Raw genomic sequence first — 288,358 nt, forward strand, 5'->3', positions numbered from 1 at the left:
TTTGATAGGATGCCCTAGCTCTTGATTTATAAATTACGGTATGGTGATGCCCCCTCGAGAGATCAATTGAGGTATTTGACCTTTGGAGTTTTGCGAAATTGATATCCCAATATATTTGATTTGATTTGATTGATAAGATCTAGATTCAGTCTGGTTTCAAGAAGAATTCATCCTGTATAAGACAAAGATGATCAAAGTGTCTGGTTTCAGGAAGGATTCATCCTGTATAAGACATGATTGATCACAACGTCTGGTTTCAGGAAGGATTCATCCTGTATAAGACATGATAAGAGCGTCTCGTTTCAGGAAGGATTCATCCTGTATAAGACATGATCGATCACAACGTCTGGTTTCAAGAAGGATTCATCCTGTATAAGACATGATCGATCACAACAAACGTCTGGTTTCAGGAAGGATTCATCCTGTATAAGACATGATCGATCACAACGTCTGGTTTCAAGAAGGATTCATCCTATATAAGACATGATCGATCACAATGAACGTCTAGTTTCAGGAAGGATTCATCCTGTATAAGACATGATCAGAGCGTCTGGTTTTAGGAAGGATTCATCCTGTATAAGACATGATCAGATCGTCTGGTTTCAGGAAGGATTCATCCTGTATAAGACATGATCAGATCACAACGTCTGGTTTCAGGAAGGATTCATCCTGTATAAGACATGATCAGATCACAACGTCTGGTTTCAGGAAGGATCCATCCTATATAAGACATGATCAGATCACAACGTCTGGTTTCAGGAAGGATACATCCTGTATAAGACATGATCGGAGCATCTAGTTTCAGGAAGGATTCATCCTGTATAAGACATGATCAGATCACAACATCTGGTTTCAAGAAGGATTCATCCTATATAAGACATGATCAGATCACAACATCTGGTTTCAGGAGGGATACATCCTATATAAGACATGAATCAGAATCAGAATTGATTATGTGAGGAAAGAAAAAGAAAATTAGAGGAAGAAAAATTAGGGTGGAAGGGATAAATGAGGAAGATATATGAAGTAGTCGTGAGGTATTTAGAAAGAAGAATAAGAGATGCAAGACTGCGGAGGAAAATGGGGGCAATTGAGAACTCCATGGGATTATTGAGTTTAGGATTTGATGGAATGATGGTGAGATTTTGTGCACAATAAATGTGGAGAGCCAACCTAGTTTGATGTTGCCCTGAGTGACTTGCACCACTGATTATAGAAATCAGGATGCCATGAGAAACCCAAAGCGTGGACTGACTCTGCAGACAAACGGGAATTTCTTGCACACAACAATGCAAGTGTTAAGAAACACTAATACAAAGTTGTGGGTTCGTGCAAGGAAACCCTCAAACACACCGATACCTCTTGTACACGAGAAGGTAAGTGTTGATAAACACTAGTACCAGGTCGCCGGTTTATACAAGAAGGATCCAAAACATGTCATACTATGAAATATGCCCCAGTATGCACCTATCATAACATACCTGGATATGGAAGAACCTAGACAGTCGTAAATAGTGGTAGTCGTAGGGAAAAAGATGCAAGCCTATATGAAAAGATCTAACAAAATCTAACAAGTCTCTTCCTTGCGACCAAATGATACCTCTTGCCAAGAGTAGAACTAGGATGGACTTGGGATTGTTTCTCAAGACTTCTTGAAGCTTATACAGAGGCATAAAAGCTCAGTTTCACTAGGACATTTCTTGTTCATGACTTAGGCGAAGACTCATCATCATACGCATGTTTTATTGGGAGGCGGAAAAGAAGGAATGTTGTGCATGGGTGGGCTGGATGGCAGATGATTTGTAGTATCGACATGATAGATAGTGGATCCGGTTATTTACCTTGGCGCCTACATAGAGGTTTTCACCAAGATACTTTCCCATAGCGCCACGAATTGTTTTTCTTTCGTTTTCTGATTTTTTTTTTCTTAATTTTTTTGTATCATAAGGTGCCTATTTGCCAGGTTTGCACCAAAGTGACGATTTTTTCAGGATCTTTTTTTTTTTTTTTCATTTTTTTACTTTTTTGACAATTTAAGACTTTCTGAGGACTAAGCATAAAACCTTTTGAGGTGCATGATATTCATCGGATCATCCAAAGGGTTGCCTTCAGGAGTAGCCAACTGATAAGCTCCTGATCCATATTTCGTTGTGATTACATATGGTCCAAGCCAATTAGGCTCGAACTTGCCTTTCTTTTCTCTTTCTTGTAGATTTATCTGATTCTCCATGAGGACAAGATCACCAACTTGGAATTCTCGGGTTTTGACTTTTTTATGATAACTCATGCGCATACGGTTTTGATATACCCAGAGATGATTCAAGGCCTTGAGGCACCTTTCATCTAACAATTCTAGCTCTTGTAAGCGGGCAATTCTGTATTCTTCCTCTGGTAGGATGTTTTTCAGCGATACCCTTAGAGAGGGGATCTCGATCTCAAGGGGAAGGATAACTTCGGAACCAAATACTAGGGAATAAGGAGTGGCACCTATGGGGGTGCGGATGGAGGTGTGGTAGGCCTACAATGCAGGATGGATTTAGAGGTGCCAATCACGACCCGCTTCATTGACTGTCTTTTTGAGGATTTTTATTAGGGTTTTATTAGAAGCCTCAGCTTGGCCATTGCCTTGGGGATAATATGGAGTGGAGAAGTGATGTTGGATGTTGAATTTTTGACAGAGTTCTTTGACATCCTAGTTTTTAAATTGTTTACCATTATCTGTGATGATAACTTTTGGGATGCCATATCGGCAGATTAGGTAGTTCAAGATGAATTTGGATATTTGCTTGTCGGTGGTGAAAGTAAGAGGGATAGACTCTACCCACTTGGTGAAGTATTCGGTGGCGATGATAATGAATTTATGTCCGTTGGAAGATGAAGGGTGGATTTTCCCAATGAGATCGAGCCCCCACTGCGAGAAGGGCCATGTTGTAATGAATGGCTGAAATTCTTGTGACGGTGCATGAATCTTGTCGCCATGCTGCTGGCAAGGGATGCATTTCTTCACATAGTGGTATGCATCTTCTTCCATTTTAGGCCAATAGTATCCCGTTCTCAAAAGTTTTTTAGCCAATGTGAGTCCACTTGAGTGTGCCCCACAGATGCCCTCATGTACTTCGTGTAATGCCCATTCAGCTTCTTGTTTATCTAAACGCCTTAGGAGGGAACCATCAAAATGCCTTCTGAACAAGGTGTCTGCAAGGATGGTGTAACGTGCACATCGGCGGATGAAAGTTTGTTGTTGGGTTTTGGTGAGATGTGGGGGAATGGTGTTGTCTTTGAGGAAAGCTAAGGTTTCTTGATACCAAGGGGACTCGGGACCAACGAGAACACACACCATTTCAGACTCTGGTAGGTCGTATGCTTGTATAAACAATTGCTCAACCAAGAACTCGCACTTCTAACTGTGTGCTGGCATTTGAAGGAGGGAGCCAATGGTGGCCATTGCATCTGCAGCCCTGTTGTTTGTTCGTGGGATTTGATCAAACTTGATTGCCATGAAATGTTGCTTAAGATCTTCAACCATGGTACGATAGGGAAGGAGTTTATCATCTTTTGTCTGGTATTCATCATTGACTTGTTTTATGACGAGTTGGGAATCACCATAGACTTGTAATTCCTTTATTTTCCAGTGGATAGCCAAGCGTAAACCTGTGATGAGGGCCTCGTATTCTGCTATGTTATTAGTACATGCAAAGGCTATCTTGTATGATTTGGGGATGCCATCTCCTTGAAGTGTGACCAATAATATTCCTGCCCCCGATCCATTTTGAGTGTAGGAGCCATCAAAATACAATTTCCATGTGGAGGATGTGGTAACAGTCATAATGAACTCATCTAGTAATTCTGTGAGAAGAGGATGGTCGCCTGGAAGTGGAGCTTCAGCCAACTGATCTGCAATGACTTGTCCCTTGATTGCCTTTTTGTCCACATAGTCAATGTCAAACTTGCTTAAGAGCATGACCCATTTGGTGGTTCTGCCAGTGAGAGCAGCTTTGGACAAGAGATATTTAAGTGGATCAATTTTAGCAATTAATTTTGTCTTATTATTTAGCATATAGTGTCATAGTTTCTGTGTGCTAAACACTAATGCCAAACATGCTCTTTCAATGGGGGTGTAATTGAGTTCATATCCTACCAACGTCCAACTGATGTAGTAAATGGCGTGTTCCTTCCCTTGATCATCTGTTTGCGCCAGTAATGCCCCCAATGCCACTATAGTAGCACATATGTACAAAATGAGGGGTTTTCTAGGGGTAGGTGGCATCAAAACTATAGGTGATGCTAGATATTCTTTTAATTTTTCGAAGGCCTTTTGACAGAGGCAATCCCATTTGAATTTTGTGTCTTTACGTAACAGGTGTGCAAATGGATGGCACTTGTCGGCTAGCTGTGAAATGAAACGCCTGACAGACTGGAGTTTTCCCTGGAGACTATGTAGTTGTCTGAGAGTTTTTGGCGGAGGCATTTCCATAATAGCTTTTACCTTTGCAGGATCAACCTCAATGCCTCTGCGGGAAACAATGAATCCTAGTAGTTTTCCTGATGTGACGCCAAACACACACTTTTTGGGATTTAGGCGCAGCTTGTATTTTTCCAATCTTTCGAATATCTATTTTAGAATAGGGATGTGCTCTTGTCTTGTCTTGGATTTTGCCTAGCAGATCATCCACATAGTCCTCCATAATTTTGTGCAAGAGGTCATGAAAAATTGTTGTCATTGCCCGTTGATATGTAGCTCTAGCATTTTTAAGGCCAAAAGGCATGACCTGGTAACAGAAAGTACCCCATGGTGTTGTGAATGTGGTTTTATGTTGATCCTCATCTGCTATCTTGATTTGGTTGTATCCAGAAAACCCATCCATTAGCGATAGCATTTCATGTCCTGCTATAAGATCCACAATCATATCTATGTTTGGGAGCGGGAAATCGTCTTTAGGACAAGCTATATTTAGATCTCGAAAATCTGTGCAAATGTGGATGCCCCTAGCAGGTTTACTGACAGGTACAATGTTGGAGACCCATTCAGCGTAGTCTATGGGTTTGATAAATTCTGCGTCTAACAACTTTTGAAGTTCTGCCTTGACCAAGAGAGCAATATGCGGGTGCATTTTGCGGAGTTTTTGTTTTACAGGTTTTGCATCTGGGCGGACGGCGAGATTGTGAACCACCAAGGCAGGATCCAACCCTAGCATATCGGAATAGGACCATGCAAAATTGATTTTAACCTCTGTAAGGAAGTTGATGAAGTCTTGTTTCTCGATTTCAGTGAGGGATTTGGCAATGAGCACATTTTTCGGAATGACTTCGGTGCCCATGTTGATGTTGTCTGTTTCTTCTATCAACAAATTTGATTTGTCCTATGGATCGTAACCAATGGCAGGGAGGTCAAATCCCTCATCGTCAAGTGCCTTTTCCAGGTTTTCACTTTCAGATAAGCCCTTTGTTTTTATTTCTTGTTCATCCAAAGGCACCTTAGGGAGTTTTTCACCTAGGAAATCATATATTTTTCTTTTATTATCTTTTTTGTGGATAAGGGCATTGACTTGACTACCAAAGTATCCCTTTTCGTGTAGTTGAATACCCTCAATTCTATTACAATCTTCCATATTTTGCGCTGTTAGGAGAGCAATGAGAGCATTGTCGTCGGTGCAGATATCTAAAGTGGGTTTGTCTCGTTGGCCCCAGTCAATGAGTTCAGGATGGACAAGATGTAGCTCATGTGAAGTGGGAGGGGTTACAGGGGTGATGGTATTGATGTAAGCGTCGAAAAAGGTATCTTTCTCATATTCATAAGGCATTTCGTGGAATTCCTCTTTGTCAGCACTTTCGATATCCGAAGAAGGACTAGAAGGGGCACCGGCGATAGTAATCTTAGGCACTGGGGTGTACCCCAAGCCTCTGTTGTATCTGTAGGAGATAGGATTTATGGGTGCTTTTCTTCCTTTCTCCTCTGGTCCCAAACCGTGTCCTTTGTAACCCATTTTTTCAACTATGGCAAATGCTTTTGGGTACATTTCTTTGGATATTCTTGTTGGATCATCATCCTCTTCCCGATACAGCCATGAATAGATATCTGCTTCAAGGTTCTCATTATCAAGTGGGCCCCATTACTGGAAGGTGGTGTTTTGGCATTGCATGACTGGTTTCGGGTCCTTTTTTAGCTCTTTTGGTTTGCCAAATGACTTAGGAGAGAGAGGGAGGTTTCCTATTAATAAGACGTCCTCCAATTTGTATTCTCCACAGCCATTGTCCAAGATCTTGATTTGATTATTTGGTCGGGATGATGTGGAGGCAACATTTGATGTGTCAGATGGAGGCGTTGGCAAAGGTCTATTTAGTGGGCAATGATACAGATGCTTCCCTTCTAATAGTTTGCAATATTGAAAAGGTTGGGGATCACCTTTGACAGTGATCACTTTTCCATTGTAGGGGAATTTGATGCATTGGTGATAGGTGGAGGGTACGGCCTGCAAGGAATGAATCCATGGCCTCTCGAGGAGAATGTTGTAGGGGAGATCAAGATCGAGTACTTGGCAAGGGGTTTCAATTGTAATGGGGCCCACTTGAAGAGGTAAGGTGATCATGCCCTTTGAAATTCTTTTTGCATCATCATATGCCTTTATTGTGATCCTTCCTGATGTGTCTATCAGATCCTCAGAAAGTCCCAATTGTTTTATCAATTTGTATGTACACAGATTAAGCCCGGATCCACCGTCTATCAGGATACATTTGACCTTGTGCTTCTGGATGAGAGCTTCGATGTGCAAAGGTTTGTTATGATCCTCATCTGCGGGAGCATCTTTGGAGTTAAATACAATGTGCTGCTGGGCAGCAAGGTTTCCAATGAGGGTTTGAAATTGGGTGGCGTTGATGTTATCAAGAACGCGTGATTGGAGAAGGGCTTGTTCCAAAATTTCTTTATGGACCGGAGAAGTCTTGAGAAGTTCCAAAATGGAGATCTGCGCGGGTGTCTTCCCAAGTTGATCAAGGAGGTCATATCGGCGGGTGGAAGACATGGGTGGGGGGTTTGGTGGGGGAGGAACTCCTTGGATGGTGACTCTTCCTCGACGTGTAGTTGCATTGCAGTCATTCTGGAAATGGGAGGTGGAAGGCGTGGCACCTTGAATGACTATTCTAGCCAGATTTGGTCTGCTTTGGGAAGAAGGAGGATTAACTCCTTGGATGGTTATGACATTGACATGATTGTCTGCAGGTTCAATGCGACTTACTAAAAAATCAAAATCGGTTATGTGATTAGCGTAGTCATAACCCATTGCATTAGATGATGAGCCTTTTCCTTTATCATGCTTTGGGAAGGGTTCCTGGTACATTTTGAGTTTGTCATTGTTATTACCAGGTTTTGCATTTGCTACCTCAATCTCACCTCTATCAATGAGATCTTGTATGTAGATCTTCAGTTTCATACACTTTCGTGTATCATGTCCCTTAATACGATGGTATTCAAAATACTCATTTTTATTATACCATCTTGGTTTAGGTTGATTGGGATCAAATGGGCGAGTGATTGGAAAAACCACTATACCTGCTTGGACAAGTTTTTGAAACACCACTTCAATAGGCTCAGCAAGAGGAGTGAAATCTCTTGGAGTCCTGTTATTCGATTGGGGTGGTCGTCCCTGGATTGAGACATTGTTGTGAGGTTTTTGAGATTGATTTGAATTGTTTTGATTGTTGAATTGATGAATATTGGTGGTGGATTTTGGGGGAGCGGCCACGGTTTGGACCCGCTTTGCATCAGTTACACCATCATTGACCACGTTTTTATTTTTAGCCCAGAATTTTGGCTTGTCGTTATGATAAGAGGAAGAACTTTGTGATGACTTCTGGTAATGTTTCAAGGTTCCCTCCTCCAACAAGACATGTTCGAGGGCGAGGCCCTTATCGGTCAATTTTTGGAAGGATTTGATACATTGAGATATTAAAGGTCTTGAAAGTTCAGGCACCAAGTTCTTTTGAAATAGTTCAATTTGATGTTGTTCTGGCATGTCCCACTGGAATTTTTTGATAAGATGTCGCCATATTTGTAGGAAATTGGCGAAGGTTTCTCCAGGCTTTTGTTTTATATTACATAGGTCCATCATAGAAACATCATTACCCATGTTCTATGCATAGTGGGCCACAAAATTTTCTGCCAAGTCTGGAAAAGAGACAATGGAACCTCGTGGTAAAGATGAGAACCATGCCAGGGCGTCTCCCGTGAGACTCTTGGGAAAGAGTCTGCGAAGATAAAGGTCACTATAGGAGACTTCTTGGCATAAGATGTGGAATTCGCGGACATGGTCGTGGGGGTCTCCTTTGCCTTCATACTTGGTGAATTTAGGGATCTCAAATCCCAAGGGATACAGTGCAACTGATATAGATGGGTCGTAAGGACAAGGGCAAAACTCTTCGAATGAGTAAGCTTTCCTTTTATTAGTCTTTTCTTTCATGTTTTTGATGATATTCTTCATGTCTTGAATTTCCTTGATGAGGTCTTGTTGTGGACTTTGATATTGATGGATTGTATTTGCCCCAAGAATTGGATGAACCAAAGAAGGTGCACCACCACCAATATATTGATATGATGAGGAGGTGGGAATGTGGGATGTGATGGCCAATGTCGCTGGGGTTTGTGTGATAGTTGGTTGCAGTCTGCCAACTGTTGTGACGGGATTGAATGCGGTCTGGATAAAATTTGCGACATTATTGGGAGAAAGGGAAGTTTGTGGAATAGAAATTTGTGGTTGAATAGAAGGAGGTGGTATAGAAGTTTTTTGGAGAATGGATGAGATTGGATTTGATAGTGGTATGGATGGTAAGGAGGAAGAAGGCGGGATGGAGACCGTGGTGGGAGGTGTCGCGGGTGGCATTGATTGGGCTTGGATGATTGATGGGGCTGCAATTGATTGAGTTTGAATAGTAGGTGTAGCACTTTGTGTGGGAGCGAGGTCTCCTTGTGGTTGTTGGACGAGAGCGGATCTATTAAATTCAAGTGGAAGTTGAGCTCCATGTTCAAGAAGAGTTTTCAGAAGTGCAGTAGGATTGTGTTTAATAAACTTTTCCATCATCTCTTGGTTATAAGAATCCGCTAGGAAAGTTTGCACTTCTGGACAAAGTTCATCTTGGTTAACCATGTCAAGATTTTGGCTTTGATCTTGATCGCTTGGTTGCCCACTTTGTGTATGATCTTGCATGGGATCTTCATATAGGACACCAATGTTTGGCATGCCATATTGTTGATCAACCATCTTTTTCTTTTGGGATCGAGTTGCGACCATACATGATATTTGTGATGAAAAGACTTAGGAAAAATGTGATGAAATGACTTAGAAAATTTGTGATGGAAGGATTTTAGAAACTTGTGATGAAAGGACTTAAGAAATTTGAGGATGAAAGGACTTAAGAAATTTGTGATGAAAGGACTTAAGAAATTTGAGGATGAAAGGATTTAAGAAATTTGTGTGATGAAAGGACTTAAGAAATTTGTGATGAAAGGACTTAAGAAATTTGAGGATGATTGATGAAGAAGGTATGGTAGTGATGGTTTAGAAGAAAACTTGATGACTAGGTTGTCTTTGGCATGAACACGAAGGATCTATTTAAATGGCAAGTTGTATGAAGGGATATGACCACCCTGATTTGGACGATAGTATGTGTTTCAAAGGACAAACTTGAATGTTGACGTAGAGGATAAACTCTTAGCTTCTCTCTTAGGCTTATGAAAAATGGGACGGATGGAGTTTTGATGCAATTTTGGACTTGGTGTGGGTAATGACTTGGACAATTTGTTTGTGTCTTGACAAATATCCTTGCAAAGTGTTTGGGGATAGTGATGTGTTTTTAGTCTACTCTTGGCAAGTATGTATCAAACAAAGCAAACACAATGATTAAATGCATATTATCTCAAAGACACTCATGCTCATATACAACATTCTTAAGGCTGACAAGGACAATAGTCATTGAATCCCAATTGGTTTCCCATCTACGCTTACCCAGAGCAGACACTTAGATGCTTGACCCCACTGGCTCCCCTCCACGACACTCACTTCTCGGGGCAGCCAAGCATCAATTCCCATGAAAACTCCTCATGGCGAACTTTGTGTCTCTACTAAGGGCCGTAAGAATATGGGCCGCTTCAGAGGTCTGACCTCCTGCACCAATGACTAGAGGGTTTTTGGCCACTATGAACAAGTTGTTTAGTAAGCCTTCTCGTTAGGAGCTACCCTTCGAAGTTGCGCAAGCGCAATTGAGGCCTACAGCCCAACGAAGCACCAAGAACTTAGTAGTCACGCAAACATGATTGAGATCTCTAGGATCCTACTAAGCACCCAATGTGAGAGTGAACTCTCATATAGCCCCAACCATTAACCCTTTCGTAGTCAATGGCATATTTATTATAGTGAGTTGGGAACCCCAGGTCTGGGTGTACTCACTTGAGTTGTTCCCCTCTTACCTTCTCAAAGAGCAAGTTGGGAGGGCAGGCCCGCTAGAGGTAAACACACAATCAAACAAGAAAAGGTTGGAGGGTCTGGATTTCTGATCGTCTAGTAAGACGAGAGCATACTTTCCTACCTTTACGCTTTTCTTAAAGACACATAAGACAATGATTCATTCCATTTTAATTAATATCTAGGTGCCTAATTTAAATAAATGCACAATATTTGGTTGAATCAACTAGGCAACCTGCAAAACCACTTGATTAGTAGTTTGAAAAATAGAGTCTTAAAAAAAACGTTCTACAAAACAACTTGATTAGTAGTTTGAAAAATAGAGTCTTCAAAAAGCGTCCTACAAAACAACTTGATTAGTAGTTTGAAAAATAGAGTCTTCAACAAGCATCCTGCAAAAGGCAACAAAATGACAAAAATATTAATTTTTTTAAATTTTTTGGGAATGAATAGAAAAACATGAATAAAAACTTTTTCACTAATGACAAATGTGGATTTGAAGGAAGTTTTGATGGGTAAATGGGGTTTGACTAGGGTTTTGTCACTTTCCAAGGGATAGGCAAGTGTAAAATGAGGATTTTGGAGGAAAGATGAAGGAATGGGAAAATTTGTCCAAGAGGGACAAAGAAGCAAAAGTTGGAGATGGATAATATGGAAAAAATTTGGAGGTGATTGGATAAAAGGGGAAAAAGCTATGGCAAACCCTAAAAATAGAGGAATATGGGATTTTGGGCTTCAAAAAATGGATTTTTGAGATAAGGTCCTCAAGGAAGAAAATGTGGAAAATGACAATGTGAAGAATCTGGTGAAGTTTGGAGGAAAATGGAGTCAAGATAAAGAAGATATGGCGAAAAAACAGGAATTTTTTTATTTTTATTTTTTACCTTAGATTTAACAGAACAGAAACCCTAAATTTAACGGAACAGAAACCCTAAATTTAACAGAACAGAAACCCTAAATTTAATTGAACAGAAACCCTAAATTTAACAAAATAGAAACCCTAGATTTAACATAGCAGACACAAACCCTAGATTTAACAGAACAAACAATCGCACTAAACAAAATAAAATAAAAAATGTCAAAGGTCCAGATTTCTGATTGTCTAGATAGACAAGAGCATACTCTCCTACTTTCACACTTTCCTGCGGGCGGACAGATTATATTTAAACAGAGCAGATAACAGGAAATAAATAAATTAAATGCAGACTACAGTTAGCGCCTAAAAATTTTCAGACAGATTAACAGAGCAGACAGTAGCACTACACAGATAGAAAAGTGTCAAAGGTCTGGATTTCTGATTGTCTAGATAGACAAGAGCATACTCTCCTATTTTCACACTTTCCTATAGTCAGAGCATACAGTCGTGCTAAACATAATAGAAAAGTGAAAGGTCTGGATTTCTGATTGTCTATTTAGACAAGAGCATACTCTCCTACTTTCACACAGATTATACTAAAACATAACAGACAACAAATCAAATAACAAATCAGATAACAAAGCTGTCGTGCTGCAACAGAAACAGAAACATAAAAAAAAATAGAAACACAACAAAATAAGGAGGAGCTGTCGCGCAGAAATGCAGAGCCGTGATTCTGGAACCTGCGAAAAAAAAAAATATATATATATATATATATATATTATTTTCTTTTCTTTTTTTTCTACAGTCACACTATTCTGGAACCTGCGTCTCACAACTCACAAAAACCTAAAAAAAAAAAACAACATTAGTTCTCAGGGACATGAGTCCCACCGAGCGTGCCAAAATGAAGAGGGGAAAACAGATTTGAAAGGTAAACTGATCAAAACATAACGAAATAAACATGCAAAATGCTAAAATATCATTAAAAGACCATTTCACCTTACTATTTTACCTTCTCCTTCAGATTGAGCTTGATGAAGTAAAGACACCCCTTGATAATGCTCCACTTGATGTGCTCCTTTGATTGTTGGATGTGGATGGCTCTCCAATATTGTGCACAAATGATAAAGATGAATGATAAGGATGAGATGATCAAGTTGCCAAGATGATTTCCTGGGCTCAAAAGAGCAGCATAAGCTTATTGGATTTCAAAATCTTTTGAATGAAGGGATGGAACCCTATTTTATAGGAAGAGGAGAGGAAAACGGATGGCTAGGATGAATTCGAGATGAAGGGCTAAGATTTACTTGTGAGCTCACACAAGCTCCAAGAGAGGGTGTGGAGACCAAGAAATATTCCTTAAAGGCATTTCGTATCTCCACACTCTACAAGATGCATTGGAGGAATTAAAAATTCTCCAAAAACGGATATTATGGGGATTAGAAGAATAAAAAGGAATTAAAAAGAGCATTTAAAGCTAGTGGCTAGATGAAAGGACAAAGAGTTGACTTTGTGGCTAATCATGATGATTAGCCATTAACGACTCGTTAGGAGGGGGATTACAGGAAATGTTAGGTGGGATTTATATTTGTAGGAGAATTTGACTAGGAGAGAGAATGAGTGGAGGGAATAAAAAATTAGAAGAATAATGTTAAGTGAGTTTAGGGAGTTTCTAGAAGAATTTATTAGGTTAATATTGAATTAAGAAGATGATTTGTAGGAATCATGTAGGTTAACTAATTAATTGAAATTAATTAGCTAAGAGGAAGATTTGTGAGGATTTGATTTTTTAGAAGAATAAAGCAAGGGATTGATTTATTAAATAAATCATATGCTATAGTGACAATATTAATTATATTTAATTAATATTGAGAAGAATTTTAATTAACATAATTAATTAATTAATTATGTGAGGAATTAAAAATAATTAAAATAATTATTTTTAAGTGTCTACAACTTGTTCAACAAATTTGTTGGCCTTGCCTTGCCATTTCTCCCTCTTCCTTTGATTGAAGTCAGTTTGAAGCTCTTGCTTCTTCTGTTTTGCAGTACGAAAGGATTTTTCAATCTCATCAATAGGAGCATCAATCAACATTTTGGAATAAGCATCCAGAATCTGAGCATCAATCTCATATCACATCTCCTATATCGATATCTTTTGGGGTTTAACTACTTCCATTAAGGTTTCATATTTTGTAACCATAAAGAAGATCTCAGTTGAGTATTTCTCAATAATTTGTTTTGGAACCCTTTCTCTAGGTTTCATTGCCTTCTAAAATGCTTTGAAGTAACCCCACTTATCATCTTGCTGACTACCCAAACTAGCAATAGATTGTTTCGGTTGTCTTCCTACCGAGATATCAAATGCCCACTGTCTCTTCCCAAAATCGAGAGTTTCATTAATGAAAAATAGCATCAAGCAGAGAGTAAGAGTCCCATACTGGAATGTCCCCTTTTTCTCTCCTTTGATCTTCCCTAGGTTGATTAACAACTCATCTAACATCCATCCACAGAGATCTATCTTTTAATTTTCCCTCATGATCTTATGTACGACATATATGCAGGAGCTAGAAACAAAATTGAGACAATTGTCCATTGAGTTACCTTATACCACATGATCATGTTGCCAAATCTGATGTCTCTATCAGTAATGGTGCTAACCCTCATCGATCGTCGGTCCGAAGTTGCGTTGGTGAGTTTGTTAACCTGATCATTTGAAATCTTTTTGTTCGGATGCTCACCAATCTCCGACAAACTGGTGATGGCCCTAATGGCCTCCTTCATGATCTTGTAAGGTCTGTCCAACCAGATGAATTCTCCATGCACTTTGCTCAATACATATCTGATGATCTCATCTTCAAATTCAAGAATATCCAGAATGCCAGTAAACCTTAGATCCTTAATGTGCTTATACTCAATCTTGATCTTTCTAGAGTCTCCCATCAACTTGCTCATATACATTCTCTTGATGTCATTGGTACCCAGATCCTCAATGTGGCCGTGAATGTATGCTCTAACATCTTCCACACAAACAACTCCTTCTGAAACATGGGAAAATGCGCCAACCAAATCATCCAAGGTGGAAATATGCAGGCATTTCTTGAAAATCGTCCTGGGACAGTCCTTAACCTCGACAACAGTTGGATTTGCAATAAAAGTAGGTGTTGAGGATGATCTTGCTTTCATGGTGAAAGATGATTTTGATAAGTACCTGAGAAATGGTTCCTGGTAAAACCCTAAAGAAAAATTTCAATTGCTGAGGAAGATATTTGATCACACTGAATAGCCTTAGACTCGCTCTATATCACTCGTAATCGCTATGAATGCAAGGTGATAAAAAATGAAGTGGATTCAACCTTTTAACCTTCAAGAAACCCTAATCGATCATTGATACGAATGACTTCGAGTGAAACATATCGGATCTCGGTCGAACATCTCCATGCTGGATAAACATTTCCGAATGTATAGAGCATTTTCCAGAACTCCTTCCTGGGGCTTAAGCAGTATTATCATGAATTTTTCCTACCCCCAAAACATCTGCCTCAGTTACTAGATGAGCTTCCTGCCGGTGCAGGGGCAACCTCCTATGTCGGTCGAGTAACCAGAGCACTCCCATCTGCTGATTGATCATTTGACTTCCTGATCTATTTATTGATATGATCTTGTCGTATTTCATTGACCTTCTCTTTCCCTTTGTCATTTGATCCATCATTACTAACTGGTGGATTTTTTCTTCTACAAAACTTAGCTATGTGTCCAATCTTATTGCATGCATAGCATGTAACATTGTTCTTTTGAATTGCTTCACTATAACCAATATAATTGCTTGACCTGCACTGATTAGCTATATGTCCAAATTTTCTACATGCATGACATTTAACATTCATTCTACAATCTTCTGTCTTATGACCATACTTATTGCATTTAGAACATTGACCGGGAGTAGAATTATAGTTTTGATTTTCTCTATTTCTACATTGCCTAGCTATGTGACCAAATTTATTACAAAAAGAGCATCTACCATTAAATTTATAAGCATTAAGATGCCTTACCGGTGTCTTCTGGTTTTGATCTTCATTTGCAGTACCGAAGCTTTGACTTTGTTCGAATCCAAGTCCACTGGAATCTCCATTTTGTATTTGTCTTTTCAATAATTCATCAAGCTGTGCTAAACTAACCTTGAATTTGTCCTTATACTCACTTGCAATAGTCAGATCATCTCTTGGGATTATCATTTGTCTCTAGAGTTCTTGTTCATTGCTTTGGGATTGCACTAATTCTGTTCTCAACATATCATCTTCATGAGCCAACCAGATACATTCTTTAGATCTATTTTTCATAGATCTCCCAAGGTTTTCTTCATTCATCTTTGGGTCTTCAATCTTTTTTTTTATCCTCATAGTTAGGGCTTGCATTTTATTCCTCATGATCATATTCTCCTAACTTAGCTTTTGACATTTTTCATTAAGGGCATATTTCTCTTCATTATCCTAATTTTGTAGAAGTTCCTTCCTCCTAGATTGGACATATGACAAATTCTCCTATAGGATGAGAATGAATTCCTTGGCAGAATTCAATTCATCTCGTAACTTCAAGTTCTTCATCCTTTCAACATCATAATCTTCAAGTGCTACCTCAAGTTGCCTCTCCATACTCATATCCATGGATTTGAGATTCAAGACCTTCCTCAAGCTGTTAGACTTCCTCCGATGCACAAGGATTTGATACCAATTGTTGGAATCCAAGAACACTAAGAGTGGGGGTGAATCAGTGTTCTACCAAAATTTTCAATTTTAACCTTATTATAACATGCATTCACCAACCAGTAAACTGGTACATATATAATTGAAAGAAGTAAAGCAATCAAAAAGCCAATCACACAAATGAATATCGTAACACATAGACTTATACCGGGAAAACCTGAAAGAGGAAAAACCGCGGTGGGGTTTGTGACCCACAATATCATTCCATTGGCCATATGAAAATATATTACATAATATGGGGGCCTGCACATGCAAGAAGGCTTACAACCTAGAGAACACTGCTCATCACAAAGGAGTCTCACTGACTACAGTCACTTTGAATAAGAAAGCATAAAACCGAACTCATTTAATGCATCTGCTATGCCTGATAGAGTTCTGGTTCAAGCTTTGACTGTTCTGGTTTTGTAACCCTAAGCCTTTACCAGAATAACTTTTCGATTACAAAATCCTCAATTACAAATATTTCCATCATATCCAAACATATCTCTCAACACATTCTTCCATCTCACAAAATGATCTAATCAACTGACCTATATACCCTTACAATCCTTCATGACTCATGCCAGCTTACATAGATAATTATAAAATGATTATGCATGTCTGCTCATTACATATATACAAAAATATCAAAATTAATTGTCGATTCTTGAATCTCCCAATGATGTTGGCCTCCTATGCTGGTATCGTGAATGTAAATCATGTTGGCCTGCAATGTCGATACCCATAAAATCCTTCCTAATGGTGAAGATACATGTCGGTGCCGGTGTCGGTGAAGTGTATGTCGGTGAACAACCAAACCAAAGAATGAAGCCAAAATATGTTGCCATCAATGACAACATATGAAACTAATCAAATGAGTTCCAATTTCTAACAATCTCCCCCTTTGGCATTGATGGCAACACTCATGTGAAAAATGATAATGGTTTTCATCTATCAGTTTCACCCCGAGACTGCTCCCGCTGAGCTGAATATCCATTTGTGATCATGATCTATACCCATATTCTATACCTCCATATCTCCTGATGTCAAGAATATATTTTTCACCTATACCTCCCCCTTTGACATCAATGCCAAAAAAACATACCAAAAATCGAGACGAAGAATGAAATTATGTACAAATAATGTGTCCCAAAATACCTTATCGAAGCTGAATATACTTTAATTTTTTTTATAGGCTTTCTCCAAAAGCTCTAGATAAGTGTCCCAACCTGATTTGAATGTGCCATAAATCGATACAAGCCCATTAAGCATGTGAGCATAGGACTCTTTATCCTTAAGCTCTGTCAATGTGGGCTTACCAACCATATCAATTCATTCCTTCTTGTCTACAATCAAGGAGTCCAACCGGGGACTCACCAAACCTCTGAGCCCTTTAGCTCTCCTAATGATTTTGTCTATTTCCCTTTCAAGAGTTGAAACTTGAGATTCCAATACCAAAATCTTGACTACATTTGGAGCCATCAAAAGAATTGACTATACCTACAATTTTTTGTTGTGAATCCTTAATCCCTTTATCTATATCTGCAGTAAGTAATCCTGTTTTACAACAAACTCTCTATATATTAGTACATTGCCTTAAAGCATTATCAATTAACTTCAGTTTGTCAGAAATCTATTTCTTCTCTGATTCAATCATCTGATCAAAAGTGTCTCTCTTAGCTTTTGTGAATCTCTCCAATCCCTGCGAGTTAGATATTTGCTATAAAGATTGAAAATCCTTAGAAATGTGCTCAATAATTATTTTGAGCTTGCCAGATGGGCTTTCTCCTTTATCAAAATGGCACTCTGGGACAAGTCTATGCAATATTGGGATTGATTGATCAATAATTCCTTTGTCCATAGATCGTTCCTTCATCATCTTCTCAACGACCATCATCATGAGCTCAGTAGAACTAATCTCAGTTATGCTCTTCTTCTCTACCTGTGAGGTGTCAATTAACAACAATGATGTGCTTGCTACCAATTCCCTATCGGATTCCTCTCCCTTCTCCTATGATGGTTTATTAAATTTAATAGCTTCCTCTTTTGTACCGGTGGCTTTGCCACTTGGTGCAGTATCAGTTACTACCGGTTCCACATGAACTGTATCCTCAACCTGTACATTCTGATCCAGAGGAGTATTTTCCTCCATATTTGTAACCTGTACACTCTATGAATATGTCGATATATCTACATTTGTCGGTATCACCTTTGTGTCCTGTACATTAGATTCTATCGGGGGATCTACATCCAATGCTTTATTATCTTTCAAAATTGTAGGTGGGGTACCTACTATACCTTTGCCTTTCCCTTCAACCGGGATGTCAGTAGTGTTAGTTTTAGCTTTCGGTGAAGTGTAGAAACTAGGGTTTTCAACAAAGAATTGAACCCATGCCTTGTGGGTCTCCCTGATTATTTAATTAACCCTACCTAACATAAGACTAACTATCTTGTGCTTGCTTTGAAATATTGTCCTGTCTGCAACTTCAAGTGTCATATCCAACTCATTTGGAGTAATTGATCCACAAGTAGTCAATAACTCTTAAATATTTATGTGATTGTTTTTCTCCACAACTGATAATCTCCTAGTATCTAAATTGTCATATAATTGTGACGGTATTTGCTTCTCAATTTCCAACAAAGCTTTCTTAAATATATCCAGATATAACAAAACTGCATCCTCATCATCATCTAAGTGCTCATAATAAAATTGTACATTTTTCAACATACCATCCTTAGTGATTTCATCTACCAATTCTGCACAAGTCTTAGGTGGAATAATAGTTACATTACCAGATACAAATGCAAGGTTTGTTTCATCCATCTTCTTTCTTCCAATACCAGATGGAGTAGAAGGTGTTTCCTTTGGAGCTCTTTTCTTTGTCGGTACCTTGATTGTGACCTTCCTTAGCAATTGCTTCCTTGATTCCTCCTTAGTCTCATCACCTTTCTTCCTCAATACCCTCTTGAATGCTAAAGGTGTATTATCTTCAGTTCCAGAGTATGATCAAATAGGCTTAATGAATATTTTAGGCTCTTTCCTCTTCCTTCCTTTTGTCGGAAGAACATCCATTAATGCCTTGATGTCCTGGGATACTTGTTCAACAAATTTGTTGGTCCTGCCTTGCTGTTGCTCCCTCTTCTTTCGATTGAATTCAGTTTGAACCTCTTGCTTCTTCTGTTTTGCAGTACCAAAGGATTTTTCAGTCTCATCAATAGGAGCATCAATCAACATCTTGGCATAAGCATCCAAAATCTAAGCATCAATCTCATATCACATCTCCTCTCCTCTATCCATATCTTCTAAGGTTTAACTGCTTCCATTAAGATTTCATCCTTTTTAACCATAAAGCAGATATCGATTGAGTATTTATCAACAATTTATTTTGGAACCCTTTCTCTAGATTTCATTGCCTTCTGAAATACCTTGAAGTAACCTCAAACCTTATCATCTCGTTGACTACCCAAACTAGAAATAGATTTTTTTAGTTGTCTTCCTACTAGGATATCAAATTCCCATTGTCTCTTCCCAAAACTAGGAGTTTCATTAATAAAAAATAGCATCAAGTAGACAATTATATTCCCATGTAGGTATGTCCCCTTTTTCTTTTGTTTGATCTTCCCTAGGTTGATTAACAACTCATCTAACATCCATCCATAGAGATCTATCTTTTCATTTTCCCTCACGATCTTATGTGCGACATATATGCAGGAGCTAGAAAAAGAATTGAGACGATTCGATTGAGTTACCTTATACCCAATGATCATGTTGCCAAATCTGTTGTCTCTATCAGTAATGGTGCTGACCCTCATTGATCGCCGATCCGAAGTTGCACCAGTGATTTTGTGAAACTGGTCATTTAAAATCTTTTTCTCAGGACACTAACCAATCTGCAGCAAACCAGTGAGGGCTCTAATGACCTCCTTCGTGATCTTGTAAGGTCTATCCAACCAGATGAATTCTCCATGCACTCTTCTCAATACATATCTAATGGTCTCATCTTCAAATTCAGGAATATCTAGAATGCCACTAAACCCTAGATCCTCAATGTGCTTATACTCGGGCTTGATCTTTTTGGAGTCTCCCATCAACTCGCTCATATACATTCTCTTGATGTCATTGGTATCCAGATCCTCAATGTGGCAGTGAATGTATGCTTTGACATCTTCCACATAAACAACTCCTTCCAGAACATGGGAAAATGCGCCAACCGAATCATCCAAGGTGGCAAAATGCGAGAATTGCTTGAAAATCGGCATGGAACGGTCCTTAACCTCGACAACAGTTGGATTTGCAATAAAAGTAGGTGTAGAGGATGAGCTCTCTTTCATGATGAAAGATGATTTTGATAAGTACCTGAGATATGGTTGCCCTTGAAACCCTAAAGAACTCTTTCGATCGCTGGTGGAATCGTTGAAGAAGATATCTGATCACACTGAATTGCCTCAGACTCGCTTTATAATGTACTTAATCTCTTTAGGTGCAAGGTGATAAAAAATGAAGTGGATTCAACCCTTTAACCTTCAAGAAACCCTAATCCACTGGCCTTATGAAAAGATATTACATAATATGGGGGCTTGCACATGCAGGAGGCTTACAGCCTAGAGCACACTGCTCATCACAAAGGAGTCTCACTGACTACAATCACTTTGAATAAGAAAACATAAAACTAAACTCATTTAATGCATTTTCTATGCCTAATAGAGTTCCGGTTCAAGCTCTAACTGTTTTGGTTCTGAAATCCTAAACCCTTACCGGAATAACCTTCGCATTACAACATCCTCAATTACAAATATTTCCATCATATCCTAACATATCTCTCAACACATTCTTACATCTCACAAAATGATCTAATCAACTGACCTTTATACCCTTACAATCCTTCATGACTCATGTTGTCTTACATAGATAATTACAAAATGATAATACATGTCAGCTCATTACATATATACATAAATATCAAAATGAATTGGTGATTGCCAGATCTCCAAATGACATCGGCCTCCTATGTCGGTACCCTGAATGTAAATCATGTCGACCTACAATGTCGGTACCCATAGAATCCTTCCTACCAATGAAGATACCTGCCGATGCCAGTGCCGGTACTGGTGAAGTGTCTGCCGGTGAACAAGCAAACTAAAGAATTAAGTCGGAATATGTTTCCATCAATGACAACATATGAAACCAATCAAATGAGTGCCAATTTCTAAGACTTTTGACTAAAGAAGAATGGAGTGTTGCCTTCACTTTAAAGAATCTCTATTAGTATTAATCAATCAACCTTTATCATATTAAACTTTTGCAAGTCATGAAGTGTAAGTGGTGTCATGTGGATGGAAAGAGGTTAACCCAGGAAAAAAAATCCGTAAGTTTCAACCATCTATTTATTTTTTATTGTATCCGATATGAGGCCTAATATATTGATCCCCAAAACATATTTTTACAAAACATACTTCTATTCATATCCATAATTACTATATTCATATCGTTACTACTACTACCGTAGTTTCATTGTGGTGTATGAGTAGTTTTTTATTTAAAAATAAATATATATTTATAAATCTCTTCAAATTCTATAGAGAAATAATCACTCCCATTATCCAACCTTAATAGTTTTATCTTCATATCCATATATTTTTATAATAACCTTAAATTCCATAAACTTCCAAAGCACTTTAGATTTTTTTTTAGAAAATAAATCCAAGTATGTATAGAGTAGTCATCAATAAAAGAGACATAATACCAATATATAATAAAATAAGGAACATTCACATGAACAAATGCATTGACATGCATAACCTCTGAAATCCCTTTTACTCATACAATGCTATAATGAAACTTAATCTCGTTCTATTCACCAAACACACAATAATCATAGAAATAAAAATTAATAGAAATATATGATAAACTAACAATTATATCTTAATAACAAACAAGTCACTTTGTCAAAGCTAACGCCACCTACATTGGTCTCAAATCGTCTCTCTTTGAGGGTTGCAGGAAGGCGTGGATCGAGGGAGACTCCCTAAAAATTTTAAATTGCTTGAAAGGTATTTGAAAACCCAACTAGTTGGTTCAAGGTATGATATTGGATTGTTTGAACATTATTAATTCTTTCCAATAAATATTTTGTTTCCCATATCTATAGAGAGGGAAACCATGCGATAGACTATTTTTCCAATGTTGGTGTTGTCAAGGACTTGATACATTAGTGGGGAACTAATGACCCTCTCCCCTTAGATGTTAAAACATTGATTTAGAATGATACACATGAAATCTAAGGTGGTGTCCAAGTTATGGTTAATAATGATTATTATTTACTCTCTAGATTTTGTCATAAGGAATTGGGGTGTGGGAGTCTTCTAAATCCCTCTCATATTTATTATTTGGATTTATTCCTTGTCAAGTTGGCATTGCCTTTTATGATCATTATCACATCTTGTCATCTTAGTCTTAATCCCACACACATTATGGGTCCTATTTTACTATTGCTTGCCACTATTTTGGCTATCACTATCTCCTCTATTTTCTCTAGCCCTATCTTCCCTGCTATAGATCCCTGTTATTTTTTTGGGTGGTCTCCTACAATTCATGGGCGGAGACAATTTTAGAATGAAACCTAAATCTTGTTAAAAATAATAGAAAGATTTCGTTATTTTGGGTAAGATCTCTACAGGAGGGGTCACTTCCTTCATGGAAAAGCCCCATGGTCATGACTTGCTTGTTACCAAGACCTTCTTGAAAGGTTGGAAGAATGACACTTTGTATATGTATAAATTGGAGCTAATTATCTCAAAGGATTTGATAGTGGAGGTTACTGGTCTCAATGCTGGTGGGAAAAATATTTACAAGGATCATAAAGCTTTGGAGGAGGTCATTTCTCTATTCTTTAAATAATTGGAGATCGACAAGGTGAAAAGAAATAATTTGGGGGCAATTGTGGCACCATCAAACCCATCTATATTGAAATGGTTGAAGTTGTTATGAGATATTTTACTATTGATGGGCACTTTACTAGTCTCTTTGGCGACCATTTCATTCCGTTAAACCATTTTCATCACAAACATTTGGTTTAATTTCTATTTTACCCAACGTCTTCTTTAACTACTAGTATCAATGACCATAAGAAGAGTCCTACTTCCTCAGTGCTTCATGAGGGACTTATTTTTCTCCTTATGGAAGATACACAATCTATGTCTATTCCCCTTAAGCCTTCTCATGACAAATGAATAGTTCATTGTTTCTGACATGTCCACTGATACCTGAGGATGAAGTGCTGGATGAGGAGGCCTATTTCGATTTTGGTAATAGGAAGAAGTTTGCATCGAAGAAGAAAACTAAGAATAGCCCTAAGCACTCCTTGCTTAACAATTTCAAAATTGATGATAATGAGGTGGGTATGTTTCTTCGATGAGATCTAATCTAGTTAGGGACCAACCTAGGGTGATGGAAAAGGAGAAGGAGCCTAGACTTGCCTAGATTTTCTAAGTTGGGGAGTCTTTTAAATCCTACAAGGCCAAGAATGGAAATCAAAGGAAAAGGGTTAGGATGGGCATGATGGTTCAAGTATAAGATTGTGAGGATGCAAGTAAGGACTTTTCTTCAGACTGAAAAACCTAGATACGAGGAGATTGTTGTGAATAGAAAGGAAGAGTTCCAGGATGTTGGTTTTTAAACTAGCCATTTGTCTCATTGGGGTGTTGAGGAGGAATACCCTAATGATATTCTCATGAATTCTACTGAGGATGTGTCAGTTTTGCTCATGAAATCTACTAAAAGATAGGCCAATTCAACCAATTGTTTCATCTACGAGGTCAATGACACTAAAGCTAAGATGAATTCTCTTTAAAACTGAATAAATAGTTGCTAGAGTGCTAGGAATAGGGGTATAGAGAAGGAAGAGTCAAAGAAGATGCTAGATTTGATTGAGATGGTGGCTAGGGACTTGAAGTCCATGAAAATGGACTAGGAAAAATGTTGGAAATCTCTATCACCAAGGTACACAATAAGCTTAGCACAATGGTTAGTGTCCGCAATAATGTTGTCTAGAGAAGTGCCATGGGCATTCACATGCTTAATGACAAAGCTTAGAGCTTGGTGGTAGGTGAGAAATAGAAAAAAAAAACAAGACTTTGGTAGAGGTTGTTGGTGCTACTAAAGAGGAGGTAGAAGTTGTTGGTCATGTTTTTTATTTATGTAAAGAAGTATCTTTTAAGGTATAGGGGCCCTCTACTAGGACTTAGAGCCAATCTAAACCAATGGATCACCATTCTTAGGTTATTAAAGAGGCTATGGTTCTGCATGACAAGCTTATTCACAAGGGATTAAAAACTACTAAAGTCCTTAAAGAATTACAGTACGTTGGTTCGGGTTTAGTCCTTGTCTTGTTCATTGTTGTTTGTTTGCCTTTTTTCTATTTGTTGATGGTTGACTACTGGTCTTAAACTTTTTCTATCTTGTTGGTAGCATTTTTATGTAAAGGATTTTGGGGCCCCTTCAAAACTTGTTTTATCCAATAAAAAATAACTATATCTTTATTAATTGAATCTTTAAACTTCTTTGTTAAAAACAAGGAGATTTAGATCTAGATTTAGATATAGATCTTTTCCTACCCACCTTTTTTTTGGATCTACCATAACATGTAAGACATTTTTAGGATTTTCATTAATGTATTTTCTTCTTAATTCATATCTCAATATTATAACAGATAAAAGAATATTATAGACTTAGAGATACCTTCTCTAATAGAAACAATTAAATTTCCCCATGAATTAGAATGAACAAAGTAAAATAATAGATTTATCCTCTTCATCTAATTTAACTTTGATGAGCCTAGTTGATTCACAATCAAATTAAAAACAAATTTAGATGATTTATAATCGAGTATCCTTCATTTTTAGTGAATATAATTCACTCTTTAAATATAATATATTCATGAGATTCTTTTTCTAATAAATAGATAACCTCTCTTTTTATAACTTAAAAGCAATGATTCACTTAGAAACATTTAAAAGAGAAGAATTAAAAATATACAGCCTGATAGTGTCCTGTATTTTTTTATCGATTTTATACCAGTCCTCTTATTTTTTATCAAACTAATTTTGGTCTTTGGTCATTAAAATCTTTTGTTCTCTTTTCTTTAAGAGATCTTCTATTTTCAACTTGCAAAATTCGAAAGATTTCCCATTGAACTTCCCTATTCAACTCTATACGTGCCTCCCATGTTCTTTACACCATATATTTGGGTTTTAATCAATAAATAAATGCTCCCACTCCAATCTAAAAATCACACGACACAAATAGGTGTCCCCTTTTCTAATCGAGACAAATAAGGCATTGATTCCTTTTTTTGGAAAATCTAAGTTAAGGGTTACAATAAAGCATTCAAAATAGTGATCAAATTTTAAAAAATTGAGTTAAAGAGTTACAACAAAGCACTCAAAATAGTGATAAAATTGATTTAGACTCTATAATAAAATAATATCAAATGTGTAAGAGAATCAAATAAATTGATATGTAAACCACAATATTCCTCTCAATATAAATATTACACCAACATATAGGAGGAAACATTTTAGAGTAAAACCCCCATCACCCACAATAACATAGGAAGAAACATTTTAGAATAAAACCCCATCACCCACAATAACATTGTAAATTTGTATTAAACTCAAAATGTAGATTACATAATACATTCAACTTCTCCCTTGAATTCTTATCTCCTTCAAGCTACAATACAAGTGTTATAGCTAAAATCTTCTAAACATCCAAAGATTCCAATAGCTACTCTCTACACTTTAAACCTATAAAGCTATATTAAAGATTCCAATAGCTACTCTCTACACTTTAAACCTATAAAGCTCATAATGCATATAGTTTTTAAGATGCTTAAACCAAAATCCAATGCTTTGTTTTAAAAAAAAAGGCTAACCTATAATTCTAAAAAAATGAGATAAAAAATAAAAAAATGAGATAAAAAATATGCCTCATATGACACCTCACCAAATAATTCCACAGTAGTTCTATGAGGTGAATTTTTTTGATGTGCTATTGTTCTTATTCCAATATGTGTTCAAGAGAAACTTGCACATATCTCGTATGGGTTGAAAATAGGTGATTCCATCTTAACCAATTTGTCCTTATGTGAGTATAGGAACCCATTTGTCTTCTAGAGTGTTTTTATCATTTAACACACTAAGTAAATGTTTCATACTACATGTGCTTCCATATCTCACTTGGTCTTTGGAGATACATATATGAAATTACATGTATGAACAATTACATCTATAGACGAGCAAGACTTGCGAGGCGAATAATAAACTTATTTTTAATATTCACTATAAGCTCTATAGACCTCAAATGACTTTGAGTCATGACTTCCCAAGATACAAGATGGTAATATTATTGAATGTTGCATTCAATGCACTATATGGGGGAGCTTAAGAGGCAAAGTATATGTATTAAAGACCACATGAAAGTTAGAATGTAAATTTAAAAATTATCTAGGTAATAATATCTATAAATAATAAATTAATTTTATATGTCACAACACAATGCCAAATTTGATCTAGTTTAAATAAATAATAAATTATGTTTTCTTTATAATATAACAATGAAATAAATAAATTTATATCATTAATATTTATTATAACAATGTACAACCTGAATTGGCCTAGTGGTGGAGAACTTGTGCTCTTGAAAGAGAGGTCACAAGTTCAAATCCCACAAGGGGGTAGGGTATGTACACCTTATCGACTTTGGCCCATTACCTATATATAAAAAGAATTATTATTACAATAAAATTTAATTTTTTTTTAAGAGATCTATAAATCTATATAAAAAATAACTACACAATCAAATAGGGAATACAAAGGTGTACCTTGTTTTCCACTCTAGCTTGGCTATAGTGTCTGAAACTTTTTTGACAAATTTTTAGGGAGATAATGTGTAGGACATCCTAATTCAGAATTTGTTCACTAAATTTGCATTAGGAACCTTCAAGCCAATGGCATCTAGCTACAATGTCCCACACTTTTGAGCTCAAATTGCAAACACAAGTCCTTATTTGAGTCCCATTTCCAAATATGTCTTCAAAATTTGCATATCTATTATGTAGCTCACTTTTCATGCCGATTATTGTCAAATTTACATCTTTATACCTAGTTCTTGCATTTTATCATTTCATCTTAATTAATCATATCAAAAGTCAAAATAGAATAACTCGATTCATAGTGCCCAACTATCCCAAGGGTTTGAAGTTGGCCCTATTGATTATTCTCCATTGTATACTGATGTGAATGGGTTTGATTCCTAGTTTGCATGATTAGACTAGTGAGCCCCATTTCCCTCGTATACACATCTATACGCATGATACCACGTCATACTTCATCTTTATAAATTTCAAACTTAAATTTTACAAGACATTGAATGGAATTTTTAATGATCCTTTTGCAAACAAAATACTTTAGAAGGGATTGAATGTTTTATCCTTGTAAATTAAAATTCTCCATCATTTCACTTGAAACTAGATTATCAATAGTACCACTTTGAATGGTTTACATTAAAACATTAACCTCTAGATTTACATATAATTTTAAATATTTCTTTTGTACTAGGTTATTTTGATCAATTTTAAGTTTCATCAAATTTATTTTCATTCGAAATAACTGACCTTGTTCAAGCATTTCTTTTTTCACTGCTAAAAGAATTAATTTCATCGACATATATTACTCTTGTGGTTCTTTTAGATCTTTTTCTACATCATTCTCATGATTGTGCATATTCAAATATTTGGTGTTCTTCAATTCCATATTTAAAACAAGTTTTTTTTGAATGATCTTCCATAATCTCTTCCATATCTTCCCTTGCTTATTTGGTAATTATAGCATCCAACTCTACAATATTCTTTAGTAGCTTCTTTTGTTTCTAGCCCATCAATATAAGTTTATCTATCTCCACTTTGATATCTCCCTTTGGAAATCTACCACCTTTTCCTCACTTGTTCTATATATATATATATATATATATTTTCTTCTTCTTCTTCTGAAAGCCCATATTTAACTTATCTTCAATATTTAGGGGAATTTATTACTTCATCAATAGATTGTGAACTAATCATACTTAATTCTCCTTGAATTTATTCCGTCACAACATTAACACACACTACCACCTTCTCTTAGATATCATCACAATGACCCACTCTTGTTATAAAACTATAATATTAAGATCTTGTTTACACTCATACATTTCTATTTTAGATTTTGTCACTTCTTCAATGACTTAAATTTATAAGATTTTAATCAACAAACTTAGATTTTAACTTATATACCATCCTATCCCATTTTTTTTTTAAGTAGGTGTTCATTTTCTATCCCTTTCTAACCAAATTTCTTTCCATCGTATAGCAACACGAACTTTATGTTTTGACCAATTAAACAATTAAGCAACTCTTTGAGATTCACCTAATAACATAATCAAGAACATTAGTTCTAATTCTGTTATAGATATGAAAAATGCTTTTCAATATTTTTTTTTCTCAAGCTTCCTTTTCTATTATAATGAGTTTAATTGTTCACCCATCATCTTGCTCATTTTCCTCATTGTTTTCATTTTCTCTAGGGTTATGACATCTACTTCTATCTTCTTCTACAACATCCAATTAGATTTGGACATTCCTTATCAAATATCAAATATTTTTCTAATTCACTATACACCATGAAGGACACCTTTACTTGTACCCATCCTTCATGAAGGAAGTTGAATCTAATATTATAAATTGTCTCATAATTTATAGTTTACATTCACAACCAAATTATAGTCAAATGTAGGAATATTTAACCCAACATCTCAATACTATAACACTCTCTTTGATCTTCTCATCATCTCTTCATCTTAGTATTCCTAACCTTTCTTTGATTGATCATCTAATGCAATAGTGGTTGGAAGGTCTAATTAAAGACTATCCAACCACACAACGAATCTTAACACTCAAACACTAACCACAAAATAATAATAATAGAAAGTTCACACAAATAACTAATTTATTGATTCACATATATACTTATATTATAGCTTCAAGAACTTAATGTATTATAGGCTTCAACTTTTCAATTACAAAATATATCCTATGAGACCTCTCAATTTTTTGATCTTCAATATCCTTCTTAATTTATCCCTGTCTAGTTGAATCGAGTTGTCCTGAAATGACATTAAGCTTCTTGTTATAAAAGAATGTAAAATGAATCACAATATGCAATAATGTATTAGATCATCATAGGGGTACATGATAAGGATCAACAATCTCAAAATTAAATGACTTCATCTTCAATTCACTTTAGAACTAGGTGCATCACCTCAGTGATGTGTAAATTCACTTTCTTGGATGCATCTCAACCTAGGAGTGTCATTGAAATATAATGTTCTTTATATATGACACCTCTTCAAACCCAAATTTAAATATGTAACTTTAAGAATTGAAGCAACATTTGAATACTTAATGTGCACTCCAAATATAGTTCCTTTATGCAATGAAATGTGGATTTGGTAAATAAGAATGCATCAAATTCATAATAAGCTATATGGATAGGGTCGAGATGCTTGGTAGATTTTATGTTTAGAATTGCAATATGAAATCTAAATTGTAGCGACAAATGGCTAAATGAATATTGATTATGCTTGGAAATCACTAGTTGAATCTTAAAGAATTGAGATATGCAAAGTTGTGCCACAAAACTATCATGGATTGCACACAATAACTACGAGACTAGGAAAGTATCCACAAAATAGAATAAATATTAAAATACATTTATTTGATTGATATAGGATTTATCTTAGGCTTAAGATGCTTTTGCATTATTTTGCAAGTATTGTTGCAAGGATTAATGTGATTGATACAAGTGATCGAGTAGTGATTTTGTGTTGATTCTTTATGACAAATAGTTGTGTGATTTTTGGTTAATTATTTCTGAAAAATAGTTGCCTTGGAGTTGTCCTATTGATGCATCTTATGAGTGATTGATTAATTTCTATTAATGACATAAAGATGGCGTACTTTTATACTTATCCTAGGTGTACGATTTGAAAGCTACCGTGTAGGATTCTTCTCATAATAAAAAATTAAATTTGAGTTTTCTTGGACATTACCTGTGAAATTTGGATTTTGAAAAAGTGGCGTAGAGGAATTAATAATTTAAGATTTGGTAATTTTTTTAAGCAAGATTAAATTCTATTTTTGAGGGTCAATTGAAAATAATGATTAGTGGGAGGTTCCCTCGTTAATGGGGCTAGGAAGGTTAATTTTCCCATCAATCTATGGGAAAACGTAGTATGAAAGGAGCCTGGACAAGAATGGATGAGCAGTGTAGGATGTGTGGCTAGGGATCATGAAGGGGTGGTTCTTTGTTAGAGATTAGAGAGTCTGGGCATTACGACAAACAATGATGCAAAATTTTAGGCAACATTGCTAGGCCTACAATGTGGGTTAGAGATAAAAGTGAATCGTTTGCATCTGGAAGGGGAATCCATCATTAATGTTAATGCGATTTGACATTAGGAAAATCCAATCTAGAAACTTGGTAAGTGGCTCAAGCTGATATGGGAACATATTGTAAAGTTTGATGATTTCAATTTAACACATGTTTATAGAGAAGGGAATATGTTGGTGGATGACTTGGCCAAACTAGTGACTAGGTAACCTTGCTAGGCCATGCCAGTTGAATGAGGTGTATTAGCCATGCCATTTTTCAGAGTGGGTTGAGTTGGATTAATTTCTTAAATGATGATTTGAAGAGGTTATTTATGATGGGACAAGTATGTTTGGCTTTTATTGTAGCCCTCTATGGACGAACACGTGACAATACTTCTTAGAGATATTATTTGCTCCTAGGATTGTTTCTTTCACATGGAGATGGACACGGGCTGATCTCATAATCCGTTTGTATTTCTCAATGGGCTTTATGTGGGGTTTTGAGTGGTGGTAGCACACACTTGGTGTACTTCATGGTGAAACAAGTTGGGCAAGCATACATTAAGAATGACAACAATTAAGTTGCCTAGTCCCAAGGTGTGGATATATTATCATTGAGAGATATGAGGATGATAGGTGAAGTATTGCTAACTTAGCAAATTTTTGAGACTTAAGTGTGTGAATATTTGCAAGACATTTTGGTAGCAATTACTTAAAACTAAAGCTAACTACTTGTGAGTCACCTTTCCTAGATTTTAATAGTGTGTAACAAGGGTTAGAGATGGACATGCCAATATGTTTGGTTAGTAAGATGAGGGAAATGTCATTTTTAGGAGAAGTGTCAGAAAAAAGGCTGAAATGTATATTTAAATCTAGCCATATATAACCTTACTATTCATGCAATGAAGTTGATTTTTGGGAGAGGAATTCCTAAAAATGAACCATTGTCACAAAGTGAATATAGATGCGCTTGCCATGTTTTTGACAACCTTGTTGGATGCTTGGGAGTCTAAGGGTACAATGAAAATTATGTGCGAGAAGCTAATCTAGAAATGTTTTCTCGAGTAGATTGATGATGTGTTGTAGAATGTTGAGATTGATAATGGAAATCTGCTACCTAAATATTATTATGTGATCAAATGTCGAGGTTGTGAAGTTGGAAGGTACCCCTCAATTCTCTCTTCAAAGCCATCTCCTCCTATAGAGGAAATTGGTTATTGGGAGAAGTGTCCTCTTTCTAAAGAAAATGTTGGAGTTGGTCCATGATGGCAAAGTGGGGTGGCCACAAAAATACCTCAAGGATGAAGGGCTTATGGGTGATCACGATGAGGAGGACATAAAAAAGAAGAGGTGGCCTCTACAAGCTTAGATGAGGTGGTAGTCGAGGCAGAGGAGCATGTAGCTTGTTTTAGATTTCTTGGTGAAAGCCATACTGGCGGCTAGGATGGATGCATAAATTGGCTCTTGAGTTTGGGTGTGACGTCACTGATAATTTGCAAATAATAAATATAATGTTTTGTTTTGCTTAAATATGATAGTGCATGGTTTTGGCTCTCGCAGACCATCTCCGTTTTGCTTTGGGAGACCTTTTGTTTTGTCTCAGAAACTTGTTAAGGGGCGTGGGTCTTTTTGTAAACGTTTGTAGTATGGATTACTTGACTGATATAGCTAGAAGTATAGTAGAAGATCACTCACATATGTAATATTTTCATATATATTCATCTAAAGAGTATAACTCCATAACTGCTATTTACCAATCAATATAAAAGAAAAGATTAACGAAAAGTTCCAAGATTTAAATTTGATGATTGATTCTACCTTAAAGTTATTCTTCAATTATTATTAAAATATATTTTATTTAAAAAATATAATATAAATAAAAGATATATAACTATAATCCTACCCTGCATCAAAAATCTCCCCTTTTTATAAATAATCTTCTTAAAAACTAATTATATTTAATTAATAATTATAAAAAAACAAAAATATAATTTTAACCAATTAAGAATACCAAAATCACTCCGTCCACACAAAATGATGTTAAAAAGGGTGGGTAAAGGCCGCTCTGCACTTTCACCCATACGCTGGGGAAAATGCTTCTTTCCAATCATGAGAAACGCGACTGCCAAATATTTCAAAATACTTGGAAATCATAATTGTGAAACAATATATGGGCTGACCACCCGTGCTTGGAATTTGTTATAGATAAGATGCTCACAATCTCTGTGCAACTCTATTCGAGAGGGAACTTGAATGCTTGCGTTGGCCCATTTCGCAATGATGTCTTACTATTTAAAGCTCCAATTACCAAACTTAAGCTCATGCCAATGCCGGAGAGAATATGTATTTATGGTAGAAGAAAACATATCATGAAGAAGCCTCCGAGGGCTGTTATGATGGATCCATGGGCACCCAGTATGGATTCACAGAGTATTGCTTCACAGCTGTTTGCAGTTTCGTTATTTCCATACTTGGGTTTCTTGTATTACATCACCAAGTCCAAATCAGCTCCTCCCCTCACTCAATTCGGCTTCTACTTCCTGCTAGCTTTTGTAGGCGCCACAAGTGAGTTCTTTCTTAACCAAGTATTTCAATTTTTTTTTGACTAAGCTCTAGTTTAAATGACTCGAGAGATTTCTAAAATAAAGAATGTCTTTTAAGAACATTGAAACAGATTGGCATTTGCATGTTTCTTTTTTGTACACATGTAAAAGGCTAGCAACACAACATTTGAGGACTGGAGCACATCAGATATCATTATCCAATTCAATAAGAAAATGCAGATTAATAGTATTAGTTGCAGGCTGAGAAGCATGAAATGCTATATCTTCATACACCCCCCATTCTCACCATCAATTAATATAATTTTGAAAAAGATCATATTCAATTTAATGGAAAAATGCAGATAAAAGTATTAATGCACGAGGATGAACCTAAAAATTTATGTCCATCTTATACCCCCTCTTTTTACTAGTATCACAAAACACAGTGACCGTAACTAATGAAAACTCTTGGAAAATGTTCGAGTCCATGCCCAGTCAAAATTCAAGCATGGGTTGGCTTTCGGAGGAATTAAAATGATATTCATTTATCTTGATAACAGAATGAACTTGTTTGGCAAACACACCTGCTTGAAGTGCTAAAACAGTCGCCTTTAATCGCAGAGTTCTCAACATAGGCGAGTGTTTGGTTTAGGTTATTAATGGGCAGAATATTAGCAATTGCCAAGAAGATTCTATAGTTCAAGGTTATTGGGGCAGTTTGACCTGAAGAAGTAAGATATACCTCTTGGTTACTATAAATGCTTTCTTACACCAATGAAGAAAATCATTGTCTCGTAGAATTCTCAATTATCAACGGTATAGTTCTTTTATTTACGAAAATTAAAGTTAACTGCAACCATGCGACATCTTGATTAGGTTGGAGAACAAGAGATTAAGAGTAAAGTCTTAAATTGATATAGCATGTGCTTACAATTTGTAATGTTATTAGTGGGTACAACATTTTGGGTCAAATAAGAAACTATGAATCTGCTATATATGGAAAACAAGGACTGCAATGAATCCTAAACTCAGATTGAGTTTATGTTATGTCCTGTAGTGGTTTTAATTTGTCTACGGCTAAGTTGCCGGTTCAGGGACAGGTGCGAGTATGGGAACCGAAACCCGGTATGGCAATTTTTTTTTCCTTGGTTATGGGTGCGGGAACTGAGTGGATGAAGGAGTACGTACTCCAATTCTGCTTAGCTGAAGAACTTGCAACCTGTTGAGTTTGCATACAACATTTAGTATTTAATTTTATAATTCAAAAATCAAAACTAAAAGTAAAAACGTGAATTATAAAATTATATTATTATAACATATAATATATAGCTAATACCATGATAGCATTGAATGAAAAACCAGAAAAAACAAAAAATAAAAAGATACATACTTGAGAGAGAATTTTAATTGCAAGAGGCTGCAAGAAAATAGAGCCCCATGTAGATACTACCACTCATTAGCACTTTTCTTATAATTGTCTAGAAGAATGAAAACATCATGATATTTTGAAGCTATGAATTGGCCATACTCGCTCAAGACAATACTTTGGGTTTTTTCATCTGTATTTATCTTTCTAAATGGAGCCTTATAGCAAGCAGCAACCTTCCCATTTCTATATGGTGCCACCCTCCTGGGCAATGAAAGTACCTCTTTGCTATAATACTTTGGTGACAAAGCAAATGCTAAGAGATGTAAGGGGGTGGTCATCTTGTTCCAACGGTCAACAATAATTTTTTTGTATAGTTTTGAAAAATGTTTTTGTTGGGTCATGTTTCTTGACTTCTTTTATTGCTCTTATTTTCTCCACCATGGAGTCCATGCCATAATAAATTTCACCCAAACTTGGGCGATCAATATTATCATACCTAATGCTCATGATGGGCTTAGTGAAATTCAAAACATATTCCACACAAGCTCACCACTCATCATCTAGGATCAATGCTTTTACTTTTTGGGCTCTTTCTGTGTTTGATTGCCTCCATGCATACTTTTTGGGCTCTTTTTGTGTTTGATTGCCTTCATGCACTCCATAAGTTGTTGATGATAATGGAACTCAAGGTTTCTCACACCTTCACAAGTTGTCTTGAGATGATTGTGTGAGATGCAAATTGTGTTCCAGCAACCTAATATGATATAACAAATATGTCACATATCAACAATAAAAAATAAAAATTAAAAAATTAAAAAATATTTTAAAAATAAAATTTAAATTACCTTCAACAACTCCAACTTGGAGAAGGTCCTGAATATAGTTTGTGACATATGATGATTAGTCACAAACATTTGAATCCCCTTGGCCTCCATGTAGACTTGTTTGACCCATTAAATTTGTGTGCTAGTCTTTTGCAATATCAAATTGAGTGAATGGACTACAAATAGTGTCCAAAAAATGTGACTATATGTAGCCTCCACTATAGACCTAGCTGCTCTATAACTTTTAGCGTTCTCTATTATGACTTGGACAACATTTTTAGGCCCAATATTTCTATGGATTATTGGCAATGAAACTTGCATCTTTTACTTGCCTCTCACAATTCACTGCCTTCAAAATCATCGCTCCTTTAGGAGACACTGCTATAATATTGATCAATGGTCTATTTTTGCAATCTTTCAATCTATCAAAAATGATGGACACACCTGTTTTAGGCCATGTATCCTTGATCACTCTCAATGATGTCTCTATTGAAGCTTTCTCTCTCGCCAATAAGGTGGTTCACACCTATTCATACCCAAGACTAACATAATCATGAGGTGTATTGCAAAGGGTATTCACCATATCTCGCCAATAAGGTGATCCGACAATGTTGAAAGGAAGCCCATTGCCATAAATGCCACGAGTAATGCTCTGGTCTACAACTTATTTGATTTCATTTTTGAAGGCCTTGTCCAATGGGCCTCTTTTACATGAAACCAAAACTTATCTTCTTTAAAAAGATAGTGGCATTGACATGAAAGGATGTGGGCTAGCTGGTTGTGTGAAGCCACTAGGAGGTTTCTGTGAGCTTGTCTTGGCAAGAGGATGTGTAAGAGTCTTCGATCTATTACATCTCATGTTGACATCCTCTTGTTCTTTAACATAAGCCAATATTAGATCCTTTGGCAACCCTTTTTTATTTAACCCGAGACAAACTTTATTCCTTTAAAGGGATGGCACATAAGTGAGCTTTCACTCGAAGATATGAGCTGTTATAATCTTTTTGATAGTGGTTACATTGCTAAAGGAAACCCTTTCCACTGGGAATTTGTTGAATAATTGTTGTATGTCGCCAAAGAGGCAACACTACATCAAATTTAAAAGAATTCTCTTCATTTTGGGCAACCGAACTAGAACTTCCAACCATTTTGTGTGAACCTAAAATGAAAAACATTACAAATTAACAATACTACAATTGAAAAAATAAAAAAATGGCATTATAACCCCTTATTATGCATTACAAGTTCAATTTTTATTCAAAACATACTAAAATTTGATTTTTTTTTCAAACTTGAAAAATCTAGAAAAAATTATTCTAGGTTGCCGGTTCGGGTTCGGGTTCCGGTTTGGGTTCGAAGAACCCGGTATGCCGGTACGGCAAAATTTTGAAAAGGGGTTTGGGTTCGTTAGTACAAAAACACGTAATTTTTTTTTTTATATATATATATATATATATATTTTGATATTTGTGAAGCCTATAAGCATGAATTAAAATATGCATGTCACATAGCATCATATAAACAACAAAACAAACATAAACTTGTAATCATAGCATCATGATCATACCATAATTGATAATAGCATCATATACATCAAGTTTAATATCAAAATGACAAAATATTCAAGTATCATTGTTTCAACTTTCAACAATATAAACTTAAAGTTTAATCATCAAATGGATCATCTAATTCATCCTCCTCCTCCTCCTCATTGACATTGACATTACATGAGCCAATGCCACTTTCACTTGCACTATAAGTTGGCTCAATTTCCAAGTCATCAAGTGTCAATGCAAGAAGCTGAGAAGCAGGAGCATCCAAATCAGTATGCTCTGGCTCTATATCCCACATCTTTGTTTCCCCTTGTGTGTAGTCATGTTGTTTGTGTGAAAGAAGACGTAGGTTGGAATGCACATATACGAAATTCTCCGCTCTTTTTGATAGCAGCCTATTGCGCTTTACTGAGTGGATGAAAGAGTATGTGCTCCAATTTCTTTCTGAAGCAGATGAACTAGCAACCTATGAAGACAAAGTAAACAATTAAAGTTATACATTAATAAAAATAAAATTACTAGCAACCTATGAAGACAAAGTAAACTATAAATAAACTAAAACTTGTAAATTTAAAATTTTAATTAATTAAACTTACTTGTGATAAAACTTTTATAGCGAGGGGTTGTAGGTGTTGGAAGCATGTGCCATGGAAGTACCACCAGCTATGAGCATCTTTCTTGGATCTATGACGAAGTGCATCAACACTTAGACCATTCCCATTTGTGAATTCTATGAACTCATTTGTAACAACATCTCGCAAATCATCATCGGGATATAGTCTAAGAAATGCTGCCTTGTACCCATCAGATACTTCTAGATCTCTCCATGGTGGAATCCTTCCTGGTTTATCAAGAAACTGATTGCTATAGTACTTACGTGTCAAGGCATAGGCAAGAAGGTGCAAAGGAGTGGTCATCTTATTCCACCTCTCTACAATAATTACTTCCAGTTCTTTGAAGAATTTCTCCTGAGGATCATTCTCTTTTTCATTTATAGTGACCTTTATTTTTTCAAGCATTGAATCAATGCCATCATAAATCTCACCTATGCAAGGCCTATCCATGTCTGTATAGCGAATCATGCTCATGATGGGCTCAGTGATACTTAGGAGATATGTAACAAGATCCCACCATTTCTCATTCAATATTCTATCCCTAATTTTTTCTGCCCTCTCAGTGCTACTTTGCTTCCATACAATCCAATTGGTGCTGATCACCATATTGCATAGTGCCACTCTAACTTTCACAAGTCGTCTTAAGACGATTGTGTTTGATGCAAAACGGGTCTCAGCAACCTATAACACAATTAATGCCAAATGATTAAAAAATAAAGCCAAACTTTAAAGAAGAATACACAATATAGCTTACACAATGATATTATTAACATTGAAAATTCAAAAAAATCAGAAAATGTAAAATTAAATTACTATTTCACTTACCTTCAATAGCTCCAAATTCGAATAGGTTCTAAAAATCCCTTGAGACATGTGGTGGTTTGTGATGAACATCTGGATGTCCTCAGCCTCTGCATACACATCTCTGATCCATTTTATTTTTTGCCCAATCCTTTGTAGCATAAGATTGAGTGAATGTACCGCACAAGGTGTCCAAAAGATGTGATCATAGCGTTGCTCAACCAACAAACCAGCAGCTCTACAATTTTTTGCATTGTCCGTTATGACTTGGACAACATTGCGGGGTCCCACAGACTCAATGGCAGAGATGAAAATTTCTGCAATAAATTGGCCATCTTTTATTTGGCCCTCACAATCCATAGCTCTCAAAAACATTATCCCTTTAGGGGACACCGCTATGACATTGATCAAGGGACGGTTTTTAGCATCTTTCCACCCATTTGAAACAATTGTTACACCCGTCTCAACCCATGAATCCCTTATGGGTTTCAATGCATCTTCAACCCTCTTCACCTCTTTCTCCAATAATGTTCCACGTACCTTCTCATAACCGGGGCCCTTATACCCTCTTGGTGCCTCATTAACACTTTTTATCATTTGCTTCCAATATGGGGAGCGAACAACATTGAATGACAACCCATTTGGATAAATGCACCTTACTATATCTTGATCAGCATTGTCTCTACTCTCATTTTGGAATGCGGTTTCTAAAGGCCCCTTTGTTCTTTTACGTGTCAAGGGTGGTTCACTTTGAAGTTCATTTGTGGCAAAGAAGGGGTGGTCTTCTACTACAATACTGGGATTAGAAGGGCCTTGCATTCCCTTTGTTTTCTTTGATGCGGTTTGGTTCAATCTACGGGCTTCCCTCTCTTCTGCCGCCTCATGCTCCCTAATATATCTCATCACTGTCTCATCTGGTATAGGTTTACCATTTTTTCCAGGGCATTTTTTGATGCCTCTTCCTTTTATTCCACACAAATGGCCTACCACTCGATAATATGAACTATTACGTTCAATATCACATCCATGGCATTTCCAACGAAATCCCCCACCTCCCAGAAGTTGTTTTATAATGTCCACATATTTCCATAAGGGAGAATTTGGATCATTTCTTTGTTTTGCAATTATTTGTTCATTACCAATGGAGGAAGATGTAGATGCCATTCTAGTTCCTATGGCAAGAAATAAAATAAACATATTCAAAAACAAAAACTAAATAATGAAAAAAAATTCAAGTTTCATGTTTGACAATTTGTGAAACAAAAATAGTTGGAAAAAAATGTTTAAAAACCTACCTCTTGCAGCCAATGTAAGCTTGAAAATGTATGAAAATGATGCTGCAACACTTGTTGAAGCTTCTAAAATCAGTCTTCAACTCCTCCTCTTTGATCTTGGAAGCCAAATTTTGTTCACCCTTTCTTCAACCTGGTCTCATAAAAATTTTGTTTGCAACACAAATGAGGTGAAATGAGTCAATAAAATGTTTTAGAAGTGGTTTTTAGGTTATAACTTTCACTTTTTACAAGGCGGAATAGAAAAAAAATAAAATTTGCTTTGTTTTTTGACTTTATGGGCCGCCCGGCTGCCCGGGTTCGACTGGGTCCGCCCGGGTTCGACTGGGTTCGACCCACTCTGGGTTTTTCGAACCCTGGTCGAACCCAGGTCGAACCGGACCCGTACCACGGACCCGGTCGAACCCGGACCCGTACCAGGGCGTCCCAGGGGCGAACTCGGTAACCTAGAAATTATTGAAAACTTGAAAAAACGAAAGATGTACCGACCTTTGATGGCTAAATCTTCTTTGTGCATTGATTCCTAAGCTTTTGGTGGATGCCTTACTCCTCCATAGCCTTCACCTTCAAAAAAAAAAAAAACCTTAAAAACCCAACAATGGCAGCTTTGAGTAAAAAATGGTTTTCTTGGTGCTTCGTGTTTGTGAAATGACATTCAATCACCAAATAGATGATGTGTAGGGCAAATTCATACTTTGGGGGGTGTGAATGAATAATTTTTTTTGTTCATTTAAAAATTTCTTTTTTTGGGCATCCTAGGCTGTGGGTACACCTTAGTACCAGACTGGTAACTAAACTGGACCAAGACCTGAACTAGTGCTTAGACCAAGTACTCAATAATATAGGTCTATTGTTATCTAAGAATTTGATGGATTAAAATTAACCTTCTCATTAAATTTTTTGATTGACTTGTTTGCCATTATAATATTCTCTTGATTATGTTTTGAGATGTGGATTATAGAGGATGTTTCCATAGGGATAAAAGTCTAGACATTTTAGCAAAGCTTTATATTAATTGTGTTGGATTTTATTTTCATCATTTGATAAAAAATACATGATTTTTCAATTGAGTTGTGGTCCACTAGTGAGTTGACTTGGATGTTATAGAGACTACCAGAGCTCTATTCCAGTAGAAGGTTAGACCCTAGCACAAGTAGAAGGGACAAGGTCAGATCTGGTCCTGTGTGGCTGTGGTAGGTTTCCCCTTAGACATTGGCATCAGAGTCTTAAAAAAAAGAGTTTTGAGATGCTTCCTAGTGAAAAAAATCATTTATATCTTTCATCGGGTGTTTACACCAAATTTTAAATTTATGCTTTGTCTTTAGTATATGGATATTCTTGTAATTTAACTCCAATATGGCATTGATGCTCAATTAAGATATTGTACATAGTTTTTTGCAATCTTATTGATAGAGTTTGAATCATTTGTAATTTGGAAGATTAATTTTTTATCTATTAGCTGTAACTGGTCCATTTTTCTCATGATGTTAGCAAGTATTTACTTACTGTCATCTAACAGAGCTTGAAAACTTCATGATAGAACATTGAAATGGCCATCACTCTAAATTTTAAAGCTTTAAGATTCTTAAATCTAGATGTTGGTTTTTTTTCAAGTTTTTAAATAATATTTAGTGATGCCACCAGAATATTTCCCCTTGTTTTTAAGTTTTTTTGGGGATAATATTACAAAAACACTCCCGACCGGGTGAAAATTGGAGCAAGATGCATTTTGATCTTAAAACCTAATAATGTTAAAGGGGCAGATATAAGTTGAAGAGAAAATATTAGAGATTATAATGCAATAGATTGTATTATGAGATGGAAATTTGTACATGTGAAGAAAGCTGAACCATGTGCACTAAATGGCACTCACGAGTCACGATTTCCATAACAAATATGTAATGTCCCCTACTGGGTTGCTGCCGATTTCCCAATAATCAGCACTTATAACTTAATATTATCATGCGTTAAATTAATTTATTAAAATAAATAACCATATTTATTCATAGTACAATTGATAGTGGCTATATTCAAGCCCCAATTCTTACTTCCTTTCTAATCCTCAACCCTGGATGGGGATTGACTTGTCTAGGGCACTATGACACCACCTCCATAATTGGGCCTAGGTTTCAAGAACATTTGTTCAGACCACCCTTGGGGCTCACCTAATTGGGATGGATTTAATCCACCTCTCCCTAACAACACGCCTCTCCTTATGGGGGGGGGGTGTGTTGTGCCTTGCACACACTCCTTGTTGTCGACAGGGACCCCCTTTCTTGGGTTTTGCCTCATCGAGGCTTCAAGTAGGAATTTTGTTAGGTTGGCAGAGTAGGATGGAGCAGAAAGAGAGATTAGGATCCCTAGGGAATTGTAAGGTTCAAGAAATGATGCTCAAGTCATGATTTCAAAGATTAGTAGAGTACAGACTACGCTAAAATGACCAATGTTTGCAAAGGCAGTGTAATGTCCCCTTTTCCACTTTAGTTTGTTTTGGGGACTGTTGGCCAATTTTGAGACCTGTTGGTCATTCAGAGGCAAAATTAGGGTTTCCTATTTCCTAGGAGGATGTTTTAGCATTTTGGCAGCTTGCATGTTGGAGTTTTATAGTTTTGATTCTGGATTCCTTCTAGGTTTTCAGAAAGCTTCGCAATGATGGTACATGCGTGGCAATCAGTGGAGTTTAACTTACTATTTTTAATAAGTGGGGGCAAGGATAGCTCATTTTTTTTGGTTTTCAGAGAGCTTCGCGATGGTGTGACATGCAAATGAATTTGAAGACTTTTCCAGACTTACTATTTTTAGTAAGTTGCGACCGCTGCTGAGAATGTGGTTAAAATGCATTTGGACACACAAGTACTATTTTTAGCAGGGTTTTAGCAGGCCTCTTTAGATGGCTATTTCCGGTAGGCCAGTTTGAGGAGTTGGTCTTCTAGCATTTTTGGAGCTATTTTGGCAAGTCTGAGCTTGTGTTGGGCAAATTCATGGTTGAGGAAAAATATTTTATAAGTGAATTATTAATAAGGCTAGATGGACGCCTTAGGAAGAAAAAGTTAATTTTATGAAATAATTCACTTATTTACTTTGGACGCCATAATGCACTTTATTGATATTTTTTATAAAGTATCGTTTTCAAGACAAGGTGGGTGTTCATTTTGGAGATATTTCATTTAAAGATTATAACCTTTAAAGTGTCCAAACAATAGTTGATTTTGGCGTCCCTTTTGGAAGAATATATGATTTAAAATAAAGGCAAATATTATATTGCTTTGGGCGTCCAAGTTGGCATTTAACTTCATTTCATTTCATGTCAATTTGGAGGGAGTTGAATTTGAATTTGAATTCGGAGCTTCAAAAGCTATAAATAAGAGTGTTGGGCTCTTGTTTTTGGTATCCATGACTATTGCAACGAAGTGCTGCTGAAATTATTTTAGACTTTGCTTTGAGTAATGCATACCTCCTAGCCTCCTTCAGTTTCGAGCTTGAAAGATAGCCCCTAGTTGAATATTGTGACTATTTCTCACTTAGAGGAGCAGATTGAGCTTAACGAAGATGAAGATATATGTTGTTTTCTGATTTTTGAGTGTTGTTTTCAGTTTTGGAGTTGCTGTTTTGTGTAGTGCTGAATGTGAAATTCATTCATAAGTCTCTAAGAGTTCAGTCGTTGTTTTTGGGTATTCTTCCTTTGTTTTCCTCTTGGTTAGGCAATCCTTTTTGCTAAGTTTCGTGGATTTTGGTGTTGATTTGGATTTTCTAGACAAAACGCCCTTCTTGTCTGGCCGTACCATGTTGGAGGCTGCCTTGGGAAGCGTGTAGTGATATTGGTTTAGATTTGCAGCGAGTTGTTGGCTTCTGCTTGGGCGCCTTCTCTTTAGAGATCATTCGCACTTGATTTCAAGTCATTCAGAGGTGTGTGGGTAAAGTTATGAGCATTTAGGTGATTTCTCTCATTGCTGGTCTGTTATTTCAGTTAGCTGTTCTTTATATCAGACCTGAATTATTTACCTGTTTGGTTACTTTCCATATGCTGGATAGCTCATATTTGTTAGAGGATCCATTCCTAACATTTTGGTGTGATTAGATATCAATTTTCTATTGTAATCTGCAAACTAATGCTCTCATTGTAATGCTGAAATCAGTAGTATTGATCAGCCTTTGCTTATGGCATTTTACATTTTGTATTTCCCACTGTAGAAGTGGAAGAGGATGGCTTAGCCACCTATCTATTACTTCAATTGGTTTTCAAAGTCCTCCCGCTGAATAAGTGGTTGAGTGATTTTACTTTTAGTAGTGTAATAATTGTCCTCCCGTTGAATAAGTGGTTGAGTATAACATTTTCAGTATTGTAATAGCTGTCCTCTCGCTGGAAAGTGGTAGAGTGATTTTAGATTTGAGTTATTCTCGCCCGCTAAGCAAGTGGAAGGGGCTGGCTTGCCGCCTAGCATTGTACTTCAGTTTGTCTTTGGAGCTAACGATCCCCTATTCACTGTATGCTCTCACCTTCCCATATTGGGCTCTTGGTGAATAGAAAGTGGAAGGGTTACCTTTCAGCAGAATTGTATTTCACTTTCCTAACCTTAACAGGTGCTTTGATGTGTTTTAAAAAAAAAAAAAAGCAAGGGGGTCATTTCAGGCAGGTTTCAATATGAATTTTAGGGGGGGGGGTGTATTTCATGATTGAGTGTTTTGACCTCAATGATAGTGCAATAGTGTTTCAACAAGAAAAGTGTGAAAGGAAGGTCTCTCAAAATGAACTTGTCTAGGTCGTTTTCATATCTCCTTTTCACTCATGGTCTTCAAACCAGAACAGGGAACATAAAGTCTAGGCTTAGTCGCAGTGGACAAAGAACTTAGGTGTGAGGGTGGAATTGTTTTTTTATATTGCCCTTGCAAAGGCCAAAAATTATGCGAAGGTGACAAAGGGTATAAGCCAAAGAAGGTGGAATTAAAGCAATGAAGAGAGGAGAGTTGAGAATGTTCAAAACAAAAATGTTCTCACATTCACCTTACATTTGCTGAATTTTTCCCTTAAGTGACTAGGGCATTAAGTGACATAAGGCGAATAGGTTGGTGCAATGGATATTCCTAAAGATAAAGCGCCCTTTCTCTAAATCCCCTTCCAGTCGCCCTTTTTGCACTTTAATCTTAAATCGCCAAATTTTCTCCTTTATTTGGCGAAATGTGAAATGAAAACAAATGAGAGGTTTTGTTTTTCAATTATGCCTCCAATCGTTGAAAAAAGGTCCCAAAACAACTTAATGCTAAGTTGAAGGAATTCTAATGTTTTAAAACGCATTTCAAAGTAGCTTAAATCACCGAAAAAATGCCGATAGGTGGGAGGGGTACTTAAAGTTCAAAACAAATTGCCCTTTTTGCACTTTATTCTTAAATTGCCGAACTTTTCCCTTGTTCGACTTGGCGTTAAATAGCATAAGGATAAAGTGCCTTATTTTTACATTTCCACTCAATTTCGCCGAGCTTTATGCCTAAAGTCACGATATTAGAAGGTTGTGGTGTTTTAAGGTGAAATGCCCGTATATTTTAAAGTTGCGCTTTTCATTTCCTCTTCAAAATCCGAAAAAGCATTGAGTTGCTTAAAAACAACAAAGAAGAGAGGAGTGGGCGATGTTAAGTCATTATGTTATAATGTAAAGCGACTTTTTCTTGCGTTGTTTTTATTTATTGATGAAATGCCGATTCAAGTTGAATTCTAAGTGAAGTAAAACGTCTTTCGCATTTTGTCTCCATTAGCCTCAAGTCATTTCGCCTCATCACACCGAAACTATCCCAGATTTGCCAGAGGTTCTTTATTTGCGGGATCATATGCCAAAGGGTTGTAGCACCAGTTTAAGCAGATAAATGGGCATTTGACGTGAGCAAGATGAAGCGCCTTTTTGCATTCACTTCCTTCTTTTGCGGACAAAATCCCAAAGGTGCATATCATGCAGAAAATAAAATAAAAAGGGCATTGAATGCAAGTTAAAGGGGAAGGGTCGGGTTTCTATTCAAACATATGTCAAACGCCTCCATCATTTGTCGAGAGTTATGCCAAAGTGGCATCAAATTGCCCTAGGGTAACCACTCTAAGGCATCGAAAAGAGGAGACAAAAGTTGTATGAAGCAATCGCATCATTCCTAAAGGCTAGTGCGGTCAAGAGAGGACAATTTACTTGGCATTTCAAGAGCACATTTGTAGAAATCTCGAAATCTCTATAGCCAGGGAATCAGCTAAATGATTCAATAATCTAGGTGCTTTTTTTTCTTCGAAATGATATCTGTAAATGTGTTGTCAAACTTGGAATGAGTATGGCTATTTTTACCCTAGTTTTACATTTGGTTTATACTTCGAAAATTTCATTTAAAACCAAACCCAAGGTTAAACCCTAGGTTGATCATGCATAGTTGAACTCAAATCAAACTTTGAAAACCCAGCCTGGTAGAAATTTCAAGATCTATAGTCTTGATAGAGAAATTAAAACATTGCTCAAAAAGACCAATAAATGCTGAAAACCTCCCCATGTTTTGATAAACAAGTCTGAAGTAAAGAGTGCATTAAGTTGACAAATTTCAAGCCTAAGATGCAAAATATGCAAAACCAACTAAGTTTTAAACTGAGAAAGAGCATTGCCAAAATTGAGATTCCTAGCCATGCAACGAATTTAGAAAACTTAAACAACAAACTTCAATAATTTTTCAAATTTCGTCATTATGCTGTTATGATTCTCATTATGCTAATGATTTTATTGCTAATGTGGTCATTGGGCACCGCTGACCACATTTATGTGTTTAGAGGCCGCCTTGTAATCCGCGTCCTAGTTTGCAGGGTAGATGCCTCCCAAGATGGTTGAGTCCTCTATGGCACCTGAAGCACAAGGAACGTCCCAAACTTCTAAGACCGAAAACCCCTGCAAGTTGGAGAAAATGAAGTATGAATACCAAGGGTTGCTGCGAGATTCTAGAGTCCAGAGCCAATGGGAGAATGTGGGCGACACAAATTTTGGGCACATTGACATCCAGCAATTTAGAGACAGAGTATATGCCACAAACACCCACTGGAGAGCAAAGAAGATGGTGTAGAGTGAAATTGCATAGGCTGCTAGATTGCCACAAGCCATCGAGAATTATGAGCTCGTGGTAGAAAGCTCGAAGCACTACAAGCCTAGTAGCAGGGTGGTGTTGGTGAATAGGACAGTGATGGCGGATTTCACTCCCGAGGGCATTGGAGAGGCTTTTGATAACCCCATGCATGAGGAAGTGATCGTAGTAACAATGGAGAAGGCTCAGGCTGTACATGATTAGAATCCCACTAAGTGCAAGGGCAAAATGAATGAAAACTGGTATAAGGAGAAGAGGCCTCACAACACCAAGATCCTTAAGGTGTACACGAGTGAATTCAATGAAGAATACGGGGACATGGTCACCCTGCTTAGCCGTGTCATGGTATTGCCCCACTCCAATCTGTTTGAGGAGTGGTTGTTTTATTATGCAAATGAGGTCTTTATAGGGAAAATCAAGTTTGACTGGGCTCAAATCATTAGTGATAACATTCATACCCAGCTAACTCAGCTTGCAGAAAAGAGGTACTTCACCATGTCCTCTTATATGGTGTATATGTTCGCATGACATCCCAGATTGCTAGGATCAATCCGCCTAGGTGACATTGGAAATGGGCCCAACCATATGAAAGTATACAACTGCTACACTCAGCTTCACTTTTATAACATAAGTCAGAGGGAGAAAAACAACATAGCCTATGTAGTGGACTCGTATGAGCGCGTGAACGATGCCTTTACCATGCACATGGTTAGAACAATGCAAGAAGGACTACAACAAAGGCTGTCTAAACAGGCAATTGCGCTGATATGGAAGTATGGGACGTGGTTTATTCAGTTTCCCCGATTCTCTTATTTGAGAATCTCGGGCTTTGAGGGCACTCTCTACTGATTCCCCAGGTACCCCACTGATAAGATGATACTCCTAGAGGTCACAAGACAGGCACTTGAAGTTGAAGGAACACAAATGGACCACTGAGAGGGGGGGGGGGGTGAATCAGTGGTTACTTAAAACTTGAACTATCTAAAAGATCAAAGCTCTAATAACAAAGGTCAAGCAACAATAAGCAAAGATATTAAACCAATCTGCACACACACAAAGAAGGCAAGCCCACAACACAAGATATATGAGGAAAACCCAAGATGGGAAAAACCTCGGTGAGAAATACTGCTAGAGTCTACTGCTCTAATCTAGACTCACGGTGGAAATAGTCTGATTACAAAGTTTATGGGCACCAACCCAAAGGAGCACCAACCCTTGATTTGAGCACCCACTCAGATGATTACAATAAATTTATAACAGCTATAGATTGAATACCTCGTTACAAATGATGTTTTGTAACACGTCGTGTTTTCCACACTTGAAACTAAAACTGCTCTTTTCAGCTTACAGGCTTTGTCTTCTGCTTTCTGATCTCTGCATTTTATTTTGTCTTTTCACCAACTCTTTTGATCTCTGCAATAGCTCTCTACCCTCTATCTTCTCTCTTCACCAACTCTTCTTATTTTAGTTCTGATCAGATCTCTGCTCTTTGCTTATCTCTTACTCTGCTCTGCACGGTGTGAAATACACGCTGTATTTCTTACACTCTGTTTTCTTACTACTCTTTCATCTGCAACAACGCACTTCAGTTCGCCTTCAACAACACATGCTCAACACTTAGCAATTACTTCATCTACATGCTTCAAACTGATCCAATCCTTTTACTTCTCATAATTTTCCCTCGAAAACAGATTTTTCCCTCCAAAGGAAAATTCAAAAACACTTCTCGAAAACAAGAAAATGATCTGCCTTAATTTTAGCTTTCTGATTTTCTGCCTTTTTCATACTGTCTTTCTAATTTCATCCAATTAACTCAGCGTTCTGGCATGATCTTTGCATGCAACACTCATTCATGTAAATGAAAAATCTAGCTATCATTTGCTTAGCACCTATATCTTAACAACAATCTTTGATTTGTTCCGTACATACCACGTCCTCCACATCTCCTTTTATGTCGTCGGTTTAAACTTGGTCAAACATGTTGGAACCCTAAATTTTGGCAAAATTTAGGGTCCCCTCAATGAGATAATTCAGTGGACACCCCTAAAAATGCACTCATAGATCTTGATCTTGGTAAAAAATTTGACCTTGCAGTTAGGTTTACCACTTATCAATAAGCATGATTATCCATATTGAGCTCCCCACTATCAAATTTAATACCTCTCTCAAACAACAAAATTTATGGTCCACACCAGTTGGAGTCACACAACCATTCCGAGTAGCCATTTTCAAGGATTAATATCTTTCATGAGTCTTCATACTAATTTGTTTGTCCCAATCAATTCCCCTATCAACAAAGTATTCCTATACCAATTTGCAGATCCTCACTACCTAATTTGCTATTTTTCCTACACCCATATCATTTGCAATTTATTTCATTTCTTCATTGAAAACTATTACAAGTGGCCCTTTGTTTGAGTTCATATTTTGCAACTTGGCAATCCCAATATCGAACCAATTGTTCCCTGCAATTCTCCATACCATTATGAACCACTGTGCAAGTTTTGGGAGCCCTAACAATCCATTTGATATTTTTTCTAAGCTTAAACCAAATGCAATTTATGCAAATATATAACTTGTACAAAGTGAAAATCAATTGTGGAGCCTACTTTGGAAATTAATATCTTTCACCTCAGAAGGAATTTATCAGAGTTGTTGTAAAAGTTTGTTCAATTTACAATTCAATATGCAAGATGTATTCTAATTTTATTCTTTATATATCTATGTATTTTATCTCTATTATAATTCTGACTATCTTCTTTGTTTGGCAGGTAAGAGGAGTATTTATTGATTTCGATATCCTCTTTTTCAAATGCCATATGATATATATATATATATATATATATATATGAGAGGGGAGGATCAAGCAGTGCCTTGACCGGTCATGTCTTATGGACATGACCGATCAAGTCACTACTTGATCGCACCCTTTGGTATATAATATCAACCGGTGTTAAACATATTTGTTAGCACGATATTAATCGGTGATCACATAACATATAACATATTTGCCAACCCGATATTAATCGGTGATCACATAACATATAACATATTTGCCAACCCGATATTAATCGGGACTCATGTAACATATTAACATGTTAACCGATATGCCAATCGGTATTAATGATGGCGTTTGGCATTACAAATTAATTGAAGTGAATCGGTGTCGATGTTAACCGACACTGATCACTTAACTAAGGGTTATATTCATTAATCATTAATCGGTGCATTACTATGCCACCCGATAGTAATATAATAATCACTTGTTGAGAACACATCCGATATAGATCGGGATAGATGATTAATTAGATAACTATCGTTGATTACCAATATGCCATGATTATCGATGAGGAATAATCATCAAATAAAATAGCTTGAAGTTTTTCTTAATGGTTTAATTGATAGGATAAATGATTGAATGAGAGACTTCATTTATCTCTCATTCAATCATTTATCTTACCGTAGCTACCATGCATTAACACTCCCTCGTAGCTAGGTAAGATAAATGAGAGTAGTGTATCAAGCATCACAATTTTAAATGATAGTTAGCATTCTTTACACAATCTAACTTTCTAGGAAATCATATCACCTAATCACATGATATGAAGTATCACCTAAACACGTGATACAAAAGACCATCACATCAATCTTGTGATGACAGGATATCACCTTAGCACGTGATATCAGTATTGCCTAAGCACACAATACTTAAGGATAATCATATGAGAAAATATTCCATTCTCATCTTTATCCAAGTTGAGGTAGGTGCACTAACATTTCATATAAATGTTTTACCACAACACAATCATGGCTCATCCATGATACACTAGAGATCCAACATGATAACTGGTTTGGACATTCTAAGATCGTCACCTTATAATGTCTCCATACAAGTGTTCATTATCTTGAGAGATCGTCACCTCTTAGATATGAACTCAGGGGATAAGAATCCAAAAATGTCCTATCATGACAAAGAAGTTTACACATTAAATATCTTATGTAAATACAGATTACAAAGCAAATTACCTTTCTATCATACCTAAACCTTTTCTGAAGTGATCAACCTTCACTTTGGAAAGAGGTTTGGTCAGAATATCTGCCGTTTGATCTCCTGTACAAACATATTCTAATTGGATTGCATTCCTGTCTACCATATCTCGCACATAGTGGTATGGAATCTCAATATGCTTGGATCTGTCATGAAACACTGGATTTACTGAAAGTTTTATACAACTCTGGTTGTCATAGTGTATAACAGTGGGTTTCATAGGTTCTCCAAACAACCCCACAAGCAACTTTCCTAAGCCATACTGCCTCTCGGGCAGCCATAGAAGCTGCAATGTATTCTGCCTCGGTCGAGCTTTGGGCTACAGAAGACTGCTTCCTGCTGATCCAAGATATCATGGCTGAACCTAGACTAAAGCAACACCCTGAAGTACTTTTCCTGTCAGTCACACTTCCAGCCCAATCTGAATCTGTAAATCCATGTAAGTTTATATCAACTTTCTCATATTTGAGACCAAGGTTTAGGGTACCTTGTAGGTATCTCATAATATGTTTTACTGCAACCAGGTGTATCTCCTTCGGTTCACACATAAACTGACTTAGAGCATTAAATACATAACAGATATTTGGTCTAGTATTTACCAGGTACATCAGGGACCCAATCATCTGTCTGTATTGAGTAGGATCAGTGGGCTGTGACTCTGCTGCTGCTTCTTCAAGTTTATGTAAATTAGTTTCCATAGGAGAGGTCATGGGTCTATAGTTTAGCATTCCGAATCTCTTCAATATATCCAAGGTATACTTTCCTTGGTTTAGTATAATGTTGTCTGAATTCTGCCATTTTTCCAATCCTAGGAAGTAACGAAGGAGTCCTAAGTCCTTCATATCAAATTCTTTGGATAGATCTTTCTTGCATTGATCTATAAGATGATCATTTCCTGCGATTAATAAGTCATCAACATATAAAATCAACATTAGCATATCACCTTTATTTCTTTTGTAGTAGAGATTAGGATCTGCATCATTTTTAGAGAAGCCTAGTCTTGAGAGATAGGTGTCAATTCTTTCATACTAGGCCCTGGGAGCCTGTTTGAGCCCATAGAGAGCTTTCTTGAGTCTGCACACATGAGATTCTGCATCATAAATTTCAAACCCTTCAGGTTGCTCTAGATAGACTTCTTTTAAGATCTCACCATTTAGAAATGCTGTCGTAACATCCATCTGGTGTACCTTCCACCCTTTAGCTGCTGCAATGGCTAATACAGCCCCTACTGATGTATATCTGGCAACAGGTGCAAAAGTTTCTTCATAATCTATTCCTTCTCTTTGAGAGAACCCTCTAGCTACAAATCTAGCCTTGTGTTTTTCAATACTACCGTCTGCAGCATGTTTGATCTTAAAAAACCATTTAGATGAAACAACAAATTTCTTCATTTTTCATAATGGATTGATACTCTTCAGACATGGCATCCTTCCATACTTGATGTTCAAGAGCCTCTGATACATTGTTTGGTTCGGCTTTAGAGAGATCATTCATAAGGGCAACATAGCTAGTGAATTTGTTAGGCCTTTTGCTTTCCCTGAAGGTTCCTGGAGGAGCAACAAACTTCTAAGCTTCTGCTACAGTTTTGGTGGCCCATAGTGGTCTTTTCTTGAGGTTTTCTCTAGGTGGACTTTGAGTTTCACTTATAGTTTCCTCAGGATTCTCCCTCTGAAGCTCAGAAGTAGGATCTCTATCTATGTTAGGGGTGGGGATATAGACTTCAGGGTCTAGAGAGCTTTGGGCTCTTTTAAAGGCTAAGTCTTCTTCAAAGATCACATCCTTGCTTAGTTCAATATTCTTTTGGCTAGGTATATAGATCCTGTAAGCCTTGGAGGTTTCACTATATCCTACAAAGATTCCCCTTTTTCCCAGAAGGCTCTAGTTTTAAACTTTTCTCCTTAGGTACATGAATATAGACAGGGCATCCAAATATCCTAAGGTGGCTAATATTAGGTTTTGATTTAGTAAAGACTTCCTCAGGGGTCTTATCTTCAAGATAAAATTGGGGACATCTGTTTTGAATATATACAACAGTGCTAGTTGCTTCTGCCCAAAGATTGATATTTAGATTCTGATCAAGAATCATAGCTTTGGCAGCTTCAATGATTGTCCTATTTTTCCTTTCAGCTATCCCATTTTGTTGAGGGTTATAAGGTATTGTTAACTCCCTCTTAATCCCTGAATTTTTACAAAACTCTTTAAATAATTCTGATGTGTATTCCCCCCCATTGTCAGTTCTTAGGGTTTTAATTTTATTTCCTGAGTAGTTCTCTGTTAGTGATTTGAATTCTTTAAACCTATTAAGGATCTCTTCTGATTGTTTACATTTCAGAAAGTAGATCCAAGTTTTCCTAGAGTAGTCATCAATGAAAATTACATAATAAAGGCACCCTCCTAATGATGGTACAGACATTGGCCCACATAGGTCAGAGTGAACTAGTTCTAAAACATTGCTTGTTTTCCTAGAACTATTCTGAAAGGAACTCTTAGTATTTTTGCCTAGGGCACACCCCTTACACGTACCAGAATGGTATTGTTTTAACTTAGGCAAACCAATTACTAATTTTCCATTGAACATAAAGCATGAAAGTCCAAATGACCTAATCTTTTATGCCAAATTTCATTAGAATTTGCAATCTCATGAAGTAGGGCTAGGTTAGATTTAGTACTTACCTTGTACCAATAGCCTTTTCTACGTCCTAGGGTTATAGCCTTCTTGATGGAAGAGTTTTGTGGCCATACTAGAACTTTACCATTCATGAAGGTTATTCTGTACCCATCATCTTCAAGTGCTGATATGGAGATTAAGTTCCTCTTGATGCCAGGGACAAATAGGACTCTGGTGAGTTGGAGAGACATGCCTGTCTTCAGCTTAATGGTGCAGGTACCGACGCCTTTCATGGGATGTGCAGAGTCATCACCAATGGTTACTTCTTCATCAATTTCTTCTAACATGGAATCCAATAATTCTCTATACCTAGTGATGTGTCTTGAAGACCCACTGTCAATGATCCAGGTGTTAGATTTATTGGATACTTGGCTAGAGAGGGCAGAGTAGAATACATGCTTCTCGGAGTCATATTCTTCCCTTTTCACTTTTGCAAATAAAGCTTGTTGTTTGATTCTATCCGGACATTTTGTTGCATAGTGTCCATATTGATCACACCTAAAGCATTGAATGTGAGAGTTGTCTTTCTTAGATGACCTTTTCTCATGTTGGTTCTTTCTCTTCTTGAAATGTTTTTTCAGGTTCGGTCTCAGGTTCTACAGTTTCAGTTTTTACAAATGATTCGACTTTATTTTCTTTTAGAATCATTTGAATTCTGAACTTCTATGCTAAGAAGTCATCACCTCCTCCGAGTCTATCTTCAATTCTAATAGCGCTAGCGTTTGAAAGAATTGTGATGTTGAATATATGCTTGATTTGAATTTTCCGCAAAATTGAATAGCCTCAGGTTCGATTTAACCTGGCTCTGATACCATGTTGAGACATGGACCAGCTAGGACTCGAACCTAGGACCTTCCATACGCTGCTGGAGTGCTCTACCACTGAGCTACTGGCCCCTCTTGGACCAGTCCATCGTCAGTCCGGGTGTGGCTTATTTCCAACACCAACACCCCCCCTTAAGCCACACCTCTCGTGTGCTTGGGGCTCCTAGCATGGACCTGGCTCTGATACCATGTTGAGACATGGATCAGCTAGGACTCGAACCTAGGACCTTCCATACGCTGCTGGAGTGCTGTACCACTGAGCTACTGGCCCCTCTTGGACCAGTCCATCGTCCGTCCGGGTGTGGTTTATTTCCAACACCAACACCCCCCCTTAAGCCACACGTCTCGTGTGCTTGGGGCTCCTAGCCTGGACCTGGCTCTGATACCATGTAAAAGTTTGTTCAATTTACAATTCAATATGCAAGATGTATTCTAATTTTATTCTTTATATATCTATGCATTTTATCTCTATTATAATTCTGACTATCTTCTTTGTTTGGCAGGTAAGAGGAGTATTTATTGATTTCGATATCCTCTTTCTCAAATGCCATATATATATATATATATATATATATATATGAGAGGGGAGGATCAAGCAGTGCCTTGATCGGTCATGTCTTAAGGACATGACCGATCAAGACACTACTTGATCGCACCCTTTGGTATATAATATCAACCGGTGTTAAACATATTTGTCAGCCCGATATTAATCGGTGATTACATAACATATAACATATTTGCCAACCCGATATTAATCGGTGATCACATAACATATAACAGATTTGCCAACCCGATATTAATCGGGACTCACGTGACATATTAACATGTTAACCGATATGCCAATCGGTATTAATGATGGCGTTTGGCATTACAAATTAACCGAAGTGAATCGTTGTCTATGTTAGTCGACACCGATCACTTAACTAAGGGTTATATTCATTAATCATTAATCGGTGCATTACTATGCCACCCGATAGTAATATAATAATCACTTGTTGAGAACACATCCGATATAGATCGGGATAGATGATTAATTCGATAACTATTGTTGAGTACCAATATGCCATGATTATCGATGAGGAATAATCATCAAATAAAATAGCTTGAAGTTTTTCTTAATGGTTTAATCGATAGGATAAATGATTGAATGAGAGACTTCATTTATCTCTCATTCAATCATTTATCTTACCGTAGCTACCACGCATTAGCAGTTGTTAGTTGCACTGCAATCTTTGGTTAAATGTCTACATGATTGCCAACTTTCGTGACCTCATGGTATGATTTGGATAGTTTTCAACATTGATTCTGGATGCAAAAATAATGATTGGACACTTTTTACAAAATGTCAGAGTGCACAATTTGATAATGTTTAATCAGTTCATGACCACAAATTTACTCCGAATTGTTCCTGTCACCTGTTCAAATGAATTATTTGGCAAAATAAGTCAGAGCAAGGTATGGAGCGTTGGTTCGAGAAGAATGGTTTATTTGATCATCAAATAAGGTTAGTACTGTTATAAGTTCATTAATGAAAGACATCTTCTTTATGAAAGTTGATAATTCAAATTAATATATTTGATATTATTGAAACCAAATGTTTACTATATGTGGGGATAAGTGCGGCCCCCAGAAGGGTAGAGCCCAACATATAGTTTTAAAAGGGGATCGACTTTCATCTGTGCAAATCCATAATAGCTTGTTATTCAAATTCCAATAATAATATTTCAAATGGCCACATTATATGTTTGAAGAGAAATAACATTCAAGAGAAATCAAAATTTAAATCAATAAAAAATAATTTAAATTAATCATTCCGGAGCATTATAAGAAATGATCTTATATATATAAACTATATATGTGATGGTAAAACGAAAACCATTAAGTTGGTTATTATGAGCCAAAGTGGTGGACCCCGCAAAGAGAAGAGTTTGCTCAATTGTGTTATTGGCAAAACAAGGCTAATCTGCATAACAAAAAATAGCTTCTCCGAAATGGTATGTTACAACGAAATAGTGTTGTAGATTTTGATTAACACAATCAAAAATATTGGTGGGCCCCCAAGGTTGCAGCAACGGTCCGTTATGGCATAGTCGAGCTTTTCTATATGACAAAAATAAATTTTAGCAAAATGCTAAGTTACAACGAAGAGGAGATAAATTTGTTGAAGAATGTCTTCGGAACTTTCAAGCCAATACAATCGTGGATGTAAAGCCGAATGCAACACAGTCTACAACTTTCATTGAATTGAAAGCTTTGGAACTTGGCTTAGATGTTCATCAAAGCATATCAATAGGAGATGTTCGGTGATATATGTACCTCTACGGTTCCAACGCTCAGCTAGATGTGCGTGCATAAGGATAATTGCAGGGTTTCAAAATAAAAGAAAGGAGCACGAGTACAGGATCTGTGCAAAATACAAATGTGTTCAAAATTCTCTTGAAACTTCCAAGTAAATGCAGCCAGCAGGCACGAAACTTGAACCCAAAGTGGATTGAAAAACTTGTTCTCAGAGATGAGTATGCAATATAAGCGTAACCCAAGCACCTCAATAAAATATCGTCTCAGGAATATAATAATTACAAAATATGCACAAGATATATGCGTTGGAATGGTTTTAAAGGTTTTAATTTTTAAAAAAACATAACATAGAAACCCGTCATATTGTGATCATATCTGCTCATTCATGAAGATAAATTTGTCAAAATGGTTTTCTCTGTTAGTTGCTCCTCGGCACCAGCTTTCCAGAACATTTTGAAATTCTTAATTTTGTTAAGAAATGAAAAAAGTTATGGACATTTTATCAAGACTAGTTTTTAGCAAAAAAAAATTATCAAATAATAATTTGATAAAACCTCTCAATTGAAGATGGACAAAAATATTAAAGATGGAAGAGGTAATAGTTTTCAAAGATTTGAGAAGGATAGAATTATTCTACCCAAAGTATTTGCTTCAACATTTTACAAGACTTGAAGGGAAATAATAATGAATCATCTTTAATTAGTTTGACAAGTTAAGTAAATATGAAAACTGAATATGGGAAGGTGAAATTTTCACGATAAATTACCCTAACGAAAGAATGAAGATGAGTAAAGTGTTTTCACTTAGGGTTGGATGACTTTATATGGAAAGTATAAATATTTTAGGGAAATCTCATAAAGCTAAAATGGAGTGGGAATAATAACTTAATTGGTGAAAAGATGGGTGAAGTATTTCCACTTGATTATGAAAGGGAAGAATTATTTTGAGAAAAATAAAATCATTTCAAAAGAGTTTTACATGGTGAATGTTATAAAGTGTATTATGATACTTTGTTAGCATCCACATAAAATTAGTGAACAATGAGTAAAACATTTTTACTTGATTGATGAGAAGTGGGTAAAGTGTTCAATCAAGGAAAATATTTTATCGATGACCAAGAAGAGTATGATAATTCACAGTGGACATTTTTAAATATTTTTTCCATACGAAATGCATTATGGTATTTTCTCATTTTCAATACCCACAATTTGTGAAAGGAAGGATTATTTTTCAAGTTAAAATTATTACGAGAAGTTGCCAGTGAAGGAGAGTTATCATAACTATCTTCACGAAATACAAAGGGACTAAAATTAAAATATTTTTAACCTATTAAAGATGGTTAATCAAATGGAAGATTGCATCGCTCAAAGTGAAGGGTTACAACCCTAAAAGGTAATATATATATATGTAACATTAGAAAGGGAAGGAATGAAGAAATAGATGTATGATATACTCTGGCAGTTTTTGTAACTTTGGAAACTCTATCAATATAATCAGCGGTTTTTTCCTTTACATATGTGCTGTGAGTTTTTTATTTCAATTGGTAGTTGTTCTGTGATATTGTCTCATACAAGATAAGGTTGCTTGTATCTTCCTAGTGAAGTTTATTTTCTTGTTGCTATTAATTTGAATAAAAGGCCTACTTGTGGATTGTAATTGTTCCTTGTAAGTCTTCCTTGAATGGTCTCTTAAAATAAGGGTTAAATTTATTCAAGCAAATTATAGCATAAGACTATTAAAACGGATCTTTTTGAGGAAAGGTGACTGACAAATCTACCTGGGGGGTGATTTAAAAATTGTCTCATAGAAGCATACATTAAGTCCTGTTGAAGTAATAGGCTCTGTGGCCCGAACAAGAGGAAAGACACTGATCATTCACAAACAACAACTTTTTACCATATCAATTACCTTTACTTTAAAGCAATAGGAATAGTTGAGTAGGATATATAGAATCAATTAACAGTAGTGTATACATATAAATTTCAAGCAAAAAGATAAAATAGCTTTCACAACAACAATCTTGAACTCATCTAAAAGCTACCTATCCTAGGAACCTATGCCATTCTGAGATAGGGAAAAAATCTAGATCAAGATACTCAATCTGCTATAAAAAGCATTAGTCATCAAAAGTGACTAGTGAATAGGTATACCCGCCTAGGTCTTGCAAAGCCTAAAGTGAGGGAGTTAGTAACCAAATAGGTTCACTTTATAAGTTGGCCAAGTCAATTGGAGGTTTTGATCATAGGAGCTGGCATTTCCTTAGAACCTATCCAATCTGTTGATTTGAGATCCAACAAAACGCATATGTGGACCGTTTATGTGTCGGCAATTTGTAGAAAACACATCGTGTTCTCAATCGCTCAATCAACACTTGCGAGATGGCAGGACTGCACACCTTCTTCCTCTTAATTACCCTACGAGTCCATTTTTCATCAATCTTCCTTCCCGCGGGCTGGCGGGATCACTTGTTTCCATGCTGTGAGTATTACCCCGCAATGCCTTTTTTGTCTGGTCTTTCTTACTGCGAGATGGTGGGGCACTTCTCACTCTTTCGTTCTTGATACCTCGCAAGGTCAGATCACTTATGTTTTCCTTGCCGTGGGCTGGTAGGGCATGGTGCAAAACACGACGTTTATATCATGTGGTAAACACTTCTTCCAACTAATTACCCCGCAGGATTACTTTTCTCCAATTTTCCTTGTCGCGGGATACCAGGGCACCAATTTTAACACTGTGATAATTTTCCCCGCACGGTCATTTTTCTTCCATCTAAGTTGTCGCGGGATAGCGGGGAACTTCATTTGCTTCACTTTTTGTTATTCCGCAGGGTTATTTTTCTCAAGTCCATCTTGTCGCGGGATAGCGAGGAAGCCTATGGTGATAAACACAACATGATATCTACACATCTTTTAGCCTGCCACCTTGGTCAACGCAAACATGTTGACCTACGAAACAACGATCACACTCTGTTCTTTATCTATGTATGTAGTGATAAACACGTTGGGTTTTCCACAACTTTTTTCTAAAGCTTTAATCGACAATACTTGATTGATCTCCAAAGAAGTCAAGGCATTTTGCTGAGATGAAATCTCTCATCGATAAACTCAGGCGCCCTGTTGCATGTAGATAACACGGTGGGATTTCTACACTGCAACAACACATTTTCTGAGTCAATCCAATTGGCCCAGTGCCTTCACAGCCCTTCACCTCTCTATTGTCTTTGTCCTCTTATCTAATTAGCACTCCCAAACAGCTAACCCAAAAATGTCCTCGTTATCTTCTTTGTGGCCTTTTGCTAAATAAATTCACAAACTTCATGCTTGTTCCTTACACTCATACAATCAGATCTGCTCAACCTCTTGGACACTTTATCATCCAACATCTAGGACACTCATCATCTGGCATCTTTGTACTTTGCCAACCTAAGACAGCACCACCTCTGTCAATCTGCCCTTCATCTGGGACATTCATCTTCCTGCATCTATGTCCCAAGCATTACTTCAATTGTTGACATCAATGACAATCCTTCAATGCCAACAGAAGCTGGATAGGTCCTTAGAGATAAGAAGATGGCAGGAGTTGCCTTCCCAATGGCAACAGGGAACAATAACGTATATTTCAAAACTCCTGCATAGGCCGAGCACTCAATTGAAGAACTAACGTCATACTGCTTACAAGAGCATTCTTGCAGAAAGAACTTTGATCCTACATTACTGGGACATAAAGCTTATGGCCGCCACTATAAGCATAAAATGAACATAGAGGATTACTGGGCTAGCTGCGCAGATGATTTCGAGGTGCATAGGAGGGAGTACTCTAGGCTCAATTTGCATCAAATCAGAACCTTTGAGTATGCCTGAGTCTTCGATCAGCTAGTTGACTATGGGGGCTGCTTGTAGCATCAAGCCTATGAAGCCATAAACGATCACCCACCTTCGATCAGCTAGTCTCAGGACCTGATCATTGACTTGGGAATCATAATGGAAGGTCTCAAGAGACATCCTAATGCTTGTTTACATTAGCGTATTCAAGAGCTAACCCGTGATGGCATACAATTCACCTATAACTTGATGGAAGACCTTGAGTCTCACTCATTAGGAGAGGACGAGGCATCAAGCACTGCAAAAGGAGAGGCCGAAAAGAGGCCTGAAAAGAAGAGAAAGAAGGCGAAAGCCAATAAAGGGTTGAGAGCATCGAAGAGATCTAGGAAGAATAAAATCCAATCACTTAGGCTCATGCACGAGAGAAATTACTAGTAAGGAAGCCAGTTGTTGCCACTTCACCAAAGATATTAATAAAACAAAGGATGTGACTGAAGTAGAATGCCAACCTACCTTTCCGCTACAAGCAGATTTAGCTGTTCCCAAAACAATGGACCAAGAAGAACCTACTACGCAGGAACATGAGGTGTAGATCATTAATCTGGATGAGTCTGATAATCAGATTGAAGAAGGGGAAATCCAGCCTGATACAGGACATAGCAAGGAGGATGTCGAACAACAAGAGCAAGGAAAAGCAAGTGATAAAGAGAATGAAAAAGTGGTTGAAAAGAATGAGGGTGAGGATAAGGATAGAGAGGATGACAAGGACAAGGAGCTCCCTCGTAATGAAGGACAACAGGAGCTTGAGATCCCTCAACAGTTGCTGAGTGAAGTTGGAGAGAAATTAGCCATGGGAAAAGAACAGGATGCAGAGGGAAATCAGCCCTTATCCCTGACTGATCAACCAAGGGTAGAAAATGAATCAATTGTAGCTTCAACAGAGTAGAGCAGAGAGTTAGTTGTCACTTCAAGACAATCCGTCCCTCCTACATGGTTGTAGGCTCGAGCCCAAAGGAAAGCCAGCTTAAGGCCACCTATAAGCTTGGAAGACTTATTCTCTCGAATAGGAGAGCCTTAGGTTAAGGAGAAAAAGAAACCAAGGATATATTCCAAGGTGACTAAAGATGCTCAAAAGAACCGGGTAATACACATTGCTACTCCACCCGAAGGCAAGTTTGCTGAGGAAGTCGCACTGGCTGATTAAATTGTTATGCCAAGCCCAAAGGGAAAGGCGACTAAAAAGCAGGAGGTGGAAGAGTTCAAAGACTCTGTGGAAACAATACCGAGCCAACTGGAAAGGATGATTGCAAAGAGAGAAATGTATAAGGCTCGAGCACAACAGACTGAAAATTATATAGATCACTTGCTGAAACCGTTGCAGCACACAAATGAGGCCTATGTCCCTCCTGTAGCATTGGCGCAAAAAACAACTGCTGAATTTGAGAGTGTTCGGGACACAACCAAGGCAATTAGAAAATGGATTGAAGATATAACACGGACAGGGAATCAGGTATTGGAAGAGGCGGCTGGCATGAGGTTGGATGCGAAGCAAGCCTGCCAAAGGATGCAGACCATCAAGGACAAAGTTGAGGAATTTCAGAAAGCAGTTGACACGCCTCTCCCCATCATCAGGGTGTTACTTTGGACCCATTCCTGGATTCCCACAGTGCAGCAGATCCTCGGGTCTCATGATGTCAACACCTTTGGAAACTTGTGTTGAATTTTAGGAATGAAGAGCGACATCGTAGACTTCATCAACAAAGGATGGGAGGAATGTGAAACGACCCTAATCGGTGTCGGGATCTTTTGTGAAGGGGTCCTGCAAACTTTGATTAGTGATTGTAGGCTTGAGATGGAATGTGATGAGATGAAAATACACTGGAAAGATCAGCTGAAAAATTATGGAACTCCATATACCAAAACTGATATAGAGTTCACCAGCAAGCTATGTGCAGCAATACGGGATTTTGAGACCAACAAAATGGACCAGTTTGAGCAGATTGGAAGGATAGACAGTCACTGTGTAGACATTGATTTCCGGATGAATAATCCACCTCTTCCTCCTCTTTGAGAAGTATGTTCCATTTGCGTAAGATTCCAAGAGTATGTTTGGCAAAGCAAACTACAGGTCGAGATATTCGGAAAGGGTACTTAAAAAGGTGAAGATGAGTTCTTATTGTAAAATAGGAAAATATCTACTTTGGGATGACATGAGTGTAGTCCCCAAAGTTAGTTTTTTCTCCCCAACTACCAAAGTACTCTTTTTTGTTTTTTTAGCTCCGTGTTGTGCACTTTTTGGGACAACTTTATGGTTGGTAGTTGTTAAGTTAGTTGGGAGGTAAACTCCGCATTTACTAGGCATGGGTAGGTATATTGTATGGATGAATTTGGGCCACTTGTTTAGTTTAATCTTGGCCATTCATCCAGATTTTTGAAAGTCTATTTAAAGGGGACTGGTTTTCTCCTATTTTGGGCAAGAAGTCAAGAATTGTTGCAGAAACTTTGCCAAAATATATATAGGATTAATGGAATACCAAGCTGTGTCTATTTTCTTGTTAGTGCATGGTTCCCCTTCTTCCACATTTAAATTTCTGTTATGCATTTTGTTTACAAATAGTTTATTTGGGTGGGTATTTGATGGAAATTTTCTGTTCATACCATTAACCCCCTGCATGATTAGTCTGAACATTTTAAAAGCTTAAGTTCGACTACTAAATGTTTAGCTGGGTATTTGTTTTAAATTCAGTATATGCACATGGTAGTTTTAAAATCTAATGATTCCTTGAAGATGGCACTGTTTCTGCCTAGTTGTGTTTGATTGGCAAAGCAGAGCATGGTTATTTAAATATTTTGTCGATTCGCCCAAATACGCTGTTTTAGTTAGAGTAGTTTAGTCTCTCTTCCGGTTCCCTACTCTTTTTCTATTTATTTATAAATTTGAAGTGGATATCCGTGAAACAACATCATGCCTAATGAATATTTGATGAATAGAAGACTTGTGAAGTCTTAGGGACAACCTGTAGAACCCTTGAGGCTAATCCTACCCATAAGTGTAAGTCCCTTTGTGTTTACCAACAAAATACATGAACCATTGAGCTGTCCCGCAGTCAAGAACTAATAGTTTAAACCTTGAGGTCGTCTTCTTGTGATCCTATTAGTAGCACTAGAAGCCTCCTTATGCAAGAGAGAATGGGATTATCTCAATAATCTATTCTATGTTGATCTAAAGAGTAGTAGTATGATTTCCCGCATCAAGAGGGGGCAATAGAAATAATTAAGTAATTGGGCTGTGAATATGCATATATCGATATTATTAGCATAATATAAACATCAATCATATTGTAATCAATATTCCTAATAGGTTGCAAACTTAACATAACATAAATAAGCACTAGTTCATAAGTAGAAACAACATACCAATCTGCTGTTATAGATAGATATTGATTGCTAGTGATGCAACCCGATCTCCTTTTATGGGCATAGATTATATATAATAATTTCTGGCTCTTTCGATGGTTGCCAGATAATATATATTCCATTCTGATTCCCTCTTCCCTTTGAGTTGATGTTTGAGACTGCCTTTATACCATAATCTCCTACAGGTCATGCCTCTTGGAATAACCGTTTCTTGAGGAGTCATGTCGCTTTTGTTCAATGATCACTGTTTATTAACAGAGCATATTGTCTTAATTAATGACATTGCACCTCTTAGAAAACTAACTATAACCAAATCGCATATATTGGGAGTTGTTAATATTACTCCTCAAGATCTCACTCTTTCCTTGCATCAGCTTTGGCTCTTAATAACAATTAACCTCTGCATAAATATGGTAATCTTTGTCGATAGTTTAGTAATGTTCATCAACCATCATGAATATTGTTTACTAAAGCATATTAACTGATTGCTGTGTATTACATGGCTTCAAGCTGAGTGTTCTTTATTTGATATAAACAAATTCCTAGTTTCTTTGCTTCCTGCGTTTTCTCTATAAGGAAAATTGTGAAGTTTCATAAATGAGCGATTTTCTGATTGATAATAGTAGAGAGATACATACTCTTGAATTTTATTTATAACATATTTATTTTGGATTTCATTGTCATGTTAATGAATCATTTTATTTGGCTAATTTTGTTGTGTCATAATCGGGGACATGCCCTTCCCAAGATTGCTTGTCCTAAAGTAATTTCAGATTGATCATGGAGACTAATTTGTAACCCACCTTTTGCTACGCTACTCTGATATTATCGTAAGTTGTAAATTGGAACTCAGACATGTATTTTTACTTTCAATTTGAATGTGAGTTATAACCAATAGTTGGAAACTGGTAAGGTTTGCAATTTAAGGCAAGTTTTCTCTCATCTTTCTTAGAAAGGGAACAAGGCCATCTTGTGATAGCGTCATTACTGTTGTTATTATAGATTGCTCTTTACATGATTTCAAGAGTATTGTCCTATGAGTAGAGCCTTGCTATTATACTAAGCTTTTTTTCTAACTGTTAAGCATAAAGCAATCATAGACCAACATGGAGTAGACATGCTAGAAACTCATCAGGTATGAACCATACACGGAGCATACACATACATTGTTTTAGCTTTACCTTGCAAGATGGTAAGATCAAAGCTCTGATACCATTTGTAATGTCCCTTACTGGGAGGCTGCCGATTTCCTAGTAATCGACACCCATTACTTAATATCATAATGCCTTAAATTAATTTATTAAACTAGATAACCATATATATTCATAGTACAATTGATAGTGGCTATATTCAAGCCCCAATTCTTACTTCCTTTCTAATCCTTAACCTTGGATGGAGATTTACTTGTCTAGGGTGCGATGACACCACCTCCATAATTGGGCCTAGGTTTCAGGAACATCCGTCCAGACCACCCTTGGGGCTCACCTAATTTGGGATGGATTTACTCAGCCTCTCCTTAACAACACCACGCCTCTCCTTATGGGGGGGGGCGCAATAGAAATGATTAAGTTTGTGAATATGCTAGTATCTTCTATATTATGAATATATGCATATATTGGTATCATTAGCTTAATATAAACAACAATCATATGTAATCAATATTCCTAATAGGTTGTAGACTTAAAATAACATAAATAAGCACTAGTTCATAAGTAGATACATCATATCAATCTGCTGTTATAGATAGATGTTGATTGCCAGTGATGCAATCCGATCTCCTTTTATGAGCACAGATTATATATAATAGTTTCTAGTCCTTCCAATGGTTGCCAGATAATATATATTCCATTCTGATTCCCTCTTCCCTCTGAGTTGATGTTTGAGACTCTCTTTATACCTTAATCTCCTACAGGTCATGCCTCTTGGAATAACTATTTCTTGAGGAGTCATGTCTTTTTTATTCAATGATCACTGTTTATTAACATAGCAAATTGTCTTAATTTTTGACATCGCACCTCTTAGAAAACTAACTATAACCAAATCGCATATATTGGGAGTTGTTAATATTACTCCTTAAGATCACACTCTTTCCTTGCATTGGCTCTTAGTAACAATTAACTGCTACATAAATATGGTAATCATTGTCAATAGTTTAGTAATGTTCATCGACCATTATGAATATTGTTTACTAAAGCATATTAACTGATTGCTATGTTACGTGGCTTCAAGCTGAGTGTTCTTTATTTGATATAAACAAATTCCAAGTTTTTTTGCTGCCAGCATTTTCTCTGAAAGGAAAATTGTGATGTCTCATAAATGCGACAATTTTCTGATTGATAATAATATAGATATGCATACTCTTGAATTTTATTTATTACTTGTTTATGTCGGATTTCATTGTCATGTTAATGAATTAATTTATATGGCTAATTTCACTGTGTCATAATTGGGGGCATGACAAAATAATAAACTATTCACATGTATTGTAAGAGACATTAACAAACAACAACATATCAAACAAAACAACACGAGTAGACAATGTTGGAATGTTCCAACATTCCCCCCTTAACTACATCATTATTTTAGAGTACTAATGAGATAATCCTGAAATATTTCAAACTTCGCATGTCCAAGAGGCTTGGTGAAGTTGTCAACGTGATGTTCTTGAGTAGAGCAGAATTGGAGCTGAATATTGTTTTGTTGAACATGTTCTCATACGAAGTGGCAGTCAACTTCAATGTGCTTGTTCAATTTATGGAACACTTGATTGCAAGCAAGTTTGAGAACACTTTGATTATCACAATGGAGGATTGCGGTTGATTTTGATGTACTTCCTATCCTTCTTGTAAGCAATGTAGCCAAATTGATTCACAAACTACTGCACTTGTTGCATGATATTCCGCTTCAGTAGAAGAATGGGCAATGGTGGCTTGCTTCTTACTTCCCCAAGATATAGGACTTGAGCTTACGAAAAAAACAAATCTAGTTGTGGATTTCCTATCATCAACAAATCTTGCATAGTCTACATTTGTGTACCTTGTTAAGAAGAATTGATCATTCTTTTTATATTCCAAACCATGATTCAGTGTACCATGGATATACCTTAGGTACATTTTGCTGCTTCCAAATGACACGTCTTTGGTTCTTGCATGAATTTTGAAAGATAATTAATTATCAAAATTGACATCTGGTCTAGTGTAGGTCAAGTAAATCAAATCTCCAATCATCTGTTGATAGAGAGTTGCATTTACTTGAGGATATAGTTTGGAAATAGATAACTGCAATCTTGATTCCATGGGTGCAGGCATAGGTTTGCAATCCACCATTCTAAACTTTTCGAGCAATGTCTTGGCATGTTTTCTTTGAGATACAAAGATACGGTGATTAGTTTGCCATACCTGTAAGCCAAGACAATAGTGTATTAGTCCAAGATCTTTCATATCAAATGCCTTCTTGGTTGTCTCAACCATCATTTCTGAGCTGCTTATGATGAGTATTGGAAGTTGTCAGTGATGTCAAAGTGAATAGATTGAGATTGTTGGAAATTGTCTTGATGTCAAAGAAGATTGGTATTTGTCATCAATGTCAAAAGGATTAAAAGGAATTCGTTGTTCAAGATAATCCAATTGCTCTAAGAATTTGGTGAATATTGCAGTAAGATCTACATCAGGTTCGGTTGTGTCAAGCAAGGTTAGATCATTTGAGTATGCTTTAAACAGAAAACCAACATGAATGTAAGAACACATGAGTGAAGAGAATTCTTGCTGATTACATACTACGCTTACCCTATTATGATACTGCCATGAAGCTCACTGAAAGCTGTAACATACAGTAATGAATAAAGGAGGGATGAAGCCGACTTCATTAAGAAATCACAAGGAATTAACTGAAATAAAAGTAAATCTGAATACTTATGCTGGCCAATAAGATTAAAGTATATAAGACAAAAATATAATAAGATAAAAGCATACAAAGACAAAAATATAATAAGATAAAAGGATACAGCAATTTATAAAAGACCAGGGCAGTGATTGTGATTAAGATTACATAAGAGGCAACGATAAATAATAAAATCTTAAGAAGATTGTGATTATACATTATAAGGCAGCGCTTATAAAAGACAAAAGCTTGTGTTTATAACTAACAAACAAAGAACAAAGATAAAAGGCAGCTGTTATATCTTTAGAAGGCAGTGATTTATAAAAGGTAAATTATTAACTAAAAGTGATGTCTTCTAAAGAGTTATCTCTATTCAAAGAGTTGCTTTCTTTCATGAAGGGGTATATGGAGGATATATAAAAAGAGAAAGAATTGTGGAAAGATAAGTGTCGTAAGAAAGAAATGCAATATAATATCATATGAACTAAAACTGATCTATAATAGATTTAGAAAATATTCTATATGAAGATTTTGTGAAGAAGAATGCAATGAAAAATCAGTTAAATTAACAGCAGATTTCTGAGTATAGAAGAATGATACTTAATTGATTTTTGAGCAGATCTTGAGAACAAATATTTGAAAACAAATTATGTGAAATGTTACATCATCTATATGCAGATTTGAGAAGGGAGTGAACAAAAGATCTAGATCATTCATTGTTGAATGAGGAGTGTGAAGAACAGAAGATACACAAGTACACAAGTACGTTTATGTTAAGGTTAATGGGAAGAGGAGAATTGTGGGATGAATAAATAAAGAAGATCGTAATGTCCATTAACCGCTGAAGAAGCAACATTTAAGGTGGAACCTGGTTTTGTTTTGGAAGTTGGTGCTTCCTAAAAGGAGAGATTGGTGTCTCTCGCTAAGTTGATGCTTAGCTAAGGGGGTTGGTGCCTCCAGTAGGTTGATGCCTATGAATTGAGGGGATTGGTGTCTCCAGTGGGTTGGTGCCTACAAAGTTGTAAGAAGATTTTATAGATGAGCAACATTATGTCGTGGTTTTCTCCCTTAAGGGTTTCCACGTAAATTATGTGTTCTACTTGTGTTGTGTACTTGTGTTGCATAGTTGTTGCATCTTATGTTGTTGATATTGTGCATTTGATATGCTTATGGGATTAAATTTTAATAGTAGAGAATTATATCATACCGATTCACCCTTCCCCTCATCTCTTACTAAAATCATGTGCTCTTCAATCAGTAGGTCATCAACACATACATTGATAACCACAATCTCCCCCCTTGTTCCTTGATGTAGAGATTTGGATCATATGGATGCCTAATAAATTCATGTTGTAGAAAATGTTCACCAATTTTAATATACTAGGTTCTAGGAGCCTATTTGTGTAATGTCCCCATTTTTTGGTCATTCTAACATCTTTAAAAGCTACAACCTTCTTGGAGAGTGCCAACTTTTTCAAAATGGAGTCCAATGATGAATAAATGATGAACAGTTAGTACCAAACCGGTACTGAGAGGGGGGGGGGGTGAATCAGTACAGGCAAAAACACTTTCCTGAACCGGTTTGACTGCAAACACTGCACTTTGACTGACAAGCACCAACACCGGTCTAAACCAGATTACTACCGGTAAAACACAGTGAGAATGTTAAAGACACAAACCGGTAACCCTTAGCTTTCCATACAATCTAATACCTCATTTCCACTTCACCCTTATGCATAAACAGGTAATCTATCTTCAAAAATATAATGACTGCTAGTTCAACATATTTTACCAGTTTGACATAAAACACTAAACCATCACATGAAAGGCATCACACATGACACACTGATTTTTCACGTGGAAACCCAACTGGGAAAAACCATGGTGGGGATGAATACCCACAAGCTGCTCTTTGAACTATTTTGAAGTCCGCTCTGTTAGGAGCCTAGTCTGGTTAAAGACTGTTACAATAGGTTTTGCTAGGAACCGATCTTGCTAGGGATCACCCGGTTAAGGGATGGCTAAATACCCGGTTCTTGTTAAAGGTTACCTCGCAAGAGGATTTGAAGAACTCATTGAATTGAGTCACCCTGTTAAAGGATTTACACAAAAGCCTGTTAAAGCTACCCAGTTAAGGGATTTTTCAACTGCTGAAATGGTTAGAAGTCAACAGGTAATACACTGATCTGATAACAACACTCAATGCCAAGGCAGATCCACTTTAGCTCCTTTTCTTCTGCAATCACACTCTGCAGGTATCAACACACTTCTCCGGTTGGCAAGAATCAAGTATCACTCACTGGGATACACACATAACATTTGCCAACAACTTCAAAATGAAAAAATCATCGACCTTATAGGAAACAGATAGGTTGGTAGCATAAACCCTAAACCCTAAACATTTAGGTTTTACAATCCAGTCGGTTCAATCCTGACCGTTAATCACACTGCATCGAATACAATAGTCTTGAACAGATCTCAAGACGTTCTCCAACGTTCATTCTTTGCCGCTTCAAGAAGCTGATAACTCATCACGCGCTCTCCACCGTTTACAGAGACTTCGCACATTCTCGAGGTAGATAGGATCAATCTCCATGCAAGATCCTCAAGGAAATCCTTCATGCGCACAAGGCTGACGTGGCAACACTTATCTGGTCTTCATTACAATGCTAACTCATCGCAAGATGTCATCGGTTGAATCGCACAATCTTGGAATGCATCATTCGGAAACCCTGAAGCTGAGACTACCAACCAGTAGTCATGCCAAATGAAACCCCGATACAAAACTTCCATTTACTGGTTCTCATTCCAACATACCGGTTCACCTTGAACATACATACCGCTTCACTTTTTCACAAATACCGGTTTACATCATCATACCGGTTCTCTTGCCAGTTTGCTTACTACAACATACCGGTTCATACTTCAGCATATTGACATCAATGACAACATACAATATCATCATGTCATCATGCTCTGCACATATGCCAACATCCAAATGATGGCGTTGTGTTTAGGGGATCAAGATGAGTCCGTTGATTCTTTTTGGGGGTAGTTTCAACATTTTAGGTGCATTGCAAACTTTTTGGAGAAATATTCTATTTTTGGAATGTATCATTTTTAATTAAGTTGGATCTCCAGCGAGCTTTAAAGTATGTTGGCATAATCAAAATTCACTTTTGGGCTATTTTATTATTTCCATGATTTTGGGTGGATGTGTGGGCAAATAATTAAAATATTAAATAATTAATACGAAATATGTCAAAAGGGTGAATTTAAGGACAACTTATATTAGCTGTTTATAAAAGTGATTTTTAAAGTGACATTAAAGCTCAAAAGATTATAACAAAATAAAGTCACTTTAATGGAGCTGAAGGATTATTATTAAAAGGTAATTTTAAATTATAATCTTCAAAAAATTCCAAAAGTGCTTATAAAAGAGAAAATAGATGAGAAGGGGATTCAAAACATTTCATTTAACTCTATCTTCTCTATGCGGTTGAACATTGTTCATGTCCACTGCCTTAGACGAAACCCTAAGGTAAGTTTGGTTTTGGTGGTGAAAGACTCCTCCCTAGCCAATACCGTGTGATTCATTTAGAGTCATAGTGTGTGCAAAAAGGATTCAAAGGTGGATTCACATGAGATTTATAGTTGGATGTAATGGTTGAAGTAATTTATCAAAGGTTTGCAAGCGAACAATAAATTATTGGTTATTTGATTTACAGGTGGAGAATATATTCATTTGGCATATTCCTAAGTGCCATCCACAAGAAGAATCATATGTTGATTATTTGGATGCCATATATGGGTTTTTGTTGAGGAAAAACATTATACATTGCTAGGCGTAAGGTTATTCCAAGTGTAGACAAGGAGTTCGGTTGAACTTTGTATGCACCATGCTGTTCTCTGTATATCTTGGAGGTCAAACATTGCTTATTGAGGAGTGGACATGGGCATTGTGAGCCTCTATGCTGGCTGCCATCATTTGAGGAGGGTATTGTTGACGTGGCTAAAATCGCGGAACTACGGATTCATCTGGCCAACACAGAATAGAATGCTAAGTATCCTATCCTCTCTTGAGATAAGGAAATCCCTAATGCTGTTTTAAATTGATCAATGGGGGATGACCTCAAGGTTTCGGCTGTCAGGTCTTGACTGTAGGATAGCTCAGCAGTTGATGTGTTTTGCTAGAAACACAAAGGGGACTTACGATTAAACAGAATTGGTTTCGCACAGGTTCCCTAAAATCTTAAAGTCCTATTTCATCTGATTTACTTTTAACTTGATGCTACTTCAGCTTGACTTGCGGGTTTCTTTTTAATAAAAAAGGGAAAAAGGGGGAATAAGGATAAAGAGTAAATAAGAACAACTAGCTAACTTAACTAAGACAACATATTTGAACACAGACGGAAATCTTAAGATAACCAGAAATTACTTTGCCAGCTAATTAGCACAACTAGGTAAAAACCAGTGCAATCATCTAGGAATTTTGAATTTTCAAGCTGCTGAATACAAATGTTGGACTCTTACACCCATTCATTCAAATCTAACAACCGAACTTAGCACAAAATTGGGCTTAGACTAACCATGTAGAGGGAATAATAATCAATTATTTCCTAATGGTATGAACCAAGATTTCCATCAAATACATGCATAAACAAACTGTCTGAAAAGTAAATACAGTTGCAGAAATATAAAATAGATGGAGAAGGGGACCATGTACTCACAGTAAAAAAGACACAGCTTTAACATCCATTAAAATCTGTATACATTTTGCCAGAGTTTTTGCAACAATCTTTAACTTTCTGCCTAAAATAAAGGAGAAACCAACTCCTTTATATAGAGTTCTCAAAATGGATGAAAGGCCAAGATCAAACTTAGACAAGTGGGCCAGATTCATCCTCTAATCAAAACTGCCCATACCCATAAATGGGAGGCAAAATATCAACAACAACCAAAAGGGGAATCAATAACTACCAAAAAGGTAATCAATAACTACCAAATATAAAGCTGCTCCAAAAAGTGCACATGCACGGAGCTCGAAATTTATAATAGATTTGGTAGTTAGGAAAGAACTTTATGCCTGAAAAGTGCACTTTAAGATTTAAAAGAAACATATATTTTAGGAAAGTACTTTTCCCTTCCCCAAGGTAGACTCTTTTTCCACAAATTCGACCTCGTTGCGCAAGTATTCTCCCCAGATATTCCGATCCGCTGCACGTTCTACCCGAACGTAGTCCTGGAATCTTAGGCACAACTCGAACAGTTCGGTTGCTAGAGGCATAGGAGGATTAAACATTTTATATTGAATACCCTCTAGGAGGCTATCTACATTCTCCAACTCTTCTTTCCAGTATAATTTATTATTCTCAAAACACAACATATCTGCCTGTAGCGCACTAGCAAATTCCAGGTCCTCCATGGAGTAGATGACTTTGGTTTTCAGCTTGTCCTCCCATTGTGGTTGAACCTCATTATCTATCATACTACTCTTCCAGCCAGGGACCATTGATCTGAGGATCTTTTCACCAAGATCCTTCACGTTCGACAAAGCGTCATCGCACTTATCTTGCATTTTGTTGATATTATCCTTCATGTCGTTCTTCATGCTGAGAATCCAATACCATTCTTCAAAGGTATTGTCACCATAGGGATCTAGGATAATATCAAGTGTGGGGATTTGAGTGCAGATCCAAAATAGAGCTCTTATGAGGGGTAATGCCTTGGCAATCGCCTCATGAGCGTTATAACATTCTTTCCTCAGCTTACACATTTTGATAAGAGTGGATTCCCTATGGAGAGCCATTTCTCGCACATCTTTGAAGATTTGCTCTCCCTTTTGCTTAATGCCTTGAATCCATTCCTTGATGGCCTTGGCGGTATCACGCACTCCGTCAAATTCAGCTGTGGTCCTTTGTGTTAATGCCAATGGGGGAACATGGGATTCAGTGACATGCTGCAGCGGCCTTAACAGGTGATCTATGTACCCTTCAGCTTGCTCAACACGAGCCCGGTACATATCTCTCTCAGTGGTCATTTCGTTGAGCTGTCTAAGCATATTTTGCACGGAATCTCTGAACTCTTCCCTCTCCTGCTCTTTGGTGGCTCGCCCTATTGGGATGGTCGCAACATTGTAATCAGCTAATGCAATCTGATCTGCTGGCTTATCTGTAGGTGGGGTGGCGATATGAATTGTGCGGTTCCTTTGCTCATCCTTAGTGATCCTAGAGTAAGTCTTTGGCTTTTTCTTACCTTTGGATTTTATTTCTCCTATTTGAGAGAATATATCCTCCAGGTTAATTGGTGGCTTGACAACTGCTTTTCGCTGCGCACGAGCAATTAGCCCGTCCTGAGGGATGGTCTGTCCAGACGTAATTGCCAGATTCCCACTCTGTTCTATGGAGGCTTCAGTTGGCTTACTGCCTACCTGTAATTGATTGGTCATAGAAGGAACGGATGCAGTATCCAATCCCTTACTCATGGCTGAGTTCTCTCCTACCTTGTTGAACAACTGTCGGGTATCCTCCTGTGATGGTTGCTCTTCAGGTTTGTCGGGTTCCTGAGTCTCATCCCCCTTTTGTTCTCCCTCAATAGTGGTGTCATCCTTGCCGCCGCTATTCAATTGCAATTCATGCCTACTTCCCTATGTGAGCTCATGCTTACCAGTCTCTTGATCAGGTGCAATCTCTCCCTCCTCAACCTGATTTCCAGGTTCATCAGAGCCAACGACCCTTACCTCTGCATCTTTCTCACCTTGTGTCTGAGGATTATTTGCCTCGAATGCATCAAGATCACTCTGTGAAGGCAGAGCGGGTATGTAGTTAAGTTCAACCACATCATCCTCCGAACTGGGGTCCCTGGATGATGAACTAACCTCCGACCTCCTAATGGGAATGTTTTCTCTCCTTGTTCTTTTTGATGTCCGAGTCCCTCTATTGGCCCTTGCTTTCTTTCTCTTCTTTTTTAGGTTTCACAACCTCTTCCTTTGGTGCGCTTGAGGTTCCCTCATCTTCCGAAGATTGGGAATCGAAACTACCCATTAGATTGTATGTAAATTGGGTCCCTTCATGGGTTAGTCTCTCAATTTGTTGGGATAGCTAGTAATTGGTATACCTCCTTGGAGCTTCCATGACTGCCTCAAAATCTGTGATTGGGTCTTGAGTCCAATCAATGCCTGGCAAGAGGTTCTTGATTGCCTCAAATTCTCGGACTTGCAAGCAATTTCCATAGTCTATCACTTGATCTGGGACCTGGCGATACTCATAAAGCTGCATTTGCTGAACACTCAGCCTAGAATATTCACGCCAACGGACCTCAAAGTCATCGGAACAGTTGCTCCAATAATCCTCTATTGACGCCTTGGCCCTGTAGTGCCTGCCATAGGCTCTCTTTGCCTATTTATCATGATCGAAGCACTTACTAGGGAAATGTTCCTGTAGGCCATAGGACGCCAATTCAACCAAGGACTCCTCAGCTTGCATCGAATTTTTCAAGTGCACATCGAGTACCCAAAATCATGGGGAAGGTGAACTCGGATTACTTCTTATCTCTGAGTAGATTGCCTGCTGGGTGTGCGTGTCTTGCTACCTCCATGAGGACTATTTTATCTGATGGATAGTGTAGAAGCCAGAATGGTGTTCCCTTAAAGCCTGCTATTCTGATGTAAGTGAACCTGGGAAACTGGATAAACCACGCACCATATTTCTGGATCAAAGTGATAGCCTGTTCTGAGAGCCTTATATGCGATCCTCCTTGCATTAATCTGACCACGCGCATTGTAAAGGCATCATTGACATGGTCATATTGACCAATTGCGTAGAAGATGTTATTCTTTTCTCTTTGGGCAATGTCATAATAATGCACCTGAGGGTAGCATTCGTACACCTTCACCTGATTCAGCCCATTCCCGATCTCACCTTTCTTGATTAACCCTGTCAGCGGTTGCTGTCGGGCAAACATGTAGACCAAGTAGGAAGTCATGGTAAAGTACTTTTTTCCTTCAAGCTCAATCAACTGTGTATGGATATTGTCGTTGATGATCTGAGCCCAGTCGAATTTAGACTTCCCAGCGAAGACCTGCTAAGTAAAGTAGAACATCCATTCCTCAAAAAGATTAGATTGAGGGAGTCCCATGACCCGGCTGAGTAAGGTAAACATATCACCATACTCGTTATTAAAATCACTTCTGGGGGTCTTTTTACTAATCCTAATGCTTGGGGGTCTTCTTTCTTTGTACCATTCTTCGTTTATCAATGTTTTGCATTTAGCAGGATTCATGTCATAAGCGACTTGCGCCTCATCAATAGTTGTAGCAATAGGATTATCTGGAAATGGGATATCAAATGCCTCCCCAATGGCTTCAGGTGTGAAATTAGCTAGGACCATCTCGTCCAGCACCACTAATCTGGTTTCTGGTTGATAATGCCTAGCAGCCTCAACCACTAATTCATAATTCTGCACGGCCAGAGGGAAACCTGCTGCCTGAGCAATACCACTCTCCATCATTCGTTTGGGCCTGCCATAGGCGTTTGGAGAGTATACCTTGTTTCTGAAATCTTGGAGGTCTATGTGGCCCAAGTCTGTGTCTCCTATGTTTTCCCATACACTTTGGGCCTTCGACTCCCTAACTCCTCCCCTTTGGTATTTGCACTTCATTCTCTTGACCTTGTGGGGAATGTCAGACTTGGAAACCCGAGACGTTCTGGTTGCGCTAGGTGTCTTTGAGGATTCAACCACCGATCTAGGCATCTATCCAGCACAATCGGACACGAATTACGAGACGAAATAAAGCAACAAAAGGGATTAGCCAAAACAAAGGACGACGTTAGCGCTTAAAATCAATGATCAATGGGAACATCGAAATTTGAAAAAGCATGACGTTTCACTAAATAGAGCTTGATCATCCGGAAACTAAATGCTATTTGAAGCAGAAAATTAAGTTGGTTTCATTTAAATCTCGCTGCTTGTAGCGGGTTTCAAAAATGCTACTTCCGATCGATTACGACGGAAAGAGCAAATATTCTATCTTGCGACTCAGGGTTCAAATGTTTTGACGATGGCTAATCTTTCAAAAATGCACTTGGAAAAGAGTTTTGTTTAAGTTCAGATTTAAATTTCCAAAATTTCTCTAAGTCTGAAATTCCATTCCAACAGTTAATTTCCCTAGCTGGTTGTTGTTACATGCTATGCTTGATGCTTTCTACAATCATAACCTACAAAACTTCACTCTCTCATCCACTCTCTATCACCTGTTTAAACATCATGACCAATTTTGCACAAATTAATGACTTAAAGGAGAGAATCGAACTTACCTGGTGGATTGCCCAACGTAGAATGATCTTCAGCCAAATGCCGCTGTTTGCAATTTTGAAACTCTGGGTGCCCTAGCGAATAAATGCTTAACGCCACGACTATGGAGATTTCGGCCAAAAACGACCCTCTGCAAATTGCGTAGCAAAAATGCCCCCCTCTTTGTGCGATTTCTTGAAACTTCGGAGACTTGGGCGATTTTGCAAAATCCTTGTAGGTTAAGCGCCTTTCCTTTCTTCCCTTTGACGCGACTTCGGACTTGGGAGGGTCTTCATGCGAGATTTCTAAAATGCCCTATCACGCGATTTTCGGGCTACAGAGGGACTTTGCAAATTTTGAAGTTGAAAACGCCCTTTCTCACACTCCCTAACTGTTTGTTTTCAGCCTTAAAAGGCTTTTGCAAAGGCTTCGTGTTTAATGAAAATGCATTCTTTTTCTCTCCCTTCGGTTTTCGGCCTAAGGGGCCATTTTGAAAAAAATGCAAAAGAAACGACCTACCTATCACGCGATTTTCGCATATCGGCGCAAGGACGACTTTTGCGAAGTTTTAAGTTTAACGCTCTTTTCATCTACGGACGGGGAGGGCATTTTGAAAGGTCTTTAAGTTTAACGCTTTACCTTATTTTTGCGATTCGGGATCAAGGAGGTTTTTGAAAAGTTTTAAAATACCTTTCACTTACTTTCGGGCTAAGAGGCCATTTTGAAAGGTTAATAAGTTAAACGCTTTTATCTCTTCCTCCGCGATTTCTTTTTCTGGCTGGGGGAGGTTTTTGAAAATGTCTTAAAAATGCCTTTCACTTACTTTCGGGCTGAGAGGCCATTTGAAAGGTCTTTAAGTTTAAACGCTTTACCTTATTTTCGCGATTTCGAGATCAAGGAGGTTTTTGAAAATATCTTAAAAACGCCTTGTCATTTTGCGATTTTCGGCCTAAGAGAGGGTTTTGTAAAGTTTTCAAGTTAAAGTTTTACGTATTTTCGCATTTTCGGGCTAAGGGACCATTTTGCAATTTTTTTATAAGTTAATTTCGGCCTAAAAGGCCTTTTTGCAAAGCTGATGGATAATTGACATTTTTGCCTTCTTGGTCGATTTTCAAACTTATGCGAAAATTAGTCTCCCTTTCTGCATTCACCCTTCGCCCTGCAATTTAAATTAACAAAAACGCCCCATCTCTTCATACGATTCATGGTTCAACCTTCTCATCATGGACGAGATCATGCCTGACATTTGATACGAACTCCTCAGGACTTAAGGAAGCGGGCGGGCTCACTCTCTTGCAGGATCGTTTCCTCATACTACTACCTGCTGCACCTCCATGGCGAATAAAAATTCAAAATCCCACACTGGGGGCGAGACGAAAACCAAAAAAGAAAGGGGGGGACCCTGTCGACGACGGGGAGTGTGTGCAAAGCACAACAGGTATAAGTATATTAAGGGGGTTGCATTAGTCTTATATGGGATGTGAGGCCTATTGGGACATTGGCGCAACCTCTTATATGTAGGAAACTAATTTGGAAGGACGTGGGCCATATGTGTACATGCTAGAGCCATACATATTTGGTGGTCGTATTATTTAGGGCTATACATGGAATAAACATATAAGTGACATTTAATTTCTTATACTTTAAGATATATTTCATGTATATAGTTTTAGGATGTTTGAGAATGGTTAAGGATCTCTAAGAGTTGCAATGCAAATTCTAGTTTTGGAGGTGTTGATGTGTTTTTTATGACTACGTCGAACACAGAATAAAGTTGCCTAACGGTCACTTCACTCTCTCTTGATCAAAGTGCGATTGCATGCTAAGATTGCAAGAAGTTCAAACAATCGACTCCAAGGTTCCTTTATGCTACGGACGTGACTCAGTTGGCTGATGCGATTGCTGGTAATCCAAGGGGCCTTACGTTTGCATCATTCTTTCACATCTTTGTTGTGGCTGGAACTCCATCATCAGATATGGCAATTCTGCGATGTTGCTGCTTCGAACGGACTAAAATGAACTGAAAGTAAAAGGGAAAGGGTTCAAAAGGATCTAAATCTATTCCTAACGGCCATGATATCAACAGTTAATGCTTTGGTGGACAAATTCCAAACAAACCAAGCTCTGCTTCGCCAAGATCAACTACAACTCTTCAAGAACTGGTGCAATCTTCTGAGGATGTTGGAGGATTTTCACATTGAGAAAAGTGCATCTAAATACCCAACACGGTGCAATCCAAACGATTATTCACAATCGAACTTAGCACAAATTTGGGGGTTCAGGCTAACTTTACACGGCAACTTACAATCAGCAAGATGCAAAAAGTATGAACCATGAAAATTTATCAAACACCATTACATTCTCCATTGAAATCAAAACACTTTATCTAACAACTGAGAAAATAAAATTCTACTCTAAGTGAGGAAGGTGAAACCATGCAATTTTTGAAAAAATAACTTAAGTGGACACCATCAGAGAACAATGTTTCACTATTATTTTCTCAAAAATTTGTTCGCAACAATTTCATACAAAGCTCCCTCCTGTTACAAATGAGGGGGGTCACCCCTTTATATAGGCCTCAAGCTATGATAACATGCAAACCCTAATTAGGGTTTCCCCAAAAGATTCTCCACTCAAGATGCAACAAGGTAGGAATCATCAATAAATACCCCATAAAGTCCATATACAATTAATTACAATCCTGCCAAAAATGGTACCCATAAAGCATTAATTAACCATTACATTCAAAAAGTGCCCACTATGCAATGAATGTACCCTCATGCAAAAATCACCCATGATGCCATAAATGCACCACCATCTCTTGAATGTGACGGTTGCATGCAAAAAGAATCTGCCATAATGCCTCAAATGTGACGACTACATGCAAAGGATGCTCCATTAATGCTTCATGCGTTGATTCGGCTACCACTTGGCGAGAAACCCTTGGAGAGAGAAAACTTTATCTCGGAAGAATTTTCCTAAGATTTTGAATTTTCCTTGCCTTGGAGAAAAGATAATTCATCAATTCTGCACATTTCCTATTTCTTAGGAAAATTTCCAAATTAGCGTTCCACTGTCCAGGAGAGAGAAAATTCCCTCATGACTCCTAGTCTACCATCATTTTCAAATTCGGATGATTCTTGATGCTTGAGAATGAATTTTTTCAAATTTTTTCCTTGGGGGGAAATTTCTTGATCAATTCATCCTTGATTTCTTCCTTGCCTTAGAAATTGTTCTTTTCACCTTCAATTCATCCTGGCGTGGAATTCACGTTGTGAAGGAATTATCCTTTGGAAAGAAATTTGTTCCTTACCCTGAGGAAGGAAATTCTTCATGCCTTAGCCAATTTTCATGATTTCCAAGAACTATGTCCTGAAGGAAGAAATTTCAAACACTTAGTCAATTTTTCACCTTTCCCTGAATTCTGTCCTGAAGGAAGGAATTTCCGACACAACGCCAAATTTTCACCTTTCCTGGAATTTCTTCTTCTTGGGAGCAATTCTTCCCTGAGGAAGGAATTTTTGTGCTCTTTGAATTCATCATGTTTGTAGGGAGCTTTTCGACCAATTTTCACATCTCCTATTTTTTAGGAAACTTCCTAAAATTTAGGACTCGGGTCCAGGAGAGAGAATTCTCCCACGAGTCCAAATCTGCAAAAATTTTAAGATCCTGATAAGATTTGGTGTCTAAAAATGGAAATTTCAAAAAAATTTCTCGATGGGATTTCTGCTTTTCATTCTTCCTTGACCCTTGGATTTTCATGCCTTAGACAAATTTTCAATTTTCAAGCTTAAGCATGGAATTCACCATGTCTTGGAATTTGATCATTTTCCATGCCTCCAAGCACCCCTCAATTTGGTGCTTTCCATTAGTCTAGGGCGCTATTTCCATGTGCAGAGGAATTCATCAACTTTTGATTTCTCCATGACCCCTCTCTTTTGGCACTTTGATCATGGCTTGGGCGGAATTTCACTGTGGAGGAGGAATTTTGTCAAATGCTGAATCCTCCATGATCCCTCCATTTTGGCGCCTAGTTGAGTGTTTGGACGGGATTTCACTGTGGAGGAGGAATTTTGTCAAATGCTAAATCCTCCACGACCCTTCCATTTTGGCGCCCAGTTGAGTGCTTGGGCGGATTTTGGCCATGAAGGAGGAATTTGATGTTTTCTATGTAATATCCCAGTAATATTTTTTTTTTTTTTAACAGTAAGAGTTACAAGTAAACGCAACAACCCGTTAAGGTTAGAGAAATCATCCAAACTGTTGAAAGGGAACCCTTCCACCTTTTGTTCACCGAGAGCCCAAGCTGGGAGGGTGAGAGCCTACGGTGTTCTGGGTATCGTTAGCACCATAAAACAAACTGAAAACTACAATGCCTAGGCGGCTAGCCAGCCCCTTCTACTTATCTAGCAGGATAGAAACTAAACTCTTGGCGGTAAACCATCCAAGGAAAACATGACAAGAACTGAAACTCAATCACTCTACCGCGTATTTCAGTGGGAGGACATTACATTAAGCTATCACTCTACCGCATATTTCAGCGGGAGGACCATTGTATTGAACTTATCACTCGACCACTTATTCAGTGGGAGGACTGAGTACAAAAAACTGAATTACAAAACTTAGAAGGCGGCAAGCCAACCTCTTCCACTTATGCATTGGGGTTTACAATTAAGAGCAGCAAGAAGGGATGATCAGTACTACTGAAACAACCTTACAAAATAGAGATGAGATGAGAAGAGTAATTGCAGATTTCTACAGCAAGAATATAATTTTTTGTTACAACTAATTTGCAGGCTGAAAGCACAATTCAGCAGCCTATGGAAACACCAAAATGCTCATAACTCCCTCATTTTTCACCCGAATCAATTCAAATCAATCCCAATCCCACAATATAACACTAATCCAAACTACAACCCAAACAACCCACTATTCTTTTGGCACGCATCCCAATGCAAGTGCAAAAACCCACGCTATACCTGGGAAGTTCGATTTTATCTAGTAAATTCATTGCTCAATTAAAACTGCTAAAAACTTACACATTGTATCGCCATGGCTAGGAAGGAAGGATGAGTCGGTACCCAGAATGATGGAGTCGCCTGGTTAAGAGGTTGGAGCAAAATATACTTTCAGAAGTCCCGTGACCAGCAACCAGAAACACTCAAATCCAGCATAGAACACTCCATAATCTGCAACTCATTCACCAATCAGCAATGGGAATACAAGGACACAGCTAGGTACTATCTTGCAAGTACGAAACTGAGACTTAGCTAGGAAGCCAACTTCGAAGCTCAGATTTTCAGTAGCCAAACTGGCAGCATAACGATGCAATTTTCAAAGATGATCCAAATGGGAGCCCAAGTCTCATATTTATAACTTCACTCCTCAAATCCAAATGCAATTCGTCCAAATTCAACGCCTTGCATTTGCATTTCATTCCACTACATGTGGACCCCAAAAGTGGCACCATTTCCCATAAGTCAAATCCCATGCCCAAGGCATGGACCCACGATATACTTTGGCCAATATTTAGAGATAAGTCACAAAATAATATTTCTTTCAAATAATTCGACATCTCCTTAATAAACATGAAGCTCGCCAAATACTTAGGAAAAATATGGACATTAATCCCAAATGTAATAAATCAGTAGCAAAATCAGATTAATTAAATATTAAACCTTAGGATAAGGAAAATAATATTTAATTATGTCGCCAATGACTCCCGTACTGATAATTATCACAACCAGGATGAAACTGAGCCCGGACGACCACAGAACTGCTGTAGAATCAGAACCCTGTCTACTGCCAAAAATAGAATTGTGCCACACAGCCACTTACTAAAAATAGTAAGTCAAGAACTAATGCTCAGAAAAGCATGATCATTGCATCCAGAGGCAAAACATGGAGAGCTCAGTAAGGCAGTAACACCAGAATGGCCATTCCCTGACTTACTAAAAATAGTAAGTCCTCGTTTCATCAATGCTGGACCCTCATTCTTCATTCCACCTAGCCTACGGGTCTCAGGAATAGGCTAATGGACCACTGGAAGGTCATCAGTGAGAAGGGGACATTACATTCTACCAATTCAGGACATGTATATATATGAAATATAACATTTAAGTATAAGAGCGGTCATTTCTATAAACTCTTTTAATATTTACTTTAAGTTTTCATGTTAGATTATATCTCAATAAATGAAATTGGGCAAGAAAAAATATTCTCACTGCTCCTAATTGAAAAAGTAATTAGAGAATAGAACAAGGACAAAAATAAGTAACAACCCCCAATAGAGGTTGGTACGATTCAATTCAACATTTTGTTCATTTGGGTTTGATTGTGTTGTAAATAGCTCCGTGATTTAGTTTATAAAAAGTGCTGTATGAACTGCATTGCTGATATTGATCCCAAGAAAAAAACCGTAGGTATAGCTAGCCCGTGAACGGCCAACCATCTAACTGTAAAAATCGGATAGGTTCTATCTATGGTCATTAATACCTCCTAAAAACTAGATCTAGTAAATTCATCAAGTTGCTCTAATGAATCGAAACAGCCAGTGACTAATGGAACCTCTTGTCGGCTTTCTGTGAAATACTCATTTGGCCGAGGGCTCCCAAATACATCATAAGCTAAACCCGTACTGACAAATAACCAACCTGCAATGAATAGAGAAGGTATAGTAATGCTATGGATAACCCAGTATCGAATACTAGTAATAATGTCAGCAAAAGCGCGTTCTCCCGTATTCCCAGACATGCTAAGCTCCCTATATTATTGTAAAATCAAGGGTAAATTGATCCCATGAAAGAAAGAGATCAAGAAATGGAAAACTACTGATATCTTCTACAATCTTTGCTTGATTGTCAATATGATACCAAGGGTATATTTGAAGTATATTAAGTATAGCTAGCTTGCTTCTAACACAGCAATATAATTTTGCTTAACATTAAAGGGGAGTAGGATAGAACCATCCTGCTAGCTGCCAGTTACTCCAGCTCTGTTTGATCAACTTAATTCATTCATTTTTTTTTATTGAACATAAATGAGAGAATCTCGCATATTTCAATTTCATAATAGCTTCCGAAAGGAACCCTGTCTCTGTATTGCAACAATTGGATATACGGATCATGGGGAAATTAATTTCATTTGAGCATTAATAATTGTAATGGCTCTCACTTCCACAAGTTACTTTATCACTAGAATACATGCATATCATTTTAAGAAGAAGATTAAGGAGTATCATTCATTATAAATACAACTCATTTAAAATATTATACTGTTTCTTTTTCTATTTTGTTTTTATGTTATTTATATTGTGTATTTATAATACTATATTAACTTAATGACTTCTATAGATAGCACTTCAAGTGTCAACGACCGAAGTGTTATTCCTCTTATGAATACAAAAAAATCGATGAATAGTGGAAATTATCTTGATCGAATTGTAACTATGTTACTCTATTCCTATTTTCCTTTAGAAGTTCTTTTACAAGAAAGGATTTCAGGTTTTATTAAAAAAACTGCCCTTAAAATTAAAAAGGCATATGGAAAAAGTGAATACATTTATAGCGTACGGTGTTCTTACTATGCTTGGCTGTAGCAAAAGTTTTTTTCGTTCTAAAGACCAGTAGAGATAATGTAAGGTGATTTAATCAGAATCATTGTCAAATTCATTCATCTAATACTTGGTATTAGACTATTATGTAGGATAAATTGTAAAATTACTACACAATTGGTATTTATTCTTATACTTCAAGTTATATTTCATATATATTGTCAGGATGTTTGAGAGTGGTTTCAGGTTCCTAGGAATCATAACGCAAATTCTGGATTTTGGAAGATTTTTCAAATTTTCAGACTTAGTCAAATTTTCAAGCCATTTCCGGATTAGGATGACATTGGTGGATTGATTTTGAATTTCCAGACTTATATAATTTTGCATGCTTTCTTCTTCTGGAATAGGAGTTCCATACTTAACCATTTTTTTGATCCAACTTGTCTGCCTTCTGACTCTTTTGGATTTAGAAATGGTCTTCAGGATCATTCAGTTTTCAGTGTCTTCAGAGATATTCAGCTCTCAGTGTTTTCCTGTGAAGATCCTGCCAAAAATAGATTTTCCCAAATAGTAAGTGTTTCAAAATGTCAAGGTTTGGGCAAAATAGGTCAGAAAAGAACTTACTAAAAATAGAAATTACTAAAAATAGTAAGTTTGATTTTTGACAAAATTAGACCAATCCGGGAGGTAGTGAAACTTACTAAAAATAGTAAGTGCTTAGAATTCGCTCAAATTTTACAGGGAGGTTCCTTGAAGGGTCCCAATTCCAGTTCTAAGTTCAGTTTTTCCAAAACCCTAACAGAAACCCCTAAAATCTAGGACTAAAGGCAAAAACCCTAAAATTGACGAAACGAGTCCTAGACTTAACCAAATTTGCTCAAACAAAAAGCAGACTTAATCAATATGACCCCCAAAGAATTTCAAAGCAGAGAGACTAACAAGACTGTTGCGAAAAAGACCCAAAAACAAAGCCAAAAGACCGGAAGGGCCTAAAAAGTAGGGGGTCTTCATTTGCAATGGGGCGATGTTTGAAAATGTCACAATAGGAGGATCTTATAATTTTTTGGACTTAGTCAAATTTGAGTAATCGACATACTCTATTTGCCATTTCCAGTGCTGTTTACATTCCTACATCATCTTGTGATGCAGGAGCATCCCTAGTTATCAAGCAATCCCGCATCAACCAAAAGCATTTCCTTTTCCTTGCATTTCAGTTTGTAGCTGTCTCAAAACTTTCTTTGCATTGTACAGGATATTTCTCTTCATGCTTTGCAGATCTAGATTGGCACTCTAAACGTGGTCATCTATACCATATCAAGAGATCTTTTGATTTTCATAAAGTTATCGCGACTAGAAATTCATTCATTTGCTAGAGCATTCTGTGTCCATGGTGACCCTTCCGGTGACGTGCAAATCTAAGTGGAACATCATTCGAGACATTTGGGACCTAGGGGAATCCTTTCTTGTGGTCTATAATACATTTTCATCTTCCACAATGTATCATTTGGTATTTTGTGGCCAACCTACACTTTTCATCACTTGTCGGGTTTTGAGACCCGGGTGGCCAATGCGGATCTTCTTTGGAGCTTGAGAAGCATATATAAGATCATTTTGTAATCATTTAGAAGATAGTTAATAAGTTAGGTAATTAGATAGTGGGCTTGATCATTATATTCATTTCGCCAGTTCGTGGGACTGTGATCAGGCCAATGTGTCCAATGTAAACTTGTAATGCCTTGTGGCAGTCCTATGAGCCATTGCCATTTGGGATACCGATGCATATGAAGTAATTGATGTTTCTGATGATGAATATAATAATTTCCTTGTTTGAAGAACATATTGATGTGTTATTTTTGCTGTGTTGACTCTATGCTGCACGATTGGACAGTCCTATTCCGGATCTTCCATTCGTAACCGTATCATCTTGGCAGCTACTGCAAGTCTATTTGGCATCTTTGGAGGTTAGAAGATTGAGCAAGTTGAAGAGCTGGTTTGCAGGTGTTAGGATATTGCTGTTGCAAAGTGTTGTTAGAGACCTATTGATGGTGTTTTTACGCACTATGCAACACAGAATAAAATACTAAGTATTCTATCCTCTCTTGAACAAAGACTCCCAAATGCTAAGTTGCGCGATCAAGTGGGACGACTCCAAGGTTCTCGAATGTCAGGTCTTGACGTGCTCTTGGATACAATCTGTTGTATATGATGTGATATTGCTAGAATCACAAGGTGGACTTACATTGAATGCTTGAATGATGTTGGAACGTGGAATTTCACTTGATTTGAAAAAAAACGGAAAAAGGCTAGGGTTGAGAGAGATCTAATCTAACTCTAAGAATGTGAGAGCAATGGACAATCTTTGGTGGAACTCAACTAAGTCTTGCTTTGACATACAATGAACATCTCCACAAGGCTAGTGCGATCTTCTAAGGATAGCTTTATGATTTTCACCACAAGCATAGACACCATCAAGTTGATGCTATCAATGAAGAAGTGATAATTGAAGTTAAGCTTGGCTAAGATGGATCTAGTTGACTACGCAAGGCACTTTACCATCGGCAAGGTGTTAGTAGTATGGATATACGAATTTCACCATTGATCATACACAAAGTCTTTCATTCATCTAAATAACATGAAATCAAATGAGAAGTAGAGACCATGCAAATTGTTGAATTGACATATCAATTTCACCATATCTTCGATGAAGTTTACATGGTTTTTGCAACAATGTCTTGGCAACAATCTTTGTCGTCTCTTTATACTCTATTCTAATTGCTTGCTATCTAACTATTTTCTACTATTTACAAATGAAGAAGTGGAGCCTTATATAGTGCTCTCATTACAATTGAGTGGCTTAGATCGATTCACAATCAATGGCCAATATTGAAAGATAGAAACCCTAATTAGGACTTGTTGAACCCATTACAAAGCATTTAATGCTTGACCAATGATAAAATCAGATTCGATGGGTGTTGACGTGTATTTTGTACACCATCATACACAGAATAAAATACCAATAGGCATCTTATCCTCTCTTGAGAAAATAGTCTCTAACTGCTGAAGATTCGCATAAAGGATCAGTTAGGAAGACTCCAAGGTTCTTTTGGTAGGGTCTCTACGTGTGGACAAGCTCCAGTGGTATGATGTGATTTGCTGGGATCACAAGGGGACTTACATGTGATGATTGAACTTCCGATCTGCTTTGCTGGACACAGGCTCTTACTAACTTGGATTTGAAAAAATGAAAAAAGGATAAGGGCGAAGAGAGGATCTAATCCTAATACTAAGAATGTAGGAGCAATGACTTGATTTTTGATGAAACTTCAACTAGATCTTGTTTTGACATCAATGGAACATCTACACAAGACTAGTGCGATCTTCTAAGGGGAGCTTTATGATGTTCAAATTATCACCGCAGGCATAGACACCATCCAAGTTGATTCATATCAATGAAGAAGCGACAAATTGAAATTGAGCTTAAGCTAAATGATTCCAGTTGACTACACAAGGCAAGTCTGCAATCAACAAACTGCTAGTAGTATGGATATACGAATTCCACCATCAATCAATCACATTTCCTCCATTCATCTAATCATCTACCATCTAAGATTGAAGACTCAACAAGAAACCATGCAAATTGCAAGAAAACGACATATTTCACCATTACTTCAATGAAAATGGAGTTTGTTTACAATCAATGGCAACAATTTCTTGCCTTGTCCTCCTATTCTACTCTAATTACTATTCTAATCACCTTCTAACTACTTTCTATCTTCTAACTCTCTAGCTATTGCTAATTAGCCTTTACAAATGAAATGCCTGGGCTTATATAGTGCCCACAATACAATTTGATGGCTTAGATCAATTCAAGATCAATGGCCAAGATTTTACAATGAAAACCCTAATTAGGGTTTGTTACAACCATTACATAACATTTAATGCTTGACCAATGAAATAATTGTATTGCTTGGACACATGTCCCTTCTAGAAAAATCGACCAATGGATAGCCGGGGTAGGTACATCGGAGTTTGTGCCACCTTCCATGAGTTAGGTACATTGACTCTGGACATGCTGAGGTGGACCACACTGACTGGAGACGTGATGACTGGGATGCCACCTCATCTGACACTTGTAGCTTGCTAGATATTCAATTTGATGTCGTTGAGAGGCTATCTTTAATTAACTCTTGTCCTAACTCCTTTTGTCTTTGATTTGCAAGATGATGATGTACCTCGCCTTGGAACGCTGGATTTGGAAGGGGTCGCCCTTGTCCTGGCGAAGACCGTCCTTGATCCGGCTTGATTTTCCTTGAAGAGATCTCCATTTGATGCCTACACAACATTTCAAAATTAGTAACATGATTTTGCAATACATAACATAAATTAGAGAGCAAATTTTAGGAAACTTAATGATAAGTCCTTTATTAATCATTTCCTAAAAACGACTGAGCTAAGGGAAAACAAATTTTTCAAAATTCAAAATTAAGGCAATGATGATCAAAATTCGAAATTAAAACAAGAGATCTTGCCATACCTTACTTGAGAGCTAACTCTAGAATGCAAAACAAGGAATTTGCCTAGGCAAAATCAAAATTAGATGGCTTCAACGTGATCTTCTTTAAATGAACAATCCCTTTATCAATTCATCACCCTTGAGGATATCTTTGACGTGGTCTTTGGCAAGTTCGCCCAACTTGAGACTAAGCTCGCACTCCTTTGATGATGTTTGCGCCCTCCTCTTGAATGACAATTTCGCACCTCCTTTGTATTCTCCAAATCGCATGCTAATGAAGGATGTTAAATGATGATTTGAAATGAATAAACCACCTTCCCTTTATAGGCGCTTACCTTCATATTGATCTTAGGCTGACTTTGGTAAATAAGACAAATTTAAAATAAACTTAAAAGGCCGACCCTTGTAAAATGAAACAAATTTTAAATCAAGCGCCCCATTTGATTTTTTATTAATTAATAATTAATTATTAAATACCTTTATTATTTAAATTAATAAATTTTGATTTTTATAAAGGCAAAAATAATTAATAAATATCAAGCGCAAATTTTAAATGCCATTTTTAATTAAATTTGCAATCCATCGATTTTAGCATTTAAAATAAATTTAAAGAAATGTGTTTGAGCGCCAAATTTTTGAAAATGAAATAATACGTACCTCATCGCCCTGGTCCCTGACTGAGGGACAGGAGCGATCCATCAATTTGGTCTTGATTCTTGCAATTTCGACGTCCAAAGTCTTCATCTTTACGTTCAAATCGGCATTTTAGCTGGGTCCTTCAAGTTTGATTGACTTGTTTGTGCGAAGGAATGTCTTTAAGATGTGATATCGCCCTGGTCCCTTGGAGAGGGACAGGAGCGATCCATGTGTTCTAGCTAGAATTTGCCACCTTTCAACCTTTGTTCCTCGTTCATTATCTTTCAAATGGCGTCCTCGATCTTGCCCACCCTTGCATTGTCTTGATTTTGAAGGAGCATGAGTGTTTTAATAGAAATCGCTTTGGTCCTTGTCCAAAGGACAGGAGCGATATAACTTTCTTATTCAAATTGGTATATTTTGACGTTCGACACCTTTGCATATCACCTTGTTAAGACGCCTTAGATCTTGTGTGATCCTACAAAACCTTGACTTGGCATGGATTTGAAGTAAAATGAAGGATCCTATGCAAATCGCCCTGGTCCCTTGGAGAGGGACAGGAGCGATATAGCTTCTGTGTTCAATTTAAGGATCTTTTAACGTTTGAAGTCTTTGTATATCACCTTCTAATCATGCCTTGGACCTCATACGACCTTGCAAAACCTTGACCTTACGTGATTTTTGAGGGATTTGGCTAATATAATAAACATCGCTCTGGTCCCTTGGAGAGGGACAGGAGCGAACTTCAAGTCTTTGGGTTCATGCTTGCGTTCTCCAATTTGCAATTGTCCTCATCGTGTAAAACGTAGTCTTTTTGATCCCCTTGGTCGCTTGACACTTGCTTAACTTTTGAAATCTATGCCTTTATGGAAATATCGCTCTGGTCCCTTCCTGAGGGACAGGAGCGAATTAGATGTCTTGGAGCAAATCCTTCATCTTTGGCAATTTTTGATGCTTTGCGCTTGATGGGGATGTCTTAAAATGTCTTCACCACCTTGTTCTTCGTCTTGGAGTGCCTTGAATTTGGAGGAACGACAATATAACCATTATATCGCCCTGGTCCCTTGGAGAGGGACAGGAGCGATCCTGCTCTTGTGGGCTTCATTTTACTTGATCACCTTCAAAATTTATCTTCAATGGTCTCGCCATGTACCTTTTCACCCATCCATGCCTTGAGACCCTTTCAAACTTGGCAAGAAAATCATCTAAGACAAAAATCGCTCTGGTCCCTGCCTGAGGGACAGGAGCGAACTTAGGTATTTAGGTCCTTTGTTGACGTTTCATAATCTTCAATTTATCTTCAACGGGTTCAACTCACCTCCTTTCTTGCCTTTGAACGTAAAACTGACTTGATCTTTGCCCAGTGCGTGCCTTATGAAGAATTTCGCTCTGGTCCTTTAGTGAGGGACAAGAGCGAATTTGACCCTCTAGGCAAAAACTTCATCATTTCATTGTTTTTGATCAAGTCTGGATGCTCTATCATGCTCATTTCGTCCTTCACCATGCCTTTGATGTCTCGATTCGTCCAAACAAGGTCAGGAATGGCTCAACTAAGCATTTTCGCTCTGGACCCTTGGTGAGGGACACGAGCGATTCGCCTTGGTCCTCCTGGGAGGGACAGGAGCGAAATTCGCTCTGGATCCTCAGTGAAGGACGGGAGCGAAATTTGACTTTTCGAACTCTCTATCAGGATAATTTTAATGGAATATAACATTTAAGTATAAGTCTTATACTTTAAGTTATATTCCATATATACTTTCAGGATGTTTGAGAGTGGTTTCAGACCTCCAGGAGTTATATTGCAAAATCTAGTTTTTGGAGGTTTTTTCAGTTTCCAGACTTAGTCAAATTCAAGATCAGGACATTCCAGACTTAGCCAAATTTCAGGATCAGGACCTCACTCAAGCCGGACTTGCTACCCCATTGATCTCCCCGACAGCATTCAAAATGCAAAGGCTAACTAACAAAACCCTAAAAGACCAAAAACAAACCCTAAAAAGCAAAAAAAATCATGGGTCCCCATTTGCAATGGGGCGATGTGTGAAAACGTCACAACAATGGGACACATGTCCTTCCTTGAAAATCCAACCAATAGATGATGGCGTTAGGTGCATCGAACTTTGTGCCCATGTGGTAGTTATTTTCTTTTTGATAGATGAGTTTAGGTACATTGAACTTGGACACCTTATCTTGAATGATGTGATTGGATGAGTGACGACTAGGTGCCACCTCAGTTTGCTTGATCTTTGTAACTCATCACAAGTTGTAGATGAATGAGGCATATCTCTTGATACTCAACATTTCCAAGCTCCTGATGTGACGATGACTTTGCTCATGTCGATCTTCTAACTTTTATTAACTCTTCTGAAACTATCTCTTGTCTTGATTTCTTCTACCTTAGAGCTCCTCTCTGTTGTGCGAATCGCACACCCATCCCCGTCTTGGACAGGGACCCCCCGGTTTGTGCCTTTTTGTCTTTGCGGAAGAGGAAGGGGATATGAAGGGTCAAGTTGGTGAGTGATGGAGTCTGGAATGTCATCTCGATCTTCAAATGCCCTGAAATTTGGCTAAGTCTGGAATTTCCTGACCCTGAAATTTGGCTAAGTCTGGAATGTCCTGATCCTGAAATTTGACTAAGTCTGGAAAACTGAGGAATCCTCCAAAAACTAGAATTTGCAATATAACTCTTGGAGGGCTGAAACCACTCTCAAACATCCTGAAAGTATTTATGGAATATAACTTAAAGTATAAGTTCTCCTTTCTTATACTTAAATGTTATATTCCATAAAATGATCCTTCGCCCAAGTGCCCAAGCTCGCACTTCTTGACAAAAATGTTTCAAATCTCTAAAATGCCCAATTTCGGACCCTGGGGCAAAAACTGGAAAATGTTTAAAAGTTGCAAAAAGCCCCCAGAGGTCCGAAAATCACCTAAGTCCTCCAATTTCGGACCCTGGGGCTAAAATATGAAAAAGTGAAAAAGTTGCCAAAAGTGCCTTGAGGTTCGAAAATTCACTTAAGTTGCCAAAAGTGCCTTAAGGTCTGAAAATTGCTGAAGTTGCCAAAAGGTGCTTTAGGTCCGAAAATGATAGAGTTCGCAAAAATGTTTAAATGCTCCGAAATTCGCCTTAGACTTCCAAATTCGGACCCTGGGGCCGAAATTCAAAGTTTGACAAACTTGCAAAGAGGGCTGAAAGGTCCGAAGTTTTTCATAAATTACAAAAACGTCCAAATGGTCCGAAGTCTTCTTAAATTGGCAAAAGTGTTTCAAGGTCCGAAATTTTGGATAGAAGGTTAAAATCGCGAAAACTCCGAAATTTGTAAAAACGCTTGAAAACTCCGAAATTCGCGAAAAAGGGCTAAGGGTCCGAAATTCGTCGAATTTGCAAGAATAGCCAATGGTCCGAAGTTTTCTTTAAGTTGCAAGAAGTGTTCAAGGGTCCGAAAATTACCCTTCAGTTGGAACAAAAACCCCAAGCGCTCCGAAATTTGCCAGAGGGTTAAAGTTGCGAAGTTCCAAACATGGGCCTAGGGTCCGAAGTTTTTAAATGAATTTGCAAACATGTTTAAAGCTCCGAAAATCCAAAGGCGTTAAAAACTCCGAAAACCATAAAAGCATGAGTGTTAGGATTTTAAAATTTGCAGGAGCTCTTCAAACCTCCAGAATCACGCCATAAACCCATTCAAAACGCCCAAGACTCCAAAGGTAAAATCACGTAGAAGTAAATCCCCCAAACACTATCAAGACCAAGGATCAGATTTCACATTCGAAGAGAAAGGAGAAGCATTTTCAAGATACATCTCACAAAGAGCTTCTCAAGCCAGACGTCGTAATTAAATTTAATGTTTGTTAAATTAAATTATTTAATTTTTCAAATTAATGAAATGAAATTGGTTGATTGATCGCAGGACGTCATTGAAGAACCAGGAGAAAGACCTGAAACGCAAATCGAAGAAGGATCGCAATCAAGGCCAGGCGCTGAAGATTGGAAAAGAAAAAGATGTGCGAACACGCTACAAGAGCGCGAGAGTAACCAAACATTGGGAACCGTGCCGCTGAACAAAGACGAAGTCCATCGGCAAAATTGAAGGCAAAAAGCAAAAGAACACTCAGTCTATGCATTTCCAAGAAAGCACACAGCTAGGTTTAAGTCCAAGAAAGCACACAGCTGGGTTTAAGTCCAGAAATTCAGTTTTAAAGCTGAAACTGCTTTATGGTAAACTGCCTATGGGTCCCGCGCAAGATATTTTTGTGGATAACTATTCCCAACCACCAAGAAGATTGGATAGACCTGAATTAAAGCCAAATAGTGGCAGGTAGTTGAGATAGTTGTTGGTTGGATAACTGAGAATTAATTCGGCATGGGTTAAAGCTGCCAGCTTCTGGAAGGCAGATCAGGACCCTTGGATGCAGTCCATCCTAGTCTCTGATTCAAAATTGTAAAACTATAAAAGGCAGAGGCCTTTCTTTTGTAAAGGGTTAGATAGTTAGATGGTTAGATAGTGAGATAGTTAGATTTTAGAGTTAGAATAGGTTAGATTTTAAGCAGTAGCATAGAGATGCTGCAGAAATTGTTGTAATAGGGAGCTGAAATCAATATATAGACATTGAATTGGTGTTTATTGTCTTGTTTTCATCCTGTTTGCATGGTTTCTCTCAGCATTTTAGATAGATCTTTCTATTTTGGGTGTGCAGGTATTTGATAGATTCAGGCTCATACCACTGAGGATATACTGATTGTGTAATAGTGTATCCTTTTGTGTGGTTAACCTGAGCCTTTAATTGTGCTTAGTTCAATTGCAGGTGTCCATTTGAGCTGCGCCAGGATTGGGTGCTTAGCTGTGCGTCTCCAGTCTGAAAATCTTCCAAGTCCCTTTGAAGATTGCACCGTTCCTGCAAGGTTGTGAGCTATTTTGGCCAAGCAAGAATTGGTTATGTTGAATCCGTCTACCCGCATACCCGTGTTGGTAGTTTTAGATCTCCTAACCCTTTCCTTTTGCTCTTTATTGCGTAATTCGAGAATCATAGCAGACTAGTTTGTTGCAAATCGTAAGTCCCCCTTGTGTTTCCAGCAAAAACACATCAGACCACTGAGAGATCCCGGAGTCAAGACCTGACAAAAGAAACCTTGAGGTAGTCTCCTTTGATCAAACTTAGAAAATAGCATTAGGGACTTCCTTATCTCAAGAGAGGATAGGATACTCAGCTGGTTATTCTATTCTGCGTTGGCCGTATGGAGTTTGCAGCAATGCGATTTCAGACACGTCAACACTCTCTAGCTATATTGGCAATGATTCTTGGATTTCCAAAGGAAATTGAAGATTGTGAAAATTTCTCCCTTGAGTGCTTGATGTTGATAGCTACTCCTTGATTGATAAATCTGCAACCTGAACCTTGATTTGCCTTCTTGGATTTGAAGCCTTAATCTTGATAAGTTTGGTGTGATAGAAGCCTCCTTTGTTTGAAACCTTGAGCTGATGTTCTTTCAATCCCATGAAACTGACCCTCTTCACATTCCTTTGTATGTTTATTCCATTTGCATCAAACCTGGAAACAAACAAAACTTGAGTCAAAACATTGCAAAAAGTACTTAATTATGCTTCCTACTATCTTCTATAAGTCTGGAAATGAATTTTCTGTTCATGTAAACATCTGATTTTGGGTTTGATTTTGTGTCTCAGGCCTGATTTATGTCTGATTTCTGACTTCAATAGGCCTAATTTGATGAATTTCAAGTCTGGGACAGGTCTGATCTGCATTAATTTCACATAGCAAAGGAGGGACCCTGTCATTGCCTAGGACAGACCCTGTCATTGCTTAGGAGGGACCTTATCCTTAGCTCAAGGATGAAATGTCCTTTGACTAGGGACGAGATGTCCTTGAATTTCCATGCCTTAGCCAATATTTCTTGATCTCAACTTTAATGTCCTTAGCCAAAGGACGAAATGTCCTTGCCTTAGTGTAAATCAAAGTGCCCTTCAAAATGAATTCGTTGTGTATGCTTGCAATGATGACCTTGGCAATACTCAATCAGAATTAAAATCGCTGTCCTTGAAGACTAATTTGCTGTGAAAAATGATTGCGCTACTGAATTTTCTTTGTCTTTGATCAAAATCGCCTTGCTAGGGGATGAATTTGCTGCCGCCTTCAATGAGAAATCGCTCTAGTCTGATCAAATGAAATGATCAAACTATCCTTTATAGGCAATTGAATAGACATGGTAACTCATCACAAGGCTGCCCTTATTTAATGTTTGCAATAAGACTTAAGGCCGACTTGATATTAGAATGCTTTATTCTGTTTATCGGTCATATTCCAATTGATCATATCAAATGAAATGCCTCCTATGAGTCGGCCTTTCTTATCCTTGCTGGCATACTTATCAATTATTTCCTATTTCCTTAAGTCGCTTCTCCAGCATAGCAAAGGAAATGATCCATTTCTTGTGTCGCACTTTTCATATATCAAAGGAAATAATCAATTCCTTAAGTCGTGATTTTAGCTGGTCAATGACAGGACTTTATCCTTATGTCGCACTTCTCACATGGCAAACGAAATCATTTTTTTTTGATTCGCTGATTTGGGTGGGCAAAGGCAATTGTTCAAAATACTTATGTCACTAAGTTCGCGCCTTATAATGATCTAAGGAAGTGCTGATGATCTGTCCGGTGAAGTGGCATTGTTAATGCCTTAAAAACTTCATTTGTTTCTCCTCCGTAAGGTTTGTGGGGCCCAAACAATGGCACAATAATAGAAGGGAGTCAAAGCTAGTGAGGTGGAAGGGTGCGGTGAAGAAGAGGGAGTGATAAGAAGATGCTGCAGGAGTAAGGTGGAAGAGATACGCGGGTTTGATGAATGACATGGTAGGTACGGGGGTAGGATAAGAGATGCAGGGTAAGTTAAATGCTGTAGTGAGAGGAGTTAGGAGAAGGGAGTTTGGGGAAGGTGATAAGGGAGGTGTCGAGATATGGGGAGTTATAAGGGAATAGCAAAGGGCTTGTAGCAAGGAAGGGATAGGGTGTAGGAGGTAGTTAAGGGGGTGACGATGGGTTAGGATAGGTAGGGTAAGATGGGGTTGGGGTTAGTGAGGGTAGAAAGGAAGGTTAATTAGGATAGGATCGGGGTAGGAGGTGGGCAAGCTAAGGGGATAAATGGTATGAGGTGTGGGTTAGAGAAAAGGTAGTTGGGAGGTATAAGATGTAGAAGATAAATATGAAGTGGGGGTGATGGAAGGTAGGATAGGTGAGGGATGGGGTATAGGTAGTGGATGGGTAAGTTAAGGGGAGTAAAGGGTGTGAGATATGAGATGTAGGTTAGAAGATGTAGGGTGAATGAAAAGAGGGGTTTAGGGAAGGAAAGTTAGGAAATTAGGGAAGGTGTATGCCATGGTTAGGAAGTGATTTAGGAAGTTTAGGAGATGATAAAGGAAGGAAGGTGAAGGAAGATGGAGGGATAAGGGATGGAAGAAGGATGGGTGGAAGGGATGAATGATGGAGAGAGATGGTTGAAAAGAAAGGGAGTTGGGAAGTGGAAAGATGAAGGAAAATGGAAATGAGGGGAGATGGAAGGAAAGCGATCGAGCTTGGGAACCCACTGGCAGTGCTGGGAGAGGCAGGTCGGAAACTTGGTTGGGCAAAGGAAGTGTTGTGCTTGACTTCATCCTAAAGAGAGAGAGTCTTGAATTGATTAAATCTTAGCCACCTGAGATACTACACTTCTTCCAAATGAAAGGCAAATAGCCAAAGACACAACAACTAACCTAGAAAGTAGAAAAAAAGTGGGGGTCCCCATTTGCAATGGGGCGATGTGTGAAAACTTCACAACAAGACCTTGAGGAAGGTCACTTGTAAATAGCTGGTGAGGGTAGTAGCTTGAAGAGCCTTGTACCTCACTCTTCCTAGAGTTCTTCCTACTTTGATTTGCTCCAGTCCAAATTTTCTGTGTATATTTTGTCTTTTGATGTGTTCGTAGTGTTGTTCATAGTTGCAAATCTTTTACATTTCAGCAATTAAAAAACAACTCAATTGAGGATACAAGTATTCAAGTCAGAGCAGCAGTTGTTTTTCCGAAGTGTTCTGTACTAAAAAGAGCAAATAGATTCAAGGTAATTGTTGTGCGTATTGCACACCCCACCATGTTTCAAGGGACCCCATGTCTTCCCGAAATTGAGAGAGGCATTTTGAACCAAGTTCGCATAAACTTGGAGAGATGAGGGGATTGAACAAAATCGCACATTTTGTTTGGCATCCCGAATTCACTGGGTGTCCGTCATTCCTCTCAAAGAACCCAAACTCGACCTTTCCTTGCGATTTGCGAGAAAAAAAACAAACACCAAATATAAATCGCGCAAAACACTTCAGTAGGCCGAAAACAAAAGGAATAGTTAAGTTCACATTTTAACTTCATTTGGTCGAAAGTAGAAGACAACTCGCCAAATTGGCTAATGAGCCGAAAATGACAAAAGAAAGACATATGCGCGAAGAGGATGAAAGGGCTGAAAACTCAAACTCACAAATTCGGCCTTTAAGCCGAAAATTAGAAAATGAAATTTAAGTCATGCATTTCTAAAATCGCCGAAGTAGGAAGGGCGTTTTAAGGCAAAATCCTCCATTTGACTTGTGTTTCAAGAAATGTAAAATCGCGAGGGCACTTGATGGAAAATCGCAGAGTTCAGCCTAGTCGCCTGAAGCTCGATTCAAAGGCTTCAAAGTCCAAAATCGCTAAAGCTTAAAATTTTGGCCTTTAGACCTGCATTGCAAGGCTAAAAGGATCGGCCCAACATGCCAAAAATAAAGGAGGACTGAAATTCGCGCAAACTATCTCAAATGCCGAAAGGGAGGAAATCGCACATTCTGGCCATTTAGGCTGAAAACCACTTAAAAGCTTTCAAATCGGTCTCTAGGGCCGAAAAACACAAAGGCCCCCGAAAATCGCGATTCGCCCATAGGCCCGAGTTTGACAGAAGATAAACAAAGAAGACAAGTTCGCGCGATAATTTCAATAGGCTGAAAATCATAAAGCCAAAGCTCGCAAAAGTATAGGTAGGCCGAAAATGATAAAGAATTTCCAAATCTCGCCAGACCTAGAACCGTTCATCCCGACTTCGTAGAATGGTCTAAAAGGCCGAAAGGCTTTGAGGTCTCGCGTTTTCATTTAAATGGCCGAGCTCACAAATTCAATATGGAGGTGTTTAAGTAAAAAATCGCTCAAACCATTAGGGCTGGAAGAACGAAAATCATTCAAACATGTTCATTTAGCCGAAAATTTCAAAAGCCTAAGTTCACATTTCAGCTCAATAAGCCTAAAATCATAGAGAGTTAAAATAGCGCGGGAGAGAGTTGAACTGCCGAATTCCCAAAGCAAAAAAAGGGTCGTTCATTTCAACTAAAATTGTTGAGTTTTATAAAGGGGAAAGTTTTAAAGTTTGGCTATTTCATTAAAATTGTAAAGCAAAATGTAAGTCTTGCTTTCTTCTCGAGAGCCCGGATTTCACCAAGGGTGGTGTTAAAATGGAAAGCCAAAATCTCACATTTCAGGTCAAGCATTCGAAATTGGATATGATTTAAAAAGGCTTAAATTGAATTTCTTCTAAGTTGGAGAGCGAATCAAGACGAAGGATTAGATTTCATGTTTGAGGAGGGACATTTAAAAGATACATTTCACAAAGAGCTTCTCAAGCCGAACTCCACCGAGAAGCTAGACTTTAAATAAATTTAATATTTGTTAAATTAATTTATTTAATTTTTCAAATGATTAATCCGGGTTGAAATTCATTGTTTGCAAAATCAACGACATCAAGGAAGAGCTAGAGCGTCAACCTGAAGTTCAGATTGGAGTCTTGATCGCGATTAACACCGAGGAGCAAAGATGCAGAACGCGTTGCAGAGCGCGAGATCGGAACCAAGCATTGCGAAGTGTGCCGTTGGACTCCAAATTGAAGTCTACCACTGAGACCAAAGACTGAAGAACTTTCAGATTGCAGCAAATGCGCATTCTCAAAAGGATACACTGCTGGAAGAAATTCTAGAAATTCAGTTTAAAAGATTGGAACTGTTTTATCGTAAAGAGCTGCCTATGGGTCCCGCTCAAGATATTTTAAAACAAAGGGACACAGGTCAATTATGTTCAACTACTGGATAGACCCAAATTGAAGCCAAATAGTGGTAGGTAGTTGAGATGGTGGTTGAAGGGATAACTGAGAATTGAGTGGGCATGGGTTAAAGCTGCCAACTTCTAGAAGGCAGATTGCAGCCCTTGGATGTAGTCAATCCTGGCCTCTGATTCATTATGTAAATTCTATAAAAGGCAGGATGCCTCTCATTGGAAAGGGTTAGACTCTAGTTAGACTGTTAGATAGTTAGATTTTTAGGCAGTTAGAATAGGCTAGATTGTAGAAGGTAAAATTTTAGTAGTAGCATAGAGATGTTGCACAAATTGTTGTAATGGCAGCTAAAGTAAATATATGAACATTGAAATATGGTGTTTATTGTCTTTGTTTTCTTCTGTTTGCATGGTTTCTTTCAGCAATTTAGATAAATCTTTCTTTTGGGTGTGCAGATATCTGATGGATTCAGGCTCATACCATTGAGGATATACTGATTGTATGTTCTTGCGTATGGTTAGCCTGAGCCTTTAAATCGTGTTTAGTTCAATTGAAGGTGTCCGTTTGAGGTGCACCAGAATTGGGTGCTTAGCCATGCTCCTGCAATCTGAAAATCTTCCAAGTCCCCTTGAAGATTGCACCGTTCCTACGAGGTTGTGAGTTGTTCTGGCCAAGCGGGGATTGGTTATGTCGAATCCATCTACCCTCTTACCAGCCTGGCTAATCTTAGGTCTCTTAACCCTTCTCCTTTGCTTTTATTCCCTAGTTTGAGAATCGCAGCAGACCAGCTTGTTGCAAAACGTAAGTCCCCTTGTGCTCCTAGCAAAACACATCAACCGTTGAGCTATCCCGTAGTCAAGAACTGACATTTGGAACCTTGAGGTTGTCCCCTTTGATCGATTAAAAGCAACATTAGGGCTTCCTTATACAAGAGAGGATAGGATATTTGACGAGAACATTCTATTCTGCATTGGCCGGACAGAGTTGCAGCGATGCGACTTTAGCCACGTCAACAGTAACAAGCTCTCAAATTTGTTTGAGGAATTATCAAATTAAGCCACTGTTTATGGATTAGATTTCGGCATTAGAGCAGTTTGTTCTTGAATTTTATCAATCATTTGTTTGTGTGATCAGTTTTGTGGATTCATGGCCATTACTAGATTGGCTAGTATAAGTGAGAAAGTAGAGTTGATACCTTTTCAACAAGAGATTGGAAAAGAAAAGTAAGAAGCAAATCATATTTGGATAATGCTTCATCTCTAGATGAGGAAGATTTCTCAATTTGGAAAAGATTTCAGGGGGAAGCTTGACAAACTGGAGATTGGAGATGTCTTTAGAGAATCCTGAGACAAGTGCAGAGATGAGAAGATGGAAGCATTTCACCCATGAGAAATTGCAGTGAATGATGGTCAGAACCTTCAAACTGCCTTTGTATTCACAGTAGAGGCAAAGATAGAGGTTCCACTTTAAATTGGAGAGGTAGATGCTGAGCAACTTGACCTTTGGTTGGCACAACTTGAGGCATATTTTTGTATGCTTAGTATCAGTGAAGAACAACGAAGGCAAAGAAGAAGGTTGTAGTTCCAATGTGGATGAAAGGATTGTCTATACATCGCTTCACCAAGAGGTATGCTTAGGTAGCAATTAAGGGAAAAATGAAAGTGAGTAAACTAAAAACTTCCATCAAAATTCAGATCAAGATAACCCAAGTAGATACATGTTGGTTGAAAATTTTATTCACCTGCAAGATGTGCAAAATTATGGTTTCAGCCACAGTGTGTGAGTGTAAAACTCTCCTAATTTAGGGAAGGCTCCCCCTTTGATTTCTACTTCAACAATTCAAAAATAAACTCTAACTCTAAATCTATTCTAACTCTGGGTGAAACTCTATCTTGTTCTCTTTTTTCAGAAAAAGACATTTATTCTTTTCTTTTCTTTCAGAAAAGAATCACAGCTGAAAGCACAAATGATTAATGAAGTAAACTAAATAAAGAAGCAAAGTTTCCATAAAGGCACAAAGTCCTTCGTTGCTTCTCCGGGATGGGAAAACAGAAAGAAAGCTCAAAGTCTTTAACTATCTACTCTCCTATTAACCTTTTTAAATGATTTTCTGGTAACCAAGCACAATATGTAGCAGCTCAAAGTCTAACTACATGATGCACAAAGATAGAAAATAAAAGCAACACAAAGTCTGCAAGTTACCCCCTTTGCTTGGGCGTCCTACAATAGTTTCAAACGTGACAAGTAGCTCAAAGTCTGCAGTGTCAAATCTAAAAACCAATCTAAAACTCCAAACGCACTAAGCAACTTGAAGTTTGCAAGATTGAGCTTGAATGCCTCTTGTATACTACCTCAAAACTCACAATCAATCTCCAGGAAATGTCGTCACATAACACCTTGAATCAATAAAAAGTTTGAAAGCAATTTGCCTCTTTTAATTAACTGCAATTTGATTTACAACTAAGCACAACGTCTTAGAGTGTAAATACAACTGACAGAGTCTTGTTGCATTGCCAAAAGATATCAATTACAATAGACCCCCTCAAGTATTTATAGGAGAGGAGCCTCGAAAAAAAGGTGGGAGGATCCCAACAAGAGAAATTCTCTCAACCACCATGACTTATTCCAACTACAATCCTAATCTAACTCAACTTGTAGTTGCCTTACATGTAATTACATTTTACAAAAGTGCAAGCAAAAGTGACACTTGCAATTACAAAACTTGTTTTTACATGTAACTTGTCAAAACAAAATTACAAATACGCAATTGAAACTATTCTATGTGTCCGAAGACACGACTCTAACTACATCATCCTTTGTTTTGAAAATCTTCATGCTGCTACAAGACACTCCGTGATCGAGGTAAATGACATCTTGAATTGGAACAAGAACTTGCACCCTTGATAGTCTTTGTGTCTTTAACCAGCGAACTTCAACCTTTCACATGCTTGGGGTAGTACCATTTCTTCAAGAGGGAAAGGGATGCCTTCCTCTTTTCATGTTATGACCATCTCTGTCTTGAAAGCATTCTATAATTTGCATCCATGAATTGTTGTTGTATCTCTTCTTCTTTTGTTCAACTTGAATCACCCATAACACCTTATTCAAGATGATATTGTTATAAAACAATGCCCATGCCTTGATTTGTTGGTTTGATAGATCGTGTGTGCAAAAAAGATTGACAAGGGAAGGGATAAATTGATGCAAAAATGGGTTCACAAGTGAATTTCGGGTTGTAAGGACCGCATTAAATGTGTGGAAAAACAAGAGCATTAACTTGCAATTGTGGAGAACAAACATGCAACTTCATATGTGTAATGGGTAACTACAAGTTTGCACTTGTAATTGGATGTAATATCCCTTCCTTAGTCCTCTTAGATTTTTGGTGGAGGTTGACCTACTATTGGGGTCCCATAGGTCAGTAGGGTGGTTTGGGACCCAACCCGGGGTTGACGGATCCAGTTTGGGAGCTTCGCAAGTCTTCCTGTTGGTTTTTGGGAGTTATTTCTATGGTTAAAATTGAAATTCTAATGTTGGCCTTATGTGAATAGTAACTAAAAAACATAGGGATGAATAGTGAAAAGTGACCCCCTACCTAGTAACTCAAGTTGTTTTTAAAAAGGGGCCATTTTGTCAATGAGAAAATAGACCCTCAAGTTCAATTTTTAGTTTTAAGGCCAAAAAATGACCCCTCTCATGGATCGAACTTCTTGGAGAGTTATAAAAAGTAACTTTCATAACATTTGTTCTCATTCTTACCTCTTGATTTTCAGATCACCAACTTGCATGAGGGTTTCAACAGTTTTGGGCTTCAAGGAACGCCAACTTCTGGAAGGTTTGGGGGATTTGGACGAAAACCCATCTCTCCGGGTATCAGTTTCCATCAGAATACAGCTTCAGTGTGCATATGGCAGCCTTCTTTGGGGATTTATGAGCAGATCTATCAGTTGGAGGGCAGATTTTCTACAATTGGTTGTAGGGCAAACCTTCTAGAGGTCATTATTATCTATTTCCAGCTCTACTTTAGTCAACCGCTCTATTTTGGGTTGAAGGATTTCAAACCCTAGAGTGTATTTAGGGCTTTAACATTATTTAGAGCTGATTTCTATATTTCTATTGGCTGGAAATTTACATCAGACCTATGGGCACATGTTAATGGTATGTTCATTGCTCTTTTAAGGAATACAAGGTTTCTTGATTATCTTCCTTATGTGTTATGCATTTTGTTATATTAAATCAACAATTTCTTTTATGTAATATTCAAAAATCTTGCATAAACTTCAAAACCAACCAAAAACAAAAACAAAGACCAATCAAACCCATCCAAATATATGCTGGCCAAAGACTTATTAGCAGATAAACATTGAACATAACCTCAAATTTTGGATCATACCTGGTAAAAATTGGATTGGGGATCTTTCAGTGGTATTAGAGCCATTACCCTGCCAGCCTGAGGGTCTTGTGGCATCTACATGCATTGTAGACAGATTGGGTTTTACAGATACTACACCCGCAGGAGAGGACCTCGTCATTTGGCCATTAATTTCGGTGTCCTAGCATGTGCAGACATGGGGGATCATCAGGAGGGTAGTAGGAGCCCTAATCATAGATAGAATCGTCCAGACCCCGATGAGCTCCTTAGAACTCTTGCAGAGTCTCAGCCTAGGATTGTGCAGGCACTTGACAGGTTACATGATACATTGGACAGATTGGATTTGGGGCGCCATAGGGATAGGCGTGACAGGCATGACAAATCGGTATCTGCAACTGCCAGTTGTGGCAGCAGTAGAGCCCATCATTGTTTGACAGTGCATGTGGTTCACATAGACACGAGAGGGCTCACACTCGGACAGTAGATAGACCCCCGCAGCCTCATTTCCCTCCTAGAGAAAAGCCACTTCCAGATGACCCACAGGAGGGCATTGCATTCCAGGATGGGGTGATGGCGGCCAGTGATGAGTGGACCTGCCTACCTGTTCATGTGAGAGAGGCATTCCCTCTTCCCCAATACTGTTCACAATGCAAAGATAGCATGAGGAGGGATGATAGACGTCCCCATCAACAAGGTAACGGTGACATACAGGGGGCTACCAACAAGCTCTCTTTATCTACTTTTGATGGCAGTGGGACGATGAGTGCTCGAGCTTGGGTGCAGAAGTTGGATATTTACTTGTCACTCAAGCCTATGCCTGAGGACGAGGCCATGCAGTTCGCAATGTTGCATTAGAGAGCGTGGCCTAGGATTGGTGGCACCGTGGTTTGGTCACCCAAAACCATGGACTTATACACTCCTATACTGAGTTTACGGAGCGACTGATTTCTAGATTTGACCGCAAGGATGTGAAGTTATATTACAGGGATCTAGCACTATTGAGACAGACAGGCCATGTTGAAACTTACATCAATGAGTTTCAACTTATTGCGGTGATGGTTCCTGAGATGCCAGTTAGACATGTGGTGATGTTATTTGTTGAGGGATTACATGACAGACTATGGGGACTAGTCAAGGCTCTTAAGCCTAGTTTCCTTCAGGAGGCTATACAGATTACTTTGGACCTAGTCACCACACCACCACCACCCACTTCTTATCACTCGGATAGGAAGTTTCCCAGAGGCTCTAAGCCTAATCAGAGGTCTTCTACTCAGCACAGGAGTACACCATCTCCTCCTAGGATGGGTCAGGAGACACGAAATGAGTTGAGGAGGAAGAAGCTTTGCTTCTCCTGTAAGGAACCTTGGGAACCCGGACACAGATGCCTTGGGAAAGGCAAAACACATCTCATAGAGGTTTACTCAGATGTAGATGATGAGCACGCTCAGGATACAACATATGAGGGTAGCCATAATGATGACGAGCATGAGGTTCCACAGGTTGAGATTGGAGAGGATGAGGCTTTGGATACGTCCAAGGTCACTATTGCCACCCTTTCAGGTGTCCCTAGGATCCATCCCTTTCGTTTAAAGGGAGTGATTAAGGGACAACGTGTGATTTGCCTCATGGACAGTGGTTCCGCTCATAATTTTGTTGACGAGGGTTTGGTTGCTAAGCGTGGGCTACATGCAGAGGATTTCTTGGGTTTTAGTGTAACAGTTGTAGACGGATTTTCTATGCTTTGCACTAGGAGGGTTCCACAACTCTGTATTCAAATGGGAGACTACACTTTGACTGATGACTTTTATGTTGTGGGTCTTGAGGAGATTGACACAGTGCTTGGTATCCAGTGGCTTCAGTCACTAGGTAGATATGCTCAGGATTTCAGGGGGATGGAGTTGGAGTTCGTAGCGGATGGCAAGAAGGTTGTGCTGAAGGCTCTCTTTGATGGTGGACCTATTGTAGTTTCAGCACACAGGATGGAGTCTATTTTTTAGGCATGGGGATGTGTTGATGTGTTTTTTATGCACTATCAACCACATAATAAAATACCTAAAAGTATCTTATCCTCTCTTGAACAAAATCTCTCAAATGCTGAAGATTAGCTTAAGGATCACTTGAGAAGACTCCAAGGTTCATGAATGTAGGGTCACTATGTGTGGATAAGCTCTGTTGGTTGATGTGATTATGCTGGAATCACAAGGGGGCTTACGTTTGAATGCCTGGATGCTTGATTTGCTGGGACTTAGATCATCTAATGTTGCAATATGATGATGCTTTTAGATCCTAAACTAACTTGAGTTTTTAAAAAATGTCAAAAGGAAAGGGTTGAGAGAGTCTATTCTAAGACCCAAAATGTAAGAAGATAGTTGAATGGTTAGCTGGAATCCTACTGGGCGAGGTCTCACCATCAACTTGAACAATTTGACACAAGTTCAGTGCAATCTTCTAAGGACATTTCAAAGATGTTCAAATCATTACCATTGAACATTGCTCGCCATTCAAGTTAACGCATAAACAATGTACGCATAACAATTTGAATTTAAGCTCATATCACTCCAGTTGACCACACAAGGCACACTTACAATCAGGAAGAGGCTAGTGGTATGGACTAGGCGGATTCCTCATGAATACATTCAACAAATTCCTCCATTTAATCTAATTTATTCATCATCTAACATGAAGATCCAACAAGAAATCATGCACATTGTAAAGAAACAACACACTTCACCATAACTTCAATGAAAATGGAGCTCATTTACAACTTAGGCAACAATTCTGTCTTCTCCTCCTATTCTAGTCTAACTTCTATTCTATCTTCTATTCTATTCTCCTCCTGCTACTAACTATTCGCTATTAACCTTTTCCAAAATGAGGAGCTTGAGCTTTATATAGAGAGCTCATTACAATTAATGGCCAGGATCAAATCTCTATCGACGGCTAAGATTTTATAAAGAAAACCCTAATTAGGGTTTGTTACAACAAACTCTCCTTAGCCAACGAGAAAATTACATTCAAAGAATGTGGACCAATAGATATTGAGGGTAGTTACATTGGAGTTTGTGCCTTCATAAATGAGCTTGATTCATTGAACTTAGACGCGTTGATGTGGACCTTTCTGATTGGTGGAGTAGTGACTGGGATGACACCTCAATCTTGCACTTTGTAGACTTGATTTGATTCATCATCATGAAGGGATGTTGAGGGATATCTATTGATAGTCAACATTATCCAGTTTGCTTAAAGTGATGATGATGATGATGATGATGAGAAGAAAACTTTGATTTAACTCTTCTGAAACTATTTGCTTCTTCAATCATGCTCGATGTAGGTCTTGTGATTAGTTTGGTTGTTCCTCCCTTGTTCTTGATACATTTGATGAATGGTGGACCTGATTGAATGTAACTCTTCAATGTACTGACTTCAATTCTTGGATTACCGAAGGGAATTTAAGATTGTCAAACATTCTTCCATCATGTGGGTTATCTTTCTTTATGTACCATGGCCTTGAGGTAGTTGAATGATCTTTCTTTACAGTCTGTGATATCCTCATGCTAGCATGATGTGGTGAAAGCCTTCAAACACCTTGAGATCTTTTCTTCTTTGATGTTTGTTGATGAAGTTCTTTGAAGGCATTTTCTTGTATCTAGTCCTTGGTGTTGAAATTTTCTCCTTGAGATCCTTGTTATAATCTTCCTCCAACCTGATCCTTTTGATCTCTTTCCTTACCTCTTGCAAAACAAACAAATGGGCATCAAACATACACGATATATAACCTTTAAATACTCCCATCTTAACTTGATCTTTTATTCTATATGTTGCAGATCTGATATGTGTTTCTAAAGAGGAGATCGCTTCTTGGTTTGAGCAAATTTGCTGTTGCTCTGATGGAATTCGCTCCTTAAAGTGACTGGTTCTGCTCCAAAATTCGCTGATTGTAGGAGGAAATTGTTGTGAATTGGCGTTTGAATGAATGTTCGTGAACCCTCTTATATAAGTGTCTTAATGAGGAGATGTGTCCTTTTAGGGTGATGCTGACTTGATCTTTGAGCAAACGTAATTGGATTTATTCCTTTAGGGCAGCCAACTTGAACATTTCAACTTCTCCTTTTGGAATTCGGATTTTAAATTGATTTTTGGCGCCAAAATGTTTTGAGGAATTCGCTCAAGATAGAGAGCAAGGTACATGATTTAAAAAAAATTCGCTCTGAAGCTTGGACAAGGTACATGCCTTGGTAAAGAATTCCACTCTTGATCCCTTGGAAGGTACATCACTTGATGAAAAAGTTCGCTCTCAATCCTTAGCAAGGTACATGGTTCAAGTGAGAAATTCGCTCCATGTCCTTAGCAAAGCACGCTGCCTTAAGGTATTTTGCTTCAAAGTTGGAGCAAGGTACATGCAAATGAGTATTTCGCTTCAAACAGGCTGCAAGGTACATGGTTCTTGATGAATTTCGCTCCAAATGTGTGGTAAGGGACGGGATTTTACCAATTTTACTCAAATTAAAGAGCAGGGTATATTGTCTTGGTGGAAGAATTTACTCCAAAAATGATGCAAGGGACAGATTCAAGACAAAATCACTCTAATCTTGAGGCAAGGTACATGATCTAACCAAATTCGCTCTTGATCCCTTGCAAGGTACATAACTTGATAAAAATTCGCTTTGGATCCTTAGGAAGGTGCATGTCCTTGTAAAGAAATTCGTTCTATGTCCTTTGCAAGGTACATGACTTAGAGATGAAATTTGCTCTAGGACCTTAGCAAGGTACACTATAATTTCTCTTTGGACCCCTCGGAAGGTACAGGCCTTTGGTGAAATTTTCGCTCTTGGACCTCAGCAAGGTACATAACTCAAAATTTGCTTTAGGACCTCAGCAAGGTATGGGGTCAAGGTACTTAGGAAAATTTCACTCCAGCGAGGGAGCAAGGTACATGGTCTGGAGAAATTCTCATTAAATAGGCTCGAACATGAAGTAAACTTCTTATTTGCCCTTCAAACAATTAGTCAGATTTTTAAACTTTGTTTGCATTTCAGGGATGCTAGGCGGTCTTTGGAGTTTCTTTGCATTCTCTGACTTGAGCGGCCATTTGATGTTGGTTTGTAGTTGAAGATATGAGCAACTTTAATGCCCTCCTTTGCAACATGACACTTTGATCAGTTAATTTGAATGTCCTTGCATCTCCCCATTTGATCAGCTAACTCAGGCAGCTTTGCAAACATGACAAGCCAGATTAGGGGACCTTTGCAAACCAAAACATGATCGGTGAAATTGAAAACCTTCAAAGCTTTGCCAACTAGCTGGCCTGGTATGTCACACTTTCAAAGGCACAAAATCATTTCCAGTGAAGCCACCTTGATTAGACTTGGATAACCACTGAAACGATTCAAATCTCAGATTTGAACTTTATATTGCCACCTTGGAGGTCAAACTTGCTGAAGAGTGACAAATTCACTGCCCTTTCAATTACTGTTGAAGTATCAAAACTCAATATCGTGGTCCTTCAAGCCTGAGTTCAAAACAAAATCTCCTTGATCATATATCGGTGAGTGAATCAGATTGCCTTTGGGGTGATCTCTGATGATTATCATTGAAGTAAAAGCTCAAGATTGCTGCCTCAAAACGATCAGATTTTGATCAATATCACAGTTGCTGCTGTATGCACTAGCTGGGCGATCCTCAAAAAAATGATTTCACCACCTTTGAAGGGAATCCTCCATTGTGAACCTGGAGATTTGGATTAAATTTACAGTGAAATGTGCTGTATATTCTCCATCCTAAAGTTTTAGTGGAGCCCAAATATGCCACGGGTGTGAAAAGGGAGTGGAAAGGTGTAATAGAAAAGAGGATATTGTGGCAAAGAAGATGGGGTGATGTGGTAAAGAAGTGCCACAGAGGGGATAAGGTGGAAGGGATGAAGGGGTAGGGTGAGGTGGATGCTCTCCCTTTTATTTAAAATTCCTTAAAAAACTTTTCTTTCATTTCAAAATTTTGGTGGGGCCCATGCAATATCAAAGACAAAAAAACATTTTTCATTCTCAGCCAGTGGTTAGTGGGTCCCAGCAAGAGTCCTTAAAAACCTTATTTAATTCTCCATTTTGAGTTTAAAGTGGGGCCCAAAAAGGTGATGAATATAAATGTGAGGGAAGATAAGAGTGGTAGGGGAAGTGCCACGTGAGGAAGGGAAGAAAAAGATGTTGGGGAAAGGGAGACATAAGGGATATGGATGTGGGGAAATAGGTAGTGAGTGCTACGGTGGGGTAGTGTTGACGTGTATTTTATACACAATCATACACAGAATAAAATACCTAAAGGCATCTTATCCTCTCTTGAGAAAATAGTCTCTAACTGCTGAAGATTCGCATAAAGGATCGGTTAGGTAGACTCCAAGGTTCTTTGATGTAGGGTCTCTACGTGTGGACAAGCTCCAGTGGTATGATGTGATTTGCTGGAATCACAAGGGGACTTACATTGAACTTCCGATCTGCTTTGCTGGACACAGGCTCTTACTAACTTAGAAAAAAAAAAATGGAAAAAGGATAAGGGCGAAGAGAGGATCTAATCCTAATACTAAGAATGTAGGAGCAATGATTGATTTTTGATGAAACTCTAACTAGATCTTGTTTTGACATCAATGGAACATCTACACAAGGCTAGTGCGATCTTCTAGGGAAGCTTTATGATGTTCAAATCATCACCGCAGGCATAGATACCATCCAAGTTGATGCATATCAATGAAGAGGCGACAAATTGAAATTGAGCTTAGGCTGAACGATTCCAGTTGACTACGCAAGGCAAGTTTGCAATCAACAAACTGCTAGTAGTATGGATGTACGAATTCCATCATTAATCAATCGCATTTCCTCCATTCATCTAATCATCTACCATCTAAGATTGAAGACTTCAACAAGAAACCATGCAAATTGCAAGAAAAACGACATATTTCACCATTACTTCAATGAAAATGGAGTTTGTTTACAATCAATGGCAACAATTTCTTGCCTTGTCCTCCTATTCTACTCTAATTGCTATTCTATCAACTATATTCTAACTCTTCCAACTATTTACAACTCTCTCTAATCCTCTAAAATTCCCTTTACAAAATGAAATGCCTGGGCTTATATAGTGCCCACAATACAATTTGATGGCTTAGATCAATTCAAGATCAATGGCCAAGATTTTACAATGAAAACCCTAATTAGGGTTTGTTACAACCATTACATAACATTTAATGCTTGACCAATGATAAAATTGTATTGCTTGGACACATGTCCCTTTTAGAAAAATCGACCAATGGATAGCCGGGGTAGGTACATCGGAGTTTGTGCCACCTTCCATGAGTTAAGTACATTGAATCTGGACATGCTGAGATGGACTTCACTGATTGGAGAAATGATGACTAGGACGCCACCTCATCTGACACTTGAAGCTTGCTAGATATTCAATTTGATGTCGTTGAGAGGCTATCTTTAATTAACTCTTGTTCTAACTCCTTTTGTCCTTGATGTGCAGGATGACGATGTACCTCGCCTTGGAACGCTGGATTGAAAGAGGTCGCCCATGTCTTGGCTTGATCGTCCTGGCGAAGACCGTCCTTGATCCGGCTTGATTTTCCTTGAAGAGACCTCCATTTGACGCCTACACAACATTTCAAAATTAGTAACATGATTTTGCAATACATAACATAAATTAGAGAGCAAATTTTAGGAAACTTAATGATAAGTCCTTTATTAATCATTTCCTAAAAACGACTCTTGAGCTAGGAATTCAAAATTTCAAAATTTCAAAATCTAAGCTATGACGATTAACAATCAAAATCAAAACAATAAATCCATATCGCCATACCTCACTAGAGAGCTAACTCTAGAATGCAAAATGAGGAATTTGCCTAGGCAAAAATCAAAATTCGATAGTCTTGATGTGATCTTCAAAAGAATGTTCCTCTTATCAACTTCGCCACCCTTCAAGTCTTGGACGTGATCTCCTCTTCAAGTTAGCAATTTCGCCATCTTTGATATGTCTTTGACGTCCTAGGCAACTTCGCTCAAATGGAAACTTCAAGTTCGCCTCTCCTTTGAATAGTAGTTTCGCACCACCTTTGATTGAATTCGCTCCTCTTCTTGAATGATAATTTCGCCCCAACGAAGTCTCCAAGATATCGCACCACCTTTATTAGTAAACTCCAAATCGCACTTCTCCCTTGTCTTCCTTAATTCGCATGTAGAAGGATAAAATGATGATGTGAAAATGAAATCTTCCACTCCCCATATATAGCGCTTGGATTGCATTTATCCCTTAGGCCGACTTGAGGATATAAAACAATTTTTTAAATGATTTTTAAATGATTTAGCAAGGCCGACCTCCCTTTGTAGCGCTTCAAATTCGATTTTTATTAATTAATTAATTAATTATTAATGCCTTACGTTTTTAATTTGCAAATTTCGATTTTTAACAAAGGCAAAAAATAATTAATAAATACATACCATGCGCTATTTAAATGCTTTTAATTAAATATCGATTTTTTTCTAGCATTTAAATAAATTTAAAAAATGTGTTTTAAGCGCCAAAATGAAAAAGTGAGAAGATACGTACCTCATCGCCCTGGTCCCTGACTGAGGGACAGGAGCGATCCATCAATTTGGTCATGATTCTTGCAATTTTTACGTCCAAGGTCTTCATCCTTACGTCCAAATCGCCATTTTAGCTGGGTCCTTTGAGTTAGATTGACTTGCATGTGTGAATGAGTGCCTTTGGATGTAATATCGCCCTGGTCCCTTCCTGAGGGACAGGAGCGATCCTAGTGTCCTGGCTCAAATTTGCAAACTTTTGATCTTTGTTCTTCATTCATTGTCTTCCAAAGGACGTCCTTGACCATGCCTATCTTTGCCTTGTCTTGGTTTTGACGGAACATGAGTGTTTTAGTAAAAATCGCTTTGGTCCTTGTCCAAAGGACAGGAGCGATGTGAGCTTTTTACCTTGATTAGCAATGTTTGGACGTTCAAAACTCTTGTATGTTATCTTCAAACGATGCCTTAAACCTTGCATTACCTTATGAAATCTTGTTCTTACGTAAATCTTGCACAAAATGACCAATGCATCTAACATCGCCCTGGTCCCTTGGAGAGGGACAGGAGCGATCTATGTCCTAGGATGCGAATTTCATCATTGTGACGACCTTTTAATGTTTGTGCTTGCTAAAGACGCCTTGAAATGTCCCTCGCCACCTTGTCTTGACTTGGATCGACCTTGAACTTGCATAGGAAGTAACATCACCATTGTATCGCCCTGGTCCCTTGGAGAGGGATAGGAGCGATCCTCCTTTTGTAGCCTTTATCTCACTTTGTCAGGTTCCAAGTCTATATTCAACGGATTCGTCTTTCTTCACTCCATTCGTTCATGCCTTGACATTGTTTGTAACTTTGCAAGAAAATCAATTATATCAAAAATCGCTCTGGTCCCTTCCTGAGGGACAGGAGCGAACTAGACATTTAGGACCTTTGTGGACGTCCAAAAAATCTTCATTTTGTATTCAATGCGTCCATCTCATGTTCTTCCTTGCTTTTGAACGTACACTTGTCTTGACATTTGCCTGGATTCTGTCTAATGAAGGAAATCGCTCTGGTCCCTGGGAGAGGGACGAGAGCTACAAGGTACCTCGCCCTGGTCCCTTGGAGAGGGACAGGAGCGATTTTGCTTTTGTGGGCCTCATTTCACTTCATCACCTTCGAAAATTATACTCAACGGATTCGCAATGCCTCCTTTCATTCATTCATGCCTTGAGATCGGTTGAAATTTGGCGAGAAAATCATCTACAACAAAAATCGCTCTGGTCCCTTCCTGAGGGACAGGAGCGAACTCAAGCATTTTGGTCCTTTGTTGACGTTTGATAATCTTCAATTTGTCTTCAACGGGTTCGATTGACCTCCTTTCTTGCCTTCGAACATAAAATTTGCTTGATCTTTGCCTAGATCGTACCTTATGAAGAATTTCGCTCTGGTCCTTCAGTGAGGGACAGGAGCGAATTTGACCCTCTAGGCAAAAACCTCATCATTTCGTTGTTTTTGATCAAGTCTGGATGCTCTATCATGCTCATTTCATCCTTCACCATGCCTTTGATGTCTCGATTCGTCCGAACAAGGTCAGGAATGGCTCAACTAATCATTTTCGCTCTGGTCCCTTGGTGAGGGACACGAGCGATTCGCCTTGGTCCCTTGGAGAGGGACAGGAGCGCATTTCGCTCTGGACCCTTGGAGAAGGACACGAGCGAAATTTGACTTTTCGCACTCTTTATCAGGATAATTTTAATGGAATATAACATTTAAGTATAAGAAACTTATACTTTAAGTTATATTCCATATATACTTTCAGGATGTTTGAGAGTGGTTTCAGACCTCCAGGAGTTATATTGCAAAATCTAGTTTTTGGAGGTTTTTTCAGTTTCCAGACTTAGTCAAATTTCAGGATCAGGGCATTCCAGACTTAGCCAAATTTCAGGATCAGGACCTCACTCAAGCCGGACTTGGTTATCCATGTGATTTCCCCGACAGCACTTCAAGTTATATTCATTTGATAAAATGTACCTCTTTGGACCTTCTCACATCGTCAAGACGTTAAAATCTTGCAAGGACAAAGCAAAATTGGATTTGTAGCTCCGGTCCTTCACTGAGGGACAGGAGCGATCTTTCCCCTGGAGGCATTTCTGTGCTCATGAAAATCTTCAATTTATATTCAATGGAAAGATATCGCCGTTCTCCATCACTTCCAACTCGAAATTTGTCTGGACTCTGTAGGGACGATGAGATATTTGAAAATGAGCTCCCGTCCTTCACCGAGGGACAGGAGCGATTTTGCTCCTACAGGCCAAAATAACATGATTTTACACATTTTAACACTTCACAAGGCGAAAAGAAATCATTAGAGATGCCTAGGATCAAAAATCAAAAAAGTCAAAATTTGGTCAAAATTACTCAATTGGACAAAATTCATGTTTCATCATCAACACTTAGACAAATTTAGACTCTGCGTCAACATTCCAATTGAAAATTAGACCATTCTGGCGAATTCATTGCATTCAAAATTTGCATTCTAGAAAAGGAAATTCAAAAAGCTCCCAAAACCGACTGGATTTTGGTCCGAAAAGACGGTAATTAGAACCCTAAGGCTTGACCCTAAATCCAGACAACTAACAAACTAACAAAACCCTAGAAAAAGCAAAGCGAAAACGAACAAAACGAGCAAAAAAAACATGGGTCCCCATTTGCAATGGGGCGATGTGTGAAAACGTCACAACAGGTAGAGAGGTATAAAGGATAATGGAAGGAGTTAGGATATAGGGAGTAAAGTGGAACGGGAGGTATAAGGGGTAGTGGAAGGGTAAAGGTGGGGTAGACTAGATGGAATGAGGGTTGGGTAGGGTGGTAGCTAAAGGAAAAGGGTATGATGGTAGGTAGAAGGGCAAGGGGTGTGTAAGGGGCTGCTATCTTGGGGAGATCAGTAGGCTTCTGGGATTGTAAGTCCCTTGTTATTCTCAGTAGGTGGAAGTTGTGGTGATTGACAATCGTTTTATGCCAAACTACAGATGTGTGGGAATTGGACGAAAAACTTATATATGGGGGTTGGTTGAAAGAATAGCCGAGTGCCAGGAGTGCACCTAGGTGGTCTGAGGCAGACACCTCCTCCTAGGGGTGAAGAAGAGTAACCCTGCTCTCTAGTCTCAGGGAGATAGAGGTTTTACATGGATATTAGGGGTGAAGTAGAGTAACCCCGCCTTATCATTAAATGGTGAGGTTTATTGGTGGATGTATACTCAAGGTCCCTATCTCAGTGAAGTGGAGTAACTGAGCCAATGTTGGGGATGATTCCCGGGGAGTTGTCTATGACCCGAGGACTAGGGAAGCGGAGTACCTAGGCCCTTGCGAGAAGGATGATTGTGCAATGGATTGTCCCGGTTGGGGGAATGGAGTACCCAAGATCTTGTAAGGGGGATGTTCGCACAATGGGCTATCGATGTTAGAATGTTGGAGCTCGAGAGTTGGGCGAGTTATGTGGGTTGAGTTGCAGAGCCAAAAGGCCATGTGTCTTGTGGAACAAGTGGGGTGATGTGCTCGGCACGCACCAAGGTTACCTGAAGCGGGATTCGCATTGAGGTCCGAGATCTCAAAGCCCTAGAGTGGGGGTCGAGTGTGGCAATAGGGACAGGGTTCCGAAAGCGTTCTCATGTTGAGCTGAGCCACGAGGCGAGTCCAAGTGGGTGACAAAGTTGGATGAGTTGCATGACTGAAAAGAGGACATGGTCCATAGGCGAGTTGTTCTGGGAGCACAACCGAGTTGAAGGAGAGTTCAGCGACCAAGGGTATTGGATTGGATCATGGAGCGAAGGGCTTGGTGCCCAAGTAGGAGTGCAAGGTGTTTTGTCAGTCCAAGGGACTTAGACTGGGTGTTTGCATGGAGCTGGTTATTGTGCACAGGATGTATAGGGAACCGGGTTCCCCAGCGAAGTCATGTAGGCATAGGCCAGGGGCCCAAAGCAATGTGACTTGGAGTCCCCATTCAGGAAGGGGGTTTGAGTCGTGTATTGAGTAAGCCATCGCGAGCTCATGAGAGAGTCAGTGGTGCACCAAGTTGAGTTCCGAAGGAGACAGGGTCTTTGTGGATTTGGAGCCTACGTGTGAAGCTACAACCAGGGGCGAGGTGCATCGCAATCTGAACCAATGCTTCAAGAGTAGTCGCAGATCTAGGGGCAGGAACTTGTAAACGGGTGCTTGAGAAGTATTCGAGGTAGTGACCGGCGACAGAGTTGGAATTGTTTGTAGACCGGGCCAGGGGCCGTTTCTTCATAACAGTAAAGCTATCTTATTGCCCCAGTGTTGTGTTCATTGTGTGGAGATGGACGGACATGAAGCTAGCTCGGGGAGTCTAATCGTCCCATGAGATATGTTTGGTGCTTGGGGGTTCTAAGGAGCTAAGGGAGGCCAACATGGGGCGCCAGTGCTGTGGGAGTACTAGGCATGCTCAGGGAGTGTGCAGAATTGGAGCCGGAGGACTTAAGGAGTTCCGGATGGGGTCAGTGTTAGTAGTCAGGCTCTTATGGGGGACTCAGAAGACGAAGGCATAGAGGAGAACTGTAAGCTTGTACCAAGGGTGCAAGGGCGGTGCGACAAGACAGTGCTAGAGTAGAGTCAAGGACTTGAAGGGAGTGCTAGGAGCATCGGGATGAAGGAGACCTGTGAGAGGGTTGGCATGCACTTCTATTCCGCATGGGTGTGTGTTAATGTGGTCAGGTGGTGGACACTTGAAAAGGGATGGCATACTTTGGGAGAAAGAAAGGACTTGTCCGCAATGGAAGTCGTGAGTAAGGTTTGCCAGTGCCGCATGAGGTTGGACCTCTTTTGGAAGGAAAAAGCTTGTTTGGGCAGCAGGTCAGTCTAGCCCCGTGACAGGGTGTGGTAGGGTGGAAAGGGAGTGTGGTTAGTGTAGGAGATGGGATAGGATAGAAGGTAAGCATAGGGGAATAAGGAGGCAAAAGGTAAGGTAGGGAGGTAGGAGGTGTGGTAAATGGAAGTTGGAGGTGTAGGTGAGGGTGAAGGTATAGGTAGGTAAAGGAAGTGGAGGGAGATGAGAGGGAATGAGGGAAAAATGGAAATGAAAGGGGAGGTGGAAGATAGGAGAATGTGGTGATGGCAAAGGTGAGGAATGGAGATGGGAGTGATCGGGTTTGGGCACCCACTGATAGGACTGGGAGAAGTGGAAGGGATTATGCCTTGGCTGGGCAAAGGAAGTGTTGAACCTCACTTCATCCTTAAGAGAGAGACTTGATCAGCTCCTGAGCAACTACAAACAAAAGGTTAATAGCAAAGTCTCAACAACAACCAACAACTAAACTAAGACAACTAACCTAAAAAGTGAAAAAGTGGGGGGTCTCCATTTGCAATGGGGCGATGTGTGAGTACCTCACAACAGGATGTTGCTTGGGCAACACCATAGTTTTAAAACTCGTGGACTCGCCACGGACTCGCGAGTCCATGGGAGCCACGAGTCGACTCGCCAAGGACTCGCGAGGCGAGTCCTGGCGAGTCCATCTGAAAGACTCGCGAGTCTTTTGCATGGACTCGCGAGTCTTTCAGATGGACTCGTGCGACCCATAAAAAAAGTCATGCAAGCTTTAAAATTGAGTTTTTAAAATTTTTTTTGCCTTCATTTGGCATAACTGAGGGGGTGAAAAATAAAAGAAAAATAAGGGGCGCTGCCCCTTGACCCTGCAAGGGTCGATGCCCTTTGACCCCAACTTGGGGGCGCTGCCCCCAAACCCCCGTCGAAAAATATAGGGGGAAACTGCGCCGATGGAAGTAGGGAAAATTTAACCTCCGAGTTTGATTAGGCTCCATATAACAACATAATTAGCATTGAAGAAATCTTAGTATTATACATTTTAGAGTTGAAAGTTTGAAACTATGAGTATGTGACATGTGTAATGTTTCATTTATGGCTCTTATGCTCTCTAAATGCATTAATTTCTTTATGTTTTTTTGTAAAACTACGGTTTTTCTTTTTGCCGAGTCCTTGCCGAGTCTTTCACGAGTCTTTCACGAGTCCAAGTCCGAGTCCAAATTTTTGGTTTGCCGAGTCTGAGGCGAGTCCGAGATTTTCAACTATGGGCAACATAGTGTTTCCTCTCATCCAAGTCACCTTCTTCAGATGACATACCAACATTGCATGGAGATGTTCAGATAATATTGGACAGACACAACATAGTGTTTGGAGACCTTCCTTCGGGTAGACCTCCTGACTGCGGGTTTGAGCATGTGATAGAGCTAGAGGAGGGCGCCAAGCCCGTGATTACTGTCCCTTATCGTCATCCTAAGGCATTTAAGGATGAGATAGAGAAGACCATCCGGGAATTACTGGACATGGGATTCATCAAGCCTAGTTCTAGCCCCTTTGCTTCTTTTGTGGTGTTGGTGAAGAAGGACAATAGGATGTGCATGTGCATTGATTATTGTGCACTCAATAAGAAAACAATTAAGAATAGGTATTTGATTCCGTGCGTAGACGAGTTACTAGATGAGCTCTATGGGGTAGTGTATTTTTTGAAGATTGATCTTCGATTAAGGTACCATCAGATCCATATTCGTGAGGAGGACATCCATAAGACCGCATTTAGATGGCACTACGGACATTATGAGTTTTTAGTGATGCCATTCGGTCTCACTAACGCACCTGCTACGTTTCAATCATGCATGAATCATGTATTCAATAAGCAGTTGCATAAGTTTGTGCTTGTATTCTTTGATGACATCTTGATATACAGTAGAACCTGGGAGGAGCACATGAGACATTTGGACAAGGTTCTTGGTATTATGGAGGCTTAGTCTTTGTTTGCCAAAATGTCCAAATGTGAATTTGGACTTATAGAGATATTATACTTGGGTCACGTGATTGGTGCAGATGGAGTGAAGGTTCACCAGGAAAAGATACAAACAATGCTAGATTGGCCGCCACCTAGGAATGTTTACGAGTTGTAGGGTTTCCTTGGATTATGTGCATATTATAGGAAGTTTGTGAAGGGGTATTCACAACTAGTAACCCCTTTGACGGATCTTACACGGAAGGGTGCTTTTTACTAGACAAATTAGGCTCAAGGTGTATTTGACAGGCTTAAGCAGGTTATGAGCACATGTCCCGTCCTGGCCCTCCCAGATTTCTCTCAACCCTTTGTTCTAGAGTGTGACACTTCAAGAGGTGGTATAGGGGCGGTACTTATGCAGAACCGCCATCCCATTGCATACGAGAGAAGAAAATTGAGGGGCAATGAAAGATTGTACTCCACCTACGATAAGGAGATGCTCGCCATCATGCATGCTTTGGCGAAGTTTCAGTAGTATTTAGTGGGTGGGAAGTTTGTGGTGAGAACCGACCACAACAGCTTGAAATGCTTCTCGGAACAAAAAGAACTCAATGAGCGCCAACAGAATTGGGTCAGCAAGATTCAAGCATATGATTTCGATATTGAGTTTGTCAAAGGGAAGAAAAATGTTGTTGCCGATGCACTTTCCAAGAGGACTTCAATTGCTGCCGTTTGTTCCATAAGTGAGATTTCAGCTGATTGGAAGTCTCAACTTTCAGTTGAGTATTCCAAAAGTCAGTTTGCATGTGAGATTATAGATGGGCAGGTCCAGGATGATAGGTATACGGTGATTGATGATGTGATATACTATAGAAATATAATCTACTTAATTCCTGGATCAAAGTTGAAGGAAAAGATTCTACGTGCCATTCATGATACTCCACTAGCAGGACATCCTGGGTACTTCAAAACTTACAGGCAAGTTCGTGAGAGATTTTCATGGAAAGGACTCAAGGATGATGTCCTACGCTATGTTCGCGAGTGTGTGACTTGTCAGCAAAACAAGTCAGAGCATACTTTCCCAGCTGGACTTCTATAGCCATTGCCTATTCCAGAACAAAAGTGGGAAGGTATATCGATGGATTTCATTACAGGTCTCCCGAGGGTTCAGGGGAAGGACTGCATATATGTGGTTGTTGATAGGTTGACAAAATATGCACACTTATTTCCTTTTGTAGGAGACTTCACAGCCTCACAGGTGGCAAAGTCATTCTTTCGTGAGGTATTCCCTCTCCATGGACTTTCGAGGACCATTGTCAGTGATCGGGATAGCAAATTTATGAGTATATTCTGGCAGGAACTATTCTGACTTACAGGTACTGAGTTGACCCCCAGTACCAATTACCACCCTCAGACTGATGGGCAGACAAAGATTGTCAGCAAGTGGGTTGAGGGATACTTGCGTAACTATGTGTTGAGCCAGCAGAGAGCATGGGTGTGATGTTTATTCTTGGGTGAATGGGTGTGATGTTTATTCTTGGGTGAGTATTGTTATAATACTACGCATCATATGTCTATTGGTATGACTCCCTTCCAAACATTATACAGTTATGATGCCCTGTCGTTTGTGGATCTGGCACTGGGTGATAGTAGAGCACCTAGATCTTGTGAGTGGCTTCAGGACAGTCAGGATATCCTTAAGGCACTTAAGGATAACTTTCAGCAGGCACAGAATCAGCAAAAGCTTTATGCTGATCGGCACCAGACAGAGAGGACCTTTGAGGTAGGTTATATGGTTTTGCTATGTCTATAGCCCTACAAGTAGAGTACACTCAAGAGGAGTGAGGCTGAAAAGCTCAGGGCCAGATTTTATGGACCATACAGAGTTCTTCAGAGGGTTGGAGAGGTTTCTTACGAGATTGAGCTACCTTCAGAGAGCAAGATACATAATGTTTTCCATGTGTCTTGTTCGAAGAAGGCTCTAGGACAACATGTTAATTCATCACCAGATTTGCCTCCCTTGGATGAAGAAGGCCGGTTGATACTAATTCCTACAAGATTTTTTGACATGAGAGAGGCGGCTAAGGAACAAAGTCATTAGGGAGTATTTAGTACGATGGAAGGATGCCACGTGGGAAAGTGAGAGGATACTTTAGCATCCAACTTTGCAATTGCTTAAGGGCAAGCAATTCTGGGAAGGGAGGACTGTAATGTCCCCTTCTTAGTCCTCTCATATTTTTGGTGGAGGATCACCTACTATTGGGGTCTTGTAGGTCAGTAGGGTGGTTTGGGACCCAACTTGGGGTTGACGGATCCAGTTTGGGAGCTTCGCAGGTCTTCTAGTTGGTTTTTGGGAGTTATTTCTATGGTTAAAATTGAAATTCTAATGTTCGCCTTATGTGAATAGTGAAAAGGAATAGTAACTGAAAAACATAAGGATGAATAGTGAAAAGTGACCCCCTACCTAGTAACTCAAGTTGTTTTTAAAAGGGGGGGCATTTTGTCAATGAGAAAATAGACCCTAAAGTTCAATTTTAAGTTTTTAAGGCCAAAAAGTGACCCCTCTCATGGATTGAACTTCTTGGAGAGTTATAAAAAGTAACTTCCATATCATTTGCTCTCATTCTTACCTCTCCATTTTCAGATCAGCAACTTGCGTGAGGGTTTCAACAGCTTTGGGCTTCCGCGAACTCCAACTTCTAGAAGATTTGGGGGATTTGGACGAAAACCCATTTCTCCAGGTATTAGTTTCCATCATAATACAACTTCAATGTGCATATGGCAGCCTTCTTTGGGGATTTATGAGTAGATCTATCAGTTGGAGGGCAAATTTTCTACATTTGGTTGCAGGGCAGACCTTCTAGAGGTCATTATTATCTATTTTTAGCTCTATTTTAGTCAGCCGCTCCATTTTGGGTTGAAGGATTTCAAACCCTAGAGTGTATTTAGGGCTTTAACACTTTTTGGAGCTGATTTCTATATTTCTATTGGCTGGAAATTTACATCAGACCTATGGGCATATGTTAATGGTATGTTCATTGCTCTTTTAAGCAAAAGAAGGTTTCTTGATTATCTTCCTTATGTGTTATGCATTTTGATATGTTAAATCAGCAATCTCTTTTATGTAATATTCAAAAATCTTGCATAAACTTCAAAACCAACCAAAAACAAAAACAAAGACCAATGAAACCCATCCAAATATACGCTGGCCAAAGACTTATCAGCAGATAAACATTGAACATAACCTCAAATTTTGGATCAGACCTGGTAAAAATTGGATTGGGGATCTTTCATTGGACCTTTAAGACTCATTTTCAAGTGTTTTTGAGTGCATTTTGGACCAATTTGTAATGTCCCCTTTTCCGCTCTAGTTTGTTTTGGGGACCGTTTTGTTAATCCCGAGACTCGTTGGTCAGTCAGAGGTAGAATTAGAGTTTCCTCTTTTCTAGGAGGATGCTTTGACAGTTTTGGTGGCTTGCATGTTGGAGTTTTACAGTTTTGATTTTGGATTCCTTCTGGGTTTTCAGAGAGCTTCGCGATGGTGTGACATGCAACTGAATATGAAGACTTTTCCAAACTTACTATTTTTAGTAAGTGGGGGCGAAGACAACTTATTTTTCTAGGTTTTTCTGGCTTTTCAGAGAGCCTTGTGATGGTGTGACATGCAAACAAATCCGAAGACTTTCTGGACTTACTATTTTGAGTAAGTTGCGACGACTGCTCAGAATGTGGTTTAAATCACTTTGTAAACACTTACTATTTTTAGCAGTATGCTATTTTTAGTAAGTTTTATTTTTAGCAGCACTATTTTTAGCACATGTTCAGCAGGCCAATTCAGATGGCTATTTCCAACAGGTCAGTTTGAGCAGTTTGTCTTCCAACATTTTTGGAGCTTATTTTGGGTGATTTATGCTTGAGAAAAAATATTTTACAAGTGAATTATTTTTAAGGCATGATGGATGCCTTAGAAAGAAATATGTTAATTTATGAAATAATTCACTTCATTTCCTTGGACGCCATATCTCACTTTATGAATATTTCATAAAGTATATTTGCTACCTTGAGGGGGTCGATTTGAAGAATTAAGAATTATTTTTGACTTATGTTAAGTGAGTGTCCCCTTTGGAGAAAATACATGATTTAAAATAAAGGCAAATATTATTTTTGCTTGGGCATCCAAATTGGATGTAATTTCATTTCTATTCATGACAATTTGGAGGGAGTTGAATTTGAATTTGGATCTTCAAAAAGTTATAAATAAGAGTATTGGGCTCTTGTTTTTGGTATCCATTATTGCTTTGATAACGAAGTGCTGCCAAAATGCTGTCAGACTCTTACTTCAAGGAATGCATACCTCCTAGTGCCTCAGTTTCATATTTGAGAGATAGCACCTAGCTGAATGTATGATTGTTTCTCATCCAGAGGAGCAGATTGGACTCAATGTGGTGAAGATTTGTGTGGATTTCTATGTGTTCTTGTTGCTGGTCGCGAAGTGTGCTGAAGTAGATTCTTGGTTGCAGGTCTTAGTGTGTCATTCTTCTTGTTCTGGGTATTTCTTCTATCTCTCTTTGTGGTTTGGACGATTCTTTTTGTGAGTTTGTAGAGTCTAAAATGGTGTTTGGGATTTTATTTTTGCAAAATTGTACCCTAGCTGGTCGTACCATGTGGCTGAGTGCTTTGAGATGCGTGCATAAATTATTGGGGTCATTTTGCCATGTTTTGTCATCTTAGGATTGATTGCCTACCTCCTAGTGATCATATGTTTTCAGTTTCATGTCATTTGGCTACGAATTGGGTGAGTTGTGAGTGTTTTAGTGGGATTTGGTGTTGCTGGTCTGTGTGTTTTCAGCGTGCTGGGAGTATATCAGATTTAGTGATTTTCCGATTTGGAGTGTCTTCTTGTGTAGAGTTGGTTTTAGGGTGTGTGGGTTCTTTGTTGTGGAGAGAAAGATCTTGGTAATTGTTTGCAGCTGTTGGTTCTTCATTCTTATCTTCTATGTTTCATATTGTAATGCTGGTAGTAGTACTAACAACAATTTCTATTGATCTTTCCTAGACCCATTGTAAAGTGGAAGAGGCTAGCCTTGCCGCCTATCTTTGGAATAGTGATTTCTCTTAATTTGTAATCCATATTGTGAATTGTAAAGCTGGTTATTAGTACTAACAACTATCTAATTGGATTATTTCTCTTAGTCCCACTACATAAGTGGAAGAGGTTGGCTTTGCCGCCTACTTTGAATATTGTAATACTGTCCTCCCGCTGCATAAGCGGCAGAGTTGATTTGTAATTTCATTTCTAGTCCTCCCGCTGGATAAGCAGTTGAGTGATTGCTATTTCAGTTTCTAGCTTGTCCTTGGTTGGTTTACCGCCAAGTGATTTTTCAATATTCTCATTATCCCACTGAAAAAGTGGAAGGGGCTAGCTTGCCACCCAAGTATTGTAATCAATTTCAGTTTCTTGCATCTAATGATCCCCTTAACACCGTATGCTTTCACCCTCTCAGATTGGGCTCTTGGTGATCAAAAGGTGGAAAAGGTTACTTTCAGCAATATTGGGGTTTTATTTTCTAACCTTAATGGGTATTTGTGTTGACTATAAACTGAAATAATTTGAAAAAAATTAAGGGGGATATTACACAATTTCGGGTTCTGGAAGGCTGACTACAAGTGCAATGAAGGGAAAAACTTTTGTGAAGACGCAACTGCGATCGGGTTTTAAAATTCCGATTGCAAGTAGACTTAGAACGGGAAAAATGAATGAAGGTGAATGTAATAGTGAGAATAGGGATTTTGACATGAATTAAATGATGAAAAGAATGTTTCTGACCAATGATGGCAAACTTGGATGACCCGAAATGCTCTATAAATAGATGGAGCCACCATGTTGATATTTCTTGTAGCAAGAAAAACGGCTTTGCATTCAACTCAAAGCACGGCAAGGTAGAAGAATCCCATAAGACATCAAACACTTATCATTGAATGTTGAATGCAATACGCATCACAATATGGCGGAAAGCGTGGGCAAAGCGCCAAGGAAAGCGGAGCTAAAACAACAAAAATGGAAAAGCATAGACCCACCACGTTAATATGCATTCAAAGGCTCACTCCCATGACAATCAGATTTCAGGTTGAGATCCAAAACAAGAAGTTCGCTACCCTTGAAGAAACATGCAAACGGGTTTTATAAACCCGATTTCATGCTTCATTAAAACATATTCCCTTGCAAACCTCCAAAATCGGGTTTTTGAGAGGCAAAAACATAAAACATAAAGAGCACATAAAGACTTGTAATCGGGTTTTAAAATCCCTATTACAAGTTTAAAAATAAAGAAAAATAAAAGGAAAGTAGGAAATTTTAGAACTTACAAGTTCTCATAAACTTGTATTTTTAAATTCACTTGCAGTATGACCAAAAAGTTCGTACAAAAGAACTTAAAAGGCAAAAAGGGAAATGGAAAAGAAAAGACAAGTTACAAGTTAGACATATTTAATAAACTTTCACTTGTAATTGCTTGAACAAACTCCTACAACTTAAAAACAAAAAGGCTCCTTACTTGCAAAAGAAGGAAAATTTCCCACTCGCAGTCCAGAGAACAAAAATCCGATTTTAAAGAAAAGACCAAGCAAATGAACTCAGAACGTGATGAAATTTGAAACATGGATCAAGGATGAACCGAAGGTTAGTCCAGTTCAGAAAGGAGCAAGAATTTTGCCTCGAAAAGCGTGCCTTAGAGCTAAAATCTCCAACTTGCAGTGACTTCTTTTAAACCCGAAATTGCACAAAAAGCTAGGAAAATGAAGGCCAAAACTCACCAAAACTTGGACAACGATGGCAAAGACAACCCATGATGATTTGACACTAACAAATGTGAGTTTTGGACCTCGTAAAACGTGCCTTATAGACAAAAATGACACATTTTGAGCAAAAATTTGTAGGGGTTGTCACATTTTTGAAAATTCAAAAATAAGGACAACAATAGACTTTGTGATTCTTGTTCATAAACTAATTTAATTTTGAGTTGTTAGCATAAAATCTTGGATTAGAGACATATCAATACCCCGAAACATTTAGAAATTCATTAACATGTTATTAGCATGTTAGATTGTAACAACTACTTTATTTTAGGATTTGATTTGATTGCCAACAAAGGTGCATGCCAAGTGGAACCTTGGAATGTATGTACTGATTTGAGGGAAGCACTAAAGCACCATCATTAGGGATCTATGATGAAACAAATGGATTTCTTTGTGATCAGCTATGTATTGATTCAATAACTGAATAGTTTATTGTAAATCAAATCTCTAATATGTAGCTATCTTATTCTCTTAGATTGTACTTAGCACATTACTGATAAAGCTTATTTCTTGGCTTGATGTTTGGGTACTCTTCTTTATCGTTTCTTCAAATCATTCTTGCTAAGCTGCATGCTTTTTAAGGAATTTGTATGTTTAAACGCTTTTGAATATATTTCTTTTCTTTGTCCATTTTTTTTCAATGTAAATTGGATTGTGGATCTTATTATATCTTTTAGATTCCCATAAAATAACCTTTGTAACATTGCATATGTGTTATACCTTTAGGAAGTTAGCAAATAGTATATAAAATGTGTTGCCTATCTTTCAATACTTCTCATGTTTGTACGTTGGATTTCAATACTTATTACATTTATTTCAGTTACTGATTGTAGTTTACTTTTATGGACATGTTGAAATGTGATGTTATACGTTACGGAAGGGCAGTTCCTGCTGGCATATATGGTGAGTTCTAGTCCTTTGAAATTTTGACTATATCATGTTCAACATGTATGATGTATCATAAGATAATTTTATTTTTTCTCCAGCAGCTTCTTTCCACTTTATTCTGCAAAAGAAACTGCATCGTTAGACACAGACATTTTAAGTAATTGAGAAGGGTAACAAAAGAACAAGGCAGGCACATAAGTTGTGGAAAATGAGAAAATTACATATATAAATTCTTGTTCTTATTAGAGACAACATCACTTATTGATGGATTCCATCTCTGAATTACTCTCATAACATTTATATTTGACATTTCACAAAATGAAATAGATCGTATTTTTGCCTTTTTACAGTCCTTATGGTGGTAAATAAATCCTTATCAAAATATATTCATTTTGATGGAAAATAATCTGGACATAAGAACATATGCATGTTGTGAAATAAAGTTGGTAGCATAAATGGATACTTGTTCAACACTGTTAATATAGGCATCGAGTTGATGTTAAAAGATGGTAGAGAAAATAGATTTTTGCACAAATCAAACAATGACGTTAAATAAAATAACACAAAATAACACATTGAGTTCTGGTCAGCATTCCACGAAAACGTGTTTCCTAGCCTTTTGGGTCACGTTTCGGAGACGGGGATGTTTCCGGGACGGGGAAACTGGGATGTGACGTCTCGTGTCATCTCGCCACCACCACCGGTGCTTCACTGGAGACGGGGAAACATCTCCGCATCTCCCAAGGGGAGATGGAGACATCCCCAAGTCTCCTTGGGAGATGTCTCCACGTCTCCATGCCTCCTTGGGAGACGGCTAGGCATTTCTCGAGGGGCAGGGCTCCAAGTCAAATGTAGAAAAGAAATTAAAATTTAAAAAAAAAAGTTCGATTTTTGGGGGTTGGGGGGTAACCCTAATTTGACATGGGCCCCACCCCTTCCCCCCAAAAAACACAAAACCATCATTTTTGATGATTTCACTCATGTTTTGAATGACTGATTTTTTTTCCAGCAAGTTGAAGAGGAGGAAAAACTTGTAGAAGTCTGATTGAAGGTGTGAAAAGAGTGATTGCAAGTGTGATAGGAGTGAGGCGCAAAAAGAAGAGGAGGAAGAGGATTCTTCTGCTTTTTGGAGAGATTTTTCAGGCACAAGGTAGGGTTTTTCTTGTTTTTTTTTGTTTTATTTTATGATTTTCATTTTTCAATTCTTTTTTTTTTTTTCTTCTTCATCTCAAAATCAGATTTGATGTTGAATCTTAAGGGCAAGATTCAACATCAATTTTTATTATTTTAATTTTAATTTTTAAATAATATAAAGAAAAATTATAAATTGTAAATTTTGTTTTCAAAATTGAAATTTCAAATTTGTATTTCAATTTGTTAAACTAGGCTGATTTTATTTTGTGAAATGCAGTGTCACTTTCACAATGAGCTCCCAAGACATGATTGAGGATGAGATGGAAATCCATTCTTATAGTGAACATGATTTAGAATTTGAACCTGAGGAGGAGGGGGGAGACCATGGGGTTGATCCTGGAGCCCAATCTAGTTCCATGGTGAGTGCACCAGCTAGTACAGGTTGCCCTTTAGAGTTGTTGGCACAGTATGCTAGGGGTGCTTATGATCCCAAATCTCCTCTCAGACAGTTTGCTTCAAGAGTAGAAGGCAAATCACATTCAGGTGGGGGAACAAGGAAGTGGAAGTGCAATATTTGTGGGGTTGAATGGTTTGGTAGCATCACTAGAGTGAATGCACACTTTATTTTTTGGACATGAAAAGGTGTGGATCATTGTAAGTTTTTGAAGGAAGCTAAAAATATACAACACAAAATTGAGTTTAACAAGCTTTGGGGCATTCCAGATGACACAAATCTTTCAGTCCCTACTACTTTGTTTGCTAGGGCAGCCCTTCAGCAGAGTCAGCATGCACCACATACTTCTCATGCTTCATAGATGAGAGGAATGATGTTTGGATCTCCATCCACTTCCACTTCTAGTGTCGTGCCCGCTAAGGGGACAGGGAAACACAAGTTGCAGACATCATAGAGTAACCTCATAGCTGATATGTTTAATGTGTAGCTGAGAGATGAGATAGATGAATCCATTGGCAAGTCTTTGCCAATGGCATCCCATTTCATGTTACACGGTCTCCTTATTATAGGGAGATGATGGCTATGGTGGCGAAGGGAGGAACATCATACGTGCCACCAGGTGAGACGAAAATGAGGTCCTCGATCTTGGATAAGTGTTATTCCAATCAATATTTTGATGTAGAAGATGAAGGCATTTGGGTGGTGTTGACGTGTCTAAAGTCGCGTATCGTTACAACTCTATCCGACCAACATAGAATAGAATTTACTGGCTGAGTATCCTATTCTCTCTTGAAATAAGGAGATCCGTAATGCTGTCTGGATTGATCATTTGGGCGTGATCTCAATGTTTTGGTTGTCAGATCATGATTGTAGGATAACTCAACGGTATGATGTGCTTTGCTGGATACACAAAGGGGACTTACGGTTAGGCAGAATCGGTTCTGTTCGTACGGGTTCCCTAGGACTCTACGGTTTTGATTCTATTAGATTTTACTTTAACACAATTCTGTTTAGACTCCAATCTGATAGAAAAAAGGAAAAAAGGAAAGGGAAAGAGAGAGGATATCTAATTAATCTACCTAAGACAACATGTTTAGAAAAATAGACAGCAACCTTGAAAAAACCAGATTAAATATTATCAGCTAATTAAAGCACAATTCTGTAAAATCTAGTGCAATCTTTGAAGGGATTTGGATTTTCATGCCGTTAAACATAAACACAGAATCAAATATTCATTCATTTAATGTTTAATAACCAAACAAGAGCATAAAACTGGTTCAGGTTAACCAAGCAAGAGGAAATGACAATCACTCAATCCTTAATGGTATGAACACTAAGGTTTCTATCAACTATGATCCTAAAATACCATCTGAAATTCAAATTCATAATAGGAAAAGTAAAAGATGAAGAAGGAGACCATGCAGTCACAAGGAAACAAGACAACTTTAATATCCTAGCTTGCTGGTTCGGGTTCAAAGAACCGGTACGCCGGTATGGAAAATTTTTGAAAAGGGGTTTGGGTTCGTTTGGGTCCGTTAGTACAAAAACATGTGATTTTTTTTATATATATATATATATATTTTAATATTTGTGCAGCCTGTAAGCATGAATTAAGATTAGCATGTCACATAGCATCATATAAAGTTATAAACAACAAAACAAACATAAACTTGTAATCATAGCATCATGATCATACCATAATAGCATCATATACATCAAGTTTAATATCAAAATGACAAAATATTCAAGTATCATTGTTTCAACTTTCAACAATATAAAGTTTAATCATCAAATGGATCAGCTAATTCCTCCTCCTCCTCATCATTGACATTGACATTAGATGAGCCAACGCCACTTGCACTTGCACTATAAGTTTGCTCGCCCTCCAAGTCATCAAGTGTCAATGCAAGAAGCTGAGAAGCGGGAGCATCCAAATCAGTATGCTCTGGCTCTATATTCCACATCTTCGTTTCCCCTTGTGTGTAGTCACGTTGTTTGTGTGAAAGAAGACGTAGGTTTGAATACACATATACTAAATTATTCGCTCTTTTTGATAGCAACCTATTGCGCTTTACTGAGTGGATGAAAGAGTATGTGCTCCAATTTCTTTCTGAAGCAGATGAACTAGCAACCTATGAAGTCAAAGTAAACAATTAAAGTTATGCATTAATAAAATTAAAATTAAAAATTACTAGCAACCTATGAAGACAAAGTAAACTATAAATAAACTTGTGATAAATTTTAATTAATTAAACTTACTTGTGATAAAACTTTTACAGCGAGGGGTTGTAGGTGTTGGAAGCATGCACCATGGAAGTACCACCAACTATGAGCATCCTTCTTGGATCTATGACGAAGTGCCTCAACACTTAGACCATTCCCATTTGCGAATTCTATGAACTCATTTGTAACACTATCTCGCAAATCATCATCAGGATATAGTCTAAGAAATGCTGCCTTGTACCCATCAGATACTTCTAGATCTCTCCATGGTGGAATCCTTCCTGGTTTATCAAGAAACTGATTGCTATAGTACTTTGGTGTCAAGGCATAGGCAAGAAGATGGAAAGGAGTGGTCATCTTATTCCACCTTTCTACAATAATTGCTTTCACTTCTTTGAAGAATTTCTCCTCGGGGTCATTCTCTTTTGCATTTATAGTGAACTTTATTTTTTCAAGCATTGAGTCAATGCCATCATAAATCTCACCAATGCAAAGCCTATCCATGTCGGTATAGCGAATCATACTCATAATGGGCTCAGTGATACTTAGGAGATATGTAACAAGATCCCACCATTTCTCATTCAATATTCTCTCCCCAATTTTTTCTGCCCTCCCACTGCTACTTTGCTTCCATACAGTCCAATTGTTGCTGATCACCATATTGCATAGTGCCACTCTAACTTTCACAAGTCGTCTTAAGACGATTGTGTTTGATGCAAAACGGGTGTGAGCAACCTATAACACAAATTAATGCCAAAATGATTAAAAAATAAAGCCAAATTTTAAAGAAGAATACACAATATAGCTTACACAATGATATTATGAACATTGAAATTAGAAAAATCAGAAAATGTAAAATTAAATTACTATTTCACTTGCCTTCAATAGCTCCAAATTCGAAAAGGATCTAAAAATCCCTTGAGACATGTGGTGGTTTGTGATGAACATTTGGATGTCCTCAGCCTCTGCATACACATTTCTAATCCATTTTATTTTAGTCCCAATCCTTTGTAGCATAAGATTGAATGAATGGACCGCACAAGGTGTCCAAAAGATGTGATCATAGCGTTCCTCAACCAACAAACCAACAGCTCTACAATTTCTTGCATTGTCCGTTATGACTTGGACAACATTGCGGGGTCCCACTGACTCAATGGCGGAGATGAGAATTTCTGCAATAAATTGGCCATCTTTTACTTGGCCCTCACAATCCACAACTTTCAAAAACATTGCCCCTTTAGGGGACACCTCTATGACATTGATCAATGGACAATTTTTAGCATCTTTCCACCCATCTGAAACAATTGTTACACCTGTCTCAGCCCATGAATCCCTTATGGGTTTCAATGCATCTTCAACCCTCTTCACCTCTTTGTCCAATAATGTTCCACGTACTTTCTCATAACTTGGGCCCTTATACCCTCTTGGAGCTTCATTAACACTTTTTATCATTTGCTTCCAATATGGGGAGCGAACAACATTGAAAGCCAACCCATTTGCACAAATGCACCTTTCTATATCTTGGTCAGCAATGTCTCTACTCTCATTTTGAAATGCGGTTTCTAAAGGGCCCTTTGTTCTTTTGCGTGTCAAGGGTGGTTCATTTGTGGAAAAGAAGGGGTGGTCTTGTACTACAACATCGGGATTGGATGGGGCTTGCATTCCCCTTGTTTTCTTTGCTGCGGTTTGATTCAATCTACGGGCTTCTCTCTCTTCTGCCTCCTCATGCTCCTTAAAATATTTCATCACTGTCTCATCTGGTATAGATTTACCATCTTTTCCAGGGCAATTTTTGATGCCTCTTCCTTTTATTCCACACAAATGGCCTGCCACCCAATAATATGAACTATTACGTTCAATACCACATCCTTGGCATCTCCAACAGAATCCCCCACATCCTAGAAGTTGGTTTAAAATGTCAACGTACTTCCATAAGGGAGAATTCAGATCATTTCTTTGTTTTGTAATTGTTTGTTCATTGCCAACGGAGGAAGAGGTAGATGCCATTCTAGTTCCTATGGCAAGAAATAACATAAACATATTAAAAAACAAAACAAAATAATGAAAAACAATTAATGTTTCATGTTTGACAATTTGTGATTCAAAAACAATTGGAAAAAAATGTTAAAAAACCTACCTCTTGTAGCCAATGGGAGCTCGCAAATGCATGGAAATGATGTTGCAACACTTGTTGAAGCTTCAAAAATCAGTCTTCAACTCCTCGTATTTGATCTTGGAAGCCAAACTTTGTTCACCCTTTCTTTAACCTGCTGTCAAAAAACTTTTGTTTGCAACACAAATGAGGAGAAATGAGCCAAGATTATGGTTTAGAAGTTACTTTTAGGGTATAAAATTGACCCTTTACATGGCGGATTTAAAAAAAATTTAAATTTTGCATAAAAAAACTCGTTTTGGGCCACCCCGCCGTCCGGGTTTGATCTGGGTCTGCTCGGGTTCAACCTGGTTCGATCTTGGTCCACCCGGGTTCGAACCAGGTCAAACCCCCTCTGGGAAATTCGAACCCTAGTCAAACCAAGGCCGGATCGGACCCGAACCAGGGACCCGGACCGTACTGGACCCGAACCAGGGGGTTGTGGAGGCGAACCCGGTAAGCTAGTTAATATCCATTAATTCTGCATAAATTTCTCCAGAGTTTCAGCAACAATCTTAAACTTCTTACAAAATAAGGGAGAAACCATCCCTTATATAGATTTTCAAAAATAGATGAATGGCCAAGATCTATTTTTACAAGTGGCCCAGATTCATCTTACAAAATATGGCTGCCCATACCTATTAATGAGGAACAAAATATCCTCCACCAACTATCAACTAACTAATAACTACCAACTACCCAACATAAAGCTGCTCCCCAAAAAGTGCACTTGCACGGAGCTCGAAATCTGCAATGACTTTGGGTAGTTGGAAAGAAACTTTATCCTGAAAAAGTGCATTTAAAATTTAAGAGAAACAAATACGTTTTAAGAAAGCACTTTTTCTTTCCCTATGGCAAACACTTTCTCCAAAAATTCAACTTCCCCCTACAATTTGTCTTTCCAGATGTCTCGACCTGCTGCATGTTTTACCCGAACATAATCCTGGACTCTTATGCACAATTGGAACAATTCCTTGTTGGGAGGCATAGGAGAGTTACGTATTTTATACTGCATACCCTCTCGGTGGCGATCCACATTCTTCATCTCTTCGCTCCAAACCGACTGACGAGCCTCAAAACCCAGTATGTCTGCATGCATCTCATCGGCAAATTCCTGGTCCTCTGTGGAGTACGTGGTTTTATCAATTCTCAGTTTATCCTCCCATCGTGATTTGACATCGTTATCTTTCATGTTACTATTCCAACTAGGAACTAATGCGTTGAGGATCTTTTTACCAACACTCTCAATTCCATCCAAAGCATCCTCACACTCCTGCTCTTTGTTTATGGTGTCCCTCATATCATTTTTCATGTTGACAATCCAGAACCACTCCTTGAAAGTGTTGATGTCGTGGGGATCTAGCATAGTATGCAATGTGGGAATCTGAGTGTAGGTCCAAAATAGGGCCCTCGTGATGGGCAAAACTATACCAACCATCTCATGGACATTGAAACATTCTTTCTTTACCTCAAACACCCTGACGCGAATGGACTCTCGGTTGTAGGCCATTTCTTGCACATCGATAATGATTTTCTCTCCTTTTCTTTTAATGTCCAGGATCCACTTTCTGACAGCCTTGGCGGTGTCACGCACCCCTTCGAATTCAGCTGTAGTCTTTTGTGCCAACGCCAATGAAGGAATGTGGGACTCAGCAGTATGTTGCAGCGGTTTTAACAGGTGGTCTATGTATCCCTCGGCTTGCTCAGCACGAGCTCGGTACATATCCCTTTAAGCAGTTATTTCATCTAGCTGTTTGAGCACATTCTGCACAGAATCCTTGAATTCTTCCCTCTCCTTCTCTTTGGTTGCTCGCCCTATTGGGATGGACGTGATGCTATAGTCAGCCAATGCAACCTGATCTTTCGGTTTGTCTGCAGGTGGTGCAGCGATATGAATCGTCTGATTCCTTTGCTCATCCTTGGTAATCCTGGAGTAAGTTTTTGGCTTTTTCTTTCCTTTAGCTTTTATTTCTCCTATCCGAGAGAAGATATCCTCTAGGTTAATTGGTGACTTGACAGTCGCTTTCCGCTGTGCACGAGCTATTAACCAGTCATGAGGGATGGTCTGTCTAGACGTGACTACCAAATCCCCACTCTTCTCTTTGGATGCCCCAGCCGATTCACTGCCTATCTGCAACTAATCAAACACAGGAGGAATGGGTGCAGTATCCAATCCTTTACTCACGGTTGAGTTTTCTCCCACCTCACTGAGCAACTGCTGGGTATCCTCCAGTAGTGGCTGCTTCTCAGTTCTATTGGGTTCTTGGGTTCTATCTTCTTCTCTTTCTCCCTCAACCGTGGTGTCATCCTTGTTGCCGCCTTCCTCTTGCTGCAACTCATGTTTGCTCCCTTGTGGGTTCTTGTTTGTCAGCTCCTTGATCAGGTGCAATCTCTCCTTCCTTGACCTGATTATCAAGTCTATCCAAACCAATGATCCTTGCCTCCATTTCTTGCTGACTTTGTATTTGCGGATCATTTTTTTCTGATGCAATAGGATCATCCTGTGAAGGTGGAGTTGGTAGGTGATCAAGTTCAACCACATCATCCTTTGAACTGGGGTCCTTGGATGAGGTAGTAACCTCTAGCCTCCTGATCGGCATCTTTTCTCTTCTTGTCCTTTTTGATGTCCGAGTTCCCCTATTGGCTCTTGCCTTCTTTCTCTTTTTTTCAGGTTTCTCAACTTTCTCTTTTGGCATGCTTGATGTCCCTTCGTCTTTTGAAGACTGGGAATCCAGACTACCCATCATATTATATGTAAATTGGGTTCCCTCATGGGTTGGCCTCTCTATCTATTGGGATAGCCAGTAGTCTGTATATCTTCTTGGGCCCTCCATGACGGCTTCAAAGTCCGTGATTGGGTCTTGAGCCCAATCGATGGCTGGTGGAAGGTCCTTGACTGCCCCAAACCCCTGGACTTGCAAGCAATTCCCATAGTCTGTCACCTGATCCGGGACTTGGTGGTACTCATAAAGTCGCATTTGTTGAACACTTAACCTTGAATGTTCCCGCCCGCGGACTTCAAAGTCATCTGAACACTTGCTCCAGTAGTCCTCAATTGATTGCTTGGCCCTATAATGTCTGCCGTAGGCCTTCTTTCCCAATTCAGTAAGATCAAAGCATTTCTTAGGGAAGTGCTCTTGTAAGCAATAGGATGCCAGTTTGTCGAATGATTCCTTGGCTTGTACCAAATTTTTGAAGTGCACATCAAGGTTACCTATGATCATAGGGAAGGTGAATCCCGACTATTTTTTGTCTCTGAGTATGCTGCTTGCTGGGTGCGCCTGCCTTGCAACCTCCATGAGGACTAATCTATCTGATGGGTAATGGGGAAGCCGATACGGTGTTCCCTCAAAGCTTGATATTCTGATGTAGGTGAATCTAGGGAACTGAATGAACAATGCACCGTACTTCCGGATCAGGGTAGTAGCCTACTTTGATAATCTTATGTGTAACCCTCCTTGCATTAACTTGACCATGCGCATTGTAAAAGCATCATTTATACGCTCATACTGACCAATCGCATATGCAATGTTGATCTTTTCTCTTTGAGTGACGTCATAGTAATGCAATTGAGGGTAGCAGTCGCATACTTTCACTTGATTTGTCTCGTTCCCAATCTCACCTCTTTTGATCAATCTTGGTAGCGGCTGATGCCGAGCAAACATATAGACCAAGTAGGAGGTCATGGCGAAATACTTTTTCTCCTCGAGCTCAACCAACCGTGTATAAATGTTATCGCTGATGATTTGAGCCCAGTCAAACCTAGCCTTCCCAGCGAAGACTTGCTCGGTAAAGTAGAACATCCACTCTTCAAATAGGTTGGAGTGTGGAAGTCCCACGACTCGGCTAAGCAAGGTAACCATTACGAGACAGGCCTTAATGCGAAAATATGGGTTAGCAGTGCCAAAAGACGGCCTTAGTATATTTTAAAAAAAAAACCAGGGTTTTTAAACAATTATAATTCTACCCTGGGGATTAAGTGTAATCTGGATTTGAAGATTGGTCTGTTTAGTTAATTGTTGAGCAAATTCTCAAAACGTTGCACTTTATGCTGCTGACGACAAAAGTTGCAAATGCTACGGTTGGTGTGACTCAGCACTTAAATTTTCAATGATTGTGCGCTGATTGTTTTGAATATGCGTTTCGAAAAGAGGACTCCATGTTTGCAGATTTTGGACCAAAATTGTCTGAATTTGCCTAAGTTTGAATTTTTGGCTAGAGGGCTGATTTTGATAGTTTGTAGTTAAATGTTGTTGCTTGGGTGCTAAGTTCTCAAAACTAATTTGAAATTTACCTTGCATTATTAAACCCTACGTTTCAAAAATGATCACTTTGCACGCCTCAAATCATTTCAAAGGAGGAATTCAAACTTACTTGGCAGTGATGAGCTTGTCTTGGGTGTCCCTTCTCTTGGGGAAAGAAATCGGCTATCTGGCTAAGAATGCACGATTTTGGAGGGCGTCTTGACCTTGATCTCTGAATTTTCTACCTTCAGAATGTGATTTTGACCTTCCTTGCTTCTCCTCGGCTTGATAAACCCTGTATCGCGTGACTATGCTTTGGAGATTTTTGGCTCAAATGAGGAGATGGCGCGGATTGAAGCTGTATACTGCGATTTGGACTCCTCCCGTGGTCGACCTATGAGATGATATGTGCGATTTTGGAGTGAAGATTTTATTTCAATGCCCTCATAAATTTCGGGCTTCTAGGCTGAAATGCGAGATTTCCTTTTAATTTGAACTTCTTGGCTTCTTAGGTGGGAATGGGCGATTGAAAATGCCCTTGCTTATTTCGGCTTCTCACATTCCTTTGCGGGATTCGGAGACTGAAATGCTTCCTTTTAGCCTACAAAACTCTTTGTGATTTTGATTCTTTTCTTTTGTTCTGGCCCTAAAGCCTGATCCGCGAGTTTTAAATCTTTGTGACCTTCAGCAAGTCGCTTGTGTGATTTTTCTCTTGATTTTGATTTCGGCTAAGAAGCTGATTTTGAGGGTTTTGAGTTTGAATTTCGGTCTTAAGGCCTAAGATGTGCGATTTGGGGATTGAAATACTTTTTAGTTCAAAAGAAAACCCCCCCCACGCGATTTGGGCTCCTAAACATTCACAATGCGATTTCTATGCTCATTTGGATAAAATGGCGCGATCAAGAAGTTTAATCTCTTCTGCAGATTGAGGGGGAACGCGCAACATTAAACTCCTTGAATGAACTCGCGCGAATTTATTAGAATGCCCTTCAAACTTCGAGCTTCGATACGAAGTGCGTTATTTTAGGCTCTCTTTCTTTTTCGACTAAAAAACCGATATTGCGCGATTTGGAGAAAAAGGAGACTTTGTGTGATTTTTACATGATATCCCTTTTCGGTTTAATAGCCTACTTTGCGAGATTTGAACTTTGTCTCCATTTTCGGCTGAAAGCTCACCTTTTCGCAAATTTAACTTGTTTCGGCCTAAAAGAAACTTTTGCGAGCTTTTTACTTTTGGCACAAAAGGCAATTTTGTGAATTTGAATTAATGACTCTGAAAATCGGCCCCTGAGTGTTTTTTGCACGATTTTCACCTTTATTGATTTGAATTTCGGGCTTCTTATTTTGGCGTGTTGGGCTGATCTCTGAATTCTCATCCTTGCAAATCGGATCACTAGGACGATTTTTGAGTTTTAGCCTTGCAATTCAGACAATTAGGCCGATTTTTGAGTTTTATGACTTTGCACTTTGGCCTTAGAAGCCGATGTTGGTAAATGGAGCTCTCATTTTGGCCATTTAGGCCAATTTTGGCTTGGAAAGGGACTTGACTTGGATTTTTGGCCTAGGAAAAACGTCCTTATATCTCGCAATTTGGCCTTTGAGGCCAATTTTCCCCTTTTGTCTCCCACTTTGGCCTTTTAGGCCGAATTTATCTTTAGAGGCTGAAATTCTGAGACTAAATTTTAAATAATGTGCTCACCAGTCCCTCTGCCTTGCCAATATTCGCGATTTTACTTTAAGGCTCCTTATTCATCTTCCTTCTGGGAACAGGATTGCGGTGATCACCTCCCTAACACTCCAACCTCTTCAATGTTGCATCCTCTCTCTCGGGACCTACCAAATTTTTGCTTCTAGGGACCTCAGCGAGGACACGACCAACAAACTAAAAAGGGGGCCCCTGTCGGCGACATGGAGTGTGTGCAAGGCACAACAAATGGCGACTCTGCTGGAGAAATGCTTCCAATCATTTCAAGGATGTTAGTTTGGATCAAACCCATAATCTTTGGTTAGCCACCACAGGTTGGATGAAAGGATAAAGAAAAGTCTTTCAAGGCTAAAAAATGTTACGAGTCAAATTTAATCATGCGATATCGGATTAGCCAGTGTGTGCAATGAGGTTTATTCCAGCCTAGAAAGAATTGAAGCATCAATGTTTCACTATGTCAAGTTACCTTGCAGACTCATACTCCAAAAGCAACTTGGATAGAGCCCCGCTGCCAGCAAGCGTTCATAGCCCCGATGGAGTTATTGCCTGTAAGCTCACAAGGATTGCTCTGTTTCTGGTAGATTTTCTTTTCAATAGTGGTAGAGGTGTTTGCATTCCCTTTGCCAAATTTCTTGATATTTCGTTGTTTTTTCAGATTTCTTTCTTTTGATTTGCTTTCTTTTCACTTTTACCAGTAAGCAATGAAGCCTACGTGGGATTGAGCACAACAGTGGTCGCTGGAGCAGAGCTTCAGATTTTGACATTGACACAGTGTCCTTTCGACGAGCAACTCATTCAATGCAATCATTAAGTGTTTTGTGCAGTAATCATGATGTCAAGGATGAATTTTGATGAGAAACAAGATTTGGAAGTGAAAGGTCATCTAGATCGATTCGACCTCCCTACGGGGCGCTCCGGTGATCAAGAGTCTTACCAAAGCTAAGATCAAAGAAGTGGTAGGTCACGAAACTCTGACCTTGTACACCAATGCCGTACAACGAACACAAACTCTCCCTTCAAAATGACAGAAGACCAACCTTCAAAAACAAACCTAAATTTAAACAGAAAGCAAACTAAACTAAAGCAGGAAAACGGAAAGATTACTCTACTATTCACAAGAAAGGCTTCAAAAGAAACCTAAGGTTGGAAGTAATGCTTAAGAAATTGACCGTTCAAAGGCAAGGGAACATCCTCACCTGTTAGGGTCTTCAGTCGAAATGCATTTTCTCCCAGGATTTCAAAAATCTGGAAAGGACCGAGCCACAGATTATCGAATTTCTCATGCTCTCCTTTCCACTCATGTGCCTTATCCAAGCAAAGGACGACGTCCGAGATATGAAAGGCTTTCACCTTTGCTCTTCTGTCAAACTAGTGTTTGACCACCTCCTGATGCTTGGAAAAGTTGTTAATGGCGTTGTCTCTCTTCTCGTCTAAATGTAACAATTGAGATAGCCTGGCTTCGACATTGTTATCAATCCCTAGATACTCTTGCATGAACTGCAAGGTTGGAATTCTCAGTTGTACGAGAAAAATGGGGTCAAGTCCGTAGACCAAGTGATATGGTGACATTCCAATGGCTGACTTAAGTCTTGTGCGGTCTGCCCAAAGGGCGAACCTGAGTTGGGTGTGCCAATCTTTTGGATTTTTATCAAGCAGTTTTTTGATAACTTGTAGCAGGTTCTTATTGGTGGACTCAGCTAGACCGTTTCCTTGGGGATGGTAGTTAGATGAAAATTTTAACGTTATCCCGTAATCAAAAGCCCAGTTAGAAAATTTTAATGATGCAAATGCAGGCCCATTATCACAGACTAAAGCATGCGGACAACCAAAGCATGTAATAATATTTTCTTCTAGAAATTTAATAACAGCATCTGCATTGCATTGTTTTTAAGATTGAGCCTCAGACCACCTCGTATAGTAATCGGAAGCGGTTAGAATGTACCTGTGTTGTGTAGAGGAAGGTGGATTGATCATACCGATAAAGTTGAGTGCCCATTGAGCGAATGGTTTCACCTCCACGACTGGCTACAACAACATTGTTGGGGTTCGCTTCTTGGTTGCTGCTACTTGGCAAATGTGACAGGTCTTCATGTGTTCATGGGTGTCTTTGAATAAGGTAGGCCAATAATAGCCTGCTCTCAATATCTAGTGGGCTGTTGCCAAGCCGGATCCATATCCAGTTCCGTACTTAGTGTGGAACTGCTCCATGATATGCTTTTCTTCCTCTCGATTTATGCACCTTAGGTAAATCCCCTCATGGTTCTTTCGGTACAGGACAAGTCCTTGCAGCATAAAGCGGTTGCTTTTCATCCTTAGAGCTCTTTTCTGCACTGGATTGAGGTGTGATGGACATCTTTGATTGAGCAAATAGAAAGTGAAGTCATCATACCATTCATCGGGTGAGACTTGTTCAAGTAAGTATTGTTGATGGACAATTCCTGAGCATTCTGATGCAAGGGTCTGTGTTAAAGCTTGACCTCTAACTAACTTCATGGGTTGGATCTCAATATCATATTCTTGGATGATGGTCACCCATTTACCTCTCCTTTCTCCCATCTCATTCCGCATAAACAGCGTTTTCATAGCAACATCTAGCACTATGGCATGCATCTTACTCCTTAAGATGTAGTGCCAGAATTTCTTGATGGCCTTAACCAGCACATAGGCCTGCTTTTCTACATTGGGGTACCTCAGCTCTGTATCCTTCAATGGGGTAGTTATGAATGCTATCGGGTGTTCTCCTTCTTCTTCCTTCCACTGAGTTAGAATTGCTGCGCAAGTATGCTCAGAAGCAAAATAATAGATGTAGAATGGCCGTAGATAATCCGAGCTTACCAAAATTGGTGCCTGGACGATAGCTTGTTTGATCTCTTCAAAATCTCTTTTGGTCACTGGGGTCCATTCTATCGTGGAATCTTTCTTGAGCATGTCATTGAGGGGGCAGACTATCTCAGCAAATCTAGTTATAAATTTTCTAACAAAATTTATCTTCCCGAAATATGATTTCAACTCCTTGCTCGTGGGAAGGTTGATCTGCAATTTAGCTTTGATTCTAACGAGGGTAGTGGGTAGTTATCTTTTTCCGATGCCCTATTCAAATTGCGGAAGTCTACGCACAATCAGATTTCACCGTTCTTTTCCTTACAGGAACTAGGTTGGCTACCCAGGTAGAATGCCTTACTGGAAAGATAATACAGGCAGCCAGTAGCTTCTTCACTTCTTGATAAATCAGAGGCTCTAGAAGAGCATTTACTGGTCGTTGCCTCTGCCTAAATGGTTTTGAGTCCGTCCTGAGTGGTATAGTGTGCGTTATGATTGAGGTATCATAAGTCTTCAGGTCTTCATACCCCCAAGCAATAATATCTGGAAATTCCCTTATTTTTAAGAATTTCATCCCTTTCTTGGGTTGTACATACTTTTCCAATTAGAACGCTCTTCTGATTATCTATCGTGCCAATGTTGATCTTGTCACATATGCCTCCTTCGGAATCACCTTCCTTGCGAGACTTGAGCTGATCCCAATCAAAGATCCTTTCAAGTTGCACCATCCCTCTAGGAATATTGTTCGTTTTGTGATTTAGGACACCTTCGATGTCGATTTCAGCCTCTTGAGGTTCTTCTTCATCAATAATTTGTGTTGTGAATACATCTGAACTTGTGATGAAGTCGATAATGTGCCTGTCATCATTGAACACTTGAAAATTGGTGACATTATCCGGAATAGAAGGGACTGATGTCAACTCAACCGTGAACTTCTTTAAACTCTACATTGACAGTGGTTCTAAGGAGCTTGTAGCTTGTGCCAATGAGTCAACAACCTGGTTTTGCGGTCAGAAAATAGTCTTGATGTTGAAGGCATCAAAATTTTCTATTATGTCCCAGACACGGTTGCAATAACAATTTAACCTTTTGTCATGACATGTGTATTGGATCCTAACTTGTCTAACCACTACTTCTGAATCTCCAAAGCAGTGCAATATCTGTGCTCCTTTTTTAATGGCCAACAACAGTCCATGAACCGAAGATTCATACTCTGCCACATTGTTGGTGCAATGGAATTGCAATCTGTAGGCGGCCAAATAAGTTTCACCATTGGGGCTTATCAATTCTATTCCTGCCCCGACTCCTCGCTTGGATTTTGCACCATCAAACCTTAACGTCCAAGCCTGATTCGGATCCCCCATATTGCAGGTTTGAGTTTCTAGTTTCTACACTTCATCGCTTTTATGTCTGGGGATCTCTCTTTTTGGGCTTGTAGGTGGAGCAATGCATTCTTGTCTCTGCACATGAGTTCTTAGTACCTCCGGGTGTCTTTGGCATACTTGATTCAATGCCGTTCCACACAACGAGCATGTAATTTTAGAATGGGCGACACTATGAACTCTACACCAATTAGGTAGAAGCAGGTCTTCAACGAAATTTCCGCGATTCAAGTGCTGCGCTTGTTCTGCACATTTGTAGAAAAAGTTTCTGAAGTTGTTGAACAACTCATTTTCTCCTATTGATGAAAAAACATCATCAAGTTCATTTTGCATTTCAGCTTCCTCCGTGATTTTCTCTAAACTTGGGACTGGTCCTGAACATTGAACCAATAAAACTTCATTGGTTGGGTTCATATAAGGTCTATAGGTTCCCATATCTGTTTGCAAAAAGAGAGTCTCATTAGTCTGATTATATTCCGTAATCATCAGCTTAAGCCTGGGTTCAAACTCAATTCGGATCTGGTTTGCCACTCCCCTCCATGGCATCCACATGTAGGTAAAGCTTGAGTGCAACCATCCATTGAGGATGCAGGTCCAATCTCTGCTTAGGAGCATACCATATGCCCCAAGAATGTCCACCACTTGGATGCCAATGTACATTTGGATGCATGGATCCGCTGCCAACTGCATATGGATATTGTTTAATTCACCCACCACATTTACTTCAGATTTGTCTAACTGTGTTACTTTCCTGTTGGTCTAAGTGGGAGTTAGGCCTAAAGCATTGCATACAGATAGAGGCATAACATTAGCTGAAGCTCCTAAGTCTATAAGGAAGTTATGAAGATTTTTACCAAAAATCTGAAGCGTCAACAAGAAAGGTGGGGGTTCCAGCTTTTCTGTAAACAGATTAATGGTAGGCTCTATCGGGGTTATATCGTTTTGTCATTGGACTATCTTGAGCCTTTCCCCGAGCTTTGACTTCAAAACCAGTCCCCATGGACTGATCGACTGGAGAATCCACTTGTGCCACATAGTTCACTGTCGCACCTCTAGCATTCGCTGGTCCTCTTTCTCTTGTTTCATTGTTGATTTTCACAAGTTGCTTTGGTGGAGCTTTTTGTCCTGAGTTCTCATCACCTCGTTTTATATGGATTGGCGAACCTTCCCTAAGGCTGCCCAATACTGCATCTCTTACCTCAGCAACCTTCATTAGTTCCGCAAGCGACAGACTAACTTTGACCTTCTTGAACTCTTCTGCGACCAATTGGCCCAGCCTATTGATTTCTGACTTATCGGAGAGCTGATTTGCTTGAGATGGTTGAGGCCTTGTATTTTGGTTGGGGACAACAAATTGCACGTTTGGGAAGGCCTGCGCTTTAAGGGGAGCCTATGCTTTCTGAGGTGGGCCTTGGTTTACATATTGCTGCGGCACCAGTGGGTAGCTTGGGTTATTACTTGCATTTTGGTCCGGAGGGACCTTGGATGTCCTTTGGAGGTGTGGATGTGGTAAATGGGCCACTGTTGTTGTTTTGATTGTTGTTGTTGTAATACCCGCAGTTGCCCCGTTGGTACTGCTGGAAGGCATTCACCTCTACGGGAAAACTTGAGTCTATCACTTCATTTTCATCCTGATTGGGGAAGAAAAAGGGAGGAATGTAAGTTTCCAGAACCAAGGCTATATCATACCTAGGTGACAGAACTATCTCATATCCCGTAGGGGGAGGTGTAGATTGAGACACTGTATTCTCAACTTCCCGCTGAAATATGTTGGCTGCCACCTGGAATTCATCGCACTATAATTCCGAGTGCTGGTTGGTGTTATGCAGCGCACCAATTGGATAGAGAAGCCTCTGCTAGAAATACCTTGTTTGTTGGCCTGTTTTTCAGATGCAGGCAGGTTGTCTAAGGGCGTAGGAACTCCACCATTGTTAGGACGGGTATTCCATTTCCTATTTGGCCTCTGATGATTCTGATTTTGGTACTGATTTTGGTGTTGGCCTTGATGCTGGTTTCTCTGGTTATTCTGCAACTGATTATTTTGGTTGCACAAATAAGTGACCTCAGAAGAGAGCTTCCTCATTTGGTCAGTTAACTCACGCATTTCATCCTTCTCCTCCTGCGTCCTGGTAGATATTGCGGTATTTTGCAGATAAATAGGCTGACTAGGAGGTATTTGAGATATGGGTGGTCCAGGGTGGAGCACCAATTGGTTTGCAGGTTGCAGGAGCAGATATTCTGGTTGTGGGATTTGATTCATGATAGGAACTTGGCAAGCTAAAGCTTGACTGATTCCTTGAATTTGGTTGGGCATAGTAGGCGGTCCTAGCTGAAGTAAGGGTCCCGCAACACTCTGGCCCAAATTCTTACTGATCTCCATGGCTTTGGCATAAGATTCTGTCAATGTGGTTGGGGTAGGCTGCGATTGTCAGACAAACATTGGGGTTAGGTAATCTAGGGCAGAATAATAAATTTCCCTTGCTGAAGCGTCATTCACCACATAAGGATCTTGCAACCGGGTAAAGGCCTTGTGGAACTTGTTGTTAAAGGAGCTGATCGGTTCATGTTCCTGCCTTTTTACTTCTACGAACTGTCGATATAGCTCCGTAGGTGTGATGGGGATCCCATATTTGCCAGTGAAGGCTGTTTTCAACCCTTCCCAGGAGTCAATAGAAGATACCGGTAGATGAATAAACCAGTAGAAAGTGTCTTCTCCTAAGGAATAGGGGAAAAGCCTACATGCAACATCTGCATATTCAATCCGCTTGTTGCGGAGAGTGTCCTCAAATATCTTTATATGTTCCTCCATAGTTCTATTTAAGTCATTTGGATGAAATACATAACATAACTTATCGGAGCTTAGAGGAGTGGTCACCGATGCGACAGATGTGCAGATGTTTATTTGCAACCACCACACTTCACATGCACTCTTTAGGACCTTGGCGAAGGAGATCTTGAAACCAGTTGAGACCGGATATGCATCCTATTTCATTCTCTTGGAAGGAATGATTGAGTTGCAATAGGCATTGCAGCTCATGGTTATGACTAATGAGTGGAATAGGTGGGCCGAGGCCAAGACAGAGCGGGGAGAAGGGTGAAGGAGATACTGAAGAGTGATGTGTTTTGGATTGTTACAAAATACATTGTCTTCATCATTTCTTTAGTATTCCAAGTCATCAGATATGGGGATGGGAATGCACCTAACCTTGGAGAGGTGTATGAGGGCATTGACTCTATGCTTGACCAGATGAGGGCTACTGTCCGAATGAAGGACCCCTCTGTAGCATTCTACAATGAGCACATCTAGCCAATCATTTAGCACAGATGTAACAAGTTGAACACTCCTTTGCATATGGCTGCCTTTGCCTTGAATCCTAAGTGGTACAAGGCTAGACTGGGTAGAGTGACACCGATTCAAGATGATGAGGTGAAGGCGGGTTTCTTTAGGTGCATAGAGAAGATGTATGATTCTAGAGATGCCGACATAATTCGCACTGGGTGGGGAAGATTTGCCACTCTTAGAGGCTATTTAATTGCGACAAAGATGGATATAGAAACTATGGCACAAGAGGACCCACTTTTGTGGTGGAATTGTCATGGTTCGAAATCTTTGACCACCACTCTAGCTATCCGTCTGCTATCCGAAGTTTCCAGTTCTTCAGCTGTTGAGAGGAACTGGTCTACATATAGCTTCATCCACTCTCTTAAGAGGAACATACTCACCTCTAAGAGAGCAGAGAAGCTTGTGGCTGTACACAGTGCTTTGCGTGTCATGGACCGCAAGACACTTGTGTACAAGGAGAGTCCAGTGACACGATGGGATGTAGAGCTAGAGGAGCTTTCATAGATTGATGAGGATGATCCTACCACTTCAGATGCGGGGCTGGTTGGTGTAAGCTTGAGGGATCTTGACCTTGTGGAGTCCAGCAGTTCCAGTGATGAGAAGTTTGCAGATGATTAGAGGCCTCCCTTCACTACATTTTGAGTTTTGACATTTTGGCATTTTGTCTTTTGTAATGCTATTTCTATTAGTATCTGTATTTGCTACTTATCTTAATGATGAATCATGTAATCATCTTTATAGACTTTGTGATATCTCATATGACATTAGATATTCATATTTTTGCTATAATAAAAATCTCCAATTTGACAATTTCATTTGTCAAATTTTATTTAGCAATTAGCATTCAAAAAATTTTCGTATTTAGATTTAGTATTTCAAATTTTTCTATGTTATAATTTTACTAATTTCCTATAGTTTCATTTGAATTGTAATTCTTATACCGTTATACAACTTTTCAAAACTAGTTTTTCAAGTACTATAAGTATATGTATAACTATATGTTGTGACGTATTCACATATCGCCTCATTGCAAATGGGGACCCCTACTTTTTTGCTTTCTGGGGTTTGTTTCTAGGTCTTTTAGGGTTTTGTCTATTAGCCTTTGCTTGCTGAGTGTTGCCAGAGGGATCACTAAGAGAGCAGGTTCTGTTTTAGCTAAAGGTGATTCAGTGGATGCTCTGGGTTAGGGTCATCTTTGAAAGTCTTCCTTAGGACAAACTTTTGCTCTTGTTGCTAATTGTGTCTTGTTTGAGTTTGAGGAGGTCAATGAAGCTTGGTGAGTGAATATCATCTTTGAAGGTCCGAGTTAGGTCAAGTTGGTGAGTGATGAAGTTTGGAATGTCATCCTGATCTTCAAATGTCCTGAAATTTGGCTAAGTCTGGAATGTCATCCTGATCCTGAAATTTGGCTAAGTCTGGAATGTCATCCTGATCCTGAAATTTGGCTAAGTCTGGAATGTCATCCTGATCCTGAAATTTGACTAAGTCTGGAAAATTGAAGAATCCTCCAAAAACGAGATTTTGCATTATAACTCCTAGAGGTCCGAAACCACTCTCAAACATCTTGACAGTATATATGGAATATAACTTATACTTAAATGTTATATTCCATATATGAATCCTGACGGAGAGACCAAAATGTCAAATTTTGCTCTTGACCCTTCCAAGAGCAAAATTCTCCATAAGACATTCTACTTTGACCCAAACTTAGAACTAACTCATTCCTAGGCATTATTGAGGGCAAAACACTTGTTTGGATGAAGAAATGTGAGAAATGAAGCCAAGATTTGAGCCTAAATGTGAATTTCGCTCCGGACCCTTCCAAAGGGTCCAAAGTGAAATTCTCCCTAGACACTATTTTCTCCCTTGTTTGGGCTAACATCCTTGTTCCTTGGACGTGGTGGGGGTAGATTGATATATTCTTGCCTCAGGAAGTGATTGAAAGCATTGAAGAGTGAAGGAGTTTTGACCAAGAATGAGGATTTCGCTCTTGACCCTTCCAAAGGGTCCAGAGCGAAATTCATATTTCCCCTACTTTGCTCTTTAGCTTGACCAAATTTGCAGTTTCTAAGGAATAGTTTGGAAGACATGGATGCATATTTGCCTTGGAAAGAAGGTTTGAAGCAATAAAATGATGGAAATCAACCTGGAAGGAGAATTTCGCTCTTGACCCTTCCAAAGGGTTCAGAGCGAAATCCTCCTTTTGACCTTCTTTTTTGCCTTAAGCCCTAGGTTGGCCTTGTTTGGAGCTAGTTTCATGGTGGATTGCCTTGATTAGGATGGAATGAAGTTGAATTGATTACGTTTGAGGAAAAATTGGAGGAATGAAGTAGAAAATTAACCAAGAATGAGGATTTCGCTCCTGACCCTTCCAAAGGGTCCAGAGTGAAAATCCCCATAGCTCTCATTTCCTTCCTAGTTTTGGCCAAGTGTTGGTTTCTAAGGCATGTTGGAAGGTGGATTGATATGTTCTTGCCTTGAGAAGTGGTTGAAAGCATTGAAGGATGAAGATTTTGCCTAAAGGATGAATTTCGCTCCTGACCCTTCCAAAGGGTCCAAAGCGAAATTCATTATAAACCTCATTTGCTTCCTTGCTTAGGCTACAAACCTTGTTCCTTGGGTGGAGAGTGATGTATTTTTTGCCTTCCAAAGAAGATTGGAGTTGAAAAGATGAAGAGTCAAGCCTAGAGTAGGAATTTCGCTCCTGCAGAGCGAAATTCCACAAAACCACTCTTTTCTCCCAGTTTTGTGCCAAGTCAAGTGTGGGTCAGGGTGAGATAGGATTGGATATGTCCTTAGGAATGACTTTGAGTTGCTAGTGACCAATAAATTTGAAGGAATTGAGCAAAAACTAGGATTTCGCTCCTGACCCTTCCAAAGGGTCCAGAGCGAAATTCCTAAGATCACCTATTTCCCTTGCAAATCAAGTCAAACTTTTGGTTTTTATGGCTTAGGGAATAATGGAGCAACGTTTCCTTGACCTTTGAGGTGAGTTGAAGTGAGAGACATGATAGAATTTGTCCTAAAATACAAATTTCGCTCCTGACCCTTCCAAAGGGTCCAGAGTGAAATTCCAAGAAGACACCCATTTCTTCCTTGTTTGGACCAAGATCTTAGTCCCTTGGGCGTATTTGGAAGTAAGTCAACATGTTTTTTCCTTAGGAAGTGAATGAGGGCGAAGGGAATGAAGAATCAATCCTAAATCTTGAATTTCGCTCTTGACCCTTCCAAAGGGTCCAGAGCGAAATTCTTGCAAACACCTATTTTTCCCTTAGAGAAGGTCAAATCCTTGGTTTTTATGGCGTGGATGGAAGTGAGATGATGTGTCCTTGCCTTTTGAGGTGGATTGGGGTTGAAAAAATGAAGAAATGTGCTCAAAACTAGAATTTCACTCCTGACCCTTCCAAAGGGTCCAGAGCGAAATTCCTAAAATCCACCTTTTCCTTTCATTTTTGTGTCAAGCTAAGTGTGGATCAAGGTAGATTGAGCTTGGAAGAACCCCTAGGCATGCCTTGGAATGGATTGTGGTCACCAATGGCCAATATTTTGAGCTAGGACAAGGATTTTGCTCCTGACCCTTCCAAAGGGTCCAGGGTGAAATCCTAAATAGGTCCTGTCCCTGGCTATGATTTTTAGCGAAATTCTTCTTTCTAGCCATTTTGAGGTCAAACAAAGTGTTGCAAGCATGAGAGAAGGATCCAAAGGGAGAGTCAAGGGGGAAGAATGGAGCTAAGCAAGAGAAAACAAGCAAGGAATGAATTTCTCTCCTGACCCTTCCAGAGGGTCCAGACCGAAATTCCTAAATGGTCTAATATTTTGCCTAGGTCCTTGAGCAAAACCTATTCCTTGGCAATTTTGGAGGTGAATGACTTGATCTTGGTGAAGTAATGTTGAAAATGAGGTCTGATTGAGCAACTTTGTCAAAATTCGCTCCCAACCCTTCCAAAGGGTCTAGCGAAATTTTTATAGGGCCTGTCCTTGGCGAGGATATTGAACGAAATTCCATTTTGATGTCTTCTCATTAATGATTTAAGGTGGAAAATGCTATGTTGAAATGAATATGTCATATGTGCTTAATCATCCTTTGGTTTATTTTGCAGGTGGGAGGAGACGGAGCCAAGACAAGGACGACCTATTCCAGTCCATCCTCATCAAGGACATTCCAAAGGCACAAAGATGGACTCAAGGTGTTTTGAAATGTTGGAAAACTACAGGTGTTCAAGAAGTTGCCAAAACCTTCACTTCGCCACACTAAGGGACCACATGATATCAAAGAAAGGCTTTGCCAGCACTTCAGGGCGAGATATGCTACTGGAGAAGGAAGACTTGACAATAAGGAAGCCTCATCAAGCAAAGGAAGTACATCATTCATCACGTCAGAGACAAAAGAATCAACCAAGACGCAGACGTCAGACAAGGTGGCATCCCAGTCACTGCTCTTCCAGTCGGATTGGTCCACCTCAGCGTGTCCAGATTCAATGTACCTGACTCATCGGAGGCGGCACAAACTTCGGTGTACCTACCCCTGCTTCCTATTGGTCCTCTCTCCGGAAATGTAATTTTCTAATTGGCTAAGAAAGTTTGTTGTAGCAAACCCTAATTAGGGTTTCTTGTAATCCTAGCCATTGGTTCTCAGTCAATCAGAGCCGTCTGTCTGTAAAGGGTTCTCTATATAAAGCCCTGGCTCTTCATTTGTAAAGGTTAATAGTTAATAGTTAGCTAAGAGTGAATAGTCAGAGAGTAGGAAATAGTTAGAGTAGAGTAGAAAGAGAAGGCAAAGATTGTTGCCAAGATATTGTTGCAAAAGACTTGTAAACTTCATTGAAGAAATGGTGAATTCTATGGGTCGATTCAACAATTTGCATGGTCTCTATACTTCTCAAATTTGATTTCATGTTATTAGGTGAATGGAAGAAATTTGTATGATCAACGGTGAAATTCGTATATCCATACTACTAGCGGTTTATTGATTGGAGACTTGCCTTGCGTAGTCAACTAAAATCATTCAGCTTAAGCTTAACTTCAATTATCGCTTCTTCATTGATATGCATCAACCTGACGGTGTCCATGCTTGTAGCGGTGATCTAAACATCATAAAGCTTTCCTTAGAAGATCGCACTAACCTTGTGGAGATGATCCTAGCATGTCAAAGCAAGACTTAGTTAGAATTTCATCAAAGGTCATTCATTGCTCTTACGTTCTTAGTGTTAGAAATAGATCCCGTTCCAACCCTTATCCTTTTTCCTTTTTTTCAAAATCAACGGCCAGTGAAATTCCACGTTCCAGTAATATCCAAAGCAAATCAGACGTTCAGGTCGTCGAAAGTAAGTCCCCTTGTGATTCCAGCAAAATCACATCGTACCGCAAAGAGCTTATCCACACGTAGAGAACCTACATATCAGAACCTTGGAGTTACTCCAACTGATCCTTTGGCGAGATCTTCAGTAGTCGGGAAACTTTGTTGAAGAGAGGATAAGGTACCTTTAGGTATTTTATTCTGTGTTTGGTCGTGTACAAAAGACACATCAACACTATATCAGCACCACCACCCCGCCAGTCACTAAAATGACTTTATAATAAAATGTAAGCCTTAATTTTCCAACACCCACCTTAAGGTTTACATTACAAAAATGAAAGAAAGAACAACATGGACTGACTACAACAATCCAAGTGGAAATCTGCAGAAACATCATCTACCAAGTCTCCATAGAAAACTTCAAACTGCTCATGTCCAAGCAAATGCCCTGGTTATCCAACAATACTTGTGGATCGAGACAAACTCCATTATCCATAGTAACACAACCTACAAAACTATGGATTGAGACAAACTCAATTATCCATGGGTATCACTCACCATGTCTACAGATTGAGACAAACTCAATCGTCTCCAAACCAAAAACGAAATTGTCATGCCCCCCTTGCTCCAGTAAGGGACTAAAGATGAAAGATAAAATTGGTGCTTCTCATGTAGCGTATCATCTTTGAGCTAGAAGCTAACTCAAAATGATAGAAGTCCTCCATCCTCTGTTGCCTCCATCCTTTAATTATTCTTGATTAATTTTAAAAAAAGATATCACTTGTCATTGTCATCGTGAAAAGAATCTTGATCATGTACTGCAAAACCACCTTTCTATCTCATTTTCAGTAGCCATCAAAGCATCATTGGTTTTCAAGTTACCATCAATAAGATCTTGAGCACATTGAATGCAATTCACTAGAATATGTCCTCTTTGATTATAGTAGAAACATTTAAAATTTGTATTCTTCTGTCATATCCCCCTATAAATATTGTTATATAAATATTATTACACAATCACCTTATCTCTTTCTAACTCATTTCCATCCCTTATATATATTACTAATGAATTTATCTAACAATAATATTTAATATTTAATATTTGTCCAACAATAATATTTAATGTTTAATATTCATTTAACAATAATTTTTAATATAATATTTAGTATTACCTGACAGTAATTTAATGTTTAATATTCATTTAATAGTAATATTTAATATTTAATATTCAGTATTACGTAACAGTAATACTTAATTATTCATTGCCACCGATTACCAATAACAAAGGGGTGGCAGCCAAAACAAAGTCAAAATACCCTTGAGGGGAGACGTGACCCCACATAAGCCACGTCTCTCCCAACAGACACAGCCTTTGCTCCAGTATAAAGCACGGGGTCTGCAAGGAGGAAAGTCACGGAGGATTTTAAGGAAGAATATCACAGGTGAAAGATCACGCACAGAGTGATATCCTGTTCGAACTTCCAGGTATGCACACTAATAACCATTCATTGCTGACTGTAAGTTAAGCAGAAAGATAATCCTGTGATCATTATTTAATATTATTCAAGATATGAACAATATATATATATATATATATATATATATATGTATATGTATGTATGTATGTATGTATATATATATATATATGTATGTATGTATGTGTATGTATGTATATAGATGTATAGAAAGAATAATTGTATGACTATATACAGAAGAGAATAAAGCAGTAATCCATTCTGAAGAGTATAAGTAAGCAGCATTAACCAGATTTACAGTGATACAAATCCATCAAATATAAATAAATAAATGCATGACTACCAATTAATCTAATACTAAAATTAATCAATAATATAAATCAGAGATTCATAAATAAATATATAACAAGATGAATAAACAATAGATAATTCCTGTAACACAAACAAAATACCTGTAACACAAAAAAAATGCCTTTAAGCTGTCCTAAACCATAATCAATTCCTTATTTTCTGTTCTGCAAGCGAGATGGGTGTTGCTAGGGAAGGGCAGAGTAAAACCACTTCAATAGAAAGCCCCAAGGGTGAAAGAACTCCTCCTGAAATCTGTGCTGCAAGCCCCAAGGGTGAATGGACCAAGTTCCGGTAATCTGGGCTACATTAAGGAGGTGGTGTCAAGCACCCTAGGCAGCCAAGCTCTCTTTTGGGAATAGGGTCGGATTGGTTTAAGTTTGGGCATGGTTATTAATAAGTTATGTTACAGGGAATTAATTAGTTATGCTCAATTAATAATAGAAGATAGTAAAATATATGTTGCTTTTGATAATTGATAGTGTATAAATAGGGGACATTACATTTTCCTTGTTGAATTGTTAGCCTTCTTTACAAACAAAGCAGTTTCTTCAGTAATTATATGATATTTAGTTATTCTATTCTTGTCATCAATCGAAGAAGTAATCACAATCTCTAAGCTTGGGTTGATTTTGTTTAAAGTAAATACAATATTGTCAAAGCTTGGAGCCATACTACTTCATAAAATAGTTTTTGCATCGTCATTATCATCATTTATTGTAGAATTTATGGCAGCAAGTTGATTAAGAAGAGAGCAAATGTACTAATATGTTGAACAACACTTTCACCCTCTTTCATCTTCAAGCCAAAAGCTTTTGTTTAATTGACATCTTGGCACTTGAAATTTGTGAGCCAAATAAAGAATTAAGACCATCCCATATTTTCTTTGAAGTTTTGGTAAGATCAATATGGTGCAAATATGTATCAGACAACCTAAGACCAATCAATGCCATTGGTTTGTGATCTTGTTCTACCCATTTTACCACTTCATGTGCATCTTGTGGTTTTTTAATTGTTCCATCAACATTGCACAGATATTTATATATTAAAATTAATAGCACTTTAATTTCCCATTTATGAAACTCATGGCCCTCAAACTTGGCAAGAACATATGATTTCCATTCAAAATATCAAAATATCATTCCAAAATATGTAAAATATCCTACTTATTTCTCTTTAAAATTTTGTTTCTCAACATTAAAATTCAACCTTGAACTTCTTAATGTCATGAAAAAACTTATTATCCTATTCCTATGGCTTCATAAAGGGCTTTGAATTGCGGCAAAAATTTCAAATAATAAAAAATACCTTTGTCTCACCAGATTTCACCACTCTTTCCTCCGTGCAACACCTCTGATCCTTTACTCTACACACAACAAACATCTTTGACTTCAAATGCATATAAACAAAGTAGATACAGTGGCTACTTCAGCATCTACATCGCTAGCAAACTCATATCAAACGCTCAACAAACTGCTGCTCAGCATCACGCCTTTCTTATCACCTTTTTCAGATCTTTGCTCTAACTTTACACAGGCAACACATAGGATAATGCTCTGATACCATTTTAAAAAATGGTAGAGCAAACAGATTTTTGCACAAATCAAACCATGGAAGTGAATAAAATAACGCACAATAATGTATTGAGTTTTGGTTCATTATCCAATCAAACGTTCAAATGCTTATAAAGCATTACATTCCTGTAACTTCCCAAGACTTCTTAAGCTACACTACAAAATCCAACTCTCAACTAATTATTAATTAAAATATAACACTGAGTCACTAAAGTGACTATTATAAAATGTAAACCTTAATTTTCCAACAGTTGAAGAGTCTATCAACAATTCTCCCCTTATTTTTCGGAGTATTGCAATGACAAACTACAAAATCCAACTCTCAACTAATTATTAATTAAAATATAACACTGAGTCACTAAAGTGACTATTATAAAATGTAAACCTTAATTTTCCAACAGTTGAAGAGTCTATCAACAATTCTCCCCTTATTTTTCGGAGTATTGCAATGACAAACTATAATTATGTAATTGTTGTGTGGACATTTTCAATTTCCAAGGAACTATTGCTTTTTCATTTATGAAGTTTTTTAACTTAGTGATCTGTATTGATTCGGACATTTGAGAGGAGACTTACCCAATACAGTTTTTGTGTTATATTTTATGATTTGTCTACTTCAAGTACTATGCTAAGTTGTCGGTCTTGTATAGGTTTAGGGTTCAGGGTATGCTGGTATGGCATTTTTTTCCTTGGGTACGGGTAAATGTTTGTATATATACACATGCATATATATATATGTATATATATGTGTGTGTGTGCATATATGTGTGTGTGTGCATATATATGTGTGTATGTGTGTATATATATATATATATACACACACACACCTAATATAACTATAAATGATCTATAGGCTTGAGCTTTAATCTATTATGCTATAAATGCAATAAGAGCAAAATGTAAAAAATTCATATAATTTCTACATCTAGCATTTCATTAATGTTTGAATATAGAAAGAATTTATCCATTACGGCCTCTTGAATCTCTTTTTGATTGGTCACGCTCCCTCGATCGATCTATGAAGAAAGGCAAAAATTAGAAAGATGTTGGCATTAATGCATGCTAGGAATGCAGAGGAAAGATGAGATGAAGAAAAATGAAAACACTAGTGATCTTGTAATGTAGGGCTCCATGCATTTCCAAATAAATGTAGATTGGATTGAGGAAATCTTTCGCAAAAGTTGGATGGGTTACTCTTTCAGGAAGTGATACAAAAAGAAACAAAAAAAAAAAAATTCACCTTCAAATATGAGCAATAATTACAACTCATATGAAATAATAAAGAACAGTTCAATAATTATTAACAAAACATGGATAAACAACGATATATTAAGATCAATGCACCAAAATAATAATGATACATGAACCTTTATTTGGGTAAATGACCCGCAAGGTAGCTGGGGCGGACCTTGGTTGAAGCTATATCAAAATTGAACCAGGACTAGAACTGGTAGGGGGTACAATACTACAGAATGAATGTTAATTTATCCTTAATAAACATCAAAATAAAATCGTATTATTTAGTTTAGCATTCTATGTTTTTCAATATAGTAATTGAGCACTCGATCTTGCCCATGTGAAGAGAATGTGGGAATACTCTATTGAAGATATAGATTCTTGTGGCAATAGAGGAGCCAAAATTTCAAATGTCACTATTGTGTTCAAGAGAGCCATTGCCTAGTCTTCACTCGTACCATTGTTAGGGGATCTAAGTCATCATTTATAAGGGAAAACAATTGGTGCAAGATCAATAGTAATGAAGAATAGAAGAAAACACAGAGCAGAAATTTGCTGGAACTACAGTCGGAAATCACGTTTGTTACCGGTTGAGTGATTTGCTATTGTAAAGTTGTAGTTAGAACACAAGTAAGAGTATTTTGAAAAAGGGAGCTGCTGCCTATCATTGAACGTGAAGAAGAGACTGTCATTTTTATTTGCATGCATGACCTAGTCCATATTTATTATTGGCACAACACACACGAATGTTATGGTGATTGTATCGTATGCCTATTATTATGATTGAAGAAGAATTGATTAGGATGGTAGATCTTAATTTTGGTAAATAATATGTTATGTTCCCTTTTCAGAACTAAAAAAATTAATAATATTTTAAGTTGGGCTGAATCACTTTTTTTTCAAATAGGCATCTTTAATATTATGATAGGTCTTATGTAATGCTTTTGATTAAGGCAAAAAAGATTTTGAAGGGACCCGAAACCCTATACAGGTCCTATGTAATGTTTAAGTAAGTGTTTTTAACATTTTATTCAAAATGTAATTCAAAAGGGGCCTTTGGATGTAATTTAAAATTAATTTTAAGGGAAAAATGAATTAAAGAAAAAAATAAAAAATAAAATAGAGGGCCCAAAGTAAAGGTTCCTATAACAAAGAGGTCAATGCCATTCGATTTTATCATGTTGATTATTCCTTCCACTTTAGAGTTTGAAGCATTCAATGACCAAAAACCTTGGCATTGGAGACCAGGAGGATGAAAATTCTCTTGGTTTTCCTAGTTGGATTTGCGGACAAAAACTCTCATATCCTTTGAGTCGATTCTATTCAAGGATAGCTTTTGGGTTTATTGTTTGCCGTTGTTTCAATTTATATTAGCAGGCAAATTACAACATCAAATCAACATATTTGGTTGAGTTTCAAGTTTACATGTTGCTGCTATAGTGCCACTACTATAAATATGTGTTGATTATTTTATTATTGGTTGTTATTTGATGTTTCCAGCCCTAGAAAAGCAAATCGGCAAGTATTTGTTGGCGTATCTGCTGCTGCACCATCATTTGCACGTTTATAGGCCACCCCTTTTTTAGCTGTTTTAGGCTGGTGAGGCATCCCTTAATAGCCGATCTGAGCATCAATTGTCTGTTACAGCTAGCCACAGCCATTTATCATTGTATTGCAGCTATCTTTTGAGCCCTAGCCACCATACAAGTCTGATTTTTCTCTACATCATTGGATCTGCTATCTGTATGACATGTATGGTATTTTTATATGCTAAAAATTGATCACTGACATCTTTAGAAATTGTTGGGAATTCTGAAATAAATTGAGTTGCTGGTTTTTCTGATAATTTTGGAGAATTCGCAAAATATACTACTATTTGGTTGAATCAATTCACTTGTAAGAGTTGCCAATGTTAAGAAATCTGATGTCACGGATCAGATTTGAGCATATTTAATATCCTATGGTTTTATATCTACTGTTCATGTGTAATCAACCATAATTTAACAATCACATTTGATGCATTCTAACATGTATTATCCAGATCTGTTGTTTATGTTGCATTGAGGATGAATAGTAGAATTATGAGGGTTTGCATTTGCTATTTGGAAGTGTAAATTTGATTTACAGTTTGCATTCAAATCTCTACGTGCAAAAGGAATCAATCCAAGTATTTTCTATCCATTTTTTTAATGTGGATTAGTTTGGTCAAACTCTATCTTACCCACCCAAATTTTTGTCAACCAATTGTTTTGAAAGGAAGCGAAATATTAAGTTAGCAATATTAGCATATAATGGTAATGTCAAAGGAGCCCTCTAAAGGAAAATAAGATCTAGCAGACAAGTCAAAGAGGAGGCTGCTGCTGGAGGTACGAGAGGTTGGAGGAGTTACCCCATCTCAAGTTAGTTACTTTCTTAGAGATGGTACTTTGCATGAGCAACAATAATTCTTTATTTGTGTCCCTTCTTGGAGCAAGGGGACTTGGGGTTTTTGTAACTATGGATAGTTTAGTATGGAACTCCACACTTAGAAGATAAGCAGGGATCTAGTGTAGATGAATCTTAGCATGGATGGCTACCCAAATAGTTCGAGAGTTTGTGAACCTCAGGAACTATACTCTTATGAGGGTCATGAGACAACTTGATGGAGCCCTATTGATGTAGCTTAACATGGAAGGCTATCCAATAATTTGGGAGTATGTGGAGGTGGAATCTGGGAATTTAGGAATTCAGCTTGGGAACTACACCTTTATGAGGGTTGTGAGGTAGTTTGATGGAGTTATATCTAGTCCAAGAATTGTTTTCAAGAAGAAGCTTCTATAGAATATATGGTTCTGTATGGTTATGATGTTCACAGTTTTTAGTCAATGTGCTAGTATGTTGAGCTTTTAGTATAGTAAGCCTTAAGAGGGGTTGTTAGAATAGAAAGATTACCTTCTGTAATAAGGTCACCTCAGTGGACTACTGGTGTCAGTAATTAACTAGATGTTAGCATGTCATCTAATGTTACATTAGTTGAGTAGTTATTTGGTCTGCTAGATAAGTTGGCTGTACGGGAAAATGGAAGGGATTGCTTTATTAAAGGCATTTCGTAATGAATGCAATTTATCATGAGTAAACATCAATATAGCATCATATTCAGTTATCATTTTGTATGTTTTTCAGTGGGAACAGGACATTATGTTTTTTCTTTAAATATGAAACTGTGCAAGTACCTTTTGTTTGTTAGTTACATCTGTAGTATAGTTTGTGAAAGAGTATAATAAATAAAAATTAGAGTGCTAGCTTTTGCTAGTTTTCAACTCTTTTAGTTGTTATTCGAGAGTTGCTTTCCGATAATATAGTTTGGGCAGTTTTGTCCAAGTCTTTATAAGCCAATGCAATGTAATCTAAAAGTCATTGAATGAAATCCTGAATGAATATAGCATAATCTAATATTGGTGTTATTTTCATCACCGACAGTGTAGTTTTCATCTTTTTGTATCTGTCAAAATCAACATGCTATAAAAGAAGGTAAAGATAGTGGAAGGAGGATGAAGAAATTTTTCCTCTTAGGGTTTGTAGCTGCTTTAAACGTTTCTGTTTGTTGTATTTGTTTATGCATTGCTATTTATTTGAAGCAGTTATAATTATCAACAAAAAAGTTTTGGTCCACTCTATTGTCTCTCCAATTCAATTTATGGTTTGGATAGCATGGTAAAACTATTTTTTGAAACTTCATGGCAAATGAAGATTACATTGTATGTTTTTTACTTGTCTAGTGCTTGTGAATTGTTGCAGTCATATGGAAATAAATGTGGCAATGAAATCTGTATTGGAGGAAATAAAATCACCAAACCAAAGCTTAATAAATTTTATTCGATCCCCATTGTCTCTAAACTTAAAGGTATTACATTATAGCTAGGGTTCTCTGTTTCTGTTTGGTCTATTGTTTTTAACACCTACAAGGTCTCTCTTCCCACTGTCTACTACAAAAGTTCTCTTTAATCTACTCTACCAAGTGTATCTTCAAAGTTTTGATTTCCGAGTGTCAATATTTTTTAGCTGTTTGCCTTCAGATTACTGTTCATTTGCTTCCATGGCCTTCCTAGAGAAGATAGGAGTTGGAGGAAACAATATAACTTGGCAGTTATACACATGATATAGTAATTATACATATGCTTTAAATTGAATTCTGCGCTTTGTTAAACCAACCGTTAACATATGTATATGTGGTTTCTTATGTTCTTTTTACTCTTCAATGCCTCATGATGTTGAACCTACAACACTTCATAAAAGGGCAGCAACAAACTAAAGGAGCTTGAAATTTTGAATGCAATTTGAGAGATTACAAGTGGATGAATAATAGAGGGAGGACTGACATTTCAATGCAATGCAGTGAGTTGCTTGATAGTTATTCTCTAATATATTGGATAGAGAAGTGAAATTTTTGAAGTCTCATAGTATTATCAATTGCTTTTGTATTTATTAGCAAATATTTTTACAAGTTTAAGGGTTGCATCATTTTATTTTTATTTTTTTGGACTCTTTGAATGATTAATTTTCTGTGGAGACCATATATATCTGAAGGTCATTTTTTATTGGAGAAATGACGGAGTAGAAAACCATTGGATAGGGATTGAAGTTTCTATGTAATTATGAATAAGATTTGTGTGGTTATTAGTTGAAGGCTTGGTATCATGGTTTCAATTCTCATAGATTTTTTTTAGTGGAGAAAATAGTGTGTAGTGGCATCTTCAAAATATTTACAGTTGAAGTCTTGTTTTTTTTTAGAGATATAGGTTTTATGTTTTTGATTAAGGAAAACCAGGTTTTAAGGGACCCGAAACCCACTTACATATCGAAAAGAAAAGCATTAGAGAAACAAGAGAGGACATAACAAAGAGAGAAAGGCTGCAAAAGAACAACACAAAAGACAACAGCCAGAGAAAAGAACAACAAAAGAACAGCGAGAAACTGGCACACCTAAAACATAACTAGAGCATTTAGGTGAAAATCTTTATGGTCTCCTCAGCATCCTTGACAAGTATCATCATCGCATTTGCTGCCTCTTTAAGGTCTTTACTTTCCTGCACCTGTTGATTACCTTTGGTCTTCAGCTCCAGCTCTTTAGCATTTTGCCTAGTTCTACGTCAGGAAGAATGTTGGACTGAGCTAGAACCTGGCTCATCATCAACAATCACAGTGTCTTTATTCTGCTTATCCTTCTCCAGGCAAGCAACCAGTGCATTCTTATTTTGGGAAGACACCTTCAACACAGCCAATCTATGCTCCATGAATTTCCTCAGAGCACTCTCGGTTTTTTGAATCCTATTGTTTATCAGTTCATTGTCAGACTCACCCTTTTCTTTGAGAGTCCTCACCACATCCTCCAGGTGCTTCAAATCTCCCTTTATGATCTCACCTTCCGACCAGTCCGAAATTTATTTTTCATCCTTTGCTTCACTATTATCCTCAGAATTTTCTTCTTTTCCTTTGTTATTAATATCCTTAACCACATTATCAATTTTGAGCTCCAGCTCTCTTTGTTTTTCCTGAATGTTGGTAATATTATCAACCACCCACTTTTGGAAATTAAACATTTCCAGAGAGCTGTTTCTAGCAGCATTCAGAATAGTATCCGCATCCTCCATGTCCTGGGCAGAATCCTCAGACCTCGGGTTGCCCTCCTCCATATTATTTTGAACCTCATCCCTGTTGTTCATATCATAGGGACTCTCCTTCTCCTTTGACTCATCAAAATCCTCTTTACCCTGCTCATTATCCTTGTTTCCTTCCTCACCCTCCACCTCCTTCTCTTGCTCATTCTTCACCTCTTTTTCCACCTCCTTCTCCTACTCCTGCTCGGAATCAATCGTCTCTTCAGTGTCTTCTTCAGCTGTCTTATTAACCCTCGATTTCTGTTTAGGGGGAGGATTGGTGGAATCCTCATCAGACTCAGAGCTGTCATAATCCTCAGAGATATGGGCATTCTCCACAAAGGGATCATACTTATTAGCCTTAACTTTATCCTTAAGATACTCATAAATTAATAGAATAAGACCTTGGTGGGCAATGGGATAGGAATTGGGTTTCTTAGCATGGTCAGCCAAACTGTCATTAAGAGAGGAGGCCAGATAGAAGGGCAAAGATATCTTAGAGCCATGGCGAAAGTGATTAAGGATAACAAAGTGATAATTATAGACTTTCGAAAACTTACCATCAACAGTAAGATACTCCATTAACACTTTCAACATTTTCTGCCAAAAGGATTTTACTTGGTTAGGGAGATAATAGGAAATATTATCCTTTTTGGCAAGGCGAGCCCTTTCTTCTTCGTTCTTGGTGAAATTTTTTATGGCTTCCACCAAGAACTTACGATCTCTATAAAACTTGATGCCGTCCTTCTGCAAACCAATCACCTCAGCCACCAAATCTTCATCCACTCTCCAGGTCTGACCAAACAGAGTAACTCTGTTATTTATCCAACCCTTGGCAAAACCATGGGATACGGACTTCTTGCTCCCATGCAATTTCTCCATATAATCAGTGAAGCCGTTTTTATGCAGCCTTCTCCAGATTTTCCTTTCACCCTTCCAACTTTCACAGCTGGTGGGCTCGTTACGGTTGAGATTTCCTCCCATAATGTAGTAGCTATTCAAATCGAAACCCTCAGGGGAGCACAAACTGACCAGATGCTGAAGAACAGAGAAGCTGGAATCGAAAACCAAGGTAAATTTCTTGTTTTTCAAGTAGCCCTTTAAAACATGCAAATTAACCCAGTACTTAATATGATAAGGCCCTTCACACCTATACTCATTAGCACGACACCTGAGATTGGTCATCATCTAACAATCCGTCTCACTCCAAACTCCTATCATTGAAGTCCAAACCAAAAAGGGTAATAATGAGATTAATATGTACCATTGATTCTGTCATAAAATAATTGCTCTCGGATTTTGTTCTTACATGATGACTTTCCGATATAATTAGCATCTTCCGCTAAAATGACCCCCTCATTGGCTAACAAATCGGCTACCCTATTACCTTCCCTAAAGGTATGGGTAATAACCACACTATCACAGGCATCTAACATGTTTTTTGCCTTATCAATGATATTTTGGATATTCCAAGAAAGGGAACTAATACCTTTAATAGCCTGAATTATATTAAGGGAATCCCCCTCCAGCCAAATTCTTTTAAAATTGAAGCCCTGAGCAAGCTGGAGACATTTTAACATTGCCAGAGCTTCTACAACATGGTTGTTTTGAATTCCAAAGGGAGAAGCAATCGCAGCAACACAAAAGCCATAAGAGTTTCTAATAACACCTCCCCCTCCAGCATTACCTGGATTTCCTTTAGCTGCATCATCAAAGTTCACCTTCACCCAATCATGAGGAGGGAACCTCCAAACCACATTATCTCTTCTACTCTTCAGATCAAACTTCCAAACCTTATTCATTAATTTCCATTCTGTTAGAACCTTTTCTCATTATCATTCATATCAATATAACTACACTGCTTGTTGCTTTTGTGGATGGTGTTGATGTTTTCTTTAATAGCCCTACAAATCTTTTCATATACCACTTGAGAAGAACACTTAGTCTCCCTAAAAATTCTATTGTTTCTCTCCTTCCAAATATGCCAACAGGTCATAGGAAGAAAAAAGGACCAAAGGGTCTTAATGATGGGAAGCTTGGTAGGGAAAATCCAATGCCAAAGGACTTACTTAAAACTATTTTGCATAACCTAATTAACTTTCCATTGCATCCACACTTTATCCCAGATTTCCCAGGTAAAAGAACAGTGAATGAACAAATGATCCGCAGACTCAGCCTCTTTCTGACATAACTCCCTCCTATTAGAGATCATAAATCCTCTTCTGACCAGGTTATCAATAGTGAGAATCTTGTTGTGAATTGCAAGCTAGAAAAACATATTAACTTTAGGAATGAGGAATCTATTCCAAACTTTAGTCCATTTAGGGTTACTAGCCTGAGTAGATATCTTTCTATAAGCAAAAGCAACAATAAAAGTACCCCTAGGATTACTCTTCCATAAGAAGACATCATCTAAATCTTTGTTGACAGAAAACGACAGCAAATTATGCTGGAGCGAAGAAAATCCAGCATAAACAGCATCAAGTCTAACCCATTTATTCTCCTCCCAATAATTATAGACCATAGAACCAAACCTCCTTTTACAATCTTCAATGATATGGCTGCAATCCTAATTAAAAAGAGGCTCATCTTTGATCCAAACATCCTCCCAAAATCTGATTTTGTTACCTTTGCCAAGGATCCAGCCAGCTCCAGCTTTAGCAACTTTAATAGATTTTATCATACTATTCCATATAAAAGATCCAGCAGGGATATCTTCAGAATAGAGAAGGGAATGAATGGGCTGACTATGGATGTATTTGTCAAACCACACCCTACTCCAATCTCTCTTAATACCATATTGTTGACGTGTCTAAAGTCGCATTGCTGCAAACTCCATACGATCAATGCAGAATAGAATAAACCTGCTGAGTATCCTATCCTCTCTTGAGATAAGGAAATCCCTAGTGCTATTTTCTACTTTTGATCAAAGGGGACAACCTCAAGGTTTCGTTTGTTAGGTCTTGACTGCGGGATTGCTCAGTGGTTTGATGTGTTTTTGCTGGAAACACAAGGGGGGACTTACGGTGAAATACGCAATTGTTGGATGAGTTCCCCAAAACTTTAATGGTCTTGCTTATCAAATGGTTTAAGTCGGGTCGATACTGTTTTCAGCAGGACTGCAGATTCTCTTGGTAAAAAAAAAGGGGAAAAGGAGGGAGAGAGAGAGAGCTACAGAAAATATAAATTTTAACTAAGATAGCAGATTTAGTAGACAGACAGACACCTCCAAATAACTAAATTAAGCATTACCAGCCATTTAAGCACAATACTTGCATCAATCTAGTGCGATCTTCAAGGGAAAATTGAATTTTCATGCTATTAAATACAACATCAGAACTTTGACATTCATTCAGTGAGCATTCAATAACCGAACTAAGCATATGAAAGGTTCAGATTAACCATACAGAAGGAAAGACAATCAGCCATTCCCTAATGGTATGAACAGCGAGGATTCTATCGGATGTTTACTTAGAAAATGCTATATAAAGGAAAGAAACATAACTGAAAATTCTAAATTAATGAAGGAGACCATGCACTCACAGGGAAACTTGAAACAGTCTTAACTTTGCATTAAATCTTGTAAATTTCGCCAGAACTTCAGCAACAATCCAAAAACTTACAAAATGAGGGAAAACCAGTTCCTTAAATAGGCTTCAAAAATGGATGAATGGCCAAGATTTAATCTAAACTAAAGGCCTAGATTCATCCATAAAACATGGCTGCCCATACCCATAAATGGGAGGCAAATATCAGCAACTACCCCAAAAGGTAATTAGAACTTATCCAAAAATAATCCAAAAAGGTGTATACACATAAAGTTTTACATTTAGTTGATTTGGAAGTCAAACATGACCCTTTGGTCAAAAAGTGCACTTTTCAAAATCAGAAAGGAAAAAAAAACACTTTTAGGAGAGCACTTTTTCTTTTTCAGCTTCACACCCCTTTTCTAGGAATTCATCCTCGCCGTGCAAATATTCTTGCCAAAGGTCCCGACCTGCTGTACGTTCCTCACGAACATATTCCTGGAACTTGAGGCACAATTGGAATAGCAAACTGAATGGAGGCATAGGAGGATGGCGAATTTTATACTGCATGCCTTCAAGGTATTGGTCTACGTGCCTCAAACCATCCTTCCAGCTGGAACGATTACGCTCGAAGCACATGTCTGACTGGAATTGGCCAACGAAACTTAGGTCCTTAGCGGAATAGGTGATCCTATCCCTCCCTAGTCTTTCCTCCCAGTTCGGCTGTATCACTTCATCGAATAGGGCATTTTGCCATCCCGAGACCATTGATCGGAGGATCATTTTGCCGAGTTCTTGCATGGTGTTCAGAATTGTCTCGCATGCATCGTGTTCTTTATCAATGATTTCTCTTGTGTCATTCTTCATGGTGATAGTCCAGTACCATTCCTTAAGAGTGCTGATGTTATAAGGATCTAGGATGGTGGACAATGTAGGAATCTGTGTGTGGGTCCAGAAGAGAGCTCTCATGAGGGGAAGAGTAGTGGCAGCCACTTCATGCATTCTAAGGGATTCACTCTTTACCTCTAATAGCCGGACCAAGGTGGCCTCTCAATGGTGAGCCATCTCTTTTACTTCTTCGAGGATTCGTTCTCCCCTCCCTTTGATGCCTTGTATCCATTTTCTGACGATACTCGCAGTATCCCATACTCCTTCAAATTCTGTTGTGGTCCTTTGTGCCAAGGCCGTCGCGGGAATGTGGGATTCGGAAGCATTGTGCAATGGTCTCAAGAGTTGATCGATGTATCCCTCGGCCTGCTCAGCATGAGCTCGATACATGTCCTTTTCAGCTGTTATCTCTTCAAGTTGCTTGAGCATGTTTTGTACTGAATCCTTGAATTCCTCCTTTTCCTGTTCCTTAGTGGCTCGTCCGATGGGGATGGTTGTGATGCTGTAATCTACCAGTGTGATCTGATCTGCTGGCTTGTCTACAGGCGGGGTGGTGATGTGAAGAGTGCGGTTCCTTTGCTCATCTTTGGTTATTCTGGAATATGCCTTGGGATTTTTCTTCCCCTTGGCTTTAGCTTGATCTATACGTGAGAAGATGTCCTCCAAATCAATGGGTGGCTTTGTGGTGGCCTTGCGCTGGGCTTAGGCAATCAACCATTCCTGAGGTACAGTCTGGGTTGATGCTATGGTTAAATTTTCACTCTGTTCTTTGATGTTTTCAGTCGTCTCATCACAAATTTGTAGCTGCTCGGTTACGGGAGGAGTGGAGGAGGTGTGAAGCTCTTTTCTTGCAGCAGAGTTTTCTCCTACCTCACTGAACAATTGTCTGGTGCCTTCGTGTGATAGTAGCTCTTTAGTCTTTTTGAGCTCGCGGGTCTCCTCTGTCTTCTGCTCTCCTTCAACGGTAGAGTCATCCTTGGCAGTGTTATGGAGCAGCAGTTCATGGCGACTCTGTTGGGTGGGTTCATGTACTTTGATCTCTTGAATGGATGGAATCTCTCCTTCCTCAATTTGGCTACCCGGCTCGGTTGATTCAATGACTCTTAGCTCGGCGTCTAGCATGTTGGGTGCGGGAGGATCATCAGCTCCAAATGCATCGATATCACTCTAGGAAGGAGGAGCAGGTATATAATCCAATTCTACTACATCGTCGGACGAACTGGGGTCCTTTGACGATGAAGTAACCTCTGGCCTCCTAATGGGAATCTTCTCCCTTCTTGTTCTCTTGGATATCCGAGTTCCTCTACTGGCTTTAGCCTTCTTCCTTTTGTCGGGCTTTTCAATTTCTTCCTTAGGTGCACTAGAAGTTCCCTCATCTTCGGAGGACTGAGAATCAAGGCTACCCATTAAGTGGTAAGTGAACTGGACTCCTTCATGAATTAGTCGCTCAATCTGCTGATGCAACCATTGGTCTGTATATCTTGCTGGGGCTGCCATGACTGCCTCAAAATCAGTGATCGGGTCTTGCGACCAATCAACACCCGGCAGAAGATGCCTTACTGCCTCAAATTCCTCGACGTGCAGGCAATTTCTTGAATCTGTGAGTTGATCTGGGACCCGGCGATATTCATAGATTCGCATTTGCTGCACACTTAGCCTAGAGTATTCACGCCATCGGACCTCATAGTCATCAGAGCAGTTTTTCCAATAATCTTCAATTGACTCCTTTGCTCTATACCGCTTGCCATAGTCTCTCTTTGCCAGATTGTCGTGATCAAAGCATTTCCTTGGAAAATGCTCTTGTAGGCCATAGGAGGCCAGCTCTGCGAAGGATTCCTCTGCTTGGGTGGAGGTCTTTAGATGGACATCCTCGTTGCCTATAATCATGGGGAACGCGAATCCAGCCTGCTTGCTGTCTCTGAGTAAGATGCCGGTCAAACGTGACTGCCTTGCGACCTCCATAAGAACTATCTTGTCGGTTGGGTACCGTGGAAGCCGGAGAGGGGCACCATCAAAGCAAGGTATCCGGATATAGGAGAACCTTGGGAACTGGATGAACCAGGCTCCGTATCTCTGTACTAGAATAGTAGCTTGCTCCGAGAGCCTTATGTGTAATCCTCCCTGCATAAGCCTGACCAAGCGCATTGTGAAGGCGTCATTGACGCGTTCATACTGGCCAACTGCATAAGCCAGGCTGTTCTTTTCTCTCTGAGCTATATACTGATAGTGAAGCTGTGGGTAACAATCATATACCTTTACCTGATCAGGTCCATTCCCAATTTCACCTTTCATTATTAAACCTGGCAGTGGCTGGTTCCTTGCGAACATGTAGACCAAATAAGAGGTCATGGTGAAGTACTTCTTTGTCTCGAGTTCAATTAGCTGAGTGTGGATGTTGTCGCTTATAATTTGGGCCTAGTCAAACTTGGACTTCCCAGCAAAGACTTGCTCTGTGAACTAAAACATCCACTTTTCAAAGTAGTTGGATTTGGGAAGTCCCATGACCCTGCTGAGCAATGTGACCATGTCCCCATGCTCATTGTGAAAGTCACTTCTTGGGGTCTTTTTCCCAATTCTGACGCTTGAAGGTCTTCTCTCCTTGTACCACTCTTCATTGATTAGTGTTCTGCATTTGGCAGGATTTATATCATACGCCCCCTGCGCCTCATCTATAGTTGTTGCTATAGGGTTGTTTGGGAAGGGAATGTCAAATGCATCGGCAATGCCCTCAGGAGTGAAGTTAGCGAGGACCATGTCCTCAAGGAGCACCAATCTGGAACCTGGCTGGTAATGTCGGGCAGCCTCTACTACTAACTCATAGTTTTGCACTGCTGGGGGAAATCCTGCTGCTTGGGCGATGCCACTTTCCATCATCTGCCTAGGCCTGCCGTAGGCATTAGGGGAGAAGACTCGACTCCTGAAATCTTGGATATCGATATGGCCCAGGTTAGTATCACCGACATTGTCCCAGACACTTTGAACTTTTGACTCCCTCAATCCCCCTCTTTTATATTGGTACTTCATCCTTTCGACTCGGCGAGGGATATCTGATTTGGATGCTCGCGATGTCTCAGTTGTAGCAGGCGTCTTTGATGATTCTACCGCTGATTTAGGCATTTATCTTGCACAGTCGGACGCGGATTACGAGGCGATATAAAGGAAGTAAGGTAGGTTAGATAAAGGGTATACCAGCTTTCAAAACCGAATTAGAACAACAACATGATCTTGTTAGTTAAAAGCTTGATTGATTTAAATCCAAGTGTTTATGAAGCTTTCGATTGTGGATTTACACTTACGCATTTTTAGGATCAATTTTCAAAATGGACAAAGCTTGAGAAATTTTCCTAAGTTTGAAAATGCAATTTCTGGGTTAAATCTTAGGAGTAAATTCTGATTTCGATTGCTTTGCATGACGCCTTATAAACGAAAAGATGCGATTCTCAAGATTTAAGCATTTTAATCAATTTTTCCGCACACACATCTATCCAATTTGCAAATACTTCAAAAGATCGAGAGATGTAAAGCGTACTTACTAGGCAAAAATGAATGGCGAGAATTTGCATGATTTGCAAATTGGAATGGGAGGCTTCTGCAATTTTGAATTTCAACGGTCAACTTTCTAATTCAAATTTTCACGGCTGCAGTTTGAAAAGAACTTGCAGTTTTAAATTTTAGACTTAGTGATTTACCTTGGGCGATTTTAGTGATTTTGACTTTTGCATTTTCCAACCTTGTGATTCACTCCAACGATTCTACCCTGGGCAATTTGCGAGTTTAACCTAGGTAACCTAGTTGAAACGTGATTCTTAAGAGGGGTTGCGGATGGCAAACTTCGGTGAATTAGAGAGTTTTGAAGACCATTTAAAACTTTAAACCTTCTTTCGCATTTACCGTAAATTGCGATTTTCGGCACTCTTAGGCGCTTTGCCAATTTAAACACTTCGCACTTTCACCCAAAAATTGATTTTCGGAGCCATGAGGATTTTTGAAAATTTTCGCGTGGTTTGACCTCCTTTGCAAACCTCGCAACCTCCGAAGAAATCACGATTTTTGGGAGTTGGGTGCGGTTTGCAAAACTTCGGCGTTTTTGACAATTTTGCAAACATTTTACCTTTTCCACGCTTTTTACCTTCATGCGATTTTCAGTTTTCTTGACTTCTATGATTTTTAGCTAAGTTCGGACCTTTTGACAATTTTGTCAACTTCGGCGACTTTTGGTGTTTTGCCAATTTTGCAATCTAAGTGCTTTTAGTGAATTTCGGACCTTTTCCAACTTTTGCCAATTTTCGGACCTTTTTGGTCATTTGCAAACTTTCTTCTTTTTGGTGTTTCGGCCTTAAGGTCCAAATTTCGGCCCTTTTGGCCATTTTGGCAACTTCTCACATTTTTTGGTATTTCACTTAAAGTGTCCGAATTTCTGCCCTTTTGGCCTTTTTGCCAACTTTTCCAATATTTCGGACCTTTTGTGAGTTTTGTCAACTTTCTTAATTTTTTGACATTTCGGTCTTAAGGTCCGAATTTTGGCCCTTTTGGCCATTTTGGCAACTTCTCACATTTTCTGGCATTTTAGCCTGAAGGTCCGAAATTTCGCCCCTTTTGGGCGTTTTCGCCAATTTTTTAATTTTCTCTCAGCTGGCGAGGATCACCATTCATACAAATCTCGCAAACTTATAAAAAGAAACATCATGCAACCCCTCTCATTGTTTTATGCGAAAACTGGCGACTTTGGGTCCTCATGCGACCTTCAAACGCGCTGCTCTTTACTTGGTGGAATTCGCCAGTCTCCAACATCCTACACCTATTTGAGGTGTTTTACAAGCTTAAACAATCCCTTGGAATTCGCGCCCGAGGGCTCGACTGACCATACGGTCACTGGTTCCTTCGCACAACATTATCATCTCATAGACTGATCGCGGGCTTGCTCGAAAGGACGTGAGAGGCTCTGCGCAGAACTCAATAGGGCAAAGACGGAAAGGCCCAAAAAAAAGGAAGGGGGACCCTGTCGGCGACAGGGAGCTTGTGCAACGCACAACAAATGGCGACTCTGCTGGAGAAATGTTCCCAGTCATTTCGGGGATGCAAGTCCGGATCGAACCCACAATCTCTGGTTAACCACCACAATTCAGATGAAGAAGGAGAAAAGGCCTTTCAAAACGAGATAATGTCAAGGGTCAAATCGAATCACATGGAAATCGGATTATCTAGTGTGTGCAAGTGGAGTTCATTCTCGCCTAGAAAAAGTTGAGGCATCAATGTTTCACAGTGTCAAGATGCCCAGCGAGCTGTTACTTCAAAAGCAACCTGGATAGAGCCCCGCTGCTAGCAAGCGTTCATAGCCCCGATGGAGTTATCGCTTGTTAGCTCACAAAGATTGCTTTGTTTCCGGCAAGAAAGTTTTACTTTTGCTCTGTACCGGCAGAGATGCCTGCATTCCCATTTGCCAATCTTATGCTTGATATCAAGTTGATTTCAAAATGTCTTTACTCAGGATTCTTTCTTTCTTTTTTTTTTTGGCATAGTAGGCAGCGAAGCCTACGCAGGATTGAGCGTAACAGTGGTCGCTGAAGCAGAGCTTCGGATCTTTCATCGACGTAGTGTCCCTTTGATTAACAACTAATTGTATGCGATTTTAAAATGTGTTTGTGTAGTAATCACGATATCGGGGATAGGTTTTGACAAAAGCAAGATCTTGCAGAGAAAGGGATTCTAGATCAGTCCGACCTCATCATGGGGCGCTCCATCAATCAAGAGTCCTCCCCGAACTTGGATCCTAGAAGTAGAAGGTTACGAAAATCTAGCATCATACCAAAATCATGCACAACATAGGCTTCCATTCAAAATTGACAGGGGTCCCAAGACAAAATAGGAAAACAAGAAACTAAACTAAAACAGGAAACGAAAAACTAAACTAAAACAGGAAATGGAAAACTAAACTAAAACAGGAAACGAAAAAGGCTCTAGAGAAACCTAAGGCTGGAAATAATGCTTGAGGAATTGACCATTCACGGGCAAAGGGATATCCTCGCCTGTTAGGGTCCTGAGTCTGAATGCATTGTCTCCCAAAATTTCAAAAATCTGGAAAGGACCGAGCCACAGATTAACAAACTTGTCGTGCTCTCCTTTCTGCTCGTGAGCTTTGTCCCAACATAGGACAAGGTCAGAAATGTGGAAAGCTTTTACTTTTGCCCTTCTGTCGAACCAACGCTTGACCACTTCTTGGTGTTTAGCAAAATTATCTATGGCGTTGTCTCTCTTTTCTTCCAAATACAACAGTTGGGACAACCTGGCCTCTACAGCGTTGCCGATTCCTAGATATTCCTTCATGAAAATCAAGGTCGGTATTCTCAATTGTATGGGAAAGATGGGGTCGAGGCCATATACCAAATGGTATGGTGAAGTTCCGATGGCGGCCTTACATCTGGTGCGGTATGCCCAAAGGGGAAATCGGAGTTGGGTATGCCAATCTTTCAGATTCTTATCAAGAAGCTTCTTGATCACTTGCAACAGGTTTTTGTTAGTGGACTCTGCTAAACCGTTACCTTGGGGGTAGTAGTTAGATGAAAACTTTAACGTAATTCCGTAATTAAAGGCCCAATTTGAAAATTTTAGTGATGCAAATGCAGAACCGTTATCACAGACTAAAGCATGAGGACAACCGAAACGTGTGATAATGTTTTCTTCTAAGAATTTAATAACAACATCAACATTGCATTGCTTCAAAGATTGAGCTTCAGACCACCTCGTACAATAATCAAAAGTGGTTAGAATGTACCTGTGCTGCGCAGAGGAAGGCAGGTTGATCGTACCTATGAAGTCGAGAGCCCACTGGCCGAATGGTTTTACCTCTATGACTGGTCGGAGTGGCATGGTTGGGGTTCTCTCCTTAGTTGTTGCCACTTGGCAAACATGGCAGATCTTCACATGTTCATGGGTGTCTTGGAGTAAAGTAGGCCAATAATAGCCTGCCTTGAGGATTTGGTGCGCTGTTGCTAAGCCTTACCCATGACCTGTCCCAAACTTAGTATGGAACTGCTCTATAATTTGGTGTGCTTCATCTCTATTTACGCATCTTAGGTAGATGCCCTCGTGGTTTCTTCGATACAAGACAACACCTTGCAACATGAAATGATTGCTCTTCATTCTCAAAGCCCTCTTCTGTACTGGGCTAAGGTGTGATGGACATTTTTGATTAAGAAGATAGAAAGTTATGTCATCATACCACTCATCTGGCGAGACTTGTTCAATCAGGTATTGCTGATGTACAATTCTTGAGCATTCAGATGCGAGAGTTTGCGTCAAAGCTTGACCTCGTACTAGCTTCATGGGCTGAATTTCAATGTCATGCTCTTGGATAATGGTCACCCATTTCCCTCTCCTTTCCCCTAGCTCATTCTGCATCAGCAATGTTTTTACTGCGACCTCCGGCGCTATGGCATATATCTTACTTCTTAGTATATAATGCCGGAATTTCCTAATAGCTTTGACCAGTGCATAAGCTTGCTTCTCAATATTCGAATATCTCAATTCAGCCTCTTTCAGCGGAGTGCTCATGAATGCTATTGGGTGTTCTCCCTCTTCTTCCTTTCGCTGAGTTAGAATCGCTGCACAGGTGTGTTCGGAAGTGAAGGAATATATGTAGAATGGCCTTAGGTAATCTGGGCTTACCAAAACCGGTGCCTGGACGATAGCTTGTTTGATTTCCTCAAACACTTTCTTGGTCATTGGGGTCCACTCTATCTTGGCATCTTTCTTGAGCATGTCATTGAGCAGGCGAACTATTTCAGCAAATCCAGTTATAAATTTTCTGACAAAATTTATCTTCCCGAAGTATGACTTAAGTTCCTTTTTGCTTGCGGGGAGATTGATTTGCAATATGGCTTTGATTCTATCAGGATTGATTGAGATCCCCCTTTCTGAGATAACATGACCAAGAAGCTTACCTTCGGTCACGCCAAACATACACTTTTTGGGATTTAAAGATATCCCGAACTGGTGACATCGCTGAAAAACTTTTCGCAGATCGTGCACATGATCTTCTCTTTGCTTGGAGAAAATTGTCAAGTCATCCATATAGATAATGATGCACCGGCCTACAAGATCCTTAAATGTGATGTCCATGGCGCGCTGAAATGTGGCCCTTGCGTTGATCAATCCAAAAGGCATCCTTCTATAAGTTAACACTCCCCACTTCGTGGTGAATGCGATCTTCAGCCGATCTTCATACTCGACCATTACTTGGTTGTACCCGGAATATCCATCTAGAAAAGACATCATCTGGGATCCATTGACCATCTGCAAGACTTCATCAAGCGAAGGTAGCGGGTAGTTATCCTTTTTTGATGCTCTATTTAAATTGCGGAAGTCGACACACAATCTGATTTCACCGCTCTTTTTCGTCACAGGAACTAGGTTAGCGACCCAGGTAGAATGTCGTACTGGAAAGATGATGCCAGCAGCCAGTAATTTTTTTACTTCTTGATATATCAAAGGCTCGAGGAGGGCATTCACTGGTTGCTGTCTTTGTCTAAAAGGTTTTGAGTTTGGCTTTAGGGGTATGGTATGAGTTATCACCGAAGTGTCATAAGTCTTGAGATCCTCATACCCCCAAGCGATGATATCTGGGAATTCTCTCATGTTCTTCAGGATTCCGTCTTTTCGAGCTCGCGGGTCTCCTCTGTCTTTTGCTCTCCTTCAACGGTAGAGTCATCCTTGGCAGTGTTATGGAGCAGCAGTTCATGGCGACTTTGTTGGGTGGGTTCATGTACTTTGATCTCCTAAATGGATGAAATCTCTCCTTCCTCAATTTGGTTACCCGGCTCGGCTGATTCAATGACTCTTAGCTCGGCATCTAGCATGTTGGGTGCGGGAGGATCATCAGCTCCAAATGCATCGATATCACTCTAGGAAGGAGGAGTAGGTATATAATCCAATTCTACTACATCGTCGGACGAATTGGGGTCCTTTGACGATGAAGTGACCTCTGGCCTCCTAATGGGAATCTTCTCCCTTCTTGTTCTCTTGGATATCCGAGTTCCTCTGTTGGCTTTAGCCTTCTTCCTTTTGTCGGGCTTTTCAATTTCTTCCCTAGGTGCACTGGAAGTTCCCTCATCTTCGGAGGACTGAGAATCAAGGCTACCCATTAAGTGGTAAGTGAACTGGACTCCATGAATTAGTCGCTCAATCTGCTGATGCAACCATTGGTCTGTATATCTTGCTAGGGCTGCCATGACTGCCTCAAAATCAGTGATTGGGTCCTGCGACCAATCAACACCCGGCAGAAGATGCCTTACTGCCTCAAATTCCTCGATGTGCAGGCAATTTCTTGAATCTGTGAGTTGATCTGGGACCCGACGATATTCATAGAGTCGCATTTGCTGCACACTTAGCCTAGAGTATTCACGCCTTAGGACCTCATAGTCATCAGAGCATTTTTTCCAATAATCTTCAACTCACTCCTTTGCTCTATACCGCCTGCCATAGGCTCTCTTTGCCTGATTGTCGTGATCAAAGCATTTCCTTGGAAAATGCTCCTGTAGGCCATAGGAGGCCAGCTCTGTGAAGGATTCCTCTGCTTGGGTGGGGGTCTTTAGATGGACATCCTGGTTGCCTATAATCATGGGGAACGCAAATCCAGCTTGCTTGTTGTCTCTGAGTAAGATGCCGGCCAGACGTGACTACCTTGCGACCTCCATAAAAACTATCTTGTCGGTTGGGCACCGTGGAAGCCGGAGAGGGGCACCATCAAAGCCAGCTATCCGGATATAGGAGAACCTTGGGAATTGGATGAACCAGGCTTCGTATCTCTGTACTAGAATAGTAGCTTGCTCCGAGAGCCTTATGTGTAATCCTCCTTGCATAAGCCTGACCAAGTGCATTGTGAAGGCGTCATTGACGCGCTCATACTAGCCAACTGCATAAGCCGGGTTGTTCTTTTCTCTCTGAGCTATATCCTGATAGTGAAGCTGTGGGTAACAATCATATACCTTTACCTGATCAGGTCCATTCCCAATTTCACCTTTCATTATTAAACCTGGCAGTGGCTGGTTCCTGGCAAACATGTAGACCAAATAAGAGGTCATAGTGAAGTACTTCTTTGTCTCGAGTTCAATTAGCTGAGTGTGGATGTTGTCGCTTATAATCTGGGCCCAGTCAAACTTGGACTTCCTAGCAAAGACTTGCTCTGTGAAGTAAAACATCCACTCTTAAAGTAGTTGGATTTGGGAAGTCCCATGACCCTGCTGAACAATGTGACCATGTCCCCATGCTCATTGTGAAAGTCACTTCTTGGGGTCTTTTTCCCAATTTTGACGCTTGGAGGTGTTCTCTCCTTGTACCACTCTTCATTGATCAGTGTTCTGCATCTGACAGGATTCATATCATACCCCCCCTGCGCCTCATCTATAGTTATTGCTATAGGGTTGTTTGGGAAGGGAATGTCAAGTGCATCGCCAATGGCCTCAGGAGTGAAGTTAGCGAGGACCATGTCCTCAAGGAGCACCAATCTGGAACCTGGCTGGTAATGTCGGGCAGCCTCTACTACTACCTCATAGTTTTGCACTGCTGGGGGAAATCCTGCTGCTTGGGCGATGCCACTTTCCATCATCTGCCTAGGCCTGCTGTAGGCATTAGGGGAGAAGACTCGGCTCCTGAAATCTTGGATATCGATATGGCCTAGGTCAGTATCACCGACATTGTCCCAGACACTCTGAACTTTTGACTCCCTCAATCCCCCTCTTTGATACTGGTACTTCATCCTTTCGACTCGGCGAGGGATATCTGATTTGGATGCTCGCGATGTCTCAAATGTAGCAGGCGTCTTTGATGATTCTACCGCTGATTTAGGCATTTATCCCGCACAACCGGATGCGGATTACGAGGCGATATAAAGGAAGTAAGGCAGTTTAGATAAAGGGTATACCAGCATTCAAAACCGAATTAGACTAACAACATGATCTTGTTAGTTAAAAGCTTGATTGATTTAAACCCAAGTGTTTATGAAGCTTTTGATTGTGGATTTACTCGTAAGCATTTTCAGGATCAATTTTCAAAATGGACAAAGCTTGAGAAATTTTCCTAAGTTTGAAAATGCAATTTCTGGGTTAAATCTTAGGAGTAAATTCTGATTTCGATTACTTTGCATGACGCCTTATAAACGGAAAGATGCGATTCTCAAGATTTAAGCATTTTAATCAATTTTCCCGCACATACATCTATCCAATTTGCAAATACTTCAAAAGATCGAGAGATGTAAAGCGTACTTACCAGGCGAAAATGAATGGTGAGAATTTGCACGATTCGCAAATTGGAATGGGAGGCTTCTGCAATTTTGAATTTCAACGGTCAACTTTCTAATTCAAAATTTTCGCGGCTACGGTTTGAAAAGAACTTGCAGTTTAAAATTTTAGACTTAGCGATTTACCTTGGGCGATTTTAGTGATTTTGACTTCTGCGTCTTCCAACCTTGTGATTCACTCTAGCAATTTTACCCTGCGCAATTTGCGAGTTTAACCTGGGTAACCTAGTTGAAACGTGATTCTGAAAGGGGCTGCGGATGACAAACTTCGGTGAATTAGAGAGCTTTGAAGACCATTTAAAACTTTAAACCTTCTTTCGCATTTACCCTAAATTGCGATTTTCGGCACTCTTAGGCGCTTTGCCAATTTAAACACTTCGCACTTTCACCCTAAAATGCGATTTTCGGAGCTATGAGGGTTTTTGAAAATTTTCGCGTGGTTTGACCCCCTTTCCCAACCTCGCAACCCTTGAAGAAATCGCGATTTTTGGGAGTTGGGTGCGGTTTGCAAAACGTCGGTGTTTTTGACAATTTTGCAAACATTTTACCTTTTCCATGCTTTTTACCTTCACGCGATTTTCAGTTTTACATTTTACCTTTTGACAATTTTGTCAACTTCGGCGACTTCTGGAGTTTTACCAATTTTGCAATCTAAGTGCTTTTAGTGAATTTCGGACCTTTTCCAACTTTTGCCAATTTTCGGACCTTTTTGGTCATTTGCAAAAAGGCCCTTACCCACCCCGTTACCCACCCTAGGACCCACCCCGTGACCCACCTGGGCCAGGGTGGGTGCACACCCACCCTGGTACCCACCTTGACACCCACCCATCCTAGCACCCAGCCTGTGACCGGCCTTGGAACCCACCCTCGCACCCGTCTTGGCCAAGGTGGGTGCGCACCCATCCTGGCACCCACGTTGTGACACACCTTGGAACACACCTTGTGACCCACGCACCCTAGCACCCACCTTGGCACCCACCTTGGAACCCAACCTAGCAACTTGGCACCCACCCCGTGACCCACCTTGGCATCCACCATAGCAGTCGCCCACTTGGCACCCACCTTGGAACCCAACTTGGCACCCACCTCGGCACCCACCTTGACACTTGTGCACCCACCTTGCCACTCACCCTAGCATCGACCCATCCTAGCACCCACCCTGGCACCTTTGCACCCTAGCACTCACCCATCCTAGCACCTAACCTGTGACCCACCTCGACACTCACCCTTGCACCCACCTTGGAACCCAACCTAGCACCCACCCTAGCACCCACCCACCTCGGCACCCACCCTGTGACCCATCTTGGCACCCACCCATCCTACCACTCAACCTATCACCCACCTTCTCACCCACCTTGGCATCCACCTTAGCACCCACCCACACTGGCACCTTGGCACCCACCTCGGGCAAGGTGGGTGCACACCCACCCTGGCACCCAATTTAGAACCCACCGAGCATGTTACCCACCTTGGCACCCACATTGCAGCCCACCCTAGCACCCACCCTATGACCCACATTGGCATCCACACCCTAGCACCCAGGCACCCACCTCGACACCCACCCTAGCACTGAACCTGTGACCCACCTTGGAACTCACCCTAGAACCCACCCACCCTGTGAACCACCTTGGCATCCACCTTAGCACCCACCCACCTTGGCACCCACTCTAGCACTCACCCATCCTAACACCCAACTTGTTACCCACCTTGGCACCCGCCCTTGCGTCCACCTTGAAACCCACCCTAGCACCCACCCACCCAGGAGCCCACCTTGGCACCCAACCTAACACCCACGCATCCTGGCACCCAACCTATGACCCACCTTGGAACCCACCCTAGTACCCACCTTTGAACCCACTATATCACCAACCCACCTTGGCACCCACCCTATGACCCTCTTTGGAATCCACCCTGGCACGCACCCACCCTGGCACCCACCATGGAGCGCACCCTAGCACCCACCCACCTCAGCACGCACCTCAACACCCACCTTGGTGTGCGCACTGCGCCAACCTCTCAAAGACCCTATGTGGTGCGCTCCAAAGTGTACACCTTTGGTGCGCTCCAAGGTGCGCACCTTTGGTGCACACCAAAGTGTGCACCGAGGTGAGCACCAAAGTGCACTCTAGGGTGCACACCAAAGTGCACTCTAGGGTGCACACCAAGGTGCGCACCTTTGGTGCGGTCAATGCAAACGAATTCGGAAGTTGGGGTCGATGTCCTAATCGCTGCTACAGACTACACGTATGAGAATCGGACAAATAGCTTTATATAGGGGAGGTGTTGCGTTTGATGGATCGACTCCCCTGGTTGTGTGCACTGCACCAACTTCAAAGACCCTGTCTTGTTTCAGAAGTCGAAAGTTGGGGTGGATGTCCTAATCGTTGCTGTAGACTACGCATGTATGAGAATCAGACAAATAGCTTATATAGGGGAGGTGTTGCGTTCGGTGGGTTGAGTCCCCTGGTTGTGCGCACTGCGCCAACCTCAAAGACCCTGCATTGCGGAAGAAGTCGAAAGTCGGATTTTGGTGAGCACCAAGGCGTGCACCTTTGGTGCGGTCAACGCAGACGAATTCAGAAGTTGGGGTCGATGTCCTAATCGTTGTTGCAGGCTACACATGTATGAGAATCAGACAAATAGCTTATATAGGGGAGGTGTTGGGTTTGATGGGTCAACTCCCTTGGTTGTGCGCATTACGCCAACCTCAAAGACCTTGTTTTCGTTAAGAAGTCGAAAGTTGGGGTCAATGTCCTAATGGCTCCTGCAGGCTACGCATGTATGAGAATCGGACAAATAGCTTATATAGGGGAGGTGTTGGGTTTGATGGGTCGACTCCCCTGGTTGTGCGCATTACGTCAACCTCAAAGACCTTGTTTTCGTTAAGAAGTCAAAAGTTGGGGTCGATGTCCTAATCGCTCCTGTAGACTACACATGTATGAGAATCAGACAAATAGCTTATATAGGGGAGGTGTTGGGTTTGATGGGTTGACTCCCCTAGTTGTTCCATTACGCCAACCTCAAAGACCTTGTTTTCGTTTAGAAGCCGAAAGTTGGGGTCGATGTCCTAATCGCTCTTGCAGGCTACGCATTTATGAGAATCAGACAAATAGCTTATATAGGGGAGGTGTTGGGTTTGATGGGTCGACTCCCCTGGTTGTGCGCATTGCGCCAACCTCAAAGACCCTGCATTGCGGATGAAGTCGAAAGTCAGAGTTTGGTGTGCTACAAGGTGTGGTCGAAGGTGCGCACCTTTGGAGTGCACAAAAGTGCCCTCCAAAAGTGCGCACCTTTGGAGCGCACAAAAGTGCCCTCCAAAAGTGCACACCTTTGGGGCGCACAAAAGTGCGCACCTCTGGAGCGCACTTTGGTGCGCACCAAGGTGCTGGTGCGGTCGTTGCAGGCGAGTTCGGAAGTTGTGCGCCCCAAAGGTGCGCACTTTTGGGGCGCACAAAAGTGCGCACCTCTGGAGCGCACTTTGGTGCGCACCAAGGCGCTGGTGCGGTCGTTGCAAGCGAGTTCGGAAGTTGGGGTCGATGTCCTGATCGGAGGTGCAAACTACACAGGTGTGGGAATCGGACAAATAGCTTATATAGGGGAGGTGTATGCTTCGATGGGTCGACTCCCCGGGTTGAGCGCACCGTGCCAACCTCAAAGACCCTAAGGTATGGATGAAGTCGGAAGTTGGGTCCGATGACCGATTCGATTAGTAGGTATGCTCATGAGGTCGGAATTTGGGTCCGATGACCTGCCATGTGCAGGAAGGCGAATGTTGGCACTGTGCGTTGCAAGGTGCGCACCAAGGCGCTGGTGCGGTCATTGCAGTCGAGTTCGGAAGTTGGGGTCTATGTCCTGATCGGAGGTGCAAACTACACAGGTGTGGGAATCGGACAAATAGCTTATATAGGGGAGGTGTATGCTTCGATGGGTCGACTCCCCGGGTTGAGCGCACCGCGCCAACCTCAAAGACCCTACGGTATGGATGAAGTCGGAAGTTGGGTCCGATGATCGATTCGATATGTAGGCATACTCGCGAGGTCGGAATTTGGGTCCGATGACCTACCATGTGCAGGAAGGCGAATGTTGGCACTGTGCGTTGCAAGGCGCGCACCAAGGTGTTGGTGAGGTCGTTGCAGCCGAGTTCGGAAGTTGGGGTCGATGTCCTGATCGGAGGTGCAAACTACACAGGTGTGGGAATCGGACAAATAGCTTATATAGGGGAGGTGTATGCTTCGATGGGTCGACTCCCCGGGTTGAGCGCAACGCGCCAACCTCAAAGAACCTACGGTATGGGTGAAGTCGGAAGTTGGGTCCGATGACCGATTCGATATGTAGGCATACTCGCGAGGTCGGAATTTGGGTCGGATTTTGTCCTAGGGTGGGTAAGGGCCTTTTTGCCAACTTTTCCAATATTTCGGACCTTTTGTGAGTTTTGTCAACTTTCTTAATTTTTTGACATTTCGGCCTTAAGGTCCGAATTTCGGCCCTTTTGGCCATTTTGGCAACTTCTCACATTTTCTGGCATTTGAGCCTGAAGGTCCGAAATTTCGCCCCTTTTGGGCGTTTTCGCCAATTTTTTAATTTTCTCTCAGCTGGCGAGGATCACCATTCATACAAATCTTGCAAACTTATAAAAACAAACATCATGCAACCCCTCTCATCGTTTTATGCAAAAACTGACGACTTTGGGTCCTCATGCAACCTTCAGACGTGCTGCTCTTTACTTGGCGGAATTCGCCAGTCTGCAACATCCTACACCTTTTTGAGGTGTTTTACAAGTTTAAACAATCCCTTGGAATTCGCGCCCGAGGGCTCGACTGACCATATGGACACTGGTTCCTTCGCACAACATTATCATCTCACAGACTGATCGCGGGCTCGCTCGAAAGGACACGAGAGGCTCTGCGCGGAACTCAACAGGGTGAAGACGGAAAGGCCCAAAAAAAGGGAAGGGGGACCCTGTCGGCGACAGGTAGCGTGTGCAACGCACAACACATATGCCCTCCAAACCTGTTTGGCTAACAATGCTTTATTGAAAGGTTTAAGGGATTTGATACCTAACCCCCCACTACTTTTAGGACCATAGACTTTATCCCAAGCAACCAAAGAAATCCTTTTCTTATCTTGCACACTAGACCAAAGAAATCTTTTCTGAATTCTTTCTAATGCTTCTACAAATTTGACCGGTATACTAAACAAACTAAGAGCATAAACAGGCAGATTCTAAAGGGTAGCTTGAAGAAGCTGGAGCTTACCAGCCTGGGACAACATAGAGCCTTTCCATCCAGCCAATTTTTTGTTGAACTTATCAATCAAAGAATTCCAGAAAGAGTTTGGAGGAGCCAAACCAAGAGGGAGGCCCAAATAAGTAGAGGGGAGCAGCTCAACCTTACAGCCAATTATGTTAGCAATCCTCTGCTGCCTCAACAAGGGGGTGTTGATGAAGTAAATAGCAGATTTCTCCCAGTTAACCTGTTGGCCAGTAGCAAGGGAATAAGAGCTGAGAGCACTTTTGAAGGCAAAAGCTTCACTCACAGAAGAGTCTCCCAATAATATAGTATCATCAACAAACTGTTGATGAGTACAGAAGAAATTAGCTGAAGAGGGTTTTAAACCTTTGATGATCCTTTTCTCCTTCAACTTTTGAATCAATCTACTCAAACATTCCGCCAAAATAGTGAAAAGAATAGGCGAGATAGGATCTCCTTGCCTAAGACCCCTTGAAGATTTAAAAAATCTGGAAGGAGATCCATTAACAAGAATAGAAAAATTCGGCGTAGATATCAGCTCTCTACTGATTTTGATAACCTTCTCATCAAATCCAAAGGCTTCCATGATCCTAAAAAGAACCTGTCATTCAACCCTGTCATAGGCCTTTGCCAAATCCAGCTTTATGAGGAATCCCTCTTTGTTTGCAGCATTAAGAGAATGGATATTCTCATGCACAAGAATTATAGAGTCCAAAATCTGCCTACCCGAGACAAATCCTTTTTGCTCCTCAGAGATAACAAGGGGAAGAACAACCAGCAATCTAGAAGTCAGGACTTTTGAGATTATCTTGTAAAAAGAGTTACATATACTATTGGCCTAAACTTACCCATAGAATCAGCTCCAACCACCTTAGGAATTAGAGCAATGAAAGTAGAGTTGATTTCTTTAAGAATTCTTCTGGAGCCAAAGAATTCTTTGACAGCATTGACCTTATCAGCCCCAACAATGTGCCAATATTCCTGAAAGAAAAACACGGGGAATCCATCCAGGCCCGGTGCCTTATCCCCTTGGAAGGAGAAAACAGCTCTTTTAATTTCATCAACTGAGGGGATGGCAGATAAAATCCTATTCTGATTAGGTCCAATAATCTTAGGAATATTTTCAACCAGATCTTGCTGCTTAACAAGGTCAAGTTCCTTGCTACTTGTCAGAAGGTTAGAGAAGAAGCTTACAACTTCATCAGCTATATCATCATCTTTGACAAGAGTTTTATCATTAACAATCAATCTGGAAATTTTGCTTGCTGCTTTATACTTCATTGATGTCATATGAAAGAATTTAGTATTTCTGTCACCAGCCTCTAACCAAATTGCCTTTGATCTCTGCCTCCAGTAAATTTCTTCTCTTGAAATAGTGCTGTGTAATTTGGCTAGAACCTCATCTTCTTAAGCCTTGGGGACATTCTTATAACCATGTTTCTGAATAGAATTTTGAATCTGTTCTAATTCCTCCTTGAGCTTCCTCTTAGATTCAAAAATATCCCCAAAAACGTTTTTATTCCAAACCTTGATGTTATCTTTGATATTTCTTAACTTTTTAGCAACTTTGAACATGGCAGAACCATCCACAGTTATATTCCACCATTTCGAAATGGAAGCTTCCAAGGAAGGGTGTGAAATCCACATTTTTTCAAACCAGAAGGGAAAGCAACGTTTGCCTTTAATAGAATCAGCAACAAAAGAAATTGGATAATGGTCCGATCCAATTCTGTTAATAGCAGATAGAGAACATCTATACTTAAGGACCCAGTCAGGAGTAATAATAGATCTATCAAGCCTTACCTGAATAAGTTCTTCTCCATCCCTTCGATTAGACCAGGTGTAGGAAGCTCCAGAAAGGTCAACATCAATGAGGGCATTGGCATTGATGAAGTCCATAAGATCAATCCTGCTATCTAGTTGAGCTTAGGTTCCACCAAATTTTTCAATCTCATGCAGAGGAGTGTTGAAATCTCCCATCAAAAGCCAACTATCTTGGGAAAAAGTCCCTCTTTTCTGCTGGATTTTGTCCCAAAACTTACTCCGAGCAGCTTTAGAGTTGGGAGCATAAATGTTGGTAACCACCTAGTCCTGTCCTTCAACAATGCATTTGACTCTCATAGAAATGATATTACCATCTTCATCAATCAAGTCTCCATCAATAGCTTTCTTATTCCAAAACATGGCAACCCCACCAGACGCTCCATTAGAACCACTGCCTCATACACCCCCAAGTTTAAAGAATTTTAATTTTTCAACTTTTTCCTTACTCATTTTAGTTTCCTGAACTAGGATAATGTCCGGCTTATGATCTCTGATAAAATTCCTGAGCACATCCTACTTATGGAGACCATTTAGGCCTCTAATGTTCCAAGAGATTACCTTCATTTGGAAACCTGGGAGTAGGATTCCTGAATGGTTCGCTGCCTTCCATCAGCTATATTTTGTTTGCTCTCTTGGTCCCTGTGCCACTTCATAGTTTTGCGCCCCTGTGGAGATTTGGAAAGACCAATATCCGCCTTAGACCTGGTTCTAGTTTTAACCCCATTAGTATACCCTGTTTTCTTGTTTTTCTTTTTTCCCACTTCTATTAACTCTTCATCTTCTTCATCTTTATATGCAGACTTCTTACTATTCCAAAGTTCTCCTTTTCGCTGAGATGAGGTGGGCGAATCAGTCCCAAAGTTCTGGAATAGAGAGTTAAGGTTAACCTGGGGCGATCTAAACTAGGTCTTTTCTTCAATGATTACATTAGGAACTTCAGAGTCCTTTGAACACACTTTATTACATTCTTGGTGCGAGTTAAGTTTTATGTTTTTGCCCCTCAAAAATGTATTTTTGTATTGGATCTAGTTGTGCAAAAGGGTGCATTTTAGGTTGAAATCAGCACCCATTGGCTTTTGCACTTAAAATGATTTCATATGTGCTTGTACTCTCACCATTCATGTTATACCTAACAAAACTGTTGTCCTCATTTTTGTTTTCAAAAATGAAGGACCATTACATGAAATTTTTTGTGAAAAAATGAAAAAAATTACTCTATGGCACGCTTCCCGAGGCAGAATTTCGACTAATCCTTGGACTGGCTTAATCCTCAATCCATCCTCGAACTACGTTTCGAATTTCGTCAAATTCTGGGTTCGTTTGCTATGTCTTTCCTTCAGTCGGGTTTTAAAACCCCAACTGCAGGTGGAGAATTTTCTTCAAACTGCAAGTTTTAATGATATTCATTGTTTTGGTCTTTGTAGGGGAATTTTTGACCAATTACATGTGCACTTTTATTTCAAATATGTTACTTGTAATTTATTTTAAATTTCCCCTTTGTTGTTTTTATCTTTTTATTGTTTTTTGGTCATTTTTAGTTAAAATAGGGATTTTTTGGCTCAACTGCAAGTAAACTTGCAGTTTGGTCAAAAAACCCCTACTTTAATGGTTTTCACATGTAATAGGGATTTTAAATCCCCATTACATATGTGCAAGTAAACTTGCAGTTTGGTCAAAAAACCCCTACTTTAATGGTTTTCACATGTAATAGGGATTTTAAATCCCCATTACATATGTGCAAGCAAGTATAACTTGTTGTAGGGATTTTATTTCCCATTTACAAGTATTTAAAACTTGCAGTTTGCTCCAAAAAACCCGATTTTGCCTTGTAAGTGAAAAAGTGACAATTTAAAACTTGCACTTTGGTCCAAAAAACCCGATTTTGCTCATAAAGTGCATTTTTGACATTTTAAACTTGCTATTTGGCCAAAAAATCCCGATTTTGCCTAACATGTTGAAAAAGTGAAATTTTAAACTTGTCATATCCTCCAAAAAACCCGATTTTCATTGTTTCATACATTTTAAACTTGCTATTTGTTCCAAAAAACCCGAATTGCAAGGAAAAACATGTTTTTTGAAGATTTTTAGCAAATTTTTGTGGAGATTTTTTGGGAGATAGAAGGCGTTTTGGATTCCTTCCTATTTTCATGCATTTTTAGACACCTTTCACGTCACATGGAGGTTAAGTTTGCTGGTTTTTAGGTTTATGACAGCAAACACGTTTTTGGTAAAAAACCACGTTTTTCTTCATTAAAAATGCCACGAATCAGCAATGTTATGAATCGTTTTGGCTTGGTATGCTAAGGTATTGAGGTTAGAAAGAGTCTTGGCCATTTTCCATGCCATTTCTCATGCATTTGCTGCCACGTTTTTCAGTTTTTGCCATTTTTTCAAAAACGTGGCTAGGGTTTTGGAATACGGTTAATTTCTTTTTAAGAGATATTCTTCTTTATTTCAAAGATTGATTATCTTTTGGAGAGGCATTTTCACATTGGAGCAAGGTAAGATTTATTTTCTTCTTGTTTCTTTTTTCTTGTTTTCTTGTTTTTTTTTCTTTCTAGTTGTAAATTTGTAAATGGTTGGTTCTTCCCCAAAAATCAGATTTTGTAAGAGAGATTTTCCCTTTTGTAAAGCAATTTTAGAATTGCATTGTTCTTCCCCATTTTCCCTCTTTACTTGTATTCGGGATTTTAAATTCCGATTACAAGTTGGATGAAAATCATTGTTCTTCCCTTACGGATAAAAGATTTAACTATCTTTTTTTTTTGAAATCCGGGTTGCAAGTTGAAAGTTCTTCCCATTTTTGCATTGGCAAAGTTCCAAGTGATCTTCTTGAAATTCATTTTTACCTATCCGCTTCCAATTCCCTCATCCGTACATACCAATTCATCCACTCATTTCACACCTTCATTCATTTTCCCCATTTAAAGTCTACTTGCAGTCAGCCATCCAGAACCCGAAATTGGTCCAAAATGCACTCAAAAACCACTTGAAAATGAGTTTTAAAGGACCAATTACAAGTGCAACCTTGTAGTTACCCATTACACATATGAAGTTGCATGTTTGTTCCCACATTTGCAAGTTAATGCTCTTGTTTTTCCCACACATGTAATGCAGCTTCCAAAACCCGAAATTCACTTGTGAGCCCATTTTCGCATCAATTTATCCCTTCCCTTGTCAGTCCGGTTTGCACACACGATCTACCAAATCAATGGATTAAGGCATGGGCCTTATTTTGCAAGAAGATTTCAAGAATGAAGGATGATACAAAGAAGAGATACAACAACAATTCATGGTTGAGAGCATAGAATGCTTTCAAGACAAAGATGGTCATGACATGAAAAGAGGAAGGCAGCCCGTTCCCTCTTGAAAAGCTAGTATTACCCCAAGCAAGAAGACAAGGATGCAAGTTCCCGTTCCGGTTCAAGATGTCTTTACCAATCTAGAATACTTCAAGTTCTAGCATCCTGAAGCGACATGAAGATTATCACAGACAAAGGATGATGCAGTTAGAGTCGTGTCTTTAGACACATGGAATAGTTTTAGTTATGCATTTGTAATTTCGTTTTGACAAGTTACATGTAAAAATATTTTTTGTAAAATGCAAGTTACACATTACTTGCACTTTTGTAATTACATGTAAGGCAACTACAAGTTGTGTCCGATTAGGACTGTAGTTGGAATAAGTCTTAGTTAGTTGGAGTAACTCTTAGTTAGTTAATGAAGTCTCAGTTAGTTATTGAATGAGTCTTGGTGGTTGAGAGAATCTCTCAAGTTAGTTAGGATCCTCCCACCTTTTTCTCAAGGCTCCTCTTCTATAAATACTGGAGGAGTCTATTGTAATTTTTATCTTTTGGGAAAGCAAGCAAAAACTCTGCCAAATTTACAGCAAGAAGTCTTTGAGCTTATGTATGTGGATTGAAAGTTTTTGAAGAAATAATAAAGAAGGACTACTCAAGTTTTGAGTCTTTGAGCTACATGTTTGAGTTTGAATCTTTTATTTCTTCTATGCCAAGCATTTCTAAAGGAGCTTAGTCCAATCTGATTTGAAGTCTTTGAGCTGCAAGTAGAGAAGATTAATTAAAATAGGAAAATCTCTAGAAGGAGCAGCAAGTCTTTGAGCTTGCGTCTATTCTTGAGGAAAAGTTACTGTTTGATAAGAAATAGCAGCAAGTCTTTGAGCTTGCATTAGTTCTTGTCTTTGTGTTAAAAGAATAAATTATTCCAGTCTTTGAGCTGTTGTCGTTTATTCATTGTAAAATTTAGTATAGAAAAGGGTAGATAGGACTTCCAATAGTCAAGTCTTTGAGCTTGATATTGCTGTCCCGTCCCGAAGGAAGTGACGGAAGTCTTTGCGCTTTCAGGAAACTTCATTTCCTTTCTCTTATTTCACTTTAAAGTGGTTACTGCTGTTATTCAATCGCTATCCTTTTCTGTGAAGAGAAAAGGATATTGTCTTTCTTGAAAAAAGAAGAAAGGTTGCTGTCCCATCCCATTTTACTTTCCAAGTTGTAGTTAGATAGGGGGAGCCTTCCCTTAATTAGGAGAGTTTTTACTCATGTGCTGTGGTTGAAACCACAATTTTGTATATTTCCCCAAGTGTACAAAATTTTCAACCAACAAAAACATAGGGTCAAAGAGGAGTCTAGAGGAAATAGGAGGTGAGAGGAGTCTTACCCATATTTAGAGATGGTATATTGCATGCTAGGCACTAGTTCTTCATTTGTTTCCCTTCTTGGAGTATGGGTGGAGTGGAGACTTGATAGTTTCATGTTATACCTAACAAAACATAGGGTCAGAGAGGAGTCTAGAGGAAATAGGAGGTGGGAGGAGTCTTACCCATATTTAGAGATGGTACATTGCATGATAGGCACTAGTTCTTCATTTGTTTCTCTTCTTGGAGCATGGGTGGAGGGGAGGTTTGATAGTTTTTTGTTCTTGTGGATAGTTGAGCATGTCTCTGTTTACAAAAAGCATGTTGTATCTGTTGATAATTGAGTATGTATTGATCCATAGACTTGGAGATTTTTAACTATGGATAGTTGTGTATTCAATTCACAAAAGGATTGGCAGTGTTGTGGATAGTTAAGCATGTCTCGATTTGCACTTGGAGTATTGCATTGTGGATGGTTTAGTATGTCTTTCTTCACATGTGGAGTATTGTTCTTGTGGCTACTTGAATATATTTTGATTCACAAGAGTAGTTTACTTGTAAATAGTTATCTCTCAATTCTTAGGTTTTGTTGGATAGTAAGGAGTTAGGACATCCATTGATATGCTCCTAACTATGATCATAAGTTGATGGATGCTAATCCTCTATAATTGTTGTGCAAACATTTGACATACATTGTAGATATTGAAAATACTATTTATTTGAGGTTTATTTTGTGACCCCTCTTCACAAGATGCTATATGAGAAAGACGAGAGGTTCATCTATATGGCCAAATGTCTCATTAGTTCAGCTTAAATCACAACTATGTTAAACCTTGGGCAGATTGGTTTTTGCACGTTGGTTGCATGTATATCAACACACATGGCTCCAAAGTTCAACCCTACAACATGCCTTTGCATGCACCCTCAAGGATTGCTTGCTTGTAGCTCTTACAACAGTTTGGGTTTGCAGATGATGATTTTGGAAAGATAAACAAAATGGGTTTGCTGAATTTTGAAGTTGTGGCTAGAGAATTTCTGTTGCGCCATAAGTGTGCTTTATTAGTGCTGATTTCTATCCTAGAGGGTTTCTTTGTGGACAGGGTATCTTGCAAGGGGTATGACCTTGAAAAGTTCTTTCATACTTAGAGAAAATATGGAGATCTCTAGAGCCTAATAAGACTGAGGATGTAACCATGAAATGTATAGATTATACTAAGTATTTGGATAAAAGGCACTTGTGGGGTCAAATTTAATCACTAGTGGGCTTGATTTAAGTATGCCCACAAGAAAGAGAAGGATTCGCAATACATTGGGGCTTTGATTGAATTGGACAATGATTTCAAAAGGAACCTAGTCATCATGGAGGATCCATACAAATACATTATCCACACGACCTAGGAAAAAAGGGATTTGGCTAGTGAGAATATGGAGGAATCAGAGGATTCTATGCAAACTACCTATCAGTAAGATTATTGGGACTGATGTACTACCCTTAGTGGATTTTGTGAAAGTGTGGAAGTAGATGGCAGTAAAGTGGAAGCTATAAATATCTAAGGGAAGTGTCATGCCCCCGATCCGACTTCCTATTATTGCCCCCAATCTGACTTCCTACTATTGCTCCTGATCTGATTTCCTACTTTCAGCAATGAAATTGTCTTACAAGGTAAGACTTCACAATTTCATGAATCGACCCTTTTCTCCATGGTGCAATGATCACATCCATTGTCATTGGATAGATAATAAAGATTAACGAGGAGTAGTTAAAATAGGATTATCCTTAACTGATAAGGAGCGATTATCATTAGTTAGTTAGTGGAGGGCAATTAAAAGAATGGATTATAAGAGGCAACGGTAAACCTTGGACAGACATCTCCCTCCAAATCACTCCACCTGTAGGAAAGGTTACGACTTTCTAGCATCAAGAAAAGGATATAAGGAATCATTCCAACATCCAAGGAAAGGCGCTTGAGATTTGGATTTTTTTATGATATTAATATTCAGGCAGACGTCTGGGTTGGTATGGATTTTCTGTACAAATACATTAAATATTGTAACAATATTTATATGACTATTTTTGCAATACCAGTTTCCATATATTTTTGCATATTCATAATGCCAATATCTGCATATTCATGATTGATATTGTTAATATTCTTCATATTTATGACTGACAATATATTATGCTCATATAAGTTATAATAAGTCTGATTAGTGATATGTTATAGTTGGTTTATTTTGAATGATTCCAGCCATGATAGAGGGAGAGAGGATTACAAGTAGGGGAATGGTGTTGGGGTTATCTACTAGGTATGCCATCTCATGGTATATGACCGAGGAGTCCCACGAGGCCGAAGGGGTACAGAGGGTACTGCCTTTGGGCCTAAAAAGGATAATCCCTCATGCTCTCTATCATGGTAAATAAATGCATTAAGAAAGCTCAAACATGAGAAGTAGGAGAGGGGTGGTGAGATTGAGGGGAACGATTATAGGACACCGCACTAGGTATTCCACCTCATATGGATGGCATGGGCCACATAAGGTCCGCCCTTGGGCCTAGGATAGAGGGTCTCTAGGGCACCCTTTGAGTCACTCTATCTTAGCTCTTCTATGGTTGAGCCTTCATAAATATGATTTAAGCAATTTGGTGAATAGATCTATACTTTAATATATGTATTTGCTACTTCCTAATTAACCGATATTTTATGAATTATGATTATGAATGTTTCCGAACTTATTTGTAGGGTTTCAATCAAAGTGAAAGGTATCTCTAAACCCTACCTTGTTTCAATTTAGAATTAGGGCAAAATTTGGGTATTTATAATTTGGGAACATTACAAGAAGCCACTGAATTAAACAAGAAGATGAGCCTCAAGAATGCCACAAGAAATTGAAGTTCACAAACCCATGAGTACCATGAACTCCAAGATTAAATAATTGTAGATCATCAAGCTTTCTTAATATTAAAATAATGATGTAATGTTTCTATAATGGTCATCTTAGTCTTAGTCGTTTAGTTTCTTTTTAGGTTGTTTTCTTTCATGTTTCTATTCTTGATCTTTTCTGTTATGGAAAGATCGTCTTGTATTCTCTATTTAAGGAGTGTTTGTCTCCTTTGTAAATATCGAATAAAATTTATTCAATATTTACAAATGATAATTCATTATTTATTCAATAAATAATGAATTATAATTTCATGGTATTAGAGCAGAGGATTGTTTTTTTGGCAAATTTTTTCAACTAAAATTCGTGGATACCTACCTGGATTTTTTCCAGAAATTTTTTGAATCATTTTTTTAATGGAAAAATGTGGTTTGCTGTTGGAAATCATGGAAGGATTTGTTCGCACTAGGGTTTTGCAGCAAGGAAAATCGTATATTTAAAAAAAAAACAAAAAATCATGGTCGTGACACGTCGTTTTGTCTGGCGTGGCTGCAACCTGTTTTCCATGTAACAATTTTTTTTTACCGCTCGATGAAGGGCTTTTGCCATAGTGTGAGCATTTCTGTGTTATTTGGTGTTTTGCATGATTCTCTTAAAAAATCGTGGTTTTCCTGTTTGTTTTTTTTGTTGGCAGGTTTTTTATGATTTTTCCTAAAAATCGTGGTCATGGGGTTTTATTGTTTTTCCACAAAATGAAGGTTTTTGTCAATTTTTTTACAAATTTGTGTGTGATCTCAACATCATGTGGAGGGTTTGAGTATTTTTTCACAAAATTGTGATGTCTTACAACAGCTTCTTTTGCCGTTTTTTTATCAACAAAAATTGAAGTAATTTGAGAAGCTGAGCTTAGTCTTTGTGTCTGGACAAAGGGAGGGATGGCATTTAGAGGTAAACAGATTGTGTTAAACTTGGTCACATCCCAGAGTTCTGCAGAACCGGGGAGGCTCTTAACAACAGGCTCATGTTGCAGAGCGTTTTGAAGAGAAGGGGCCATCCTTCTATGCTTTCATGGTCAAATGACTTGCAGATTTTGTCAAGTCTTCTGTAGAGTAGTTAGTAGAATGACCATTAAGGGAGGGTATTAAATTAATAATCTAATGTTTCCATAGTGGTTATCTTAGTCTTAGTCATTTAGTTTCCTTTTAGGATGTTTTCTTTTGTGTTTCTATTCTCGATTGTTTCTGTTATGGAAAGATCCTCTTTGATTCTCTATTTAAGGAGCCTTCGTCTCCTTTACAAGTATGGAATAAATAATGAATTATCATTTCACTTAAATGATTATGAATTCATTAGTACTCCCAAGTTCAAAAATTTGTCGAGACCTTTGGTCAGGTCGGGGGAGGTGGTACTAATGAGGTTGAAGAAGAGAAAAACACTATTGGGACTAGTTTTAAGCTTGCTCCTTTGTTCCCTGAATTGACATTGACATTTTGATGCCTAAATAGGGAAGATGAGTAAATAGAAATAGTGGGTGCTTGTTGCTACTAGGTTGGGATATTGCCTAAGCAAAGGATCTCCTTGAAATATTGCAAAAATATGAAACTGATTGGGATGTGCAGAACTTCAACTTTAAGGGGATTAGCAAGTACTTCTTTGGAACATTGAAGTTGATCAATCATCTAAGTTTGTCTTGGACTTTGCACATTTCAATCACCTCAATGTTAAGAAAAAAAATGTTGAGAAGAGAAAATGTTGATCTCTGGACATTCCCAACCAAGAAAGATGAAGTAATCCAAAGGACTGAACAAAGGATTTCAACTAGTTCTCAATCATGTGCTGATGTTGCGCCTCTTTTTGTAACTCTCTCTATGCTTCTAATTCCTTCCCATGTAGGTACCTCATCAACTCCTGCAACTCCCGTGTCCCCTGTCACTGATCCATCAATTGAGGAACTACAAACTCAGGTAAAGAGGATGGATTATGAGATGAACAAAATGCAAAAAGAGAGGGAAATTGTGATTGAAATGAATAACTTGTTAAATGTAGAGGAGTCTATTGATATTTGAATTGAGGAGAGCCCCAGGGATATGCTGGCTTGAGAACTTGAAGATGATATCAAAGTTTTAGAAATCTTGTGGGAGACAATGAAGAAAATAAGGCAGCAAAAGGGCCAGCAGAAGATTGCCACAGATGAAAATGCAGCCATAAGGAGCAAGTGGACACCAGGGAATTCAAAGGGGGATGCAAGTGTCCAATAAGTTGAGGTGGCTTGAAAAGAAACACTTTTAACTCAGAAACTTCCCTTCTGGACAGAAAAACAAATATATGGAGTCTCTTGAGAATACATACAAATTGTTGAACAAGGTGGATTCCTATTTTTCTCATGTGGAAGGTGTAATCAAACGATAAGCTAGGGATACTCAGGACATGTTTGATAATGGTTTTCCTTCCCCATGGAAGGAAAACAAAGAAAGAAAAAACCAGGAGGAAAAGATAGACTTTTAAAAAATCTTGTTAGGTCAAAAGTTCTAGTGTATTTGAAAGGGTTGGCATCTTCTAGTGATAAGAATTGGGAAGCTACCATTAATGATCTAAGTAAAATAAAAAGTGTGCAACTTCTATTTTAACACTGTAATGTCTCAAAATTGATATTTCGGAAAATATTTGATGATATTCATAAACCCTCACTTTCTGATCAGTTAGATCTTGATATGGTCGAAGTGAGAGCATATGATGGTTGGGGCACTAACTAATTGGTGGCAAACTGCAGTTCTATAATGTATGCAATACGGAAAATTTAGCCAATTAACCATGTCTTGGCAGCATAGCCTTCTAGACTTACAAATTAAAGCTAATTTGGTGGTGAACCACAGATATGATTACAATTTAATTGATAAAGAATCTAAATTCAAACCCAAGATTTATGATAAACAGTCGGCCAACAATCTGAAAGTAGAACTTTCGTCAGATGGTGTGTAATTGAAAACACATAAATAATTACTGGAATAGAAGCTGGAGTAAATTAGAATATAATGCGAGATGAACAATGCTGAAGCTGAATCAGATAGCTGATAAACTAAATAATTTAAAACTGCTGTTTACAAATTGTTACAATAGCATGTTACCTTTGAAAACCATGCTATAGTCAAATTATGATGGCTACCACAAACTGCAGCTCATTATGGTTTGATAAGATGTGACCAGTAATACATATCTTAGAGTTGCAGGTCTGAATGTATAGTAAACAGCAAAAACTGGGCGCAGCAGCTGGCTGAAAGGCCACTGTAGCTGCTCAATCACACATCTCAAGAAAGCCTAAACTGTAGCTGATTTAGCAGCACTGAAGGTCAGGAATTAGCACATTAAAAATCTTCATTCGCTCCTGTTTCTATCTGCAACATTACCCTTGTCTTAATCAGCAACATTAGATGCAATTATTCATTATAAAATCACCTTCCAAAGATTGTATAGTATGACAGGCTGAAGGAAATAGTGGTGTGGTGACCTTGATGCAATAAACCATACTTTTAACATTCTTCAAAAGGTACAACAATGTTTATATTGCAGCAGCCAAAAGACTTGCAAATATTAGCAGTTCCTTTTATTTACTTGGGTTACACAACCTAAAACTGACACTTGTCTTCAAATAATGCAGTCCCTCAAAGTTACATTCCACTTTAATCAACGAGATGTATACCGTACCCTTGTTACATTTTAAGCCTTATAATAATCAACAGAATTCTTGAAACCTTTGATAAGCTTTTGAAATTGATCTTTCTGAACAAATGCAAGCCTCGGATGGAACTGCCTTTGTTGGATCAGAGGGTTTTCATCCCCAAATCCAATTTAGAAACCAAGAGGGTTTTCATTCTTTTATTTTGTCACCAAGAGGGTATTTGTCCTTTAGCCAAAACATGAACACAGATGCTTGATCTTCAAGAAAAGTGTTTCTGCAACAAACAATTGATGATTTTCCCTCATGCTTAGCTCCTTTTATAATCACCTGTTTGTCATTCTTAGTCTACAAGAATGAATCTCTAGAAATTTTTTTCTTTTAATTTTAATATTTCAGTTTGCTCCTTGGCCTAGTGACATTAAGTGAGGTCCTTTTTTCAAAATAGTTTATAATATCATTTTATGTACTTTATAATTTAATAATAAAATAACAATTTTCTTTTTATAAAATCAAAGTTACTGTTTAGGCAACTTAAACTAAATTATTTCCTGTCCAAAAAAGGGGACATAACAAACAAAGAGTGGGATAGTGTGGTCTTTAACTTTGGTTAGTGAGGTTCCCAACTTTTTCAAGTCAAATTTTGGTGGGATGTTCTTTATTCTTTTGTTCTATTTGTTTTGTCTCATTATTCTCTAGGCTTAGATTGTCAGGTGCTTTGCATAGGCATGTTAATGATGTATGTTGATTGGTACTAAAATGTAAATCCTGTGAATTTGTGTCATGAGTCAGTTATGCATTTGGTGCATCCATAGTTGTAAATTGCAGTCACATCTTCAATAAAGGTATGGGCTATTTGAACTTGTGAGAGTGTGATTGTTGACTAAGACAACTGAATGGATATGAGAGAAAGAATTCTACAAATACAGCCATGTTGAATATCCTTAAGCATATTGTTGTCTTGGCTTAGGTGGAAGCTAAGTTGCTGGTTCGGGTATGGGATACGGGTTTGGGTATGTGGGTATGACGAATTTTTTCCTTGGGTACAGGTATGGTATGTATGTACACACACGTATATATATATACATATATATGTCAAACATCAAAATAATAAAATATTACTATAACTGTATAATTATAAGAGTGATACTCATAAATCCATAATTGCCAATAAATAAATTTTTTAAATACCAATAATAACATATTCATAATTTGCAAAAATGATAATATTCAAGTCTCCAAATGTCATTACAAAAGGAAAATTCAAATTACAATCCATATTTAATATCCATATTCATCTTCAATAGAAGCATCAAGGACAATATTTGGTTCAACTTTATTTGAACCAAAATCCATTAGATTGCCACTCCCACTAGCTATGTCTATGTCAAGTGCAAGAGTTGTCTCATCTATGAAGACTTGGGCAAGCTATGAAATTGTAGCATCTAAATCAGCAACCTTTAGAACTGGCGAGGAGAAAAAAAAATGGTGAGAATGCAAGTTTTGTGTTGAAAAAATGAGGTGAAATGACAAAAAGAAGGAAAGGTGGGGAAAAATTAGGGTGGGGGACATTTTTAATTTATATTTTTAAATTTTTTTAATTTGTGGGGCCCTTTTTTGGATGCCCATGGTGCCAGAAATGCCTGGGTTTGCTTGGATGTAGGGTATGAACCCAGGGCCAAACTTGAACCAAACTCGAACCCAAATCGAACCCAAACCCTACCTAGTCTCAAACACATTATTCCGGTAACATAGGGTGGAAGAAGGCAAAGCTTGTTAGACAGTAGCATCATCATCATCAAGGCCTGCACTCCATTAAGGCATAGGGGAAGAATCTCTATTGATCAAGTAAGAGAGATGGAGGAGATTGAACTCTATTTTTCTTCATTCATGAGTTACTCAAGCTTACCAACAAATATACCAAGAGATAAACAATACCAAGGAGACAATCACTGTTTAGTCCTAAATGTATAGTTGGTGAATAATCAGATAACACAGTACTTCCTGCACGTACCAAGTATTCATGGAACAAAACAATTGTACATCATAACATAAATGACAAATGATAATAATTAGACCAGAAAGTTATATCTTTATTCCAATGTCCAGAATTGTCCATACATCCCCCCCCTGTCGAGGTTCCAACCAAACAATATATAGACCCGACGGTTGGCCAAGTTGCCAACCGTCACCAACTCCCAACTACCCGACGGGAACCTCTCGGCAACAGAAAAACATAAACACACATAACACACTTATAATTATTATTCGTACTAACATATGTTTTTACCCCTAACATTAGCCCCCCCAAAAACGTACTCGTCTTCCAGACGACTCAGACAAGAGAAATTGAAATGAAAAACATAGCTAAGACTGAGAAGAGGGAGGAGGCGTCCCTATAGTGGTCGCAGTAGGAGGCTGTTGTCCGGCTTGGAGTTTTAGGTTCTTTTCTACCATTAACTGCCATTCCCGAGCTTTCTTTACCATGTGAGCAGCTTCCAGTAGCTTTTTATCTTTTTGTTCCAGTTGTGAAGTGAGCGTCGCCACCTGGGTTGCTAATGCCTCCAAGTCACCCGTACCAGTTTTTGTTGGTACTATATCGGTTTCTGCCTCCAAGTCACCCTTACCAGTTTCTGCTGGTACCATACCGGTTTTTGTTGGTACCGTACCAGTTCCTGCTGGCACAGTACCAGTTCCTACTGGCATCGTACCAGTTCTTGTTGGCACCATACCAATTCATGTCGTACCAGTACTTGTTGGCACCGTACTAGTACATGTTGGCACCGTACCAGTACTTGTTGGCACTGTACCAGTTCTTGTTGGCACCGTACCAGTTTCTGCCGACATGATGCAAGTTTCTGCTGCCGCCGTACCAGTTTCTACTGCCACCATACCAGTTTCTATTGCCGTCGTACCAGTTTTTGCTGCCGCTGTACCAGTTTCAGTTTCTGCCGACACCGTACCAGTTTCTGCTGCTGACGTACCAGTTTCAGTTTATGCCGACACTGTACCAGTTTCTGCCAACACAGTACTAGTTTCTACTGCCGCCGTACCAGTTTCTGCTGTCATCATACCAATTTCAGTTTCTGTCGACATCGTACCAGTTTCTGCTGTCGCCGTACCAGTTTTTGTTGTCATCATACCAGTTTCTGTTGCCGATGTACCAGTTTCTATCGACACTGTACCAGTTTCTACCAGAATCGTACCAATACCTGTTGGTACTGTACTAGTGCTTGTCGTACCAGTACCTGAACATGTCGTACTAGTACCAATTACTTGTACGGCGACCTCGTTTTTCCCTAGTGCGGCCTCCTCTTCCATTGTCTGGTTTGCTATACTGGTATGGACCATTGGACTGACTTCTGCCTCTACATCGTACGGATTAACTCGTGCACTTCCGCTCCCTAGTCGTACGACCTCTTCAACCTGTGCCAACTCTTCACTCAGCTTCACATGGATGGCACAAATCTCTGCACAGATACCCTCAAACTTTTCATACAACCGCTCCCTGCGTGTACAAACACTGCGAAGGAGGGGATTGTACGGATCCTGCACGTACAGTTTGTCTGTTTTCTGACCGTATGGTCTTTCTCCTTTATCTGTTGCTAGTCGTACAAGATCGTATGACTTAGTTTCCTGTGGGTGCAATGTTCCGCCGTACGGTATTCCTCCTCTTGCAGGTCGTACACTGTACGGGCTATGCCAGTCTCCTTTCTTTGCCGATCGTATGTCGTACAGATAACTCAAACACTCCCTCAACTAGCCTATGTTGTACGAGTGGTCTAGTACAGGGTTCCAGTCATCCCCTACGAGTATCACCCGCGGGTCCTCGTCCTTGCCTAGATTGATTTTTTTCACATCCCTTTCCTCGTACTTGATGGGTTTACCCCGTTCAAACTGGTGGGTTGGCGTGTCGTCCATCCGTGCCATTCCCTCTTGGTATCTACCGCACTTCGGGGAAAAGGATTGTTTTTCCATCCCGCCGCTTGATTCTCCTATCTCACATATTTGAAGCATGTGACACTCTGGGTGGAAGACCTCATAGTCTTCCATTTGCCAATGAAAAAGTCCCGCCAGTGAACTGGTTCCATCCTCGGGACATCCGTCCAGTTCCAACACTCCTTCCTCGTCGGGTTCTTTCCCTCCTCTGTCTCCTTCAGAACCCCACTCCCATCTATTTGAATCTTTTGAGTCAGAGTCCGATGACGCGAGCTCTTCGCTAACGGACTAGTTCCTTAGATCAATTACATACTTATGACCGTCACTCTCAATTGAGAGCGTATTCCTTTTCTAGTTATGATTAGCTTTGGCCATGATCAGCCACCCCCTTCCTAGAAGAGCGTCATACGCTTTCCTTTCCAGCGGAATGACTACAAAATCTAGAAGGAATTGCTGCATCCCAATTACCACCTTTTGTGCCATGAGGGTACTGAGGGGTTTGATACCGTGTTGATCGGCACCGACCAGGTGGAAGGTTGGTGGCCAGAGTGTAGGCTTGCGGAGGCTTCACCAAGTTTCCTCCAGTAGTACGTTGACTCCGGACCCACCATCAACAATGATGTTTGTAAGCTTTTGTCCCATTAGATCCATCTCTACTACTGTCGGTTTCCGTCCGACGCCCACCACGAGTAGCATAGGATTCATGGCATCTGTACCAGATTCCTTCACCGGGTCCGTACTACATGGTTCCGCCACCGTTTGGTGTTCCTGACTGAGGGTAGTGTCCATGGTTACATTTGTCAGAGCCATCCTTAACTGTGGCATGGTCTGTAGAAGGTCATACACGTACGGGTATTGTGGTTTGTAACATCTGCTTAATGATAGTCTTCTCTAGTTTTGACCGGACTAGTGTACCGACAACCATGTGCGAAGCCCTCTGCTCTCCAGCCATCGCCCGCTCGATATCCGCCCTTGCCTCCTGGAGCCTTTCTTTTTTCTGTGCGAGGGTCAGGATACATGGCTTTCTTGTTTTGCAACCTTGTGATTGCCAGTACGTCTTCTCTTGATCCCTCCACATCAAGCATGTTCACCCCTTTTTGGTTTGGACAATCTATGTCCTCATGATTTCCTGGACCGCACCATTTGCACAACAAACTTCCTGTATCACCTCTGTTTTGGCATTCTCGGGCAAAGTGAGCCCATTCGTTGCACTTCCTGCACTGAATCATGGGTCGCCCCTTCCCGTTGTATTGAATTTTGCTCCTTGGTGTGTTATTATTGGATCTGTTGTTATCCCTCTGATTATTCCTGTACCCTCCAGGTGAGGCGTCAGAGTTTGCTGTTGGCTTCGACGGTGTCGTCGGTGGTGTGGTTTGGTCGGGTTGGGCGTAGAGCACTTGTGTGCTCCGTGCTTTCAAGTTGTATGGGCATTCCTTAGTGGAATGTCCCGTTACTTGGCAGATGTCACAGAAAACTTTACGGGGGCAACTTCCTTTAGTGTGTCCTTTAGTCTTGCAGTCAGTACACCATAGTTCTTTTCCTTCCCTACCACTTTCTATGTCACCTTTTAACTCCATCATCCTCATCATATCCTTCCGGAGTGCTTGTACGGTTTTGGATCCCCCGTCGCTGTCGTCGTCCGTGCTGTCACCATCGCTGGTCCGTCGCTTCCCCCGGGATGTCTTGTTTTCACTTTCAATATCCATGGCGTGGTTGTATGCTTCATCGTACGATGGCGGAGGGACCACTTTCATCGTCCTTCTCAGAGATGGTACCAATCCTTCCACGAACCACCGCTTCTTGAGGCCATCTGCCGGCTGGTTCTCCATTTTGTTAAGTAGTTCCCTCAGCCTTCTGTTATATGCGCGCACACTTTCGTTTTTTCCTTGTTTGGTGTTATAAATTTCTGCCACAATTTTGTTGTCATCTCGTAGTAGTTTGAATTCTTCCTCGAAGGCTTTCCTCAGATTGCTCCAGGATGTTTTATGCTGGGCATCGAGGTCTGTGTACCAGTCGATAGCTATTCCTCGCAGAGTGGCCGGAAATGCCTTCACCCAGTAGTCCCGGTCATCCTGGCCATTTGCTTCCCAGATGGTGATGCATGTCTTGCAATGTCGTACCGGGTCCTCTGATCCGTCGCCCATGAATTTTGGGAGTTTCTGCTTCTCCGGGGTGTGTGCCATCGTTCTATTCTGTACGGTTTTATGCAGTGCCTGGAAGTGGCTATATGTCGGAAAGGTACTATGTGTCTGGGAAGTACCGTATGCTCCTGGTCTGGTCGGGCCTTTGCCAACCGGGCTTTGGTCACCTTCGCTTCTATAGTCCCTCCTTCCTGAGGTTTCCCGATTTGATCTTCCTATTTTGATGCCCTCTGACAAGGACAAATTTTTAATGCCAGACAACGTTGCTTCAAAAATAGTGGCGATTTCCTCGTGCAGGTCTCATACCGCCTCCTCTCCTTGTTCGGAAAATTCCGATTGGGTGCTTTGTGATTCGGCTCTGGAGTCTTCTTCACCTGACGTCGAGTGTGGGGCTTGGTCGGCGAGATCTTCTTCCGCTACGTCTAGAAGTGGCAGGTTCCTGGCGACCTCGGCCAACTCCTTCCACGTACACGATTTTTGCCTCTCCTGACTACGACTCGGACTCACACTCCGACTTCTGCTGTGTTTCTCCGGACTCCTCGAGTCGGCAACCTCCCTTAGTCGCCGTCTCCTGTCGGCCTATGTCTACTCCTTCGGTAGCAGTGGTACGTCTGTCTTTGTTTGGCCGTAGGGGCATCAAGTGCCAGAGGTACGGCGCCGACTTGCCTCCCTCTCCTCTTCCTCCCTATGACTTCGTTCCTCGTACTGTCGAAGGACTTGTTGCCGCCGAAGTTCCTTTGTCGTTTCCTCCCTTTGGTCTTGGAGTGCAATCAAATTTCTGGCGAGTAACCTTGGAATACTTCCTAGTAGGTCAAAGACGGGGTGCTGACGGTGAGTTCACCACGTACCATACCTTCCGAGACGGCTCTCTCCTGAGCCTCTCGCCGTACGTACTGCGTGACCGACACGTCCCACAAGTCCACCAAGTTTGTCGTCAACTGATCCTCTCGTTCCTCTTCCGCGGTACTCTCTTCGTGCGTGTCGCTGTCCACGACAATTAATTGCTGGTTAAATGGTTGGCCCATTAATTGCTTCCGCTTGCCGCCATGGTTATCTCTAGGTTAGTTCAGGCAACGGCGCCAAAATGTTTGGTCCTAAATGTATAGTTGGTGAATAACAAGATAACACAGTACTTCCTGCACGTACCAAGTATTCATGGAACAAAACAATTGTACATCATAACATAAATGACAAATGATAATAATTAGACCAGAAAGTTATATCTTTATTCTAATGTCCAGAATTGTCCATACATCCCCCCCCTGCCGAGGTTCCAACCAAACAATATATAGACCCGACGGTTGGCCAAGTTGCCAACCGTCACCAACTCCCAACTACCCGACGGGAACCTCTCGGCAACAACAAAACATAAACACACATAACACACTTATAATTATTATTCATACTAACATACGTTTTTACCCCTAACAATCACCTTGCTTGCTACTAATCAACACCTAGAGTCAATCTCTGCACTTTGCAAGCTCATCTAGCATAAGGGTGATTGGTATAGAGTTGCATGATGTTGTACTAAAATTCTCAAGGTACAATTTTAAATTGCATGCCTTACATGTTGGTCGAGAAGTCTTGCGTTTCCTAAATTATTGAGTCACCATGTTCAAATTCACAATTCAAATTTCAAGTCTGGGAAAATTTGTATGAAAAGTCATAAAATCATAATGTTCAAGTGGTCTTAGAGAAATTCGGGTTTCAAGAAAAGTTGAAATTTCTAGGGCAAAAATGCAAAATCCGTCTTCTATGGGGTTTTGGAGTTTCCATATAACAGTGTAACTTTTTGCACCATGGCTTTCAAACTCCAAAGCCTTGCAATCTTTATTCCATTTGGGATACTAGACTTCACATGCACCTTTGTAAGCACTACTAATTTACACTCTTGCCTTGAAAGTCTTCATTGATGACAAAGACCAGGGATTCATACTTTGTGTGTACATTTGCACTATTTACTAGATTACAACTAGACTATAAAACTTTGACACTATAACCAATCAAGATTGTGAAATTTCCATTTATGCTTGGATTAACCAAATTACATGTTAACCCCATAAGCTAGCGTGCACTCATCTTTTGTAAGGTTTTCCTCCCATTTTGTAATTACAAGAATGTAAGCAAAGCTTAGAATCTTGATTAATATAACCGGTATGGATTCATAGTAGATTGCTAGCATGCAGATGGGATCAGAAACCTTGCTTGAATTACAAGTTGAAATCAAAATCCTGTAGGGCATTCAATCATGAAGAAATAACGTGCAATGGTAGTTGACAAAACCACATAGCTTTTTCAAACTTGCAAATGCATTCAAAAGGTCCACCATGGAAGAATTGACCTGCACAAGTATTCATGAACCTTGTTAAAAAAAGTATAAGCTCTGCAAAGGAAATTATAAACCTATGAAATATAAAAACATTACTGAGATTGTCATGCAAGCTATACAAAGAGTTGCAACTGCATACAGTTAATGGTTGAGGCATATTGGAGACATAGACATCTCCATGAGATAGTTACATTGCTTCACTAAACGCATCTAGTTGACATAAATCCAAACTACTCAACCATTACCATCCTCCTTGCTCGTGATCAAATGGGAGGTTTGAAATAGGGTAAACAAATACAGAACTACATAATCAAAGATGGTTTGAGCCAGACCTTTCTACAGGAAATCCTCTTACATCTCTGTATGCCAAATGCAAAAGAATGGAGGTGGCATGCCATGTGTTTGATGGAATGGTTGACAAAGAGTTTGTATTGTGGACATCAATGATTTCAGGATATACACAAATTAAGGATGCTAATCTGACCTTTTAACTATTTTCCCAAATGCATCTTTTAGGTGTCACGCTTGACATTCTTACCTTTTTTTCTATTTAGCTGTATTTTCACTCATTTTTTTCTTGCAAAGAGATTCATGCTCATGTTGTTGAAGTGGGTTTGTGTTTGATGTTCTTGTGGAAAGCTTGAATGCCCTCATACAATTTAGCATTATATGTGGCGTGTGAACTAGTTGATTAAATTCCTCAAATAAATGTGAAAATATAAGCAGGCATTGAAATTGTTCAACATAATGTCTTTCATGAAATTTGGTGTTGTGACATGTCATTATATGCACAAATTGGATTTGTTAATAGATCTCCCAATCAGATGAAACCAATACCAAAGGACATCTTTATAAATAGGGTGTATAAATTTTTCAAAATATAAGAGAAAAAGATTTCATTGTATGCTGCAGTTGTTGATATACATTTGTGCAAAATATAGAACATAGACAAGACAAACTATTTGACAAACGGCTTTAGTAAAATAGAGTGCCATGAAATGGGATTATTGCTAGCATTACAAATAAAAGAATTGTCATTGACAAGGCACACGGATTGATTGACAAGATGCCTCAAAGAAATTTGTTATACGCAGCAATAACTTTAAAAAGCATTAAAATGGCTCTAGAACTAAAGTTACCAAATTGGATATTAGTAAGTTGGTATGACAATGTTTTTTGGATTGGGTACATCAATACAAAAAAAATATAAAATCATAAATAAATTTATATTTTAGGCCTAAAATGGGAGTTAAGTTTAGAAAACCACATAACATGTATAATATAGTGCAAAGACTTGGACAAAACAAAAAATTGCCACACTAAAAAATGTTCAAACATTGGCTTTGGCAAAAAATTAGGTTTTTTTTTGGCGAAATGAGTTCATTTCACATTACAGTGTCATATAATTACAAATTATATATCTACATTAATATTTTTAAATTTTATCCATGGAAAACATGGGCCCAAAACAATTCTCTTTTTTGTCTTTTATAACTAGAGCAAGGGTTTGGGAACTATCACAAGCAGAGTAGAGGGATGGCACTCCTTGCAGGAGTTTTAAGCTTGAGAATCCCCTACAAGGTGTAGGTGTTGGGTTCAAGGAGTAGAGCCATTCACAAGAGTCTAGGCGTAGAGCCCTTTGTGAGATTAAAGGTCAAGCCATATCGAGGCTTTTGAGTTTTTGGTGAGTTACAAACTAGTTGACCTATGAACATTTAGCAGTTAAATGAGTTTTTGAACTAAAATACAAAGAATATACAAAAAGACCATAAAAATCTTACTTCAATATCAATATAAAAAACCTAAATGCCAATTTCAAACCAAAGTAAACAAAATAATAAAACACTAACCCATAAGGTACCAAAAAACAATTAAAAATTCTGACAAATTAAAATGCATAGAATTAATGATATTGATAAAGAAGTGCTGTGGAATTTCGCTTGTACTAAAAACACCTTGAGGCCATTAAAGCATTTGTCCACTTCCAAACAAAGGGAATGACAAAGTACATTCTTTCTGCAGTTTCTTAAATACAATGCAAAAAAGTCTAGCTTCCAATACAAGTATTCAAGCCCTCAATCCATTTTCTATCTGATTAATTAAGGAATTACCCTTCTTGATCTACTACATTTGAAAGCAACTATATAAAAGCGTTGAATGGTGAATCATGAGACACTAGATTGGATAAATGGAGACAAATCTCATAATTAAGACATTTAAAGAAACTATTAAATATGACTTTGTTTCAATAGGTCTCCATTTCATTGGAAAAGGTTCTTGTGAAAATGCCAAAACATATTGAAAACGATATCCATTTTATATGAATAAAAGCACCTTGTAAACACTCAAACTTTTTGCAGAATCATTTGAGGATAAAAAAGAAACATCTCAAAAAAGATTTAAAAGAAAAATAGAAACCTTGTCGAATTGCTTGGATTCATCAAGGCTACTACATTTTTCTCTCAAAATTGTTTTGGGTGTATCCATGGATGTACCTAGATGATTCTAGAGGAGACATGTAGTACCTTGGATAAATCCATTATAGGGTTTCATACTAGAGACTATACTAGGTATGATTCAGATTTGATTCTAGGGATTTTGAAGATCAATTTAGTAACATAGCTTTGGAAAATTTATAATGTGTATGGTTGATATGCTTAGATAATTGCAAATGGAGAATATCCCGCAACATCATTTTGAACACACTAGTAAAAATGGAGAGAATAAATACTATTAGATTGTATATAGAGGCACGACTTCAATTGGTCTTCTTTGTCTTGATGTTTATATTTACGACACCCTCATCAGTACTTGTTGCAAGGAAGAGAGACAAGTTGTAAGAAGCAGTTAACCTATTTAGTACAATGCAAAAAATCTGGGTGTATACACATAATGCACGTAATGCTATGATTGATGGGTATTGTAAAAGACATATAAATTGTATGATGATATGGGGGAGAAAGGAATTAAGCCTAAGATTGTCATCTTTTTCACATTAAACTGATAGGTGATTGCAATTGATTTGGAGCTACTTGAGAGAGGTCATATTGTTATAGTTGAGAAATGGGATGCTTTATCTTGCAGATAACAACAATGTAAATACTTATAGTAGGTTAATTTGTTTATTGTGGATGAACATTTAATTGGTGGATAGGGTGATTCCATCCTAGTAATTGTTTCTAGAACAAGACATATTTCAAGTCAATTTGAAAACTGTATTTGCATTGTTGCTCTTTCTACTTTAGATATAGACAATAACTAAGCCAATATACATATTAACAATCCAACACAGAAAGAAACTAAATTAATGTCTTTAGTCCATCTTGGGTGGTACTTCTGGTTATGGCTGATTGAATTCCAATTGAGCCAAATGACTACTCAAGGTCTTTAGAATCATGATTTTTTCTTGCCCTAGCTTTAACATTTTACCAAGGAAGTTGTCAAGAAGTGTTAATGACATCTAGATGAATGCTTCACTTTCATTAAGGCATTTTCTTATGTTGGTGTGAAGCTTCACTTTTTAAACCTTTTCCTATTATATCTGTGATGTGCTGAAAGGTTATTGTAAATGTTATTTTCTTTCTTTTGTGTTGAATTAAATTTCTATTTGATTTGATTTGATTTGTAGTTTTCCTTTTCCAACATTTTACCTTTTCAATTTAGCATGTTACAATCCTGCCCACAAAACCAAAATTTGTACAAATTCCAAATAATAATGTGTTGTATATGTTTTATTTTGGCTTTTTAATAAGGTCAGTCTCACCCTTCTTGAGGAAGGATTTCTATCCCAAAACTATTGGAAATAGCAATTTTAAATTAACTGTTACTGGGTTCTACTAAAACCCCCTGCATACCCATATGAGTTTGCTTTTGGACCTGATTTGGGGCCAGGATGGCTTGGGGTTTGCTCAAGGTCCATCTTGGGTTCCTTGTGGGTCCTTGGGCAAACCTGGAACAAACCTAGACAATCGCAGAAGGACCCATGGGCTGGCCAACAGAAAAAAATAATTTTCATTTTATTAAACATTTGTTAAAGCAAAAAAGTACTATAATATCTAATATCATGCTAAATTGAGGTCTCTTTACCTCTTTGCCTCATTTCATAAACACGAGTAAAACATCATTTCTCCATGAAGTTGCCATTGTAGATTTTTGAAGGCTGTTGCATATTTCTTTGAAGGTGAAGGCCATGGGAGAGAAATACCTAGACCAACAAGAGAGACAGAGCTGCATGGTTAAGATTAATCTATCAAAAATGAGTTAATCTTGTAATTTTTTTCAAGTTTTGAATTTTTTTCACAAGTTTTAAAAAAATGTTTTGAATATTTCTAAACTTTTTTTACACAATATAAAGTTACAATGATGCTTTTTTTTTCGTTTTTTAAATTATAGCATTGTAAAATTTTTATTTTTTTAATATTTGTATAGAATGGTTGGTAGTTATGGTTTAGTTGTCCCACATGTAGGGAGATTGTTTATGTAGCATCAACTCTTTGGCAAATTACAACCTTGATTGAACAACTTTTTGATGATGGGGTTATCCTTAGTGTTGTAGACAATGTGGGAATGAGTAGAAGAGCTCATATAGTCAAGTGAAAGCTCACCTGTGTGCTATCACTAACTCAGAAATAAAAGGTTGTTTAAGGCTGAATAAAAAGGCTTGCTGAAGCAACAAATAATGGATCGAAGAACAAGAGAACGTCAACATGGTAAGTAACAAAGCAAAGGAAAGAGTACATTCTCTTTCCAAGGAATGATCACAGAAATCTCCTAGTGGCTTTACACAATCAGCCATCCCACATCCTTAACACCATCTTCTTCTTGAGAAGTAAATACCCCCTTTCTTTCCTATAAAAGAGGCCCACTGGGAAAGGCCTTCAAGAATGAGGCAGGAGGTCACAAATGAGAACATTTTTCGTTGCATTTATAGAAATGGGCTTCTTTTCAACCTTCTTAGATCACCATATTGGAGAGAAATGGTGACAACAATTGCCCCCACATCCACTAATTACATTAGTTTTGGGTATGAAAAGGTGCTTGCCACCTCATTGGCCAAGGAAAAATATTCAATAGAGGCATCATTGAGAACAATCAAGGATAGATGGCTTGAAATAGGAGTGTCCATCATATTTGATAGATGGAAGGATTGCAAAAATAGATCACTAATTAATGTCATCATAATGTTCCTTAAAGAGCTGATTTTTTTAGGTAGTTGATTGTGAGGGGCAAGTGACATGCAACTTTCACCATCGATATCCTCATATAAGCAATTGAGAAAATGTTGTTCAAGTCATAATGGACAATGCTAAAACTTGTAGGGCAGCTGGTTCAATAGTGGAGGGTACATATGGGCATATTTTTTTGGACACCATTTCCATTCACTCTCTGAACTTGATATTGCAAAAAATGGCACAAAGGCTAAGTGGGTCAAAGAAACCTACATGGAAGCTGAGGAGATTCAAATGTTTGTCACAAATCATCATATGCCACAAGCCATCTTCAAGATCTTCTCTAACTTGGAGTTCTTGAAGGTAATCTTTTTTTTTATCATAGGTATTATCTTTAAATTTTTATATTTTTGCAAAGTTGCTACTTTCTAATTTGTTTTATTTTTTACACCATGTTAGTTTCTAAGATTTGATTTACATCACACATAATCATCTTGAGACATATCGTGAAGGTGTGAGGCATTGCATGGCATGGTCATCGATATTCTTTGGAGTGTATGGAAGTAATCATAGACAAAGAGAGCCCAAAAAGTCAAAGCATTGTTCTAGATGATGATTGGTGGGCTCGTGTGAAATATGTTTTGAATTTCACTAATCCCATCATGAGTATGATTAGGTATGTAAATGTAGATTGACCATGTTTGAGTGAAATTTATGATGACATGGAATCCACGATTGAAAAAATAAAGACCATAATAGAAGCCAAGGAGCATGACTTAACAGGAGCATTTTTCAACAAATGCAAAACATCATTGTTGATTGTTGGGAAAAGATGATGGTGCCCTTGTGCCTTATAGCATTTTTTTTGTCCCTAAAGTATTATAGAAAAGAGATATTTTCCTTTCCGAGGAAGGTGGCACCATATAGAGATGAAGAGGTTGTTATTGGGACAAGATTGCATTTAGGAGAATATTCCCAGATATAGATAAAGAGAGTGTTGTTTTTGACAAAGTTTGGCCACTTTGTCTCTATAAAGAATCATGATTTATGTGCTCTTTTGAGACAAGTGTTTGAAAGATGCTCATGAATGGTGGTACCTACATGGCCAAGGCTCTATTGCCTACACAACACCTCCTCGTTGGCCTTGAAATCTAGGTGAAATTGGAATGCCAAATTAAGGTAGTAGGCAGCTGTATGTAAAGGCTTGTGAAGCTAAAGGTGCCATCGCTGATCAATGATCTCCCATATGGGACTATGGTTAGTGTCAACCTTTGAATGCATAGATCTAATGGGCTCCTTCACCCTATCCATGCCCTCATATATGTAGCCCATTGTAGGCTTCTCTTTATTAGGAAACTCGTAGGAGAACAACTAAAGGCTCTGTGAATTGTAATCATTGTGAAACATTAACAATGAACATAAATAAGTATGAACAAAAATAAGCAAATGAAATTGAAATAAGAACAAAAAAATAATGGAAAGTTACCTCTACAATCTCCTTGGCCAGTTGCCAAAAACTGTGCACATCAAAAACCTGATCAATCACGTCAGTTTCTGCATTAGTATTTGTATATGATGATGTAGACCACTCCTTGCAAACATGCATCTCAAAGTGGCCTTGGATTGAAGCAAGGATTGCAATGTGATAAAATTGGTTGCAACGAGGGTAATTCCTAGACGAGTCAACTCTTTCCTACTTGTGAATTTCCTTATAAGGTTGAGGACCCAAGTATGATTATATATGTATTTACAAATATTTCTTGCATGCTCTATACATGTTTTGATCCAAAGAAATTTGCCAAGATCCTCCAATATGAGGTCAAGGCAATGAGCAACACAAGGAGTCCAAAACAAGGAGGGGTGCCTTTCCATAAGAAGTATTCCTGCAGTGACATAATTTGCTGCATTATCTGTAACTATTTGTACCATGTTCTCCTCACCCACCTCAACCAACACTCCATTCAAGGTCTCACAAAGAAACTTATCGTTTTTTGTGTTTCCTGAAGCATCAATTGACTTCAAGAACATTGTGCTGCTTGAGAAATAAAAAAATCAGTGATTTGATAAAATAAAAATTAAAAATCTTAATCACTAAATCAATGGACTCTTTTCAAAGTACAATTACTTGAGGAAGAAACAAGAAAATTCTACAATGTTTCACTTCCTCTATCGGTCCAACTATTAATCATGATGGTGCAACTCTTCTTCTTCCATATCAAATGCTGCTCATCAATTGTGGCTTTCACATCAGCCACCTTTTGAGCCAAAATAGCACCTCTTATCTCCTCATCATGAGGGGATTTGAACCCCACACCACATATAATAATGGCATCTATCATAGTTGTCCAATAAGGAGATCAAAACAAATTAAATAAAAAAAATAAGTACTAACTCTAAAATCTTCAATGCCACATACTCTTAAAAGCAAAAAAATCAATAGACATAGAAATCAAATTGTGTATTTTAGAACAAAAATAATAATAATTACCTAGTTGCATGGAATGGAATGGTGTAGTAGAACCATACATATTTGTTGTCATTATATGACACCCTTGGTCCATCAGTGAGAACCGATCAGAGATATGTTCCATGGACCAGCGCGGTCCCAGTTGATCAAGGAGAGAAGAATCATGAAGTGTGAAGTGTTGCCTTGTCCGGAGGAAGTTCCTCCCTTGGCATTTTCTTCTGCCCCGGAACTCCGGAACCCCGAGGTTCCGAAGTTCTTTGCCTTAGCCGCTTTCTTTCCTTCTCCGGAACTTCGGAACCCTGAGGTTCCGAAGTTCCCTTCCTTCCCTTAGCTTTTCTCCAGTTGTCCGGAACTCCGGAACCCAGAGGTTCCGAAGTTCTTTCCCTAGCTTAGCCCCTCCTCTCCTTAGCCTCTCTCTTTTCCCCCCGAACTCCGGAACCTCGAAGTTCCAAAGTTCCTTGTCCCTTTTCTCCTTCCCTCTTTGGAACTCCGGAACCTCTCCGGAACCCCGAGGTTCCGGAGTTCTTAGCCTTCCTTTCCTTCGCCTCTTCTCTTAAGCTTCTCCTTTGCCCAGAACTCCGGAACCCCGAGGTTCCGAAGTTCCCCTTCTCTCTTTAGCCCTTTCCCTTTCTTCCCTGGAACTCTGGAACCTCGAGGTTCCGAAGTTCCCTCCTCGCCCTTCTTCCTTCTTTTCTTCGGAAACTCCAAAACTCCGAGGTTCCGAAGTTCTCTTGCTCGCTCCCCCTTCTTCTCTCCGAAACTCCGGAACCTTGAGGTTCCAAAGTTCCTTCCCCCTTTGCCTTCTCTCTAGTTCCTCTGGAACTCCGGAACCCCGAGGTTCCAAGGTTCCTTGCTGCCCTCCTTTCTCCTATCTCGGAACTCTGGAACACCGAGGTTCCAAAGTTCTTCCCTTGTCTTCCCACTTTGGGAGTCCGGACTACCAAAGTATCCGGACTTCCTTCCGACTGGCGACATTTCCCGATGGTGTGATCGACACTCAAGGCTTTTAATGCTCCGACACTTTTGGTGACTTGTGCACTTTCTTTTGTGGAGCCACAAGGGTGCATTAAGTGTTTTTGGCAGGATTTCCATCAAGGAGGTACAGGGCCATGATTGGTGACTTATGTCATGTTTGACTTTGGAAGGTTAGCCAGTCCACCTTCCTCAAAGTTGCCTTTGGTGGTATGGCTAGGTTGCTTGCATGTACAAGCCAAGTGCATGCACTTCCCTGCACTTCCAGACTGACATGCAGGGGTCATGATCACCATTGTAACCCATTTTTCTATATAAGGCTGTTAAGCCTCATTGTAAAGGGTTCTCTCCCTGCTGGCTTGAGCTATTCCATGCTCTCCCACTTCTCTTGTATTTATCTTGTATTTATGCAAATGTAAGTTTGGCCATTGGCCTTATGATTAATTGAAATCACCATTCTTGCCTACTTTCAGCTTATGTATGTTGTGTATGCTTTTTTACCTCCATCATAGGTGTATGTCTTGTGGCTTTTTCTCTCCATATATGTTGTGCTAACTAGTTTTCTGAGTGTGACTTGTGGGAATCCTTCTCCCCTCTTGGCATTCAATGAATTCTAACCTTCATACATGCATTGGGGTCACTCGTACAACTGAAGTTGTGCATCTCCTGGGTGTTTTCAGTTGATTTTTTTTGTGTCATTTCGGTGGGGAGAGAAACAATCTCTTCTTGGTGCATCACCTCCCTTTATTTCAAGCATTTCTCTCTTCCCTTTACCTCTACAAATTGTTAGGATAGGCTGAGTTAGTTTTGAAGTGTTGAGTTGGTTCAACACTTGCACCTAGATAGAGAAGGAAGCCATCCTTCTCCGGAGATTCAACCCCCTTGCGCAAGGTCCCACACTTCGGGGTTGTTTCCATGTTTCACAAGGTTGTTGAGTTGATAGCTCAGCAAGGGTGCGAGCTTTTGTGATAACAATATCTAATTGCACTTCTTTCCCCGTCATACTTGTCCTTATTCCAGCTCATGTTCTCAAGTGATGCTTGGGAACTTGGAGTCATGCGTGGAAAAAAATATGAATCTAATTCGGATGAAGATTTACAAATCCGAGGCCCAAGATTGACATTGGCACTACTCATAGATCCAAGAAAAGGAGAAATTGAAGAACTCTCTCTAACAATGATTGCCATTCCTTCCCTTTGCCTCTTTTTCAATTCTTTTTGCTGCTCAAAAGTCTCAAGTTGACATTGCACTTCATGTACAACTTTAGGGGGTGCTAATGTGCATGCTTTAGCATCATGGCATGGTATTTGTGCAAGATGATACTTCAATTGATTAATACCTCCCCCATTGTATTTCATTTTGCAATGAAGACATGTTATTTCACCTTTTTTGGTCCTAGGGATGGCATGTTTCCAACTAGGATCCTTTCTAACTAGAGTAGAAGACATTATGCTTGAAAATTTGGATCAATCTATAAATGAATAAAAGAAATTAACATTTACACTTTCTAATTGAATGAAAATTAAAAAGAAAAGAAAAAACTAAGAAGAATTAGAGTTTGCAGCTAAAGAAAAGGAAAAAAAGCTAAAAATTGCTAGGGTCTAATTATTTGATAGCTAAGGTTTTTTGTTTTTTCCATTAACCTAAAATTAAATTAAATAAAACAATTGTACAACAAAATAGAAATTTGAAATTAAGAAAATAAAAAATACTAACATACCTTTTTTTTATTTGCTCAAAAAATGAAGAAATGCAGCTCCAAATTAGTGGTAGCCTCCTCCAAATCCTTCTTAAGCTCCTCTAGATACGTCAGTGGCAGCTACTAAGTTGCCCAAATGATCTCTAATAACTGTTTGTTCTCAATCAATTTGTTGGTTTTCTCTTCAATGGCATATAATTTTTGCTCAAAGGGTTGTTTTTCTTTCCTTGTGCTTGAAAACAATATGATTGACTTTTTAGGGTTGAGAGGAAAATCAAAAGTACTTTTGTTTTGAGTGAAAAGTGTTTTTATTTTTTATTTTTTTGGTGAATTTTACCTCGGCCCGCATTATAGAGTTTGGGGCTCGGGACTCGCAGAGTGTGGTGAGTCTACCAAGATTTGCCTAGACTCACGTCTTAGGTCCTTGGGACTCGTTTTGGTTGCCTCGACCTTGGACTCCAAAAGAGTCTTGTAACTTTGACCGAGATTGACAACCTAGCCAATTTACTTGACAACACATGGCCAAGGGGAGATAAAAAAGGAGACATTCCAACACATCGGGTCTATACACCAAGCTTGTGGAATGTGTAGAATGCTTGGAGATAATTGCCTAGTACCTAACATCATGAAGTTTTTCTAGGCAAACATGAATCTTCTTTGATTTGGTGGGCCCCTTTTAGGATTGACTATGTATCAACGTGAAATATAATGGTAGGGGATAGTTGTCAATCATGCATTGGATGAGCATTGTTTCACTTAGCTATAAATGGAAGTATTTTTTTTATATTGATAACCGTTTACAAATATTTTGTTCATATGCGAATCAACATGAGGTCCATACAAGCTCTTGCGAGCACAAAAATGAGACTAATACTAGCTCCTTTTGAGCAACCACACTAGAAATGACTTATGGAAGACCAAGAGTCACCACTTAGAATGCCATATTAGATGTCCCTTATGGGATTTGAACTTGGGACTCCACAATGAGAACTCAATGCTTCAACCAATTAAGCTCAACCCTTTGGATGTTAAATGGAAGTATTTCCCTTGGGATCCATGTCTTTTCCCATAGTTTTGTAATTTTGGTGTTAGGTTGTGTCTGTGTCAAAAATTTTAGGTTTTCATAGGCCATAATAAGTTTCAATATCAGTGTTATAAAGCTGAAACCACTTGGTAGAGGTTAGTTCTCTAGAAAGTGAAATTTGCAGAGGGATAGTGATCCTTGTGTCATTTGGTTGATGATGCATTAAATTTTGGGTAGACATTCATATTATGATGTATACCTCGGTGGAAAAGGGTCATTAAATAAATTGTAGAAGCTCTCCATATTTATACAATGTACATTTTGGTTGATTTTTGGTCATAAGTTTCTTGCCTTTGTTGATGTCCCTGTTTATGTGAATGCATGTGGATACAAGTTGCAACCAGTCTGAACGGAATGTTCATGTACCTTCTTTAAGATTTGCTGAATTGTGCTGTAAATTTAATAAATGAGATAAAATTACTATAGATCAATGCAATTTCTTCAAACCTTTGCTAGCTGTTCATCCAGTGGGATCAGGTACCAGTCTATTAACAAGAAATTGATCATTCCTAATGCATCTTTTGCATTTAATTAAAATTAATCCTCAAGTGAATCTGCAAATTCTTTAGAGAAACTGTATTTGAGAATTCCACCTTTGGATATGTTATGTACTGTCATTATGGTGAAGCTTTGTAGGATTTCTTTATGTCCTTTTTAAGGTTTTGATCTGCTGTACAAGTAAATTAGTGTCAAGAGTTGTTAGTGACAATTAATTGGGCTGCACTTGCACATTGGGTTTAGTTGAAGATCTCTTTGAATTGTGAAAATTGTTATACATAAAACCTTGGGTAACCCCCCATGGCCTTACAAACTCAAAAGTGCAAAGGAGACAATCCTCTCTTGTTGATGGCCTGATCCTCATTGCCTGATTATGATCTTTGTGATTAAGATGAGCTTGCATCCTTTTTAATTGTCTAGGATCACATCCATGGGAGTCTACTTCTTTGCAATTGTTTATGAGTTCAAGGCTGAGTATTTGGAGTACCAACAAAACCTCTGGTACATCAGCTCTTACATCGGCAATGTCAAAACTCTAGCTTGGTCTACTACTCAGGCATCTAGTTCATCCTTGCCCCATGAATTCATTACAGCTTTACTGCACGGATAAGCTTCTTGTTGTGTCTTCCAACTTGTCACGAGATTATTGACTTGACCAATGAGTCTTGACTGCAGTTGAGGAAGTTCCAAGATCCCCCATTGCCATTGCAAGTTCCACTGGTGCTTCTTAGCACTACCAGGTATTTGATTTGCAAATACTGACGTAGGTGAACCCTTTTCTACAGGTACTGAAGTTTGTAAGATTCAGAGGTCAGGGCTGCACAGTAAGGTCAAGGTCACCCTTAGGAGGATCAAGTCTACCCTCGCGGCCTCAATCTATAACTCTGCACGCTTTTTGATTTCACAAAGCACATTTTCACAACCTTCTGATTCCATATTGAGCCTCAGATTTGAGTAATTTGTCTTTTGTCACAGTCAAGTCTGTCTCATCACCTAGTTCCAAGTATGCACTCATTTCAATTATTTTTACCTTTGTTTTAGGTTCTGATCCATCAAATTCAGATGTGTCTAGACTCGGCTCTTTTATCTATAGGCTAATTGCTATATTGATTGCCTTATTTAATTTATTATTCTAGATCCTAGATATTTATTGTGAATGATGTTTTATTTCCTCTATAATACTCAAAAAAGACTATTTAAAATTTCCTTAGAATCATATAAAAGAGTAATGTTTTGCCAACATCTTAGATCTGTTTATTCTGATAATCAATCATTTTTTAATTTATCTGATAATATTTCTTTGCTATTTGAGTATATGCATCTCTTTTATATTGCAACGCATGTACAACATTTAGGGAATTTTTTATTTTTAAATCAGGTGGGTTGATAAAATGGCTACAAGGTTAGATGTATGGGCAATCGAATTTTAAAAACCCGAATGCAAGTAAAGACCCGAATGCATGTAGATGTTGATCACTTGTAATCGAATTTAAAAAACCCGAATGCAAGTAAAGAGGGAAAAATGTGAAGGGAAAGACAATGCAATTCTCAAATTTCATTCAAGACCTGAATAGAAATGGGAAGATCTCTCTCAAACCTGAATTGAAACAAGAACAAAACAAACATCTATCTTGATCAATCAAGGAATTACAAAACAACAAAATAAAATAAAGACAAAACTGAAAACAAAACACAGCTTGCTTGATCAAGATGTCCTTCAAAGAGATGGAATAGCTTTGAAAGAAACAATCAGCTCCTTAAATAGAAGGCAAAACCAAAACGTTGAAACCCTAGCCACGTCTTTAACAAATTCGGATTTCAACCATAATCACCAAAAACGGCATCCAAAGAGGAAGAAGAACGAGTTAAATCGCCTAACCAAAACACGTGTTGAAGCAAGGAAAATAAACGTTTAGGTTAAAGAGACCAAAACACCTCCATTTATGCTGCAAAAGGGGCTATGAAGGGAAAAAAACGTGGCTCCAAAACCAGCAAAATGCCTTGCAAAAAGGGAAATACGTGGCCCATAAACCAGCAAAAGAGGGATAAGAATCACCACGCCTCTATTCAATGCATTCTCCCACAAAAATTTGTTTGAAACTCCTCCAAAAATTCGAACTCCTTGGAGAAAACCCAGGTCGGTTTCTTGGAGAGAAGGAGCAAGTTTAAAATGCAAGCAAAAGACATGAAATCGGGTTTTCAAATCCCCTTTACAAGTTTTAATTTGCTTCACTTTTCAACTCATAAGGCAAAATTGGGTTTGTGAGAGAAAAGAACAAGAAGACATGTCAAAATAACTTGTAATAGGGAAATAAAATCCCCTTTACAAGTTTAAAATGACATAACAACTTAACTTAAAAAAGAACTTGTCATAAAGAAATAAAATTCCCTTTACAAGTGACCAAAAACATTAAGACATGTAATAGGGAAATAAAATCCCTATTACATCTCAAAATCACTTAAGTAGGAAATTTTTAAAGAAATTACAAGTTCTTTTTAAACTTTAATTTTAAATTCACTTGTAATTTGTCTAAAATGTTCCTACAACAACTTAAAAGACATAAAAAGCAAGGGGGAAATAAAAAGTAAGTTACAAGTGTCAAGTTTCAAATAAAGTGCACTTGTAATTGTTTTAAAATTTTCCTACAACACTAAAACAAGAGAAAAATAAAACTTGCAATCAAAGGAAAATTTCCCACCTGCAGTTAGGAAGAAAAAACCCGAAATTGAAAAAAAACATAGCAAACGAACTCAGAATGCGATGAAATTTGAAACGTGGATCGATGATGGACTGAGGATGAAGCATAATTTTTTTTGCCTCGGGAAGTGTGCCTTAGAGTAATTTTTTTCATTTTTAACAAAAAATTTAAAGCGGTTGTCTATTTTTGTGAATACAAAAATATGGACAACAAATTGCTGGCATACTAGGTTATTGGTTGAGGAAGGTTATGAACACATTTTTTGGACACCTTGTGCTGTCCACTCCCTCAACCTAATGCTACAAAAAATTGGCATCAAAATTGAATGGATCAAATAAGTGTATGTTGAAGTCAAAGAGATCCAAATGTTCTTCACCAACTACCATGTGTCACAAGGTATATTTAGAACATTCTCGAGATTGGAGCTGCTGAAGGTAAATTAAATAATAAATATGTTTACTCTAGTTAACTTTTTAATTTTTTTTTTATAAATTTAGTTTTTTTAATTTTGATTTTGAAATAGGTTGTCGAGATCCATTTTGCCCCCAACACAATTGTGTTGAAATGACTTTTGAAGGTTCATGAGGCACTATCTAACATGATAATCAACCCACATTGGTCCACATGGAGGCAATCTAGCTCTACAAGGGCAGCAAAGGTTAAGCAAATGGCCCTAGATGACATTTGGTGGGATCATGCAGAGTATCTCCTCAATTTCACTGATTCCATATTGAGTATCATCCATTATACTAACATGGATAGGCCTTGTTTGGGTGAGGTATATGATGGTATTGACTCAATGATTGAGAAGATGAAAGTCATCATAAGTGCAAAAGAGCAAAATCTTGAAGAAAACTCTTCAAAGAACTACATCAAATCATGGTAGAGCAATGGAACAAAATGACCACTCTGTTGCATCTTCTTGCCTTTGCATTGAGTCCCAAATATGTTCCCCCATATAGAGATCCTGACGTTGCTCAAGGGTACAAGGCAGCACTTTGCAGACTCTTTGGTGATAGTGACATGCGGCATGTAGTGAGGAATGAGTTCATGGGTTTTGCAAGCACAAATGATTGTGGTCTTGATGCTCTTCGGGACAAGTGTAGGTCAATGCTCATAGTTGGTGGTACTTCCATGGCCCACATCTACATCCTTTTGCGATAAATTTTTTATCGCAAGTAAGTTTTATTAAAAAGAAATTTTAATCTTTTAAGTTTTATATATATTTAATTTTTATCATTTAAATTTTTAAATTTTGTAACTTTTAACTCTCTAATTTTGTCTTCATAGGTTGCTAGTTCATCTTCATTTGAGAGGAATTGGAGCTTATACTCCTTCATCCACTCAATAAAGTGCAATAGATTATACTTATAAAAGGTGGAGAACTTGGTCTTTGTGCATTCAAACTTGCGGCTCCTTACAAACAAAGAAAGTGCCTACAAAGAAGTGGGATATTGAGCCAGAGAATATTGAGTTGGATGCTTCCATTTCCCACCTTGCTGCACTTGAAGTTGATGATGACTATGAGCCACCTAGTGAGCATGAAAGTGCCAATGCCAATGCCAGTGTAGCTGCTAGTGGCACTATTTTGTGGTTCTTCTAATTTACCATAATATAGATCATCTAATATGGAGGAGGATGGTATTTTTAATGGAAGATATGATATTCGATCAATTATGGCTGATAGTTGACACTTGACATTAGTATTTTTGAACTTTAATATATATCATGGTAGTCGAGTTTGACTAATATTTGACTATTAATATGGTGGTGTATTTTGTTATGTTATTTGATTATTGGTATGGTGGTGTATTTTGAACTTAATTGCTGCTGCAAATATACATATATTTTTTATTTTTATATGTTTTTGTATTGATGAACCCAAAATGAACCCAATCCCCCAAATTTTTTTTGCCTGAACCCGCAAACCAAACCCTCAAACTCATACCCAAGCCTGAATCTGAACTTGTAACTTAGCGTTTAATTAGTCTTTCATACTTAATGGGCTTGTGAAAGATAGACATTATCAGCATGAATTATTACTTTAGTTCTTTTGCAATGTAATGTACGTAATGCCTAATAACTGGAGGATACCATCAATTTTGATTACAGATGATCCTAGTTATTGCATTGGATGGTAACCTATATCACATGATACATAAACAGCAATCAGTATATATTGTAGTACTTTATTTTCTTGACTGAATCTTGCACACCTCATACAAGGATAGTCAGAAACACACGTAATTTGAATGTATCTTTATGCTCGTAGCTGACATTCAGTTCTATGTAACCTTCAATTTTTATTGTTTATATGCGTAATAGATGCCAGAACTTTTTCACTTAGTTTGGAAATTTATTTACCATAGGCTGAAATATTTCAGCAAAGGTGGCTGTTACTAATTCCAGTTTCAAATTCATATGCTTGAATTATTATTATGCTTGTATAAAATGTAGCAAACAATCAAATAAGCATTAGTACCACTGAAAATTCGGAATACTATGGACTTGATCATATCGAATAAAACGCTACCTGAGTTGCAGATACCAGTTTGCAATAGCAGAGGATATCTGTGAAACATAATGAACTCCTCTCGAATATACATGCTGTCATGAATTAGGCTTATAAAAGGAAGCTATGTTGGTTGTAATTTTGAGTTGTTTAACATTGGAAGCATACCTTTCGTTTAGAAATCTCTATAAATAATTAAATATATTTTATAGAAGATCAGGTAGGCATCCTCTAGGGTAAAAAAATAAAAAGAAATGCTGAAGGTCAACATAGGGAAAACCATTTCAAAACACATAACTGTTCTTATACGTGATTAGGTTTTCTATTGCCAAATCAATTAGAATACCACATACTTTGTGTCTGAGTTTTCAGTCTTGGAAATGTTACTGGTAAAAAAAGACTGGGATCAGAGCATTTTAGCTTTTTTAAGTTATGCCACCAATAAGCTGTTGGCATACAAAATGTTGAGGCACAGATTTGAGTTGATTTTGTCATAATTTTGGTACCCAATTTAACCGTTGAAAACAAACTAAAGTTGAGGTGACAAATAAACATGTTTAATGATGATATCCTGCAGAATCGATTGAATAATTATCTACATTATTTTTTGGTTTCAATGACGCTTGTTTCACATTTGTATTGGCAAATCAATTAGAATACCAGCTACTTTGTGTCCGAGTTTTCAGTCTTGGAAATGTTACTAGTCAAAAATGGCTGTTGGAATACAAAATTTTGGGTCGCAGCTTTGAGTCGAGTTCGTTTCCCCATAATTTTGGCACCCGATTTAATCGTTGAAAACAAAATGAAGTTGAGGGGACAAATAAACATATTTATGATCATGTCCTGCAGAGTCAATTAAATAATTGTTTACATTCTTATTTGGTTTCACTGGCGCTTGTTTCACATTTCTTGTGTTTCCATTCGCAGCAAAGATACATTATGGAACCTCATTGTCAAATGTGGATTGGCTTCATGGGAGTGCAGAGTCATTATTGACTCTGACCAACTTGTTTATTGTGTTGGGTTTGAGAGAAGGTTTGCGCAAAGAAGAAAGCCAGAAGATGACATTGGGTACAGAAGAAAAAAAAGAAATACTGGAGGAGGAGAGATCTTCTATCTAAATCTCACATGCCAATGATATTTTTATCAAGAAGTTGCCAACCATTCAAATTCTTTTTCAACAGGACATTTTAATGACCTTCCTGTTTGGTTGTCATCGCTGTACTGTTAACTAGAAGCTGTGCTATAATTTAGTATGTTATCTCTATGCTAGGGGTTATTACTATATAGAATTTTCTATGGTACTCAAACTAGCAGACACTTCCAGCTTATCATCTCTAAGATTAAGTTAATCAATTCAGTAACGAGAGAAGTTTAGGATTACTTCGATTACAAAAGTAGTACTAGGAATTTTCCTGATGTAGATTGAAACTAGATATAAAATTGTAAAGGAAAATATTTTTTCTAATCAAATGAAATGTGTAGTATTATGTAAAATAAAATAAAGTTTTAGTCTAGGTTAATCAAATGAAATGTGTAGTATTATGTAAAATAAAATAAAGTTTTAGTCTAGGTTAATCAAATGAAATGCTTAGAACTCATCACAAGTCAATCTAGATTAATAATTGAGTGTTGTGGTCTGGATAATTCAGTAATTAATGTTAAGCTAGGAAATTAATTGCAAAGTGGATTGGAGAATTTATATTTATGACCAAAGATATATGATTTTAACGAATAAATTATATTTCTCTATTTGTGTAATGTCTTAAATTTTGCACAAGACTTGTGCTTTCAATCGAGTTTGCATTTTAGGGTTACTTTGACGTCCGTGTCCTTTTGCCATGCAAATGTGATCCATATGGCTTTACACTTGTAAGGTTTGATTCACCAATTTAGTTTTGTTTGCTCTATTATTCGTGTAATGCTCGAATATTACTAAGGGCATTACTAGGTAAAAAATACACCTTACATTTTTCTATTTGCATTAACAAAGGCAACATTTGAACGCATAGAAGTATAGTCATCATACATGATTACACTAACACTAACACAAACACCAAATACACACAAAAGGATTGTGTAGGTGACACACAAGTAGATATATGATCTCATCTCATTAACAAGGGTGGCATGTATCACAATGTGACATTACCACACATGCCAATGAAATACCAAACTAAAAAGAAAACATCTATAATACATTTTGCTCCTAGTTCTCTAAGATGAAGTAGGTTCAATAAAACATCATATTCCTTTTTGCAATACAATAAACAAGATGTGAAAACCATAGTTACATGATTAACCTTTTGTTTGTTTCTTTAATACACACAAGGATATAAGAAAGATATACATAGTACCCCTCATCATTTCCCAGTCACTTACATCAATTGGGAGAGAGAGATTACCAAATATTCAAATTTGATTTTGTTCAATATGACATTATAATAGAAGATTATTACACCATTTGCACATGAAAGATTTTTTTGTTTTGTTTCATAAGATAGGTAGAACTACAAAGAATCAATAATATTTTTATTGTTATCTAGTTATTTAAGCATACATTGGATTTCCTTTATTTCATATGAACATGCATCACATAGAGTAATACACATATTAATGGATCTCTAATCTACATAAGCATATGTAAGTTTGTAGATACAAAGAAAAAGAGAGTGGACATACATTGTCATTAATACATTCACTAAACATGGTTCAACTAGATTCTTTCCTACACTTAGGAGTATACATAATAAGAAATGAAACATAGGTATGATACACACACATGGGTTCATTATTGTATTCAACAAATAACATTTCATTAACCCTAACATGTATGTTCGTACAACCACCTATAAAAGAGGTATGGTATATGAGTACAAGTAATCTCATTTATAATGAAAAAAATGTATATCTACAATCTAACATCCCAAAAAGTCAAACAAAAAAAATAAAAATATTAAACAAACTTTAGGAAAAAAATTCATTTCAAGGAAAATTGAAAAGGCAATAGTTTACAATCTATTAAATGTTCACTTCTGCAAGGAAGCATTCTATACTTCCACAAAGAACATTTACCATGTGATGAGTTTGTATTCACTAAGGCTAGCTTTTGCTCACCAATACCCAATTTTCCATTTGCTACGATAAACCAACTTTTTATCTAAAAAAAATTAGTGGCAAATGAATGAACATGACTATCATAGGTAGCATAATAATTTTGACTATTCTAATAAAATTCTACAAAGATGATATGTTTTTATATTGAAGCAACCATCATTCATATTCATTCCTACATATGCTTTTAATGTGATAAAATATAATAAAACATTATTTTAAACACCCGACAAATATATTACATTTCTCAAAGGAAACACAAGCCTAAAACATTGTTCAGTTAATATCTATTTTGAAAACATCTAAGATTTGCTCATAAGATAAAATGACCATAAATTCAATTATTGACATAATCATCAACTAATATAATAGATAGAGGACTTGTGAAAATTATGTAAAAAATGCCCATGAACACATAGTCTTATCACATTCATTATTCATTTTCTCTAAAATTGAAGAATATGAAATTCTTTCAAATTTATGTAGAATGCAAACAATGATACATTTCAACAACGTTTTAAGTGTAGTTAATGAATAAATACCTCAATGCCATTAGTGAGTTCCAAGCAATAATCACAAAGGGGCCAATAGAAAGAGTACTTACCACTCTACTATATAAACATCATCAAGTGAACATCCACACCACTTTAGTCAACCCTTGGGCTACATAGAAGAAGAGACATGGATCTACTTATGTAATCTAACTTAGGAAACCCATAAAGATCTCACAAGACACACAGATTTATACAAGGGTCTCATAAGACACTAGAGTTCCATAAATTTGTTCACAACCAATCCATGCAAAGGTAAATCAAAAAGGGAGGGAAGAAGGTTTTAAAACCATAAAGACATAGCAAGCTTAGTTAATGGAGTATTTTTCTTTCAACCAAAAACACTTAATTTTCACATAAAGACATACAAAGGCTACACATAGTTTTACACAATACTCGTAATCTTCATTTGCAAGATCATCACAAGACAAAAAGTTTGAAATTTAGATAAACTTAAATAGAGCCATTTAAAGACATCTAAGGTCTAAAACCAAACCAAAGAGTTTAAAACTTCAACACAAACTTTTGTTTATACAAGAAGGGCAAGGATCTCTACAAGACTCTAATGTATGAATAAACTAACTATATAAGATACTCATTCAATGCAACATTATCCTTAACTTATTTCAAATATCTCAATGAAAAGGGAAGTAAACAAAATCAATAAAATAGAGAAATGCATCTATTTGTAAGTGAAGACCATAAGATGAAGACAATTCAATTTTGATTACTCCTAAGCCTTTGAAGAATGTCTACAAGACACCATGAGAAGCTTATTTAAAGTCCAAAGTAAAACTCAATAGGAAAACCTCCATTAAACTCCAAAGAGGGATTTAATAAGAATAAAGAGCCCATCTACACATAGGTGGGAAGCATGCCTTTCAGATGAGTATTGAGAAACTTGAGTTGAGGGTTACGATAAAGAATTCAAAGTAGTGCTCAAAATTGATTTATACTTCATAATAACTCAATAATCAACAAATATAAGAGTAGCAAATGAATTAACATGGAAGCCACAAGATTAGCCACCAAACAAAGAGAACATTGATATATGTGAGAAGAGCCTTTTGGATGAAAATTCCACCATGAGAGAGAGTACAAGATTGCATTAATCTCAATTTATGCAAAGTATATGATATGTGTTAGTCCCAACCAATGCTGAGAGGGGAGGGGTGAATCAACACTTGATCAATTTTTCACAATTAAAACTTTTAACTCTAATCTGCATTTATTTAATATTCATCAATATACTTAATCACTGAAGTAGAATATGCATGCATGAAAAGTTGACAGTGACACCAAGATTTATCTCGTGGAAACCCCAATGGGAGAAAACCACGGTGTGAGTAGGAACTCACAAAATTTGTACCCTTCTGGAGTACGCCCGGTGAGGAGCCATCCCTGTTAGGTGTCACCCGGTTAAGGGATTTTGTTTAAGGCCGATTAGTGCCTTTACCCTGTTAAAGGTAGCCTGATTAAAGGACTTAAGAACATCAATTAAGATGTCACCCGGTTAAAGGATTTTACAAAAGAGACCTATTAAAGTCCACCCGGTTAAGGGATTTAAGTTGCAATGGTTAGAAAGCAACAAATGGATGATTTGTTGAATTAGCTATTGATAGCTTGATCAGATCACAATGAGAATCACACTCTATCCACACCGATTGTGTCTGCTCTCCACAACACCGGTTTTCTTCTTACACCTTCGGCTCTGCACTTAGTTGGTCCTCTGTCCCTCGGCTCTGCACTCTGCTGGTCCTCTGACATTCAGCTCTGCACTCTGCCGATCCTCTGTCTCTTGGCTCTGTACTCAGCCGGTCTACCTCAAACACCCTCTGCTCTGCTAAATCCTTTTAGCACTTCCTCTCACTCTGCTCTTCACTTTGGATCGCCTTCTACAAGATCTGCCTTTTGCAAATTTTACGATCAAGAATTTTTGAATGAACTCAAGAATACTTTATACATTTTCTGTCGTCACCTTCAGATGTTCCCTCAATCAAAGCAATCACAGATTTTAGAAGATTTCAAATTCAAAATCTCCCACTCTTCCTCTGTGCTCCCTGCAACAATTATGCCAAATGTTCAACGAATTCTGCCACCGCATCTCCCAAAAATAGTAACTTCTAGGTCGAGTTTAGTCATTTAAGTGCAAACCAGAAAATCCACAGGTAATCATGGCTTGATTGCATGATAATTGAAGTTGACCTCACCAACTTGTGATTTGGCATAGACACAGGCTCACCAACTCACCTTTTGCCACCGCAACTGAATAATCGATCACTGCTCCAAGATTTATGATGATCACCTATCTTCCTTCTGTCATACCAGTGTACCGGTATACCACTGCACTTCTATATTACCGGTTCATCCTTAGATTGTCGATTTGTTGTGCTAGCATCAAGTCTCTTTCTATGTTTGCCAATGAGGTTCCGGTTTGCATACAACCTCAAGTCTTCTTGCTTGAGTCATCTTTTGTGACTTCATCATCATCAGAATGACGTATCTTCTTGAATGACAGACTGGTTGGCTTAGTCTACCTTCCCTTGAGTTGATTGAACTTTTGGTCATATGTTTCCAATGTTGTTTCCATGTGTTTGCAAATCATCACCTTAGCTTACAGAAATACACCACTCTACTGATACCACTTCACCGGTCAGTGTTAGACATTAATGACAAATCTTAGCTCATATACTGGTTCTTTGGATTGACTGGTTTTGTCAATACCAACAATCTCCCCCTTTGGCATTGATGGCAACACTTCAGAATATGTCTTATCAATTGCATTAAATATCTCCCCCTAACACTGGTAATACTCTAATACAACAACTTCAACTCAATCACTACTTACCAATGCTCAAACACCATAATCATATCTCCCCCTTTGACAAGAATGCCAAAGATTTATTTCAGTACACTTACAAGACTGCTCCCCCTAACCGGAGTAGTCCACACTTATCAATCTAGTCTTAGAAAAAAATTTGAAATCATACCAGATTGATATAGAGCCCTTTTTGCTTACTTTACTGCAAGTAGGGGCATAACCCCCAACTTACCTCTGAGATATTCAAAGGTGTCCTTCTGTAGAGGCTTGGTGAAGATATCAGCCACCTGCTCTTTTGTTGGTATATACTCCAACATCACTTCCTTTTCTTGAACTTGTTCCCTTAGATAGAGATATTTGATAGCTATATGCTTCATTTTGGAATGCATCACTGAATTCTTGGATATGTCAATGGCACTGGTGTTGTCACAATGAATCACTACCAGTCCAATCACCTTTTCTTGGATACTTTCCAACAATTGCTTGATCCAAACTATTTGTGTGCAGTTGATTGCAACAACTACATACTCAGCCTCAGCTGTGGATTGAGATATGTAGTTTTGTTTCTTGCTTGTCCAAGATACAATCCTATCTCCAAGAAAGAATGCACCTCCACTAGTGCTCTTTTTGTCATCAATGTTCCCTGCCCAATCTGAATCAGTGAAGACACTTAAGCTGAAGTCTCCCTTATGTGGATATTAGAGACCATACTCATCAGTCCCCTTGAGGTATCTAAATATTCTCTTGACTGCCACCATGTGAGTCTCTTTCAGATTTGCAGAAAATATGGCAACCAAGCCAACAACTTGTGCTATGTCCGGTCTACTATGTACTGCATACTGCAACTTACCGATCATGGATTGGTAAAGTGTCTCATTCACTTCTTCAGCCTCATCATATTTAGAGAGATTGCAACCTATAACCATTGGAGTTCCAACAAGTTTGCAATCTTCCATTCCAAAAGTTTTCAGAATTTCCCTTATGTACTTAGTTTGACTGATGAAGATGCCATTCTTTAGCTGTGAGACTTGCAGACCAATAAAAAACTTTATCTCGCCAATCATGGACATCTCAAATTCTTGCTTCATTTGTTCTGCAAAGCTTTGGCTCATCTCATCATCTCCTCCAAAGATGATGTCATCTACAAAGATCTCAGCAATTAGATGTTTTCCTTCAACTCCACTCTTCAGATACAGGTTACTGTTATCACTGGTTCTTTTGAACCCTATGCTTAGCAGATACGAGTGCAACCTCTCATACCAAGCTCTTGGTGTTTGTTTCAGCCCATACAGAGCCTTCTGTAACCTGCATACCATATTTCTTCCATCTTCAGATGCAAACCCTTCTGGTTGCTCTATGTATACTTCTTCCTCTAACACACCATTTAAGAATGTTGATTTGACATCCATTTGATACTTTAAAATTTTTGTAAACAACATACGCCAGCAAAATTCTGACCCCTTCTAGCCTGGCCACCGCTGCGAAGGTTTCTCCATAGTACAAACCTTCTTCTTGAGCATAGCCCTTGTAGACTAATCTTGCTTTGTTTCTTATCACTTTACTGGTTTCATCCATCTTGTTTTTGAACACCCATTTAGTGCCTATCACATTTTTGTTTTCTGGTCTAGGCACTAGAGTCCATGCTTCATTTTTCTCAATTTGCTCCAGTTCTTCTTCCATGGCTTTGACCCAGTCATCATCTTTTAGAGCCTCCTTTGTTGTTTTGGGCTCAATTATGGAGAGCATACAACCATTCTCTCTTGCTCTTCTTCTGGTTAGAATTCCTGCATCTTTGTCACCAATGATATTTTTTGTAGAGTGATTGTTTCTGACATACTTAACCAATACCGGTTCACTTCTTGGAGCTTCTTCTACTGGTTGAGAAGGTTCTACTTCACAAGCCTCTTCATTTGCCACTTCAATAGGATCTTCTTCGGGAGGTTCCACCGGTACATTGTACTCGAACCCTTTATAGTCCTCTGGTTCACTTTTGCTATCTTGTTCATTTTTCTCAAAGTACTCATCTACTCTGACATTTGCACTTTCCACAATCTTGCTGGTCCTTTTGTTCAAACACTGGTATGCCTTACTCTTTGTGGAGTAACCTAAGAAGGTTCCTTCATCACTATTAGGATCAAATTTTCCAGTGTACTCATCCCTCTTGATATAGCACTTGCTTCCAAATACTTTGAAATAACAAACATTAGGTGAGTATCCACACCATTATTCATAGGGAGTTTTATTTGTCCCTTTCTTTACCTGTATCCGATTCAAGGTGTATATAGCAGTGCTTATTTCTTCTCTCCAAAAAATATGTGGAATGTCCTTCTGTATCATCAGAGTCCTTGCACAATCAATAAGAGTTGTGTTTCTTCTTTCAGTAACCCCATTCTGTTGAGGTGTTCTGGGTGCAGACATTTGCCTCATAATCCCCTATTCCTCGTAGTAATTCATGAACTCTTGAGAGGTGAACTCTACTCCTCTATTTGATCTCAGACACTTCAGATTCTTACCGGTTCCTCTCTCTTCTCAAGCCTTAAAAACTTCAAACATGTGAAAGGCTTCATGTTTTTCCTTCAAGAATACAACCCAGATCATTCTTGAGAAATCATCCACAAACAACATAAAATACCGATCTCCATAGAAACTCTTGGTTCTCATAGGACCACATAGGTCTGTATGAACTAAGTCCAACACATTTTCAGATGAAAAGGATTTACTGTTGAAACTAGACCCAATCAACTTTCCTAGTTGACATTCTTTGCACATAGCATTTTTTAGGTTTCACTATATTAGGCATACCTCTGACAGACTTTGTCTTACAGACTTTTGCTATGCTATCAAAGTTAACATGACACAATCTTTTGTGCCACAAACAATTGTCTTCTACCTTATCCATTAGACAACTACCTATGGTGGTGTCTAGGTGAAACATATTGCCTCTTGACTGTTTACCGGTAGCAATCACACTTCCTAATTTGTCATTTATTTTGCATATTCCTTCATTGAATTCTAACCGGTAAACCTTATTGTTAGGTTGTGCAAAACTTAACAAACTATATTTTAGCCCTTCTACCCAATAGACATCATCACAATTTGTTTTATCATTCAAGGCTATAGATCCCTTACCTTTTACTGCACAAGGAGCATCATTTCCAAATCTCATAGTTCCTCCATTGCAATCCTCCATGCTGAGGAATTTGTTTCTGTCACTAGTCATTTGGTGAGTGCAACCACTATCAATCACCCATTCTCCACACCGGTTTGTACTAGAAATTAGTTCCATATCTCCTTCCTCTGTGCTATCCTCCTTGACTACCACAAATGCAATTCCATCTCCATCAGATCCTTCCTATTCTTCATCAGTGACTCCTTCTTCTGCAATATAACATTCCTTCTTGCTCTTGTCCCTGTAGCTTATGAAATTATCCTTCTTGTCTCTATCATTGTCAGGACATCTTGAAGCAATATGACCTATCTTATTACAGAAGAAGCACTTTAAGGGTAATTTACCTTTATACTTTCCTTTTCCTCTTGGCAATCTTTTTGCCAATAGAGCTTCAATTTCATCTTGCTCCTATTCCTCAGACAATAGATTGTCACTTTCATGGGAATGATCGGTTCTTGTAGTAGAACTACTTATGGTTTCTTTCCTTCTCCTTGTTGGTGCATGCATCATGGACGCTTTGAAAGCAATATCAATCTTTGGTACACTGTTGTCATAATTGCTCAGTTCAAAAGAAGTCAACTTACAGATCAGTGAGTCAAGAGATACATTAACTGTTCCCAAGGATCTTTATTCCTGGATAAGAGAGACCCTTATGGCATATTGTGGTAGCAAGGTTCTCAGGATTTTGCTAACCACTGTTGGCATATGATGAACCGGTGTGATGATATGATGATAATGTATGTTGTCATTGATGTCAATAAGTACAGGTGAACTGGTATGAAGATTGGAAGAAGTTGTTATCGATGTTCAAGTAGGAGAACCGGTATGAAGAGATGTAGTGAACCGGTGTCAGGGTTTCACTAAGTGTGACTATCGGTTGGTAGTCTCAGCTCCAGGGTTTCCGGTTTGGCAATCTAGCTTGTGCGATGCAACCGGTGACATTTTGTGATGAGTTAGCTAAGAGAAATAAGGATGAGACCGAGATGCCACATCAGTTTTGTGCACGTGAAGGATTTCCTTGAGGATCTTGCATGTGAAGATCGATTGCATTAAATGTCTACCTCGGGAATGAACATTCTTCTTAGCGATATGTGAAGAGAGCATGATGGGTTACTGATTCCCATGTGCGGTGAAGAATGGACGATGCAAAATGACTTGTGATCTGTTTAAGATTGTTTTATTCTATGCAAAGTGTTTGAACGGTCAGGATTGGATCGCTTGTAATTGTAACCTAAATTGTTTAGGGTTTAGGGTTTATGCTACTGACCTAATTGTTGTCTATAAGGTCAATGAGTTTTGATATTGTAAGTGTTGGCAAATGTTGTGTTTGTATCCGAGTGATGAGATACTTGCCAGACCAGTGAGTGGATAACTGCAGAGTGTGATTGCAGAGTAGAGGAACTGAAAAGGATCCACCTTAGCATATAGTGATGTTATCAGATTAGAGCTTTACCTGTTGTCTTCTAACCATTTCAACAGTAGGAAAATCCCTTTACCGAGTAGCTTTAACAGGCTTATTGTAAATCCTCTAGCCAGGTGACTCAAGATCATTGAGTTCTTCAAATCCTCTAACAAGGTAACCTTTAATAGAGTTTCAACCTTTAACAGGGTATATAGCCATCCCTTAACCGAGTGATCTTTAACATAACCTTATTGTAAATTCTTTAACCGGACTAGACTCCTAACAGAGCGAGCTTCAAAAGAGTTCAAAAACAAGCTTGTGGGTATTAATCCCCACCATGGTTTTTCCCATTTGGGTTTCCACATGAAAAATTTGTGTGTCATGAGTTGTGCATTTTTCATGTGATGATTGAGTATTCTTTGTTTAGGTGATTATGCATGCAAAGCTAATAGTTATGGTATTACTGATACAACACATGCATATGTATATTGGTGAAGTAGTTATAAAGTGTTGAATGTTATTTGAAGTATTCAGTTTTACTAGTTTAGATGTCTGAAGTCTTACTGTGTTTAACCGATATTGCCATGGTTAAGTTCAGTGATGAAGACAACCGGTTATCATTGTTTTAACTTGATAAGTTGTTGAGAAGTTTTTGTCTGTACTGATTCACCCCCCCCTCTCTGTACCAGTTAGGGTATTTGTTTTTCATCATTATTCATCAATTGGTATCAGTGCGACTCCAAGTCCTCGGTGATATTAGCTTAACTGCTTGAGGTAAAAGATCTTGCTTTAATGATGAAGAGGGAAGGTCCTAAGTTCAATAGAGATAACTTCAAAATATGGAAGGACAAAATGAAGATTTATATCAAGAGTTTGGGTGCTCAACACTGGAGCTATGTTGAGAATGCCTATGTAATCCCCACTGGCACTCTAACCAATGATCAAAAAAGAGAGATTCAAGCAAATGGGCAAGTCATGGAAGCCCTTAATAGCAGTCTATCTGATATTGAGTTCATTGATGTACAAGATAAGGACACTCCTAAGGATGTATGGGACACACTGGAAACCATTTATGGTGGTGATGAACATGTCAAGCAAGCTAAGGAAGAAAGCCTTAGAGGAAATTTTGAAGACATGAGGATGGTTGAAGGAGAGACCATTCAACAATATGGCATAAGGATCAAGACTGTGGTTGGAGACATCAAGAGCACTGGTGGAACAATTGATGATGCCACCGTTGTTAGTAAAGTTTTGAGATCATTGTTACCGGTCTATGCAATCAGAGTTGCTGCTATCCAGGAGCTAAGGTCTATCGACAAAACCAAGGTATCCTTAGACTCTATCATTGCAAAGTTGACAAGATATGAGTTGAATAACTATGATGGCAGTGTTCAGAAGGCTGAGTGAGCTTTTAAAGCATCTGTTGCACCAACCAGAAAAGGAAAAGAAGTAAGTACAAGTTATGAATCCATGCAATGCAGAGGTATGGATGATGAAGAGATTCTGATGGAGTTTGAAGCTCTTCTTGCCAAGAGACTTCCAAAAGGCACCGGAAAATACTGAGGTAAGCTTCCTTTAAAATATTTTTCCTGCAATAAGATAGGACATATAGTTGTTAACTGTCCTAACAATGACAATAAGGATAAACCAGAGAGGTTTAGAAAGTATAAAGGAGGAAGTAGGAGAAATTATCTTGTTGCAGTTGATGAAGGTGTTACTGATGAAGAATCTGAGGATGAAGAGAATGAAGACATAGTGTTTGTAGCTGTAAAGGAAGAAGTGTCTGACAAGAAAGCCCTTGTCTCTTGCATTGACAACTCTAACGAGTGGATTATTGATAGTGGGTGTTCTCACCACATGACTGGTGACCAGAGAAAGTTTCTGTCTTTGGAAGAATATGATGGAGGTGTTGTCAGGTCTGGCAATGATGCACCATGCTTGGTAAAAGGTAAAGGATCCATCTCACTGAATGGAAAGAGCAATGTGGATGATGTCTATTGGGTAGAAGGTCTTAAGCATAACCTTTTGAGTGTTGCTCAGCTAAATGACAAAGGACTCATTCTGGATTTCAAAGGTGGAGTCTGCAGTATAATTGGAAAGAGTGGTGAACTTATTGCCATCGGTAAGCAAACCAGAGCTAACTTATTTCAGTTGAATGCCAAGATTAGTCAGTGTCTAATGGCGAAGTTTGATGATAGTTGGATATGGTATAGGATACTTTGTCATATGAATTTTGATAATATTGTAAAGGCTAGTAAGATCAAGGCAGTAAGAGGATTGCCTTTGCTGAAAAAACTAGAGAATTCTTTGTGCAGAGAATGCCAACTTGGGAAGATGTCTTCCTTAACTTTCAAAGGTAAGTCTTTTTCAGGAGAGAACTTACTTGATCTTGTGCATACCGATCTGTGTGGTCCAATGAAAAGTAGAAGTATTTAGGGAGATAGGTATTTCATGATTCTTATTGATGACTGCTCAAGAATGATATGGGTCACATTCTTGAAAGACAAGTCTGAGGCATTTGGAAAGTTCAAAGCCTTTAGAGCATTAGTAGAGAAGGAAAGTGGTCAAAGGATAAAATGCCTAAGAACTGATCAAGGAGGTGAATTCACTTCTGATGAATTCAAAAAGTACTGTGAAGAGAATGGTATCAAGAGATAGTTGTCTGCCCCAAGGACAACACAACAGAATGGCATAGAAGAAAGGAATAGCAGGACTGTAGTTGAAGATGCTGATCCAAGGAAAGGTTGCTCACACTTTTTGGAGAGAAGCGGCGAGCACTGCAGTTTATAATATGAACTGGGTACTCATCAAGAAAGGTAAAGTTAAAACCCCTTATGAGTATTGGACCGAGAAGACTCCCACTGTGAGTTATTTTAAAGTATTTGGCATTAAGTGTTATATTAAGAGAGGTGAGCATCTGAGAAAGTTTGATGCCAAATGTGATGAAAGAATATTTTTGGGATATTCCACTAAGAGAAAAGATCTCAAGTGCTACAACAATTGGACTCAAAAAATTGTTGAGAGTATCAATGTTAGGGTTGATGAATCCCCTGAGAAACTTGAGGAAACCTGCAACGAGCAAGTGGAAGATGAACAGGGTGTAAGCTTTTGGGAACCGTTTAAGAAAGAAACAAGCAAAGACCTAAGTGTTCATGTACCGGTAGAAGCTGCAATAGGTGAAGAAGAAGATGGAGAAGAAGAAGAAGAGGAAAAGCAACCAGAACTAGCTAGAGTCATTCTTAGATATGTAAAACTACATCATGATCTAAAGCAGATCATAGGAGATAAATATGCAGGGATACTCACAAGAAGAAAGGTGAAAGAAAACTCTTGCATGATTTCTAAATTTGAGCCTAAGACTACTAGAGAGGCACTTATAGATGAAGACTGGATTAAGGCAATGGAAGAGGAGCTGGACCAGATAGAAAAGAATGCAACATGGTCTTTGGTACCCAGACCGAAATACAAGAATGTCATAGGTACCAAATGGGTCTTCAGGAATAAGCTGAATGAAGAAGGCACAGTTGTAAGGAACAAGGCAAGACTTGTATGCAAGGGATATGCTCAGGAAGAGGGAGAAGACTATGGAGAAACCTTTTCCCTAGTGGCTAGACTGGAAGGTGTTCAAATGCACTTGCATTTGCAACATTTAAGGGATTCAAGGTATACCAGATGGATGTGAAGTCTACGTTCTTGAATGGAATCCTAGAAGAGGAAGTGTATATTGAGAAACCAGATGGGTTTTCCTTATCAGAAGATAGTAATATGGTTTGTAGATTACACAAGACCCTGTATGGATTGAAACAAGCACCAAGGACATGGTATGAACGATTACACTCTCATCTTGTGAAGATAGGATTTCAGAGAACAAGTGAGGACATCAATATCTACCTGAAATCTGAAGGTGATCAGATTCTGATATGTGAAGTGTTTGTAGATGACATAATCTTTGGAGGAGATGATGAAATGAGCCATGCATTTGCAGATGAAATGAAGAAAGAGTTTGAGATGTCTCTGATTGGAGAGATAAAGTTCTTCATTGGTTTATAGATTCAACAAATGAAAGAGGGTATCTTTATTACCCAGTCCAAGTATGTCAAAGAGGTATTGAAGACCTTTGGCATGGAGGAGAGCAAACCGGTTGGTACACCGATGGTGACCGGATGTAAATTGACTAAGGAAGATGATTCAACGTTGGTGAATGAGGAGTACCGGTCAATGATCGGTAAGCTGCACTATGTGGTACACAATAGACCAGATATTGCTCATGCAGTGGGCATTGTAGCCCATTTATAAAAGTCCAAGAGAATCCCACTTGGTAGCAGTCAAGAGGATTCTTAGATACCTGAAAGAGACAGTTGATTATGGATTGTGGTATCCATACAATGGTGATTTTAATCTCAAAGTATATACTGATGTAGATTGGGGAGGTAATGTGGACGACTGGAAGAGCACAACCGGTGGAGCGTTCTTTCTTGGTGGAAGACTAGCTTCATGGATGAGTAAGAAGCAGAGTCGCACTTCTCAGTCTACAGTTGAAGCAGAGTATGTGGCAGCATTTATGAACTGCACTCAAGCAATCTGGATGAAACATGTATTGGATGGTTTCAAAGTACCTATATCTGAACCGATGAGTATATTTTGTGACAACACAAGTGCAATCAATATTTCCAAGCATCTGGTATTGCATGCTAGAACTAAGCACATTGAGCTCAAGTATCATTTCTTGAGAGAGAAGGTTCAAAATAGAGAGGTTGTATTAGAACACGTTTCCAGTAAGGAGCAGCTAGTAGACATATTCACTAAGCCCTTACCAAAGACTACATTTACCGATTTGAGAGGTGAATTAGGGGTTCTGCCCCTTCATGAAGTAAACTAAAAATGTGTGCTCCACATCAGTCAGGTACTAGAATGAAAAATATTACAAGGTTGATGTGTTGAAGGATGCTACGCCATAGGGGGAGCAACATAGTGGAGAATGGAAGCTTGTGCCTCCACTTTGACATTGTTGTCAAAGGGGGAGAAGATATCTGATGATGTATGATATAGGAGAAGATATCTGATGATAAAGATATATGTTATAGTTGCACTGGTCTATGATTTTTATAGTTGCAATGCCACATTGAGTATTGCCATCAATGCCAAAGAGGGAGATTTTTGGCATATGATGAACCGGTACGATGATATGATGATAATGTATGTTGTCATTGATGTCAATAAGTACAGGTGAACTGGTATGAATATTGGAAGAAGTTGTTATTTATGTTCAAGTAGGAGAATCGGTATGAAGAGATGTAGTGAACAATTGTCAGGGTTTCACTAAGTGTGACTACCGGTCGGTAGTCTCAGCTCTAGGGTTTCTGGTTTGGCAATCTAGCTTGTACAATGCAACCGGTGGCACTCTATGATGAGTTAGATAAGAAATAAGGATGAGACCTAGATGCCACGTTAGTTTTGTGCACGTGAAGGATTTCCTTGAGGATCTTGCATGTGAAGATCGATTGCATTAAATGTCTACCTCGGGAATGAACATTCTTCTTAGTGGTATGTGAAGAGAGCGTGATGGGTTACCGATTCCCATGTGTGGAGAAGAATGGACGATGCAAAATGACATGATCCATTTGAGATTGTTTTATTCTATGCAAAGTGTTTGAACGATCAGGATTGGACTGCTTGTAATTGTAACCTAAATTGTTTAGGGTTTAGGGTTTATGCTACCGACCTAATTGTTTTCTATAAGGTTGATGAGTTTTGATATTGTAAGTGTTGGAAAATGTTGTGTTTGCATCTAAGTGATAAGATACTTGCCAGACCAGTGAGTGGATAACTGTAGAGTGTGATTGCAGAGTAGAGGAAGTGAAAAGGATCTACCTTAGCATATAGTGTTGTTATCAGATCAGAGCTTTACCTGTTGTCTTCTAACCATTTCAACAGTAGGAAAATCCCTTTACTGAGTAGCTTTAATAGGCTTATTGTAAATCTTCTAACCAGGTGACTCAAGATCATTGAGTTCTTGAAATCCTCTAGCAAGGTAACCTATAACAGGGTTTCAACCTTTAACAGGGTTTCAAGCTTTAATAGGGTATATAGCCATCCCTTAACCGGGTGATCTTTAACAGGATCGGTTCCTAACAGAACCTTATTGTAAAGTGACTAAAGTCTTTAACCGAATTAGGCTCCTAATAGAGTGAGCTTCAAAAGAGTTCAAAAACAAGCTTGTGGGTATTCATCCCCATCGTGGTTTTTCCCATTTGGGTTTCCACGTGAAAAATTTGTGTGTCATGAGTTGTGCATTTTTCATGTGATGATTGAGTATTCTTTGTTTAGGTGATTATGCATGCAAAGCTAATAGTTATGGTATTACTGATACAACACATGCATATGTATATTGGTGAAGTAGTTATAAAGTGTTGAATGTTATTTGAAGTATTCAGTTTTACTAGTTTAGATGTCTGAAGTCTTACTGTGTTTAACCGATATTGCACTCTGCTGGTCCTCTATCTCTCAACTCTATACTCAACTGGTCTACCTCAAACACCCTCTTCTCTGCTAAATTCTTTTAGCACTTCCTCTCACTCTTCTCTTCACTTTGGATCGCTTTCTACAAGATCTGCCTTTTGTAAATTTTACGATCAAGAATTTCTGAATGAACTCAAGAATACTTTATACATTTTTTGTCGTCACCTTCAGATGCTCCCTCAATCAAAGCAATCATAGATTTTGGAAGATTTAAAATTCAAAATCTCCCACTCTTTCTCTATGTGCCCTACAACAATTCTGCCACTGCATCTCCCAAAAATAGTAACTTCTGGGTCGAGTTCAATCATTTAAGTGTGAACCAGAAAATCCATAGGTAATCATGGCTTGACTGCATGATAACTAAAGTTGACCTTGCCAACTTGTGATTTGGCATAGACACAGGCTCACCAACTCACCTTTTGCCACTGCAGCTGAATAATTGATCACCGCTCCGAGATTTATGATGATCACCTATCTTCCTTCTATCATATCGGTGTACCGGTATACCACTACACTTCTACATTACTGATTAATCCTTAGATTGCCGGTTTGTTGTGCTAGCATCATTTCTCTTTCCCTGTTTGCCAATGAGGTTCTAGTTTGCATACAACCTCAAGTCTTCTTGCCTGAGTAGTCTTTTGTGACTTCATCATCATCAAAATGACCGATATTCTTGAATGACAGACTGGTTGTCTTAGTCTACCTTCCCTTGAGGTGATTGAACTTTTGGTCATCTGTTTCCAATGATGTTTCCATGTGTTTGCAATTCATCACCTTAGCTTACTGAAATACACCACTCTACCAATACCACTTCACCAGTCAGTGTTAGACATTAATGACAAATCTTAGCTCATATACTAGTTCTCTGGATTGACTGGTTTTGTCAATACCAACAATATGTATCTAGCTTCTAACTTTAATCCTTGTCTTCTGTAAGCTATGATACAAGTGCTATAGCAAAAATCATTTGAACATTTAAAAAATTTAGCATCTAGTCCCCACACTTCAATTGTAATGTCCCTTTTTGGGATATTCCTAAATTTTTTGCTAAAACCACAATTACAATGAAAAAAAAGAAATGTAATACATTTAAGAGTATAAATTTACTAGACGAAATACCCTTTATAAGAGAAATCCCGGTCTTGGTCCTACACACAATATTAGTCACTCAAAATTGACATTAAGCTATAAGCCAATATAACATCTACTTTGACTAAGCATTAGTATGCATCATTATATCATATAAACATTATTCATATTAAAATATAATTAAGGAAATAGCCATTCCAAAGAGGATCCTATAATAATCTCATTGTTCGAATCAAGGAATCAAGGAACACTGAGAGGGGGGGGGTGAATCCATGTTCTGCAATTTCTAACTTAATGCAAATGAACAAAAGGAATATGTAGAAACACAAAGAAATCAACAACAACACCACAACACCAAGATTTATACGTGGAAAACCCGGTCAAGGGAAAAACCTTGGTGGGGATGAGACCCCAAAAATGAGTGCACTCAAATATAAATATTACAATGGAATGCACATGCATTGAGGCACACTACCTAGAGCTCGCCGCTCAAAACAAAAAGGGCTATAACCTTGGGAAGGCTCACTACCTTACAAAATCTTTTACAAAAGATAATTGGAATGTGTGAACTAAAAAACATCTACAAATGCCAAAATACAGTTCGGTTAAGCACAAAATACTTAATCTTACTTGCTCTACTATATTGCTCTGTTCCATTGATCTGCAATATTTCAGAGCACAAATCCTTCACTTGCGCATGTGAAACTGTGAACAATCGATCACAAACACTTTCCACACAACTACTGATGCTCAAAATGATCATATCCATCGGTCTTATATATTCACATCATGAAATTAGGTCTTCTACATGTCAGCTCCAAGAACACTATACAAATGATAAAATGTGTATATACATAGTCGGCTCAATCAGAACTCCAATCCATATGCGGACCAAAAATAATTGTCCACATGCTACCTGAATGTCGGATAAACATCCTCGATCACAAAAATTGTCACCAAAATAATTCCATCAATTTCACAAAATGATCAACTATCCAAAACGACCATACCACACTGTTCAACTCAAAAACCTGTACACCGGATCTTCTAACTCACACAAAGATCATCACCAGAGGCTAAGATTCTAGAATAAGGTATTGTAGACATCTAACTAACTTCCTCTAGCTCCACAAAATAAAATATTCAACACAAATGAAATGCCAACTAGAATACTGCATTCTGTCGGATACTCTGTTCCATCTCATCGAACTTAACCAAATCTTGATTTTGACTTCCGGTAGGATCAGATCACATATTGTGGATGGAATATCTAACTTAGGTTGCTAGAAATGACAACACCGAATGGCATGTACAGTGTCTCTTGCCAACAATCTCCCCCTTTGGCATTGATGGCAACACTTAGTGAAAAATGAATAAGTGTTGAAATCAGTACCAACATATATATATTGCAAGACTTAAAATCTTAAAATTCCAAAATTTTGGATCTTCCCCTAAAATGAATACAATATTTTTCACTAACCTTTACTCCCCCTTTGACATTAATAGCAAAAGTGGGGATCCACATGCCAAAAATCTACCCAAGATTCTATATACAATCGCATGTGTACACACAGACCAGACTAACTTACATAAGCTTGAAAATATCTGCAAAAATGTTCTTCAAAGAGCTCAAATGGTTGTCCCAGCCCTTCTTGAGACACTCTAGAAAAAAATATTAGGCCACTGAAGAGGTAAGCTTGTGTCTCTGTTGATTTAAGATTTGAGGGTTCACTAGTGGTCTGAGCATCCTTCAAGGCAGTGAGAAATGTGTCCAATTTGGGAGTGAAATGACCCCGAAGTTCACTAACACTGCCAATAATCCTCTCCTTGTCATGGCTCAAACTCTTGATTTTGTCAAGTAAGGATATTACTGATCTTCTTGACCGCTCATAGAAACTGACAAAGGATCAAGAGACTGGGATATTTCAGCTAATTGATTTTCATTCTCCTTGGACTGCTTCTCAACATCCTCAGTGAACTTTGAAAATGATAGACAAGACTTGTAAAAATAGCAACCTTCAAATAATGCACCTTGAATACTCTTGACATAGGTATCCAACACAATTATGTCATTTGCAATTATCCTCTTCGATGTCCTGAGCCTCTTGGCATTGAATTAATTGCGAACCTTGACCTCAACTGACTTCACTAATGACTCAAAATGAGTATTTGCAGAATTGATCAAACTTTTCAGTTGGTTGGAAGGGGAATCATATGTATCCTTGTGAAATGTGGGCATTATTTTCTCCAGGATACCGAATACACGACTCACAAGCTCACTATCCTCTATGTAAGATTTTAAGATCTCCTCTCTTGCCTTGGCTTGTGCAAGTGATGCTAGCTTTAACTTCTAGATGGGAGAGAGAGAATCCAAGTTAATTGGCCCTTGGGACAATGCAGGATCATCAAAAATTTGCTTGTCCTTTTCAAGAAAATCTCACATCATCTGCAGTGTCTCTTTCTTAAGCCCTTTTATCTTTTGCATATATTTATGCCTTGACTTCTTTAAGACCTGCATCATTAACTACCAGAGATTGAGTCTCAATAGAGGGCGTTGCATCCATGGGCTGATCCAGAGGATTCTGAGTATCGTCAATATGTAAAACATCGTATGAGACAGTTGAAAATGCACTTTTCAGATCATCTTCCATGGAAATACATGGGTTTTTCTTGAAGTTTGGTCGAGCTCTCTCAGTAATGTCTACAATAAGAGGTGTCACCATACCAGAGGTTGCCATTTCAAAAGTTTCAAACTGAGAAAATTTCATCGATAAATACCTCAACCGTCGGATTAGATTTTTTCTTGGGAAATCGCTTTCACGCTTTGATCTTGCTTGGCAATATTCTTGCAGAGTGCTCCAGACCTCTTCTCTCGAATGCAAAGTGATAAATGAATGACAAAATGACCTTTTTATCATTCACTTATCTAACTTTTTGGTGTAATAAATGGACTTTTCCCTAATTCATCCGGATACCCTGCATACATAGACAGTTCTCAAGAATTCTTCTATGGATCTTCAAATTCATTCATACTCTTCCAGAATTCCTTCCAAAAGATCTTCACTATCAAAATAGAGCTACTGACAATCTGCCAATCTTTTGGTATCACTTCTAGTAGGGGAGAAAAGGATTTGCATGAAAAATCTCCTTAAGCTAGAGCACTCAATCTGATTCCTAGAGGAATTTGCTACACCAAAATCAGGTGTGGACCCATTTCCAGTATCTAAGTCAATCTTCTTCACCCATGTCTTCTTAATTTGACCTCTGATCTCTTCCACGGTCATTTTTCCTTTTCCTTTATCTTCTTTCTGCACATTCTTGCTCTTGTCTATCGGACCCTTCCTATTCACATTCTTTCTTCTGCAGAATCTTGCAATGTGACCAGATTTGTTGTAATTGTAGCACACATTTATTTGACTAGGCATGTTATTCCCTTGATTTCTTTTTGATTTGCATTAGTTAGCAATATGGCCAAATCTACCACATGCATAGCATCTAACATTCCTTCTATTGAAAGAGTTATTTGCCATACTTCTGCATTCAATTGATTTATGACCATACTTATTGCAATTGAAACACTGATCAGAGAAAGATGGACCATTTTGATTCTTTCTATTTCTACATTGACTAGCCATATGACCAAATTTATTACAAACAAAATAGTTACCATTGAACTTCTGATCATTAGGTTGCCTTACTAGAGTCCTTTTAGCTTTGTTCTTTTGATGTTGAGACTTAGGATTGCCTTGACTAGATTCAGAGCTTTCACCTTTCTCAAATCCAAGTCCTCGCTTGTCATCTTCACTCTTCTGACCTTGTAGAAGCTCATCAAGCTTAGTTTATCTAATCTTGAACTTCTCCTTGTACTCATTTGCAGTAGCAAGTCCATCACTAAGAGTGATAATCTGTCTTTCAATCTCTTGCTCATTGTTCTTGGATTGCAACAATTCAAGCTTCTACTGATCATTCTTCTAGACTGAATTATCTCTAGCAAGTTTCTCACACTCTTCTATCTTTTCCTTCAAGGCTTGGTCATCTATGATTTGGCTTTCTTTCTCCTTCAGCTTGTCAACAAGTTCCTAACTCTTCTCCGGGTAAAAGCATAAAACTTTGTCATGTTTCAAGCCAACTTATCAGTACAAATGAATTTAAGTAATTCTAACTAAAAAATAATTTTAGTCAAACATATGGTCTATAGAGATTCATTATAGCTATCATATATATGGACCACAACTTTTCCAATTGGAATTATCTCCTCAAATGAAACCTTGTCTCCTTTATATCTTCTAGTGTGAGGGAAAGTAACACCTCTTCTTCATGTTTGTCCTTTGCAATGGTCACAACCTTTTGCAGTTACCACCCCTTTAGAGAGTCACAACCCTTCATCATTTATACCCTTTGAAAGAGTTAGTATCTTTCATAGTTACCACCCTTTGAAAGAGTCACAACCCTTTATCATTTTTTCCCTTTGAAAGAGTCACTTATTTATTTTCTTCCCATTCCTTTTTTCTTCCATTAATCCTTTCTTATTTCCCATTCTCCATTATTTTTTCCTTCCTCCCTATCCCCTTTCAAATGAACTCTGTCATGCCCAAACTTTTGGGCATGAACGAAACAAATTTTTTTTTTTAAAACTTCCTAATAAAACTAATATGCTAAATTAAAGATGCATTAATTAAGTCTTGTCTTAACTACGTTTGATATCTTTTCAACTAAGAATAATCTAAACACTAGATCAAGTAAGCGAGATGATCTAAGTTAAATGCGGAATATTAATTCTCCAAAGAATTATTATTATCTCATCAAATAATAAATAATAACTTCGTTTGTACAAAAATCTCTAAATCAATTTGCAAGAGATATTATTAATCTCCAAATAGTTTTTTAATTGCCTTGGAACTAAATTAATTAGCCCTAGCACTTAGATTAATAAAATCTATTATTTATTTTAACAATATTTATAATTTGTCTAAAATTTGACTAAAGGGTCAATGAAGTCCATAATGTAATTTGCCCTATAAAATACAATTAATGTTTGGCCAATAAAAATAATTAATACCCCTAAGGCTAAATACTAACAAGAGTATTGCTTTTTACTTTCCTATAATATTAGACCCAAAAGGAATTTAAAATAAACTCCTTAATAAATTCTCAAAAAAAAAAACACTTATAACTTACTAATAAAGCAAATAAACCCAACAAGACCTTTTAACTTATGAATATTATATATATATATATATATATATATAAAAGTAAATACCTATATGGACACATATATAATTATTATACCATACTATATATATATATATATATATATATGTTTCCTTACAAAAGATTTAATGAGCATTACTAAATAATATATATGTATCATTATAGTCTAGCTCAAATCTATGGGGGATACCCTATTCAAAATTCGAATAGGGTTTTTCCCCCCTCTTTCTTTCTTATTTCACTTAATGATTTTTATATTAAAAAGAATGAACCCCTAAATTCTTATAAAACTTAACCCACACATATATTTTTTTTTAAACACATGATGTGTTTTCCCTAACCCGAAATTTGGGTTAGGGCATGTGTGTGTGCCCCCTTTTTTTTTTGTGCAGGTTGGAGGGATCAGCGGCGGCCCAGGGGAAACACAGGGGGTGGTGGTGGCGGTTTTGACGGGGAGAGGTGGGGCCACCCGCAGTGGCGCCGAGACGCCATTGCGGGTCGCGGCCCGCAATGACGTCGCAGCGTCCCTGAGGGGCGCGGCTCGCAGTGGCGGCCAAGGTTGCCCCTACGAGTCGCATCCCACAGTGGCACCGCCGGTGCCTCTGTGCGGGCTCAGTCCACTGAGGGGCTCCCACATGGAGCTCAGCTCTGTGGGACCCTCGGTGGGGGGGGGGGGTTTGTTGCTTGGATAAAAAAATTAATTCATTTTTTTTGTTTTGTTTTCTAAATAGTTTTTTTTTTTAATATTTTTTTAAAATGCAATATATATATATATATTTATATTTATATTTATGTATCTTTTTTTTCCGAGGTTAAAGATAGTTTCAATAAAGTTTTCAAAGGCTGAGAACTAATCTTAAATAAAATATGAAGTTTCTCATTTTATATATATATATATATATATATATCATTTTATATATATATATATATATATATATATATATACACACACACACATACACATTTAAGCATTCTGTATTTTTTTTTACAACTTTATAAGCCATGCAGAAAACTGATTAAAAAAAATGACAGCATGTAATAGATGCAATATTCATTTTCTATTATGTTAATATTTAGGCTTTAAACTGTGTCCCTATCTTTTCTTTTAATACAAATCATAACTAATTATTCCCCTAGCACATTAAACCTAGCATAGTGGGATATACTATATTTTTCATTGTTTAAAGCATTCTGTATTTTTTTCTTTTAAAAAAATAACACTAACAGCAAGCTCTAATGTATTTCTTTCTTTAAATAAGTCTAGATGCTAACTTTAAAAATAGGTTATTACTATTAGATTTATTTTCTGCAATAAATGAAAGAGCAAATGATAGAATTAATTTAACTATAGCAGCATTAATAAAACTAAAATATCATGTAAAACTATTTTACTAAGATGAATACCACATTAATATCCACACTAAACTCTAATTTGCACATGAAATTAAATAAATAAGATTTAGAGATCTTTTCTAGTTTAATAACTTACATGCTATTCTAGTTTACTATTTTAATTATCTACACTATTTTCATTTTGTGTAGTAGATAGAATGTATTTTTATTCTCAAATAATAAGAATGCAACAAATATATTATTTCACAACTATAGGAACTTAATCCATAAATAACATTTCATTTTTGCAATAGCATTCTAATAGGAAAATACATTTCTTTTGAGAGCATTTAGAATACAAAGTAGTCAACATTACAAAAGGGTGTGATACCCAACTAGTCTCTCATTTCCATTAAATGAGGACTTGAAATAAAAATGAATACATTTTAAAAAAAATAAAATAAAAATAAAAACAACACATAGCTTTCCTTTTTACATTGTTGCAACTCAAATACAATATTCCCTTCCCTAAACTTTTCAGCAAATCAAATAAAAACTAGCAACTCCTAGCTTTCCCTTTTTTTTCCTTTTCTTTCCAAGCAACCTGCAAATAAATCATAAGGCTTTGACCATGGAGTGCTCACCTCCCAACCTAGGCTTACTAGAAGCCACCCCTGAGCTTGGAGAACCAAGCACTAGACAGCTTACACACATGCAAACACAACAAGCAAGGGATAAACACAAAACAGACACTTTCCCAACCAAGGCTATAGTTCACCACAAAATGTGATGATTTTCACAAGGGTGGAAGTGGACCAAATATCTTGAGGAGACTGCAATAATGAAACAACATAAGCCACCTCATGGCAACCAAAATGCAACATAAGTCCATAACTCCATATCCTTATGCCCCCCCAAGGCATACAAGCCATACTTCTCTCCTTATGACCCCCAAATGCATAAACAAGGCTACACAACAAGGGTCACAAAACAACCCTTGAGATCACTCTCATAATGAGAGCCTCTCACTCAAGGCTGTCAAACTTCTTCCACCCCAAGACCATCCTACTCTCCCAAGAGTAGAAGGCCTTGGATACTCCCAATACAAGAAAATGCATAAAAGAAATGAAGGGAAATATCACATATTCTTTCACAAAGGAAAAATACAAGTAAACAACTCTTACATACAAGCATTTCTTCAAACATAAATATGCAACATAAACAAAAGAGAGTAAGAACCAACCTTAAATCTGCCCAAAGGTTTTGCTAGATCTAGTTGGGGATGAGCAGCCCCAAATCCACACAATCTTTTCTCCAACATCTAGCCAAAATTCTATCCTACAACTATTCTTCTCAAAATTGCATAATCTCCAACAATGGAGAGTGGGTGATTAACTCACTAAGTCCCTAATCCTTGCCTAAGAAGGCTTCTCTCACTCTTCCCAACCCCTTGGATAGAGTGAGAGTTCCCATTGGTTGGTCTTCCCAACCTCTTACATGTTACTAAAACTGGAAAGGGAAAAGGTAAGAGAAAGTGGGGAAGAGAGGCTGACACAAGAAAGGAAAGATTGTCTATCCTAGGAGGAACCTTCTAAGTTGAATTTTCGCTCACCTTGGGAAACCCATTTTTTGAGGTGACTAAACAGTCACATGGGAGTAGTCACATGCCTAAAATTACCCCTAACCCATAGGTATACCTTATGGACCTTAGGAGAAACACTTAAACTACCCCTAGGAGTCCATTTGACCCCTTAGAAACCCATTTGAAGTTAACCTTCGGGTCAAACCTGAGTTGACCACTCCTAAGACTCTCTACCCAAGGAAAATTTGGGACCACAATCACATGTTTGGAATGGGCTTTGGTAGAAACAAACTCCCTCCAAGAGACAAGTCAAAATCAATGACACTAATCAGCACATGTGTCAAGTGACACAATAAAATACATTACAAAATTACACATGGAATTTGTCTCTTGTTGGATTTACACAAATTAATAAATTCAATTCAACACACAAGCAACATTTACTTTCACAAATAAAATACGATACATACGGGGTGTTGTCTCTCCAAATAGACAACCCTTGGTTTCATGAACGTACATAGGTCTAGGTTTGGTTCTCCATAATATTTCCATGGTCACATGGATAATTTTCCTGCACATCTCAATTTACACATTAGTAATTTTAAATAACCTCATATAATATTAAACACATGAATTTGAATACACATCAAACACTCTGCATACAATTGACATTAATAAATCAATATCTCATATATCCCAATTAATCCACATAAGTAATTATCATAATTCTCATAATTTTGATCCATTCATATTATATGCATCCTATATCTATCATCATAATAAAGTCCTGCAAATCCAATAATGACATACATCATCCCAAAGTTATCCTATTCTAGAATCATATAAAGTTTCATATCCATAATGCATAAAAATGAAGCATCAATATACATCAATGTTATCCAAATCATGGAATCATATAAGCTCTAAATCCATATTGCAATAAAATAAAGCATCCATAATAGTCTCAACATGAAATTACTGAAATGCTAGGATGAGTCGGGGTAGGGCCTCACAAACTCTTAGCTCTTTTTTATACCTCATTTTTTAGGGAGTCTCAACTCTTCATTTCATGCCTTTTGACCATTTATTTAACTTAATATAAGTTTTAATTATATTACATTTTATTTAAATCCTTTTATATTTTAATTTTTTATTATTAAATCCTATTTCAAAGAGGGGACATTACATCAATCTTGTGATACTCACAATGTACATGATTTCCAATATGCTTAAACCACTATTTCACGCCTTGTTTAAATAGAAAAAATATAATTTGAAACCAATAGTGTTTTTCAAAACCATGGAAAAACAAATGAAACCTCACCAAGTAGGTCTAAAGTTGTTCTATGAGGTGGCACAAATTTCAATGTCCCATGGTCATTATTCCAAGATGTGTTCACACAAACTTGCATATCCTACCAATTTGGCTCAAATTAGATGATTCCATCTTAACCAATTTGTTCTTATGTATGAAATGCTATTTGTTTTCTATTGTGTTTATGTCATTTAATACACCTAATTAATGTTCCATACAATATATGCCTCAATATCTAACTTGGACATGGCAATTTTCCCACTCATGATTGTTTGAGATACACACATAAAATTATGTTGATGTATTTATGAATGATTAAATCATAGACAACTAGAACTTGTAAGCTGAATAACACACATAGTTCTAACATTCCCTCGTTTGATATTTACATTGTAAGAGAAACATAAAACAAACTTTTCATTGCTACTTACATTATCTTGAGATGAATACAAGAAACTAAGTATTAGGGAGGGCAAGGCCCACAACCTCATCGTATCAACAAAATTTATCTATTCTCATTGGCTTCATAAGTAGATCAACAACATTCACCAATGTGGAACCTTCTTTATCTTGACCCTTATATCCTTTACCATCTCTCAAAAAAATGATATTGTACTTCAATATATTTGTACAATTAGGGGTACCTAAGCTTGTTCACCAAATATATATAATACTTTGATTTTTGTCACAATTGATGTCACTATCATACTTTCAAGATTATACTTGAAATTAATGTTTGTAATCAGACTACTTCCTTACAAGCATGTGTTATATCCATGTATTCTAATTCTATAGAGAAAAGATCTATTGGTGTGAAGGAGTGTTTTACATAGCTAGTTCTTCACCTAGGTCCTCTTCACACATGTTACTTAAGTTTACTTAGGGCACACATAAGATATTTATCACTAAATGCCTCCAATCATAGGATTAAGATACATGCCATAATATTATGCATTTCTATGTTCACCTTAGCCTATATAAACAAGAAGTTCCCTTTGTAATTCAATCACGTTTTTATCAATCTATACCAACTCTTACAAGATCAATTGTGGTTTACCTCTTACTCATCTAGCTAATTACACTTGCAAACAAATTGAACATACAACCACTTGTAGACCTTTTGCTATACAAATCACTAGCTCAATTCACATCTATAAAGTCTTGAATATCTAATATTTCCAACATTATTAGTTTTATGATAATAAATGCAATAATATAAAGTCCCACTCAAACATTTTAACAACATTTTGACAAAGGTCTAATTTTCCTTGTTAGAGTTAGACATAAACCTACGAAGAACTCCCATTGCTTTGGGATAAATCTAGTCTAGTATATACCATAGTCTACATTAGAATTCTTAGATCACTAACATATCGAACATTATACATATCTTCAAAAATTTTGTTAGATTTTGGACATTGTGCCAAATAAAGCTTAGTGCATATAGGGAAAAGAACAATCACATTTCATTATTTTGCTTATTAAATATTCAAAAATAGTTTCAAGACTTTCTCTAGTTTAGCTAAAAATTCATGTTAGCTTGACCTCAATTGATTTCCATAACTAAATTATATTTTTTAGATCCTAAATCTTTCATATCAAATTTATTTGAAAGCCGAGTTTTATGTTCTCTAATCATTCCCTTATTGTAACGAAAGAGCAATATATCAACATATAAGCCAATTATTAAAAGATATCCAGTAACTTGTTTGTAATTAATATAATGGTTAACTTTACATTTAACAAATGTAAGTTCCAAGACAAAGATATAAAACTTTTAATTCCACATCCTAGGTACTTCTTCAAACCATATAAAAAAATTTCAACTTAGAAATCATGTATAGACATAAACCTAGTAAGAATTCCCACTATGTTGGGCAATATCTAGTCTATTACATGTCATAACATACATTAGGCTAGTATGTTTCTTACATCACTAACATATTGAGAACTATACATATTCAAAATCATCATTAGATTTTGGACATTGTTTCAAATAAAGCTTAGTGCCTATAGATAAAAGAGATTTTAAATTGGTTTATTATTTTGTATAACAAACCTTCATAATATTGTTTCAACATAATTTCTGTAATTTTGATTGATTTTTATAATTATATTTTCCAGCTCCTAAGTATTTCATATCAAATTTATTTGAAATTTGAGTTTTAAGTTCTCCAATCATTCCCCTATTATTTCCAATGCGCAATATATTAACATATGCGATCATAAGTTAGATTTTTTTTTTTTAATTTTCTAATAAGAACTCCATACATATGCAGTTAACATATTTCTTTTTAGCTTTAAATAGTTGATGCACTATTTTTTTAAAATTATTTTCTCCTTACTTGCTTGTTGGAGAAATTCTGTAGTCTATAAAAGACAGTTTGTTGTTTACTTTGGTTTTGATTTTCTTTTCGTACAATGTTAATGTTAGTGTTGTTTAAATTATCACAATCTTGCAATATTATGAGGAGTGTACAAGTAACATTTTACAAAAAGTTTAGTGTGTAATCATTGAAGAAAAGTTCAAATCTCATATCTCTCTCACACTAGTAAATGTCAAGTAATGAAAGAGAGAAAGTAGAGGAAGAGGAAGAGGAAGAGGAAGAGGAAGAGATAGGGGGATGGAGTTCTATAGATTGCAAGAATATCTAGTGTAGATATTGTGAAAATGGATACAATGAATTTGAATGCAAAAAAAATAAATCAGACTTGAATAAGTCAAGAGCTAATTATATCGAATAGTCTTTTGACTCTTCGATATAATTGACAAAAGAATACCAAGATAAATTGTGGTTTTTAAATAGTGATTGCTTAAATTACATGACAAGTAAATATGATCATTTTTTCAAATTAGATGATTCAATGCGAAATCAAGTTAAATTTGGAGATGATAAAGAGGTTGATGTAATGGGAAAAGGCACCCTTGGAATCAAGACTAAGCAAGGAGAAACTACTCATATTCATTGTGCCAAAGTTATAGCTCAATACTATCTTTTACAGGCAACTTGTAGCAAAAAATATATAAATTAATGTATGAAGATAACTGCTGCAAACCTTGTAGAAAATGATTGTATGATAGAGAATAAATTGTTTCTTCTCACATTGGTTTTGGGTAAGTTGCATGAAATCAAATCAACCATAGATGATTCATGGTTATGGCATTAATGTTACATAGTCATTTGAATTTTCAAGGGTTAACTTTGCTTCACAAGAAGAATATGGTGAGAGGGCTTTCTGCAATTTAGACTAAAGAAGAAATTTGTTTAGGGTGGGCACTTGGCAAGCTCATTGAACAAATCTTGGAGGGCGAAATTGCTTTTAGAGCTTGTGCATGCTGAAATCAGTGGTGACATGCAAGAGGAATCATTGTGTAGGAACCTTTATTTTTTGCCCTTCATTGATAATTATTCTCACCACACTTGGGTTTATTTTCTTAAGAAGAAATATGAGACATTTGCATGCTTCAAGAATTTTAAAGCTATGGTTGAAAATAGAGTTTGCTGATTTTCACATAAAGAACGACATACATGACAATTTGTTGTCGTATACACACCTCAACAAAATGGTATCAAGGAAAGAAAGAACCGCACCATTATGAAAATGGTATGAAGTATGATGTGAACAAAAATTCTTCCAAATAATTTTTTGGGGAGAAGTAGTTGCTATAATAGTATATATTTTGAATTAAAGTCCCACAAAAATAGTTCAAAACAACACTCCCAAGGAATCTTGAAGTGGTCACAAGCCTTTCCTAGCTTATCTTCAAATCTTTGGTTGTTTCCAGTATATGTTCATGTTCCAAATGAAAGAAGTTGGATGCAAAATCTCAATTTTGTATCTTCGTGGGATATTTTATTGCAACTAAAGGATATAGATTCTACAGTCCTGACACAAAGCAATGGATTATTAGTTGGGATGTGATTTTTGATGAAGGGGGAGTATGATAGTGAAAAGATAGTGCACAACAAAATACATTGGAAATCATAAGCATGGAAGACAATAGTGTTCCTCCTCTCCCCTCAAGCTCAAGTGGAAGTTCAATCTCAAGCTCTAGTCCTCCAAGTTCACCTAGTTCTTCTAGTAGCAAAAATTTAGGTGACGATTCCCCTCCAACATTAGCTCCAAGAAAGGTACAAAGTTTAGTTGATATTTATTAGAGGAGTGCATACATAAATCCTACTGTTAATTTTTCTCTTCTTAGTAGAATTCAAGTTGAACACTCTATATATGAAGAAGCAGTGAAAGAACTAGTATGGGTTGGTTCTATGAATGATGAGATCAATTTCATTCATAAAAATAATACCCAGGAATCAGTACAACTTCCTAGAGACAACCAGGTCATTAGTGTGAAATGGATATATAAAGTCAAATGTCATACAAATGGTTTAGTGGAATGACATAATAAAAGTTTAGTTGCCAAGGGATTTGCACAAGCACCTAGAGTGGATTATTCATAAAAAAAAATAAGTTGCTCGATCTGATATAGTCAAGATTATGTTGGCTATTTCTGCACAATACAAGTGGCCAATATATCAGATGGATGCAAAATTGACATTTCGTAATGGTTATATAGATGAGGAAGTTTATGTGGAACATCCTATGGCTTATGAAGTTAGAGGAAAATAACACTTAGTCTACAAGTTGAAAAAAACTATTTATGGGTTGAAGCAAGCTCCTCGCGCCTAATATGTTAGGATTGATAGTAATTTCATGAAAAAGGGATTCAACATAAGCCACTCAGAGCCCACCTTGTATATCCAATGTATTGGTAATGAAATTCTCATTTTTTTCCTTTATGTTGGTGATCTTATTTATACATGTAACAACAAAGCTCCCACATGTAAATTTCAGGCATAAATGCAACAAGAATTTGAAATATTCAATTTGGGACTCATGCATTATTTTCTTGGTGTGGAGGTACAACACACATCATAAGGTATATTTATTTTCTCAAACCAAGTATGTAGTTGATTTATTGAAGAAGTTTAGACTTTTGGCATGCAAAGCACTTGCAAACCCTATAACACTTGGTGAGAAATTAACTAAGGAAGATGTAAGTCCCAAGGTTAATGCTACTTTGTATAGAAGTTTGGTTGATAGCTGCACACACCTCACAACCATTAGACCTGATATTATGTATGCTATGAGACTCATCTCTTGGTTCATGCAGGATCCACATGAACCTCATTGGCGAGCTACTAAAATAATCATGAGGTATGTGAGTGGTACACAAAATTATGGCATTCATTATTTTCCCACTAAAAAGTTAAGCTAGTTGGCTACATAGATTCTAATTGGGCTAGTTTAGTCGATGATAAAAAATATAAATCTGGTTATGTCTTTTCACTTAGTTTTGGAGTTGTTTCTTGGAGTATTAAAAAAATAGGCAACAATGACTCTTTCTTTAGTAGAAGAAAAAATGCATTGCATCTACATCAACATATTCTTAAGCAATATGGATTAGTTGAATATTAGCAGATCTACATTTGGTTCAGAAACATCCAACCACTATTTATTGTGATAACAGTAAAACTATTGCCATGACAAATAGTTCTTGTGTTTCATGCCAAAATGGAACACATAAAGATCCAACATCATTGCATTTGTGACTTGGTTCAAGATGCACAAGTGGAGTTATAGTTTTGTCATTCATATGAACAAGTTGCTGGTATCTTTACCAAATCTCCATCAACAATGAATTTTATTACCTTTAGACATCAATTTCAACACTCACCTCCATTTATCAATTAGGGGGATTGAAGATATGAATAATATGTTGGAAATTGCAAATCTCTATTTTTTAATTTTTTTTTAATTTTTTTAATTTGCAGTTTGCAAGCTACAATGATAAGCTTTAAAAAAAAATTATTTCATAATAAAGACTGCATACATATGCCATTAACATGTTTTGCACTATTTTTTTTTGTTTTATTTCCCCCTTATCTACTTGATGGAGAAGTTTTGTAGTCTATAAAAGACAACTTGTTGCTATTGTTTTGGAATATTAGTTGATTATCCAAAAGCTCTCGACACTCTTGATGAATCCATTTCTTGTTATAATGAAATTACGTCGCCACTGATTAGAACACTAGAAAAGAATGACATGTTGCATTCATTTTTGTGATTCATCCAAATAATTCAAAGAGAATGTTGAAATAGGCAATCGAAAAATTTCTTCGCCCAAGAGTCTTTGGAATATATTGCATTTGTACCTGAAACCTTTAACCTATATCCACAAAGCCTCTAAAAGATTGCATAGTAAAATTCATTACTATAGGAGCACCTAAACGAATTGGCAATCAACACCAACAAATAAATATTTCTATCTTGTTTTCTTGAACCTTGGTTTGTTTTGGTTTTATTTTTTTATCTCTTTATATTGAGAACTTTCTATGCAATCATCTCTGCAAAGTTTCATTTTCAGCACATTGTCAGCTCTAGCTCACAACAAGCTCTATCACAAAAACAATTGTTTTGTACAATTGATGAGGTTTCATGTCAAATCCTTTGGCAATAAGATTTTTGAGGACATCCTAAACTAATGAAAAAGGATTCACAATCAAAATCCTTTTGGTTTTTGAGATCTAATAGTTTTGGGACTAGTGTTGGTAATTTAATGAAAATTAAAATTATGGAGTTTTGTGGCTCTTGAGACTCAAAAGGTTCACTGAGAAACTTTGGAATGTTGAGTTATTCATCTCTGCAAATTTTAAAATGAATCTGAGCTCTTGGAAAGAAGCTATAACAATTATTAGTTATCATGCATTAGCCTTGCTTCATCAAATTTGACAAAATGACCATTTTTTTGCTCTCATAACTTCTTTGGCTATTAAAATAAGAAATGAATCTACAACATTTGATCAATCAAATTATAAATTTGATGACGATTGGGTGATGGTTTTACATTTAGGTGCAATTTGGATCTTTTGACCAAGTAGAACCGAATCATGAATAACTTCTTCCTAGATGCAGACTACAAACTTCTCATTTCAAAATGGTAAGAAGTTCAGTGTAGAGGAAAAGAAAGTATGCCATTGGTAACATGTCACTTGTTACCACAACATGAAAAGGATTTGGATAAATAATTTATAACTTCTCATCTTTTAATATAAACATCCTAAATAAGGGTGCGATTGATATTTGAACATGATAAAAGTCCCCTATTTTAATTAGAGCATTGCCACAAAACATTTTGAAAACACTATTAAACTCCCATTAAGTGATAAAAGGAATGAAGAAGGTATTGATGGAGAAAATATGAATTCCATAAGGGTCGATTGGAGGACAATGCTTTCATCCACCAAATTAAACAAATTGAGAAGTCAGTAATTTGAAAAGACACTCCCATTGATTGGTTAAGATTTGCCAAAACAAGCAATCGAGTAATGAAATAAATGACGTGTACTCTTTGAAATGTTTGGGGGATAAATATAGAGAAAAAAACTTCATCCAAAACAACTAAGAAAGAGAGAAGTGGGGTTTGGGGCTATAGAAAAGAGTGAATGTGTGGGAGTAAGAGCCCGAAGAATTTGTTGAGATTATAATATGTGAGAGAGGGCATTGAAAGGTCATAATTGTAAATGATATAGCTGCATATTTTGATGTATGTTTATCAAAGAATTTGATTGGAATACAATTATAATTTTTCAATGATACAAACAATAGGTTGAATTGAAGAACAAAGAGTCTCTATTATTGTTTTTGTGTTTTAGAGTTTTAAAATTGTAGGCAGAAGGGAGCATCTTTTCTTCATTTGGTATAAGAGCATGTTGTCTTGAGTGTGTTGACAAAGCCTTGAACTTGAGGTAGTAGACATCGAGACTTGTGGATGAGGAGCTTAAGAGGATTGTCATAGGTGTAGGTGCAAAAAAAAAGTGGAATGTGAGGTTTGCACAAGCACATTGTTGGAGAATTAATTGGTGTTACCCAAAATACTTTCAAGATGCCTCCAAGGAGAAGAAACCCCAAATTGGAATAAATGTTTGAACAATTAAGAATGGAGACGAGAACCAAAATGAGGAATTTAGTTGTCAAGCTGGGAATAAACATTTTTAATGTTGAAGGGGTTTATGCACAAAGTTGTGGTACCAAAAAAGGTGCCAATTTATTTTCCCCAAATGAAGCTATTTGGCACATGCCAAATGGGTTTAGCATTCCAAGCGTAAGGTTTGGTCATGCTAAACCTATTTGGCGAGCACCAAATGTTCTGCATTAGAAAATTCTCTCTCTCTCTCTCTCTCTCTACAAGAGTATCTACATGAAATATGATATATATATATATATATATATATATATATATATATATTGGTAGGATCTTTGAGAGAGGTTTTAGATCCGCAGGAGCTATAATGTAGATTGTAGGTTTAAAAAGATCATATAAATTTTTAGATAGTCAAATTTCAGTAATCAGCATGCTCCTATCAACATTATTTGGTTCTCTCTATCTCACTCTTTTTATCTCCCTCAAAATATAGACCTATAGTCTCTCTCTATCACTCTTCCTCTATCCCCTTTCCACCTCTCTCTATCGTACTCTCTCCTCTCTCCCCAGGATCTATAAATACCTATCTACCCCACTCTCTTACCCCTTACTACCTATGTATCTTCTCTCTCTTTTCACACCCCCTCCCTCCCTCCCTCCCTCTATTTATCTAGGTCTCTCCTACCCTGTCTCTATGTACCTTGCCTTACCTCCTTACTCCCATTTCTATCTCCATTATCTCAATCACTACTCCCATCCCACCCTCGATCTCTCCCCATCGCTAGGTCTCTCCTTCCCTCCATCTTTACCTCTCTACCTCTCCCTATTTTTCTCATTACCCATCTCTCTCCTCCTCTATCTCTCGCACCTCTATCTCTTCCCCTAGGTATCTTACCCCTCTCTCCCTAGGCTCTAGGTCTCTCACATCTATATATCTCCCTTCTCTAGTTCTTTACCTCCCTCTCCACCTCTCTCCCTATGTCATTGCCCCTCTTTCTCTCTTACTCACCTCCTACCTCTACCCTCTTCATAGCTCTCTTAGTTATTCCCTATCTATGTTTCCCTCCTTCCCTCCTTATCCCTCTCTTTCTCTGTATTCTTCTCTCTCTCTCCCCCTCATTTTATCTCTCCCTCCCCTCTTTCAATCATCACCTCTCCCTCCCTTGTATAGGGTTTAGGGAATAGTGTGTAGGATATAGGGTTCAGGGTAAAATGTTTACGGTTAAGGGTATTGATATAGGGTTTAGTGCACAAGATTGATGGTACAGGGTTTAGGGTAAGTTACCCTCATTTTTGGTTGTCACAAAAATAGGATAACCCCTACAAATTTTGTCCAATTTGTAGCCCATGATCTCTAAGCATGCTTTTCGAGGTAGTCTTTATTCCCCCTCACATGTGATTTAGGACCCTAAATTCTTGATTCAAAGATTATAGTCCTTTTTTGGGCCTTTTTAAGTTAGCTTTTGTGTTTTGGTGTAAATCGGGTTCACAAACCCAAATCACACCTCTTTTGTGCACACAAGTGTAAATCAGGGTTACAAACCTGAATTACACTTCCCTTTAAATTTTTTAAGGTCCGGTGCGAATCGGGTTTATAAACCCAAACTACACCTAAGGCCTAAACATCTAAGCCACACCTGTTTCTGGTGTAAGGCGGGGTTGCAACCGTGACTTACACCAAGTTCTTCCCTTTGGGTGTAAGTTGGGATTATAACCCCACCTTACACCAACATCAAAACACAAGAAAAATGGTGTATATCAGGGTTAAAACCCCGATCTATACCAAGTTTCCCCTTCACGATGTATGTTGGGGTTATAACCCCAATTCACACCATTTTCTATTGTTATTTTCCCAAGTGCTTTCAGACAATGCATGTCAGGGGTATAACCCCCTGTACACCATGGTTCCTTCCCATGATGCATGCCAAGGTTATGACCCCAACATATACAAAAATGCAGTTTTCCTTTCCCTTGCTTTGAGAAAGGTGTAAATTGGGCTTATAAGCCCAATTTCCACCATTTTCCAAACCCGATTTACACCATTTTATATTTTTGAGTCTCTCAAGTGCAAATTGGACTTATAAGTCCGAAATGCACTTCTTAAACCTTGATCTACACCAAGTCTCCCTGTCATGGTGTATGGCAGGGTTATACCCTCGACATGAACCATGTGAAAGCACTTGGGAAAATCACAAAAGTAAATGGTGTGAGTCAGAGTTATAACCCCACCATACACCGTGATGGGGACACTTGGTGTAGATCAAGGTTGTAACCCCAATATACACTATGATAGGGAGACTTGGTGTAGATCAAGGTTGTAACCCCGATATACACTATTTTCTTGTGACGTTGGTGTAAGGTGGGGTTATAACCCCAACTTACAGCCAAAGGGAAGGACTTGGTGTAAGTCGGGGTCCTAACCCCGCCTTACACAGAAACATGTGTGACTTAGATTTTTTGGCCTTAGGTGTAGTTTGGGTTTATAAGCACAATTTTCACCAGACCTTAAATTTTTTGAAGGGAAGTGTAATTCGGGTTTGTAACCTTGATTTACACTTGTGTGCACAAAACATGTGTAATTTGGGTTTGTGAACCCGATTTACACTAAAACACAAAAACTAAGTTAAAAAGGCCCAAAAAAGGACTAGAATATATTAATCAAGAATTGAGGGTCCTAAATCATGCGTGAGGGGGGATAAATACTACCTCAAAAGGTGTGCTTAGTGGTTTTGTTTTTGGACTAGAATTTGACACTTCAAGTGTCATTTTGTATACACACTTTTGCATCTAGAATGTGCACGAATTCTAAGTCAAATAGGACTATTTTTTGATTTATTCATAGTTTTCCTAGATTAGCTCATTGAACCTCACCTATATATATGAGGTTGCTCATTGTAATTATAATAATCTTTAATCTTATGCAATGAAACTTTGTCGAAGTGAAGAATGAAAGTGAAACTTTGAGTTCATATTGTTGTTTTGCAAATTTGATCAAATAAAAAGACAACTTCGGCATTCAGACTTTGTGTTGGATTCATTGTGATTTATGGTGAGAGTGTCCTTACGTTATTCTTGTGATAAAATATTATTGTGATCAAATACAAGTATTGTGTTGAGAAAATATTAAAGAGTAGAAGAAGTGTTGGTTTGTAAGCTTTGTGTTACATTTCAGCTCTTGTTAAATAGAATTAGTAATTAGTGCAAGAGGTAACATTTTGAAGACTTTGAGCTTCATCTTGTTATTTTGAGAAAAAAATAGCTAGATTGTAATAATATAGTATTTCAAAGACTTTGTACTTTGCTTTGTTATCTTGGTAAGGAAGTGGTGATTTGAAGAATTTGAGCTTCATTTATTATTTTTGAGGAAATATTATCGAAATTGTAACAGGATATCAGGATAGAGACTTTGTGCTTTTCTTTGTTATCTTAGTAGATATTGTGGGTTACAAGAGTTATTTATAAAAGGTTGATAGGATTATAATGGCTACATGACTTTGAGCTTGAACACTGTTTTCTCAGTCCGAAGAAGCAATCGGGGACTTTGAGCCTTCACAAAAAAATTTCTTCTTTATTGGTATTTTTCATTCATATTCTATAAGTTATTTCTTTGTAACTTTGAAGTTTAATTAATCATTATTGCTCTATATTGTAAATTATTTCCTGAAAAAGGAGTTGAGAATAACATCTATTCTAAAGAGGGAATAGGATGATATACTGCCCATATGTAGAATAGGATTCATAGTCAAAATTATGTTTCAAATAGAGAGAGTAGTAAGAAAAGGGGGAGCCTTCCCTTACAATTAGGAGAGATTCAATCTCACATATTGTGGCTGAAACCACAATTTTGTACACTTCCCCAGTTTACAAAATTTTCACCCAACATTTTTTGGTGACTCTGCTGGGGATATGATACACATCCAAAGGCCTCATGCTTTTGGTTAAAGTATATCAGTATCTCGTTAATTGCAATTTATGTTCTTGTAATTTGTTAAGCTTTCACCAAGGCATGTAAAATGGCTACCCAAGGTCCTTGGGGGAATGCTTTGGGTCCACTAAATCTAATTCCACCTCTACATTCTCTTCTTAATGGCTCGTGAAAGAATATTCCCACATTCTATTGGGATGGAAAACAACATCTGGATGAACATCTTTCTGCTTTTACATTGCATGCGATGTTCTTGGAGTTAAACATGAAGATGTCTCAGTGTGGCTTTTTATTGAGACATTCCAAGGTGTTGTTGCTCACTAGTTCTACCATCTTGCACCACAAACCATCACCAATTGGAAAACACTCAGAACAAAGTTTGAATAGAGGTTCAATCCTATAGAAGATGCTCATGAATTGTTAGCATAGTTGAATCAAATGAAAAAAGAGCCACAGGAACCCATGCGGGAATTTGTGGCTAAATTTAACAAGTTGTCTAATAGAATTCTAATGGTAGCTCAACCCACTGCTGAAAATTTGAAGCGCTTCTTCATCAATGCTCAATTGCCTAAGGTGGGTTTCTTGTTGAGAAGGACAATTCTAAGAGACCTTGTAGTTGCACAAGTTCCTTAGCAATTGACATTGAAGATGATCTTACCCTTGCGGGTAAGATAAGGATAGAGAAAACTGGGTTCAAAGAAAATTCTTCTTTGCAATCATCATCTACCAACCAAAAAGATCCCATGGCACAGAGGTTGGCTAATGCGTTGCTTGCCCTCAAAAAACAAATAGCTCAAGGTGAATTCTCTTCTCCTTATAAATACATTCCAAGGAGGCCATATCCAAATGTTATCAATGATTATGTTGTAGGAAATCAAAACAAGCTTCCTTCACCACCAGAAAGGTCTAAAAATGAAGCAACACTAGCGAACATAGTAGTGGGGAACTTTGAAATTGAACAAAGTGATCTTGCTAATCTCTTCCAAAAGGAGGAAGAAGACATAGTTGGTGACTCTCATATCTGGTCAGTGCATTATCAAGAAGTTGTTGAGCAAAATAACATGGGGAATAAATCTCTGTCTACTGAAAGTCACTTTGCCAAGGTGTTGGTAAAAGAGGACAATCATGTCTTGAGATATAAAAAGATGGACATGCATGAAGATACCATCCAAGTTGAACAAAATGAGAAGAATGCATCTATATTTCAAGATCATGAACTTGGACATATTGTGCATGTGGAAGATAACAAGGAACTTGATGAAGACCTTTTCACAAGCATAATAGAGGATTTTTTCTTAAGTCTTGATGGAAATTCTCCCAAATCCAAAGTTTGTGAACAACATGATGAAGAAAGCTATCCAGCCATGTTTTAACTTGGATCACATGAGGAAACTCATTCCACTCAACATGAGGTTGTGGTTGAGGAATCAATTGACAAAGGTGTAGCAGGAAAGAAGAGCTCAAAGTTTGTCATATCAAGGGGATTTCCTATAAGACATCTAGCTTGGTTGGAATCTAACAAGTTGTCAAAATTCACACTTGAACCAAAGAATGAGGACACATATGAACATGAAATCAAGAATGCATTTGCATTTGAGCAGGAACAATCAAAATTTATTGATCCACTTTGTAGTAGCATGATCAATTTGAGGAAGTAGGTGAATTTGTTCATTTCTAACAAGAAGCGGTACATCATCTCATTGTACTATTGTTCATGCTTCATCTACACCTGGTGGTCTATGATCATGTCAAACATGGCATCTTGCTAAAGAAAGCCAACTACTTTGGAGTACCAATTAACGGATTCATTTGAAGAAGTTCTTGTTGTTGGTTAGTCTTTAGGCTAGGTTAGTTTCCCTTTTCAATAAGTGTAGTTGCACACAGTTGAGTCTTGTCTCAATAGACTATTTTTAGTTAAGTCTTATCATCCTTTTTGTCTTTTATGTCTTTTGTTGCTTGAATCTATATCCTAATGATGATAAGCGCACTTAGAGTTCTAGATTCTTCTCCCTTCAATCATTCTAGTGATCGAACCTGAAGTTCCCTAGTCAGAGCTAGTTGTTGTCCTCATTTTTTGCTATCACAAAAATAGGACAACCCCTACAAATTTTGTCCAATTTGTATCTCATGAGCTATAACCACAATTTTTGAGGTAGTCTTTATTCCCCCTTATGCATGCTTTAGGCACTCGATTCTTGATTCAAAGATTCTAGTCCTTTTTTGGACCTTTTTAAGTTAGCTTTTGTGTTTTGGTGTAAATCGAGTTCACAAACCCGAATTACACCTCTTTTGTTCACATAAGTGTAAATCAGGGTTACAAACCCAAATTACACTTCCCTTCAAAAATTTTAAGGTCTGGTCCAAATCGGGTTTATAAACCCAAACTACACCTAAGGTTAAAAAATCTAAGTCACACTTGTTTTTGGTGTAAGGCAGGGTTACGACCCCGACTTACACCAAGTCCTTCCCTTTGGGTGTAAGTCAGGGTTATAATCCCACCTTACACCAACTTAAAAACACAAGCAAAATGGTGTATATTAGGGTTACAGCCTTGATGTACACCAAGTCTCCTTGTCACGGTGTATGTTCAGGTTATAATGCCAACTCACATCATTTTCTTTTATGATTTTCCCAAGTTCTTTCACATGGTGCATGTTGGGGGTATAACCCCACCATACACCATGGTTCCTTCCCATGATGCATGTCAGGGTTATAACCCCAACATACACCAAAATGTAGTTTTTATTTCCCTTTGCTTTGAGAAAGGTGTAAACTGGGCTTATAAACCCGATTGCCACAATTTATCACTATTTGATCTTCATAGGTCCAAATCAGACTTCAAACTTGATTTACACCATTTTATATTTTTGATCTCTCAAGTGCAAATCAAAGTTATAGGTTTGAAATGCACTTCTTAAACCTCAATTGGCAATTTTTGGTCTTTTTTGTCTAACTTTGGAAGATAACAAGGAACTTGATGAAGACCTTTTCACAAGCGTAATAGAGGATTTTTTCTTAAGTCTTGATGACAATTCTCCCAAATCAAGTTTGTGAACAACATGATGAAGCAAGCTATGCAACCATGTTTTAACTTGGATCACATGAGAAAACTCATTCCACTCAACATGAGGTTGTGGTTGAGGAATCGAATGACAAAGGTGTAGCAGGAAAGAAGAGCTCAGAGTTTGTCATATCAAGGGGATTTCCTATAAGACATCTAGCTTGGTTGGAATCTAACAAGATGTCAAAATTCAAACCTGATCCAAAGCAAGAGGACACATATGAACATGGAATCAATAATGCATTTCTAGTTGAGCAGGAACAATCAAAATTTATTGATCCACTTTGTAGTAGCAATACATATGATCAATTTGAGGAAGTAGGTGAATTTGTTCATTTCTTCCAAGAAGCGGTACATCATCTCATTGTACTATTGTTCGTGCTTCATATACACCTGGTGGTATATGATCATGTCAAACATGGCACCTTGCTAAAGAAAGACAACTACTTTCGAGTACCTGTTAATGGATTCATTTGAAGAAGTTCTTGTTGTTGGTTAGTATGTAGGCTAGAATAGTTTCCCTTTTAAATAAGTGTAGTTGCACATTGTTGAGTCTTGTCTCAGTAGGATATTTTTAGTTAAGTCTTATCATCCTTTTTGTCTTTTATGTGTTTTGTTACTTGAATCTGTAGCCCAATGGATGATAAGGGCACTTAGAGTTCTAGATTCTTCTCCCTTTACTCGTTCTTATGATCGAACTTGAAGTTCCCTAGTCAGAGCTAGCTGTTGTCCTTGTTTTTGGCTATCACAAAAATAGGACAACCCCTACAAATTTTGTCCAATTTGTATCTCGTGAGCTATAAGAACAATTTTTGAGGTAGTCTTTATTCCCTATTGCACGTTCTTTAGGCCCTCGATTCTTGATTCAGAGATTGTAGTCCTTTTTTGGACCTTTTTAAGTTAGCTTTTGTGTTTTGGTGTAAATCGAGTTCACAAACCCGAATTAAACCTCTTTTGTTCACATAAGTGTAAATCAGGGTTACAAATCCAAATTACACTTCCCTTCAAAAATTTTAAGGTCCGCCCCAAATCAGGTTTATAAACCCAAACTATACCGAAGGTTGAAAAAACTAAGTCACACCTGTTTTTGGTGTAAGGCAGGGTTACGACCCCAACTTACACCAAGTCCTTCCCTTTGGGTGTAAGTTAGGGTTATAAACCCAACTTACACCAACATCAAAACACAAGCAAAATGGTATATATTAGGGTTACAACCTTGATGTACACCAAGTCTCCCTATCACGGTGTATGTTCAGGTTATAACACTGACTCACATCATTTTCGTTTATGATTTTCCCAAGTACTTTCACATGGTGCATGTTGGGGGTATAACCCCGCCATACACCATGGTTCCTTTCCATGATGCATGTCTGGGTTATAACCCCAACATACACCAAAATGTAGTTTTCCTTTCCTTTTCTTTGAGAAAGGTGTAAATTGGGCTTATAAGCCCGATTGCCACAATTTATCGCTATTTGATCTTCCTAGGTCCAAATCGGACTTCAAGCCTGATTTACACCATTGTATATTTTTGATCTCTCAAGTGAAAATCAAACATATAAGTCTGAAATGCACTTCTTAAACCTCAATTGGCAATTTTTGGTCTTTTTTGTCTAACTTTGGAAGATAACAAGGAACTTGATGAAGACCTTTTCACAAGCATAATAGAGGATTTTTTCTTAATTCTTGATGGCAATTCTCCCAAATCCAAAGTTTGTGAACAACATGATGAAGCAAGCTATGTAACCATGTTTTAACTTGGATCACATGAGGAAACTCATTCCACTCAACATGAGGTTGTGTTCGAGGAATCAATTGACAAAGGCGTAGCAGGAAAGAAGAGCTTAGAGTTTGTCATATCAAGGGGATTTCCTATAAGACATCTAGCTTGGTTGGAACCTAACAAGATGTCAAAATTCACACTTGAACCGAAGCATGAGGACACATATAAACATGGAATCAAGAATGCATTTCCAGTTGAGCAGGAACAATCAAAATTTATTGATCCACTTTGTAGTAGCAATACATATGATTAATTTGAGGAAGTAGGTGAATTTGTTCATTTCTTCCAAGAAGCAGTACATCATCTCATTGTACTATTGTTCATGCTTCATCTACACTTGGTGGTATATGATCATGTCAAACATGGCACCTTGCTAAAGAAAGACAACTACTTTGGAGTACCAGTTAACAGATTCATTTGAAGAAGTTCTTGTTGTTGGTTAGTCTTTAGGCTAGGTTAGTTTCCCTTTTCAATAAGTGTAGTTGCACACAGTTGATTCTTGTCTCAATAGGATATTTTTAGTTAAGTCTTATCATCTTTTTTGTCTTTTATGTCTTTTGTTGCTTGACTCTGTAGCCCAATGGATGATAAGGGCACTTAGAGTTCTAGAATCTTCTCCCTTCAATCGTTCTAGTGATCGAACCCGAAGTTCCCTAGTTAGAGCAAGTTGTTGTCCTCGTTTTTGGCTATCACAAAAATAGGACAACCACTACAAATTTTGTCCAATTTGTATCTCATGAGCCATAAGCACAATTTTTGAGGTAGTCTTCATTCCCCCTTATGCATGCTTTAGGCCCTCGATTCTTGATTCAGAGATTGTAGTCCTTTTTTGGACCTTTTAAAGTTAGCTTTTGTGTTTTGGTGTAAATCGAGTTCACAAACCCGAATTAAACCTCTTTTGTTCACATAAGTGTAAATCAGGGTTACAAATCCAAATTACACTTCCCTTCAAAAATTTTAAGGTCCGCCCCAAATCGGGTTTATAAACCCAAACTATACCGAAGGTTGAAAAAACTAAGTCACACCTGTTTTTGGTGTAAGGCAGGGTTACGACCCCAACTTACACCAAGTCCTTCCCTTTGGGTGTAAGTCGGGGTTATAAACCCAACTTACACCAACATCAAAGCACAAGCAAAACGGTATATATTAGGGTTACAACCTTGATGTACACCAAGTCTCCCTGTCACGGTGTATGTTCAGGTTATAACACAGACTCACATCATTTTCGTTTATAATTTTCCCAAGTACTTTCACATGGTGCATGTTGGGGGTATAACCCCGCCATACACCATGGTTCCTTTCCATGATGCATGTCTGGGTTATAACCCCAACATACACCAAAATGTAGTTTTCCTTTCCCTTTGCTTTGAGAAAGGTGTAAATTGGGCTTATAAGCCCGATTGCCACAATTTATCGCTATTTGATCTTCCTAGGTCCAAATCGGACTTCAAGCCTAATTTACACCATTGTATATTTTTTATCTCTCAAGTGAAAATCAAATTTATAAGTCTGAAGTGCACTTCTTAAACCTCAATTGGCAATTTTTGGTCTTTTTTGTCTAACTTTGGAAGATAATAAGGAACTTGATGAACACCTTTTCACAAGCATAATAGAGGATTTTTTCTTAAGTCTTGATGGCAATTCTTCCAAATCCAAAGTTTGTGAACAACATGATGAAGCAAGCTATGCAACCATGTTTTAACTTGGATCACATGAGGAAACTCATTCCACTCAACATGAGGTTGTGGTTGAGGAATCAATTGACAAAGGCGTAGCAGGAAAGAAGAGCTCAGAGTTTATCATATCAAGGGGATTTCTTATAAGACATCTAGCTTGGTTGGAATCTAACAAGATGTCAAAATTCAACCTTGAACCGAATCATGAGGACACATATGAACATGGAATCAAGAATGCATTTGCAGTTGAGAAAGAACAATCAAAATTTATTGATCCACTTTGTAGTAGATATACATATGATCAATTTGAGGAAGTAGGTGAATTTGTTCATTTCTTCCAAGAAGCAGTACATCATCTCATTGTACTATTGTTCATGCTTCATCTACACCTGGTGGTCTATGATCATGTCAAACATGGCACTTTGCTAAAGAAAGACAACTACTTTGGAGCACCAGTTAATGGATTCATTTGAAGAAGTTCTTGTTGTTGGTTAGTCTTTAGGCTAGGTTAGTTTCCCTTTTCAATAAGTGTAGTTGCACACAGTTGAGTCTTGTCTTAGTAGGCTAATTTAGTTAAGTCTTATCATCCTTTTTGTCTTTTATGTCTTTTGTTGCTTGAATCTGTAGCCCAATGGATGATAAGGGCACTTAGAGTTCTAGATTCTTCTCCCTTCAATCATTCTAGAGATCGAACTTGAAGTTCCCTAGTCAGAGCTAGTTGTTGTCCTCATTTTTGGTTATCACAAAAATAGGAAAACCCCTACAAATTTTGTTCAATTTGTATCTCATGAGCTATAAGCACAATTTTTGAGTTAGTCTTTATTCCCCCTTGTGTGTGCTTTAGGCCCTCGATTCTTGATTCGGAGATTCTAGTCCTTTTTTGGACCTTTTTAAGTTAGCTTTTGTGTTTTGGTGTAAATCGAGTTCACAAACCCGAATTACACATCTTTTGTTCATATAAGTGTAAATAAGGGTTACGAACCCAAATTTCACTTCCCTTCAAAATTTTTAAGGTCCGGTCCAAATCGAGTTTATAAACCCAAACTACACCTAAGGTTGAAAAATCTAAGTCACACTTGTTTTTGGTGTAAGGCAGGGTTACGACCCAGACTTACACCAAGTTCTTCCCTTTGGGTGTAAGTCAGGGTTATAACCCCACCTTACACCAACTTCAAAACACAAGCAAAATGGTGTAAATTGGGGTTACAACCTTCATGTACACCAAGTCTCCCCATCACGATGTATGTTCAGGTTATAACGCCGACTCACATCATTTTCTTTTATGATTTTGCCAAGTGCTTTCACATGGTGCATGTTGGGGGTATAACCCCGCCATACACCATGGTTCCTTCCCATGATGCATGTCGGGTTTATAACCCCAACATACATCAAAATGTATTTTTCCTTTCCCTTTGCTTTGAGAAAGGTGTAAATTGGGCTTATAAGCCATATTGCCACAATTTATCACTATTTGATCTTCCTAGGTCCAAATCGGACTTCAAGCTTGATTTACACCATTTTATATTTTTGATCTCTCAAGTGCAAATTAAACTTATAAGTCTGAAATGCACTTCTTAAACCTCAATTGGCAATTTTTGGTCTTTTTTGTCTAACTTTGGGAATTATTCAAATCCATTCTTGCAATTCCATTTTAGAAATTAGATTCCATATACAAGGACCTGCTAATTTTAAAGTATGGGATACCAAACAAGGACATGAATACTCCATAGGTGAAGGATGTTGGAAACAAAATGTGGCTCTAGACACCTAGTCATTTTTATGCATTTCTAGTAGTGTCATTTTGCAGTTAGAATTCGACACTTCAAGTGTCATTTTGTATATATACTTTTGCATCTAGAATATGCACGAGTTCTAAGTCAAATAGGAATCTTGTTTGATTTATTCATAGTTTTCCTAGATTATCTCATTGTACCTCACATATATATTTGAGGTTTCTCATTGTAATTATAATAATCTTTAATCTTATGCAATGAAACTCTATCGAAGTGAAGAACAAAAGTGGAGCTTTGAGTTCATATTGTTGTTTTGCAAATTTGATCAAATAAGAATAAACTTTTTGCATTCAAACTTTGTGTTGGATTCATTGTGATTTATGGTGAGAGTGCTCTTACGTCATTCTTGTGATTAAATCTTATTGTGATCAAATAAAAGCATTGTGTTGAGAAAACATTAAAGAGTAGAATAAGTGTTGGTTTGTAAACTTTGTGTTACATTTCACCTCTTGTTAAATAGAAATAGTAATTTGTGCAAGAGGTAACAATTTGAATACTTTTAGCTTCATCTTGTTATTTTGAGAAAAAATTTAGCTGAATTGTACTAAGATAGTATTTCAAAGACTTTGTGCCTTTTCTTTGTTATCCTGGTAAGGAAGTGGTGATTTGAAGACTTTGAGCTTCATTTTATTATTTTTGAGGAAATATTATAGAAATTGTAATAGGATATAAAAATAGAGACTTTGTGCTTTTATTTGTTATCATAGTAGATATTGTGGGTTACAAGAGTTATTTATAAAAGGTTGATAGGATTATAGTGGCTACAAGAATTTGAGCTTGAACACCATTTTCTTGTCCCTGAGAAGCAATGGGTGACTTTGAGCCTTCATAGAAGCTTTACTTCTTTATTGGTATTTTTCATTCACATGATCTAAGTTATTTCATTGTAACTTTTAAGTTATATAAATCATTACTGCTTAACATTTTAAATTCTTTAAAAGAGGAGAGAATAACATCTATTCTAAAGAGAGAATAGGATGATTTACCGCCCAAGTTTAGAATAGGATTCATAGTTAAATTTGTGTTTCAAATAGAGAGTGCAGTAAGAAAAGAGGGAGTTTTCCCTTACTATTAGGAGAGGTTCAATCTCTCACACAATGCTGAAACCACAATTTTGTAAACTTCCCCAATTTAAAAAATTTCACCCAATAGGGTACATAAGGTTGAGGATATTGCCCATATTGATACCTCTCTCTATCTTCCCCTCTCACTCTCTCTCTTACCTCTCTCTCCCCACTCTAGGTCTCTCCCTCCTATCTCTCTCTCCCTCCTTACCTTGATATCTATCTCCCTCCCCCACTCTCTCAAATACTCTCTCCCTCTCTTATTCTCTCTCTCCATTGTCTAGGTCATCACCTCTCTCTCTCTCTCTCTAATTTTATACCTTCCTACCTCTCCACCTCTATACCTCTCCATCCATGTCTCATTAGCCACCTCTCTCTATCACCCTATCTATCTCAACCCTCTCTCTCCCCATCTAGGTTTGTCACCTTTCTCTCACCCTCTAGATATCCCACCTCTCTATCTATCCCCTCTCTAGTTCTCTCCCTCCCTTCCCACCTCTCTCTCCATCACCCCTTACCACTATCCCTTTATGAACTCTCTTCTTCAATTTTCTCCCCCCCCTCATCTCTTTATCTCCCCCAAACTCTAGACCCATATCTCTCTCCCGCTCTTCTCTCTCTCACCTCTCTAGGTCTCTCCCACACTCTCTCCCTATCTACCTCACCTTCCCTCCTTACCCCCATCTCTATCCCTATCTTCCTCACCCCTCTCTTTCTCCCCACATTCCTAGATCTCTCCCTCCCTTTATCTTTGCCTCTCTACCTCTCCTTCCCAATCTCATTACTCACCTCTCTCTTCCCCTTTATCTCTCTCATATCTATCTCTCGCCCAAGTCTATCACCCTTCTCTCCATAGGCTCTAGGTATATCACCTTTATATCTCTCTTCTCTCTATTTATTTCCCACTCTCTCCACCTCTCACTCTGCCTCCTTACCTCTCTTTCTCCATTTGTAAATTTACCTCTCATTTTTTTTTATCTCTATACCTCACCTCTCTACCTCTCCCTCCTTATCCCTCTCTCTTTATTATTCTCTCTCTCATCTTCTATTTCACTCCCCTCTCTAGGTCATCACCCATACCAAGTTACCATTCTCCCTTTATGAACTTTATACTCTTCTCTCTCTCCCCTAACTTCTCTATCTCATCCTTCCCTAGACCCCTCACTCCCTCCATGTATACCTTTCCATTTGTTCCTACTCCTCTTTCTTTGTCCTTTTGTCTCTCCTATTCTCCCTCCCTCTTCTGTATAGGCCACTACCTCTCCTTCCATTTTATATTGTATAGGGTTTATATAATAGGGAGGAGGGAGTAAGAGAAATAGGGAAGAAGGAGATAGAGAGGTGATGGGAGAGAGAGAGAGAGAAGAGAATGAGAGTTCATAAAGGGAGAGTGGTACAGGGGAGGGAGAGAACTAGAGAGGGGATATATAAAAAGGTGATAAACCTAGAGGGGGGAGAGAGGTTAGAGAAATAGATGGGGAGAAAGAGAGTTCAAATAGATAGGGGGGATAAAAGAGGAAAGAGGTGATGACATAAAGAGGGGAGGGAGAAAGAAGAAGAGAGAGAACAAATATAAAGAGGGATAAAGAGGGAGGGAGGGAGGGAAGGAGATGTACGTAAGGAGTGATTGAGACCTAGAGAGGGGAGAGGTAGAGAGGTGAGGAAGAAAGAGAATAAAGTGAGAGGGATGGAAATAAATAGAGAGGGGGGAGCTACAGAGGTGAGAGACCTAGGGCCTAGGGAGAGAGGTGATAATCCTAGAGAGTGAGAAATAGAGGAGGAGAGAGAGGTGGGTAACTAGATGGGGATGGAGAGGTGGAGAGTTAAAGAGGGATGGAGGGAGAGAACTAGAGAGGGGGGAGAGAAAGGGTGGGAGGGAGAGGTAGTGATTGAGATAAGGGAGAGAAACAACAAGAGATGGAGAGAGAAGATAGAGGGGGGTATGCAGGGATAGAGATGGGGTAAAGAGGAAAGGTGAGGTAGAGAGGGTAAGAGAGACCTAGAGATGTGAGGGGGGTATAAAGAAGTGGGTAGTGATACATGGATGGAGATATGGAGAGGGAGAAACCTAGAAAGGGGAGAGAGAGAGAGAGAGAGAGAGAGAGAGAGAGAGGTGATGGCTTAGACAATGGAGAGACAAAATAAGAGTGTGGAGGAGAGATAGATATGGGGGTAAGTATGGAGGGGGAGATAGAGAGGGAGAGAGGAAGACAAGGAGGAAGAGACCTAAAGTGGGGAGGTAGGAAGAAAATTGGAGAAAAAATAACAAAGAGAGATACAAGAGTAAGAAGAGATGGAGGAAGAGGTAGACATGAAGTGAGCGGGAAACCTAGGGAGAGAATAGATAAATAGGAAGAGAGGTGAGATACCTAGAGGGGGAGAGAGAGATGAGATGGGGGTTTAAGGAGGGAGGGGGAGATATAGAGAGAGGGAGAAAGGGAGGGGATGTCCTACAAAGGGGATGGACAAGAGGATAGAGAGAGAGAGAGAGAGAGAGAGAGAGAGAGAGAGAGAGAGAGAGAGAGAGAGAGAGAGAGAGAGAGAGAGAGAGAGAGAGAGAGAGAGAGAGAGAGAGAGAGAGAGAGAGAGAGAGATGAGTAAGAAGGGATGGAGGGAGAGGTAGACATGGAGAGAGTGAGAGACCTAGGGAAGGAGGAGATAGAGAGGTGAGGGGAGAGAGAGAAGAGGAGGAGAGAGTTCATAAAGTGAGAGGGATAAGGAGACAACAAAGAGTTGGAGAGGGAGGAAGAGTACTAGAGAGGGGGGTAGATATAGATCTAAGATACCTAGAGGGTGAGAGATAGGTAAGTTACCTAGATGGGGAGAAAGAAGGGTGAGATATATGGAGGGGGATATAAAGAGGTGGAGAGGGAGGGAGGGAGATAAGATACCTAGAGAGGGGAGAGAGAGAGATGGTGAGAGGGAAAGGTGATGACGTAGACAATGGAGAGAGAGAATAAGAGTCAATGGGGAAGGAAGAGAGATCGGGCTAAGGAGGAAGGAGATAGAGAGGGAGAGGGGAAGAAATGGAGGGAGAGACCTAGAGAGGGGAGGGAGGGAGAAGAGGAGATACATAAGAACAAAGAGAGAGAGAGAGAGAGAGAGAGAGAGGAGAGAGAGAGAGAGAGAGAGAGAGAGAGAGAGAGAGAGAGAGAGAGAGAGAGAGAGAGAGAGAGAGAGAGAGAGAGAGAGAGAGGAGAGAGAGAGAGAGAGAGAGAGAGAGAGAGAGAGAGAGAGAGAGAGAGAGAGATGGAGAGGTAGACATGGAGGTTGTGAGAGGCCTAGGGAAGGAGGAGATATAGAGGTGAGGGGAGAGAGAGGAGGAGAGAGTTTATAAAGAGATAGGGGTAAGGGGTGAGGGAGAGAGAGGTGGAGAGGGAGGGGGAGAACTAGATATGGGATATATAGATAGGTGGGAGATCTAGAGGGTGAGAGAAAGGTGAAAGACCTAGATGGTGAAAGAGATGGGTGTGATAGATAGAGTTGGTTAATAAGATAAGGATGTAGAGGTAGATAGGTAGAGAGGAAGGGAGGGAGAAACCTAGAGAGGGGAGAGAGAGGGTGGGAGGTTTAGGTGATGAACTAGACAATGGAGAGAGAGAATAAAAAAGGAAGAGAGAATAACAAAGAGTGGGGGAGGGAGGGGACATAGAGATGAATAAAAGGATAGAGAGACCTTTAGAGGAGAGAGAGAGGTGAGAGAGAGAAGAAAGAGAGGGAGAGATAGATATATAAGTATCAACATGGGCAATACCCTCAACCATATGTACCCTTAACCTTGTACCATCAATCTTGTACCTTAAACCCTATACCAATATCTTCAACACTCTATACCCTCAAACCTATACCATAAAATCTATACCATATAAAGAGGGGAGGGAGGGAGTAGAGGAGAGAAAAAAAAACAAGATAGAGAGGAGTAAGAAGGGATGGACGGAGCAAGGGACCTAGAGGGAAGAGAGAGAAGAGGAGAGAGTTAACAAAGGGAGATGGGTAGTGGGGATGGAGAGAGAGGTGGAAATGGAAGGAGAGAACTAGAGAGGGGGTAGTAGAGAGTTGAGATACCTAGTGGGGGAGAGAGGTGAGAGAACTAGATGGGAAGAGAGGGGTGAGATAGAAAGAGGGGGATAGAGTGAGGTGGGTAATAAGACATGGATGAAGAAATATAAAAGTGGAGAGGGAGAGATGGAGAAACCTAGAGAGGGGAGAGAGAATAAGAGAGTGAGGGAGGGGGATAGATATGGGGTTAAGGATGGAGGGGGAGATAGAGAGAGAGAGAGAGAGGATGCAAGGGAGGTAGAGACCTAAAGAGAAGCGAGAGAGGAGAGAGGGAAAGAGAGAGATAGATGGAAGTATCAATATGGGAAATATACCCTCAATTATATGTACTCTAAACCCTATATCATCAATATTGTACCCTAAACCCTGTACCAATAACCTCAACCCTAAACCCTCTACCTTTAACCTTGTATCCTACACCCTATTCACTAAACCCTATACAAGGGAGGAGATGTAATGACCAAGAGAAGGGAGGGAGAGATAAAATGAGAGAGAGAAAAACAAAGATAAAGAGAGGGATAAGGAGGGAGGGAGAGGTAGACAAGGAGTGACTAAGGTATATAGAGAGGGGAAATGTAGAGAGGTGAGGGAGAGAGATATGTTCACAAATAGAGAAAGAGGGGTAAGGAGGTAGGGAGAGAGGTGGAGAGGGAGAGAAATATCTAGAGAGGGGATGGATATAGAGGTGAAAAACCTAGAGCTTGGGAGAGAGGGGTGAGGGACCTAGGGGGAAAAGATAGAGGTGAGAGAGATAGAGGGGGTGATAGGGGTGGGTTATGAGAAAGCAAGGAAAAGTTAGTGAGGTAAAGAGGGAGATAGAGAGAATGAGAGAACTCTAATAAGGGCATATGCTAATTATTGAAATTTGATGATATAAAAAATTTATACGATATTATAAAATCTCAAATCTACATTATAACTCAAGTAGAGATATAAAACCACTATCAAACATCCTACCAATATATACATGAAATATAACTTATAGTATATGAAAAGACAAAAACATATTGTAATGTGACTTATACTTAAATGTTATATTTCATGTATATATTCTTGTTGGGAGATTGATTTTGATTTGAGTTTGAAACATTTAATTGAAGTTGGAGAGAGAGAGAGAGAGAGAGAGAGAGAGAGAGAGAGAGAGAGAGAGAGAGAGAGAGAGAGAGAGAGAGAGAGAGAGAGAGAGAGAGAGAGAGAGAGAGAGAGAGAGAGAGATGCAATTTTCCAATGCAAAACATCTGGCAAGTGTTGAATTCAACCCTTACCTAATGAAAAATTTGTATTTTTCACATTTGATGAGCATCTAATTTGGCACTTGCTAGATTTAAAAAATGCATTTTTCATTTGGAAAGCACCAAGCGCTATATTTGGTGCTCACCAAATGTTTTTCATTAGTAAATACCAACCCTTTGTGTTAGATTTTCCTTAGGTGGATGATCGTTTGATGCCAATGAGTTGTTTTTATGAAAAGGAAAAAAAATTCAAATATTTTTTTGTTGTGCTCTCCAAGTTTGCACATGTTTCAATGCAAATAAATACCATATTGACATTAAGCTCCCTCTTAGCTATTTAACCATATAATTTTTTTCATGTTTTAATTTTTGAAAGATTTTCATCTTTAATTTCTTTTGTTAGTATGCTTTTTTTTTTTTGTTAAAATCAAAATGTGCTATTTTGGGTATAGTTTTTTACTCACTCATTGAATTTTGAAACAAATTACATTTTTAGAAACTGGAATCCATTCTACATGTACTTAAAAAAGCTTTGATTTTTTATTAGTTTTCAATAATTTTAGGGGGAGCACACTCAAATTTCTATTTTTTAGGATATGTCCACTTCAAAAATTATTAAAAAATTAGCCAAAAAAAATTAGTATAAACTATTTGGCTAACTTCTCATTGTAGTGAATTTTGAAAGTCTAAAAAAAGTTCACATTTTAGGGGGAGCACACCAGATGCTCTGTTATGTATTTTTGTAGAAAATGGGACCACTTTGTGTGCTCCCCCTTTTTGAAGCCCTTAATCTTCACCATTTTCAAAATAAATTGGTAGTTTAGGAAGTAGATTTGGAACACTACAAATCTTGTTGATATTACATTTTCAAATTTTGAGCATAACTATCTTCCATTTCTTGTTGAAGTTTAGGTTTTTCTAATTTTTGAAAAAAGTGGCATCTTAAGACCCCATTTTGGTACCACAGATTGGTGCATGTACCCAAATATCACATGACATTAGAAGAAAGCGATATGGAAGAGAAAATAAGAGAAGATGAACAGATTGGGGATGTTGGAGAAGAAATAATTTTGACGGCTCTTTCAAGAATCACGAAGAGTAACAAAACGGATGTGTATACGGTGAAAAAAGATGATGACAAACTATTGTGAAACCACAAAAATCCAAACACAATAAATCTTAGTCCTACAATAAAACATTCACCATACACCAATGAAGATACCTAAGAACATGCAAATCAACAAATTGAACAATAATACCATTCACATGTCAAGTAGAGTTTTAATCTCCATTGATCTTGTTTGATATATTTGCTCTCAGATTTTGCATGTGCACAAGAGCTCAACAAAGAATGGATTGTGGTTGTGAAGTCACTTGATCGCAAGAAGACTTGATAATCAAATTAGGTGTTAGAAAGAAAGAAAGAATCCTCTTATATAGAAGATGCTTTAGAAAATGGAGGGATAAGATTAAGAGGTGAAAGAAATAAATGGTCAGCTAGGATTAAAGGGTAGGCAGAAGAAAATTAAGAGATAAATGACCCGTGTCATGAAGAGAAAAAGATAACAAATTAAATTAAACAAATAAAGATTTATTTAATTAATAAAGGAAGTGGGACCAATTAAATAAATAAAATATTTATTTAATTTAGGAAAAGATAATTTCAATAAATAAAAATATTTATTTAAATGAGAAAAGATCTAGAAGAGGCTACATGAATTAATTAAATAAATAAGAATCTATATAATTAATAGAAGATTTAGGATAAAGTAATTAAGTAAAAAAAATTATTTATTTAATTAAACATGATAATTTTAGGTGTCTACATGATGTACCAAAATTTTCTAGAACGTTAAATATAGAAGAATTGATTGATAGGATAGGAGAGATGGAAGAGTATTCTAAAAGGAGGAAATCCATGATCCATAGAGGATAAAGCTAGCCCAAACAAAATTGAAAAGGAATGTTGCATTATGGTGGAAGGAATTGCAAATAGAGTGGGCAGTGAATGCATAAATCAGAATAATGAGGTGGAATTAGATGGTGACCAAGTTCAAGAACAAATTCATTCCTAGAGATTATGAAATGGAATTATTGAAGAAGTTGCACAATTTGTAACATAAATATATGAGTGTAAAAGATTACATGGAGGAGTTATACAAGCTAGGGAGGCATTAAATTGATAAGGAAAAGACATTGAGGTATGTGAATAGTTTACAATTTAATATTCAAGATAAAATGAGTATATTGAAAAATACCTTGGTGAAGGAAGCATATCAATACACATTTAATGTCGAGGAGAAATTGACGAGGAGACAAACAAATAATTCTAGAAGTCATGGAAGAATTTCAACAGAGAAAGGGCAAGAAAGAAACAACAAAAACAAGTAGATTGAAGAAGAATCCAAACCCAAATGGAATAAAGAAGTGGGACAAGCACAAAAGAAAAGGAGATTCCAATAAGAGGACATGGTAGAAGCGGTAGAGGGTTCCTTGCTAAATGTTTTAGTGTGAAGAAGCTAGAAATCATGCATATGAGTGTGCTCAAATACAAGAAGGTAACAAGAAGAGTGCAACAAGAAACTACTTGGAATAAGAGAATGAGGAGAGTGATGCATCTTTGAAAGGTTAAGACCTTGAGGAAGGTGAATCTCTCATGATGAGGAGAGTGTTCGTGAATCCGAAGGTGGCTAAGGAGGAACCATCCAAAGAAGGAGTCTCTTTCAAATTGTGTGCAAGGTTGGAAGTAAGTACTACAATGTTATAGTACAGATAGTGATAGTATGATTAACCTAGTTTCAGAGGAGATGGTAGAAAAACTAGGTTTGAAAGGTGCAAGAACCCTAGTCTGTACAAAGTTTCTTGGTTACAAAAGGAACACAATATGAGGTGAGTAGTGTTTGATTAATTTAAATATTGGTTATTTTAAAGATTAAGTTTTGTGTGATGTAATTCCTATGAGAACTCTTCTCATGTGTTGTTGGGACGCCCATCATAATTTGATTCGGAGGCCATTTATGATGGTAGGAAGAATGTGTACACCATCTTGAAAGATGGTCAAAATTATGTGTTAAATTCTTTGAAGTTGAAGGAGAATCAAATGAAAGAATCCAGCTCCATTGTTTGTTGTAGTACTGGAAAACAATGCATAGATGAAATGGAAGAGACTGAACATAGGGATTGAAAAACATTTCAAGTGAAGATTTCAAGAGAAAAGGAAAGATTAAATTCAGGTTTATTGCAACAACATAATAAAGGGAAAGGAAATAGAAGCACAAAAAGAAGATAGAAGCCCAAAAAGATGTGGACATGTGATGGAAAGTTATTCAAAGTTACAGAACAACACCAATGCAGGTGGCTTGTGTGTTGAATGTGTTGAAGTTGGTGAAGGAAATAAGAGAAGAAGAGGAAAGGCTCCCATGGACAGAGATTGGATATAAAAAAAAAACACTCGATTATCATCCCATGCATCTCCAAATGCTATTGAGTTTGTGAAATCATGGAACATTCCACTTACTCGACGTGTCTAATGCAGGAGGACCCAGGCAATCTGACAATCAACACCACCAAAAAAATATTTCCAGCTTGTTTTCTTGAATCTTGATTTTTTTGGGGTTTTATTTTTGCATCTCTTCATGTTGGGAACTTTTTGTGCAATTAGCTTTGTAAATTTTTCGTTTTCACCACATTGTCGGCTCTGAATCACAACATGCTTTGTCACGAAAATAATTAATGTATTGATGAGGTTTCATGTCAAATACTTTGACAAGCATATTTTTGAGGACATCTCTAAATTAATGAAGAAGGTTTCAAAGCCAAAGTCCTCCTAGTTTTTGAGATCTGATAGTTTTACGACTTGTGTTTGGCAGTTTAATGAAAATACAAACTATGGAGTTTTGTGGCACTTGAGACCAAAAGGCTCGATGAGAAACTTTGGAATGTCTAGTCATTCATCTCTGCAAGTCTTAAATAAGAAATGAATCTGTGACATTTGATCAATTAATCATAAATTTGTGGACAATTGGGTGACAGGTTTTACATTGGGTGATTGTGATGCTGATTTTTCTCCTCAGACTGAAATACTTACACTAAATTTAATGCAAGGAGCTAACATGGACTGGATCAAACATGACATTTGAAATAAGATGAAGTATGATGATTGGTGCAAGAAACAAGTGAAAATAATATTTTCTAACTAAAAACAACTTGACAAAGGGGTTTTATTCTTGATGTCACTTGTTGTTATGATGCAAAAAGTTTAAATTTGGTGGTGTCAAAATAAGGCTAACAAAATAAAAATTGAAACCTAGTCTCATTCCCTGAGTTTCACCAATTGTGACCTACCTATATATTCTAACACAATAATAGAAAGGCTTCATCTCTATAATTGGTGATGGCTATTGTAGACACCTAAAAATGTCTCATTGATCACATACTAATTATTCATCTATTTAATTAAGTAATTCTTTAATTATTTGATTAAACTAATTAGTTCTTTTGATTATCACATTCAACATTGTTAATTATTCAATTTTTATTCTCAAATCAATTTAATCAGTTAACCTTCTTCCAAATATTAATTATTTAATTAATTATGATATTTTCCTTAGTTAAATAATATTTATTATTTAATAAACTCATTTCTAATATTTAAATTATTTCATTTAAATTATTTAAATTAATTAATTATTCCTCCAATTCCACAAATTTGAATTTCATATCATTTCACTTAATTTCATTTCTTCCAAATTAACATTTCACCAAATGTGAATTTCAGTTAATTTCATGTGCATTTCAACATTCAAAAGTCCAAATTCAAATCCAAATTAGAAATAAAAATCAAATTCAATTTCAAAATCCTACAACACATGCTGAAATCAAACTGATTGATCAAATCAGTTGATTAATTAGTTAACTCAGTTAACTCCTCAATCTCTCATTTTCATTCAAAATCAACTTTTTATGACTAATCAATCATTTCAGTCTTCTAACCCATCTAATCAAGCATCTCCTCAATCAATCTAGTCTTCTAATCAATCAACTTAGTTAACTGACTAGTCTATTCAATCTACTGGTTAATCAATTGATTTCACTCTCCAATCAATTGAGTTCACTCTCCAATCAATTCTGTTAACAAATCAATCTATTGAGTTCACGGATCAATTAATTTTAGTTGCCTATCAATCAGGACTTGAGTTCAAATTATCACCTCCTTTGTGTTGAAAATCTATAAATTCAGTTCCTTTTCTCATTTTTAAGCTAGAATCACAGTCTTCAAACAATTGTCTAATCTATGCAGGAATCCCAATGCAACACTTGAGAGCCACCTATAAGCACAATTTGGAGAAGCACAATGGAAGCAAAGATGCAGGATGAGGGAGTCTTTATTTGAATTCATTTCTCATTTTGTATTGATTTTCATTGATTATGTTTGATGTTTGTTAATTAGTTAAGAATTGGTGATTCCTTCTTATTTGCTAATTAGCTTAATACATATGACATTCAGGCATGAAAACAATGGTGAACTTGACGTGAACTAACAATTCAAAATTTTGTGTATGCCTGCAAGTTTCCATTTTTGGCAGGTTTCCATTTCTGGAAAGTTTCCATTTTTTGTAGGCTTCCATTTCTGGAAAGATTTTGTTTTTGGCAGGTTTCCATTTTTGTAAATTTTTCATTTTTGGTAGGTTTCCATTTCTGAATTTTTTTTCGTTTTTTGGTAGGTTTCCATTTTTGGCAAGTTCCCATTTTTGGAAATTTTTTTGTTTTTGGCAAGTTTCCATTTTTGGCAAGTTTCCATTTCTGAAAGTTTCCGTTTTGGCAAGTTTCCATTTCTAGAAAGTTTATGTTTTTGTAGGTTTCCATTTTTGGTAAGTTTCCATTTCTAGAAAGTTTTTCATTTTTGGTAGGTTTCCATTTCTGGAAAGTTTCTATTTTTGGCAGTTTTCATTTTTAGCAAGTTTCTCATCTAAAAAATAAAAATAAAAATAAAAATAAAAATAAAAAATTAGGCTGGAGAGCCCACCATGTGTCAACTAACCCTTTCTAGTCTTCTTGTAGGGGTATCTTAGAAAATTTCATTTTGGTGCATTTAAAATAAACCACAAACAATTTGTTGTCTTTTTCACAGTTGCTATGAGGGATAAAATGAACACCATGTTTTCATGGAGCAACATCTCCATTTAGACTAGACAATTTTGCAATTGGGGTTAAAAAGAATATTGTTTTGCATGTTTGTGAGGTGATAGGTATATTCTCTCCCCTCTTTTGGGTGATCAAAAAGCTAGACCCACCTCTTTTATGCTTTCTTTTAATTTCAGCAATAGGATAAAACTTTTAGCAGGCATGCCCTCCCGAGTTACACTTAGGGCGCCATTAAGGTTGGTGAGAGGGGAACAATCTAAAGTGGTAACTACTAATGCCAAGTATTCTGAACCACTATAAAATAAATGTGTTTGCAAGAAAATTGTAAGCAACGGGTGCTGGAATGACATAGAGACAATTAAATTTGTCGGATCTATGCCCACCCGAATGAAAGCCTGATTAAATACCTTAGGATCTAGAAGTCAAACTGAGTTAGTAACCAGACACTTGAATTATCATAGTGCAAGGGTGGGGAAGAATCCGCCCCCAAGACATTCACCATATATCTCCCAGGATAACGGGCCAATTGAGGAGCAATCTTCTTTGGTTCAATTTCTAGAAAAAGGCAAAAAAATGGGCGCACCCTAGGGTGTTACTGGGTTGTTTGAGCTGATGGAGTATCAAGATGTGGGCTATGGTAATAATTGTGACCTTTTGTCAATAGGAGAGTTTGCTTGATGTGCTATTGAATTGTCCAAATACCATCGAAACAAAATGGGGTCTTGGAAAATATCTCAACATTCATGAGGATTTGAAAAAGTCCTTTAAACAAGTGCTTTCTTTTCTTAGTTTAAATTGTTTTCTTTGCTTGTTGCTAAGTCTTTGCAACACCAACTTCAATGAGATCAAAACCCCTCAACAAGTCAAGTTTCAACATCAACATCAACATCGAATCAAAACTTTTGCAACATTTAAGAAATGGAGAAAACATCTTACATGTTGTGATCTTAGGTCCAAATGAATGAAGCAAACATCATGGTCTAGCGTTATGCATTTTGTAGGGAAGGTGAAGAATTCATCCCTTCCATTCCTATTCCATCACCATCCATAGAAACCTTAGCTCAATAGATCAAGACTTTGTAACAACAAATGATAGACATGACTAGTCCTAACAACCATAGGGGTTGGTTAGAGAAAATGATGAGATAAGTGATAACCACGAGGGAATCATTATTAGACCAACCTTCTTCTTCTTGTAAGACCATTCAAACATGCCAACCTTCTTTCTTCAACAAAATCATTCTTACCTCAGTTCAACCAACATTAGTCATGTCAACCTTCTTTCAACCCAACATATCAAACATACCAACCACATCAACCCAACTGATAGTTCTGATACTTAAAGATAAGTACAGATGGCAAGCTAATAAGATGAGAGGGAGGGGGGGGTGAATCATACAAACTTAATCTTCCATAATGACATCAGATTCAACCTCGGTAACATATACTTCAGTTATATAACCAAAACTGCTAAACATGCAAACTCAAAAACATATAAACATCATAACACTCATAACACTAGATTTAACATGGAAACCCAAATAGGGAAAAACCATTATGGGATTTTGGACCCACTAAAAAATATACTTTTCTGGAGTATGCTCGGTTAAAAGAAAATCCTGTTAAAGATTACAAAACACATTGCTAGATGTGACCCGGTTAAGGGATTTCCCTCAGATCTATTAGGATCTTCACCTTGTTAGAAGTGACCTTGTTAAAGGATTTCAAACACTCAATCAGAATGTCACCTTGCTAGAGGGTTTTACAAATAACATTGTTAAGTCCACTCGGTTAAGAGATTTTCTGTCACTTCACTAAATAACAGTAATAAAAATCTATCTGCAACTTCACATCTAAAATGCTAAAGCAGATTCTTATTTGCTCAATATAATATAGACATAGACCTAATCTTGTCCATCTGCTGGGCTCTATACTCTGTTATTCAAAATAGATCTTCAAGCTTCTGTGCTCGGTAATCACTATGTAGCATCCTTGTGCATACACTTGCCCGCATACATTGTTTATCAACAGTTCCCTATTTATAAACAATTCACCAACCGCTTAATCTCCTTGTTCACATTTCTCATGATCAATCATAGCCATCAGATCGTCAAACTTTGTCCAGGTTCAATGTATCCTTCGATCTGAAAATGTTTTACCCTGCCTCGGAACTTGCATACGTTTCTTGGAACTTGTGCTAGGGTATTGTAGTTCAATCTAAGCTGTAGATCTTCCTGCTGATTTTCCTTTGCCATAGATTCTTTAACAAACTTCATTCATGACATACCAATCATTTAATCATAGCCAGCTCATCAGCTTCCTTCATTAAATAATGCATGTAATCATTTAATGTATTCTGTTATTGCTCGGTTGCAACTTGATAAATACTAAACTTCACTCGGTAGACATTCTACCTTCATTAACCGATAGCGATAACCTTAGGGTTTACCGACTAGGTTCTTTGCTCAGTAACATAGTATAGTATTAACCTTTCAATCAATAACATATGTAGGATATCAAAACAATCTAATCATCATGATCTCATCATTGTCTAGCTCGGTAATAGTTGCCCATTGAATAACTTATTTCTCCCCTTATTCATCATATTCTTTATGTGTCTTTTACCGACATCTTTATACTCATCAAATCATACTTCTCAAGATATGGCAACATCATAGTGAATTAGAAAATCAATTTCTTGACATCAATGACAAAATAATAATATTAAGACAGTAAACATCCTTAATCAGTTATATCCATAATCATCAACAACCTTCTCAATATCCTTATTGAAATTCCAACAATCTCTCCTTGTCTGTTATAATGCCAAATGCCAACACCAACATTCAAACTCCTTTCAACCAAAATCAAACCTCTTTCAACCAAAATCCAACCTATTTCAACCAAAATTAAATCCCATTAAACCAAAGTCCAAATCAACCATATCTATTCACCATTTCATCATCCCCTAAAGTCACACAAGACCAATCCATACCATCTCTATCCTATAACACAATCTCCCAAGGGCTATCCATCGTACAAATCCAATCTAATTCAAGTCATGATTAAGAGGATCTGATTTAAAATCCTTCCTCATCATGCCAAAGTGTTGGAACCTTCCAAAAATATCCCATGCAAACTCCTTCCCCGTGTCAGGAGGACAATCCAAAATCAAAAGAAATTAGTCATGAAACAAATCAGGATCAAGAACAAACCCTTCCATCCTACCCATTTTTTTATCAAGATCCTACCAACTAAGAATCTTATGATGATCCACATTCTTTTCTATTCCTCTCATAACAACACCTTTGTTTTTCAAGAGCAAGATGTTCTTTCAAGTCCCATCCAACATCCACCTCCTAAGCAAGATCAGGATAGCCCTTCTATCCTTCATAGTAATCCCTTTCCAAGTCAAGATCAAAGCATACCTTTACCTTCATGTCCTAAACAAGATCTCATTATTTCTCCAGATTCTTGTCAATATCTCTCCATCCCATCATTTCCATGTCATAATCCCCCATGTCTCTCACAAGACTCCATCTCACCAAATGAATCTACCATATCTCCTAGTCTCCCTTGTGATCTCATTGTCTCTATACAAGTTCTTCATGAACCCCTTACCAATGGAATCACATACCAATGTGGTGATAGAAACAAGCATGGCACCAGTTATTGAAACCAACACCCAAGTTGTTTCATCATCCTCTCCAAGTGCATCAAGAAAAATAAACATAGCACTCGCTCATGTCACAACTTTAGAACCGAAATCTATTTTCCTCATACACCCATACTTGAAAGACTAGGGGTAAGAAGATCTATCACAGCCGGATTGGTTTGAAAATAATGAGGCTATAGCATAAACTGTACATGAAATACACCTAGTTGAATCCTTATATCCTATTGAAAAGATAGGCTCATCTAACTCTTCAAACAAAGACTAATGAATTATCTACACAAAGTTCATACTAACTCAATAGAAACATGCACCTAATAAGATATTTCATCTAAGGGTGGGTTCATTTCAATAGTACTGCATTTGCATATTTCTTTACCGCATTGCATATCTTCATTTCAGAGTACATCATAGTTGCTTGCATATCACCATTGCACAATATATAGCTGCATATCATTATTGCTTTCTCATATAGTTGTATTAATAAAACAAGGCGATTATCTAAGTCATTCACCTGTCTACACTGAAGGGAGAGAAGGTGATCTCATTTCCTAGATACTTGTCCATGAAGTCTTTAGGAGGTCTTTACTAATTCATCTTCAATGTCAACTTGTGATTTAGCTTTATCCATGATTGTGTAGAAGTTTCACTATTGAGTCTTTTACCCAAAATCTATCAATTGCTACATCTCACACATTAATCAATAGCTCTAAGTCATTATAGATACCTAGTTGGTCATGTGGATAGTGAAAAACCCAAAGTTCTACTTCAGCAACGTTGTAATTGTCATACCTACGTAGGTTTCATTACTTACAAGTAAAGGCAAGAAAATAAAAGAAAAAGTGCTATGCCAAAATCAATATCAAAATATCATGGCAAAAAGAGAAAAGATATATAACTGAAATATCATGCATAAATGTGCAATAAAGCTTGACTAAGGGAACATGCGAGTAACTCCATCATGGCTATGGATGCCTAGTGGCAATGGAGCAATATTCGAGAGATTATAGTGTATAACCTCATCAGAGCCCTAAAAGCTTGCTGGCAGCGAGGCACTATCCAGGATGCTTTTGAAGTTAGAATAACTCACATAGCTAGCCACATAGGATTCCAAGGGTATTTGATGCTTCTAATTCAAAATGAATTCAAATGCACACACATTGGAAAAAGAAGATCAAAGTTTCAAGAATTGATGGAGAATTTTTCCGTGCCCCCATTTATAAATCTTGGTTACATAGTGTGTTAGATTGGATGACCTAATGTCTTTTAAGAACGGATTGAACTCCTATCTCTGAAATATTTCACACCTTCAATTCAAACAGTGCATTTTAGAATGAAGAACACACACAATCATCTTTGTTCGAATAGTAACTTCATTTTCATCATGCATAACTCATCGAATATTCATTATCTCCACGTGCATTGCCTAGATCATCATATCATACAGGTTTGCATACTTGGGGCCATAATTGAAAAAATCCTAAAAAACACAAAAAGTCCTAAAAAAATCCTAAATATTCAAATAAAGTCCTATAAAAATCCTAAACATTCAGAAAAAGTCCTATAAAAATCCTAAAAATCACAAAAATCCCTGAAAAAAATCCTAAACATTCAAATAAAGTCTTGAAAAAATCAAAACATTCATAAAAAGTACTCAAAAAATCAAATTATTCAGATAAAGTCCTAAAAAAATCAAAACATTCAGATAAAGTCTTGAATAAATCAATCGAAAAATATTCAAATATCGATCCACAAAATACAAAAACATTTAAAAATCAATTAAAAAACTTGCAATAAATTGTCTAGCAAGAATCAAACACCCTAGTAGATATCCAACAAACACTTTGCACGAAGTTAAACAAAGGATATGACTATCTTGTCAAAACATCTGCAATCAAGCTAATCAACTATCTAATCTATCGAATCACTATCAAACTATCAACATGATCAACATCTTGTCTTAAATAGAATCGGTACACTCGAAACTAGATAGGCCAGTCTTAAACGGGGTCCAAAATGTCTGAAACCAAACATTATCAAAATCACATCAAACGTATCAAAGAAAAGACACACTCAGTCCAACTGCTGAGTTTTGTCTATTGTGGTTGAATCTTTTTGTCAATTTGGCAAAGATCATTTCTTTTAACTACTCAAGGATGTTTAAAAAAGTGACTAGAGGAGCCGTAATGGGCATGATCCTTTTCTTTGTTTGTTGTTTGTGGTTTG

General features: G+C 38.2%; 1 protein-coding gene across 5 annotated transcripts; it reads left to right on the plus strand.

Annotated features, from left to right (window-relative positions):
* The first annotated feature begins 32,572 nt into the window (after positions 1–32,572).
* Positions 32,573–223,016, plus strand: LOC131072404 (uncharacterized). 5 transcript variants are annotated; one of them, XM_058008544.2, is made up of 3 exons: positions 32,573–33,082; positions 127,110–127,127; positions 157,999–158,294. In XM_058008544.2, exons 1-3 carry the CDS (start codon positions 32,728–32,730, stop codon positions 158,082–158,084), a joined length of 459 nt encoding a protein of 152 aa, XP_057864527.1. In that variant the 5' UTR covers positions 32,573–32,727; the 3' UTR covers positions 158,085–158,294. The 5 variants fall into 5 exon arrangements, with proteins under 5 accessions (XP_057864527.1, XP_057864526.1, XP_059065357.1 ...); XM_058008543.2 differs by lacking the exon at positions 157,999–158,294 and adding an exon at positions 222,669–223,016 and having other exon boundaries at positions 32,576–33,082; XM_059209374.1 differs by having other exon boundaries at positions 32,576–33,082; positions 127,105–127,127; positions 157,999–158,019.
* The last annotated feature ends 65,342 nt before the right edge of the window (positions 223,017–288,358 follow it).

The sequence above is a fragment of the Cryptomeria japonica genome, chromosome 7 (genome assembly GCF_030272615.1).
Source record: "Cryptomeria japonica chromosome 7, Sugi_1.0, whole genome shotgun sequence".
In the NCBI taxonomy this organism is placed as follows: domain Eukaryota; kingdom Viridiplantae; phylum Streptophyta; class Pinopsida; order Cupressales; family Cupressaceae; genus Cryptomeria; species Cryptomeria japonica.

What these genes read in the sequence shown, in the direction of transcription:
- LOC131072404 (XM_058008542.2), top strand. Translation starts at nt 32,728, where the DNA reads ATGCTCACAATCTCTGTGCAACTCTATTCGAGAGGGAACTTGAATGCT.